Source organism: Bufo gargarizans, chromosome 6 (assembly GCF_014858855.1).
Source record: "Bufo gargarizans isolate SCDJY-AF-19 chromosome 6, ASM1485885v1, whole genome shotgun sequence".
NCBI lineage: Eukaryota > Metazoa > Chordata > Amphibia > Anura > Bufonidae > Bufo > Bufo gargarizans.
Window position 1 is genome coordinate 84720684 of NC_058085.1, and position 288358 is coordinate 85009041.

General features: G+C 44.8%; 6 protein-coding genes across 6 annotated transcripts; 5 read left to right on the forward strand and 1 right to left on the reverse strand.

Annotated features, from left to right (window-relative positions):
- The first annotated feature begins 17497 nt into the window (after positions 1 to 17497).
- On the forward strand, positions 17498 to 54702 carry L3MBTL1 (L3MBTL histone methyl-lysine binding protein 1). Its single transcript, XM_044298348.1, has 20 exons — positions 17498 to 17586; positions 21025 to 21121; positions 23335 to 23458; positions 23550 to 23670; positions 24035 to 24128; positions 28598 to 28689; positions 33681 to 33785; positions 39858 to 39993; positions 41028 to 41119; positions 42168 to 42319; positions 43730 to 43806; positions 43948 to 44033; positions 44144 to 44254; positions 44415 to 44529; positions 45353 to 45452; positions 46439 to 46603; positions 50641 to 50690; positions 50825 to 50970; positions 51179 to 51241; positions 54201 to 54702. The coding sequence occupies exons 1-20, from the start codon at positions 17512 to 17514 to the stop codon at positions 54333 to 54335; spliced, it is 2136 nt and encodes a 711-aa protein (XP_044154283.1). The 5' UTR covers positions 17498 to 17511; the 3' UTR covers positions 54336 to 54702.
- A 319-nt stretch (positions 54703 to 55021) lies between these two features.
- On the forward strand, positions 55022 to 113677 carry LOC122942345 (serine/threonine-protein kinase Sgk2-like). Its single transcript, XM_044299904.1, has 12 exons — positions 55022 to 55165; positions 74847 to 74936; positions 78173 to 78230; positions 84139 to 84222; positions 84302 to 84433; positions 85389 to 85501; positions 90699 to 90735; positions 91263 to 91349; positions 92280 to 92375; positions 110095 to 110250; positions 111774 to 111863; positions 112884 to 113677. The coding sequence occupies exons 2-12, from the start codon at positions 74896 to 74898 to the stop codon at positions 113040 to 113042; spliced, it is 1053 nt and encodes a 350-aa protein (XP_044155839.1). The 5' UTR covers positions 55022 to 55165; positions 74847 to 74895; the 3' UTR covers positions 113043 to 113677.
- Positions 113678 to 123786: 10109 nt separating this feature from the next.
- Positions 123787 to 126226, forward strand: LOC122941979 (stress response protein nst1-like). Its single transcript, XM_044299474.1, has 2 exons — positions 123787 to 124233; positions 125554 to 126226. The coding sequence occupies exons 1-2, from the start codon at positions 124220 to 124222 to the stop codon at positions 126224 to 126226; spliced, it is 687 nt and encodes a 228-aa protein (XP_044155409.1). The 5' UTR covers positions 123787 to 124219.
- Positions 126227 to 145667: 19441 nt separating this feature from the next.
- Positions 145668 to 171210, forward strand: IFT52 (intraflagellar transport 52). The gene is made up of 14 exons (XM_044297425.1): positions 145668 to 145953; positions 148264 to 148376; positions 149201 to 149288; positions 150113 to 150242; positions 153690 to 153765; positions 156009 to 156080; positions 157131 to 157257; positions 159118 to 159204; positions 163011 to 163079; positions 163181 to 163335; positions 163433 to 163520; positions 165755 to 165863; positions 166831 to 166976; positions 171012 to 171210. The coding sequence occupies exons 1-14, from the start codon at positions 145915 to 145917 to the stop codon at positions 171054 to 171056; spliced, it is 1344 nt and encodes a 447-aa protein (XP_044153360.1). The 5' UTR covers positions 145668 to 145914; the 3' UTR covers positions 171057 to 171210.
- Positions 171211 to 176918: 5708 nt separating this feature from the next.
- Positions 176919 to 177725, reverse strand: LOC122941980. The gene has a single exon (XM_044299475.1). It carries the CDS (start codon positions 177669 to 177671, stop codon positions 176919 to 176921), a length of 753 nt encoding a protein of 250 aa, XP_044155410.1. The 5' UTR covers positions 177672 to 177725.
- Positions 177726 to 187038: 9313 nt separating this feature from the next.
- On the forward strand, positions 187039 to 224303 carry MYBL2 (MYB proto-oncogene like 2). The gene is made up of 14 exons (XM_044297152.1): positions 187039 to 187134; positions 192557 to 192650; positions 194904 to 194975; positions 195728 to 195820; positions 195918 to 196138; positions 198029 to 198173; positions 198261 to 198491; positions 199311 to 199676; positions 201398 to 201537; positions 207011 to 207110; positions 211370 to 211480; positions 211649 to 211762; positions 213388 to 213780; positions 222480 to 224303. Exons 1-14 carry the CDS (start codon positions 187115 to 187117, stop codon positions 222606 to 222608), a joined length of 2229 nt encoding a protein of 742 aa, XP_044153087.1. The 5' UTR covers positions 187039 to 187114; the 3' UTR covers positions 222609 to 224303.
- Positions 224304 to 288358: the final 64055 nt, after the last annotated feature.

A 288358-nucleotide genomic window follows, 5' to 3' on the forward strand; every position in this document is an offset into this window, starting at 1 on the left:
AACTGATCCATTTTGGACCGCTCCTGAGAGCCCATGATGGATCTCATAAACGGAAAGCCAAAACGCTAGTGTGAAAGTAGCTTTATTTTGCCTTGTGAACAGCTCTAAACCATGATAGAACCTGCCAGCAAGTGTTTAGCCATGTCAGATGCATTACATGATGAATATCAATATGCTCTGTGTATAAAACACACTTACAGATTGCTGCAAAAATCTGCATGCAGTTATGTCAGATATGTAAATGATTACAGGTGTGGTCTGATGAGACACTGGGTCTTGCCACAAGAGGGCGTAGTCTTCCCTCCTGCCTCCGAGGCTACGTTTGGGGAGTGTACCTCTTGGTGAGCGAGCGCTGACATGCCTCTACAATGCGTTAGACATGCCTCTACGAAGCACCTGACATTTTGTCCTGTTGACAGACTTTGGGAGGGGGCACATTATTGGACTGAGAGAAGCAATGTGGTTGTTTCAAGTAATGGCCCACCATCTAGGCCAGGGATGGCCAACTTGCGGCTCTCCAGCTATTCTAAAACTACAACTCCCATCATGCCCTGCTGTAGGCTGAAAGCTGTAGGCAGTGTGGGCATGCTGGGAGTTGTAATTTTGCAACAGCTGGAGAGCCTCAGGTTGGCCATCCCTGATCTAGGCCATTGTGACCTAGCTGTTAGAAGCAGTGATTATGTGAGGATAGACACATAGCGAACAGGCTCAGATAGGCTGTTGAGGATTGTTTGATCTGCCGACAAGCACAAGCAGCTCCCACAGTTTTGTTGACCACCATCCAGACACAGGCAACACCTTCATTACACACCCCTGTCTCTGCTCAGAATATTTTCAGGTACTTAAAAGAAGGAAACTTGGTGTCATGGTGCTCATTATGTGTCCTGCCATTGTCAGCCACTGTCACCTTCATGCGGTGGAGTCATGAACAAAAAACCTGGACAGCTATGGACTAGAACCGTATAATCTTTAGTAATGATGGTCGGGCTTGAGTATAGAGCACGCATCCTCAAACTGCAGCCCTCCAGCTGTTGTAAAACTACAACTCCCACAATGCCCTGCTGTAGGCTGATACCTGTAGGCTGTTCGGGCATGCTGGGAGTTGTAGTTTTGCAACAGCTGGAGGGCCACAGTTTGAGGATGCCTGGTATAGAGGTTTGATGATGAACGTTTCAATCCTGCCTTTGGTGTGGAGCGACACAATGCCCCAACTGCTGGTGTGATGGTCAGGGGAGCCATCGACAATCGGCCACCCATATTAGTGATACGAGGGACATTAATAGCTCATGTGCTGGCTATCCTGCGGCCACATATTGCCCTTCATGGCAGGCCTCCAACTGGAATTTTTTACCCACATACAGCAAGGGTTTCGCAGGAATGTGTCTGCGAGACTGCAACACTTGGCCTTCCTGGTTGCCAAATTTATCACCAATATAGCATTTATGGAACCAGCTTCTGCAACCTATGAGTGTGCTGTATCTACAGGATATCAGACTATATGCCTCCATTCCCAACAGTATTTCATCTTGTATCCAGGCTAGAGACCATGTGTCATGTATCCAGACTACAGGCCGTATCTTATCATGTATCCAGTCTAGAGGGAGCCCAACTGGGTCATAGAGCCTCCTTTCTGTACAGTTTTCCCCAATAAACTTCTTTTGCTCTAATATTGCACTTACATATATCATATTACAGCCACACATAGACAGTTTCATTCAAATCCAACAGCTTCTTCTTGGTGATTGATAAAATTTTTTTGTCAATGAGTGTACAGACCTCATGATGTGCCACCATAGAAGACAGTCATTTGCTGCAGCACTGCAGATGGAACATATGCATACCAAGCCAGAAGATGGAACACCCACTGTATTGTAAGGTTATTTTTAAGTATAAGTACTGATTGGTTCTGTCCCCTTCAATTCTGTTTAATACTCTGTGTAATAGTTTACAAGTTTTCCTTGTAATGAAGTGAGTTAGAGATAGTACCCATCCCCCATTGTGCTGATAAGAACACATTTCTGTGTTCTGATCTCAGAGACATGCGTGATGCACACTGGAGCAGGGGCTGATGAAAATAAGTGTGGTCTGCACTCAGGGCCGGCGTCATAACCCGGCATCCCCGGGCAAGTGCCGGTGCCCAATGCTCCTAGGGGGGCCCACTGAGCTGCTATGAGCACTTCCATCAATACAGATGGGAGCTCTCACTGCTGTCATTTCACTTACGCAGTACCCCTTTGGTGGGCCCTCTGAGCTGCAGAGACTCAGAACACGCCCCCTCTACACAGGACACGCCCCTTCTACACAGGACACGCCCCCTCTACACAGGACACACGCTGCCTGAGGAGAGAGACCGCAGGGCTGGAGCTGGAGCAGACAAGTGTGAAGACAGTCTGTGAGTGAGTCTGCACTGTGACTGTCTCTTGTCTGTGGGACAGAAGGGGGGGGGACTCTTCAATCGGCTGCTGCTTCATTTTATTTAGTTGTGTTACTGTTTCATTAAGCAGTTTGTCTCCATGACATCTGCCCCCCCCCCCACCCCACATATCCTGTCCTATCTCATCCTCATGGGGCCCCTGCTGTCTCCTTTCCTCCCTCATGTATCCAGAGCTCCTGTCCCACCCTCCGATCTCCTATTGCTGCCCTGCACAGACCTCCTGCCACTACTTCTTGTATGAATCCCCCTCAGAGCCCCTTCCACCTACTTGCTGTGTCCTCCCCTCCTGTCCATCCAGGGCCCCAGTCTCACTCCTCTGCCTCTCATTATGGTGGCATCTGAACAGCATTCACAATAAGGACCTTCTAACGTCACAGGGTCATGTGACTGTGCCCCCCACCCCGTACTGTGCCCCTTTATACTCTGCATTGTGCCCTCATACCACACCCTGTGCAGTGCCCATAGTCATTCCCTGTACTGTGCCCTCTTATACCCTTTTATCCGGTTACTGTATGGCGGTGTTATCACTATATGGTGGTGGTATCCAATAACTGCATGGCCATAACTGTATACCTTTCCATGCCCACACCACTTTTTTTAGACCTGGCATGAACGGGAAAAGATACAGATTGTGGTGCTAAGGACCTTTGCGCCACAATCTGTGTCAGAAATACGCCTAATATAGACGTATTTCTATATAATAAATGACCACCAAATTGTATTATTATTATATAGATTCTAGTGTATTATACTGTGCCCTGTATTTCCCAGTAGAAAATGATCCTTGGGAAGCACAGTCCTCATCCCTGACCACCAGGACTAGGTAGCTCTCTGTCAGTACATGGTGGCCTCCCCTCTCCGCCACGCTGCTCCGCTGTGTACTGGTATTTATTCTGACACTAGGGCTGGGTTCACATCCTATTTGTGCCATCCATTTAATGTATACCAAAAATATATGCGTTACCAGATGCCTCAGACTGATGCCGCACAGTGGCGTCCGTTCACCGTACAGTTCCATTGTAAAAAAACATATACGTTAATGTATGTATTTTTTACTTGACTTTGCAGGATACAAAAAACGTGGAGTGCTGCACATTTGTATACATCAAACCGATAGGAAAAGCGTGATGTGAACACACATTGGGGGGGAGGGGGGCGTACTAAAATTTGCTGTGGGGCCCAGTCAGTTCTAGCTACATCACTGCACATCTCCTTCTCTCCTCCAGGCCTGGCTCACTGCTGCAGCGGGCCGCCGGAGAGAAGGAGCGCAGGGAGCTGCGGTTAGTGAATGACAGGACCGCCAGCTCCCCTGCAATGATAGGTATGTGAGAGGGCCACTGGGGGGTCATTCATCACACTGTGAGGGCCCCTTACACAGTATAATGACTCCCAGTGCCCCCCATTTAGTATAATGATCCCCATTGACCCTCCATTTAGCATAATGACCACCAGAGCCCCCATTAAATATAATAACCCCTCGTGCCCCCTCCATACAGCATAACCCCCAGAGTGGGGGCGACTGGGGGTCATTATTCTGAATGGAGGGTCACTGTGGGGTCATTATACTGTGAGGGCCCTTTACATAGTATAATGACCCCCAGTGTCCCCCATTTAGTATAATGATCACCACTGACCCTCCATTCAGTATAATGACCCCCAGAGACCCCTCCATACAGTATTCCCCCAGTGTGGGGGCTACTGGGGGTCATTATTCTGAATGGGGGCGACTGGGGGTCATTATTCTGAATGGAGGGTCACTGTGGGGTCATTATACTGTGAGGGCCCTTTACATAGTATAATGACCCCCAGTGTCCCCCATTTAGTATAATGATCACCACTGACCCTCCATTCAGTATAATGACCCCCAGAGCCCCCTCCATACAGTATTTACCCAGTGTGGGGGCTACTGGGGGTCATTATTCTGAATGGGGGAGACTGGGGGTTATTATTCTGAATGCAGGGCCACAGGTGGTCATTATACAGGGGGGGGGAATTGGGGGTTCATTATACTATGTGAAGGGCCACTAGTAGTCATTATACTGTATAGGGGCCACTGGGGGTCATTATACCGTGTGGGAGCCACAGGGGGACATGTCAATGTAAAAAAATGCCTCATGGGGGCCCACTGGGATTTATCGCCCAAGGGCCCACATGAACCTGGAGCCGGCCCTGTCTGCACTAACAAATTAATTGGGATTTGACCAGGAACTTCATCCTTGGTAGGATGCAAGTATTGTTTGCCCTATCTCTTGAACACCCTGGGTGTTGGTCATTTGTTAAAACATGGTAGACGGCCATGTATTATAGCATGGCCGACCATAGCATGAGACCGTGTTCACACCATAGTTAGTGCAGTGGTAGGACCCCTTGCCATGCTGAGAGACCGTAACGTGTTGCATGATGGGCTCCGATATGTTCCTGACAGGAATATATTGGCAAAAGTCTCAGCTTTTAATATCTGCTTGTATGGCTAGCTAGTATAGTCAGTGGCATATCTGTTTGGTGCATTTTTTTTCTGTGATTTATATAATTATATTTTCATCCGCACAATGCTCCGTTTTGTGTAGGATGCCTTTGTGGTGCATGTGGACCGCGCCGACATCCTCCATTGTACGCATGTTTTGCTGGGGATGGTCGTTTGCTGCGGTCCACATGCGGTGGGACTGCTCCCCCAATGAGAAACACGCCATAGTGTTTGGGGTTTGAGCAGTTCCCCCATATTTGCCGCTATATTTCTGTGATTTTGGCCGACCAGAACCCCACATATTTAGACTAGTGATGATTATTTACTTTTTACTATTCTATATGTAATTTCTCCGTTTTTTGTTATATTTAATCACTTAGTAAATATATTTGTTCACCAAGCCTGCGTAAACTTATTCATTCTCAAATCTGTTAAATTCATGTTACGTTACACCCACATGGAAAAACACTATAGAATTAGGTTATCATTATCTGGTAAGGACACTGGTCTGGATATTATTTTGTAAGGCCTCATGTGTACAACTAAATTTTTCATTCATTCTTTCATTCATTCTATTCTTGCCCATATTGCGGATGAGAATAGTCCTTTCTATTGATTGGAGTGAGAAATGCAGAGTGCATACAGAAGCTATCCATATTTTGTGGATCCTTTTTTTGTGGAGAAAAATATAGACACGGTCATGTGCATTAGGCCTTAACCAGATTACTACTTTCTTGGAACATTCTGGTCTGTTTAATAAGGGCTTGGGAGGATTTTCCTCTTTCACAAAAAATTTGGAATATATAGACTTCCAGAATTAGACAAAGATTGTACTGTAGCAAGTTCCAAGAGTCCTTGAAAATTAGGCATCTTTTTTAATTTTATGTTATGATCTCTTTTATGGGAAAAAAGTGTGTGTCCCCGTGTGCTTTGCTATAATCAGCTAAGTCGTATTTATATGCATATTCTCCAGAGATGAATTAATTGTTGTCGCAGAGGATAATTTATGCATGATGAGAGACTTATCTGTTGCTGTAGTAACAGGTTCCAATTTAATTTCTGTGTTAGGAAATGATTTTCAATATGGATGAACGCATAAGAGATCCATAATTCACAAACACACATTGCACAGATGTCGTGCGTACAGACATATACTTTTTATGGAAATGGCAAGAATCTATCTAAAGTAGAGATTATCATTTTGACAGACTGCTTACTAGTGAACGCAATACAGTTACAATACAATACACATATACAGTCAGGTCCATAAATATTGTAAGATTTTTGGCTCTATACACCACCACAATGGATTTGAAATGTAACGAACAAGATGTGCTTTAGCTGCAGACTGTCAGATTTAATTTGAGGGTATTTACATCCAAATCAGGTGAACGGTGTAGGAATTACAACAGTTTGCATATGTGCCTTCCATTTGTTAAGCGACCAAAAGTAATGGGACAATTGGCTTCTCAGCTGTTCCATGGCCAGGTGTGTGTTATTCCCTCATTATCCTAATTACAATGAGCAGATAAAAGGTCCAGAGTTCATTTCAGGTGTGCTATTTGCATTTGGAATCTGTTGCTGTCAATTCTCAAGATGAGATCCAAAGAGCTGTCACTTCCCTGGTGAAGAAAACACCCTTCACAACAGTTGGCCAGATCAAGAACACTCTCCAGGAGGTAGGTGTATGTGTGTCAAAGTCAACAATCAAGAGAAGACTTCACCAGAGTGAATACAGAGGGTTCACTACAAGATGTAAACCATTGGTGAGCCTCAAAACCAGGAAGGCCAGATTAGAGTTTGCCAGATGACATCTAAAAAAGCCTTCACAGTTCTGGAACAACATCCTATGGACAGATGAGACCAAGATCAACTTGTACCAGAGTGATGGGAAGAGAAGAGTATGGAGAAGGAAAGGAACTGCTCATGATCCTAAGCATACCACCTCATCAGTGAAGCATGGTGGTGGTAGTGTCATGGTGTGGGCATGTATGGCTGCCAATGGAACTGGTTCTCCTGTATTTATTGATGATGTGACTGCTGACAAAAGTAGCAGGATAAATTCTGAAGTGTTTTGGGCAATATTATCTGCTCATATTTAGCAAAATGCTTCAGAACTCATTGGACGGCGCTTCACAGTGCAGATGGACAATGACCCAAAGCATACTGCAAAAGCAACCAAAGAGTTTTTTTAAGGGAAAGAAGTGGAATGTTATGCAATGGCCAAGTCAATCACCTGACCTGAATCCGATTGAGCATGCATTTCACTTGCTGAAGACAAAACTGAAGGGAAAATGCCCCAAGAACAAGCAGGAACTGAAGACAGTTGTAGTAGAGGCCTGGCAGAGTATCACAAGGGATGAAACCCAGCGCCTGGTGATGTCTATGCGTTCCAGACTTCAGGCTGTAATTGACTGCAAAGTATTTGCAACCAAGTATTAAAAAGTGAAAGTTTGATTTATGATTATTACTCTACCCCATTGCTTTTGGTCCCTTAACAAGTGGGAGGCACATATGCAAACTGTTGTAATTCCTACACCGTTAACCTGATTTGGATGTAAATACCCTCAAATTAAAACTGACAGTCTGCAGTTAAAGCACATCTTGTACGTTTCATTTCAAATCCATTGTGGTGGTGTATAGAGCCAAAAATGCTAGAATTGTGTCGATATCCCAATATTTATGTTCCTGACTGTACATAACAGCACAATACCTAAATCTAGCCTAGATGCATATCAGCCATAAGAGGGTTCTCAATTGCATCTTGCAGGTCCTGCACTTTTACTCAGATGAGCATAGCAAAAGATAAATAATGGGGGCAATATGGCCGTTACTGTTCTATTTGAAGCATTCTGATAAAAAAGATACATTCTGTTCTGTCTAATGCAGGGCCTGAGGAGTTGGTACATAAGGCTACTTTCACACTTGCGTTTGATCGGATCCGTTCTGAACGGATCCGATCATATTAATGCAGACGGAGGCTCCGTTCAGTACGGATCCGTCTGCATTAATAACTTAGAAAAATTTCTAAGTGCGAAAGTAGCCTGAGCGGATCCGTTCAGACTTTCAATGTAAAGTCAATGGGGGACGGATCCGCTTGAAGATTGAGCCATATGGTGTCATCTTCAAGCGGATCCGTTCCCATTGACTTACATTGTAAGTCTGGACGGATCCGCACGCCTCCGCACCGCCAGGCGGACAGCTGAACGCTGCAAGCAGCATTCAGCTGTCCGCCTGGCCGTGCGAAGGCGAGCGGAGCGGAGGCTGAACGCCGCCAGACTGATGCAGTCTGAGCGGATCCGCTCCATTCAGACTGCATCAGGGCTGGACGGCTGCGTTCTGCTCCGCTCGTGAGCTCCTTCAAACGGAGCTCACGAGCGGACAGCAGAACGCTAGTGTGAAAGTAGCCTAACACTGTTATTCCCAAAACAATGTATACTTTTCAGGCCACTTTCATACAATCAGTATTTAGAAGCTAAAACCAGCAGTGGTTCCAATATGCAGAATAGACACAAGTGTATCTATTAGGCTACTTTCACACTAGCGTTCGGGCGGATCCGTCCTGAACGGATCCGCTCATAATAATGCAGACGGAGGCTCCGTTCAGAACGGATCCGTCTGCATTATTTTTAGCATAGAACAGCTAAGTGTGAAAATAGCCTAGTACGGATCCGTCCAGACTTTCAATGTAAAGTCAATGGGGGACGGATCCGCTTGAAGATTGAGCCACATTGTGGCATCTTCAAACGGATCCGTCCCCATTGACTTACATTGAAAGTCTGGACGGATCCGCACGCCTCCGCACGGCCAGGCGGACACCCGAACGCTGCAAGCAGCGTTCAGCTGTCCGCCTGTCCGTGCGGAGGCGAGCGGAGCGGAGGCTGAACGCCGCCAGACTGATGCAGTCTGAGCGGATCCGCCTCCATTCAGACTGCATCAGGGCTGGACGGCTGCGTTCGGGTCCGCTCGTGAGCTCCTTCAAACGGAGCTCACGAGCGGAAACCCGAACGCTAGTGTGAAAGTAGCCTTTTACTTTTTCTCTGTTTAGGTTCATCTCCTGGCTTTGGCTTACAAATACCGATGCAAACGTGGCATTAGAGGTTGTTTATATGGAGTTTTCTGACAACTGAATTTGGTGCGAAATCAGCCTCCCACTGGCATGGAATCTGTGCCAAAATCATCTGTGCAAAAACTCAGTGTGAACTGCCTATGAGGCTAAGTTTACATTTTTTGCTGCTGGTTTTGAGGGTTTTCCACCTCACAATCAGCCTCTGTTTTGCAGTGGATTCTACGATACTGAAATAAAATAGGCTTAACAAGGGCTGTGCATAAAAGGTTTACTGAACAGTGATAAAATACATATACAGACTTCACATACAGAGAAAAAAAAAACACTTACCCTGCAATCAATGGACAAGTTCCTCGTTGGCCAGCTCCCAGCCCTAACATGGCTCATCCAGCAAAAAGAGAAGCAGTCAAAGACGTCTTCCTCAGAGATTCAATCTCTTACATGTTTCTCTCCTTTATACCTAGTCCAGTGGCCCCCTTCCTCAGAATGTCCAAGTGTGTACTACACATGTCGTGAGGTAACCTCTTTTAAATAAACAGGAAGATTCTGCACTGAAAAAAATAAGCTGATTTTGGAGGCAGATTCTGCATTTGATTTTCTCTGCCTCTTAAGACCCATTCACATGACCGTGTCCGTTTTGCAGACCATGGATCCGCAGAACATGGACATTGGCCGTGTGCACCCCACAGTGACTTCTTTAAGAGGACATGACCTCTTTTGCAGCACAATCACATGGGCCCAGAAGCACACAATGTTGCTCTATTCCCCTTTCAAACATTTCTAGGAGATAATACTGAAGTGGACAGAGGTACCACACATATAGGTTCATATTGGTTACCTAAAATTAGCCCCTTCATGTTATTTGAGGGTTCATTTTGGAAGAGAAGAAACAATTTACTCATCGACATTTTCATAAATGAATAGTACATGTGAATATAAGAAAGTTTGTAATATATTTTATTAAAGAACTATGCTTCCTCTTGGGCTTCTCAGGCTGGTTTCCGCCTCCTTCCCTTCAAGTAGCCTCTTATCTCTAATAGCATCCTCTCTGTTTCTGGAGAGAGGAGGAGGCTGATGCCAGCTAGTAAGTGATTTATTACTTCACTCTGAACAGTGGTAGATCCTTACCTTACTAGATATAGCAGGGTCAAAAGTGCTAAGTGCTGCAGAGCTGAGAAGTTGCAGTTTGTGCGTCTCTCATCTAGCAACCTCCCCCCCCCCCCCCCCCATCTCCATAGATTTTAAATCCGCAGAATGTGAATTTATGCTGTGGATTTCCACTGCATATTTAACCCTACATGGAGTGAAATCCGCACAAATATGTACATGTAACACATGCAATTTTTCCATGCGTACTTCACGGCAAAAAGCAGCAAATCTAGTGAGTAAATTCCATCTTGTGTGACCATCCCTAAGGCCTCTTTCACACGAGCGTGACTGATTAGGTCCGGGTGCGTTCAGTGAAACTCGCACCATTTTGCAATCAAGTTCAGTCCGTTTTGTCTGCAGTTGCGTTCAGTTGTTCCGTTTTTTCTATGTGGGTGCAATGCGTTTTAATGCGTTTTTCACGCGCGTGATAAAAACTGAAGGTTTACAAACAACATCTCTTAGCAACCATCAGTGAAAAACGCATCGCACCTGCACTTGCTTCCTTACACAATGCGTTTTTCACTGAAGCCCCATTCACTTCTATGGGGCCAGGGCTGCGTGAAAAACGCAGAATATAGAACGTGCTGTGATTCTCACGCAACGCAGAACTGATGCGTGAAAAAAAAAACGCTCATGTATACAGATCCATTGAAATGAATGGGTCAGGAATCAGTGCGGGTGCTATGCATTCACGTCACGCATTGCACACTCGCGGAAAACTCGCTCGTGTGAAGGGGGCCTAAAGGTACGGCTACACATACCAGAATTTCTACTCTGGGTTTGCTTCAGATTTCACTCTGTGCAATGCAACGGGTGAAATCCGTGGTGGATATCTCAGCATAAGTTACTATTTTATGGTTTTAACATCCACACTGCTTGGCGATTTATCCTGCATTTTATTTTCACGGCATGTGGATGAAAATTATTAAATTCCCACCCACTTTGCTGGCACTGTAAAACATGGTGTATTTGCTGTATGCAAATCCGCAGCATATGCACTATGTGAGAACATACCCTAAAGGTGGTTTCACGCTTTTTTTGTGTGTGTGTGTGTGGGGGGGGGGGGGGAGGGGAGATTGGACACCACTGCAGTTTTTGAAACTGGCTCAGAAATTACATGCACTCGAACGTTGTTTGTTTCTGTGTCCTTTCCAGTTTTTTTTGCGGATAGGATGCGGACCTATTAACTTCAATACCTATTAACTTCAATGGGTCCGCAAAAAATGCAGACAGCACACCGTGTGCTGTCCGCATCAGTATGTCCGTTCCGTAGTCCCGCAAAAAAAAAAAGTCCTATTCTTGTCCGTTTTAGGCATTGTTACAATGGATCCGCAAAACAAACAAAAAAACGGATGGCATACAGATGTTATCCGTTGTTTTTTTTCGGATCCGCAATTTGTGGACCGCAAAAAAAAAACGGATCCGGAGTATCTGTTATGCACATTTTGCATCCGTTTAAACCACTTTGAGGACTTTTTTTCCATCTAAAAAAAGAATCTCAGACGGAAGTGGCTAAAACAGATGAAAAATGTCCAGAACAGATGCTTCAAATACAGGATAAATTTTTTTCTGTTCTTCTGATGGATCAGCGGATCAAACGTCGATGTGAACCCAGCCTCAAAGGTTTTTGACTGCTGTGGCTCCCTCACTGCAGTACCTGCCAGAGTAACTTCCAAGAATGTGGCTCTTCCTTGTCAGTGCAGGTCAACTACAGTCAGTTAAACAGGCGGGTCTCCTGGCAGCTACAATGAAGGCGTTACGGAGCCACAGTGTGTGCCACTCTCTCCTTGTTCTTCGGCTTGGTGGTGGTGGGGGAGGGGGGCTTGGGGAGGAATTTCCCACTTATACGTTAATGGCGTAGTCTGAGGAGGGGATTTAAATCTTTAACAGGTTCCTTACTTGGCTGACAGAGCAGCAAACAGGTGCATAGCCTATTAATTTTTGCAAAGTTGTATGCCACTGCCTCCACTAGAATTTCAAATTAGTCTGCCACACTATGAATATAATTACATATGGATAGGTATTCACAATCACTACATGACACTGTTAAAGACCTTTCTGTGGACATCCAGTACCCATTTAGATATGCTGTGCTCTGCAAGAAAAGCAATGTGTACACAGGCATCATCCAGCTACGTTTCAGAGTCTGTACTATGGCTGCAAGTTCTGGTCGGACCGTGGTCTAATATCATGAGCTGGTGTAATTGGACCTTTGGTTGGTCAGGGTCTTGCGGTCATAGCTGCATTATGGTTGTCCGAACGAGGCTTTAGAGGGTGACCTAAGTGGCGCATGCAGAGTGCAACACAGCAAATCTCTCAGCTATTTTGCCATGCCCCCTACGGATAAATTTAGGAAACATATATAGCACCAGAAGATAGATAAATTGCTAAGTCGGGTTAACCCTTATTACAGAAATGTAAAACTACAGCTCCCAGCATGACCTAAACAACGGTAAGGATATTCTGGGACTCTATTTCACAAATAAGAATGACAACACAGCAGACGTTATAGGAGAATACGGCCCTGATCAGATGTAGTCACAAACAGCATAAAGAACAGTGATATTCAGTGACTCACAGGAGACATATTCCCTGACTGTACTCTGTCTGCTTCCTTTTTCTTCTCCATCAGTCCCAGGCCACCAGAATATGTGAATGTATTTGGGTCTTCACTTGTGCAGGACATCTTCCCTCTCTATAACTATACACAACACCTCATAGTGCTCCCAGGCAGTGGGGCCACACTAGTTTCACAGCAAATAAAAGAGCTGTTGCCCCCCCCCCCATAAAAAAATATACTCACTAGTTCTTCTGCTGTGATATAGACCTGCCCTTTCTTCTTACATACACAAAGGAGGCGCTATGACATCATCAAACTTGTGTTACAGAGAATGTGTGAAATGGTGGAGCAGGAAGCCATCCTTAAGACTCTTGTATACTGGAAGGATGTTGCTGGGTCAGCAGTTATTTTAATCCCAAACCTAAGAATATAGACTATTATTATGATAACAGTATTACATTAGGGCTGTCATAAGGCTCATTAGACAAAGGCAAAGGCATCACAGAGGAAACCAACATGGATCAGCTCTGGTTGTAACAAATTAAAAAAAGTAGAGCTTTCATCCCGTAATTGCAGTGTCAGATCATGCACTTGTCCACAGAGCTGTAATACAGAACCTATAGCCCGCCATGGGCCCATACTGTAAATACCGGTACCTCCACATTAACACTATTTTTCGTTCTTCTTAGGCCTCATGCACACGACCGTTGTGTGCATCCGTGGCCGTTGTGCCGTTTCTCCGTTTTTTTTGCGGACCCATTGACTTTCAATGGGTCCGTGGAAAAATCGGAGACTGCACCGTTTGGCAGCCGCATCCGTGATCCGTTTTTCCTGGCCGTGAAAAAAATATGACCTGTCCTATTTTTTTCACTGCCAACGGTTCACGGACCCATTCAAGTCAATGGGTCCGTGAAAATCACGGATGCACACAAGATTGTCATCCGTGTCCGTGATCCGTGTCCGTGATCCGTGTCCGTTTTTTCCTATCATTTCAATGGCAAACTTGACTTAGATTTTTTTTTCATTTTTCATGTCCGTGGATCCTCCAAAAAACAAGGAAGACCCACGGACGAAAAAACGGTCACGGATCACGGACCAACGGAACCCCGTTTTGCGGACAGTGAAAAAATACTGTCGTGTGCATGAGGCCTTATAGATCCCATATAAATCCATGGGGGGGAAAATTATAGATGAAGAAGTGAGATTCGGGGGCTCACTTCCTCACCGTACTTTAGCGCACAAGTTGTCCCTACCCTTTTGAGGGTTACATGGAGTTAAAAAGAATGCATAATACAGTCCTGATCAAAAGTTTAAGACCACTTGAAAAATGGCAAAAAAAATCATATTTAGCATGGCTGGATCTTAACAAGGTTCCAAGTAGAGCTTCAACATGCAACAAGAAGAAATGGGAGTGAGACAAAATATTTTTTGAGCATTCAATTTAATGAAAACAACGAATAAACTGAAACAGGCTGTTTTTCAGCTGATTAAAATTTTAGGACCACATGCCTTTAAAAGGCCAAATCTGTGCAAAGATGTGGATTCATTGTTATTTTCTGTCAGGTAGTCACACGTTGTGATGGCAAATGCAAAAAAACTTTTTGAACATGGTCGGGTTGTTGAACTGCATAAGCAGGGTCTCTCACAGCGCGCCATCGCTGTTGAGGTGGGACACAGTAAGACAGTCATTTGGAATTTCTTAAATGATCCTGAGGGTTATGGAACAAAAAAGTCAAGTGGAAGACCCAAAAAAACTTCAGCAGCACTGAGCCAGAGAATCCAATTGGCTGTCCGTCAAGACACTGGACGATCCTCGACCCAAATTAAGTCCCTTACTGGTGCTGACTGCAGACCCATAACCATCAGACGGCATCTGAGACTGAAGGGCTTCAAAAACCAAAAATGTCTTCAAAGATCTCGTCTCCTTGAACGCCACAGAACTGCTTGTTTGGACTTTGCAAGAGAGCACCAAACATGGGACATTCAAAGGTGGAAGAAAGTTTTATTCTCTGATGAGAAAAAATCTAACCTTGATGGCCCTGATGGGTTCCAACGTTACTGGCATGATAAGCAGATACCACCTGAGAGGTTTTCTACGCGCCACAGTGGAGGGGCGCCATAATGGTCTGGGGTGCTTTTTCCTTCAGTGGAACAATGGAGCTTCAGGAAGTGCAGGGGCGTCAAACGGCCGCTGGCTATGTCCAGATGTTGCAGAGAGCATTCCTCATGACTGAGGGCCCTCGTCTGTGTGGTAACGACTGGGTTTTTTAAACAGGACAATGCTACAGTACACAATGCCCGCAGGACAAGGGACTTCTTCCAGGAGAATACCATCACTCTTTTGGCCCATCCTGCGTGTTCCCCTGATCTAAATCCAATTGAGAACCTTTGGGGATGGATGGCAAGGGAAGTTTACAAAAATGGACAACGGTTCCAGACAGTAGATGGCCTTCGTGCGGCCGTCTTCACCACTTGGAGAAATGTTCCCACTCACCTCATGGAAACGCTTGCATCAAGCATGCTGAAACAAATTTCTGAAGTGATAAACAATAACGGCGGAGCTACTCATTACTGAGTTCATGTTTGGAAGTTGGATTTCTTTTTTTCTTTTTTTTTTGGGGGGGGGGGGGGTTTGGAGGTGTGGTCCTAAACTTTTGATCACCTGAAAAACAGCCTGTTTCAGTTTATTCGTTGTTTTCATTAAATTGAATGCTCAAAAAATATTTTGTCTCACTCCCATTTCTTCTTGTTGCATGTTGAAGCTCTACTTGGAACCTTGTTAAGATCCAGCCATGCTAAATATGAGTTTTTGCCATTTTTTAAGTGGTCTTAAACTTTTGATCAGGACTGTACGTCCTGACAAAAAAATAATCAGAGTCTGAAAGAGAGTGGGTGCACGTCTCCAGGGAAAGTGGTATGCTTCCTCACACTGATCGGATGGTCCAAAAATACACGGATGGAGTCAGCATGTCCTTGTGTTGGAATTTATTCCAGATGCAACTTTTCGGCTGTAAAGGTTCCGCAAAGGCTCTACAGCCGAAACGTTGCATCTGGAATAAATTTCAACACAAGGACCTGCTGACTCCAATCCTGTATTTTTGTGTCAAAAAAATAACCCGGCCATTAAGGGTTAAATACGTTGTGAGCGTTTTACCAGTTCCTCTAGACAAGACAGGCATAAGTAATCTATTAGGAAACTCTTTGCCATTACCCTTCTGACGGGAGACTCCATATTGTTCTCCTCTGATCTGTCTTGCCCTTGTTACATGGTATTATTCTTGCACTCATGATATAGTTATAAAACATCATTCAGTATGTAAATCTGCCTGTGGGTTATGGTAACGATCTCAGCACCGGTACCCTCTTCTTACTGTACAGATACATATAGATGGAGTCATTCAAACTACGGCCATTTATTCCTTCATTTCTCTTGATCCTGGAAGCTCGGCTCCATCTCCACCCCCTCTTCTGCAAGCTGCTTCTGTCTTCCCTGATCCCCTGTGTTGCACACATAATGGTGCAGCGCAGGCGCACACGCTCCCTGCAGATTGCGGTTGGAATAGCAGTGTTGTTGCAATAGGTAAGATTCTCTGCATTTAACCTCTTCACCGCTGTAACACATAAAAAAAGAAGGCGAGCACCCTGTACCAAGCTTTATATAGCCTTAACTCATCTGCCTTCTCTCCCCAGCACTAAATTGATGTAGCTGCCGGAGACTGCAGAAATCCTGTGTGCTCGGAGGTAAACTCAGAAGTGGATATCCTTTTTTGATGCCATGGCAGTGGCCGGCACTATTCTCACATGGCAAGAGATTTAAGTGTACTGTGTGCATCAATGTGTCTTGTGCTGATTTGCTATATTTATTTTTTTATCTTCTGGTCGATCTCATCTTCATTTATCCATAATGGATTCTGCATGACCTACCATTCCTTCTCACACCCATCTCTGTCATATCTTTTAAACCCTATTTTTATTTTATTTTTTGTGTCCAGTCAAGAACTACATGATCTGATCCGGGGAAGGGCTGCTATGGATGTATCGGCATCCAAAGTGAAAAGTGAGGAGGACAGCAAGGTCCCATTGTGCCAGGTGACCCAGAAGGGCATGATACTTTTACCTTCTGCCTCAGGTACAGTAGCAGGAAAAAAATGTCCGTTAGGCCTCGTGCGCACGATCGCGTCTGTTTTGCGGTTCGCAAACCATGGCTCCGCAAAATACGGATACCTTCCGTGTACAATCTACATTTTGCTCGCTCCTATCATTAGAAATTACTATTCTTGTCTGCAATATGGACCAGAATAGGACATGTTCTATAATTTGTGGGACAGACATATGGATGCGGACAGCACCTAAATGACATCATGTACTGTCCGTTTTTCGGGGGGGGGGGGGGGGGGGACACCGTTAGAAATGAATGGGTCATTGCGAAATATGGTTGTGTGCATGACCCCCTAAACATCACTGACAGAGGTATATACAGGAGATCATTGCTGTGTGATTCTATAGTATGCTCATCTGTTATATCCGTGGGGAAAGTTTGCATAATACACATGATGTACCAATGACATCAACTACGCGGTTCTGTGTACGCGTACTGTCAGCCGGGGAGCTATGTGTATAGTGACATTTATATTGTCATTTTATCAGTCCTTTCATGTATGCTATTCTATTTGGTATGATAATGGTTAATAAATCATGCTACTATTGTAATCCACATGCTGCGACCCATACAACCTCCATATCTGATCTAGACCTGGACAGGTTACATAAACCTGATAACCGTCTTTTCCTTAATTTCATCAGCTGTCACTGTCCCCATAGTCACCTGCTCAGAAATGCAGCGCTCACTGGTGGGAGAGCAGCGAGAAAGGAGGGAAGCAGCGCCAGTTATGGCCACGGTGAACCCGCAGGTAAGTCACAGTTAGGTCTGGGCTCTATGATGGTAACTGGAAGCTGCAGGGATATTGTGGTCACAAGGTGAATTTTAGGTGTCCCATATGGAAAGAAAGCCACGAGGGACATTGTAAATCTCTGTCATGTTGCAATAGTTGTAAGTTAGGCTGATTCGCATCGGCATTTTACTGTTCCACCGCCGGACCCCATTGACTATAATGGGATCCGGCGGTGATCTGGCCACTCTCTGGCATAAGTGCATGCAGGCCTTTTTGTCCGGCCAAAGCTGGCATTTAGGCTGGAAAGCATCCAGATCTCCACCAGATCCTATTAGAGTCAGCAAGGTTTGGCGGTCGTGTCCAGCTATGCCGGATCCGGTGAACTCAAGATCAGTTAAACGCAGATGTGAATGAACATGTTCATTATGACGTTCTTTCCTACAGGAAACAATTAAAGTTGCATCCGCAATATTACTGTGATCTGTCCACAAGTCATGATCCTAGTATAACTATTACCAGATCAGTAAACGGTTCTGACACATCGTATAGAAAAGAGCTGAACAGTGTCTGGTACAGATCCAGAGGGGCTGCAGTACTCAAAGTGATGTGACCCTTCGTTAGTGGTTCCCAACTTGTTCCCAACAATGTAATGGCTGCTTCTCTTATTTTCTGTGATATTGGTCTATCCCCTCTAATAACATATCCAATTGATATAGTATCCCATTATAGTCAATAGGGTCGCGGCTATTCAGCATTTTGGCAACAACATACCTGCATTTATGCTGCATTTTCTTCAAGCAAAGGGAAAACACAGCAGACTTAATAAATGCATTTAAGTTTTGCTGTGTTTGCAAAAACTGCATGTTTTTTTAATGTATTTTTTTTTTGCAACATCAAAAGTGCAGCATAGCCGCGACATGTGGCAGCACTCTTACCCTGCTTTCACACCTGAGCGTTTCTCAAACGCGCGTTTTACGCGTGTTTTTGTCGCGCGTTTTTATGCGCGTTTTTTGTAATAGTAAACGCGCGTTTGACGCGCGTTTGTGTGATTGACTGCAGTGTCCTATGGCCACAAACGCGCGTCAAAACGCCCCAAAGAAGCTCAAGTACTTGTTTGAGCGTCGGGCGTTTTACAGCGCGTTCGTACGCGCTGTAAAACGCCCAGGTGTGAACCATTCCCATAGGGAAGCATTGCTTTTCATGTCTTGAGCGTTTTACAGCGCGTTTGAACGCGCTGTAAAACGCTCAGGTGTGAACTTAGGGTGAGGGCATGTCCACACAGGATGGAAAAATTTAAGTCCAAACTCGGCAGTGAATCTGCAGCATGTTTCCCTGTGTTGTGTTGAAAGCCACTGAAAAATCAGTAAATACAAAAATCACACCATTTGTTAAAATCTCTTTCTCTCTGCTGCTTTTTGCAATGTGATTCCAGTCTGGAAACCTGCCCAATTTCCCCTATATGTGGACATACCCCTACTATTGTGTTTGTCCGATATATGATATGCCAATATAGACTTATCAATAACTTGCTTCTAAAGCAAGAAAAAGTTCCTCTCCTGGGACCGTATGACACAGTTATAAGCCACAGCACCAATAAATCAATGACCGTATTCGTTTACTGTCTCTTTACGGAGCACTTGTCGTCACCCTGCCTTGCCCAGCGTGTAGTCACCCTGATGCACAGGAATGACTCATATCTATACTGTGCACTAACATAATTTTTAGCTGAAACAGCCAAAAAGTCTAATTCACACAGGGAACTGCGACTCAAAAGAAACATAAAGCAGCAAAAACAGATTTATCGAAAAACTGCAGTGAGATCTAGAACCACCGCAAAATAATTCAATGTATGAATAGAAACGTCATGACTTTCCATTCAGTGCACATCTGGCTACTGCAGTAAAGTGTCATGAACAGTAAAAAGATAACTGGTCCTCCAAATATGAAGCCAATTACTGTAATTATCTTACTAATTCTAAGCATGATGCAAGGTTACATCTTTTGAAGGATCACAGTTATTCTAAGAATATGGCTGTGCCCTAATTTGTTCGCCTTGTACATAATGTTCTTCTAGCAATAATCCTTTACGGCCTCATGCACACATTGCAGATTTGGTCAGTATCTTGCATCAGTTCCTTTTTAGGAGCTAGTCCAGAAAACACAAAGAAAGTGAAATGGAAACACTCACAGGTTGTCTCTTTTTTAGCATCCTTTCCCCGATTTTGGTTTTTGTAGTACCCCAGACCTAGGATACTACAATTTGTATATTGTCATGTATTATGCATTTTATTGTTTACTTCTGCCCGTAGTTACCAGCAAGGAATGGTTGTCAAAGGGTTGGCTCTTGGTAGGAGTGGGCTGGTCCTGCTCCGTTGCAGGAGGGGAGTTTCTGTCTAGAGAGGAGAGGAAGCACACTGCAGAGCTCCTGCTCCTGTTAGATTCTCAAGAGAGAATTACTCCAATTTCCCTCAAGTAAAGCCTTGAGACCCTAAACAGCAGCACAACCTGCTACTATCAGCATAGAAGGCAACGCTGCGACGTGTGGGATTACAGCCAAGACACCCATCAACAACCGCTAGGCCAATAACACCTAAGTGCAGAATTGCCACAAACCAACCTGCCTCCATATCCTTACTGGTGCCAGAAGGGATGTACACTTAAAGCCTGCTGTTGCTGTATGTATTTAAAGTTGTATGTTGCACTCGGTAAAGGAGACTTTGTTACGTCTAACCCCTTCCCGGGTCTTTAAACATGGCGCTTGCTCCTGAGAGGAAATGTTGACTTCATTTCTCAGAACTTTTTTTATAAAAAGTGAATGCTCATAGAGCTCCGTACACATAACTACAAAAAAGTTATATGGGTCAGAATATGGTGATGAAAAAATAAAACAGATTTTTTTTCCAAGATTTTTAATATTTATCAGTATCAAAATGCTAGAAAAACTATACATATAAGGTATCGCCGGATTTGTACTGACCTGTAGAATTAAAGTAACTGTTCAGTTTTGTCTCAAATCGAACGTCGTAAATAAATTACCCATAAGCCTGTGGCAGAATTGCGGTTTTTTTCCAATTCTACCCCATTTGGAATTTTCCTGCTTCCCACTACATCTTATGCAATATTAAATGGTGGTGTTGGAAAGTACATCTTGTCCCGCAAAAACAAGCCCTCATACAGCTATGTGAATGGAAAAATAAAAAAGGTATGGCTCTGAGAAGGCAGGGAGCGCAAAACGAAAACCTTCGGGGTAGAAAGTCTGACCTCATTCTCCATTACTACATTTCCATTGCACCGATCCCCAGGGAGTAACGGTCTGAGGGAGTACACTGTGACACAACACTTCAACAGGGCCACTTCCACTCCCATGCTCTACACCGGCTTCTCAGGGGGTCACTGCACTTCGATGCAAATCTGCAATGTGTGTATGAGGCCTTATTCTTCTGTTCTCTGTTATAGTTCTGTTTCAGCTCCCTGGAGCCTAAAGAGGAACCTGCTATACAAGATGAAAGCCCTCAACACACCATAGAGATAACCAGCCAAGCCTACCCAGAAGGTGAGCTCCATTCTACAAAAGTCATGTGTATGACAGCCATGCCCACATCTGTATTTCACGCTGCATACTGGACGGAATTTATTAACCGCTGTAATTTTTGCTCAGGAATCTTTTTTTCTTTTGCAGAAAATTTGCTACTTTTTCCACAGTTATGCTATGCTCAGCACTTTTGAAAAAGTTGGGTAGGGGTTATCAGACAGGTCGTGGCAACCACGGCCCAACATATTTACTATACTTCACGCCAGAAGCATAGATTTGCTTTTGTGGTGCACAAACTGCTACAAAGGTGCACCAAATTTTTAAAAAGACCCATGCCGCTTAATAAATTTCCCCATTTCAGGACATATTTTAATTAAGGCCCCTTTCTGACGAGCGAGTGTCTTTATATTGATTTATGATGCTATGTAACCCTTACAGTTCTGAAATGTATTAGATGACACTGACATAATGCTGTCAGTGTTATCAAATACATTCCAGATCTCTAAGGGTTACATAGCATCATAAATCAATATAATCCTATGTGACCCCGACAGTGCTGGAAGTTCAGGAAGGGTGCCTCGCTGCGAGTCCGGAGCGTGACACTCTCTCGTCTGAAGACCACTGCTATATGAAATGTCAGATTTAGGCCCATGCACACAAACGTTCTTTTGGTTTGCATCCGAGCCGCATTTTTTGCTGCTTGGATGCGGACCCATTCACTTTAATGGGGCCGCAAAAAATGAGGACAGCACTCCGTGTGCTGTCCGGATCCATTGCTCCGTTCCGTGGTCCGCCCCAAAAAATATAAGCTGTCCTATTCTTGTCCGTTTTGCGGACAAGAATAGGCAGTTATAGTAATGTCTGTCCGTGCCGTTCCGCAAACTGCAGAACGCACACGGACGCCATCCGTGTTTTGCGCATCCGCAATTTGCGGATCGCAAAACACACAACGGCCGTGTGCATGAGGCCATAGTCCAACGTGTAAAATTTAATTTACTCACACAGCACCTACTGTAGTTAAATCTGGTGCAGAAAAAGTGGTTGCATTGCCTATAGTAACCAGAGTTTGCTTTCATTGATCTCCATGGACTTTTAGGTTCCATGCACATGGTAGTGTAATTTATGCATATTTTCCATGTGGATTTTGCTGTGTTTCCACACCGTATTCACACCAATATTCGCTTGTGTTACATGCGGGTTCTGTTGTGGGTTGCACAACAAAACAATTGACATGCTACGGATTTCAAAATGTGCACCACGGGTCAACTTACACTTGGAAAATTTCTGGCCAGTGCATATAAGATTTTAAAACTCTTACGTACTTAGCTGGTATTCGCAAGGGGTTTGTTTTGCTGGTGGAATTTGGTGTGGATACCATGCCAATAAACCTCCGGCAGCAGCTCTGAATCTGCCTCCCTTCGTGTTCAATGCACTTCATTTGCAGTTTTATGTCCAGACAGTCACCTGTGGAACCTGTAGCTGGTGTCCGATCAAGGGTCAGCTCCATTCAATGGGGCTAAACCACAAGTGGGTCTGCGGCATTCAAATTGAGAAACTGTGGCAGAAACCGCAGAATACTTGGTGCATTTTGCCTTTGCAAAATCCACCATGTGAACTAGCCCTTGCACTGCTGATTTTCCGCACAGGAAATCCAGGCATAATACACACCATTTGCATGCGGCCTTCTTGGTTGCTATGAGCTGTGGCACTCCAGAAGTACCCTGACCCTGCTTTCACACCTGAGCGTTTCCCAAACGCGCGTCAAACGCGCGTTTTTGACGTGCGTTTCTGCCGCGCGTTTTTTGTAATAGTAAACGCGCGTTTGACGCGCGTTTGTGTCATTGACTGCAGTGTCCTATGGCCACAAACGCGCATCAAAACGCCCCAAAGAAGCTCAAGTACTTGTTTGAGCGTCGGGCGTTTTACAGCGCGATCGTACGCGCTGTAAAACGCCCAGGTGAGAACCATTCCCATAGGGAAGCATTGCTTTTCATGTGTTGAGCGTTTTACAGCGCGTTTGAACGCGCTGTAAAACGCTCAGGTGTGAACTTAGGGTAAAGGCCAAGATGAAAACAAATGCATATATACAGTAGCTGCATTCAGGAGAATGGAACTGAAATTCTGCAGCGTGTGAAGGCACCCTTACGCTGGGTTTAGCACTCTATCCATGCCTTTGACTATGCATATGGCTATGCATGTGTATCACAACTTATGACTCCTGAATTTCCTTACAGGCCTTGAGGGAAAGGACAGCCCTCATTCTGATACTACACTGTGTCTCTGTGATACGTGTGGCTGCCAGCATGTGCCTGGGGCAAAATGTGAAACCTGCGGTGAAGTCTGTCAATTTAAAGAGAGGTAAGAAAAAAATCTGTAAGTCGTGGGGGGTAGGGGTTGGTTGGGGAGCGGGTCAGTGTCACCCTCTCCCTGGTTTCTGGGGTATCTACAGCAGGTCCGTGATCGTGGAGCCATCACAAGGTTTTGGGGTAGGCAACGAGACCCCAAAACCCGTCAAGAAACGGAGACCAAAGGAATACCAAAGTCCAGCAGAGTCGGAGGCTGAGCCAATGGTGAGGAAAGAGGCATCACTGTATTCATGTCAACCGTGTACTGTCTGTGCAAGTGTTATGAATGGAGAGTGCAGTAGGTATCAGGACTGGACTGTGGGATGGGACCAGAACTAGGTGATATTTCGACCACGCGGTGTGTCACAAGATTTTAAGATAAACTATTCTCGTGTCTGAAAATGAACATTGCACTGGACCCTCGTTGAGCATCACCTATCGCTGTGCTGCAACAGAAACGAGCGCCAGCCTCAGTGTAACACGATGCATGCTCATAAACATGTGAAAAGAATAAGTGATACGTCCATGTGCACGCTGTCATTGTAGTGTACTGTTGTCAGATATGTACCTGGAAAGTATTTCTGTTCAGGAAAAGCTGAAAGAGCGGAAAAGCCCAGGAGATGCTGATGAACCCCATGTGAGGAGCTCAGAAGGGGAGCTATGGAGCCAGAGAGAACCACAAAGTAATTATTTTACTCAATCTGTGTCTTGCTTATATATGTATAAAACATAGTGCAAATGCTTTAATCAGGGTCATTGAAATCAACTCAGGACTCTTAAACTTACTCTCCCAAGCACCCTCTGATCCAGTGTCTCCTCGTGGTTTCCTCTAAGGACTGCGGCAGTGATGTCCTATATACTTCTGCACAGGGTTGCCAACCGTCCAAAAATTTCTGGACAGTCCATAAAAATAGGCGACTTTTTTACTGTGTCTGTGTGGGGGGAAAAAAATAGACTTGTCCATAAATTTTTTCAGGCTGGTGGTATTTGATTAGATTATTTTGGTGGTAATTATCATCATTTTACAGCTCACAGTAAATGCTGGCAATGAGTTACTATCAGTATATTGAGCTATAGACATGTATTACTTGTAATCTTCATCATTCATTATGGTTTTCCTATTTTTCCATAAAAAATGTTGGCTGTCCGTGATTTGGGGATAAGTTGTCCAAAAAAAAAAGAAAAAGTCTGGTTGGTAACCCTGTGTGCAGCCAATTGCTGGCCTCAGCAGTTTAGTGTCTTACACTGCTGAGGCCAGTAACTGGCTGCAACGGTATACAGTGGACGGGACCGCTGGAGACAAAGCAAACATCATGGCTGCAGCCCAGTTGAGAAGCTGAAGCGACAGCGCTGGATCCGAGGGGGCTCTGGAAGGTGAGATTAAGCTTTATTTATTATTTTAACAATGTCCCTGCAGTTGGCCCATTAAAAATATATATTGAAAACCCCTTTAACAGCTTGCGGATTGGCTGTTGACTATAAATGCCAGGGGGTAAGCACTTAACGCTGACAGTCTGATACTGTGCAGGAGTGGGGAGCCCACTGCCAGTGACAGCTGAACTCCCCATAGAGGCAGGGGCGTTTTTTACTGTCTCTGGCTTCCCTATCGCCGTACACACAGCTCTCAATGAGCACTGTATGTACAGATCAGGAAGCGGCAACGCCACCACTTTCTGATCTGGTTCTAGTGATCATGTGGTTGCTGTATCTGGATGAGCTGTTGGGTCTTAGTAGACCTAGATCAGGCATGCTCAACCTGTGGCCCTCCAGCTGTTGTAAAACTACAACTCCCATCATGCCTTGTTGTAGGCTGATAGCTGTAGGCTGTCCAGGCATGCTGGGAGTTGTAGTTTTGCAACAGCTGGAGGGCCGCAGGTTGGGCATCCCTGACCTAGATCTCAGCAGTGAGGCTGAACAGCCTTGTACGACCTCTGGGAGCTGTATTCCTCCTGTAACTGTGGCTAATAGGTAACAGGAGAAATAAAAAAAAGTTTAATGTTAACTGTCCCCCCAAAAGTCTTGTATGACCTTATGGGGGACACAGAGTGTAAAAAATAAAAAATAACAAAGAAATGCTACACTGCAGCTTCATAAACCAGATATCCCCCATGACTATTATGGAGAAGGGACATCATTTAAAAAAAAAAAGTATTTAAGTTGCACTTAAAGCTATTAGAATTTCATTTCCCCTGAGATAAAAATTAAAAAAATGCTAAAAGAAAATTTACATAAAAATAAAGCCTCATATATCACTTAAAAAAGGTGCAAAAATGATTTACATAACCAAATGGAAATAGGGGGGATAGGGAAACAGCCTGGGCTATTAAGGAGGTGGATTTATAGATTTACCAACTTCAAAATATATTCTTAACCCCATAATTGGACATCACTAAAAATATGTGAAAGTGAAAGGCCAAAATATTTATTTCAAATAAATTCTAAAGCTTTGCCACAGTTGAGTCCATTTAGGTTAGGTATCCAGAGTTGTCTGTGGAAATTCTAGCATTTCTATGGCTCGCAGGCATAACTTTAGAGCAGCATGGAGGCTCATTAGTTAACACTGTTGCCTTGCTGGGTTCAGAGCAATATCTGCATGCACTTTGTATGTTCTCCCATATGTGCGTGGGTTTTCTTTAGGTACTCTGGTTTCCTCACACTCTCTACAGAACATACTGATAGGTTAATTTCCGATATTCTGTAGGTTATAAGTAACAATAGGGACAGGGAGTGATGGCATTCTCTATATAGCACTGCAGAACATGTTGGCGCCCAAACAGTGCAGTCTTTATAGCACCATGCATGATTGGTAGGAGATAAAGAGAGGTCTGTTGACCTGTGGTTAAGAAAGGCCTTCAGTAAACTGAATCTGGTATGACTGATTGCAGTGTCAGTGCCTCATGTATTTTCTTCTTCAACATTTGTTTAAATAATTATAAGAATAGGTGCACTACAGTGGTGGATTCAAACAGTAACATCTGACTAAACCCTCAGAATGATGTTAAAAATTAGACTTACAGTACAGACCAAAAGTTTGGACACACCTTCTCATTCAAAGAGTTTTCTTTATTTTCATGACTATGAAAATTGTAGATTCACACTGAAGGGATCAAAACTATGAATTAACACATGTGGAATTATATACATAACAAAAAAGTGTGAAACAACTGAAAATATGTAATATTCTAGGTTCTTCAAAGTAGCCCCCTTTTGCTTTGATTACTGCTTTGCACACTCTTGGCATTCTCTTGTTGAGCTTCAAGAGGTAGTCACCTGAAATGGTCTTCCAACAGTCTTGAAGGAGTTCCCAGAGATGCTTAGCACTTGTTGGCCCTTTTGCCTTCACTCTGCGGTACAGCCCACCCCAAACCATCTCGATTGGGTTCAGGTCCGGTGACTGTGGAGGCCAGGTCATCTGGCGCAGCACCCCATCACTCTTCTTCATGGTCAAATAGCCCTTACACAGCCTGGAGGTGTGTTTGGGGTCATTGTCCTGTTGAAAAATAAATGATGGTCCAACTAAACGCAAACCGGATGGAATAGCATGCCTCTGCAAGATGCTGTGGTAGCCATGCTGGTTCAGTATGCCTTCAATTTTGAATAAATCCCCAACAGTGTAACCAGCAAAGCACCCCCACACCATCACACCTCCTCCTCCATGCTTCACGGTGGGAACCAGGCATGTAGAGTCCATCCGTTCACCTTTTCTGCGTCACACAAAGACACGGTGGTTGGAACCAAAGATCTCAAATTTGGACTCATCAGACCAAAACACAGATTTCCACTGTTCTAATGATGTGTCTTCTGCTAGAACTCTGTGTGGCATTGACCTGGTCTCTAATCTGAGCTGCTGTTAACCTGCGATTTCTGAGGCTGGTGACTCGGATGAACTTATCCTCCGCAGCAGAGGTGACTCTTGGTCTTCCTTTCCTGGGGCGGTCCGCATGTGAGCCAGTTTCTTTGTAGCGCTTGATGTTTTTGTGACTGCACTTGGGGACACTTTCAAAGTTTTCCCAATTTTTCAGACTGACTGACCTTCATTTCTTAAAGTAATGATGGCCACTCGTTTTTCTTTACTTAGCTGCTTTTTTCTTGCCATAATACAAATTCTAACAGTCTATTCAGTAGGACTATCAGCTGTGTATCCACCTGACTTCTCCACAACGCAACTGATGGTCCCAACCCCATTTATAAGGCAAGAAATCCCACTTATTAAACCTGACAGGGCACACCTGTGAAGTGAAAACCATTTCAGGTGACTACCTCTTGAAGCTCATCAAGAAAATGCCAAGAGTGTGCAAAGCAGTAATCAAAGCAAAAGGTGGCTACTTTGAAGAACCTAGAATATGACATATTTTCAGTTGTTTTTACACTTTTTTGTTATGTATATAATTTCACATGTGTTAATTCATAGTTTTGATGCCTTCAGTGTGAATCTAGAATTTTCATAGTCATGAAAATAAAGAAAACTCTTTGAATGAGAAGGTGTGTCCAAACTTTTGGTCTGTACTGTATATTAAGGACATACCTGAGCCCGCGCACCACACCAAGGTTTCTCAACTTTCCCACATGAGAAACCTTGTCGTGGTGCGCGGGCTCAGGTATGTCCTTAATATAAGGATATACTGGCTAAACTCTCATTATTTACATCATTGTGAGGGTTTAGTCAGATGTTACTGTTTGCATCCACCACAGTAATGCACCTATTCTTGTAATTATTTATTCTATATATCATTCCACATCCACACATTTTACCATCTGGTGTAGGATGTCTCTGTGACACTTGTGGTCTGTTGCGGGCATCCTCATCCTCATCCCTTAGCAACAGACCACAAGCGCAGTATCTGCTCCCCCGAGTATAAATGCACAACTGCATTTGGGGTTGAGCATTTCCTGCCTTTGGAGACCACGTATTTTTGTCATTTAAATTCAACATTTGTTTAGATCATTCTTGAACCTCTCCCCTTGCTTCCAATGTCATGTCCTATCTGGGTAATTATACCCTAAATGCCTGCATGTCCAGCTCTTGCACCCAGATTAGCCCCAGTACCCACACTTGAGTCTCTACTGCAGAAATGTAGCTTTTCCATCCTTCCAGATCCCCGTTTTTACTTTACAGTTATGGGTGCCTGTCTTATTTCCTGCAATGTCAAAGTTTCAGGGGACGAGTCGGGAGATTCTTGGTCTTGGTCGTCTTACCTGGAGGAACAGAAATGCGTTGCTGCTCCTCTCAATCTGTTTCGGGAGGTAAGTCTGGTTTTAGAAAACACATTAAACATTATTAAGATTTAGAAGAAATGTCCACTTTATAAACAAAAGATGTACAAATGTCACGTGATGAACAAGCATTGTAACTAAACCAATGAGAAAAAAATCAGGCAATCTACATGACAAAAGTATCCATAAAACATACAAGCTACACATTGGCCTTTGAGAGGTTTTGTCAGGCATTTTTTTCAAAAATACACTAGTGACAACTAAAATGGCTTTCCATTGGGGGTTGGTCACATTTCATGCTACAAAACCCAAAATATGTAGCGGTTTTCATCCAACTTTGCAAGACTAAGGCTAATTTCACACTTGACTTTTTGTCTGATCCGGCAGGGATCAGCAAAAACTCTTACGTTTGTATTAATACAACCGGCAGCATCAGTTATGAATGGATCCGGTTGTATTATCTCTAAAATGGCCATTGCGGAACCGTCACTAAAACCATTGTAAGTCAATGGGGGACGGATCTGTTTCCTATTTTGTCCGAGAAAACTCATATGGCACCATTGACTTGCATTGTGTGTCATGCCAGATACATTTTGCTCCGCATCCCATGATGGAAAGAAAACCGCAGCATGCGGCTGTTTTCTGTACAGTATGGAAATGCAACCAAATAGAACGGAATGCATTTTGGAACATATTCAGTTCAGTTTTGTCCCCATTGACAATGAATGGGGGCAAAACGAAAGCATTTTTCTCCGATATTGAGATCCTCTTCCGGATCTCAATACCGTTAAAGTTAAACGCAAGTGTGAAAGTAGCCTAAGTGGGAATGCTTCTTAGCTGCCCACTGCTTCGGCTCTGCCATAAACGGCATAACAGGGCAATGGTCCCTCAAATTTGAATCTGCAGCCTGATCAGATGTAAAGAGATGCTAGTGTGCGTTGGGCGGTACAATTGCTGAGGCAACCATAGGAGAGTCGGACATCATACCCTAAACCATTTTGTCATAAAAAGGACCTGTTGCCCCTTCTGATATGTCTGTTATAGTAGATACCTTTCCCTAAGACAACTATTCTGGGGCATCTATGTTTATAGGTCCGTTTTGTTCCATTCCTCTCTTACCTCTGCTTTGAGTTTTTTTACTCCCTGCCTTCACGGAGCCATAACTTGTTTAAAGTGGCATGTCCTAATACAGTCTAATACCGTCAACATGGGTCAAGTGTCAGAACATTTAGTGACACACCCCCAACTGGTAATACCCAGTAGTAAATTTATTCATATATTTCTAGGAATAACAGCAGAATTCAGAGTTCTAAGGGTACTTTCACACTAGCGTTTTTGTTTTCTGGTATTGAGTTCCGTCACAGCTTAAGGCCTCTTTCACACTACAGTATGTCCATTTCAGTGTTTTGCGGTCCGTTTTTCACGGATCCGTTGTTCTGTTTTTTGCTTCCGTTGTGGTTCCGTTTCCGTTCCGTTGTTCCGTTCCGTTTTTCCGTATGGCATATACAGTATACAGTAATTACATTGAAAAAATTGGGCTGGGCATAACATTTTCAATAGATGGTTCCGCAAAAAACGGAACGGATACGGAAGACATACGGATGCATTTCCGTATGTGTTCCGTTTTTTTTGCGGACCCATTGACTTGAATGGAGCCACGGACTGTGATTTGTGGCCAAATATAGGACATGTTCTATCTTTCACCGGAACGGAAATACGGAAACGGAATGCTTACGGAACACATTCTACTTTTTTTGCGGAACCATTGAAATGAATGGTACCGTATACGGAACGCAAAAAACGGACCGCAAAACGAAAAAAAAAAACGGTAGTGTGAAAGAGGCCTAACACCGTAAAAAACTGATCAGTTTTATCCTAATCCATTCTGAATGGAGAGCATTCCGTTCAGGATGCATCAGTTCAGTCCCTCTTATGTTTTTTGGACGGAGAAAATACCGCAGCATGCTGCAGTTTTATCTCCGGCCAAAAATACTGATCACTTGCTGGAATACATTGGAGTGTATTAGTGCCGGATCCGGCATTAAGTGTTCTGGAAAAACGGATCCAGATTTCCCGTCTGCGCATGCGCAGACCTTTAAAAATGCCCAAATTTTTTTTACCGGATCCATTTTTCCGGATGACACCGGAGAGACAGATACTGTGTTTTAATGCATTTGTCAGACAGATCTGCATCTGGATCCGTCTGACAAATGCCATCAGTTTGCGTCCGTATTGCCGGATCTGGCAGGCAAATGCGGCGACGGAATTACCTGCTGGAATCCTCTGCCGCAAGTGTGAAAGTACCCTAAGAAAGAAATTCTCCAGAATTGTTATATTACGGGGAGCACAAGTATTTACTAAAGTCGTCATTTATGGAAAGCTGCCAGATCCTCTTTATGTTCTGCCTTTTAGCTGTATTGTCTAAGTACAGTTACCTGACTACATATATTTCAGTAACACACCAGATGGCAGTATAGACTGATACAATGACATGAAGCGTACTGGTGGTTTACCAGTTACAGTCAATCTCCTAAACGAGTGTATGTTCTGTCTCCTCCGCTCCTGTATTCAGTCCTGCAGTGCTCCTATCTACAGGTATATCAATAAAGCCTGAATACGGGAACCCAGGAGACATAGCACTCTGCGGTATGCAGCATGGACTACAGACGTAGGAGACCGTTATATAATAAGAATCTTTCCTACAAGTGTAGACGGTGATTCTAAGTGATGTAATATATTTTATTAGGGAAAAATGTAAACTTTTATTAGAAAACTGCATGTAAAGTGTCCCCTGAGCGTTGCTAAGAAATTCTATCTTCAGGGTCTTCTGAACGCTGATGACAGAGCACTATAGGGGAGCAGGGCTGCCAGCGACCAGTGCTGACAGTAAGGGTGCTCTCACATGTGGTCGAAAATTCCACAGGAAAATCCAGAGGTGCAGATTCTTAGAAAGTTGTGGATTTTTGGGTGTGAATTACGGTGCGGATTTATTGTATGAGAATCTATCCATTCAGTTCAATGTGAAATGGATTCTGCAGTGGAAAAACACAGATTTTTCTGCAGCGAATCAATTTCCCATTGACTTGAATGGAAAGATTCTCATGCAGATAATCTGCAACACAACAATATTTACTCTGCAAAATGTAAATTCCGCAGTGGAACACAATGCAGGGATAGACAATATTCAGCCCCATAGGATAACATGAGGGAAAATTCCACCACGTGTGAGGGCACAGGCAGAAACCCTAAGGGCTCATGCACACAAATGTATTTTCTTTTCGTGTCCGTTCCGTTTTGTTTTTGCGTTAATTTTAATGGGTCCGCCAAAAAAACATTAGTTGCTCCATGTGCATTCCGTTTACGTATGTCCGTTCCGCAAAGGGGTAGAACATGTCCTGTTATTGTCTGCATTACGGACAAGGATAGGAATGTTCTATTAGGGGCCAGCTGTTCCGTTATGCAAAATATGTCAACCATTTTTTGGGGGAACTGTTTTTTGAAGACCGCAAAATACATAAGGTCGTATGGATGAGCCCTAAGCCTTAGGGCTGTATTACATTGTCCAACGTTTGGGCAGGGCAAGCGCTGGTGGAAGATAGCACAGGCCGATGCAAACTGAATGTGGGAGAAACAGTTGCTATCGTAGTTGTTCCTCCCTCATTCATTTCTGTTACCGGCAGCAGACCCCTAATTACACAGGGAGATGCTCTGCAGATAATCGTCATATTTCATCCTGATGAAAAATGACCATCAGCCAACAAATCAGTGGTTGCACGTTGATCAGCTGCTCAATTCTACAGGCCCACTATCAGAAACCAGTATTCCTATGAACTTTTGTTCCCGATAATTGGCCTGAAAATCATGTGGTCTACTAGGGGCCTTACTGTCAGTGCTGATCCTCCTCTGCCTGGTGCTTACTAACTAGAGACTCTCTGGGAAAGCACAGGGACTGGAGCTGCCAGCGATCAGCACTGACAGCAAGTTTTACAGGAACAGGGGCAGAAAGCTGTACGAAGCCAAAACTTTTTGTCTGTGTTCCTTAACACTCACTGTCAGCGCCGATCGGTGGTAGCCCTGCTCTCCCCTATCTTCCTGGTGCTTACTAGCTAACCAGCGTTGCACTGGGCAGATAGAGTAGTGGGTATACCAGCGATCACTGCTGGCACAGATCAAATAGGCAGGGAAACATAGTAAAATCTGCATATGCATCTTATAGTCATCTGTCATTAGCATTCAGTACAGTAGATGCTAATTTGGGCAAAAATTATTTCCAAACTGAATTTACAGCAGATGGACTCCAGTCAAGCTGTAGAAATGTCTCAAAGATAATGAAAAGAACTGGCAGGCACCATTGTCATAACAAAGGGTCTGAACACACATCATTTTAGTTTTTCCATTTTAATAAATCTGAAGAAATTTCTAAATTACTATTTTCACTTTCTCATTATGCGGTATTAAGTGCAGATTGACTGGGGGGAACTTGATTTTTTTTAATATTTTTTTATTTTAGCACAAGGCTGTAACATAACATAATGTTAAAAGAGTGAAAGGACCTGAAAACTTTCTGAATGCATTGTATATTGCTTTGATCTATTTTCCTAGAAGTCATGAATGACTATCGGGGCTGCAAGCCTTCATGGTTCTTGTTGGCATCTGAACATGCTGTTTACATTCCTCATCATATAGGTTATATTCTTCTGGGCATCTAAAGAATCATACATAAAAATAGCTCAAGATGCTGCATGACTTAATAGTAGACACTCGCAGTAGTGGGAGTACACATCAATTTCTGCATATATAGGACCTGCAGGAAACATCTTCATGGTTATTGTTATCTTACGGTCTGCTCTGCTGTTGTTCTGAAGAGCTATAACCACCACCACCCCATCAGCTATATTGGAATAAAGCCATTTCATGTACTTATGTTGCACTGCTGCTGCCACTCACATTGGGTTGTTACTGCTTATACGTCGTCAGTATAATGTTTTGCCCGTATGATAAAGGAATTGATTTGTCTGCAGTGGCAGCTGGGAACTCAGCACAAGAATGGCTTCAAGGTGGGGATGAAGCTAGAGGGAATCGACCCCCAGCATCCATCCATGTATTTCATCCTCACGGTGGCTGAGGTGAGATCAGCTTACACAGGTACAGCAAAATAGTCATGTAAATCAAATGCGTTGTAACTCTGCAAAACTTCATAGGCATCTGTCAGCAGTTTTGTACCCATGACACTGGCTGACCTGTTACATGTGCGCTTGGCAGCTGAAGGCATCTGTGTTGGTCCTGTGTTCTTATGTGCCCGCATTGCTGAGAAAAATGTTGTTGTAATATATGCAAATGAGCCTCTTAGAGCAACGGGGGCGTTGCCTTTACACCTAGAGGCTCTGCTCTCTCTGCAACAGCCGCAACCTCTGCACTTTGACACGGACAGGCAGTGAAAGCTTCATAATGCCTGGCTCTGTCAATCATAGTGGAGAGAGAGCGGCAGTTGCAGAAAGAGCAGAACCTCTAGGTGTAACAGCAACGCCCCTGTTGCTCCTAGCGGCCCATTTCCATATGAACATGGGACCAACACAGATGCCTTCAAGTGCTCATGTAACAGGTCAGCCAGTTTCATAGGGACAAAACTGCTGACAGATGCCCTTTAAAGGGGTTGTGGTATTAGAGAAAATGGTTAGAGAAAAGGGCCTCTTTCTTTTTCCCAGAAACATTTCCACCCTTGACCACAGGGTATGATTAGTATGATTAGTATTTACGGATCAGTAAAATATAAACAATGGGGAGAATTTTTGAAGTCAGGCTTGAGTCTGCATTGCTTGTGCAGTGTCCCAGGGGGTCAGTAGTGTATGCTGGGCTTGGTAGTGCAGATTGACCACTAACCTGGGATCCACTGTCGTCTTCAAATCGGGGCGAATGCTGGAACAGGCAGGTTATTAAACAGTTCGTGACGCCAGTGTCAATTAAACGGTGACACGCCGTGTAAAGTATGGTGGACGAATGAAGCAAGCACAGGATAGCCAACAAAAACTGGAACTTTTACTGAATATCAGCAGTAGTAATACACGGACACTGGTAGTGCACAGTTCCATAAAAGACGGTTGGTTTTCATAAGAATACAGGTGGTTCATGAGAATACAGAAAGACCGGTCTTAGCGATGAATTATACAGAGTGTTGATTTCAGGAGATGCAGTACAGGCGGATTGCTCACTATTCCTGACTGGTCCTGCTATATGTGAATTTCTCTCCAAGGTCTAATTGCCCTTTATCTGGCGTACCCTTGAAACTGTCCTTATCTAGTACCTCCTCTGTTATCTTGAGTACCTCTCGCTTTATCTGATCGGCTTCTGTGGTATTCTGTCTCTTGGGTGGTGGCTTGTTTATGCTGCTTCAGCTAAACGGATGATGACTCAGGAGGGGAACCTTTTCCTTGGATCCGGAACCCGGTTACAGGGCCTTTACTACCCTCTCCTAGCCGGCAGGCTTCAGGCCTGCTATGCTCTCACAGGCCCATAGCCTGGCTTTCACTCAGACACAGGATCATTTCTGACCTCTGCTCCCACTGTCTGAACACACTCTCTCTAACCTGCTATTACTTCCTGACTGGGCCTTATATATCCTAGGGCTCCCTAGCTCCCTCTAGTGACTCAGAGCTGGAATGACACCCTAGCCGGCCTGCATAAGCACGTTTCACAGTAACAGGAAAATACATAGCATGACATTACAAGATGTTTTTACCAACCTCCCCTTAAAGGGGGAACGACAATACCCAAGTGACCCTTCTGTAGTGACGGGGTGTTACTCTCCCGTACACTACATACCCCGTTGCTTTAAGCTGAGTACGACCTCGTACTCCATCAGGGCCCGCCCAACTGGAATCATGACCTGAAATAGAGGAAGACACATGCATACATATATGTCCATTACTCTCTTATCAGACCCAATTGGAAATGGCGAAGTCTGGTGACAAGGGGCGTCGTTCTCTTGTTCACAGGATAGTGAGTGGAACGGGGGCGCTGACCTGGCACAGCGGATGTTGAAAGAACCAGGATAGTCCATGACAATAAATAAGTCCATAATAAATTAACCTCTCAGAGGCTCGCACATAGGAAGTCCATCTCTGGGCATATATACTTGAGTAGAAAAACGGTTATTAAATACTGTCAGCAGCACATATATAAAATGACAATACAGGACTCTGACAATACCAGGGCCTTGTTATCCTGGCAAGTCCTGCTTACCCTTTAAAATAGTGCTGACATAAAAAAATGTCTTTTCAACCTGAAATGGGGGTAAAAGGGGTAAAATTTGTGCAACAACTTCAAGGCACAACCGGGAATTCAGCAGCACAACCGGATGTCCCAAACAAAAACACAGGCAGCTGGAAGCCTTGGTACACAGTGGCACGTTATAGAATCAGAATGCCACCGGCCGTGGGTAACTGGCAGCGAGCTTCACCAGCTCTGCCAAACTGGAGGGACAAACGGCCATAAAGGAAAGGAACAGGAGGACAAAAGTACTTACAGCCGGGTATCATGCTCCTCCTCAGACGATGAGTCTACATATGGCACCTGCAACAGTTGCTCCGGCAAGGACGGCCACATTTGGAATCCATCTCCTCTCATTATTTTCAGAGGAGGAGGTTTGTCTTTTACGGCCTCCCTCTCGGCATCCGTCCTCGGGAATGGGAACCACTGTATGCCGCCTGCGATACCGAGGTCCGCCACCCAATATACCTTCTTCTTCAGGGCTTCTAGTTCGGCCTTGGAACACGTGGTCGGATCCACCGAGGGGCCAGGGGGTCCGGCCGCTGGGGGAGCACTGGCAGCTGCGGCTTGTCGCTGGGCCTCGACTCTCTCCTCGGCTCTCCGGTAACTATCCTGCCTCTCCTGCTCTTCGGCTCGTTTCACTGCAGCCGGAGGGGGGTACCGCTCCTCCAGGCCCTGCAGCACGATCGGTTCCCAGAAGACATCTGGGCTGAGGTAGGCTTGACTGTGACGATGGGTGGACCGGCCCTTATCCACGCTTGTGCCGGCTATCTCAACCGGGTCGGCCTTGTCTTTTTCAAGATCCCAATTTTCAGCCAGCGCCCTCGGGCGAGTCACCGCGGTGGCGTAGGGGCCTCTTAAACTCTCAGCAGGAGTGTACTCCACGATTTCCCCCATGGTGAGATTGTGGAGATGCTCTGGGAGATAATGCCTTTTCACAGATCGCCGGTTGACGTAAAAGTCCCGGCCAGTCCCCAGCTCCTGGATGAATCCATAGCCCTTGTCCTTGTCGAAGGACACCACTATCCCTCGGCGCCTTTCAAGCTGGGGCTTACCCGGGAAGGAGTCTCCCTGGATCGACTTGGCCATCTCCTCGAAGCGCTTCTTCCGGCTGGTATTCTTTGCGGCTACCGCGACTTTCAATTCTTCCATGATAGCCGGCCACTCAGCATGCCGGCGGCGGATCGGTGGGGACTCAGGCCGGATAATACTCAGATCCATGGCCTGGGCTCCGGAATTGACCGTCCAGCCTAAAGGATCCCACGGGCCCAACTCCGGAAAGTCCGGTGGAGTGTCGCCCCACGCGCACGTGGTCTCATCATCACTCTCAGCAGCGCACGCCATCTCCTCTCTTCCTGCTTGTTGCATCACTACTGACTCCTCCCACGCACTGGGCCAGTCTATTTCCATCGGAGCCCCGCCTCCCAGGCGTAATTCTTCAAAGTAATCAGCCGCCTCGCCACTCCTCAAGGTGGGCGGCGCTCCAGGGCAGTCATCCCCTCCTTCTTCTTGGAAGGTTTCGGCGCCAAATATTCGCGCCACTGCACATCCTGATGGCGCAGTAAAAAGCCTCATGGCGCCGGCGGCCATTTTAAATGTCTTGAAGCCGCAATTCACTGCCAGCAAGCAGGATAATGAAAAGTCCATTAAATCACAGTCCACAAATACGATTTTTTACTCTGGGGGTAGCGCAACACAGTACAGCGTCTCTGATTCCTCCCAGGCGCAATTGTAATCCACAGGTTTAGAAATAAAGGGTGCAGTACTTGTAATACGGTGGTGGAATAGGTTAAAGCACACAGTTCACACTTCTCTGCACTGTCGAAGTATGCGGATCCTGTTCGTGACGCCAAAAAAGAGCGATGCAGTGTCCCAGGGGGTCAGTAGTGTATGCTGGGCTTGGTAGTGCAGATTGACCACTAACCTGGGATCCACTGTCGTCTTCAAATCGGGGCGAATGCTGGAACAGGCAGGTTATTAAACAGTTCGTGACGCCAGTGTCAATTAAACGGTGACACGCCGTGTAAAGTATGGTGGACGAATGAAGCAAGCACAGGATAGCCAACAAAAACTGGAACTTTTACTGAATATCAGCAGTAGTAATACACGGACACTGGTAGTGCACAGTTCCATAAAAGACGGTTGGTTTTCATAAGAATACAGGTGGTTCATGAGAATACAGAAAGACCGGTCTTAGCGATGAATTATACAGAGTGTTGATTTCAGGAGATGCAGCACAGGCGGATTGCTCACTATTCCTGACTGGTCCTGCTATATGTGAATTTCTCTCCAAGGTCTAATTGCCCTTTATCTGGCGTACCCTTGAAACTGTCCTTATCTAGTACCTCCTCTGTTATCTTGAGTACCTCTCGCTTTATCTGATCGGCTTCTGTGGTATTCTGTCTCTTGGGTGGTGGCTTGTTTATGCTGCTTCAGCTAAACGGATGATGACTCAGGAGGGGAACCTTTTCCTTGGATCCGGAACCCGGTTACAGGGCCTTTACTACCCTCTCCTAGCCGGCAGGCTTCAGGCCTGCTATGCTCTCACAGGCCCATAGCCTGGCTTTCACTCAGACACAGGATCATTTCTGACCTCTGCTCCCACTGTCTGAACACACTCTCTCTAACCTGCTATTACTTCCTGACTGGGCCTTATATATCCTAGGGCTCCCTAGCTCCCTCTAGTGACTCAGAGCTGGAATGACACCCTAGCCGGCCTGCATAAGCACGTTTCACAGTAACAGGAAAATACATAGCATGACATTACAAGATGTTTTTACCAACCTCCCCTTAAAGGGGGAACGACAATACCCAAGTGACCCTTCTGTAGTGACGGGGTGTTACTCTCCCGTACACTACACTTGCGCTGAATTTATCAAATGTTGCACATTGTTTGATAACCGGAGCATCTTTAAAGAGAACATTTTTTTCTAGAGATGTTACTCCAGTTTGTTTGTTTTTTACCACTAATGGAGTGGTTTTTAAAAAAACAAAAACAAAAAACCTTGCATTTGATAACTCCAGCATACATCGCACATTAGTTTGCCAAAAACTTCATAACCTAATTTTACTGGAGCAGTCTCTACAGGGCAGCGAACAGTCTTAGTATGGTTGCGTTAGATAAAAGGCTGTTAGTAAGGCCGGGTTCACATCACCATTTGGTTTTCTGATCTGGCAGAAGAATAGAAAAAAAATATATAATGGATCCTTTATTTTTGAGCATCCATTGTGTTCATTTTCCATCCAGTTTTGTTAGTTCCGTCTGAGATCTGTTATTTTAGACATAAGAAAAAGTCCTAGGAGGATCTCAGACAGAACTGACAAAAACGGATACAAAATAAGCAAAACATTCGCTCAAAATAAAGGATCCATCTGTTCTTCTGACGGATCAGAAGAACCGAAAACTAAACAGTGATGTGAACCCAGATCAGAGTCCCATCTGATTTATGCCCAGTCGTGTTGTCTTTGAAACACCTGTATTGCAACTTGGAAAAAGTGGAATGCCACCTTTATTTGGGACAAGTATGAAGAACTGAAGTAGGAATCAGAGAGACCTGGATAAAATGTTGATTATGATATGAATGTGATGGGCCGGACCCAAGTAGTTTTGCTACCGGTATATGTATTCCCCCTCTCTTCTGTACCTGTTGGTGAGTGTATATGAGGCACTAACCTTTACAAGACCAAATCTTTTCCCAAAAGTGCTACTCCACTCATCATGTGCAATTATACTGGTTTCACCATCCAGTTTACAGGGTTAAATCTAGGACCGACTGTTTATAATTTTATTGATTTTCATGAAGTAAATATTTACACACACAGTGTTACATTTGGGATCTACTGTATGTGCCACTTCTGTTTTAATATTTTAATATGTTCACTTTTTGTTGATTTTTTTTTTGTCTATATTTTTATGTATATATGTTCTTTAGGTGTGTGGGTTTCGTATAAGAGTTCACTTTGATGGGTATTCAGACTGCCATGATTTTTGGGTGAACGCTGACTCGCCTGATATTCACCCTGCTGGTTGGTGTGAGAGGACTGGACACAAGTTACAGCCCCCAAAAGGTCATTGTGAAAGAAAGGTTTTTACCACTTTGTTTGCAGTTTAATTTAACAATTGTGATTTATGAGGTCTATGAAAACCTTCATTGCATCCAGTCTCTTCAAATAGCTTGTTGCAATTATTGTCACACTAACAACTTCTGAGGGAGAACCATAGCATACCTTCCCTGGACCTCCTGTGTACCAGACCCTTTCTTCACCAGCTACCTCCTTATAAACCTTCCCTTTGCTGTCCTTCCTATTTCTTCTCCTCCTATGTGCCAGATCACATCTTCACCAGACCTCCTATGTGCCAGACCTCACTCATCTTCACCAGAGCTTCTATGTGCAGACCTCATCTTCACCAGACCCCATCTTCACTAGAACTTCTTTGTGCCAGACCCCTTTTTCACCAGACCTTCCATGTGCCAGACCTCGTCTTCATCAGACCTTAGATGTGCCAGACCCCATCTTCATCAGACCTTCTTTGTGTCAGACCCCCATCTTCATCAGACCTTCTATGTGCCAGACCCCATCTTCACTAGACCTATTTGCCAGACCCCACCCATTTTCACCAGACTTTCTATGTGCCAGACCCCACCCATCTTCACCAGACCTTCTATGTGCCATACCATCTATGTGCCAGACCCCATCTTCACCAGACCTTTTATGTGCCTGACCCTATCTACACTAGACCTTATACGTGTCAGACCGTATCTTTACCAGACCTCTTATGTGCCAGATGCCTCTTTCTCCAGCCATCCTATACAGTATGTGATACCATTTATTCTCTTGCCCTTTGTTGTGTTCCCTTAGTGCAAGAGCACACGTTTCCTATACTTCAAATGTGCTAAACCATTCCTCCTGCCTGCATATGCGGAAGATCACTCCTTCACCAACTTCCATATGTTGCAGACCATTTCTTACTTGTGCTAGAAGCCCCTTGTTCCCCTGGACACTTTATAACATGATCACATGAAGTGGCCATCCCATTTAAGAGCTCTTTTACTGTGTCTTGTGCTGACACATTTCTTATCTGATCTTATCTTTCTGTGTAGGATACAAAGATGAAGACTTCAGCTGGACCCATTACCTGAGACTAACAAAAGCTCATGTTGCTCCTAAACATTTATTTATAACCCCAAAAATTGTGAGTTCTGCTTTACAGCCTACAATAACATGGGTTAGGGCCTCCTGAATTTCTTTAGAGATCACCCCCCCCCCCCCCACCTACGCATATGCTATGAATGTCAAAAGTGTAAATACCCCTTTTTGCTTACACGCCTAAAAAAACACTGTAGAATCCTATCCTCCAAGCTTAAAAACAGCCTCTGTAAGCATAATCAACCCTATTAAACCAGACATATTGCAAGGTAGGGTTGTTCATGCTGATGAAACTGATATCTTTCTTGTATCTGTAGCGAGCTGTGTTGGAGAGACATCATTACTTTTATCTTTATCTTATCTGTCTAGCGCTGTCAATTAAATGGGAGAGGGGTGTGTACTGAGGGGCATAGCAGTAGTGGTGCTCCAAGAGCTATGCCGGCCCCTCAGTGCTCAAACTGCATAATTTGCACAAGGCCTCATGCACATGACCATATACATTTTGTGGTCTGCAAATTGGAACATCCATGTACTTCCGGTTTCTCTATGTCCTTTCCGCAAAAAGATAGAACATGTCCACAAACCACGGACCCATTGAAGTCAGTGGGTCTGCAAAAACAATGCAGGCGGTACCGAGGCCGCAAAATGAATGTGGTCGTGTGCATGAGGCCTAAAGATAAAAGCAATGATATATCCACAACGCTGCAATCTACAGAGAAAAGAAAGATCTAATTTTCTTCAGCATAATCAACCCTACTAGACAATATGCCTGGTTTACTAGGGTTGACCATGCTGACAGAGACTCTTTATCAGGTTTTACACACTTCTATCAATATATGACCATTAAACTCCATTGTTCAGCATTGGCTATTTGGCATGTAATAGCCATCCTATATTACAAGTGCCGGTGAGCTTCCCTTGTGACTACTGACATTTCATCGACATACGATAGAGCTCAGTTATTATTCATACTGTAGGATATCCATTTGTCATTGCATCATTAATGCTAGTGGGTTGGGAGGCATGATAAAAATGTTTGGTCTAATGTTTCTAGCAATTCTCACTATACTTGGGATTGTCTCTGTCTTTAATAGGGTGCTCCCCCATCCCTCTTTCGGGTGGGTATGAAATTAGAAGCCGTGGACAAGATGAATCCATCTCTCATATGTGTGGCCAGCGTCACTGATGTAGTAGAAGACAGATTTCTTGTGCATTTTGACAATTGGGGTGACACCTATGACTATTGGTAGGACTTTGTTATTGATGTCCAAGCCTTAGGCCGACAATGATATGCCAATATTTTCTTTTAAAGGGGTTGTCCAGAGGACAGGCTCACATCAGTGTGAAATAATAAAATAAGTGATATGCACCTTACCAAACTCCCACTGCACCCACTCTGAAGTTTCCTTTCCCCCGCCAGTCTCTACTTTCTCACAACACATAGGAAATGACTATCAATCACTAACCACATGGATGACCTGCCTCAGCCAGTGAATGGTTAAATTCTGCAGCATTTTCGTTTGCATGTCAAAAGGGACTAGAGTGTAAAGAAAGGCAGGGAATTGAGAAGTGTTGGTACGAGAGCAGCGGGGGATCGGTAAGGTATCACCAATTTCATTAACTTACACCGATCTGAGCCTTTTAATTGACTGGACAACCCTTTTAAGCAAGAGTTAGATTAAAGAGCAGCTCCCTTTGTAGCTGACCCCACTTGACCATGTATTACATGGATCATTTGAAAGGGTGACATGTTAGGCTACTTTTACACTCGCGTTTGGTGCGGATCCGTCATGGATCTGCACAGACGGATCCGTTCAGATCATACAAACGTCTGCATCCGTTCTGAACGGATCAGTTTGTATTATCTTTAACATAGCCATGAAAGTCAATGGAGGACGGATACGTTTTCTGTTGTGCCAGATTGTGTCATAGAAAACAGATCCGTCCCCATTGACTTACATTGTGTGCCAGGACGGATCCGTTTGGCTCAGTTTCATCAGACGGACAAAGCAGAATGGAGACGGAACGGAGGCAAACTGATGCATTCGGAGCGGATCCTTTTCCATTCAGAATTAATTAATGGCAAAACCGATCCGTTTTGGACCGCTTGTGAGAGCCCTGAACGGATCTTACAAACGAAAAGCCAAAACACCAGTGTGAAAGTAGCCTAATAAGATATATCCTCTGTAGTGGCTGCGGGAAAATGAGCAGTCACATAGAGCTTTCCCCGGGGGTAACAGTTGATTGTTGGGGGTTAGACCACCTTGACCTTAGACAGGATAGCTTAAGGGGGTTGTGCAGCTTTTCACAAGTCATAGCCTATCCTCAGGGTCGACAATCAATATCAGTGGGGGGTCTGACAACTGCAGCTCTGTTCTCACTGAAACAGCTGATCGGCAGGGGTGCTGGGTGTCGGACCCCTGTCAATCAGACAGTTATGGCCTATCCTGAGGATAGGCTATCACTTGTGAAAAGCTGGACAACCCCTTTTAAAAAATAATAGAGGACTTACACAAAATATTGTATCAACATTGCATCTTTGTGATTGTCCAAGGATACATTCAAACTACTGCTAAATATGAGTATTATATTATCATTGTAGATTATAAAGCCAGTGTTCCTGCATTTAAGTGATGCATTCTTTCTGTTTCCTTAGGTGTGACCCTAGCAGTCCCTATGTTCACCCTGTGGGATGGTGTCAAGAACATGGGAAGCCTCTCACCCCCCCTCAAGGTACTGACACAGAAGGGCTGTGGCGACAACAGAGTAGAAGAAAAAAGTTGTGAGCCACTAGAAAGATGTAAAAGGGTTATAGTGTTTGTAGGGGAAGCTAGTGTTAAAAGTACAAGAAATAACATGGCTGCCTTCCTGTAGACTATCCAGACCCTGATAACTTCACCTGGGAGCGATACCTGATGGAGACAGGAGCCACTGCAGTGCCTGCCCGAGCCTTCCACACTGTAATGTTATCTATATATATATATATACTATACTATGAATGTTATTTGCTAATTTCTCTCTTTGTTGTATCTCATTCATAATCAGTTTTCATCCTTAAAACCCTCTACAGCGGCCACCACATGGATTCAAAATCAACATAAAGCTGGAGGCAGTAGACAGAAGGAATCCTTCACTGATCCGGGTGGCATCGGTGGTGGACGTGGAAGAGTGCAGAATAAAGGTGAATACATGAGCTCAGTCCGTTATGTGTAACATTTCCGTCTCTCCCATTACATGCCTATGTCTTACGTGGGTGTTGGTGTGCTTCCATCTTATGTTGTGGGGCACAGGGGAAGGGTTATTAATACCTGGGTTTCTGACAACCCATCCCACCTTCCAAGGTTCACTTTGATGGCTGGAGCCATTTGTATGACTTTTGGCTGGACGCTGACCACCCAGATTTACACCCTGTGGGTTGGTGCCAGAGAACAGGACACCCACTGCAAACTCCACTCCGTGAGTACTGCGCACTATAATTCGGTTGTGGATGTCTTAATAAAAGCAAATACAGAAAAGAGAATGAGACGCTCCCAACAAGATACCAATCCGTAAAATGCATGACATTTTTCTTTCTTAAGAATTGTAACTAGCTCTGAATGGCACTGCCTACAACGTGGCCTTCAAAATACTAAGATGTAATCTAAGGCTAGCTTCGCACATGCGTCAAAGAAATCCGGTTGGCTGTTCTGGCAGAGAACAGCCTGCTTGAGTCCTCTGGATCCAGCATAGCCAGATAGCCGTAACAAAAACCATTGCGTACAGCAATTTTTGTCTGACCAAATCCCGATTGATATATGGATCCCCGCCACATCCGATTATAGTTAATGTGGTCCGGTGGGCACGCGGCACTGTCCTGGATCCAGAGAACTCTGGCAGGCTGTTCTCTGCCAGAACAGCCTGGCAAATTTATTTGATGCATGTGTGAAAGTAGCCTAATTCATCTTGTTTTGCATCAGTCCAACCTGCCAATTTTGGTGAGACTGGCCAACCACCTAAGTTATATGAAATACGGTATTTAGCCAATGTATGTTTGGTGGAAAAAAACATCAGGTATGTTGAATTTCAACATGCCCAATCTTTTTTCTCAGGGTAGATAATCCACCATCATAGGTGTCTGGCAGCAAAATATTCCCCTTTCCTTATTGAGCATGAATATGTATGAGGAGTTCCTTAGGAATAGCAGTCGGCCGACAGCTATGGGGACTGTATGGCGAGCTTTAGCGCAGGCTGTTAGTAACGGAATACGTTTCCTCGGTTTCACTTCCTTCTCTTTTTACAGGACACCGTGATTCCCCAAACTTATCACCGGGCGCTTGTGTGTCTCTCAGCTGTAAAGGGATTTCTCACTCACGAAGCAATAAATACAGTTTCCACCACAGGTCAGCTGCTCTTTTTCTTTTTTCTGGACAACTTATCCCAAAATCACGGACAGCCAACATTTTTTACGGACAAATTGGAAAACCATAATGAATGATAAAGGTTATAAGTAATACATGTCTATAGCTCAATATACTGATAAGAACTCATTACCAGTATTTACAGAGAGCTGTAAAATGATGATAATTACCACCAAAATAATCTAGTCAAGTACCACCAGCCTCAAAAAAAAGTCACCAATTTTTATGGTCTGTCCAGAAATTTCTGGATGGTTGGCAACCCTGGTGTCTACTACTGTAGAGTGACAGTTTGTCAGGATGTGTCAATGGTCTCCTAGATTCTATAAGTTGCTTTTTACTGGGAGGGCTGGCAGCTGCTTGGAGGGAAGTATTATGTCTCTCCTATTAGATTACAGAATTCCTAAAAAGGTCCCTGTTCACACGGGCAAAGGCAAATCCGCAGCGTATTCCGCACCAGAAACCACTCCGGGTTCTGGCATGGTTTTTCACCCACTTGCCGTTTAGCCCTCATTAAATGGAGCTAAACCATGAAGAGACACCCGATGCAGCACCCGTCCGCCATGTCCTTTCTTGGCATGGTCACAGCTTTAAACCGCTGGCAGCATGAACGGCAGTGCAGGCTACCACTGAAAACAATGTTAGAGTCAGCTTTTTGGCACAGAATTACATCCAAAATTCCATTGTTAAGAGACACTGTGCAAACGGGGCCTGAAATGTAATTGTGCACCCTTGTTTACAGGAGGCTTCAAACAAATCACAGTGACTGGGCATGAAGAAAAATAATCTGGAGATAAAATAACCAGAAAAAAATTGTGTTTTTTTAATAAAAAAATGTTTTTATAAGAGAGCAATGCAACAAACAATATAAAACAGGGGGCCAGCACCCATACCCACCCATGTCTGTTCAAATGTTTGTAAATGTCTGGAGATTGCCATGTCGTTTATCCCTCATCTGGTTCTACGTATAGGAAGTGCCCCACTCCTGGCTGCGATGGTTCTGGCCATGTGACCGGAAGATTCACAGCTCATCACTGTCTGTCTGGTTGTCCCCTGGCTGATCGGAACCAGCAACCAGCAAGAAGCAGGAACCCTATCCCACTGCCACCTCGGAGGAAATCCAGACATCATGGCAGGTGACAGATCAATGTGCAGGGGGTCCATCGTTGGAGGGACCTGTCACCCTTCCTGACATGTCTGTTTTAGTAAATACTTGCTTCCCATGCAATAACAGGTCCTATGTTATTTATATTCTAAATTTGTTAAATGAGTAAATGCCATTCTCCTTGTGACAGTGGTGTGTCCCGGCAGTCTGACACTGGCAGCACTGACTGGACATTTCTACAAATGGTAATGGATTCATAACAGAGTAACAGTAAAGTCGTAAGAACAGATGCTTCAGAAGGGTCATTTCCTGTAAAATACATGTACAGTATTTACTAAGGCCTCATGCACACAACTGTATTTTTTGTAGATTTGATGTGGACCCATTTATTTCAGCAAAAAATGAAGACAGCAGACTGTGTGCTGTGCACATCCGTACGTCCGTGCAGCTGTTCTACAAAAAATAGACAGTTTGTCACATTCTTGTCCGTTTTGTGGACACTGTTGGTGTTTTGCGGATCCGCGGATTGAAGACTGCAAAACGGAGAAGGTCACGTGCATAGGGCCTAAGGTCACTTAGGCATTATTCTTTTCCGGCATTGAGTTCCGTCCTAGGGGCTCAATACCGGAAACAAACTGATCAGTTTTATCCTAATGCATCCTGAATGGAGAGCAATCCGTTCAGTATGCATCAGAATGTCTTCAGTTCAGTCTTTTTCGACTTTTCAGGATGGAGATAATACCGCAGCATGCTACGGTTTTATCTCCGTCCAAAAATCCGGAACACTTGCCGGAATGCAGGATCCAGCATTTTTTCCATTGAAATGCATTAATGCTGGCCCCGAATGTGTTCTGGCAAAACGGATCTGTTTTTGCGGTCTGCACATGCTCAGACTGCAAAAAATTTGAAACAAAATAAATGCCGGATCCGTTTTTCCAGATGACACCAGAGAGACGTATCCGACATTTCAATGCAATTGTCAGACAGATCAGGATCCTGATGTTCCGGCGACGGAACTGCCTGCCGGAATCCTCTGCCGCAAGTGTGAAAGTACCCTAAAACAGACATCTGGAGTGGTGACGGGTCCTGTTTAAACAAAATCTATGAACGTGGTTGGGGCAGGCATGAAAATCAAGATGAATATACCACAAAGACTTACCAAATGTCAATAAATAAAGTTAAAGAGAATTGATTATATTATCATATGGCCTGAACTGAATATATAACTGGACTGCACCAGAAAAGTGCAAACACTCTGCTCAATATAAGATAAGTACAGTCGTGGCCAAAAGTTTTGAGAATGACACAAATATTAGTTTTCACAAAGTTTGCTGCTAAACTGCTTTTAGATCTTTGTTTCAGTTGTTTCTGTGATGTAGTGAAATATAATTACACGCACTTCATATGTTTAAAAGGCTTTTATCGACAATTACATGACATTTATGCAAAGAGTCAGTATTTGCAGTGTTGGCCCTTCTTTTTCAGGACTTCTGCAATTCGACTGGGCCAAATCCTGACTGATAGCAACCCATTCTTTCATAATCACTTCTTGGAGTTTGTCAGAATTAGTGGGTTTTTGTTTGTCCACCCGCCTCTTGAGGATTGACCACAAGTTCTCAATGGGATTAAGATCTGGGGAGTTTCCAGGCCATGGACCCAAAATGTCAACGTTTTGGTCCCCGAGCCACTTAGTTATCACTTGTGCCTTATGGAACGGTGCTCCATCCTGCTGGAAAATGCATTGTTCTTCACCAAACTGTTGTTGGATTGTTGGAAGAAGTTGCTGTTGGAGGGTGTTTTGGTACCATTCTTTATTCATGGCTGTGTTTTGGGGAAAAATTGTGAGTGAGCCCACTCCCTTGGATAAGAAGCAACCCCACACATGAATGGTCTCAGGATGCTTTACTGTTGGCATGACACAGGACTGATGCTAGCGCTCACCTTTTCTTCTCCGGACAAGCCTTTTTCCTGATGCCCCAAACAATCGGAAAGAGGCTTCATCGGAGAATATGACTTTGCCCCAGTCCTCAGCAGTCCATTCACCATATTTTCTGCAGAAGATCAATCTGTCCCTGATGAGTTTTTTTTGGAGAGAAGTGGCTTATTTGCTGCCCTTCTTGACACCAGGCCATCTTCCAAAAGTCTTCGCCTCACTGTGCGTGCAGATGCGCTCACACCTGCCTGCTGCCATTCCTGAGCAAGCTCTGCACTGGTGGCACTCCGATCCCACAGCTGAATCCTCTTTAGGAGACTATCCTGGCGCTTGCTGGACTTTCTTGGACGCCCTGAAGCCTTCTTAACAAGAATTGAACCTCTTTCCTTGAAGTTCTTGATGATCCTATAAATTGTTGATTGAGGTGCAATCTTAGTAGCCACAATATCCTTGCCTGTGAAGCCATTTTTATGCAACACAATGATGGCTGCACGCATTTCTTTGCAGGTCACCATGGTTAACAATGAAAGAACAATGATTTCAAGCATCACCCTCCTTTTAACAGGTCAAGTCTGCCATTTTAACCCAATCAGCCTGACATAATGATCTCCAGCCTTGTGCTCGTCAACATTGTCACCTGAGTTAACAAAACGATTACTGAAATGATCTCAGCAGGTCCTTTAATGACAGCAATGAAATGCAGTGGAAAGGTTTTTGGGGGATTAAGTAAATTTTCATGGCAAAGAAGGACTATGCAATTCATCTGATCACTCTTCATAACATTCTAGAGTATATGCAAATTGCTATTATAAAAACTTAAGCAGCAACTTTTCCAATTTCCAATATTTATGTAATTCTCAAAACTTTTGGCCACGACTGTACTGTGTACTATATACTCATATAGTTTTGATTTGAGCATTCTGTCATTTGCATGTATATTTTGTCTTATGTATTTAGGGAATGCGGTCATTCCTCACGCAGTGACTCATTTTTATGCGTTTTTAATATGTTTTTAAGATATCCTGATAAAGTATGTACTTATTTTATATTTATTGGGGAGTATACACTTTTTTTTATGGGGGGGTATGAAAATCAAGATGGCTATTGTTCTAGGCAGATGTACTGTATCTCATGGATATTAGTTCAATGATGATATGAATCTGGTATGGCTAAGGCTAACTTACACACTTGCGTTGTTAATTCCGGTATTGAGATCCGGCAGAGATTTTGCACATCAGGATGCATCCGTTCTGTTAATATGCAGTTTTGTGAAAACAATACAAAAAATTGAAAGTCAATGGATGACAGATCAGTTTTTTTAGGCTCCTGAAAAAATGGATCTGTCACCATTGCTTTAGGCCTCTTGCACAGGACCGTATGGTTTTGCGGCCTGTTTTAAACAAATCCGTTTTGCCGTTTTTTTTGTTTCAGTAGGGTTTCTTTTTCTGTTCAGTTTCCATTCAGTTTTTTCATTTGTTTTCCGTTTGTGATCCGTTTTTTGCATATCACAAACGGAAACGGAAGCATACAATAATGTTTAAACAGTAAGTACATAAAAAAAATTGGGCTGGGCATAACATTTTTAATAGATGATTCCGCAAAACAGAACGGATACGGAAGACATACGGATGCATTCAGTATGCATTCCGTATTTTTTTGCGGAACCATTGACTTGAATAGAGCCATGGATCGTTATTTGCGGGCAATAATAGGACATGTTCTATCTTTGAATGGAACAGAAATACGGAAACGGAATGCATACAGGAGTACCTTCCGTTGTTTTTGCGGACCCATTGAAATGAATGGTTCCGCCTACGGACAGCAAATGGAAATCGCAAAAACTGAATGGAAACGGAAAAAAAAAACTTTCGCGTGCAAGAGGCCTTACATTGTTTTCAGTGCCGGATCCTTTTTTTCCCGTTTTATGACCGGACAGAAAACCGAAGCTTGCAGCAGTTTTGTGTCCGGTCACAAAACAGAATGCTGCAGGAACAGAGGACATTCTGAATGGATCTCTACCTTTTTTTTCTGGGGTCCCTCATTATAGAGTCCTGGACATTGTTACTTCCCCTTCTCGTATCTTGTCGCACTGCACAGCCTCATGATCCTTAAGTAACTGTTATATTCCATTATAGAATTGGACGTCCTCCCAAATATCGCAGAGTGCAACAAGACAGCTTTCAAGGTAAAGATGGAGCCGGTTCCGTAAAATGTGCTACAAGGAACCCTGATAGTTCATGTGACAATAAATGAACCATCTCTATATAAAATGTCTCCTCATTCTATTATACCGCAGTTCTGTCATTCCTCTGTCCCTAGACCCAGTTCACCAGTCACTCTTTATGTCGGCCATGTCGGTCCATCCGGATCGAGCCCTTGCTCACTGCTGGGAACAGCACTGCCGACTCTTGCCTGGCGTTGCTGGTATCAGTGCCAGCACTGTATCGAAATGGAGCACAGAAGAGGTATGTTTCCCTTCAGGCTATGAGTGATGCTGGAAACATAGGGGGTCAGTTACTGTGACCCTTGGGCCAGTTTTATGGCGTAAAAAAAGTTGCAAACCGCCATCGCAGCACACACCAATCTTTGGTAAATGGCCCCCAATAGCGTTGCTTACAGTATTTTGGATGTGTGATTTTAATTTGTGATAAATACAAGCCTTTTCTTTTCTAGGTGTTCAACTTCGTGCAGACGCTGACAGGATGTGAGGACCAAGCCCGACTTTTCAAGGAGGAGGTGCGATGTCTGACTCTGTTTCACAATGGTTACTATTGGAAAATGGCAGTCCTAGTATATAAAATGCTCAATACCAAATAATGAATGCCTTGATAGAGCTGATAAACACAGTTTCATGAGGGCAGCAGGACCTGTCACCAGTGCCATCAGCAGCGCAGACAGTGTGTCCTACATAAGGTCTCATACACAGGACTGTGTCTGTATTGCGGTCCGCAAACCACAGATCCGCAAAATATGGCCACCTTCTGTGTGTAATCCGCATTTTAGTCACGCCCATTACTACAAATTACGGTACCATTCTTGTTCACAATACATATCAGAATACACGTGTTCCACAAATTGTTGAGGATACAGACAGCACACAAATGTGTCCGTTTTTTGCAGACCCATAGAACTGAATGGGTCCATGTGGAATTCACAAAAAATGCAGACGGGACACGGATACAAAATACGGTTGTGTGCATGAGACCTAAAGACTGTGCCATCTTTAGGTTGTATAAGTCACTGCTGGGTGGAGACCGGGCAGTCGGTGCCGGAGCAGAAAATTTTCTCAAAAGGTCAAGTAAAAAGTGTCCATTGTATAAAGGAATCAGTTGTCCTGACGCCTGCAGCACAGATGGGTGCATATTATTATGGAAAGGCCACGACAAAGTGTTCAGTGGGCCACGTAAGCACATCAGCTCGGTTGTCGCTCTTCTATTCGGTATTCGGTGTGTGGCTTTACTGCTTGCTGGGCTGCCATCTGGACATATAATACATCAGATTTATCCAGAAATGTTAAGTAGATGTCTTTATTACATATTTGAGCCCAAGTCGTTGGTAAGTAATTTTGACATTAAAGGGTTTCTGTCACCAGAATTAACTCTATTAAGCTAGCTGACATTGGTGATGTGCTAATGTCAGCTAAACCTAACTAGCCTATTCCTACTTTTATCTATGCCCCCGTTACTCCAGAAATCTAACTTTTATAATATGCTAATTAGCCTCTAGGAGCAGGGGGGGGGGGGGGGGGGCGCTGTTCCTGCTTCTAGAGGCTCCGTTCTCCCACCTTTCTCGCCTCCCTCCAAGTCCTGATTGACAGGGCCAGGCAGCGCTCGCATCTGTCTGCCAGCCCTGTGCTCTGGTGAAATCTCGTGCTGTTCAGTGTTTGGCGCAGGCGCGGTGAGGGAAAGACGCTCGCAGGCTGCCAGCTTCCTCACCGCGCCTGCGCCAAATGCTGAGCACAGGGCTGGCAGACAGATGCGAGCGCTGCCTGGCCCTGTCAATCAGGACTTGGAGGTGGGAGAACGGAGCCTCTAGGAGCAGGAACAACGCCCCCCCCCCCCCCTGCTCCTAGAGGCTAATTAGCATATTATAAAAGTTAGATTTCTGGCGTAACGGGGGCATAGATAAAAGTAGGAATAGGTTAGTTAGGTTTAGCTGACATTAGCACATCACTAATGTCAGCTAGCTTAATAGGGTTCAATCTGGTGACAGAATCCCTTTAATGTCATCCAGTCTAGTGTATAGGCAATAATTCTCCATAGGTAATAAGAAAAGAGGCTGATGTACAATGTGCCTACAATAAATATGGATGCAGCTGTACAGTGTAAATATACCATAGACAGCATGTAGCTCTGCAGGTTGTGGTTTGTGTACCATGTCATTCCAGCAGATGGCAGTACTATAGAAGTATCAGGCCTACACTTACCATGAGGTAACTTGCAGTTTGGCACACACAGCACATTGCCGGTGTCCGTATTTTGCGGATCCGCAAAACACACACAGACGTGTGAATGGACCCTTATGTTGACTTCTCATGCCATTACCACATGGATGTATCTACGGAAATGTAGTGACCCTGCCCGTGGGATCCCAATAAAGGCCCCATGCACACAACCGTATTTTTGATTCAATGGAGCTGTACGCATCTGTATATCCATTCCGCCACCCTGCAAAAAAGATAGCACTGTTTTGCAGACAGGAATAGGCATTTTTAACATAGGGCGGGACATGCGCAACATACACGGCCAATATCCGTGTTTTGCGGATTTCTGGACTGCAGAATGGATATGGTCGTGTGCATGGAGCCTACGCTTGAGTGTATAAGGCCTCAGCCAAGAGTTAAAGGGCATCTGTCGGCAGGATCAAGCCCCATGCTCACACTGAGCGGTTGAGGTGTGGTTGAAACGGCATAGGTGAAGGCACAATACAGTTATGGTTAAATAAAAGTGTTCCGCCTGTAAAAACCACAATACCGTATCACACAGGAAGGTTTTGAAGCAGTTTTTAACTGCAGCTCAACAGCTATGTATGAACATACCCTAAGCAGCAGAATATAGTAGCGCTATATCATTGCATAAATAAATACAGACAATTGCAATAAGCATAAACAAGACGAGTCTGGTACAGAAAGAGAGACGACCCTACCCGCAAGGGCTTACAATCTACAAGGTATGGGGGAAGGGCACAGTAGGTGGCATTTAGGCACTACCAATGGATACTTTGGCTACTGTCAAATTATCCCCTTCCTCAGGTGGTCCTTTTGTGTGTTGGTGTTGGGCGCCTACGTGGTAGCCTGTGTCTTCATAGGACAGTGGTGGCGAACCTATGGCACAGGTGCCAGAGGTGGCACTCAGAGCCCTCTCTGTGGGCATCCGCACCATGGAAAAAGTCTAAGGCGTACTTTTTCTGCCATTCATCAGCGCAGGGCGCACTATGAACTGCACAGGCGGCGCACTGAATGTAGGCAGGCTATTATACTACATGATAAAGTACATGGAAGATATACTATACTAGACTGTAGTATATGTGGGTTTTCGGTTACACTTTAGGCACTCAGTCTGTAAAAGGTTATCCATCACTATCCTGGGATGTTGCCCCAGGACATATCTTCCCTTGAGTCCCTTTGAGGAAAACGCATTCTACTGTATTGATTGTCATTGTCGCCAAATCCCAGCCTTCTGTTTTCTCCTGACAGATGATAGATGGACAAGCCCTCCTGCTCCTAACACAGACGGACATTGTAAAGATCTTGTGCATAAAACTGGGTCCGGCGGTGAAGATTTACAACTCCATCCTCATGTTCAAGAATACCGAGGACTCTACAGACTGACTGACCTACTGGCTCAAAGATCCTGTAGACCTTTGTTACCAATGTCCTAGGCTACCACATGAATGCCCTCTATGCAGAGCAAATATAGTTTTCTGAGACACTGAATCTGAAAATCCCATGGCTGAGCTTCAGTACTACCTGAGTACTATCTGCACAGTCTGGAGCCTTTGAAGACAGCTGATAAGTGGTGAGAACTTTCAACCACCAGATGGCGCTGCATGACCCAGTTTTTATTGTGTGCATACTTTGTATGTCACCTGCCCTACTGAACATGAAATATAAATGCTTATTAAAATGTCTGGCTGCAGGGTGCCAGGATTATTACATCTGTCAGCACACAGATGTCATGACTCATGTCCCTGGTTTACCTTCTGACCAGACTCTCCATCTACAATGTCACTTGTGTTGTAGGCCAGTTTTTCTGGCTTTTCTCCATTTGTGTGAAGGACTGCATTTTTTCGAGCCGTCTCTCGCGCTTCACTGTTTTTCATGGTCCTAAGTACACCTGGCTGAATGAAAGTCTGAGGAGGATTATTTCTGTACACTTTTAATGCCCGTAAAAATGCCAAAACACTGAGAGGGGTTACTCATTAACCAGCCAAATGCCAGGCGCTCCTTGAGAGAAATATATTTGACCTTCACACTGTCCCCCACCCCTCTTTCCACAGCACCAACCTCCTCCAATGCCTCCTCCTCCTCCTGGCTACTTTCTCCCCACCTCCTTAAGCTCAAAAACAAGACTTGTTATTAGTTATAGGTGATTCGGGGTCAGAGGCGGCTGTGAGAGTGGACCCCCCTCCCTTCCTCCTTCAAGACATAGAACTTTGCAGGTAGGAATGTCAATGCAAAAGGTTAGGACGCAGACAGCGTTAAAGCAATTTTTTTGCAAAGTGTCCGTGTCTATGATAAAAAGGGTTAATAGTAATACTTTTCTGTTGTACTGCTTCTGTTCCACGACGGCTGCAGGTAGATACGTATGTGCGGCTGTAAAGCTATTTCTGAGCTGACAATAAAACAATGACTGTCACCGGCCGTGTTGGATATACGCCTCATGGCAACGCAATATGTGATATATGTAGGGTCTGTGCCACTCTGACTGCCTTCCGATGTGGTTGTCAAATCCACTGGACCAGAACTGTTGAATCATTGCTTAAAACTACGTTAGACGCAGTATACGGATGAGGGAAGACAGCGGCAGGTCTGCGGCGGCTACAGTGGCAGCATGTATGGGATTATCGGAAATGTGAAAGTAGCAATGGCGTTAGTTTTTGTAGAAATTACGGTGGGATAAGAGATGGAACCACGTTATTAGGTGCATGTTAGCACGGTAATAATATGAATGGTGTGTATGTAGCAGAGCTAAATGTGTCTACTCGGAGTAAAGATAATGCAGTAGGTTTGTTTACAGTCCTTTGTAAAACAGATAAAGCACAATAAGGCTTTCCACCTGACAAACTCTGCTACATTAGTCCGGAAAGGAGTTATGGTAAGTACCCCGAACAGGCGAATGCTGGATGAATAATCTTTTAATTAAAGATTGATATTAGGCAAAAGCAACATATAATGTGGACAGAGGTGTCTTGACTTTCCCGGCAGACTTCAGGGGAAACGAAGATTGGGAAGTTGGATTTCAGCATGTCCGATTGTTTTATTCTTAGGGAACATAAGCAGGGGTGGACTAGCCATAGACCGTACAGGGAAATTCCCCAGTGGGCCGATGCCCAGAGGTCCACCCAAGCCCTCCTCTCTGCCGCTGGCTGGGTACGTAATGATCTCTTAGCAGTAATTAACGCTGTGAGAATCAGGTACTCATGTACCCGTCCAGCGACCACACATGTCCTCCTGAATTCAGCTGCTGTGGCTCACATCTCACCTCCTAAGCCTCCTAGCCACCACAGAGAGACAGCTTTTGGGGCGATATATTGTGCAGCACTGTGGTATCCCTCGAGATACAATGGCCTCAGGATACAATATTTTAGCGTACAATGGTCTTTCTTGAGCCATCACAAGTTAAAACTCAACTCAACATACAATGTCTTAGACTCAGGTCCAACCAATCAACATTGCCATTTCACTGGTAAAACACCTTTATTGGTTGTCTAATAGCTCCTCTATCATACTACATTTTCTCTACTGACCCCTATATATGGCAGGAAGAGCTGCTCCTTTGGACACCAGGTGAGCTGAGGCTTAATTTTAATTTTATGGTATGTATGTACTATGCAAGATCATGAAAAACCTTCTGTCCTCAGCATGGAAGGTGATTTACAGCTTCCAGCCTCTATTCTTGGCTGTTTTATGTAAGGATATGCTTTATGCATGTGACAGACTGAACCGTTACTGGGGCTGCTGGAGAAGCCTGAGGGCTAGCCTCCTTTCTATGGACTATGGACCCAGAACTATGGAGACCCCCCCCCCCCCCCCCCCGGCTCATTATTCTACAAAGGGAAAAATGGGAAGTTTCTGCCTGTGAGTGATTACCTTGTCCCATTGTGTTGATTAATTGCATCACAGGTGGGTGTTGTCTGCCTGTGAGTGATTACGTTGTCCCATTGTGTTGATTAATTGTATCACATGTGTGTGTGTTTTCTGCCTGTAACTGCATGTGATTGGTTTATGTACGAAACTGTTGTAGTCTTCCACAAGGTCCCCCATGGGAGTGTCCCTTGCTGGAAGACCTGCATAAAAGGCTAACATGTTGCCCCCTTAAAGTGTCCTGTTCTACCCTTTTTGAAGTCTGGGCTCATGTTTAGGGGGGATTAGAGAACTACACTCTGGGAATTGCTATAATCATTATACTCTCCAGAGTATAATCCCTAGCTCTTGTAAGAGCTGTTCCTGTATCGCTCTCTGAAGGAAGAGAGGTGCACCCACTGAAACCTGGAAACCTTGTCGTAGGTCCAGGTGGTTAGAAGATGGCGAGATCCCAACCAAGCTATGGCGGTTCATGTGGTCGGCAGTGCTTACGGTGTCAAGCGGAATGCTTGGAGCCCTCGGGAAGCACTAGGAGCATCCATCAACGGAGGTACCCAGTCCGGTGCTAGGACATCCGTTACAGTGGTGGCAGCAGTGGGATGGCGTCCGAGTGCAAGGAGAAGCAGCTCGGAGACACCATTCGTGGATTTATAATTAGGGCAACGCTAGTACTCGTACAGCGCCTCTGGCAACAGCAGCATCGAATCAGCTAGTTCTTGGATAGCGTTCTACGAGGAAGAGGAGGATCACCTGGATTACAGTCCGGAAAGGCGTATGGCACGAGGCCCTGAAGGACGTGCAGTGTCGGAGGGGCGAGAGTATCCCCAGTGAGGAGCAGAGGTTGCGGATGCGATGGGAGCTGCGAATGCCTCTACTGGGAGAGCAGCCCCTGAAGGGGTGGGTGTCGGAGCGCGAGACCCTGGTGTGGCAGGAGACCTGGCTGGATGATTCATATCAGGCACTATGGGAGGACCCACAGTGGACAGGTGGAGATGGGATTGAGGTCTCTACTGGCCCTGCAGGGATGCTGGGCAGCCGGCCCAGATCCCCGGCGGCAGTGTATTATAAAGAGAGAAGAGACAACCAGTCTCTCTCCCCAGCGCAGCCCGTGTCACAGAGAGAGGAGACTGTCGGTCCCTCATCTCAGCAGCAAGCATCACTGGAAATGGAGATGGTCACTACCCCCACCCAGCAGCGTTCCAGGGAGAGGAGACAATTGGTCGATCTCCCCAGAGGCACAGGGCGTTCCAGGGAGAAGAGGTAGCCGACCTCTCTCCCCAGCAGCAGTGTGGTTACCCAGGAGATGATATGGGTGGCATCAGTCTCCTGCAGCAGAGTCAAGCGGACCAGTTGGAAGAGGTTCTGGTACCTGGTTAGTCTACTGTTGGGAGTGGAGAAATGTGACGGACTGAACCATCACTGGGGCAGCTGGAGAGGGCTGAAGGCTAGCCTCCTTCCTATGGACTATGGACCCAGAACTATGGGAGACATCTTCACCCCCCCCCCCCCCCCCTTATTATTCTGCAAAGGGAAAAATTGGAAGTTTCTGCGTGTGAGTGATTACGTTATCCCATTGTGTTGATTAATTGTATCACATGTGTGCATTTTCTGCCTGTAACTGCATGTGATTGGTTTATGTAAGAAACTGTCTCAGTCTTCCACAAGGTCCCCCATGGGAGTGTCTCTTGCTGGAAGACCTGCAAAAAAGGCTGACATGTTGCCCCATTAAAGTGTCCTGTTCTACCCTTCATGAAGTCTGGGCTCATGTTTGGGGGATTGGAGAACTACACTCTGGGTATTGCTATAGTCATACTCTCCAGAGTATAAACCCTAGCTCTTGTAAGAGCTGTTCCTGTTCCTGCATCGCTCTCTGAAGGAAGAGAGGTGCACCCACTGGAACCTGGAAACCTTGTCGTAGGTCCATGGTGGGTAGAAGACGACGAGATCCCAACCAAGCTACGGCGGTTCGTGGGGTCGGCAGTGCTTACGTTGTCGGAGTGCTTGGAGCCCTCGGGAAGCACTAGGAGCATCCATCAATGGAGGTACCCAGTCCGGGTGCTAGGAGATTCGTTACAGTCACTGTAACGGATCTCCTTGCACCCAGACTAGGTACCTCCATTGATGGATGCTCCAACTGATTCCTGAGGACTCCAAGCACTCCACTTGACACCGTAAGCACTGCCGACCCCACGAACCGCCACAGCTTGGTTGGGATCTCGCAGTCTTCTACCCACCCTGGACCTATGACAAGGCTTCGAGGTTCCAGTGGGTGCACCTCTTTTCCATCAGAGAGCGATGCAGGAACAGCTCTAACAAGAGCTAGGGATTATACTCTGGAGAGTATAATGATTATAGCAATCCCAAGAGTATAGTTCTCCAATCCCCCAAACATGAGCCCAGACTTCATGAAGGGTAGAACAGGACACTTTAATGGGGCAACATGTCCCATAGGGGACCTTGTGGAAATCTGAGACAGTTTATTACATAAACCAATCACATGCAGTTACAGGTAGAAAACACATACACATGATACAATTAAATCAAACACAATGGTATAACGTAATCACTCACAGGCAGAAATTTAAAATTTTTCCCTTTGCAGAATAATGAGCAGGCACCAGAGTAGACTAACCAGGTACCAGACCCCCAACTGAGCTGGACCTGTGTTAGTCGAACAAGATGAATCCAGAACCTCTTCCAACTGGTCCGCTTGACTCTGCTGCAGGAGAGTGATGTCACCCATATCATCTCCTGGGTAACCATACTGCCGCTGGGGAGAGAGGTCAGCTACCTCTTCTCTCTGGAATGCCCTCTGCCGCTGGGGAGATCGACCGATTGTCTCCTCTCCCTGGAACGCTGCTGGGTGCTGGGTTGCGGTAGTGACAATCTCCACTCCCAATAATGCTTGCTGCTGAGATGAGGGACCGACAGTCTCCTCTCTCTGTGACACAGGCTGCGCTGGGGAGAGAGACCAGTTGTCTCTTCTCCCTTTATAATACACTGCCACCAGGGATCTGGTCCGGCTGCCCAGCATCCCTGCAGGGCCGGTAGAGATACCTCGGTCCCATCTCCACCTGCCGACTGTGGATCCTCCCATAGTGCCTGGTATGCATCATCCAGCCAGGTCTCCTGCCATACCAGTGTCTCACGCTCCGACTCCCAGCAGAGGCATTTGCAGCTCCCATTGCATCCGCAAACTCTGCTCCTCACTGGGGAGACTCTCGCCCCGCTGACGCTGCATGTCCTCTAGGGCCTCGTGCCATACGCCTTTCTGGACTGCATCCCTGTAAATCGAGTGATCCTTCTCTTCATCATGAAACGCTGTCCAAGAACTAGCCGATTCCATGTTGCTGTAGCCAGGGGCGCTCTATGGGGACAAGCGTTGCCCTCAATTTTGTAAATCCATGAACAGTGTCTCTGAGCTGCTTATCCTTGCACTAGGACGCCATCCCACTGCTGCCACCACTGTAACGGATCTCCTGGCACCCGACTGGGTACTTCCGTTGATGGATGCTCCTAGTGCTTCCCGAGGACTCCAAGCACTCCACTTGACACTGTAAGCACTGCCGACCACACGAACCGCCACTGCTTGGTTGGGATCTCGCAGTCTTCTACCCACCCTGGACCTACTCTTCCTTCAGAGAGCAATACAGGAACAGCTCTTACAAAAGCTAGGGAATATACTCTGGAGAGTATAATGATTATAGCAATTCCCAGAGTGTAGTTCTCCAATCCCCCAAACATGAGCCCAGACTTCATGAAGGGTAGAACAGGACACTTTAATGGGGCAACATGTCAGCCTTTTATGCAGGTCTTCCAGCAAGGGACACTCCCATTGGGGACCTTGTGGAAGACAGAGAGTTTCGCACACAAACCAATCACATGCAGTTACAGTCAGAAAACACACGTGATACAATTAATCAACACAATGGGATAACGTAATCACTCACAGGCAGAAACTTCCTATTTTTCCCTTTGTAGGACAATGAGCAGGGGGGGGGGGGGGGGGGGGGTTGGGGTGTTGGTGTCTCCATAGTTCTGGGTCCATAGAAAGGAGGCTAGCCCTCAGGCCTCTCCAGCGGCCCTTGTGACTGTTCAGTCCATCACAATGCATCTTGGTTATCTGCTTATTTTTCTTAAAATTTCACATTTTCTAATCTTGAGAACCAATTATTGGTTTTGCATGGAGTTATGGACTCAAGTTACAATGGTCGCCCCAGAACCAATTAATATTGTAATTTGAGGGACCACAGTATTTGGTTCTGCTGGGATGGTATTTTGCACTATGGTATTGCTGACCCCACCTACTTGTGTTGCTCCGCCTTCTGTTAATTTGGACCTGCCTACAACATGGTGCCACTTTTAGCTTTTATTATCCAGGGCCACTTTACGTTCCCAGTCCATTCCTGAAGATAAGCCACCACCAGAGGGGTCTGGCAGCAGCATGCTTCCCTCTCCCCATTCAGAACACATGCACACTTGGTCGAGTTGAGTGTGCATGAGGGGTTGAGAGACGTAGCCAAAAGAGCATTCACTCTGCTGTCTAAAATATATAGACAGCTTAAATATAGATGTAGCAGTGCTGTACTTGTTAACTTTACCGTCCAATGTACAACTATTAATAACAGCTTATGATTTTTGCAAAATTAGCAAATGCTGTTCTGTCCCATAACATAAAATTGCTGGATATTTTGCTGCATGTATTAATATGCCCTGGTATATGCCCCCAGTAATATGTCTGTCACAGTGGGGAGTGGGGGAAACTCCCCACTGTATGATAATGGGTATGCGGGGAAGCAGCTAGACCAGGATGCCGGAATCAGGGAGCAGGTCACCTCCTAAAGCGTCCCTAATCCTCGCCATAACTCCTCACCGTATGAGCAGACCTAGGTGGTAGGATGGCTCATACCCAGGATACCTAGGACCCTGAGTTGCCCTGATAATCCCTCACATAGGAGCAGGGGAGAGACGACCTATTCTTCCAAGACACAGAAGAGCAGGAGTCTCTGCAGGCCTAACAGCAAGGAGAGAAAGCCAAGTGGAACGGCAGGTAAGTATCCAGTGGTGGGAATAACCACTGAACCAAGAACCCAGGAAGGCATGGTAACTTACCTGTCGCAGCTGCCGGACGGCACAAAAGAAGACCACACCAAGGTAAAATGGAACCCGTACACACGTACTGCAATCCAAACACCAAACGGATGGAGTACGTACTGACACACAGGAACCAGCTCTCCAGCACCAGCTCACAGACTTGACTTTTGGTTCACCCCTCCGGGAAACCATGGAGCCTCCTTCCGGAGGCACAACAGACAGGGTACGACTTGCATGCATGCCGGACATAAAACACCAACCGACCAGACATGTAACAACAACAAGAAACCACACCCTGAACATAAACTCACACAGGTAAGGAAGTGGAACATGGAGGATAGAATGAAAAGACAATTTATGTCCAACAAGGTGGCCCTCAAGGACTGGGCAGGTTCACCCAGGAAAGGAGCAGAGCTCCATCACCAAACAAGGCTGGAGTACCACTGACTCCAGCCTGGAAGCCACAGGTAATATAAACCTCATGGCCACACCCAGGACACACCTAAAGCCCCACCAGCTGGAAAATTAACCCCTCCGGTACTAGACAGGGAAGGCCAAGGAGAAAGGAGGAGGCACCTACAAGCTGTAACCACAACAGGTTGCCTCTGGCAACAGCATGCACGGCAACCGTGTCACGGCGCACCCCAAAGGCTGTGACAATGCCCTGTTATGTGTCCCCAGTAATATGCCCAGCTATGCCCCCCAGTAATATGCCCAGCTATGCCCCCCAGTAATATGCCCAGCTGTGCCCCCCAGTAATATGCCCAGCTGTACCCCAGTAATATGCCCAGCTATGCCCCAGTAATATGCCCAGCTGTGCCTGAGTAATATGCCCAGTCATGTGCCCCTTACAGAAAGTAAAAAATACACCACATACCTTGTTCCTAGCAGCAGCAGCAGCAGGACATCGGCTGCTCTGGTCTGTGGAGGAGGAGGAGGAGGAGCCGGTGGAGAAATGATAAAGCAGGGAGCCGATGATGGATCTTTGCTTCATCATTAATACAGGCAACTGTCTCTGCTTCTATGGAAGCAGAGACAGCTGCTAGAAAGTGGGACATCCACTCCCCAGTACTGGGACAGCCATTGCAATCTGGGACTTTCCCGCCAGTACCGGGACAGTTGGGAGATATGGTCACAGCAGGGGCGCAATTACCATAGCGGCAGACCATACGACTGCTATGGGGCCCAGGGCAAGAGGGGGCCCAGTCTTAGTTGGGATTATCTCTTCTACTGGAGGTGAAAACTTGGTCAGGACTCTACCCTCTAAAGGAACAACTTTTAGCAAATGAGGCAGTGGAAAAATGGCTCAAGGGTCATTGAAAGGGTTTAGGCAGAAACCCTTCTGTCCTGTGTGTGGGGGGCCTGGTTTGATCCTTGCTATCCTTTACTTCTCTATGTACGCCACTGGGTCACAGTGTGTACACAACAATGTATTTCTTCCGAACATATGAAGACATGATGATCTTGTTCTATAAATGAAATCTTGCTTACTGTTAACACATAGCGTGACTAGTTTTGTACACAGCAACGTGAAAAGGTGTATTCCTGCTCTAAGTATTGCTATAGAGACCTTCGGATTTGTCATAAGTCATTAAAGGGGTTTTGCAGTTTGTTTAAACTGATGATCTATCCTCTGGATAGCATCTGACCGGCGGGGGTCCGACACCCGGGACCCCTGTCAATCAGCTGTTTGAGAAGGCAGCGGTGCCTCCTTTTTGGGAAGGAGGCAACAGAGGCAACGTCACTTGCGAAAGAAATACGTCACAAGTGGCATAAACATGGTGTTTGCAACTTTTTTTACGCCAGAAAAGTGACGCAGGGAGATGGTAAATCTAAGACTTCCAGTCACAGTTTTCAAGATCCCAGCTTTCTGTCACTGAATTGTAGCATTCTGTTATATCCAGATGCTGAAAACTGAGCAGATTTGATGCCTCTCGCAGCTGAGTGTTTGTTACAGTTGTATTTAGTCTAGTCATCTGTCAGCTGAAGAAATCATCAGCACAAAATCTCTCTCCTGTGCAATGCTTTTCATTTAAAGGGGTTCTCCGGGCTTTTAATATAGGTCATCAATATCAGATTGGTGGGGGTCTGACAACCGGCACCCCTGCCAATCAGCAGCAGACATGCCGTCTTCTTTCTCTCTTCCTGCTCAACCGCTGCTATGTCTATGGCGAACGGGAATAGAGACAGGAGATGGCTCACGTGCTTGGTGTGCGCCTTCCCGTCATACAGCTGATTGGCGGGGCTGCCAGGTGTCGGACCCCCACGATCTGATATTGATGATCTATCCGGAGGATAGGTCATCAATATTAAAAGCCCGAAGAACCCCTTTAAGTGTCTGTATTTCATGGAAGGTTTCCTTGACTATGTACAATTAAAGTGAAATCTCAGTACTGTGGGGATCTGCTCTGGTAGACAGGCTTGCAGATGCAGTATAGAGGCAACGACAACGTCTTTAACTTAAACAGTTCAGTGTTTATTCACACATAAGGATAAGCAAAACAAAAAGTCAGTTTCAAGGAAAACAGTCACCTTGAGTCTGGTGTTTGTTCACACCATGCAGCAATTCAGAAGTCCTTGGACGTAGCAGAAACCACTTGCTCTCACGCCAACAAGGTAGCCGGCCTTTACACAGGCCCAATCGCCCAGGTCCCAACACAGAGACTGTCAGAGAGGAGTAAATTCCTACCACCTGACAGTGCTACCTGTGCTTTAAAGCCCAAACCAAGACCCGGCCTGGACGTGGGGAGCAGCCACCCACCCTGCACTTTGGCTGCTCCCAGTGAGAGCCGTCCCGGATCTGCATTACAGCCATACTAAATAGCAAAACCATGTCAGCCAGTACTAGCTGCTGCTGACACATGAAATTACCGGCTCTTACCTCACCGAGGCCAGGAATCTCGGTGACACATACCTTCTGTCAATGACCCTTGCGCCTTCCTACAGTACATAAAAGCATATTGTCCTCAATGTTTTCACTGACTGCAAGCAGAGATATTGGAAGAGGTGAGGAAGTAACATGTGTTCTGCATCTTCCAATACACCTTCGAATTCCTGCACTTTCACGCTTGCGGCAGAGTGATCCGGCAAGCAGTTCCATCGCCGGAACTGCCTGCCGGATCCGGCAAAACGTATGCCAACTGATGGCATTTGTAAGACTGATCAGGATCCTTAACAGTCGGAAAAATGCCGGATCAGTCTGAAAAATGTATTGAAATGCCAGATCCGTCTTTCCGGTGTCATCTGGAAAAACGAATCCGGCATAAATTTTTTTCACCTTTTTTAGGTCTGCGTGGAAGGACGGATCCGGCATTCTGGTATTTTGAATGCCGAATCTGGCACTAATACATTTTCTATGGAAAAAAATTTGCATTCTGGCAAGTCTTTTGCGTGATCAGTCAAACTGAAGACATCCTGATTCATCCTGAACGGATTACTCTCTATTCAGAATGCATGAGGATATACCTGATCAGTTATTTTCCGGTATAGAGCCCTAGGACGGAACTCTATGCCGGAAAAGAAAAACGCAAGTGTGAAAGTACCCTTAGTAGGGTATGGACACTCGGTCCGGTTTCCTGATGCAGTTTTGGAAGCCAAAACCAGCAATGAATAAAAAAAAAGAAAAAAAAAAAAAGAAAGAAAATAAAGCTGTATCTTTCCCTAATGGGAACCTGTCACCTGGATTTTGTGTATAGAGCTGAGGACATGGGTTGCTAGAGCGCCGCTAGCACATCTGCAATACCCAATCCCCATAGCTCTGTGTGCTTTTATTGTGTAAAATAACCAATTTGATAGATATGCAAATTAACCTGAGATGAGTCCTGTACGTGAGATGAGTCAGGGACAGGACTCATCTCAGGTTCATTTGCAGATGTATCAAATCGGTTTTTTTTTTACACAATAAAAGCACACAGAGCTATGGGGACTGGGTATTGCGTATGTGCTAGGGGCCATCTAGCAACCCATGTCCTCAGCTCTATACCCCAAATCCCGGTGACAGGTTCCCTTTAAAGGGCTTGTACTCAGGTTATCAATATGTCTGACTCCCCGCTGATCAGCTGTTGTGAGATACAAGTGATGTTGCCTATTCACAGCATAGCAAGCACAGCGCCTTACATTGGATAGTGGTGGATTCGCAGCCCAGGTCTATTTACTTGAAGGCGACTGAGCAGCTCCTAGGCCACATGAACGTGACGTCACCAGCCTAGGAAGAGGCCACTGTGCTCACCAGAGCGCAGCAGCCTCTTCAAACAGCTGAACAGCAAGGTTCCCAGCGGTCGGTCCTTCTATGATCCATTCCTGACCGCGTGGCCGTACCCTTCTTCCAACAGATAGAAAAATTAGGAATGGTCACCTTAAAGGGGTTGTTCAATCAAGGCAATCCCTTTTGGGGTTCCCAGGTCAAACCTCCTCTATTACAGAGAGCAAACAGCTGCTAAAAAGAGTCGTTCCCTCTATGGGGGGGATCAGGGGACCGTGTATATTACAGGGATACCCATTATCTGAATTGGAAACACGAGACAAAGAGAGACAGAATAACTTGGAAGTCTCTTTCACACAGTGCATTGTATACCTGTCTTATCTGTACAATCCACTCCAGGATCTGGATAAAAAAAATGCATCAAAAACTGCCCTCCTCCACTGGACCTGCATGTACCGGTACATTCATGGGATTATTGGTTTATTAACTACTACTGCTTTAACAATAAGTGAAAGTCACAGGCTGAAGAGGAGCCGCCTAAAATAATAGCACACGTCTTTGTAGAGTTGCAGAACCTGCACCAAACAGGACAACACTAGTTCCAAGCAGTCTATTGCAGTTACAAGCATGTGTCTGCACACAATCTATGACACTGACAACTAATTCATAAGGACAAATCTCTGACAACTGATATAATAAGGCACCCCACATGGGATCCCTACTTATGTGTATGTCTAAAACGCGTAAGCATTGTTTGGCTATTAGTATGGTTGTGGTTTTATGTCTAAATGAAGCCAGGATTTTAGGATCCTCAAGACGCTGGACGTTTCTTTTTGGATAGTGTGATTTGTTCACAAGCACCAGAGATCCTAGTAACATATGGGTGAGCTGGCTACGAACAATGGAGGTCATTTGTGATGGGCGCTATGCCAGTTTTTGGAGTAAAAAAAGTTGCAAGACCACATTTTGCTACTTGTTAGATGCCCATGCGACAATACTTTGTCACCCGGGAGTTTTTTTTGCCTTGTGCTTGTCACTTGGGAGTGGCGAGAGAGTGACGGAGGCCGGGCCTCTATGCATGGTGAGACCCCCCAACCAAAGACCATTTTTTTGTTTAGCAAATTTTTTAGTTAGAACCCATTGAAAAGAACACATATTGGTTTTACATACTCGGTAAATGCTGGGGGACATAATTTAGAGAGGAACCATGCTGCCAACTAGGAATGCAAGATGGAGCCATACTTGGGACAAGGAATGCAAGTTGGGGCCATAATAGGGACCAGGAATGAGAGGGGAGTTATGGTGGGGAGTAGAAATGAGAGGTGAAGCCATATTATGGAAGGGAGCCAAGCTGGGGACCAGGAATGAGAAGGGAGCCATGCTGGGGACCAGGAATGAGAGGGGAGCTATGGCGGGGACTAGGACTAAGAAGGTGGACATAATAGGGACCAGGAATGAGAGGCAGCACAATGCTGGGGACTGGAACTATGAGGGAAGCCACCATATGGATCAGAAATGAGAGGGGAGCCATGATGGGTACCAAGAGTTTAAGAAGTGCCATGCTGGGGAGTAGAGATGAGCAAATTTCAGGTTATGAAATCCGTTCACGCTTCGTTTACTGGTAAAAGGAGAATTGTGTTATGGATTCTGTTACCACGGACCATAGCGCAATTCTATGACGGAATGCATAATGGAATGCCTTTAGTCATAATAGAAGTCTATGGGCTGCAAAACTGATCTGTCCCCTTTCCGTTATGCAGGAGAGGACTCCTCTTATGCATTCCGTCATGGAATTGCGTTATAGCCCGTGGTAACGGAATCCATAACGCAATTCAGCTTATACCAGTAAACGAAGCGTGAACGAATTTCAGATGATGGGACCATCTTAAACTGGAAGTGACACGATTTAGGGGTTCATGATTATCTGTGTGCTGTACATGTTTGCCGACTTAATTCTGTATGCTTTTTTTCTTTGAGATGACTATCCCATTAAAGACCATTTTTTCTGAGCAAATTTGGGTGGTCGGCCAAAAAGTTTCCCTGTAATTTTATTTCTCATGTAATAGGAATTCTGGAGCCTTTTCTTACAACTCTGCTCTGTGCCATTCCTCTGTTATTCACCGTAAAATATTGGTAATGAATGAATACATTGACCACTGGACGTCATGATTCCTCTTGTCAGTGGGGCGTGGCCCTTCAGAGTTTAATACAGACCAGTCAGTGAGGACATGTCAGACTCTGCACACTATACAGGTCCTTCTCTAAAAATTAGCATATTGTGATAAAGTTCATTATTTTCTGTAATGTACTGATAAACATTAGACTTTCATATATTTTAGATTCATTACACACAACTGAAGTAGTTCAAGCCTTTTATTGTTTTAATATTGATGATTTTGGCATACAGCTCATGAAAACCCCAAATTCCTATCTCAAAAAAATTGCATATTTCATCCGACCAATAAAAGAAAAGTGTTTTTAATACAAAAAAAGTCATCCTTCAAATAATTATGTTCAGTTATGCACTCAATACTTGGTCGGGAATCCTTTTGCAGAAATGACTGCTTCAATGCGGCGTGGCATGGAGGCAATCAGCCTGTGGCACTGCTGAGGTGTTATGGAGGCCCAGGATGCTTCGATAGCGGCCTTAAGCTCATCCAGAGTGTTGGGTCTTGCGTCTCTCAACTTTCTCTTCCCAATATCCCACAGATTCTCTATGGGGTTCAGGTCAGGAGAGTTGGCAGGCCAATTGAGCACAGTAATACCATGGTCAGTAAACCATTTACCAGTGGTTTTGGCACTGTGAGCGGGTGCCAGGTCGTGCTGAAAAATGAAATCTTCATCTCCATAAAGCTTTTCAGCAGATGGAAGCATGAAGTGCTCCAAAATCTCCTGATAGCTAGCTGCATTGACCCTGCCCTTGATAAAACACAGTGGACCAACACCAGCAGCTGACATGGCACCCCAGACCATCACTGACTGTGGGTACTTGACACTGGACTTCAGGCATTTTGGCATTTCCCTCTTCCCAGTCTTCCTCCAGACTCTGGCACCTTGATTTCCGAATGACATGCAAAATTTGCTTTCATCCGAAAAAAGTACTTTGGACCACTGAGCAACAGTCCAGTGCTGCTTCTCTGTAGCCCAGGTCAGGCGCTTCTGCCGCTGTTTCTGGTTCAAAAGTGGCTTGACCTGGGGAATGCGGCACCTGTAGCCCATTTCCTGCACACGCCTGTACACGGTGGCTCTGGATGTTTCTACTCCAGACTCAGTCCACTGCTTCCGCAGGTCCCCCAAGGTCTGGAATCGGTCCTTCTCCACAATCTTCCTCAGGGTCCGGTCACCTCTTCTCGTTGTGCAGCATTTTCTGCCACACTTTTTCCTTCCCACAGACTTCCCACTGAGGTGCCTTGATACAGCACTCTGGGAACAGCCTATTCATTCAGAAATTTCTTTCTGTGTCTTACACTCTTGCTTGAGGGTGTCAATGATGGCCTTCTGGACAGCAGTCAGGTCGGCAGTCTTACCCATGATTGCGGTTTTGAGTAATGAACCAGGCTGGGAGTTTTTAAAAGCCTCAGGAATCTTTTGCAGGTGTTTAGGGTTAATTAGTTGATTCAGATGATTAGGTTAATAGCTCGTTTAGAGAACCTTTTCATGATATGCTAATTTTTTGAGATAGGAATTTTGGGTTTTCATGAGCTGTATGCCAAAATCATCAATATTAAAACAATAAAAGGCTTGAACTACTTCAGTTGTGTGTAATGAATCTAAAATATATGAAAGTCTAATGTTTATCAGTACATTACAGAAAATAATGAACTTTATCACAATATGCTAATTTTTTTAGAAGGACCTGTAGTCTATGGACTAGATAACATCTAGTATCATTGTTATTCTTCCTGGAAAGTTATGAATACAAAGGAACAGCATAAGTTTATCACCATATGACACGGTCGTGATGCCACATCTCATTTCCCAATATAAGTCGACGGGGAAATAGGTTTCTGAGATAGACCTGGCACTTTCCAAGTTATGATGACTGCACCTTTTGTGCTTGTAAACCATGCCCTTCGGCTTGCAGCTGCTGACCGCATTGATCAGCTGCATGCGGGGGAGGGGGGGGGGGATGCACCCTAAAAGCATGATCATACATGGTTGTATGGGTTCCCTAACCACAGCATGACTGTGTGGTTGTACTCTAAGAGATATTGTTATTTCATAGGGAATACAAGAGAACAAATAGGTAACAGCAGCCAGATATAAAACAATTCATAAAAAAAAGTATAGCTTTACAATAGCACATTTAAAACCCCCTTTTTACATAAGTTCCTAATACATTTATTAAAGTGCAAAATGGATCTCGACTACTTGCACTTTATATTGCCAAAATATTCTAGGGTACTACGAAGGCTAGTCCCACACCTGCAGTACAGCTATCTGGCAGGCTTGCCAGAGTTCACCAAATTCGGCCTAGCTGGATACTGTTGTTCACTGCCAGATCCCATTGACTATAATGTGATCCGGCCAGTTCCAGCCATGAGCGCAGAGTTTCTGCCAGACAAATACTGGTGCACGCATTCCTTTTTGTCCGTCCGAAACCCGGCACTCATGCTGGTAACTGGTCGAATCACCGCCGGATCCAATTATAGTAATTGGGCTCCGGCGGTGTACGGCACTATCCGGCTAGGCCAGACACAGTGGACGTGGAATTAGCCTAAGCTGTCCGCCTTTTAGAGAAGGTAAAGGCATGAAAGTGAGAAGTGCCACTAATGGAATAAAATAACACGGCTGGTGGTAATGGTGCTATTATAATGTAAAGGGCTGATAAGCGTTTGCCGTGTCAAAGTCAATGGATAGTCTGTCTTTGAATCAATGTTTCTAGCGTAGAAAATCTCTGTAAGAAAACATCTGATATCACATGAAACAAGTTTTTATGTCTCCATATGATACCTACAAGGAGACACTTATTTTTTTGCGACTTAGGTGGGCTATTATAAAGTGTAGCAGTCCACGTGACATGGTTTGGATTGGTGTGGGTCAAACATACTTGGCTATGAGCGCATTCTTTTATCCTGTCTTCTCTATTGCAATAGCATCTTTCACCAGAACCATTGTACTGATAAGTGAAGGCAGTTATACCTGTAGTTGGGGTGAATAATATAAAAACACCATGGGGGAGATTTATCAAAACTGATGTGAAGGGAAAACTGGCTTAGGTGCTGATAGCAACCAATCAGATTCCACATTACATTTCTCAGAGCTTCTTTGTAAAATGAAAGGCGGAAGATTAAAGTTTAGCGCCCACTCCAGGTACTGCAGCTCAGCCCCTATTCCCTTCAGCATACTTCCCAACTTTTTGAAGGTTCAAAAAGGGAAACTTATGGTTCATTGCGTGAAATAAAAAATTTTCCTCCATATCTATATAGTTCAATAGTTATCTCTTACAAAATAGTGGAAAAATACTCGGAATATAGACATTTCTAAAATTCTAATTGCATCCAATACCGTAATGAAATAATATACAAGGCAGGCTCTAATATGCAGAAAGGAACCAGACAAACACTTTCTGGATCAATATTGTAAATGCAGTAATACCTCAGATCAAAAAGAGGGACATTTATGGAGCATAGAGGGACTTCAAAAAGTCAAAAAGAGGGACTGTCCCTTCAAAAGAGGGACACTTGGGAGGTCTCCTTCAGTAGCAGCTGACCTGCAGTAACCGAGCACAGCCACTACACTTTGAGCGGAGCTGTACTCCCTGCTCTATTCGAGAGCTGCTTCTGGCACCGAAGGCTGCATGGAACGGCTGATTAGTGGGGTAGCGGGTGTTGGACACTAAATTATTGGATATTGGTGACCTATTCTGCACAAAAAGAACATCCTCACGTTGTTAGATGCCGTAAAATCACTTCAAATAAAAACACCACAGGTGCACAAAACTTCTACAAGTATTAAGGCTTCGTTCACATCAGCGTTCAGTTTTTCCGTTCTCCTACTCCGTTATAGGGGCAGTAAAAAAGGAAAGGACGGATTCGGCACATAACTGAGCCGAACGGAGCCTACAGACCCCATAGACTATTATGGGGTCCGTTAGGTTTACTCCCAGAGAAAGATTTTTGAAGCGAAGATAAAAATTCCTGCATGCACTACTTTTGTCTCTTCTGAGCGTAAACCTAACGGACCCCATTATAGTCTATGGGGGTCTATGGGTTCCGTAGGCTCCATTCGGCTCAGTTATGTGCCGAAACCGTCCTTTCAGTTTTTCCTGCCCCTATAACGGAGTAGGAGATCGGAAAGGCTGAACGTTGATGTGAACGAAGCCTAAGATAGTTTGAAAAGAAATCCTATTTTTGTCAAATATTTTGAAAATAAATAAATCAATCTCAAAATTAGCACGTCAATACACTTTTATAGATTTGGTGCAATGGTGGCCACAATTATATTTACTGCAAAAGCAGGCGTGTAGTGCACAGGTTTCGAGTGGTCAGACATAGATTTCCTCTACATAAAAAAGACACAGCTTGTGTGATATGATCACCACGCATGTTAGGCCTCATGCACACAACCGGTTTTTTTTTGCAGTCCGCAAAAACGGGTTCCGTAGTTTCGTGATCCGTGTCAGTTTTTTCTTCTGTGGGTCTTCCTTGATTTTTGGAGGATCCACGGACATGACGGAAAAAGTCGTTTTGGTGTCCGCCTGGCCGTGCGGAGCCAAACGGATCCGTCCTGACTTACAATGCAAGTCAATGGGGACGGATCCGTTTGACGTTGACACAATATGATGCAATTGCAAACGGATCCGTCCCCCATTGACTTTTAATGTAAAGTCAGGGTATATTTTAACTTGAAGCGTCCCCATCACCATGGGAACGCCTCTATGTTAGAATATACCATCGGATTTGAGTTAGATCGTGATAACTGAGATCCGACAGTATATTCTAACACAGAGGCGTTCCCATGGTGATGGGGACGCTTCAAGTTAGAATATATTAAGAACTGTGTACATGACTGCCCCCTGCTGCCTGGCAGCACCCGATCTCTTACAGCACCTGAGGGGTTAATTGTGCATATCATAGCCCCCTGTAAGAGATCAGGGGCTGCCAGGCAGCAGGGGGCAGACCCCCTCCCTCCCCTGTATTATATTCATTGGTGGCCAGTGCGGCCCCCTCCCTCCCTCTACTGTATTAATTTCATTGGTGGCCAGTGCGGCCCCCCTTCCCCTGTATTAATATCATTGGTGGCCAGTGCGGCCTCCCCTCTCCCGCCCCCCCCCCCCCCCCCATCATTGGTGGCAGCGGAGAGTTCCGATCGGAGTCCCAGTTTAATCGCTGGGGCTCCGATCGGTAACCATGGCAACCAGGACGCTACTGCAGTCCTGGTTGCCATGGTTACTTAGCAATATTAGAAGCATTATACTTACCTGCTGCGCTGTCTGTGAACGGCCAGGAGCTCCTCCTACTGGTAAGTGACAGGTCTGTGCGGCGCATTGCTTAATGCACTGGAAAGGGAGGGGGGTCTGCCACCTGCTGCCTGCCAGCACCTGATCTCTTACAGGGGGCTATGCTACGCACATAATTGTGCTGATCACAGCCCCCTGTAAGAGATCGGGTGCTGCCAGGCAGCAGGGGGCAATCATGTACACAGTTCGTAGTATATTCTAACTTGAAGCGTCCCCATCACCATGGGAACACCTCTGTGTTAGAATATACTGTCGGATCTGAGTTTTCACGAAGTGAAAACTTAGATCTGAAAAAGCTTTTATGCAGACGGATCTTCGGATCCGTCTGTATGAAAGTAGCCTACGGACACGGATCACTGACGCGGATGACAATCTTGTGTGCATCCGTGTTTTTTCACTGACCCATTGACTTGAATGGGTCCGTGAACCGTTGTCCGTCAAAAAAATAGGACAGGTCATATTTTTTTGATGGACAGGAAACACAGATCACGGCCGCGGATGAACAACGGTGCATTTTCCGAGTTTTCAACGGACCCATTGAAAGTCAATGGGTCCGCAGAAAATCACGGAAAACTGAACAACGGCCACGGATGCACACAACGGTCGTGTGCATGAGGCCTTATGAAAATCCATAACACTGGAGGTAGGTGCACACTGAGTTTTTTTGTGGAGGGTTTGAGGCAGATTTTCCTGCAGTTTTTTTTTGCCAAAGACAGAAGTGGATTAAAAAGGAATCGGAAGTAGAAAGGAAGGATTATACTTCACCTTCCAGCTGGACCCACTTCTGGCTTTGGCTGAAAAACCTGCCAGAAAATCTGCCTTAAAAACCACTTACAAAAAAATCCTTGTGAACCTACCCTTGACTCTTAATCAGGGGCGTAGCTATAGGGGAAGCGGCTGATTTGGGGCCTGAACTCGGAAGGGGCCCAGCTGAGAGGAGGAATAAAAGATTTTATTATCAGGGCCCCCTCAACGGTATTATAAAATGACATTATATACAGAGACACTGTAGGACAGAGCAGCTGTCGGGCCTCGTCTGAGAAAGCGATCTTGACTAGCCACAGAAGTGGGGGTTGCATGGGAGGAAAGGGTTGTGAAGAAGTTGCTAGGGGGCCCCGTTCAAAATTTGCTGTGGGGCCCAGTCATTTCAAGTTACACCACTGCTCTTAATAAATGACTTCCTACCTGCTGATTCTTCCTGTGGTGCCTTTTTTTCTTCCTTTTTCATTCTGAATGTTTGTGGTTAACTATAAAGGAGTCTAAACTCTTCAATTTACAGACCATTGAGTGACATCGAGACTGGAATCGGTCAACGCCTCTCTCCAGTCATGACTTCGAACATAAACCTGGGCCCGTCTGCCAACCCTAAGTGAGTACACATCCCCCCTCAGCTGTGCCTCTAAAGACTAGATCTGTGGAAATCTGTAAGTGCACCCAGGTCAGAAGAAACACGTAGTAAGCCTCCATCCACACGACCGTATATTTGGTCTGCATCCGATCCGCATTTTTTGTGGCTTGGATGTGGATCCATTCATTTCAAAGGGGCTGCAAAAAAATGTCTGTTCCCATCCATCAGCCATCCCGCAAAAAATGATACAGCATTTCCTATTCTTGTCTGTGCGGTAGACAAGAAAAGGCATATTTAACATAGGGTGGGCAGTGCGGAACGGGAAGCACACTGCTGATATCTGCGCTCAACGGACCGCAAAACAGACACGATCATGTGCATGAGGCCCTATGTCTACCGGCCTGATCCGAAAATGACAATATCATTTTTAGTAATAATAATCAATACATGCACACGAACCATGTGCGCCCCATGCCCGTGCTGCGGACTGCAAACAGCGGTCTGCAATGCACAGGCACAGGCACCGGCTGTGTGCCCGCCGTTTGTGGATGTGGACCTTTTCAGTTGAATGGGTCCGCGATCCTCAAGATTCAGTCCGCACTGCAGAAAAATAGAACAGGATCTATTTTTTTGCGGTGCGGAAGCACGGACTGAGATCACATGGAAGCGATCTGAAGTGCTTCTGTGGGCTTCATCTCCGTATCTTGCTAATTGCGGACCCGTTCGAGCGAATGGGTCTGCATCCATGATATGGAGAGCACATGACCACTTCCCATATACAGTATATTGGGCAATCATAACACAATGGTGCATGTAATACCGTCACATTGCATTGAAGAGTTCTTGTTCTTCTCTGCCTGTCACACGGGAGGGGTCAATAAGATGTTTCTAATTATTGTGTGAATTCAGGTTTGTCATTCTTTCAATGAAAAGCCTTCAAAGGCTCATGGGACTTTCAAAAAAAACTTTCAATGTCATAGTGTCATATCAAAGCTTTTGATCGGTGGGGGCCTGAGTGCAGAGACTCCCATGATCAATAGAACGAGACAAGCCCTCACATACCACACTCTCCTTCCTCACTGCAAGAGATATTCCACTGATCAAAGCCTTTGATATGACATATCAAAAGTTTGACACATCATAACATTTTTGAAAGTCTAGTGACCCTTAAAAAGTAATGTTGCATTTAGGTCTTCATTATCTTATAGCTTGTCATTCACATGGAATATGGGTCCAGAAGCTGGGATTGCATCCTGAACTGGGCAGCCATTTGCCTCAGTTCAGTGTCCATTGACACTAAGGCCCCTTTCACACGAGCGAGTTTTCCGGGCGGGTGTAATGCGTGACGTGAACGCATAGCACCCGCACTGAATCCTGACTCATTCATTTCAATGGGTCTGTGTACAGGAGCGTTTTTTTCACGCATCAGTTCTGCGTTGTGTGAAAAATGCAGTATGTTCTATATTTTGTGTTTTTCACGCAGCCCTGGTCCCATAGAAGTGAATGGGGCTTCAGTGAAAAATTGATGCTTGCTAAGAGATGTTGTTTGTAAACCTATTTTTTTTTATCACGCGTGTGAAAACCGCATTAAAACGCATCGGACCCACGCGGAAAAAACGGAACAACTGAAGGCAATCGCAGACAAAACCGACTGAACTTGCTTGCAAAATGGTGCGAGTTTCACTGAACGCACCCGGACCTAATCTGTCACGCTCGTGTGAAAGAGGCCTAATGGGGGAGATTTATCAAAACTGGCGCAAAGGAAAATTGGCTTTGTTGCCCAAAGAAACCAATCAGATTCCACCTTTCATTTTCTAATGAAGCTCTGAAAAATGAAAGGTTGAATCTGATTGGTTGTTATGGCAAACTAAGCCTACTTTCACACTCGCGTTTTGGCTTTCCGTTTGTGAGATCTGTTCAGGGCTCTCATGAGCAGTCAAAAAACGGATCAGTTTTGCCCTTAAGCATTCTGAATGGAAAAGGATCCGCTCAGAATGCATCAGTTTGCCTCCGTTCCGTCTCAATTCCGCTCTGGAGGCGGACACCAAAATACAGCTTGCAGCGTTTTGGTTTCCGTCTGATGAAACTGAGCCAAACGGATCCGTCCTGGCACACAATGGTAAGTCAGTGGGTACGGATCCGTTTTCTATGACACAATCTGGCACAATAGAAATGGATCCGTCCTCCATTTACTTTGAACAGATGCAGACGGTTGTATTATCTGAACAGATCCATCCATGACGGATCCGCACAAAACACGAGTGTGAAGGTAGCCTAAGCCAGTTTTCCTTTACCCCAGTTTTGATAAATCTCCCCAATGTGTTTGCTCTGCTCCATAGCAATGCTTCTAGGGGAGGATTCCTCTGTAATACAGCATCCAATGGAGCCCCTTGGAGGCACAAGTTTATTTCAAAATCATATGGAATCGGTCAGGAAAAATGACTTTTTGACTTTGTATGGAAGTACAGTAGGGCCCCATTACAGTCTATGGGTGTCCTACTGGGAGGTTGTATGGAGCTGCACATCTTTCCTTACAGTTTTCAAACTTTCCATACAGATGAATGTGGTTTCCTCTCCATGTGCATGGATTTCTTTAAGCTTCACTGTGATTAAAGGGATTGGCCACTTTCTGATTACTGTTGACCAATATGTATGTAAGATGATTATATGGCACTTACTAATATAGCCCTTGTTGAAATTCTGCACCATTTCCTATATTTGATAAGGTATGCCCCCTTGTTTGCCAAGTCTTTTGTGCTGTCCACACAGAGGTCTTGTCCATAAAATGGCTGCTGATGGAGGGTCATGTGATCAAGCAAATCACCTCCATGTGATGTCTCCTCCATTCAAATACACTGCACCTGTCATCTTCACTTGTACTGTTGAAAGTTTAGTGCAGGTGCAGTGCGTTTGAATGGAGGAGACATCACATGGAGGTGATTTGCCTGGTCACATCAGCGGCCGTCCTATGGACAGGACCTCTGTGTGGACAGCACAAAAGACTTTGTAAACAAGGGGGCATACGTCATGAAATATAGAAAATGGTGCAGAATTTCAACAAAGACTATATTAGTAAGTGCCATATAATCATCTCACGAACAGATTGGTGAACAGTAACCAGAAAGTGGTCAAACCCTTTAATGAAACAGCAATAGAAATTTCTGCAATAAATCTTGTGTGTGAATGGATCCTTAAATTGAATATAGCAATAAAGTCATATAAATTGTTACATTGTCATCTTTATCTTTTTTTTCCAGTGCTAAACCAACTGACTTTGACTTCCTGAAAGTGATAGGAAAGGGGAGCTTTGGAAAGGTTTGTACAGCATATGCCATCGATACCTACAAACCTCCACATTTTACCCAGAGATGTTACGGGAAGCCGATAAAATAGTAGGGCACACCAGACACTTGATGCCACACGGAGGGTTAATTTACAAGTTATTTATTCCTAGAGGTTGTAACATATAATATAATTAAACATACTAAAAATACTAAAAGATCTTTAAAACATATAATGTCCTTAAAATATATCCAATGATGAGTAGATGAAATATTGTAACAAAAGGCAATCTCTCTTGAGAGTTAATGAACTCACACCTTATTTCTGACGGGAGTAAAGCAATTGATCAGGTGAGATCGTTGAGAGGATAGTCACTCAAATTGTGTGTGGTTTTAAATGACTACTAGCCACAACAATGGCGCTATATTTTCACTGCCTGCTTGCAAGTATGGACCGGAATAGTTTACTCACTGTTTCAGATGATACCGGACTTATTTCTCTCACTCGTGGCAGGTAGATTTGCGGGATCCTCGGTGGTCGGATATCAATGTGCTGTTCTAGAGATGGTCTGGTCACCCTTATCTTCAGTGCGGTTTTAGTCCAGATTCGCAGGGTTACACCAGAAGCACCGATCTCAGAGTGGAACAGCAGGTATCCAGCTTTCCTTGGTATCAAGGCGAAAAGGCACCGAACCCTCTCTTAAAGCACTTTCTGTCCTCAAATTCCGTGCTTGTTTCTCATGGGATTAAGTTACCATACGTGTTTCGGAGCCTACTCCAGCTCCTTCTTCAGTGGTTAAATTTCCCATGGGAATGAACTGTCTTTATATACCTGAACAGGTGTGGTCTAGAAACAATTTGCCACGGCTGTGTATCGGAAGTGACGTGGACTTCTTTTCAAACTTCTTGATGACACAATCTGTTTTTTTATTTATTCGTTTAAAAACATTTATTTATCTTGTTAAAACTATATTAAATCCCTATAAATACATATGTTACTGTATAATGTCATTACATATAATAAAACTAAAAATCATGTCATAAATATATCGGAAATATAGATCGTAACTGCATATGACTATATCTAGTCATATGCAGTTAACCACACACAATTTGAGTGACTATCCTCTCAACGATCTCACCTGATCAATTGCTTTACTCCCGTCAGAAATAAGGTGTGAGTTCATTAACTCTCAAGAGAGATTGCCTTTTGTTACAATATTTCATCTACTCATCATTGGATATATTTTAAGGACATTATATGTTTTAAAGATCTTTTAGTATTTTTAGTATGTTTAATTATATTATATGTTACAACCTCTAGGAATAAATAACTTGTAAATTAACCCTCCGTGTGGCATCAAGTGTCTGGTGTGCCCTACTATTTTATCTGCTTTTTCAACCGTTTTAGAGGATTGGGTGAATCCTCTTGCAGGTGCACCCATACTATTCTGGAGCAGCTGGTGAGCCCTCTCTAAGATTTGAATTTTAACCCTATGTTACGGGAAGCCGGTCACCTCCTAAGTGAATCCGTGTAAAATTATAAACGTGTACTGAGCAGAATGAGGGAATGAATGATTGAAGTAGTTATAAAAGTGAAGCTTTGGTTTAAAGGGGCACTTAAAGCTGATTATGGTAGGCTTGGTCAGCCATTTAATGTAGATATCCTCAATCGGCAGATATCAAGAGGAAAGAAGGATCGGCCCATTGGATTTTAACACACCTGATCCATTTGTAAAAAGGAAGATAAGCTGCCACTAGAGGCTTCTTCCACATCAACGCTATTAGCTCCAGCAGGCTGTTCCGGCAGAGAAAAACCTGCCAAAACTCTCTGGATCAGGCATATCAACACAATACTCGCCAGCCCCTTTGACTATAATGAGGTCCGGTGGAGATCCAGCCGCTACCTTCGGGCTGAATCATGACATATTTGCCGGGTAGCAGCTGGATCACTGCCGAACCCCATTATGGTCAATGGGGCCAGTACGCATTGAGGTGACATCTGCCAGTGGCGGATCCAAAGAGCTCTGGAAAAAAAAAAATATTACCCTCTATCTGTTTTAACATTTGTGGTGTTTTTTTCTTCACTGTCGTGGAAATGTACCCTTATTCACCTTACTCAGCTGAGAACACGTGCATGCTCAGCTGAGTGCTTGTTCATAGCTGACAGCTATGTAAGGTGTATGATCACCTAAAACTAAAGTATAAGGCTGGGGCAACACAGCGACATGAATATCTCATGACTTTGCATCTAATGATTGTCAATGGTGTTCACAGTGTGACATACGACTTGCTGCGAAAGGCAAACGCATAAAATCCGACACCATAGTAACACAGTCTGTTAGGCCGAAAAAATACATTTGTCCATCCAGTTCAGACTGTTATCCGGCAAGTTGATCCAGAGTAAGGCAAAAAGCCCCCTATGAGGTAGTAGCCAAATTTCCTCACTTTAGGGGAAAAAATTCCCTCCCGACTCCAATCAGTCAATAACTCCCTGGATCATCGACCCCTCTCTAGTAGCTATAGCCTGTAATATTATTACACTCCAGAAATACATCCAGGCCCCTCTTGAATTCCTTTATTGTACTCACCATCACCACCTCCTCAGGCAGAGAGTTCCATAGTCTCACTGCTCTTACCGTAAAGAATCCTCTTCTATGTTTGTGTACAAACCTTCTTTCCTCCAGATGCAGAGGATGTCCCCTAGTCACAGTCACAGTCCTGGGGATAAATAGATGATGGGATAGATCTCTGTACTGACCCCTGATATATTTATACATATTAATTAGATCTCCCCTCAGTCGTCTTTTTTCTAAAGTGAATAACCCTAATTTTGATAATCTTTCAGGGTACTGCAGTTGCCCCATTCCAGTTATTACTTTAGTTTCCCTCCTCTGGACCCTCTCCAGCTCTGCTATGTCTGCCTTGTTCACAGGAGCCCAGAACTGTACACAGTACTCCATGTGTGGTCTGACTAGTGATCTGTAAAGTGGTAGGACTATGTTCTCATCACGGGCATCTATGCCCCTTTTTGATGCACCCCATAATCTTATTGGCCTTGGTAGCAGCTTCCTGACGCTAGTTTATACAGTTAAGTTTGCTGGTCACTAAAATTCCTAAGTCCTTTTTCATCTCAGTGTTACCCAGTGTTTTACCATTTAGCATGGATTGTATTTTTTGTCACAAATCGCATACGACTTTGCCATCGTTGACCACAATGCAAGTTGGGGGTGACATACAACTCACCTGTGACTTTCTGCAACGCGGCTGTTTCTTTACAGCCAAATCACAGCTCTACAATAGTCACACAAAACAAAAAGTTGCAGACATGTCGCACACATTCTTACTGAAACTTGCTGTTGTGCAAAACATGTGACCATGTAGCCCCAGCTTTATGCAGCAGTGATTTCAGGCAGATTTTTTTATGATTGTCCCCTAAAAACTTTGGAGCCTCTGACAATAATACTATAACTGTAAAGTAAATACATACAAGCAAATATAAGCTGTGACAGATATATTCTTCTTTTTTTTTTTAAAAGACTGCACCATGACATTGCCTGGGATTTGTGCTACATGGGACTCGGGGTTAGAGAAGTGCAAATTCTGGGGCACCGCTGCGAGAATTCCTGCTTCTGCTGCCAAGGACTCCGAGTTTGCGGCTAATCTTATAATCTGGAGCTGACCCTGCAGGACGCTGCTGGGTGGAGGGGCTGCTGTTAAAATGTTTTACAGTTTGCATAGACTCCCCTGCCCTACATAACCTATTACGAGGAGCAGATTCTTCTGTTTCTGTGTATTAGCACTGCTTAGTTTGTGTAGATGCTTTAACTCTATGGGCTGTTTCACACGAGTGGATGCTGTGCGTGTCATCCGCAGCGTAAATGACAGCCAAGCCCCGCTGCGGACAGCAGAGACACGGAGCACTAACATGACTGATATTGCTCTGTGCCTCTCTGTAATCTTTTTACTACACAATCACGGTGACAACTTTATCTCACTGTCATTTTGTAGTAAAAAGGTCACAGAGAGGCACGGAGCATTATCAACCATGTTACTGCTCCGTGTCTCTGCTGTCCGGTGCGGGGCTTGGCTGTCATTCACGCTGCGGATGACAAGCACAGCATCCGCTCGTGTGAAACAGCTCTATACATATCCAATCCGATTATGAAAAATAAAGTCTGCCATAAAACAAAGCTCTGGTTTGGAAACAAGATGATCAGTGTAGGTAATTACATAACTAGAACGTCCCTACTGTTATTATGAGATATTCTCCCTCTAAAGCAAAATAATCATCTAACAATATACTTGATATCTCTGCTAGGCCAGAGGGAATTCAAATTACCCATGTACAATGAGCATAGACCATCAAGAAAATGGCAGTCTTTTAGAGGGGATTGTCCAGTAGTTTTTTTTTTTATCTAAGCCCCAGACATCTTGGCCTGTGAAAAATCCATACTCAGTCCCCGCTGCTTGGTGTCCGGCTCCCTGGTGGTCTTCATTGCATATCTAGTCCCTGGCTGTCAATTTCCTGCATGGTCTGAGTCACATGTGCGCTAAAGCCAATGACTGGCTGCAGTGGTGATGTATGGCCAAGGAGCTTGCCACGTCTGTGTCACATGCCCTTTGGGGACATGTGAAATATAAGAATAAAGCAGGAACACCCACTACTGGTGCTGTAAAAGACAGAATTTTTAAAAGTAAAAACACTCCCCACTCCTCCTTTCTGATCAAATACACGCTAGGTACATATATATTAAAAACACAAAATAAAATAAGTATGATACAAACATGGGTAACGAAATCCCCCCAGAAACAAAAAAGGGGCAAAAGCCCAATCAATACACAATAAAGCGCTTTCTATATTGGTTGTATATATCGTGTGTGAGACCCGGCAGGAGTTAAATATATGGCCAACCCACATACACTTTACATATATCTCACTATTTGGGTAGGTCAAGCGGCAAGATCCTTCTTGCTTAGCATACATACATATATATATATATATATATATTATAGATGCTGTACCTTTGGAGACATGTTAATGCTGAGGCCAGTCAGCGCAGGAATTTACTGGAAGTCCAGTGAAGATAGCCCGGAACCAAGCAGAGGGGATCAGTATGGATTTCTTTTGCGGATCAGACCCATTAATTTCTATGATTCTGCAAAAAATGCAGCCAGCACACGGATTTCCTCCGTGTGCTGTCTACATCTGTGTAGCCATTCAGTAAATTATAGAGCATGTCCTATTCTTGCCCGTTATCGTTATGTGGACAAGAATTGCCAGTTCTAGTAGAAAAATGGAAAAAGGCACACAGCCCGTATCTGTATTTTGCAAATCCACGGTTTTTCAGACCATAAAACGGATAAGGTCGTGTGCATGAGGCCTAACAGACACTGTCACGAAAGATACTCATCTGGACATCATTTCCTGCAGCGTAGGAAATATTCACATGCAGCAGATTGCTTAAAGACATTTCTGTGACTGGGCGATTCATGTGAATAGGGATTGCAGAACTCCATGTGCTTGAGGCAGAAGCAAATCCATTCAATCTGCTGTATGTAGATAGAGAACAGTTCTGATTATAGCATGGTATTGGGGGATTGTAAATTACTAATATAAAGAGCATTATGGTGATCACATACGGTCCCATGTTACAGCTTGATAAGGTACCATATAGAGGGGGTAAGGGACAATTCCCATGAAGGAAGGTTCTCAATATGTCAGAAAATCCCAACAGATTATTTTTGGCATGGAATCTATAAGTATTCATAACCTTCATGTCTCTCTGTATAAAATTGGAGTCCATAGCAGTGTATGGGAGTCATAATATGGATGTATGCATACAACATAGATCTGTAATATTGGCCATGAGCATGTGGCCCATATCAGTAAATTGAAGCAAATCTTGAATCGGCAAGTAAAGAAGGTTTACCTTCTACAGGTCCTGCTGGCCAAGAGTAAAAGTGACAAAAAGTTCTATGCGGTGAAGGTTCTACAGAAGAAGACCGTTCTAAAGAGAAAAGAGGTACTGCATCATACCCACTCAACCAGGTTCACTGGCGTTTCTAGTGATATATCACTAATTCTTTCCCGTTCCTTCTCAGCAATCTCACATCATGGCTGAGAGGAATGTTTTGCTGAAGAACCTAAAGCATCCATTCCTTGTGGGACTCCACTACTCCTTCCAAACCCCCGAGAAGCTATATTTCGTTCTGGACTATGTAAACGGAGGAGAGGTGAGAATGCAAGTTACCACAGATTAATTTGACAGCCCATAATACGTCACCACAGCAGTGCTGCCCTGCTTTCCGAACAGTCTCAGGTCATTTCGTCACCATCTACTGCCCTTGATCATTACTGATGCTCGGAGATCCAACTGGATGGAGACAAAGAGGGAAATTTATCAAAACTGGTGTAAAGCTTAGAAAACTGGCTTAGTTGCCCCTAGCAACCAATCAGATTCCACCTTTCATTTTTAGAATTTAGACTTTGATTGGTTGCTATGGGCAACTAAACTGGTTTTTCTTTGCACCGTTTTTGATAAATCTCCCCCCCTCCCAAAAGTATATGACTGGGCCCTGTACAGAACGTATTAGGTGTTGGTAGAGATGTCTTAGCTTAGCTTGTGTTGGAAAGGGTCAATTTTGCAGTCTGATCTATATCTGTGCTGTTTTCAGCATGTTCCCTCATGTGCACCGTACGGTCACCCAAGTGATTATAAACAAGGTGGAGAGCGGCAAGTAAATCAGCAAGATCAGCATATCGTCATGAGGAGCGCTAAATGCAATGATGATGAAACCACAACTATCCCCAGTCATGTAATGTTTTGTTGCCTCACAATGGGGGTCTTACAGCTCCTCTGCCATAATCTGCCTCCATCTCAATGAGGATGAAATGACAACTACTGATATAAGGCGCTGTGCTCTCCGATTATACGTCTGTTACCACCAGACATGAGACTGAAGTTAGAATTTATGACAGCAGCACTGATCATACAGTTTCCAATCTATTGCTTACATACTCATTTCATTTCCAAATACTTGACCCATGGAAGATGCTATGTAATGGCTAAACGGTGACTGCCTGTAAAAAACTAATGCAATATATACTTTTTCATATTATATATACTTATTCATATGGACCTAAGAGGGTTTCTGCTCAGTTGTTCAGAATCTTTCTCTCTCTCCATAGCTTTTTTTCCACTTGCAAAGGGAGCGTTCTTTCCTGGAGCCGCGGGCACGTTTCTATTCAGCGGAAGTGGCCAGTGCGATTGGCTACCTACATTCTCAAAACATTGTCTACAGGTAGTACTGCTTAGAGGAATGTAGAATAAAATACAAGTCATATGTCTTGAAGAGCATCTGTCAGCAGTTTTGTACCTATGACACTGGCTGACCTGTTACATGTGCATTTGGCAGCTGAAGGCATCTGTGTTGGTCCCATGTTCATATGTGCCCGCATTGCTGAGAAAAAAATGATGTTTTAATATATGCAAATGAGCCTCTAGGAGCAACGGGGGCGTTGCCATTACACCTAGAAACTCTGCTCTCTCTGCAACTGCCGCACCCTCTGCACTTTGAAAGGGCCGTTTAAACATGATCACGCCTGGCCCTGACTCTCCGAAATTAAAAGTGCAGAGGACGCGGCAGTAGCAGAGAGCGCTGAGCCTCTACAAGTAAGGGCAATGCCCCCGTTGCTCCTAAAGGCTCATTTGCATATATTAAAACTTCATTTTTCTCAGCAATGCGGGCACATATGAACAAGGGACACATGTAATATATATTTTGCAGCAATGTATTCTGTAATAGCATTCACATTCATTTTCCAAAAAAAGAAACTAAAATACTTTTAATCCAAATGCAGATGAACAGTAAAGTGCCCCAGGAGCGGGCCCAAGCCACTATGTGCACCTATGTTCCTCCTGCTTCCTCTGCCAGCCCCTCCCTCTCCTTGACTGACAGGGCCAGGCGAGATGACTATGTAGGAACCTGTCCCTGTCACCTGTCAATCAAGGAGAGGGAGGGGCTGTCAGAGAAAGTAGGAGGAGCAAGAGTGCACAGAGTGGTTTGGGTCCGCCTTCAGTGCACTTGTATGCAAGAAGGCACCATATTTAAAAACCCTACTTCCGTACATGTACAGTACAGAGGTCTCACCAGTGGTCTTTATTAAAAGTTTCTACAGAAGGGTAAGCATGAATTTGGGAATCTGTCACCAGCGATCTCTTTATCAGTCTGTTTGCATAGACACATAAGTAAGGTTCATCTGATTAAAACACTGTGGGGGTCATTTACTTATGGAAATACGTCTAAATTTGGCGTATTTCTGGCACATATTGTGGTGCAAAGGTTCTTTGCGGCACAATTTGCGACTTTCTCCAACTCGCACCAGGTCTACAAAAGTGGGCGTGGGATGGGAAAGGGGACGGGACAGTAGGCTTTTCAGTAGGCCTGCGCCTCTACATAACTTCGGCACCGTCACAGGGCCTTATTAAAACAAGCATCTGAATGTCCCCCTATTTGTTGATCCGAGGCTCTGTTCCCAAGTGATGATACTTTTTCTTAATATGCAAATTAGGTCTTTGGTGCAATGAGGGTGTCACCTTTGCTCTTGCTGCACCCAAGCTCCACTCCTTTCTCTGGCTAGCACTTCCCTAGTTGCTTTGATTGATAGGGCCAGGTAGTAGGAAACCAGCGAGGGAGGAGCTGGCCTCAGAAATGAGTGGCGCTTGGGTGCAACAAGAGCAAGGGTGACGCCCTCTTTGCACCAAAGACCTACTTTGCATATTAGAAAAAGTATCATAACTGGGAAATCAGGAAGTAGGACGGTCTCTGGTCACAGATTACCTTTAAAGAGTAACTAAACGTTTCTACAGCTTTGTTAAAACTATTCTACATGCCCTATTATGTATGCATTCCACTGTACTGCCGCCATAGGTACCGCGGTGGGCGTTGTACATCGCTGCTCCTGTCTGGGGACCCTGCACACATGTGCTATGCCAGGCTTCAGCTTCCAGGCTCAGAGTGGAGCGGGCACAGACAGGAGCAGCGATGTACGGTGCTTACTGCGGTCCCTATACCTGCAGTACAGTGAAAGCCATACACCACTGACATGTCAGCGGTGTACGGGTGTATGGATTCTACAGAGGATACGTGGATGTAAATGAACCCTTAGGGAGCAGTCCCTATAGTACTATATAGATTTCTTATCTCATTTCGGGCTTTTTAAACAACACATTTTATCAAGTGATTTATAACTGTAGACAGGCACACTTCTTTTGGAGGAATCCAGAGAGACCTTATCCATGTCACTCAAATCGTCAATTTATTAATTAATCATATATATAAAATAATATAATATAAAAAGAAAAATATTAAAAATATACACAGATATTATATAAAACAAGTTATTGTGTAAAAAAAAAAGCCGCAGCGAGAATCAGCGTTCCACGATCGGCATGTGTATTGGGATATACTGGGTTCTCAGGATAGTTCTCTCATATGAAGCTCTTCAAAAAAGGGGATCTAGTTTCGTCCTTAGATCCAGTGGGTTCTTTGTGGAGGGTTCTGTGTATCTTTTGTACCAAAAAGAAGCGCTTCAAAAAAAGGGGATCTAGTTTCGTCCTTAGATCCAGTGGGTTCTTTGTGGAGGGTTCTGTGTATCTTTTGTACCAAAAAGAAGCGCTTCAAAAAAAGGGGATCTAGTTTCGTCCTTAGATCCAGTGGGTTCTTTGTGGAGGGTTCTGTGTATCTTTTGTACCAAAAAGAAGCGCTTCAAAAAAAGGGGATCTAGTTTCGTCCTTGGATCCAGTGAGTTCTTTGTGGTGGGTTCTGGGTTCCGTGTATCTTTTGTACCAAAAAGATACACAGAACCCAGAACCCTCCACAAAGAACCCACTGGATCTAAGGATGAAACTAGATCCCCTTTTTTGAAGCGCTTCATATGAGAGAACTATATCCCAATACACTTGCCGATCGAGATTTCACTAACATGTAGAACGCTGATTCTCGCCGCGGCTTATGCAAAGGCTGTTAGTTCACGGCAGCGATAACGGTAGCTGCCACTTCTGAGAGGATCGTCATCTCAGCGCCAATCACCTTACCACAGTGCCACGTGAAACGCTGAGGTCCAGCATCTTGCACATAGGCGGATTATCTACATCAGTGAACGGCGGCTTGCCACCTCGAGGGGATTGCTACCTCGCCGCCCACCGCCTCACCCCTGCATTGTGTACATCTGAAGGTGACGCTACCTGTTTGAGCACCTCCATACTGCCTACCACCATATGGAGATTAGAAAAACTACTGAGTGTCACTATTGTAATATGAGATCATAAACAGATCGACACAAACGGTTACAAACAACTATGAGAACTGTTTGCTTAATCAGGAGTTGATACAGGAGCTGAATATATTGGAGCAATATATAAAGACACTAGGTTGATACATGTATATGGGTAACAATTGATGAAAAATACGCCCATCAGAAGAACACAAATACTCACGGTTGCTTTTACTTATGTCCTTCAGTTACTCTCTTCAACAATTTGACATACAGAGGGAAGTGAAGAGAAACAAGTAGCCTCTCTCTGTACAATACAATTAATGAATTGCAATTCATATATTTTACGCAATAACTTGTTTTATATAATATCTGTGTATATTTTTTATATTTTTCTATCATATTATTATATATATATATGATTAATTAATAAATGAAAGATTTGAGTGACATGGATAAGGTCTCTCTGGATTCCTCCAAATGAAGTGTGCCTGTCTACAGTTAGAAATCACTTGGTATGATATCAACGGGGTGACTCATACAGTCAGAGCACCTTGTACATAGTGGAGAAGGGAGGGGAGCCACCAAGTTGAAATATCATATCTTACATTTTATCAAGTGTTTAAATACAGGTCAAGCAAACAGAGTGCAGATAAGAGGCAGAGGTGTGTTCTGTCAGCAGAAATACACCTGAACTACCTGTACGGCTGGTGGAAGCTGCCCCCCCTTTCATCAGTGCCATTCAACTCACCGATCTACACTTTAGGACAGGTTTTGTGCTGGACAGCGGCCATTTTAATTTACAGGACTGATTAGGAAAAGAAGCATGAGTAGCTAATTGAAAATATTTCCGAATTTCTTTATGTTAGCATTATTTATTTATTGTTTTACGATTTTTGTCTTTTCCTAAAGCTTCCCCTTTAACCTCATTAGGTAAATAAGGCAATGTTCACATCTCTGCTTACTATTTCCATTGTTCTGTTCCATTATAGGAACAGAACAACTAAAATAACAGAAACTGCGCCACATTGTCTATAATGGGATCTGTCCGGTTCCCATTAGAAAAGTTGGCAAAATTGTGCAGCATGTTGCAGTATTTTGTCCGTCATTTTTAACTGAATATGCGACTGTGGACCTTAACCGAGCCTCTGATGTGAGCATAGCCTTAGCTGTATCAGTCTTAGGCTACATTCACTCGACCGTATATGTTTTGAGGTCTGAAAATTTCGGATCTACAAAACACGAATACCAGCCGTGTGAATGTAACCGGCCCTATGATAGAAATGTCTATTCTTGTCTGCGATTGCGGACAAGAATAGGACATGCTCTATCTTTTTTGCGGGGCCGCGGATCGGAACTACGGATGCGGACAGCACACAGTGTGCTGTCCGCATCTTTTGCAGCCCCATTGAAATTAATGGGTCCGCACCCGTTCCGCAAAAATATGGTCGTGTGAATGCACCCTGAGTCCGTTCGCACAACCGTATCCATTTTGCGGCTCGCAATTTGCAGATCCGCAAAATACGCATGCGGTCTGTGTGCATCCTGTACTTTTTGTGGGCCTCTATTGTTCTATCTTGTTTGCAGGGCCATGGAATGGACATATAGATGCGAACAGCACATGTTGTGCTGTCTGCATTTTTTGCGGCCCCGTGGAAATGAAAAAATCTGCATCCTATTGCGGAGCAAAAATACGGTCGTGTGAATGGGGCCAAATGGTACATAAATCACTCTCTCTTAGGGCTCATGCACACGAATGTATTTTTTTTCCATGTCCGTTCCGTATTTTTTGCGGTCCGTATGCGGAACTATTCACTTGAAAGGGTCCACAAAAAACGGGAATGATTCTGTGTGCATTCATTTTCTGTATGTCAGCATGTCCGTTCCGCAAAAAAGATAGAACATGTCCTATTATGTTTTGCCGACAAGAATAGGCGTTGTTACTAAGGATCCACCAAAAAAAACAACTGATGCAATATGAATGTCACATGGACGCCATCCGTATTTTTTGTGGACAGCAAAATACATACAGTCGTGTGCATTAGCCCTTATGTGTACTAATATGATATGAAGGGGCATCAGTGGCAAATACATTAAACAGTATAGGCATATATTGACTTTTAATTAATTACTCGTTTTGATAACATATACCTCAACAGTATGGCGGACATGGTGCAGATTTATCATTTCCAATGCAATGTCTTGTTTTGTTTTTTTCCCTAGGGATTTAAAGCCAGAAAATATCCTGCTCGACGGTCAGGTAGGAAGTAAAAATGGGGGAAAAAAAATGCGGTAATATGTGACTATTGGGGTCATTTATTAAAACCGGCGTTTTAGATGCCAGTCTTAATAGCCCTGATGCGCCTAAGTTATGTACAGGCATCGGCCTCTACATAACTTAGGTGCATCCACTGCCGGTGTAAAAAAGCCTTAAAATATACGCCAGCTTCCTTGCTGGCGTATATTTAGTTCATTTTCTACGCCAAAAACTGGCGTAGAAAATGATAAATGAGACAGGCTGGCCTGCCCTCTTCTCCGGCTATGCCACGCACCCTTCTTTAGAACTGGTGTACGTGACGTGGAAGATGTTGCAGATTTTGCCACAAATCACCTTTGTGACAAAATCTGCACCAAAAAGTGGCGTATATTTGGTCATAACTGACCCCTATATGTCTATCCACCTGCTCTATAACATGCTGCCTGCAGATTACACTGCACTTATGGTGACAGGTTCCCTTTAGTTGAGCTGAGACTCATCTTATAGATTCAACTTCTCTCATACTTTAGGGCCACGTGGTGCTGACTGACTTTGGACTCTGTAAAGAGGGGATGGAACCAGAAGGGACCACCAGTACCTTCTGTGGGACACCTGAGGTAGTTATTTGTATTCATCCTTTTATGGGAATATTGCTGGTTTTCATGTATTAAAATAATAGTGTGAACTTTTAGGCCTTTGATTTATCAAGACCACAATGTGCGACGCTGGTCTTGATAGAGCCGCGCTGTCAGAGCTAGCATTTAATTTATGACGAGGCGCAGGCCTTGTCATAAATAAAATGCCTCCAACGGCAGTCCGTGCGCCAGTCTGAAATCTACTCCAGCTCAGTTTCTGGCATAAATAATGATGAATGTGCCCACACCTCGCCACCTTTTCTTAGAAACCTACAGAGAAATGGCAGTTGTGACTAAAAAAGTCACATCGCTATTTGAAAAAAACTGGTTTTGCAACTTTTTAATGCCAGAACACTAGCGTGGCGGGACGATAAATTCCCTCCTTAGTATTTCCAGTGTGGGCTTATGTTTTGCACATATGTAGGCTGCCAAAGCATACATACAGGGGAAACTCGAAAAATTCTAATACTGTGCAAAAGTCCATTTATTTCAGTAATGCAAATTAAAAGGAATTGCATTAATGCAGCTTAAAATTAGAATTTTGTGAAAAGGTTAAATATTCCAGGCTCAAAGTGTCAGACTCTAGTCAGCTAATTAATCCATACCCCCTGAGCAAAGGGGACCTGAGATTGTGACTTTGGGGTTTCATAAGCTGTAAGCCATAATCATCCAAATTATACCAAATAAAGGCTTGAAATACCTCGCTTTGCATGTAATGAGTCTCATATGTTAGTTTCACCTTTTGAGTTGCATTACTTAAATAAATGAACTTTGCACAATATTCAAATTTTTTCGAGTTTCACCTATATATATATATATATATACATATATATATGTATATATATATATATATATATATATATATATATACACACTTTTTTTAAATGTATTTATTATTTATTTATTTTTAAGTATCTAGCACCAGAAGTTCTAAAAAAGCAGCCATATGATCGCACTGTAGACTGGTGGTGTCTGGGCGCAGTCCTGTATGAGATGCTGTATGGACTGGCAAGTATCTGTGACCAGGCAGAAAATACATTACATTAATCATTTTATTCATCACTTACTCTTTCTATGGCTCTTTTTCCATTGCCTTTTCTCTTTTTCTTTTCATTCCCTAAAATTCGAGGATATGGTGCTTGCTTGCAGCTGTTTACTAGTACAGCAGTTGGGGCAGATTGAGCAGCCTTGGACTGGGTAAGCAGGGCATAGTTGTCTTTCTGAGGTAGAAATTGAAATGCCTCCCTATGCCAAATTCTCAACATAACCCCTTCCCTCCAGCCCTACTGTTAAAAAGACATACTTGCAAACCATTACACACGGTGATACAAAACATACAGGGTAATACAGCGTCACATACCTCTTCCAGCCAGTGACATCTACTCTGATGTAGATGTTCTCTTTCCTCATCTTCTCCATTCAGACCAGACCGCCATGATGATTTCTGTCAGCCATCGTTAGTCTCTGCAGAGTTTGACAAACAGACATCTCAGTTTCCCACCCCATTCTGCTATCCCTAATACTGTGCCCGCCGTGCTCCCTAAGGGCTCATGCACACAAACGTATTTTCTTTTCGTGTCTGTTCCATTATTTTTTTTGCGGACCGTATGCGGAACCATTCACTTCAATGGGTGTGCAAAAACCCCCAGAAGTTACTCTATGTGAATTACGTTTCTGTATGTCCGTATTTCTGTTCCGCAAAAAAATAGAACATGTCCCTTTATTGTCTGCATCACGGACAAGGACAGTACTGTTCTATGAAGGGCCAGCTGTTCCGTTCCGCTAAATACGGAATGCACATGGATGTCATCCGTATTTTTTGCAGATCCGTTTTTTGCGGACTGCAAAATACCTATGGTCGTGCGCATGAGCCCTAATACTATACTGCAGAAACAGTCCCCCTGAAAATACTAGTACCACACAGATAATGCCTCCTTCAATATCTATTGGATCACAGTGCCCTAAAAAGTAACTGCACCAAGCAAATAGTGTCCCTGACACTAAGGCCCCTTTCACACGGGCGAGTTTTCCGTGCGGGTGCGATCCGTGCGGCGAACGTATGGCACCCGCACTAAATCCTGACCCATTCATTTCTATGGGGCTGTGCACATGAGCGTTGTTTTTTTTTTTAATCAGATATTTTTTATTGAAAATTTTTCAGTTTTAAACACAGACATGACAGTGTCCACCCAATGCCCCCCACCCCCAACATAACCCCTTGAGACACGAGCATAAAAAATATTCTGTATCGCCTGATCTGACATTTCGGTCCAGTACAACATGTTTTACCTATTTAAATAAATAGTACAGAGCAGTGTAACATATTTTCAGCAATATGACAAATTCTACAAGATCACCCATTCAGGTTCCCCAATTGTATGACCCCCTCAACCTAGAACATCCAATTTCCAAACCTACCCTATCGACATCCCATTCCTGTTTTAATATTTTCCTCCTTCATATCTCCCATATATTCCTCACTCCATCTCACATTCACTCTCCTATGTTTGTAAGTTATAATGTTGAATCCAAGGTGACCATATCTTTTCAAACTTCTTAATACAGTTCCTTTTTTGGAATACATATTTTTCTAGGCTAATCAGTACATGCACTTTTTTAACCCACTCATCCACTGTTGGTGGTTGAACATCTATCCAGTGGAACGCGATTACCTTCCTAGCTTGATAAAGGATTCTTACTATAGCTAGCCTTCTTTCTGGCACCAATCCTGGTACCTCCACGCATCCCAAAATACATGTCACAATATCCATACTAAGTTCAACATCCCAAACCGTTTTCACAGTCCCCACTACTCCACTCCAGTATCTTCTTAGCCTAGGACAATTCCACATCATATGGATAAGGTCAGCATTCGTCACATCACACCTCGGGCAGCAATCATCTGTTCTGTACCCCATTCTTTTCAATAGGACAGGCGTTTTGTATACTCTGTGCAACAATAGGAGTTGCGATACCCTTTGCGCTTCGCTCACCGCTACTTGTGCGAACTCCTCCAATACCGTATCCCATTGCTCCTCAGTCAAATCGGGGACATCTGCCCTCCATTTATCATAAAGCAGGAATTCCTGTCTTTTAAATTGCGCTTCCATAAGACATGCATAATTAAGGGATATTACTCCCGCTGTGCCTCCCCCAGATTTTACCAAATCCACTATTGAATTTTTCTTTGCAGGACGTACTGCCCCTACCTTTTCTTGAGCACGTAGGGCGTGCCTAAGTTGCAAATAAAGATAAAATTGGGATTTCTGTAATCCAAATTCTTGCTGTAACCCTGAGAATTCCTTAAGGACATCATTATCAAAGAGTTGACACATATATTTAAGCCCAGAGTCAGCCCATACCTTAATCCCTTTAACTTTATTCACTTCCGTGTACATATAGTTTGGCCATAGAGGAGTGATATCAGAGTAGCCCTGTATCCCTATTATTTCCCTAACCTTCCACCACGTTTTATGAATGGCTTGCAATAACCGGTATTTACCACCTAATGCATGAAAAGTACCTTCCTCCAGAGCAGATCTCAAATTTTTACATCCTACCAATGACTAAATAATCCTACTAGCAGTACCCAAGCCATCCGTCGATTCCCATCCCCTCATATGCTGCATTTGTGCCGCCAGGTAATACATCCACGGATCCGGGACTCCTAGGCCTCCATTAGTCTTTGGCCTACATAGAGATGAGCGTTGTTTTTAACGCATCACTTGTGCGTTCAGTTGAAATCGCAGCATGCTCTATATTGTCCGATTTTGACGTGACGCAGGCCCCATAGAAGTGAATGGGGTGCGTGAAAATCGGATGGCATCCGCAAGCAAGTACGGATGCCGTGCGATTTGCACGCACAGTTGCTAGGAGACGATCGGGATGGAGACCCGATCATTATTATTTTCCCTTATAACATGGTTATAAGGGAAAATAATAGCATTCTGAATACAGAATGCATAGTAAACCAGCGCTAGAGGGGTTAAAAAAAATTAAATAAAATTTAACTCACCTTAGTCCACTTGATCGCGAAGCCCGGCATCTCCTTGTGTCTCCTCTGCTGCTGAACAGGACCTGGGGTGAGCTGCTGCATTAAATAGAGGTTAAGGACCTGTGATGACGTCACTCCGGTCATCACATGGTCTTTTACCATGGTGAATCACCATGGTAAAAGATCATGTGACGTACCATGTGATGACCGGAGTGACGTCATCGAAGGTCCTTAACCTGTATTTAATGGAGCAGCTCACCCCAGGTCCTGTTCAGCGCAGAGGAGACACAAGGAGATGCCAGCTTCGCGATCAAGTGGACTAAGGTGAGTTAAATTATTTTTTATTTTTTTTACCCCTCCAGCGCTGTTTTACTATGCATTCTGTATTCAGAATGCTATTATTTTCCCTTATAACCATGTTATAAGGGAAAATAATACAATCTTCAGAACATCAATCCCAAGCCCGAACTTCTGTGAAGAAGTTCGGGTTTGGGTACCAAACATGCGCGATTTTTCTCACGCGAGTGCAACGCATGACAATGTTTTGCACTCGCGCGGGAAAATCGCGCATTTTCCCGCAACGCACCCGGCTCTTATCCGGGCAAAAAAACTGACGCCCGTGTGAAAGAGGCCTAATAGTGTAAACATAATGTTCCTCAAAATAACTGTGCGAAAAAATACTGTGCCAGGGTGCCCCCACATTAATAGTGCTCCCTAAAGTCCCACCGATAGAAATAATTAACTCCCAAAGCGCATAGTGTTAACAGTGCCCCCTAAAGCAAATTTGTCCCTATTGTAGTAATAATTCTCCTTATGATGTGTACCAGTAGATGAAAAATACCCCCTAATATCTGCAAGTACAAAAACACCCCTTTTATAATGTGTGCCAGTACAAAAATACCCCTATAATGTGCACCAGTACAAAAACTGCCCCCTTATAATGTTCTTCAGTGTAAATACCCCTTTATATTATTATTATTATTATTATTATTATTAATAATAATAACCCTTTCACTACCGGAGGTTATTTTAGTTTTTGCTTTTTCATTTTTCTTTCCTATTTTCCTTGAGCCATAACTTTGTTATATTTACGTTTACATAGCTGTATGAGGGCTTGTACTTTCTAATGCCACCATTAATTATGGAATAAAATGTCGTGGGAAGTGGTAAAAAAAAATTCCAAATGGGGTTCAATTAGAAAAAAAACGCTGTTTTATGGGTTTTGTTCCCACGGTGTTTCGTTTGCAGAAAAGCTGACCTATGCACTTCATTCTCTGGGTCAGCACGATTACAACGATACCCTATATCAGGGGTGTCAAACTCAAATTCATCGGGGGCCGCATCAGCAGTTTGGTCACCCTCAAAGGGCCGGGGGCCGGCATCTGCTTTTATAATGACAGCGGGGCCCGTGCAGTGACTATTCTACTACACGGGCCCCGCTCACTGTATAATCATATCTCTAATAGTTAATGGTTATGTATATAATCGCATAAGGAGCGCTGTGTATTACCGGTACTTACAACTACAAGCGCTCGCCGAGAGGAGGGAGGAGAGGAGGGAGGAGGCAGGCCGGGAGGACAGGCGCTGGCAGCGTGAGTCATACATAAAGTGGGCGGCGCAGGCGCGTGACGTATGACTCACACTGCCAGCGCCCATCCGCCCATCCTCCCAGCCTGCTTGTAGTTGTAAGTACCGGTAATACACAGAGCTCCTTATGCGATTTATTATCACTTCCTATCACTTTATCATATGCAAATTACCTGTCTACCAGCGAGTAGGGCGCTTACTTGCTGGTAGCAGCCGCATTCCTCCTGTCATGGAGACGCCCCCTCCTCATGTTGATTGACAGGGCAGCGAACGCGCTTGTTCTCTGGCTTGCCCTGTCTGCATTCAAAATCTGGCGCCTGCTCCGTACCTGTCTTTAGTCGGCGCAGGCGCACTGAGAGGAGGACGCTCGCTCGGCCGCTCCATCCTCAATGCGCCTGCGCCGATGACGTCACATCTACACCTGGCGCCTGCGCCGACTGAAGACAGGTACGGCGCAGGCGCCAGATTTTCAATGCAGACAGGGCGAGCCAGAGAACAAGAGCGCTCGCTGCCCTGTCAATCAACATGGAGGGGGCGTCTATATGACAGGAGGATGCGGCTGCTACCAGCAAGTAACTGCCCTGCTCGCTGGTAGACGGGTAATTTGCATATGATAAAAGTACGTTTTTAGGAGAATCTACTGAACCAAAATGATATTATAACATTATGTATTGTTAAACTGCAGTATAGGGATTATAAGTAGCCAAAAAAAATAATAAAAGACTTTAGTGGGGTGACAGAAGCCCTTTAAACACTGTTACATTACACTTCAAATGTTTTATATTTATACCTTTTTAGAAGTGATTATCTGGTGTCAGGACTGTCTTGGTCAGGTTCAAAAACCATTGCTGCACTGTCTGCAGGCAGGGCACAGTGGGCACTGGGCTGGGCACTACTTGGGCGCTGGAGCTGGACTGGAGAGGAGAAGAATGATTTCAATTCTCCCTCCCTGCCTCTCTCTCTGATGTCACTTCCTGTGTGGACTTGACTTCCTTATCAGAGAGAAGGAGGGAGGGACTAGTCTGGGAGGCAGGGGAGGAGCGAGGAGGAGCAAAGACTGGAGACCGGAGACTGATTGAACACAGTGAGTGAGCAGCTGCGCTGCCTGGCATCATTCACTGTTACACTGTAGTGACTGTGTAGACTAGAGGAGGGAGGGAGGGGAGGGACTCGGGGAGGGGAGGGAGGAGCGCTGGCTGCCTCAGCTGATCACCTGGCCCCGGCTGCCGCAGTGAGTGACAGCAGCTAAGCTTATGCGATCGGAGTCTGTCTCACAGCACTCTCGGTCGGACATCCACACTGCAGTTTGTCAATCCCGGACGGGTGGCAACCCTAGGCTACGCGGGCCACATGACGAGGTCTGGCGGGCCGGATTCGGCCCGCGGGCCTTGTGTTTGACACCCGTGCCCTATATGTATAACTTTTTTGGGTAAGAGAAGCAATGAAAAAATGGCAAATCGTCCATTTTGACCCTTTTTTTCCATTATGCTATTCGCCGTATTGTTAAATTTTATTTCTATTTTTATAGTATGGGCGTTTTCGGTCGCGGTGATACCCATGAAGTTTATATTTATTATTGTTTAGGTATTTATTTTTTAACCCCTTAAGCACCTTGCCATTTTTCACTTTTAGGACCAGGCCATTTTTCAAATCTGACATGTGTCCCTTTATGTGGTGGTAACTTTAAAACTTTAAAATGCTCTTACTTATCCAAGCCATTCTGAGATTGTTTTCTCGTCACACTTCATGACAGTGGTAAATTTGAGTCAAAATATTTCATTTTTATTTATAGAAAAATACCAAATTTACCCAAAATTGTTAAAAATTAGCAATTTTCTAAATTTCTATTTCTAGTGATACCTCCTAAAATAGTTATTAGTAATAGTAATTTTCTTTTTTTGGAACGTTAGAAGGCTTAGAAGTTTAGAAGCAAATCTTGAAAGGTCCTTAAAAGGACCAGTTCAGGTCTGAAGTCACTTTGTGAGTCTTATATAATACCACCCATAAATGGCCCCATTTTAGAAACTACACCCCTCAAGGTATTCAAAACTGATTTTACTAACCTTTTTAACTCTTTAGGTGTTCCACAAAAATTTAAGGAAAATGTAGATGACATGTCAGAATTTCACTTTTTGGGCAGATTTTCCATTTTAACCACTTAAGGACCACAGGTTTATACCCCCTAGTGACCAGGCCCTTTTTTACAAATCGGCACTCCACAACTTTAGCGGTTTATTGCTCGGTCATGCAACTTACCACCCAAATGAATTTTACCTCCTTTTCTTCTCACTAATAGAGCTTTCATTTGGTGGTATTTCATTGCTGCTGACATTTTTACTTTTTTTGTTATTAATCAAAATTTAACGATTTTTTTGCAAAAAAATGTCATTTTTCACTTTCAGTTGTAAAATTTTGCAAAAAAAACGACATCCATATATAAATTTTTCGCTAAATTTATTGTTCTACATGTCTTTGATAAAAAAAAAATGTTTGGGTAAAAAAAAAAAATGGTTTGGGTAAAAGTTATAGCGTTTACAAACTATGGTACAAAAATGTGAATTTCCGCTTTTTGAAGCAGCTCTGACTTTCTGAGCACCTGTCATGTTTCCTGAGGTTCTACAATGCCCAAACAGTAGAAAAAACCCACAAATGACCCCATTTCGGAAAGTAGACACCCTGAGGTATTCGCTGATGGGCATAGTGAGTTCATAGAACTTTTTGTTTTTTGTCACAAGTTAGCGGAAAATGATGATTTATTATTATTTATTTATTTTTCTTACAAAGTCTCATATTCCACTAACTTGTGACAAAAAATAAAAACTTCCATGAACTCACTATGCCCATCACGAAATACCTTGGGGTGTCTTCTTTCCAAAATGGGGTCACTTGTGGGGTAGTTATACTGCCCTGGCAATTTAGGGGCCCAAATGTGTGAGAAGAACTTTGCAATCGAAATGTGTAAAAAATGACCGGTGAAATCCGAAAGGTGCTCTTTGGAATGTGTGCCCCTTTGCCCACCTAGGCTGCAAAAAAGTGTCACACATCTGGTATCGCCGTACTCAGGAGAAGTTGGGGAATGTGTTTTGGGGTGTCATTTTACATATACCCATGCTTGGTGAGAGAAATATCTTGGCAAAAGACAACTTTTCCCATTTTTTTATACACAGTTGGCATTTGACCAAAATATTTCTCTCACCCAGCATGGGTATATGTAAAATGACACCCCAAAACACATTGCCCAACTTCTCCTGAGTACGGCGATACCAGATGTGTGACACTTTTTTGCAGCCTAGGTGGGCAAAGGGGCCCACATTCCAAAGAACACCTTTAGGATTTCACCGGCCATTTTTTACAGATTTTGATTTCAAACTACTTCGCACACATTAGGGCCCCTAAATTGCCAGGGCAGTATAACTACCCCACAAGTGACCCCATTTTGGAAAGAAGACACCCCAAGGTATTCCGTGAGGGGCATGGCGAGTTCCTGGAATTTTTTTTTTTTTGTCACAAGTTAGTGGAATATGAGACTTTGTAAGGGGGAAAAAAAAAAAAAAATCATCATTTTCCGCTAACTTGTGACAAAAAATAAAAAATTCTAGGAACTCGCCATGCCCCTCACGGAATACCTTGGGGTGTCTTCTTTCCAAAATGGGGTCACTTGTGGGGTAGTTATACTGCCCTGGCATTCTAGGGGCCCTAATGTGTGGTAAGTAGTTTGAAATCAAAATGTGTAAAAAAGGACCTGTGAAATCTGAAAGGTGCTCTTTGGAATGTGTGCCCCTTTGCCCACCTAGGCGGCAAAAAAGTGACACACATCTGGTATCGCCGTACTCAGGAGAAGTTGGGGAATGTGTTTTGGGGTGTCATTTTACATATACCCATGCTGGGTGAGAGAAATATCTCGGCAAAAGACAACTTTTCCCATTTTTTTATACAAAGTTGGCATTTGACCAAGATATTTATCTCACCCAGCATGGGTATATGTAAAATGACACCCCAAAACACATTCCCCAACTTCTCCTGAGTACGGCGATACCACATGTGTGACACTTTTTTGCAGCCTAGATGCGCCCAAATCGTGTGATGCGCAAATTCCTTTTAGGAGGGCATTTTTAGACATTTGGATCCCAGACTTCTTCTCACGCTTTTGGGCCCCTAACATGCCAGGGCAGTATAAATACCCCACATGTGACCCCATTTTGGAAAGAAGACACCCTAAGGTATTCCGTGAGGGGCATGGCGAGTTCCTAGAAATTTGTTTTTTGGCACAAGTTAGCGGAAATTGATTTTTTTTTGTATTTTCTCACAAAGTCTCCCTTTCTGCTAACTTGGGACAAAAATTTCAATCTTTCATGGACTCAATATGCCCCTCACGGAATACCTTGGGGTGTCTTCTTTCCAAAATGGGGTCACATGTGGGGTACTTATACTGCCCTGGCATTTTAGGGGCCCTACAGCGTCAGAAGAAGTCTGGAATATAAATGTCTAAAAAAATTTACGCATTTGGATTCCGTGAGGGGTATGGTGAGTTCATGTGAGATTTTATTTTTTGACACAAGTTAGTGGAATATGAGACTTTGTAAGAAAAAACAAAAACAAACAAAAAATTTCCGCTAACTTGTGCCCAAAAAAATGTCTACATGGAGCCTTACAGGGGGTGATCAATGACAGGGGGGTGATCAGGGAATCTATATGGGGTGATCACCCCCCTGTCATTGATCACCCCCCTGTAAGGCTCAATTCAGACATCCGTATGATTTTTTACGGATCCACGGATACATGGATCGGATCCGCAAAACACATGCGGACGTCTGAATGGAGCCTTACAGGGGGGTGATCAATGACAGAGGGGTGATCACCCATATAGACTCCCTGATCACCTTCGTCATTGATCACCCCCCTGTAAGGCTCCATTCAGACGTCCGCATGATTTTTTACGGATCCACGGATACATGGATCGGATCCGCAAAACACATGCGGACGTCTGAATGGAGCCTTACAGGGGGGTGATCAATGACAGAGGGGTGATCACCCATATAGACTTCCTGATCACCTTCGTCATTGATCACCCCCCTGTAAGGCTCCATTCAGACGTCCGTATGATTTTTTACGGATCCACGGATACATGGATCGGATCCGCAAAACACATGCGGACGTCTGAATGGAGCCTTACAGGGGGGTGATCAATGACAGAGGGGTGATCACCCATATAGACTCCCTGATCACCTTCGTCATTGATCACCCCCCTGTAAGGCTCCATTCAGACGTCCGCATGTGTTTTGCGGATCCGATCCATGTATCTGTGGATCCGTAAAAAATCATACGGACGTCTGAATGGAGCCTTACAGGGGGGTGATCAATGACAGGGGGTGATCAGGGAGTGTATATGGGGTGATCACCCCCCTGTCACTGATCACCCCCCTGTAAGGCTCCATTCAGACGTCCGTATGTGTTTTGCGGATCCGATCCATGTATCCGTGGATCCGTAAAAATCATACGGACGTCTGAATGGAGCCTTACAGGGGGGTGATCAATGACAGGGGGGTGATCAATGACAGGGGGTGATCAGGAAGTCTATATGGGTGATCACCCCTCTGTCATTGATCACCCCCCTGTAAGGCTCCATTCAGACGTCCGTATGTGTTTTGCGGATCCGATCCATGTATCCGTGGATCCGTAAAAATCATACGGACGTCTGAATGGAGCCTTACAGGGGGGTGATCAATGACAGGGAAGTGATCAGGAAGTCTATATGCGTGATCACCCCCTTGTCATTGATCACCCCCCTGTAAGGCTCCATTCAGACGTCCGTATGCGTTTTGCGGATCCGATCCATGTATCCGTGGATCCGTAAAAATCATACGGACCTCTGAATGGAGCCTTACAGGGGGGTGATCAATGACAGGGGGGTGATCAATGACAGGGGGGTGATCAGGGAGTCTATATGGGCTGATCAGTGGTTTATAAAGGGTTAATAAGTGACAGGGGGGGTGTAGTGTAGTGTAGTGGTGTTTGGTGCTACTTTAGTGAGCTGCCTGAGTCCTCTGGTGGTCGATCCTAACAAAAGGGACCACCAGAGGACCAGGTAGCAGGTATATTAGACGCTGTTATCAAAACAGCGTCTAATATGCCTGTTAGGGGTTAAAAAAATCACATCTCCAGCCTGCCAGCGAGCGATCGCCGCTGGCAGGCTGGAGATCCACTCGCTTACCTCCCGTTCCTGTGAACGCGCGCGTCTGCGTGCGCGCGTTCACAGGAAATCTCGGCTCACGCGAGATGACGCCTATTGGCGTTAGCGTAGCCTGGGAGAGCCGCCGCGATGGCGCCTTTCGGCGTTAGCGTAGCGCTAAGTGGTTAAAACATTTTTTCCAGGAACAAAGCAAGGGTTAACAGCCAAACAAAACCTAATATTTATTGTCCTGATTTTGTAGTTTACAGAAACACCCCATATGTGGTCGTAAACTGCTGTACGGGCATACAACAGGGTGCAGAAGGAAAGGAACGCCATATGGTTTTTGAAAGGCAGATTTCACTGGGATAATTTTAAGTTGCCATGTCACATTTGAAGACCCCCTGATGCACCTCTAGAGTAGAAACTCCAAATAAGTGACCCCATTTTGGAAACTACACCCCTCAAGGTATTCAAAACTGATTTACTAACTTTCCTAACCCTTTAGATGTTCCACAAAAATTTAAGGAATATATGTAGATGAAATTTCATAATTTCACTTTTTTGCCAGATTTTCAATTTTAATCCTTTTTTTTAATAACAAAGCAAGGGTTAACAGCCAAACAAAACTCAATATTTATTACTCTGATTCTGTAGTTTACAGAAACGCCCCATATGTGGTCATAAACTGCTGTAAGGGCACATGGCAGGACGCAGAAGGGAAGGAACGCAATATGGGTTTTGGGAGGAAGATTTCACTGGGATAATTTTTAGTTGCCATGTCACATTTGAAGACCCCCTGGTGCACCCCTAGAGTAGAAACTCCAAAAAATACCCCATTTTGGAAACTATGGGATAAGGTGGCAGCTTTTTTGGTACTATTTTAGGGTACATATGATTTTTGGTTGTTCTATATTACACTTTTTGTGAGGCAAGGTAACAAAAAATAGTTTTGGCACCGTTTTTTTTATTTTTTATTTTTTATTTACACTGTTCATCTTACAGGTTAGATTATGTGGTATTTTTACAGAGCAGGTTGTTTCGGACACAACAATACAGAATATGACTACTTTTTCGGTTGTTTGTTTCAGTTTTACATAATAAAGCATTTTTGAAAAAAATTATTTTTAGTGTCTCCATATTCTGAAAATCTGCAACAAAAAAAAAGGGGGTTCGTCAGCACATCCCAATGCAAAGGTGCACGCTGCCATGGCTAGAAACATAGAGAAAAAAGACAATGCAACAGCACTCTGCAAACCAAATAAAGTACAATAATACCATAGTCACAAAAAATATTCAAGTGCTAATGCTACGCTTATTTTATAAAGTGAGATGCTTGGCAAATGCATTTTGTACAAAACCATTTGGGCCTGTCTGCCAAACGTCAAGGTGATCTCTGTAAGACGGGAACCTAAAACTAAATACTACCTGTTATGCGCCATAATGGCCGCTATGAAGTTCAGGTTGGTTCAACATGCATGCTGGGTCCACTTTGCCTTTTACCATTTTTGGTGCCATAATGGCCTCCATTATTTCCAGGGGATGCAGGTACCAACATGCATGTCGAGCCCACTCCATACCTCTCCTGGTGCCAGACGGCTTCCAATGAATGCAGTGAGAGCAGGCCACAGCTTAAGGCCTCATGCACACGACCGTTGTGTGCATCCGTGGCCGTTGTGCCGTTTTCCGTTTTTTTTCGCGGACCCATTGAGTTTCATTGGGTCCGTGGAAAAATCGGAAAATGCTCCGTTTTGCAGCCGAGACCGTGATCCGTGTATCCTGTCCGTCAAAAAAATATGACCTGTCCTATTTTTTTGACGGACAACGGTTCACGGACCCATCAAGTCAATGGGTCCGTGAAAGAACACAGATGCACACAAGATTGGCATCCGTGTCCGTGATCCGTGGCCGTAGGTTACTTTCATACAGACGGATCCGAAGATCCGTCTGCATAAAAGCTTTTTCATAGCTGAGTTTTCACTTCGTGAAAACTCAGATCCGACAGTATATTCTAACACAGAGGCGTTCCCATGGTGATGGGGACTCTTCTAGTTAGAATATACAACGAACTGTGTACATGACTGCCCCCTGCTGCCTGGCAGCACCCGATCTCTTACAGGGGGCCATGATCCGTACAATTAACCCCTCAGGTGCTGCACCTGAAGGGGTTAATTGTGCTATCATAGCCCCCTGTAAGAGATCCGGGCTGCCAGGCAGCAGGGGGCAGACCCCCCTCCCTCCCCAGTTTAAATTTCATTGGTGGCCAGTGAGCCCCCCCTCCCTCCCTCTATTGTAATAATAGCATTGGTGGCACAGTGTGCAGCCCCCCCTCCCTCCCTCTATTGCATTAACAGTGGTAGCAGTGTGCTACCAGGCGAACACCAAAATGCCTTTTTTTTCATGTCCGTGGATCCTCCAAAAATCAAGGAAGACCCACGGACAAAAAAACGGTCACGGACCCCGTTTTTGCGGACCGTGAAAAAATACTGTCGTGTGCATGAGGCCTTATACTGAAACTAATTAAAATCTGAAAATTGCCTAATAATCAGATTTTTTTAGATTTTTTTAGACATGAGTTTTAAGTATATAGCTTTTGGAATTAGTGACTTTTAAAAATACCTTTATTAATGATAGTGCGGGTATAGGTATGTATATACCGACAAGGTGTACTACATTTCAAAAGGGTTACGGTATATATAAATTTCTTTTGACAGGGGAGTAGTGGCCCCTACACAAAACATTTACTAGTGACACAACACTGTCTATAGACTTAGCGGTTCGAGGAATAGACCAAAAAAGGACAGGGTCTGAAAAAAGGGCAGGGCAGACACAATGCTTACCCTAACAGCCCTAATAACTGCTCAGCCCAGGGTGACCCCCTGATGGTGATCAAATCCCTAGATTGACCCTAACCGGGGAAAAAATATCAGATATAAACTCTCGATAAGGGAAGATACACCGGAAGTGGAAGGTGGTTCAAATGGATGGGGTCGCCACCTGCCCTCTCCGAAGATTAAATACAATTATTACAGATACAAAAAAAGAGAAAAATGGAAGGCGATCCAGATTCTGGGAAAATCACTGTTCCTCTCAAATAAACAATTTAGATGCCGTGATCTCACTTGATCACGGCATCTAAAGCATTTAATTACCGCGATATTGCAGAGATCCTCTGGCCATGGCACCCGCTGCACGTGCGAGCAGGCGCCATGTTTACAAATAGCTGGTAGCGAAAGGGTTAAAGTGCCATTTAGTCCATAGCACCATATATATGATAAGGGGTATACATACATAATACAGACAGTTCCATAATGCTGCTGCAAGAGGGACCAAGGGAGCAGGGGACAGAGGAATGATTTTTAGGTTTAAGGGGTTGCAGAAATTTGTAGGAGATTTGTAGTGGGAGGTAGAGGTGATAGTGGGGATTTGCTGAGGGGGTGGGGGGAGGCTGAATTTGGAGCGATATCACCAGCAATAAGGAGAATCAGAGAAAGTGTTAGTAGGTGAGAATAAGAGAGGGCATAAGGTGGCTGTGTGTGTTTGAGAAGGAAGTATTTCACCTTGCCAAACAGGTTTGTGCAAGTGCTCAGATGAGTAGGTAAGATGGAGGGGGAGATGAATAGTTCCTTGCTGGGTGAATCAGGGGAGGGCTGGCAGCCTTAGTCCTGGGGGGCAAATCCAGTCAAGTGGCCCATTTATAGCCCCACCCATTATTAAAAGCCCATCCTACCTATAATAGGCCACTCCCAACAAACACTGTACAGCTGACATTCTATAGTTGAGGCCTGTCTCTAAACATCATATGGAGAGGGGGGGGGGGGGGCTCCTCCATCCCCAGATCCTGCTCAAGGCTTGTGGTTCCCCCCACCATCTGCCACCCGCCCATAGCCTGCTGCCCCCTTTGGCCGTCCTCACCCAGCTCTGAAACAGTCCCCCTGGAAATACTACTACCACACAGATAGTGCCCCCAATACTATATTGCAGAAACAGTCCCCCTGGAAATACTACTACCACACACATAGTGCCCCCTTCAACAATTATAAAGATAATGTCCCCCAAAAATAATTGTGCTAAGCTGATACTATGCCAGGGTGCCCCCCAAAGTAGCAGTGCTCCCCAAAATCCCACCAATAGAAATAATTATCTGCCAGAGCACACTTAGTAGTAATAGTGCCCCTATAGTGCCCATACTAGTAATCATGTTCCTGATAGCCCCCCAGTAGTAGTAAAGCTCCCCATAATACCCCCTAGTAGTAATAATTCTCCCTATAATATGACCGTACATGAAATACCCCCGCTTAGTGCCCGCAGTTGAGCTAATGTCCCCATAATGTATGCCAGTATAAAATACCCCTATATAGTGCCCCAGTAAATGCCCTCATAGTGCTCCTCTCCCCGTTCCCCATAGTGTCCCCCATAATATGCCAGTAAAAAATGCCCCTTCTTAGTGCCCTCAGCAGATGTCCCTAAAGTGCTCCTCTCCCCCATAATGTGCCCATAAACAAATGCCCCTTCTTAGTGCCACTTTATGCCCCAATAGTGCTCCACTTCCCCATAGTGCCCCAAATAATGCCCCATAGTGCCACTCTCCCCTATAGTGCCTCCCATAATGTGCCAGTAAAAAATGCCCCCTTAGTGCCACCAAATGCCATAGTGCCCCCATAATGTGCCAATAAAAAAGGCCCCTTTAGAGCCCCCACTTCCCCATAGTGCCCCCAAATAATGCCCCTATAGTGACACTAGATGCCCCATGGAGCCTCTCACCCCTATAGTGCCCCCATATTGTGCCAATTATTTTTTTAAAAAGCTCCTTTAGAGCCCCCAGATACCCCCATAGTGCTCCTCTCCCCCATGGTGCCCCCCCATAATGTGCCAGTAAGAAATGCCCCCATAGTGTCAGCTCCGCCCATAGTGCCAGCTCCCCCCATAGTATCAGCTCCCCCCCATAGTGCCAGTTCCCCCCCATAGTATCAGCTCACCCCATAGTGCCAGCCCCCCATAGTGCCAGCTCCCCCCATAATGCCAGCTCCCCCATAGTGCCAGCTCAGCCCATAGTGCCAGCTCCCCCATAGTGCCAGCCCTCCCATAGTGCCAGCCCCCCCCCCCCCCTTAGTGCCAGGCTGCCAGCTCCCCCCATAGATCCAGTTCCCCCTCCCCCCTGCAAATAAAAAAATAAAAAAAATGGCCCAGCGGCCGTTTTTTTATGGCGGCCTGGGGGGCAATTGCCTCCCTGCCCCCCGGCCCAGCCCGCCCCTGGGGTGAATGGATGTGGAGGTATTTCAGGGGGTTTGGAAAAGTGGGAACAATAACTTTGTGCACCAGTACAAAAAATCCCCCATTACCTTTCAGTTCAGACCCTCATATCATACCTCAGATCAGACCCCCATATCATATCCCCAAATCAGACTCCAATATCAGATCCTCAGAATCCCATCTGATCTGAACAGGTGATACAATTAGTGTCAGTGCATCAGGACATACCACAGGTATTCGTTCTGTGGGATATTCTCAAATCTTCCAGATCCTCCAGGGTTATAGCCACTTCATCTTTCTCTCTCTCTCTTTCAAACCTTATTCTTGTGACTTTATATACCTTAAGAAAGACTGTAAAAAAGGTTGTCAAAAGTAGAGAAGGCTATGTACACCTTCGGAGGCAATTTTTTTATGATTGCAAATTACTCATTTTTGACTAAAAATCTTTTTTTTCAATTGGCCTTTATTAAAAATATTGAGGCTAAGGATACTTTCACACTGGCGTTTTGGCTTTCCGTTTGTGAGATCGGTTCAGGGCTCTCACAAGCGGTCCAAAACGGATCAGTTTTGCCCTAATGCATTCTGAATGGAAAAGGATCCGCTCAGAATGCATCAGTTTGCCTCCGTCAGAGGACTCTGTCAGGACTGATCCGTTTTCTCTGACACAGTAGAAAACTGATCCGTCCCCCATTGACTTTCAATGGTGTTCATGACGGATCCATCTTGCTATATAAGACATAATAACAACCGGATCCGTTAATGATGGATGCATGCGGTTGTATTATTGTAACAGAAGCGTTTTTGCAGATCCATGACTAATCTGCAAAAAACGCTAATGTGAAAGTAGCCTTAACTGTTTTTTCTAGCTGTGACTGGTACTTTCACTTTCACTTTGTGCTGGTCATCTAAGGCTACTTTCACACTCGCGTTTGGTGCAGATCCGTCTTGTATCTGCACAGGCGGATCTGCACCAATTATGCAAACGCTTGTATTCGTTCTTAACGTTCATAATTGTGTCAGTGAAAAACGGATCTGTCCCCATTGACTTACATTGTGAGTCAGGACGGATCCGTTTGGCTCCGCATAGTCAGACGGTCACAAAAACGCTGTAAGCTGCGTTTTAGTGACTGTCTAAAAAACGCAACGGAGACCAAACGCAGCCAAACTGATGCATTCTGAACGGATCCTTATCCATTCAGAATGCATTGGGACTGATCCGATCCGTTTTGGGCCGCTTGTGAGAGCCCTGAAACGGATCCCAGTGTGAAAGTAGCCTAATAAACCTTATCTCTAAACTACTGAAAGGTCATAAACACTTATTTAAGCCACATTTTTATCAGTAAGATAAGAACTGAGGATAGTGAGTGTTTATAATGTCCTAGAGCAGAGATAAGAAGCCATCTGCTCCCCAAATAAAGACAGAAAATCCAAATGTAATAAAGACCAATTAAAAAATTATTTTTAGCTCAAAAGTGTACGATGCAATAAAAAAAAAATTGCTCCCAAAGGAGTACGTAGCCTTTAATGAACTGAACAAATAGTAATTTCCTATTATAATGTTACTTGCTGAATAATTGCTGAATATTATTGTATTAAGAAATTGCTATTTATGCTGCTCAGTCAAATCTTCTTCAGAGCTTCTCCAGATGAGAGCGTCACTTTAATATATACATGTCTGGTAAACTCTCATGTCATGCCTTCATTGTTCTTCTTCTTGTGTGCAGCCACCATTTTATAGCCGGGATGTATCACAGATGTATGACAATATCCTTCATCAGCCTCTGCAACTACCGGGAGGAAAAACCACCGCAGCCTGCGACATTCTCCAGGGACTGCTACACAAGGATCAGCACTGCCGCCTGGGAGCCAAGGCCGATTTTGTAATTCACCAATATTTTTTATTTGTTAGTGTGAAAATAGTGCAAACGTTATAGGGGGGCAATGAATACTTCTGAGCATGGCATACAAAGACTGGAAAATCTCTGATTAAGGGTCCATTCACACGTCCGTAGTGCATTGCGGATCTGCAATACACCTGGCCGGCACCATACAAATGTCTATTCTTGTCCGCAATTGCTGAGTGCCAAAAGATGCCTCCCCAACCATAGGTATCAATGAGGCGTATCATTGTGTTTGGCCGGCTTCTTCTACACACAACAGGACTCCATGTAATGCCGATTCATAGCACAATTTATACATAATATAATTCTATTGAACCTATCAGCATGTAGCCACAGTGAGAAAAGCATTGCTGACCAGTTCAAAACCAGGCCCCTTACCCCCCCCCCCCCCAACACCTCCCTCTTTCTAACCAGACACATCTTATTTTTTTTTTTTAGGACACGTAGCTTCAAAGGCCATTCATTTTGCCATTTTTTCACTGCTATATGAGGCTTTATACAATTTTTTTTAGTTTTTCTTTTGTAGCTGGAAAAAATAGTCTGGTTTTCAGATGTTTAAATTTTTTTTAATAGCATAAAGCACAACAAAAATACATTTTTAAACTGTGTCCCCCTTTCCGTTATGGACATTTTGATATAGGGGATATATTGTTCACAGTATATAGTTTACAGGGTGAGAGGTTGCAGTGTGGGACAGTGGTGTTTTTTTTTTTTTCCATTAAATTATTCTTTTTTTTTTTCTTTTGAAAAAGTGGTATATAGTGTGACGCAGAGTTCGTTTTTGTAATTTTTATAGTCATACTCGCATGCATGACGCTGTGCTCCAACAAACCAGCAGTAAAATGCGGTAAAATTGAGAGGGCTCCTGAGCTCATGCAAATAATGGGGACTCAAGGAGGAGTCCTCTCAGTGAATTTTACTGCTGGTTAGTAGGAACACAGCGCCGAAATGAAGATAAAAATTACATAACCAGACTCAGTGTCACTTACATTATACACCGCTTTCTCTAAAAATATAGCATGTCCTATTCTTGTCCGTTTGGCGGACAAGAATAGGCATGTCTACAATGGGCCGCCTGTTCCGCAAATTGCGGAAGGCACACGGGCGGCTTCTGTTTTTTGCAGATCCGCGGTTTGCGGACCGCAAAAAACAGCACGGTCGTATGCATGTAGCCTTAGTGTGATAGTCAGAGTCAGGTTTAGCATTCTAGGGTCCCAAGCAAAGTTATGTCTGGGGGACCCCTTCATACTGCTAAGCTCCACCCCAATACACCCTGTCCATATTGGCTCGCTAAGCAGTGCAGTCTGGGCACTTCAGCTACTGCTCTACGGCTGGGAAGGCCCCTCTCCCCCACTAGGCCCCAGGTTTAGGGTTTTTTTTCAGCCAACCGCTTGTGGCCAGCAGGGAGGGCCATGATCTCTGGAGCCCCAAACATTTGCTTTGTTTGCATGATGATAAAGTCCACCCCTGGTGATAATACAATTTCATGTTCTGTTTTGCAGGTGGAAATCAAGAATCATGTGTTCTTCAGTCCAATTAACTGGGATGATCTGTATCATAAGAGGATTCCCCCACCTTATAACCCTAATGTTGTAAGTAACCATGACGGTGCGCACCATTGACTTCAATGGGTCCATGGTCTGCATATTGCAGCAAAGTATAACCTCAAGGATGCAGAAGCACACAGAAGGGCTTCTGTGTGCTTCCAAATCTGTGTGGCGCCCTGCAAAATATAGGACATGTCCTATACATAGCCGCATCATGCGGACCACGGACCCATTGAAGTCAATTCTGTACAATGATGTGGCATGCACGTGGCCAGTATCCGTGTTTTGCGGCTCCGCAGTTTGCAGACCGGAAAACACTTATGGCTGTATGGATGCCCCCTTATAGTTATAAAGTGTATGGGACTAAAGTAATCATTTGTAACTGATCACAGCATAAACTCATCAATTGTATAATGTAAAGCGATTCTGTCACTAAACAGTAAAGAACATCTTTAGTAATGTGATTCAGCAGGTGCAGATTTTATGAAAATTCTGGAGCCTCCTGGCCTGATTGGATAGCCATCAACCTGTGGCTAGTCAGGCCCCAGAGGTGCCACATTAGCATACAAAGTCATACGACAAGTTGTCATAGGAAACTTGAAAATTAAAGGGGTTCCCAGGGAGTTTCATATCAATGGCCTATTCCAGGATAGGTCATCAATATAAGATTGGTCAGGGTCCCACCCCAACACCCCCAACCATTAGCTGTTCCAGGAAGCCGCAGCGTTCAGCAGTATTGGTGAGCAGTGCCTAGGCAATGTGACAGATTAACGTGACATCACATGGCCTAAGAAGAGGCCTAAGCATGTGGCCTCTTCATAAGCTGATCAGCGGAGGTCCTGGGAGTCAGACCCCCGTCCCGATCTGCTATTGATGACCCATCCTGAGGACTAAGTGTCCCGTAATCAACACTTACTAGATTTCTAGCAAGTGATATCTATCAGCAGTGCTCTGTAGAGTGACTGAGTCCCTTCACAATGCATATGGTGATGGCCTCAGCTTTCATGTATTATGTCTCAGTGTGAAATGAAAATACTGACAGATCTGCGTGTTCACCTTTTTTAGGCTGGTCCAGGCGATCTACAGCACTTTGATCCAGAGTTCACACAAGAGGCAGTGCCCAACTCTGTGAGTCGTACCCCTGACCTGAACACCAGCTCCAGCTGCTCCAATGCTTTCTATGGCTTCTCCTATGCACAAAGTGATGATGACATTTTGAGTTGAGTTTGCAGTTGACGTGCAAGCATTTTTTTTACATACATAAATAGTACAGTTTTGTGAGTAACAAGCACCTTGAAGCTTCTTACGCCTGATGGAATAGTAAAAAACCTCGTCCATCCATCACAGAGACCTTCAGGTGTCTTCAGTCCTTCTCAAGGGCCAACCTCAACTGGAGAAGCAAAGAGGGGAGCGTGGATGATGTGTAAATCAGCAAAGACTGTCATGTTAATCATCTGAATATATTCTGAAATTCCCTGGTCATCACGTGGATCTGTTATTGGTTCACTTCATTATGGGTTTCTTAAATTACTGGATTTGTTTTGTCCGTCACGTTGGCTTATGTTCTAGTGGTATCTCTCAGGCATTGTTCTACACTGATATTTTTTATAAAATCTCACATGCATAAAAATAACTGATCTACAATGTTCTCTTAATCGGCCATTGATTTGCTCCATCATCTCATGCACATGGCCATATTAGAGTGCGTAGCTGTAAAAGGGCTTCCATAGAGGTTTATGGATCCTCTACTGTACCTCCATAGGCTTCTCATTTCATATGGAGTCATACAGATTTAGTATGAATTGTGGTATTCTCCAACAGATGCTGTATATATATATATATATATATATATATATATATATATACACAGGGAGTGCAGAATTATTAGGCAAGTTGTATTTTTGAGGATTCATTTTATTATTGAACAACAACCATGTTCTCAATGAACCCAAAAAACTCATTAATATCAAAGCTGAATATTTTTGGAAGTAGTTTTTAGTTTGTTTTTAGTTTTAGCTATTTTAGGGGGATATCTGTGTGTGCAGGTGACTATTACTGTACATAATTATTAGGCAACTTAACAAAAAACAAATATATACCCATTTCAATTATTTATTTTTACCAGTGAAACCAATATAACATCTCAACATTCACAAATATACATTTCTGACATTCAAAAACAAAACAAAAACAAATCAGTGACCAATATAGCCACCTTTCTTTGCAAGGACACTCAAAAGCCTGCCATCCATGGATTCTGTCAGTGTTTTGATCTGTTCACCATCAACATTGCGTGCAGCAGCAACCACAGCCTCCCAGACACTGTTCAGAGAGGTGTACTGTTTTTCCTCCTTGTAAATCTCACATTTGATGATGGACCACAGGTTCTCAATGGGGTTCAGATCAGGTGAACAAGGAGGCCATGTCATTAGATTTTCTTCTTTTATGCCCTTTCTTGCCAGCCACGTTGTGGAGTACTTGGACGCGTCTGATGGAGCATTGTCCTGCATGAAAATCATGTTTTTCTTACCTTGCAGACTTCTTCCTGTACCACTGCTTGAAGAAGGTGTCTTCCAGAAACTGGCAGTAGGACTGGGAGTTGAGCTTGACTCCATCCTCAACCCAAAAAGGCCCCACAAGCTCATCTTTGATGATACCAGCCCAAACCAGTACTCCACCTCCACCTTGCTGGCGTCTGAGTCGGACTGGAGCTCTCTGCCCTTTACCAATCCAGCCACGGGCCCATCCATCTGGCCCATCAAGACTCACTCTCATTTCATCAGTCCATAAAACCTTAGAAAAATCAGTCTTGAGATATTTCTTGGCCCAGTCTTGACGTTTCAGCTTGTGTGTCTTGTTCAGTGGTGGTCGTCTTTCAGCCTTTCTTACCTTGGCCATGTCTCTGAGTATTGCACACCTTGTGCTTTTGGGCACTCCAGTGATGTTGCAGCTCTGAAATATGGCCAAACTGGTGGCAAGTGGCATCTTGGCAGCTGCACGCTTGACTTTTCTCAGTTCATGGGCAGTTATTTTGCGCCTTGGTTTTTCCACACGCTTCTTGCGACCCTGTTGACTATTTTGAATGAAACGCTTGATTGTTCGATGATCACGCTTCAGAAGCTTTGCAATTTTAAGAGTGCTGCATCCCTCTGCAAGATATCTCACTATTTTTGACTTTTCTGAGCCTGTCAAGTCCTTCTTTTGACCCATTTTGCCAAAGGAAAGGAAGTTGCCTAATAATTATGCACACCTGATATAGGGTGTTGATGTCATTAGACCACACCCCTTCTCATTACAGAGATGCACATCACCTAATATGCTTAATTGGTAGTAGGCTTTCGAGCCTATACAGCTTGGAGTAAGACAACATGCATAAAGAGGATGATGTGGTCAAAATACTCATTTGCCTAATAATTCTGCACGTAGTGTAGAGGCGAACTCCTTTAGAAGCATTACTTCTAGGGGAGAATATCTCCATGTGTATGAAGTCTGACAAAGCCTGTATGGATGTGCACATATATGTTTAAAAATGATTTTTAATTGCTATACATCATGGTATACGCTCAGAACCACTTAGACACATGGCATTCTTTAAAATACATGTTGTACGCCTGGATGTCTGCCTATTGACTTTTCTTGAATAAAAAGGACCCTTAGGTTATTTTTGGAGTATAATAGTTAGGCTACACTATTCACCTGATATATTTCCCCCCTAGAAACCGAGAAGACTGTTACAGTATGTCTGACATGAATACAGCGTAGCACTTTCCTGATCCAGCATTACCTCCCCTCACCGCATGGAGCTCGTCAGGCACCTCCTCCTGGTATTTCCCTCTTTTTGTCCTAAGTGAACTCCGTTCTTTATGATTTTCTTTCCATTTCCAACAATTAGTAACATAGTACATAAGGCCGAAAAAAGACATTTGTCCATCCAGTTCGGCCTGTCATCCTGCAAGTTGATCCAGAGGAAGGCAAAAAAAAACCTGTAAGGTAGAAGCCAATTTTCCCCACTTAAGGAGAAAAAAAAATACCTTCCCAATTCCAATCAGGCAATCAGAATAACTCCCTGGATCAACGACCCCTCTCTAGTAGCTATAGCCTGTAATATTATTACACTCCAGAAATACGTCCAGGCCCCTCTTGAATTCCTTTATTGTACTCACCATCACCACCTCCTCAGGCAGAGAGTTCCATAGTCTCACTGCTCTTACCGTAAAGAATCCTCTTCTATGTTTGTGTACAAACCTTCTTTCCTCGAGGCGCAGAGGATGTTCCCTCGTCACAGTCCTGGGGATAAACAGATGATGGGAGAGATCTCTGTACTGACTCCTAATTTTTTTATACATAGTAATTAGATCTCCCCTCGGTCGTCTTTTTTCCAAAGTGAATAACCCTAATGTTGATAATCTTTGATAAAAATTTTCTGCAAAAGGTAAAACCACAATAACACAAAAAAGGTAATTTAAAAATAAATAAAAATAAAAATAATTCCAATGAGGACATATGAAATTATCAACAGCTTTGCTCTTAAAAAATGGCACATTTTAGAGCCTAACACATTTGTTTTAAAATTGATAACTTTGTTCACCTCTTGACACTTTTATTTTTCCAATTGGTCTTAGTTTCACTGCATCTGCGCACTGTCCCTTCTCTGTAAAATCCATCAGAGAGCTGCTCTCACAGCTTGTTCTGTAGACCTTATTTCATATGTATTTTGTAGTCCACAAAAAATACGGATGACATCCGTGTGCATTCCACATTTTGCGGAACAGAACAGCTGGCCCCCTAATAGAACAGTCCTATCCTTGTCCATAATGCGGACAATAATAGGATATGTTCCATTTGTTTGCGGAACGGAAATATGGACATACGGAAATGGAATGCACACAGAGTATCTTCCGTTTTTTTGCGGACCCATTGAAATGGTTCCGTATACGGTCCGCAAAAGAAACGGAATGGACACGGAAAGAAAATACGTTCGTGTGCAAGAGGCCTAAGGCCGTAGACAAATTGTTGATAACTTTTAATAAAAGCCAAATGGAAAAGTTACTTTTAGTCCAAGATAAGCAGAATGCAATAATAAAAAATGCCCAAAAGTGTCCATAGCTTTTAAGTCCATATACTTGAAAATAATAGAGATTTTAACAATGTAGTCAGACACCCAGCAATCCTACGATCAGTTGTTCCCTGCATCTGCCAGAACTACCTCTGGAACCAGAAGCACAGCTCGGTGCAATATGTAGTGGCCGGGCTGGGTTAATGCAGCTCAGCTCCCTTTTAGGTCCCATGCATCCACTTTCAGTCCTCCAGTCGTGGATCCACAAAATATGGAAGTGGCCTGTGTGCCATCCACATTTTTTTGTGTTGTCCCATTGATTGGGTATGTCCATTTCACAAACAGAACATGTACTATACTTGCCGACAAAAGGCGGACCATGGACCCATTGAAGTCAATGGGTCCACCAAAAATTTGGACAACACACGGACTGCTTCAGTATTTTGTGGATCTGCAATTTGCAGACTGAAAAATACATACGGTTGTGTGCATGACGCCAAATGAATGGGAGTTGAGTTGCAGCAAGGCCGCCATTTAAAGTGGTAGGTCTGGCACAGCGGCTGCAGGGAACAGCTAATGAGTGGGGGTTCCTGTTGTGGGACCCCCACCATTTGGATATTGATGATCTATCTTGAAGATACAGAATCAATACAGGTAGCAGAGAAAACCATTTTAAGGGGCATAGTTTAGTTGGAAAGGGGTGTGGACTACGGAAAGGCAGCGTAGCTTACGATTATGATGTGCCCAAAAAACAGCCAAAATGTTGGAGCATGTTTCTGCTGAAAAATAAGCCTAATTTTGATATAATAGACAGTGTAAAGATGCCCCAAATGTGTTATTCAGCATCAGCCACTTTGATAAATCTGATGCAGTTTTAGACTGCCTAGTCTAAGTTTGCACGGTCTAAATCTTGGACAATATTAGTAAATCTGCCCAAATGTGCTTAAAATGTAAACTGACCAGACACATAGCTGTCTTACGAACACTCCTAACAACATTGCGGCTGCGAGACACCCCTGGTGGTGGCGGCTTACTATCCAGAGTACAAAAAAATTGGACATATCCAAATCCAACAGACCAATCCTTTTTTCTCCTGACATCTGCTTTTGGGGGAGAGCCACTATGCACATTAGATTGTTGGCCAATCCTGATGAAATTGGTGAGCTTGGCGGGCATGCATCTCGGCAATTCTGTGGGCTCACAAGTCTTCTGAGATCATGTAAAATCTGTGAACATTTATCAAGACTGCTGGTGGATAAGCTCACTGTATGGCGGGATGCAGGTCTCGTTGCATCCTCTGGTAGTCTGCGTGCCTTAACTGAAATATATGTGACAATGTGCGCCAAAAAATGTGCCAAAACTTTGGCACATGATCCTGGCATAAAGTAGGCCAACTAATAGGTGTACACTTAAGGTGCATTTACACTTACCGATGAGCAGCAGAGTGCTGGGAAGGAAGCGTTCCTTCCCGACAGTCGGCTGCTCGTTTAGTGGGGGTGAAGTTATTGTGATCGCTCGCCCTCATACAGCTGCATAGTTTCTGGGCAGCAGATCGCTGTTTAGGCGGCATGATCTGCTGCCCAGAACCGATAATTTAAGTGCCTTCACAAACAACAGTATCACCCGATGAATGAACGTTTCGCTCGTTCATCGGGTGATCGGCTACACCTTTACACGTGCAGATTGCTGCAAATGAGCGTTTCCGATAATCTGCCCGAATATCTGGACATATAAATCCACCTCACGACTAGGCGGTATAAAAACATAGCAGATTTATCACCCAGCATCAGCCACTTTGATAAATCTTGCAGTTTTATATTGTTTAGTCTAGGTTTACACTGTCTAAAAATTAATCTCAAAACTGCTGACTTGTAACAATTCTGGGCTGATTACTGTGTATTTTATGAGTAATTATAACACAAAAAATTCACTAATCGATGAACCTTATTTTCTTTAGACTGTGCCACTTCCAGTCTCCACAAACCTATCTAAGGGTGCAGATTTCTGAATAGGGAAATAGGGTCAAATCCAAAAGCAGCAGACAATAAACACCTTCACAGATGAAGAAGAACCAAGGAACCTTGTCATTTAGGCTACTTTCACACTAGCAGCAGCCTTCTCCGGCAGGGGAAAAGCCTGCTGTATCCGTGCTGCCAGAAGTCCGCTCTGGACCTACTGACTATAATGGGGACGGGCCGGAGGTCCAGCTGCAGCACGGCAAACATGCCGAGAGGTGGCCGGAATAAAGCTACGACATGTGCTGCACTAGTGGCAGCATGGATCCAGCAGGCTGTTCCCCCGCCGGAGAAGGATGCCGCTAGTGTGAAACTAGCCTTCGATAATATATGAGGCACTTCTGACCCAGTGTAAATATTTTGAGCTTATCAGCTGCTGACATAAAATTGCACGTTTGCCCAGCTGAAGGATGTCTGCCTACATGGTAAAGCTACATCTGCAACATGCCGGGGCTTCCTATGGAGGATGCGCGCGTGAACGTACTAGTGATAAGGTGCCGAGGATAGTAGTAGTAATCACGGTTTATGTCCCTTGGGGCCGGCAGTGCAGTGGATAAGAAGACAGCACAAAATCCTCCGGGGCACTCTCAGTTGCAGGGAACACCAGGCAGATGTTGGTTTGCTGCCCTTGATGGTAATTGGTGTAAGGTGCTTTTGCGGCTGGGCCCCTGGTTCGTGACGCCAGCACTGTTAGGTGCAAATGTTGAGAGTAGCAGTAGTAAGAATGAGGAGTCGGTTGCTGTAAACCAGTTGAACATTTACTAAATCAATTGTCTCTGGATAGTTGGTACAGTTCATAAATGGAAAGCGTTTTGTATAACACAAATAATAAGAAGTTCAATTGTACTCCTATTATCAGGCAGTGGCAGTTGTCTATGGAGAGAGTCTTTTTACAGGCAAGGATCCTGATGGTAATCCTAAATTCACTCTATTTACACCACTCTGGCACTGAAGATGGTTTAACCCGGAAGGTTAAGTTAGTGATAAAGACAATTCTGCGCATCAATGATCCATTTGTGTCCAGGCACTCGGAAAGCTACTCCTGGTCACTTGTGCTGATGAGGTCCATAAGCTATAGTTAGCTGTTACCCTTACTAGTCTCGCTGCATCTTGGTGTATAGACTCACTGTCTGGTGCTTGGTTTCTGATCTTCTCCAGGCTTGATCAGGGCCCAGAGGAAAGGAAGACAGCTACATGGTGACTTTAGCCGGTATCTCTCCTCCATGAACTTGCTTCTCCTACTAACTCATTTCTCTCTCTACATTCTCCTCTCAGCTAGACACCCCCACTATATATATTATGTGGTGCCAGCACCACCTAGGGGTGAATGGATGTAAATGAAATTGCCAGCCAGATAATAGAGAATACCATATAATGCAAATAAACACATGTATACAGTGGCGTAGGGATCGCCATAGCAACCATAGCCGTGGCTATTGGGCCCTACGCCACTTGGGGCCCGTCCGGGCCGCCTTCTGTTGATTTTTATTTTTATTTTATTTACACACACACACACAGGCAGCCAGGCCCGAGCCGCGGACTGCCCGCCGTCCGCGGCTAGGGCCTGGCTGGGGAGAAGGAGTCAGGACTGGAGCAGGGCGCACACAGGGCCGGGCCGACACAGAGGCTCCAGCCAGGCCACTGAGTAACTCAGAAGATGCGATCATATTCTAACCCCCAGGCATTCCCATGGTGACGGGGACGCTTTCCTGGGGGTTAGAATATACCATCGGATCTGAGTTTTCACGCTCTCAGTGAGAGCGTGAAAACTCAAATCCGATGGTATATTCTAACCCCCAGGCGTTCCCATGGTGACAGGGACGCTTGCCTGGGGGTTAGAATATACAGGGCCACGCCGCTCACAGGAGCACATTTATAAACTAATCAGTAACTTTAATGTAATCATTGACATTGCTAATCTCTTTACTTAGATTGGATTTGGATATCTTACTCTGTCTTAGCTCCAGTAACAGTAACAGCAGGCAGTGCAGGCGGGCGGTGCTCACTCACTGACATCACGCGCTTGCTCCTCCCACTAGGCGGCGCAGGCACGTGACGTAAGTGAGTGAGCGCCGCCCGCCTGCACTGCCTGCTGTTACTGTTACCGGAGCTAAGACATAGTAAAATATCCAAATCCAATCCAAGTAAAGAGATCAGCGATGTCAATGATTACATTATTAAAGTTACTGATTAGTTTATAAATGTGTTCCTGTGAGCGTCGGGGAGGGGGATCTGTGGTGGATGGCATATTTAGGGGAGGGGGATCTGTGGTGGATGGCACTATTTAGGGGAGGGGGATCTGTGGTGGATGGCACTATTTAGGGGAGGGGGATCTGTGGTGGATGGCACTGTTTAGGGGAGGGGGATCTGTGGTGGATGGCACTGTTTAGGGGAGGGGGATCTGTGGATGGCACTGTTTAGGGGAGGGGGATCTGTGGATGGCACTGTTTAGGGGAGGGGGATCTGTGGATGGCACTGTTTAGGGGAGGCTGATCTGTGGATGGCACTGTTTAGGGGAGGGGGATCTGTGGATGGCACTGTTTAGGGGAGGGGGATCTGTGGATGGCACTGTTTAGGGGAGGGGGATCTGTGGATGGCACTGTTTAGGGGAGGGGGATCTGTGGATGGCACTGTTTAGGGGAGGGGGATCTGTGGATGGCACTGGGGCGGGGCCTATAAAATTATTTTTGCTATGGGGCCCATGCATTTCTAGCTACCCCCCTGCATGTATATACATTGAGATGCTTGAAGTGTCCCATTTACACACATATGTGGGACGCTGCACATCCGAAAAATTCCCCTTAATATTTTATCCACTTGTCAGACTCTACTGTTATGAGGCAAGGAATCAGATGTACAGTATGTTCACAATGAAATTTTATTCTCTTATCCCAACCTGTACATCCAATTAGGGTTGTTTCGATACCAAAATTTAGATTTGGTTTCGATACTATAAAAAAGTATTGCAATACTCAATACCACGTGAAAAAATAAAATGCCAAAAAAAGCCCTGTGCATCCCGCATTTTATGGAACGTCCGGCCCATAATCGAACAGTCCTATCTTAGGCCTCTTTCACACTTGCGTTGTCCGGATCCGGCGTGTACTCCACTTGCCGGAATTACACGCCGGATCCGGAAAAACGCAAGTGAACTGAAAGCATTTGATGACGGATCCGTCTTCAAAATGCTTTCAGTGTTACTATGGCAGCCAGGACGCTATTAAAGTCCTGGTTGCCATAGTAGTAGTGGGGAGCGGGGGAGCAGTATACTTACCGCCCGTGCAGCTCCCGGGGCGCTCCAGAATGACGTCAGAGCGCCCCATGCGCATGGATGACGTGCCATGCAATCACGTGATCCATGCGCGTGGGGCGCCCTGACCAGGGGCGGATTAAGTGCCTCATAGGCCCGGGGCTGTTTCCCAAACTTGGGCCCCTTTTCTCTATTTATCAATGACCCCCCCCCCAATTCGGTGTTCTGCCCCATATTTATAGTAAATATTTAAAGATAACTACACAACATGAAATTATTTGCAAACTTCGAACCTTTATTGAAGTTTTTATAACAATGGTAAATGGTCCTTCAAATAATATATTAAATGTTTTTTTGTTTTTTTTATTACAGGGAAAGATTTATCCAAACTAAATTAAAAGGAAAAGTGATTTGGTTACTTATAGCAAACAATCAGATTCCACCTTTCATTTCCCAAATGAGATCTGAAAAATGAAAGGTGGGATCTGATTGGTTGCTCGGGACAACCAAGTCAGTTTTCTGTACAACCAGTTTGGAAAATGTACAATAGTGCCATACTGTATACAATAGTGTCAGAGGACATACACTCTTACAGACCACATACATTTATAACATCCCCCATAATCATGTTCAAAAAATGAACAATCTAGAATCCGAAAATATTACAAAAAATATTACAAAATCATATGTGCACTCTCCACCCAGTAACTGCCTCCAAGATTAGCGCAAGTAAATGTGCCTTGTGTAGAATGAGACCCCAGTATAAGGCCTCATGCACACGACCGTTGTGTGCACCCGTGCCCGTTGTGCCGTTAGACGTTTTTTTCTGCGGCTCCATTGACTTTCAATGGGGCCGTTGAAAACTCGGCTTGTGCACCGTTTTTACACCGCGCCCGTGACCCGTGTTTCGAGGCCGTGAAAAAAATATAACCTGTCCTATTTTTTTCACGGCTAACGGATCGCGGCCCCATTGAAGTCAATGGGGCCGTTAAAAACACGTTTGCACACCCGTTTGCACACCCGTTTGACACCCGCGTCCGCGTCCGCGTCCGTTTTATTTATTTAATTTGCCATGGGCACTCTGTCTGGCAAAAGTTGTGGCAATAAATTTGAAAAAAAAAATGTACAGGAAGTTTAGGGTCACAGGTTCTGCTAATTTCTAGCCACCTGTGTCTGGAAGCTTCTCTCTGTGTGGTGAGGCAGCCATTAATTTTTCACTGAGAAAATGCCTAGGTGGAATGTGGAAAAGCTCATCACCCTGGTCCAGGAGAGGCCTGAAATATGGGATACCCGCAGCAATCTCTATCTGGATCGGACCAGAAAGGATGCTGCGTAGGAGCAGGTGGCCCGTAGCCTCCGAAAGAACGATTGGGCCAAAGCAGATAGCAGAGGCCGTGCTGACTTAGGTAAGTGAGAGCAATGTAGTTGTGCTGTGCGTGCCCACTGGATGGCAACCAGATTTTGTTTTTAACCCTGAGTTCCCAATAGTGTTTTTTGTGCAGTTCAGCTTCATTTGCCATAAAGGGCCGCACATGCTTTGTTAAAGTGACGTCTATTACATTCCATACAACACCATTTCTAAGTGTAAATGGCTGTCCCTCCCTTTGCTCCAGCATACAGTTCTCATGTTTCTAATCACATGTTTGTGCCCTTTTTGTCACAGACACATGTCCTTGTATTTGAGCATCTTAGAGTTGTGACCGACACTTTATTTTTAAAAGTTAGGGCCACAAGGCTTACACGACTAGTATCCTCCATCTTGTTCGTCTGCATTAGTATCCAGACACCTGCTGGACTGTACCATGTGCTGTTTATTCGGTCCTTTTTTGTTGGTACCTTGTTATTCCCTATTTGCTCCCTTTTTTGTAAAATGTCATTTTATGCTGGTTTCTTTGGATCCTTTGTAATTTTATTTTATTTTTTTGCTTCATTATGAACAGTGAAACAAACCAAAACTCGCTGGGCCAGTTGCCGGGACCAATTTCGGCGAGAGGTCTCCAGCAAGGGCCGTAGTGGAGAGGGTCCCTCCCGGAAGAGGCCATACATATATACTGCCCAGTTGCAGTTTCTCAGACCCGTAATGGACTTGAGGCCGTAAGTAAATTATGATTTGTTGATCCATTTCTCATTGTGCTTAATCTTTCAATTGTGTATGCCTCAGCTAATGTGTACACGAAAGTAATGGCTTCATTTCTGTTGTACTATTGAAGGCATCTACTTTCTGTGGGGCAGCCATGTACAAAATGTCACAATCCCACATTTTTAGAAGGCACACGCCAAGCATGCCTGAATAGCTGTAAGTTAACCAGTCCTGCTTGGAGTTGTCGTTGTGCATCAGATGGTGGGCATCAGTTTGCACATGCCTGGGGTTGGTTGTGTCCATCACTTTATGTGAAAGGTTGCCCCCATTCAAACCCGCTGCTGAGCTGTATGATGAGACGACACGTGTAGTGCGCATATAGCACCCCCCCCCCCCCCCCTCTCTGTTTGGTTCCTGCTGCATCAATTTTGGGCAGGTCCCAGAACATAGATGTTTTTAATATTGAAAGGATTTCACAAACGACAAGCCACGTGCGCTCCGCACGCATTATCTCATCATACAGATGTTCTGCGTGTTTGCCTCCTGTTGGTCTTATACCACAATAATCTTTGGAACTTTTCATAGGGATAGGTCATTTATACCTCAAAAGGTGCATGTCTCCCATTTTAAAGCAAGTCCAGATTAGTATATCAGTTTTGACATTAGCGGGTGCTTTTATAGTTCCCATATAGATTCCTTTTTTTTACTGACATGTCGGAATTTGATCCCCATTTGGTATTGGCCACGTCATTCACATTGCTTTCAATGTATGGCACCAGGACCAACATTGATTCCTTGGTTTGTTTGTGTACAATGAAAAAAACCCAGAATCCAATGATGTTCCTTCTAGGCTTGACCACCCGTCTCAGAATGACTGCTCTCATCATGCACATTTGTGGCCCAGTACATGTTATTATTTGGCTGGAAAATAAGTTCGGCCAGTTAGACCCTACGTCTTGTATGTTGGTATGGTTGAAGCAGGCCACATACTGGTGAGATGGCGTCAATATCCGCACTGGTTTGGTGCCTGGAATGAATATTCCTCTTCTTTCGCTGGACTGCTTCAACCATCAAACCATGTTTTACCATTACATTACCATTTGCGCTTTACCAGTTGTGACCCATCTTGCCCTATATATTGTAAATACATTTGGAATTGCACTGTTCACATAGATGCATGTGTTTATTGCGTATTCTCTTACATTATGTTGTTTCGAGCCACTCCATATATATAGTGTCTGTATACAGCTGATCACACCTAATATCACTGTTTATTTTCTGTTAAATTTAAAAAGAGATATCTAATTGAGTTTTTACATGTCTTTGAAAAACAGTACTGTGGACAGTCTGGAACCCTCTGGGGAGTCGTCTTCTGATGGAAGTGAAACCCCAGCTGTTTTTTCCCCTGCAATTAGTCCCGAACCGACGCCAGCAGAGGACCCGGAGGAATCGTCACAGGGCCAGCACCAACAACAGCCCAGTCCAGCCCGTGTCAGGCAGCCGCACCGAAGACGCCCCCGCCAAGTCCCTCCCTCCACCTCTGTGCCAGAGAGTCGGGAGGTTATTGACGCACGCGTCATTGATTTTCTGGCACAGAGGCGGAGTGACGGAGTGGAGGAGAAAATGCTTCGCGGATTGGCGCCCCTTCTGAAAAAAGTGCCGGAACCTGATCACAATGCATGCGTGGCTTCAATTGCTGTGGTCATGAAGATGTTCGCCATCCCAAATCATGGGGACATACTGGGCCGTTTGAACAACTGGATGGTGGATCTTGAAAATGAGGGGCAACCCCAAGTGGCCGGCCAATTTGGACGGGAAAGGCAACCAACTCAGGCGCCTTCTTTTGCCCCACACCCCCAGTACGGGCCACCCCATGGCCATATGCAAGGGGCATCACAGGCCATTTTCCAGGGCAGTTTGCCCACTGTCCCACAACAGCAGGCTCAAGGAAGGCCACGGTCCTCCTTTCCGGCAGGGTCTTTCACTCAGGACCTCTTTGAGTTATGATTTTCTTTTTTGGGGGGTGGTTTTTCTGTTTTAATTTGGTTGGTTGTGTTTATTTGCCAAAAATATTGTTTATAAACTGTTTTGGTGCAGAATATTTTTGAACAAAGTAATTTTGTGCACTAAAAATGTGTCTGGTTTTATTTTCTAACATTCCACAAACCATTAACCTTATCATTTTGTCTATCATGCCCAAAAACACACACACAGTATCTACAAATGCAACACTTTATTAAGATGCACCGCACCTTTAAATTTATTAACTTTCAACATGAGGTATTAGAAAATTTTATGGACCAAATACTCGAAGTTTAAAGATGAAATAGTCTAACTAAATTTAGACCAAAGCATCATTTAAATTAAATGTGTAGATTAAATAAAATATGCGATGTCCACAAAATCTCAGCCCGCAAGCCCACGTCAAGGGTCCTCATTACCTTGCGAGTCCCTACACTCCACTAATACAATAAATTCAAGTAATCTATCTAGAAAATAACAAAAAACTAACGAGCCCAGAAGATTTAAAAAACTGCCACGAATAGCGTCCCTCTGCCATGGCAAGGACCCCTCTGGGCTGTGAAAGTAGTCTGCAAAGAGTTCACGAACTGCAATGCCTGCAGTCCCTGGTCGTCTATGCAGGGTCCTTTCCAAGCCCAAATCTGAAGACGTTGGAAGATCTTCCAAGTCTACAGAAGAGGAAGCCTCGTGAATCCTGGTGAAGTTGTGCAGAACAACACAAGCTTGAATCACCAGGGTAGCATTCTCCGGATCCATCTGTATGGATGACAAAAACACCCTCCACTTGCTAGAGAGTATCCCGAAAGCGCACTCCACATACCGACGGGCACGAGTCAACCGGTAGTTGAAGATACGCCTCCTGACATCCAAACCACGCTTTGGAAAGGGCCGCATAACATGTGGAGTCAATGCAAACCCTTCATCCGCCACGATGACAAATGGAGCCGGCGGACGGGCATATCCGGGCAGTGTTCTGGACTCGGGCAGGGCAAGCTGGTTGGCAAGAAGCCGCTCACCCATTCTAGAAGCACTAAAGATGCGAGCATCCGCAGTGCTTCCATAGGACCCAATATCTACCATTATAAACCGGTAGTTACTGTCAGCAACAGCCATCAGCACTACCGAGAAAAACTGTTTATAATTGAAGAAACGGCTCCCTGAGTGTGGCGGCTTCTTCACACGGATGTGCTTGCCATCCATTGCCCTGATGCAGTTTGGGAACTGCGCTGAATTTTGAAAGCCCTCAGCGATCCGAAGCCAATCGTCCACCTTGGGTTGCGGCATCACCGTCTCTCGGAGCTGCTGCCAGATGACCTGGCAAGTGTGTCGAACAATTCTCGAGATCGTGGAGGTTCCTAATAGAAACTCGAAATGCAGGGATGCAAACGAGTTCCCAGTGGCAAGGAATCTGTTGTGAGAAAAAAAAAAAAAAAAAGTAACGGAACAACAGAGTCTGGATTCCTTAACAACGTTCTATACACTACATTATTTTAAACCACACTATGTCTAGTGGAGCGTAACCTATGGGAAGGGCCTCTCTGTGTGCGGCCACACCCATTGTAAATTCAAGGGATAACAAATATACACCCTAGACTTTACATAGCATTGCTCTGCCAAAAGCACACAATTCAAGCAACAGGCGGCATGGAATTAATTCATGCATTGTCTAGCAAATGGTTAAAAACCAAAAGGCCCAACCATATTGTACCACAGTATTCCTGCAAAATTGTCTGGTGTGCTTTTGGCAGTAAAGTAGCCAAATGATGGATGACCAGTCGCACCTCTGTCTGAAAACGGCTTGCCAACTCTGCAACATGTCCATGGATGCTTAAACTAAATTATATTGGCAATGGGGAATACAAACCATACCGGAGCATCATTTGGGGTAAGGGCAGTACTAACACTAAATTTTAACATAAACACTGGTTCTACCCTTTGGAAAAAATGCAGATAGTCATGTGCAAGGTAAGAAATCTGCGAGCAATAGCCATTATGTGAACATTAAATCTGAGGGGTTGGCAGCAGCACAATCCCCTAAAAAAGTGAACAGACTGGGATATAGACTTCTAATAGGGTGGTACACGCTGCTAGCGAACCTGACAGAGTGACCCAATTCGTTCACACACTCCTAAACACAAACGCATACACCTGTATTTGTGGCAAATTGTCTAGAAGCCAAAAAAGGCATGTAACAGCCTGCAGTAACATGGCTGAGTGACTGACTAAAAACACAATTTTAAACAAACTACAGGCGAATGGCGACGAATCATGGAGTGTCTGGAGCCCTTTATAGATGAACACACGTTTTAAAGCTGCTAAAATAAACCTAACCCCAAAAAAAAGAATCATATGTCGCAGGTTTTCAAGAGGTTAAATCAAAACAAAAACACCCCCCAAGAAAAATAGGATTTAAAAAGAAGGGGACTTCAGGAAACAGTAGCACATGTTTCACAGCAGCCATTTTCTAGCACATGTTCCCCCTGACACAAGCACTGCACATTACTGGTGAAACTTTACAAGTACTATACTGCTTACCTCAACGTGACGATGAGCCTTTCCTCAGGTGAAATGCTGCGCCTCATATTGGTGTCCATAAAGGTAAGGACAGTACGTAGAGACGACAGCAAGCGATCAAAGGTACCCACTGACATCCGACAGAAGGCAAAGAACTTCTCTGGATGCAGCCGCAGATCTTGGTAAAGGGTATGGAAGTGTCCTTTCCGGTAGCGTTTGGAAACAATCGGATGGACCCAAAAACGTCGCCTTCTAGTCGGTTCATCATTTAACAAAGGAGGGCGCGGACCCCATTGCCGAGAAACGAGCCAATGCACTAAGACCTCTTCCTCTGAATCAGACATGGTGAAACAGCAAAGAGAGCAGCCAAAATAACCTCTGTACTCGGGAAAGACTACAGAAAATGGCCACAAATGCATACTCAGGTGCCCCTGATTTATACCAGTATCCTGGGTGGAGATAGTAAAATGCCATTTTTTTCACCATTCTTGGATTTTTGACGGCACGCAAAAAAAACGGTAACACGGACACACGGAAGCGCAACGGAAGCAAAAACGGCCACGGATCACGGAACAACGGAACCACGTTTTGCGGGACGCAAAAAAATACTGTTGTGTGCATGAGGCCTAAGGCTTTGTCTCACTTTAGTAAGTGGCATTTATCATGTAGAGAAAGTTAATACAAGGCACTTACTAATGTATTGTGATTGTCCATATTGCCTCCTTTGCTGGATGCATTTTTCCATCACATTATAACACTGCTCATTTTCATGCTTATTATGACCACCCTGCAATCCATCAAATCCATCAGTAGTGGTAATGCTAGCACACTATAGGAAAGATTGTGCACTCATGTGGTCTCGGCCACCAGTGAGTCTGGAACTGTCTCCTATAGTGTGCAAGCACGACCACCGCTGCTGGATTATAGGGTGGTCGTACCTATGGAAACTAGCAGTGTATAATGTGATGGAAAAATGAATCAAGCCAGGAAAGGAGACAATATGGATAATCACTATACATTAGTAAGTGGCTCATGTTAACATCGTCTACGAGATAAATGCCATTAGCTGAAGTGAAAACCGCTTAAGTATAGAAAAAGCAGAGGGTTATACATGTATAAGTTACAAGTTTGGATGAATATTTAACCAAAAAATGTATAAAGCTCCTTTTGCTATATAAAAGTTATGTTTACAGTTGAGGACGAGTTGAAGAAAGCAAAGTTTTATTCCATATCTGTTGATATTTTATATCAATCCTTCATACAGCAGATTTGAACTTTACTATCTGGTGGCAGGTTATTTTTTTTTTAATGTATTATTCTGCACTATATAGGCCAAAAAAAATAGTACGGAGTGCTTCTTTAACTGGTTATTAAAGGGCTGATTTTAACAAAGGCTCTGGATTTGGTTTTCTTATTTACATATGCTCCATATATAAATATATTTAACTTCTCACCTTTGAAATGAATAGCTTGTGATTCTCTTGTAGGACTGCCTGCCCTCGTCTTGTCTTGTAGGCTTCTGTGAGACGTATTTCGGAGGCGATAATGATATCTGTAGAATAAATATAACATATTCTAGCTGCATGCTAACATTCTTAAAGGGGTTGGACACTTTCTGTCTACTGTTGATCAATGTGTTTGTGAGATCATTATATAGCACTTACTAATATAGTCCTTGTTGAAATTCTGCACCATTTTTTATATTTTATCAAGTATGCTTCCTTATTTCCATAGAGATCATGTCCATAAAATAGCAGCTGATGGTCCTGTGACCAGGGAAATCGCCTCCATTTGATGGCTCATCCATTCAAACACACTGCACCTGTACTAAACTCCAAACAGAACAAGTACAGATGGCAGAAGCAGTGTCTTTGAATAGAGGAGACATCACATCAAGGTGATTTGCCTGGTCACATGACCCTCCATCAGCGGCCATCTTATGGACAGGATCTCTGTGTGGACAGCACAAGAGACTTTGTAAACGGGCGCATACCTTATGAAATATAGAAAATGGTGCAGAATTTCACCAAGGACTATTAGTAAGTGTCATATCATCTCAGAAACACATTGGTCAACAATTACCAGAAAGTGGCCAACCCCTTTAAAGGGAATTTCTCACCAGCGACCTGCCTACCAAACAGTTTGCATAGACACAGCTTCTTACCGTCGAAATGAATGGCTTGTGATCCTCTTGTAGGACTGCCTGCCGTTGTCTTGTAGGACTGCCTGCTCTTGTGTTCTTTGCTTCTGTGAGATGCTGGATTTCACAGGAGGTAATGATAGTGGAATAAGCAGATCTGTAGAATAAATATAACATGATGGTGGATTAGTAATCTCTATATTTGAGGAGGAACCACTCTGGAGCTTTGGCTCGGTTTTGACTGAAATCGGTAGTTAGTCTTACCAGTAACGTTCTTTCCAGGAGTCCAACATGACAGCACATGGGAGGATGTCCAATCCAATCACTGTTGGGACAGGAAGTGAAACAGATTAAAAGCCCCCCCTTCCCTCCAATCTCCAGTGTCTTCTAAATTACTACACCGGATGGATGCAACACAATTTTATTACTAATATGATAAGCAATGTTAACATCACACTGAATCACATATTAGGGAGGGAATTAGTAGTGCTGTCATGTTGGACTCCTGGAAAGAACGTTACCGGTAAGACTAACTACCGATTTCCAGGACGTCCCCCATGACAGCACATGGGAGAGTTACCAACTTAGCCATCAGGGAGGGACCACAGCCTGTAGAACCTTACGCCCAAAGGAAAGCTGACGATTGGACGGTAGGTTCAACCTGTAATGTCTACAAAAGGTGTTATAACTCGTCCAGGTGGCTGCCTGACAAATCTGATCTATAGAGGCGTTCGCCTTCTCCGCCCAGGAAGCTGCGACTGCCCTAGTAGAATGTGCCCTGATAGAGATAGGACAGGGACTATCCTGAAGACGATATGCTTCCACAATTGTCGACTTGATCCACTGTGTCAGAGTCCTTCTAGTCACTTTCTTCCCTCTTCCTGCTTTACCAAATTGTACAAAGAGGTTTGAGTCCTTCCTATCAGGCTCTGTTCGGCGAAGGTATTCAAGGACTGCCCGACGGACGTCCAGGCAATGGAATTTCTCCTCTTCCGGATCTCTAGGAGAGGCGTAAAAAGAAGGTAAGAATATTTCTTGTTCCCTATGGAAAGTAGAGACGACTTTAGGGAGGAACGCTGGGTCTAACTGAAGAATTATTCGATCCGGGCAGACTCTTAAGAAAGGTTCCTTCATGGATAAGGCCTGAAGTTCACCAATTCTGCGTGCTGAAGTGATGGCTACCAAGAAGGCCGTCTTCCAGGAGAGCAATTTTAATGGAATGGTGTCCAAGGGTTCAAAGGGCATCTTACAGAGGGTATCTAGAACTATAGATAAGTCCCAAGGAGGAACAGTCTGTCTCAGAGTGGGTTTTAGTCTGGATATAGCCTTTACGAACCTCTTTATCCAACGATGCTCTGCTAGTGGGTAGTCCAGGAAGGATGATAAGGCTGATATCTGCACCTTGATCGTGCTAGGGCGTAGCCCTAGGTCAAAGCCCTTCTGTAGGAAGTCAAGAATCTGCGCGATGGAAGGAGTTGATCTGGACGGATGTGTATCCGCCAACCAGGAATTAAATCTGTTCCAGATCTTCCTATATATAGCATTTGTCACTGGTTTCCTACTTTTTTGTAGTGTGGAGATTACAGCATGTGACAAGCCCTGCCTGCTCAGCATTCTCCTTTCAGGATCCAGGCTTTCAGATTCCACTTTTCCAGATCCGGGTGGAGAAGGGACCCCTGAGTGAGAAGGTCCGGCTTCAGAGGGAGTGATATTGGTTCTTCTTCCTTTAGCCTGTCTAACAGGGGATACCAGCTCCTCTTCGGCCAGGCTGGGCCTATGAAAATGAACTTCCCCGAGCTCTCGCTGATCTTCCTCAAGGTGGCCGGGATAAGCGGGATTGGCGGGAAGGCATAAGCTAGATCCATGTCCCATGGTTTTGACATGGCATCTATCCCCAGAGGATCCCCGCTGGGGTCTAGGGAAAAGAACTGAGACGCCTGGGCGTTTTCTTTGGAGGCTAGGAGATCCACCTGGGGGTACCCCCATTTCCTGCAGATCTGGTGAAAGACTTGCCTGTTCAGCATCCATTCTCCCGGATGGAATCTTCTTCTGCTCAGGTAGTCTGCTGTAACATTGTCCTTCCCTCTGATATGGAGGGCTGAGATAGATAGGACATTTTCCTGTGCCCAAAGGAAGATTTTCCCTGCGACCTCCTGAAGGCCTGGGTTCTGAGTTCCCCCTTGATGCCTTATATAGCAGACTGTTATATTGTCTGACAGAACTTGAACGTGGTTCCCTTTTAAGAGAAGTTCTGCTGCTTGGAGAGACCTTAGTACCGCCATTAATTCCCTTACGTTTGAGGAACGCTGACTCTCTGCCAGGGACCATGAACCCTGAAAGAGATGATCTTCTACGTGTGAACCCCAGCCGGTCATGCTGGCATCGGTCACCACCGTCAAACAAGGTCTCCTCAGCCAGTGAACCCCTCTCTGTAGGTTGCCGGGAGTTATCCACCAGTTCAAGGACTCTTTTATGGACATTGGGATCCCGATCTTCCTGTCTAGAGACCTCTGGTCTTTGTCCCACTTGGTGAGGACTAGACCCTGAAGTGGCCTTGAGTGGATCTGGGCCCACTGGACCATCTGTATACAGGATGTCATCAGGCCTAGTATCCGCATAGCCTCTCTGATGGAGCAGAGGTTTTTTCTTTGGAAGGAGGATATTTCTTCTATGAAAGCGTCGCGTTTTGAATCTGGAAGGAAGGACATCTGTCTCTGGGAGTCCAGAAGGGTGCCTAGAAAGATCTTCCTTTCGCTCATGCAAAGATCTGATTTCTCTAGGTTGATAATCCAGCCTAAATCTCGTAGAACCCGTAACGTCGTCTGCAGATGGTTCCGCAGAAGGACCTCTGAGGATGCTGTCAGGAGGAAGTCGTCTAAGTACGGGACTATTGTTATTCCCTGTTGTCTCAGGAACGCCATTATCTCTACTATTAGTTTCGTAAAGATGCGTGGAGCACTTGAAATCCCGAATGGAAGACATTGGAACTGGAAGTGATGTACTATGCCGTCTAACGTCACCGCGAACCTGAGGAACTGATGATGGCTTGGATGAATGGGGACATGATAGTAGGCATCTTTGAGATCGATAGTGCACATCAATGCCCCTGCTGGAATCAGTGGAACCGTTGAACGTATTGACTCCATCTTGAACCTGAAATATTGGATCCATCTGTTCAGGAACTTCAGGTTTATGATAGTTCTTAGTGAACCGTCTGGTTTTTTTACCCAGAACAGTTTGGAGTAGTGGCCTCTGCCCTGTTGGGGTCTTGGAACAGGAACTATTGCTTCCATAGCACAAAGTTTCTCCAAGTCCTGAACCATCTGGTTCTTCAGAGACGGAGACTGGGGAGTGGTAACACAGAAACTCTGAGGGGGCGGACGACAGAACTCTATTTTGTACCCCTCTCGTACCGTCTGAAGTACCCAGGGGTTCTGAGTTACTAAAGGCCATTGATGACTGAAGAACCGAAGTCTCCCCCCCACTGGTCTGGCGTCATTTATTCTGGTAGGAGGAAGTGTTGGGTTTGAGAAGGAACCCCCTCCCCTTCCCACCTTTGGGGTAGCTCCACCTGCCCGATTTGCCTTTCCCTCTACCTGAAAAATTCTGTGACTGTCCCTGGCCTGAATCCCTCCGAAAGGACTGAGTCTTCTTAGACCTCTCTTCTGGAAAGCCCTTTTTTCTGTCCGCGGCACTCTCAAGGATTGTATCTAGGACTGGGCCAAACACATGTGAACCTGAGAAAGGGATCGAACAAAGTTTATTCTTTGACGCTACATCCCCTGACCAACTTCTTAGCCAAAGGGCCCTTCTAGCCGAATTCGCCAGGGTGCTGTTTCTAGCTGAAATCCTGATGGATTCGGCCGAAGAGTCCGCCAGGTAGGCAGTAGCCATCTTCAGAAGGGGAATGGATTCTAGAATGTCCTCCCTTGGGGTTTTTAGTCTAAGGTGGTTCTCTAGCTGATTCAGCCATAACCCCATAGACCTGGCTACCGAGGTGGCAGTAATGTTGGCATTAATAAGAGCAGATGAACACTCCCAGGCCTTCTTAAGTAGCCCCTCCGCCTTCCTATCCATAGGGTCCTTTAAGTTTGAGGAATCTTCGAAGGGGATGGTGGTCTTCTTTGTGACCTTCGCCACCTGAATGTCTATCCTGGGAACTTCATCCCATAGTTTAGTATCCTCAGGATTAAAAATCAGCCGATTTTTAAATTCCCTAGGCATAACTAGCTTCTTTTCGGCCTCCTTCCATTCCTCCAGAATTATCTCCTTCAGATGGGAGTTTACTGGGAATAGGCGAGTCTTTTTTGCCCCTAACCCCCCAAACATCTCGTCCTGAACGGATATGGGAGGGCTAGCTTCCTCTACTTGCATGGTATCTCTAACCGCATGGAGGAGGGCGTCTAGGTCTTCAGTAGCAAATAAAAATCTTTTAGGGTGGTCTGAAGAGCCAGAAGCAGAGATGGTGTCATCCTCAATCTCTCCGTCCGAGACTTCCTGATTATCAGAATCAGAGTCCTCCTGAGTCCTCCTTCTTTTTGGGGGAGGGGAGTCAGGGTGAGAAGGAGGTGGCGGGGGGTTTAGAGAAGAAACCGTAGCCTGTACTTCTTCATGAACGATATTCCTAAGTTCTGTGAGAAAGGACGGCTGCTCCTCTTTCATTAACCTGGCAATGCAATCGGCACATAGCTGCTTCTTGTAAGATATATGCATCTTTTCCCCGCAAGTCGCACACTTTCTCGGTTTCCTTCTGGGGTCTTGGGAAGCCGACTGCCCAGAACTCTTTTTATCCTAGGAAAAATCCGAGAAACCATGCTAAATGACTAGGGAGAGTACACCAGGGTATAAGGATAAGGACACTTACATGGGCTGCAGCAGAGGGGTCAGACACAATCTCGGATTTAGCTGACGCTTGGGGCTCCATGGTGGCTAAGCAAACACACAGCCGCTCACAACTTCCCCACTGGGGCTTACCTCCACCTCTGCTGCCGCGCTGCTCCGTTCTCATAAGGGGAACTCAACCCCCCCGGGGGGAGGGAGTCAACCCCTGAGCGAGAGGCCGGGCTTCCAGGCCTCCAGCGCTTGTGCTGGGCGCCGCCATCTTGTTTCCGGCTGACCCGGAAGTGACGTCATGAAGATGCGACGACGACGCCGCTGGGAGCGCGCCGCTGAGCCCAGAGCTCCCGGAGGAGAAGCGGCATCAGCGTCCCGCCTGCCGCCGTCCCAGGCAGGTCGGGACAAGCTAGAGAACCCCCGAAGGGGGAGCTAGCGGGGCCGTACGGGACGCCGCCCGACCTGGCCTGAGAGGGGAGTACCGGACCCCCGACCCGACCTGGCCCCCCGGTGCCTAGGTAAGCACCCGATTCTTCCAGGACCTCTCGCAATCCAAGCTGCTTCACCCCCATCCCAGTAGGGACAGGAAGACACTGGAGATTGGAGGGAAGGGGGGGGGCTTTTAATCTGTTTCACTTCCTGTCCCAACAGTGATTGGACATCCTCCCATGTGCTGTCATGGGGGACGTCCTGGAAATGGCGACTGCTGGCCAATGTCTCTGTGCCACTGCTCTTTCTCTCTCCTCACGGGTGCCCAGTAGTGTTGAGCGAACTTCTGTTTTCAAGCTCGGTATATAAGGTATGAGTTATCTAAGAATTCCGTTATGGATTCTGCAAACAGGAACCATAACTTAGGGTCCGTGGTAGCGGAATATCCATAACGGAATTCTTAGATAACCCAAACTTTATACGTCGAACTTGAAAACAGAAGTTCGCTCATCCCTAGTGCCCAGCCCAGCACACCAAGTGTTTGAACATCAAAATGGTGGATTCCTATTGATCCTTCTCCTCACACGTGCCCAGACCAGCACACAAAGTGTTTGAACATCAAAATGGTAGATTCCTATTGATCCTTCTCCTCACACGTGCCCAGACCAGCACACCAAGTGTTTGAACATCAAAATGGTGTATTATTAATCCCTGTATTATACAGGGATTAATAATTCATCATTTTGATGGTCAAAAACTTGGTGTGCTGGGCTAGGCACCTGTAAAGAGAAGGATCAATTGTAACCCACCATTTTAATATCAAACACTTGGTGTAATAATCCATAATTTTTATAGTCAAACACACTTTGTGATGGGCAGTGGCACCTGTGGTGAAAAAAGAGGCAGAGCAGAGGCCAGACAGCAGCAGCCATTTCAGTCAGATTAGAGGCAGAGCCAAAGCTGCAGAGTGGCTGTAGCCTGTAATCTGACTAAAATGGCCACTGCTGCTCTGCCTCTCACTCACAGACACAGGCAGCCCACAGTCCCACTGCCCTGCTGCCCAGGCCATCACCATTCATTAAAATTTACTAGCTTTGGCTGCTGCTGCGCTTGCCCACTGGAATGCTGGAAGTTAACTCCGACGAAGCAGGTCCTCCTTGCTGCTTTCTCTCAGACAGTGGTGGCACTGAGAAGACTGGGGGCGAGAACATCGGTGGTGGGAATAAAGCACTGCAGCGTGCCTTCTGTGACGGAGGAGGCGGAGCTATAGTAAGTGACTGACTGAGTCACGTGCCCCCCTCCTCTCCTCAGCACTCTGTCTTCCGCCGAATCCGTCCTGCTTCATTTTTACAGCCTTCGGCGCTGACGGGGGCGGGGTCAAGCAAGCCGGCCGGCTGTTACTGTCTGCACTGCAGCAGGCAGCGCTGGCTGTGCGTCGCTACTGCAGATACATTTTAGTAAGTTGGAGTCTGGTGGTGGATGGCAAATTGGCGATGGGCCCTTCACTCACCCTGGGCCCGGGGCTGCCGACCCAAACGCCCCAATTATAATCCGCCACTGGCCCTGACGTCACTCTGGAGCGCCCCGGGAGCCGCACGGACGGTAAGTATGCTGCTCCCCCGCTCCCCACTACACTTTACCATGGCTGCCAGGACTTTAGCGTCCCAGCAGCCATGGTAACCATTCAGAAAAAGCTAAACGTCGGATCCGGCAATGCGCCGAAACGACGTTTAGCTTAAGGCCGGATCCGGATTAATGCCTTTCAATGGGCATTCATTCCGGATCCGGCCTTGCGGCAAGTCTTCAGGATTTTTGGCCGGAGCAAAAAGCGCAGCATGCTGCGGTATTTTCTCCGACCAAAAAACTTTTCGGTCCTGAACTAAAGACATCCTGATGCATCCTGAACGGATTTCACTCCATTCAGAATGCATTAGGATAAAACTGATCAGGATTCTTCCGGCATAGAAGAAAAGAACGCAGGTGTGAAAGAGCCCTTATTTTTTGGGGGGGACAAGGTGACAAAAATAAATAAATGGCGAATAGCGCAGTTTTTCTTTCCTTTTTTTTTTTATTTTACGGCGTTCACCGCATTGGAGATATTTTTCTATATTTTAATAGTTTGGACTTTTCGGACGTGGCGATATGTAAAATTTTATTTATTGTTTATATATTTTATATGTAAAATTGGGAAAGGAGGTGATTTATACTTAATATTTTGGTGTGTTTTATTTTAACTTTTTTATTTGTATTTTTTTATTTAATGACTATTTCCCCCTTAGGGGCTAGAACCTGGGATCTTTTAATCTCTTGTCCTATTCACCCTGATAGAGCTCTATTAGGGTGAATAGGACCTCACACTGTCCCTGCTGCCCTGTGCATAGTACACACAGCGGCAGGGAGCTTACCATGGCAGCCAGGGCTTCAGCAGCGTCCTGGCTGCCATGGTAACCGATCGGAGCCCCGCAATTACACTGCTGGGGCTCCGATCAGAAGCTGCCACTGCCACCAATGAGAGGAGGCGAGGGGACCCTGTGGCCACTGCCACCAATGTTTTTAATACTGTGGAGGGAGAGGGGGCGCACTGTGCCACCAATGATAATTAAACGTTTAATATACAAATACAGCCGGTGGCAAAAACACATTGTCGGCACCTGAGGGGTTAATTGGCGTGGATCGCAGCGCCCTGACAGAGGCTGGGTGCCGGCAATGTGTTTCTGCCTGCACAGTGCCAGCGTCCCTACGGACTATATATTACGCACTCATAGGCATTACTGTTGCTATGTTCTTCAGGGAGTCACCCTAATCTCCCATGGAAACAATGCTTTATCACATTTCTACAGAATATTTGCCACAGACTCCAAATAGTTAAAAATAACAGTAATACACTTAGTCCAATTTAGGATAGACCATGTGAGGCTGGGCTACTCTCTTAGCTGTTTTGTGACATGCTACATATTTGGTGAGCTTGTCCCTAGGTGAAAAGATTTTGGATTTGGGTAAATTTTCTCATTAATATGGTAATGGGTAACAACCTCCAGAAAGACTCTTGGGAGGTACTGTTGAACTGGAGGATCTCTGGGTCCCCTCGAATTCAATGAGATTATTATTTTTTTGGCCACTAAGCAGACGATTGGTTATAACATGGTTATAAGGGAAAATAATAGCATTCTTAATACAGAATGCATAGTAAAATAGCACTGGAGGGGTTAAAAATAATAAAAAATTTAACTCAGCCCATCAACTTAGTCGCGTAGCGGATCTCCCCTTCTTTCTTCAGGACCATGGTAAAGGACCTTTGATGACGTCACTGCGCTCATCACATGATCCTTCACCATGGTGATTAGTCATGTGATGTGTGCAGTGACGTCACCTAAGGTCATTGAAGAGAAGCCAGGCTGCGTGAACAAGTGGAACAGGCGAGTTTAATTTTTTTTTTTTTTTTTTTAACCCCTCCATCCCTAATTTACTTAGCATTCTGTATTAAGAATGCTATTATTTTCCCTTATAACCATATTAATTAAAAATAATAATGATCGGGTCCCCATCCCGATCATCTCCTAGCAACCATGCGTGAAAATCGCACCGCATCCGCACTTGCTTGCGGATGCTTGCGATTTTCACGCAGCCCCATTCATGCATAGAGCATGCTGTGATTTTCACGCAACGCACAAGTAATGCGTGAAAATCACCGCTCATGTGCACAGCCCCATAGAAATGAATGGGTCCCGATTCAGTGCGGGTGCAATGCGTTCAACTCCCGCATTGCACCCGTGTGGAATTCTTGCCCGTGTGAAAGAGGCCTTAGAGATCTGGACCTTTTGGATCGACTACTGCCTTGCTGACCCGCACTCATTTCTCTCCATTTGAGCTATGGCTACCATCCTGTGACAGAACCCTCCTCCTCCTGTTTGTCTTGTGTTTGTCTAATCTCAGTGTTTTATATGTAGTTTGCGTCTTTCAAAGAGGACCTGTCACCACAAAATGCAGTGCAATCTGAAAGCACCATGTTATAGAGCAGGAGGAGCTGAGTAGATGGATATATATTTTTGTGGAAAAAGATTCAGTAAAACTAGTAATTTATACATTTATATCTTTGCTTTTTCAACCTCCTGTGAACAGCTATCGGTACAGGAGGGAGGAGTTATCAGTGAGTGACATCAGTGACTGATCTCTGCATGCACACATACACACAATGCCATCAATCACGGATAACACGTCCCTCCTGTACCGAGGTATTAAAGAGGACCTGTCACCTCCTGACATGTCTGTTTTAATATCTTCATACATTCCCCGTGTGATAACAATTCTGGAACATCTATTCTTATGTCTGTATGTTGTGCCATTCCTGTATTATTTCTACTAGAAGTTATGAATGAATTGCTATTAGCCTTCAGTAAGGGTACAGAGGGGAGGTAACTAGTTGGGGGGTGTACCTGCACAGTCTGAAAATGGCAGCGCTGATTGGATAGAGTCAGACTGTGCAGGTACACCCCCAACTTGTTACCTCCCCTCTGTACCCTTAATGAAGGCTAATAGCCATTCCTTCATAACTTCTAGTATAAATAATACAGGAATGGCACAACATACAGACATAAGAATAGATGCTCCAGAATTGTTATTACATGGGGAATGCATGAAGCTAATAAACCAGACATGTCAGGAGGTGACAGGTCATCTTTAATATGAAGCTTAGCTCAGCTCCTCCTGCTCTAGAACATGGTGCTTTCAGATTGCACTGCATTTTGTGGTGACAGGTTCCTCCATGCATGGTTGTTTTCTGTTTCTTTTTCTTTCATCTTAACACTTGTTTATCTTGGTGGCCTTATCGGCACCTCCTAAAGGATTTTTTGCTGACCATTTCTAGTTAAAGGGATATTCCCATCACAGACAATGGAGGTCTATAGCTAGGATATGCCCCCATTGTCCGATAGGTGAGGGTTCCACCTCTGGGACCCGCACCTACAATGAGAATAGAACAGGGAAATGTGGTGGAGGGCGGATTATGCATGCAAAGCCACCCTCCATTCACTTCTATGGGGCCGCCGAAAATAGCCGTGCGCTGGCTTGGCTATTTCTGTCAGCCCCACAGAAATGAACGGGAGCGGTGGCCGTGCAAGGGCGGTGTGCTCCTATTCACTTGTATGGGGAGAGCACTTGGCGGTGGCTGGACCCCGGGGTCCTCCAGCCACCACTCTCCCCACTCTGTTCTCAGAGTAGGTGCAAGTCCCAGAGGCGGGACCCGCACCTATTAGACAATGGGGGCATAGCCTAGTGATATGCCCCCATTGTCTGTGATGGCAATACCCCTTTAATTATGCCCTGATAGTCTTGCCTATTTTATTGTGTACAGTGTTATGTTTGAAAAAAAAAAGGAAAAGTCCAGAGGGACTGCAGAGACAAAACTACAGATATTTTTCTAAGCTACAGTGTTACAGACAGCAGAGTAACCAGCAACCATAGCTATCCAGACTCTGCTGCAAGTGAGGGACTATGGATCAGACGCCCATCACCTTAGATCACATCCAGGCAAGGTTAACTCAAAAAAAGCCTCACAACCACAAGAGCCAGCTTTCAGCTGTTAGCCAGAAGTTCAGGAGAGAGACATCAGCAAGATAGCATACCAGAGGTACCATTATTTGTCACTTTACCAGCTACCATACCGCATCATCTGGGAAGAGAAATTGCACTGTGTACAAACTATTGCTAGATACACTACAACTTCTATTATGAGAGAGAGAAACTTTTATTCTTTTACTTGTGGCCTGATTCTCTATACGTTTCCAGCTTACCAGTCCCCAGGGTGCAATGGCCTGAGAGAGTACACCATGACACATCACATAGAGACACATCATCTAAGGGCCACCATCACTCCCATCCTCTGCATATGCAGGAATATTTGTCCACAACAGTAACAAGCTGTCAACTTTCTGACAAATGCATATATATTTTCCATGGATACATATGTCCAAATATAAGATGTACAGTTTTTTTTGGAGAGGAATATAAATATCTCAACTGCGTAGATAGCAAAATGCAGGTCCTGAAACTGCCTCCTAAACTCTATACTAACTTATTCACCTCTAATATACATGTGTCCAGGACATTAAAAAAATTGCTGAGAAAGAAGAGCATGTGCTAAAATAGCACAATAAACATGAATCCACCAGATAATCAGTGATGACGTGTGACTACCTGCACGTGACAGCTGCTGCCAATCACGGACGGTAACTGGCTGCAGCAGTGACATGCGGGTAGTCACATCATCACTGCAGGACAGCAACACGGACCGCCCGGAGCACCAGGACGGTGAATCTTCCAATTGAGTACTATTTCTTCTGTTATTTTAGGCTACTTTCACACTTGCGGCAGAGGATTCCGGCAGGCAGGACTGCCTGCTGGATCCGGCAATCTGGACGCAAACGGATGCATTTGTGAGACGGATCCGGATGCTGATCCGTCTCACAAATGCATTGCAATACCGGATCTGTGTTTCCGGTTGTCATCCGGAAAAACGGATCTGGTATTTTTTACTTTTTTTACTGATTTAATGGTCTGCGCATGCGCGGACAGAAAAAGAACGGATCCGTTTTGCCGAAACACTTGGGGCCGGATCCGGCATTAATGCATTTCAATGGAAATTAATTCCGGATCCGGCATTCCGGCAAGTGTTCATTAGGCCGGAGAGAAAACTGCAGCATGCTGCGGTATTTTCTCCGTCCAAAAACGTAAGAGGGTATTTTTTTCCGGTATTGAGCCCCTAGGACGGAACGCAATACCGGAAAAGAAAAACACTAGTGTGAAAGTACCCTTAGCACTCAAGATTTTTTAAATGGCCCTGACAGTAACCAATATGTAATATTAGGTATACGGTTCTGCATATCAGTCTATTTTTCAGTTTAATACTTTTACTGGTGTTTTAAATGCAGGAAAGAATTAAAAGTATGTGGAGAATTTTTTTAATGCACTCCCAATACTTTTGCGGTCAGCTGCAAGGATTGCCGGTGATTCATTTGTTCATTGTGGCAGGCTTTTCTTCTCAGATCCTACTTGTATTACAGAAAGCTGTTGTTGCCCATGTGATGCCATTCACCAGCTCTTCCACTAATGACCACACATGTTGGAAAGTTGGCAATTTAACCCCTTAAAGGGAATCTGTCACCTGGTTTCATCATTTTAAGCTGTCACCATTGCCATGTTCAATAAACTACCTTATTTCCTGCAGTGGTCTTTCTTCATTTCGTGTTGTCATTTTATTTTATTTTTTAAAAAGCTCTTTTTCTGTTATGCAAATGGCCTCGAAGGTGCCCAGAGGGGCGTTTTTTGTTTTTGTTTTTTTCACCTCTGGAGCCCAGTGATGCCCCCCTGCAGTGCCCAGCCCGCCTTAATTTGAAGCACAAGCACGCCTCCTGATCCAGAAATATCCTCCCACAGCCAAGGCAAACGGCGGCGCCCCCTCCGCTATGTCATCTTCAACCTTCTAGATACGCCCCATTATTCTTCATGTCTGCCGCCGGAAATCTGGCGCAGTGCCGCCGACTGCCTGCACGATCATAAAGCTCCTGAGGCAACAGCGCTCAGGTTACATCACTGGGCTCGGCGCATGCCCAGTGACACATTTGAAGCCGTTGCCCTCAGGAGCTTCTACATCGCGCAGGCAGTCCACGGTACTGCGCCTGCATGAGATTTCACATAGCGGAGGGGGCGGTGGCAAAGAGTTCGGGTGTGGGCAGTTACTTATGCTGGAAGAGGCGTGCTTGGCCTCTAGAGGAAGGCAGGCTGGGCACTATACGGGGGAGTTCCTGGGCTCCAGAGAAGAATAATAACGCCCCTCTGGGCACCTCGGACACTCATTTGCATAACATAAAAAGTGGATTTTATCGCGAATGAAACAAAAAATGAAGACTACTGCAAGATATAAGGTATTTTATTGTACATGGCAGTAGTATCACCTTAATATGCTCAAACCAGGTGACAGATTCCCTTTAAATGGGTTGTGTAACTTCAGCAAATAGCATTTATCATGTAGAGAAAGTTAATACTAGGCACTTACTAATGTATTGTGATTGTCCATATTGTCTCCTTTGCTCGCTGGATTTATTTTCCCATCACATTATACACTGCTCGTTTCCATGGTTACGACCACCCTGCAATCCAGTGGGGCTGAGGGTGGTCATAGTTCTTACTGTGGCTAAACTCTGGCCGCACAGGCAGTGAATGGAGGGTGCAACCCTTCTTCCCCTCTGGGCACACCCTGGACTTCAGGGATCTCCACCCTGGTGGTGGCTGGGGTGTCCTTGTTAGGAGAACAGATAGCAAGGCAGAAAAACAGCGGCCTGGGGTCGGGACGTGAAGACCAATGACTAGGCCACCTTGATTATAATAAATAAAGTCTCTCCTTACTGAGTAGATGATGGGGGTTGCTGTACAAATACAAGCAGTAGGCACAGTTCTCGAATATTTCACAAGGCAGTAGTTCTCCAGGAAAGGCAGTATGATGTCCCCTCCCTCTAGGTATACCATGCAGTCTTCCCAAATGACCAAAGCCGTTCTAGTCCCTGCCGTATATATCTCTGCAGCTCCCTGCTGCGGCGCGCGGTCCGTCTCTGCAGTGCAGCAGACACCAGAGGCAATTACCCTAACCCCATGCAGTAAAGTCCAAAGCTGTAAGTTACGTTACCTTTACTGTCTTTAAAAGGGTTTTCTGAGATTTTCATACTGATGACCTATCCTCTGATCACCTGGGACCACCGCCGATCAGCTGTTTGAGAAGGCATTGGTGCTCCTGTGAGCGCCTCATCCTTCTCCCTGCTGACCAAGCACAGCGCCGTATAGTGGCTGTGCTTGGTATCGCGGCTCAGCCCCATTCACTTCTATGGGGCTGAGCTGCTCCTAGGCCACGTGACCGATGAACGTGTCCTCACTGGTCTAGAAAAAGCAGAGCAAAGGCCGTGGCGCTCACAGGAGTACCGGTGCCTTCTCCAACAGCTGATCGGCGGGGGTCCTGGGTGCTGGAACCCCACCTTTCAGATACTGATTTCGGCCCCATTCAGACGAACATGCGGACCACAAAGAGTGGGGTCTGCCACACAAGGACACCGGCCGTGTGCACTCGTGTTGCGGTGCAGACCCATTGACTTGAATGGGTCTGCGATCTGCAAGATAGGACATATTGGGAAAAAAAAGTCTTTGCATCGCCATATTCTGACAGCTATAACTTTTTTACAATTCCATCTACAGAATACAGTAGTTTTTATTGGTTGGTTGGCAAAGTGGACATTTAATGCCGGAGATTCCCTGCACAAGTTATTATTCTAATTAAGAAAGCCCTTTCCAAAAGACGGGAGCTGTAATACCGCAGTGTGAACACAGCCTTACGGTTGGGAGACACAAGCTCCACCACATAAGCCTTCTGAGATATTACACCTTGTCACCGCTATGAGCGCTCTTTTCATTCCTATCATTGTGGCCGTCGCTTGGAACGCGAGGAATGCTGGGAATTCTGAGGAGAGTTTGCCACCACCAATATGGCGTCTCGGGCCTGATATCTGTGAGGGGGGAGGGGTGTAATTTTTATAGTCGATAGACCCCCTGCTTCTGTTAGGCCTGGCATATACCTGCACCTGCATTCTCCCACCGGGGCCCCCGCCCTGCTGCAGCCTGGCGACTGAACACCCTCACACGTCGGAGCGGGGAGACCTGGCCCTCGTCACGTGACGGCGGTTGGTTGCTAGGCAGCGGAAGCTCCTGGTTACCTGTAATGCTGCGCGCCGGGGGAAAGATGGGGGTCAGCAGACAGGTAAGTAGTCCTTACATACAGTCCTGCCTGCAGGTATGGAAGGTGCGGTATAGCCCTACAGCAGCAGGGGTACTACAACTCCCAGCATAGATGCCTGTGCGATCTGCTGCTAGTCTGTGGCCCAGAATTCTGACCTAGTGTTTAGTAAATAGGTAGCTTTATTATGTGCCCCCCAGTAATTGATGGGGGTGTCATGTTGGTTTACATCTAGCACAATGTACAGTATCTGTATACATGTGGCGGGCGGCAGGGACCCCTCTGCTCGGCTTTTAGCTCTGTACCCGATCATTAAAGTTTATTGAATAAAGCGGAGAACATGGCCACCTTTATCATTTATACAATAATATTAATAATATAATTCCGTGTCCTAATTCTGCCCCTAAATGCCAGTCTTGTCTTGGGCATCAGGGCTACAAGGACTCTTTGGTTTAGGCTCCATTCACACGACAGTAAGTATTTTGCCGTCTGCAAATTGTGGATCCGTAGATGACAGGTCCGGGCCTTGTGTGTTGTGGATTTTGCAGAACACAGGCGGCCAGCCCTATGATAGAAATGCCTATTCTTGTCTTGTAGGACTTGTTCTGTCTTTTTTGCGGGGCCATGGGACAGAAGTACGGATGTGGTCAGCACACAGTGTGCAGTTCGCATCTTTTGCAGCCCTGTTAAAATGGATGGGTTTACGGAAACAGAAATACGGTCGTGTGAATGGACCCTCATATGAAGGGCGTGCAAACAGAAGAGACTACATAGAGATACGTCTTAATCAGTTGAGAGTGACCCAGAAAATGCCCTGAAAACATTCACCGCACCATAAGGCCACCTTCACACAGGTGAACGCACATAAGAGCCGCACGGATTTCCTATCCGGATTTATGTGCGTTTCTGCAGCATATCTGCACCAAAATCTGCAATTTCTAGCAGTGTTTTTTTTGGTGCAGATTAGATCTGGTTTTGCCGCAGATCTCGCCCTTCGTTGGAAAAGGGTGAAATCTGCATCTAAAACCGCATTGTGCCACTCTGCGGCCCCCTTCAGACTCTGGACAGCAGGTCGATTTCTGTACGGAAAAAATCATCAGATTTGTGTACTGTACTTTGCTGGTACTGTACTACACATATTCCGCATCGTGTGCTGGTGGCCTTACACTGCCACCTCCAGCTTGTGTCCTGACGTCCATCCAATCAATGAAGCAGAAAACGTGACTGATCGGAGAAGGCAACCCTCTGCCAATCAGCGGAGGTCCAATTCTGATACTGCCTTTTCTGCTGATGACCATCCGTCTGCTTCGGGGCCCCATACGCAGTAGGGTTCGCACAACTTTCGTTGGCACGCGGTCGGTGCTCTGCATGTCTTTCATTCACAATGGTGCCATTTGACCACTCGTGATACACTTTCAACGCAGTATGCGCAGTTTCAGAAATACCGCCACACTTTGCCCAAAAGCCAATATTCATCCTTTTTTACAACACTGACAAATCACCCCTTTTACCCATGACAGCAACGAGGGATATGTGAGCAGACAGCTGTTAGGGGAAATTGCTGCCATAGATAAACATCATGTTTTTATTAAATGGGTATTCCAGTTATGTGTCTAGGGCATAAGTATTACGTCGGTGGGGGTCCTAATGCGGGGACACCCACTGATGATGAGAATGGAGGCCCTCTCCCTCTCACGAAAGAACAAAGTGGCCATTCAGGCAGGAGTGTGCCCGCTCCATTTATTTCTATAGGAGTTCCAGAGATAGCCAAGAACTGTAGTTGGCTATCTCTGGAACTTCTATATAAATAAATAGAGCGGCTGCTTTGTTCATTTCTGGGGGCTCTATTGGGTACAGGGTCCCCATGTTCATAATTGGTGGATAGGGAATAACTTCACATAACTGGAATACCCCTTTAAAGGGAACCTGTCACCTGGATTTTGGGTATAGAGCTGAGGACATGAGCTGCTAGATGGCCACTAGCACATCCTCAATACCCAGTCCCCATAGCTCTGTGTGCTTTTATTGTGTAAAAAAAACGATTTGATGCATATGCAAATTAACCTGAGATGAGTCCTGTATGTGAGATGAGTCAGGGACAGGACTCATCTCAGGTTAATTTGCATATGTATCAAATCGTTTTTTTTACACAATAAAAGCACACAGAGCTATGGGGACTGGGTATTGCGGATGTGCTAGCGGTCATCTAGCAACCCATGTCCTCAGCTCTGTATACAAAATCCCGGTGACAGGTTTCCTTTAAGTACTCTTGCATATGTGGTCTGTGTCTTCTGACAGGATCTCATTTCTTATCTCCACTTTTCTTATTATTAGGTTGCATCTGATCATGAGAATCGAACCACCATCTTGTTTAATGTATCGAAAAATGAGAGCGGGGGCTACAAGTCTCTACAGAAAAGACTCCGCGCCAACTGGAAAATACAAAGGTGACCGTGGACTCTTAAGGATAATCTGACAACAAGACATATTCCTTTTAAAGGGTTGTCCCATCTGGACTTACAAGCAGCGATCCTAGTGATGAGCTGATTGCTTTGAGTTCAGCAGAGAAAGTAACGTATTGTACTGCAAATGAATGGGCAACCATGTAACGCATGGTCCACCAAGGCATTAGCCAGTCTCTCTAGCACAGGGATGCCCAACCTGCGGCCCTCCACCTGTTGTAAAACTACAATTCCCACCATGCCCTGCTGTAGGCTGATAGCTGTAGGCTGTCCGAGCATGCTGGGAGTTGTAGTTTTGCAACAGCTGGAGGGCGGCAGGTTGGGCATCCCTGCTCTAGAAGGTGCCCACCTCATCCCTGTGCCTCAGTATCAATCAGTGACGATTGATGAAATATCGCTTGGATGTATTTAATAAGACAAGAGGTGTTCATGCTTGTGGTGAGCATCACATCGTCTATTTTTCGTCTGTGCCCGCTTCTTCATACGAAAAGATATGCCGTAAATGTCAGGTGTGGTTCCCACCTCTTAAACCTGCTCCTGTGTCAAGAATGGGGCCACAGTGAAAGAGTACACTCGGCCATTTTCAGAAGTTCCCTAGCAGTGAATGGATAGAACACCGGCCATGTGTGGCCACCTCTCCATCCACCTCTACAGCTTGCTGTCCATCACGTTGGGGTCCAGTTCTTGATGTAGCAGCAGAACCTGGACATTTATTTTCTGGTATATAAATTCTGTACACATCTCATCTGTTCAATCTTCATAGCTTTTTTTTCTGAGACACTTACTTTTTGGCCATTTTTTCCCTTTAGTTTGAAAGAAGATATCACACCTGAGAAGTTGTCAGGGGTCAAGCTCTGGATCACTGCTGGACCCAGGGAGAAATTCACAGCAGCTGAGGTGAGCGTAAACAGCAATCTATACTCTGCCGCTAGCTCCATTTCCTTAAGGGGGTTTTCCGACTCTTTCTAACTCCTCTGGATAGGTCATCAGTGCGAGGCTGACCCCTGCCCGCCGATCAGCTGTTTGAGAAGAGAGCTGCGCTCCTGTCAGTGCCTCAGCCTTCTCGCAGCTTGCCAAGATCAGTGCTGTGCATTGTATAGTGGCAGTGCTTGGTATCGTACTCGGCTCCGTTCACTTGAATAGGACCGAGTTGCGCCTAGGCGATGAATGTGAAGTCACTGACCTAGTTTGAGCTGTCGGAAAGCTGCGTCACTCATAGGAGAGGCGGTGCCTTCCCAAACTGCTGATCGGCGGGGGTCCTGGGGGTCCAGAGCATAGCTCATCAGTTAAAAAGTGTCGAAAAACATCTTTTAGGCTGGGACTATATGGCGATCTTGTCTGCAAGACCCGTTGCACCACCAAAGACCGCAGTGTAGCACTACAGCCTTTGAACTGAATAGGGTCACAGAGGACACACAAGTTGGAGTGACCCCACCGCCAGAACTGCAAATAAATCCAGCCGTGTAGGATTTTTTTGTGATTCTTGGCCCTTGGCCATTTGTGAGTTGTGCTTAAGGCCCATTCACTTCAAAGGCTGCGCTGCTACACTGCCGAGGCCAAGATCGCAGCATAGCCCCAGCCTTATCATTTGTAAAGGAAAACTTACAATATTATTATTATGGTGGATAGTTTTCCTAAAAATAAGAGGTATAGTGTTAACCCCTGAGGAGAAATTTAAGTTCTCAATACATTAGATATGGTTTCAAAATCCTCTTCCGCAGTTTGAAGCATTGAAGCAGTTTCTGGAGAAAGGCGGTGACATTCTCGTGATGCTGGGAGAGGGAGGAGAGGACAAATATGATACCAATATAAATTTTTTCTTAGAGGAGTATGGCATAATGGTGAATACTGGTAAGCCTCCACTGTCATGAAGTATTTATCATGCCTGTGCTTTTTTATACTGATATTGAAATATTGTACCATAACCTTTGTCTAGACATCAGAGCATATGTTAAAGGGGTTATTTGGATCTACAGTGGATATAAAAAGTCAGGTTTCTCTGATGTAAAAAAATTAGCTAAAGATAATGCATTTCAGAACTTTTTCCACCTTTAGTGTGACCTATAAACTGACTGTACCACTCAATTGAAAAACAAACTGAAATCTTTTAGGTGGAGGGAAGAAAAAATATATAAATAAAACAATATGGTTGCATAAGTGTGCACACCCTTAAACTAATACTTTGTTGAAGCACCTTTTGATTGTATTACAGCACTCAGTCTTTTTGGGTATGAGTCTATCAGCATGGCACATTTTGACTTGGCAAGATTTGCCCACTCTTCTTTGCACAAACACTCCAAATCTGTCAGATTGCGAGGGCATCTCCTGGGCACAGCCCTATTCAGATCACCCCACAGATTTTCCATTTTCTTCTGGTGAAGCCATTCCTTGGTTGATTTGGATGTATGCTTTGGGTCGTCGTCATGCTGAAAGATGAAGTTCCTCTTCATGTTCAGCTTTCTAGCAGAAGCCTGAAGGTTTTGTGCCAATATTGACTGGTATTTGGAACTGTTCATAATTCCCTCTAGCTTAACTAAGGCCCCAGTTCCAGCTGAAGAAAAACAGCCCCTTGGCATGATGCTGCCACCACCATGCTTCACTGTGGGTATGGTGTTCTTTTGGTGATGTGCAGTGTTGTTTTTGTGCCAAACATATCTTTTGGAATTATGGCCAAAAAGTTAAACCTTGGTTTCATCAGACCATAACACCTTTTCCCACATGCTTTTGGGAGACTTCAGATGTGTTTTTGTAAAATGTAGCCTGGCTTGGATGTTTTTCTTCATAAGAAAAGGCTTTTGTCTTGCCACTCTACCCCAAAGCCCAGACATATGAAGAATACGGGACATTGTTGTCACATGTACCACACAGCCAGTACTTGCCATATATTCCTGCAGCTCCTTTAATGTTGCTGTAGGCCTCTTGGTAGCCTCCCAGACCAGTTTTCTTCTTGTCTTTTCATCATAATTGGAGGGACGTCCAGTTCTTGGTAATGTCACTGTTGTGCCATATTTTCTCCACTTGATGGTGATGACTTCACTGTGTTCCATGGTATATGTAATGCCTTGGAAATTCTTTTGTACCCTTCTCCTGACTGATACCTTTTAACAATGAGATCCCTCTGATGCTTTGGAAGCTCTCTGTGGACCACGGCTTTTGCTGTGGGATGCGACTAAGAACATTTCAGGAAAGGCCAACTAGAGCAGCTGAACTTTTGATTGGGGTTAATCAGAGGCACATTAAATGATGGCAGGTGTGTGCTGACTCCTATTTAACATGATTTTTAATGTGATGGGTGTGTGACTTCTTATATCCACTGTATGTACCGACTGCTATGTTACATGTTTAAGACTGATCCTGTTTAGAGGACTGCAGCTACAGAAGTAGCGGACTAAATTTCGACACGTACCATCTAACAAAGTCTGTTCTCTTACAAAGCGATGCACAATTACAAAGTGCAAAGAGGCCAATTTCTCTTATAATTGGATGTGGTTGAATTGAACCTGGATTAAAGGGTGTTTTCAGGATTGGAAAGAATTTGACTAAAGGGCTGACGTGCCATAAAATAAAAAACCAAACCATTACTTACCTGGTAAATTTTCCACTGCTTCGATGGTCTCCACTCATTTATGTGTATTTTTGCTGTGTTGACGTGTCGTACATCCACGTGACCACTGCAGCCAATCACTGGCCTTAGCTTTAATACTGGCATGTATGTCACAAGAACGCTGAGAACAATCATTGGTCATGTTGGTGTACAGCATGTCACTGCCTCAGAAAAATCGGGAAGGACCCGCGGCGATCACCTGAGCTGCAGGAATTTATCAGTTGAGTAATGGTTCTTGTTTTTATTTTATAGCATTTAAACAAACCCAGTATTTCTCGTTTCCACTTCCAATTCTGTCTGATACATTACTTTAAATGGAGAAGCACACCATTAGGGCTCATGCACACAAACCTATTTTCTTTTCTTATCCGTTCTGTTTTTTGCAGACCGTATGCGGAACTATTCATCTCAATAGGTCTGCAAAAAATAGAACATGTCCTATTATTGTCTGCATCACGGACAAAGATAGTACTGTTCTGTTTCGCAAAATACGGATTGCACACGGTCATCATCCACTTTTGTTGCGGATCAGTTTTTGAAGACCGCAATATACATACAGTCGTGTGCATGCACCCTTAAAGAGGTTTTCTGAGTTTTTTTTTTTTTACTGATGACCTATACAATATGCGGCACTGTGCTTGGTGAGCTAAGAGAGGTCGCCGGTGCCTTCTCAAACAGCTGATTAGCAGTGGTCCCTGGTATCGGACCCCCACTGATCAGATATTGATGAGATCATCAATAAAAAGATCTCCGAAAACTCTTTTAATAATTTTAGGTGGATTCTTAGGTGAATTTAAAAATCTGACTCGCAAACCCTCGTGGCCATTATCAATCAGATTATTAATGGACACTCTGTTTTGTCGGTGAAACGGCTCTTTTTCTGGCAAAACTGAGCAGCTGGACAACGCTGTAGACTCCATTAGAAAGCCATGCCCCAATGCTTCGCCATGTGGCCTTGTCCTGAGAGGTACTGTTATGTGATGCACTGTACTACCTTGGGGGTAATATGTGATGGAGGTTCAAAATGGATTACACCATGTGCCTCACATTAATATTATGTGATCCCATAATGTGCCTCCTCCCATAATGGGCAACATTGGGTTAATGCGTGAGGTACATGATGGGGTTGCTTACTATTAATGTGAGGCACATGGCGGTATTAAAAGAATAACACCACGTGCCTCACATTAATAATAAGTGACACCATCATTTATCTCAATGTTGGCTTAATACGAGTCCCTCCCTCCTATTGTGTTATACGGCCGGCGCTGCAGCACTAAAGAGCAGCAAGTGGGCACTGATCAGGCCGGGCACTGATATGAACATAACGTGCACTGGGTAGCACACACACCAGGTTCTCCGTAGAGACAGACCTACTGCTATTATGGACAATCTCCATATGGAACCTGCAAAGGTATAGACATTTCGATGCATCATACAAGTCTGGGTGGATCAGGCCTCTAATTGTATAGTAGGGGTAGGATATAGTGTAGGGGCTGTACAGGAATCTTACTGATCGACTTGAATTAAAAACCCCTCTAAGACATTGACCGATTTGCCCTACAAGGGAGAGATTTCTCCCTGACCCCTTGTGGCAATCACACTCTGTCAGGGACGAGATGGAGAATCTACGTATTAAAACAAGATGTCGCCTTCATATTTCTCTTTTTTACTTTTACCATTTTACTTTGAAGATGCTGTTGTTAGAAACGTTTACTACAAATACTTCCACCCCAAGGAGGCGCTCATTTCCAATGGAGTGCTAAACCGGTAAGTCCCGGCGCATGAACACTTGGATGAATTATGTTTGTTAATAGCTTGATACTTTGCCAACCGAGTGCGATAAAGCAGGCTTAGTCATTGTGACCCTTGGTTGTGTATTCAAGGCTCACACCCAAGAGATGTTCCTGCCATAGCAGCTTTACCCACAAGGCTAAACCCTAATGGTTTAATTTATCCCTATATCATTTCTCCACCCAGAACAGTGAGTGCTGCACGCTTGCAGACTTTGCAGGCAATTTTTTGCTTACAGTTTTAGTTGATCCCCCCCTGATTAGTTTTACTCATTGGGGTGATTTATCAAGACTGGCGCTTTCTGCCTGTCTTGAGATCCCCTGCGCTGCCTGAGGAGGTGCCTCATTTATGACGAGGTGCGCCTAACCAGAAATCTACGACCGCTCAGAGCCGCCGTAGAGTTCTATCTTTATTTACGCCATGGAGGATGTCTACATGCATGGTACAGACGTGGTCTGGTGGCTCCAGTTTCTGCAGGATGGATTTGTCCCCATTGCTTCCGGTTCCTGACTCCCTGCATGTCACCTCTTCTGGCCAACCAACCGCCTCAGCATTGGTGTGTCCAGGTACTGCACGTGACTCCTGATCCTCAGCGGTCACGTGCCAAGTCTGCACACGTCTCTCCAGAGGATGGGCTCTCTACAAGCACATGCATAAGGTGTACTAAAAAGCAGAATAGGAGGCAGTACGGTTATATAATTTGTGGTAAGAGACATTCAAAAGATGTGGTTTCGGGATACATTTTAGGTTGGGGGTTAGTCTGATAGACTGGGGGAAAAGCATTCAAAGGACAAATGCAGCACACGAGAGATCTTGGCGACCTCCTAGAAAAATAGGTGTAGGTTATGAAGGACATGACTGGGTGTTGGATAGAGATGGACAAGTACATATGAGCGAACAAATGTGACGGGAAGTGTAGTCTGTACACCAGGCACTGACCAGTATCTATAACTGCAGCAGTCTATTCACACTGTACTTGCACGGTATATGTCAGCAGGATTTCCCTACATACAGTTAAAATATTGCAAAGTAAGAATGCTTTAACAAATCGAGATGTTAATAGTTAATTTTTATCAATTACAATACAAAGTGAATGAACAAAAGAGAAATCTAAATCCAGTCTGTATTTGCCTTCAAAACAGCATCAGTTCTTCTAGGTCCACCTGCACACAGAGACTCCGCAGGGAGGTTGTTCCAAACATCTTGGAGACCTTCTGTGGATGTAGGCTTGCTCAGATCCTTGTGCCGCTTCATGTAATCCCAGACAGACTCGATGCTGTTGAGATCAGGGCTCAGTGGGGGCCGTCTCATCACTTCCAGTTCGCCTTGTTCTTCTTTACAATGTAAATGGTTCTGAATGGCATTGACTGTATATTTGGGGCTGCTGTCCTTCGGCAGAATGAATTTGGAGCCAGTCTGATGGTATTACATGTCTGTATTTCTCAGCATTAATCCGGACCAAACCCACAACTCCATTTGCTCAGTGCAGCAGATGAAAGACATTTCATGCTTATTTCCATTTAAAATCGGAAAATGTCAGAAGGATTTGAGCAAGCCTACATCCACACAAGATTATGCAGTTAGTTCTCCATGATGTTTGGAACGACCTTCATGCCGAGTTGCGTCAAAAACTGTGTGCCTAGAAGAATTGATGCTGTTTTGAAGGCAAAGGGTCACGCCCAATATAGATTTCTCTTTTGTTTATTCACTTTGCATTTTCAATTGATTAAAAATATTTTTGAAATCGTTCTTATTTTGCAGCATTTTTTCCACACCTGCCTACTTTTGCTCAGTACTGTATACATCCACCAGGTGCCTCCAAGGTATGCCATTGTGACACTATTAGGCTCCCATGTGTAAAAACATATACCATGCAGTATGTGGCTTTTTTGAGGGCATGCCTCTGTATGGAATTGTGCCGCAGACTGCATCCCATACCGCTGACAAGTAGGCATACCGCCGATGAATACTAGTGCAATGGAACCTACAAAGACAGGCGGCTGAATGGGGTCCTATGGATACATTTCATGTATATGTTGGGAACTTTCCTGAAGTACGTGGTAAATGGAGTCTGCAGACGCAGTGCGAATTCAGCCTGCGCTGTTGCGGAGAAAGTTGATTGTCCAACCTCATTGAAATGTGTGACTGGTTTCAGCTCTCAGGTACTGGAAATAAATGATCGGTGTTTTTTGTCTTTTTTTTTTTTTTTTTTTTTACAGGGAGATCAATAGAGCGGCTGGAAAGAACATCTCGACAGTAACGGATGATGAGGTTGAAGGCAACAATTCACAGTAAGTTCTCAAAAGAAAGAAAAGCGTATTTGAAAGGTGAAGTAGAATGTGTGATGTGTTAGTCTTCATTAAAGGGCTTATCCACAAATTAATATTGATTACCTATTCTGATAGGTCATCAATATTAAATTGGTGGGGGTCCGACACCAAGACCGTACCACGTGACAGTCACTGTAGATCGGTCACTTGACCTACTTGCAGCTAAACCCCACTGAAGTGAATGGGGCTGAGCTGCAGTACCAAGCACAGCCACTATACTACGTACGGAAAGCTGCAGGTAGGCCGCCACGTTCACCAGTGCATCGTGAGCGCCACAGCTTCCCGAAACAGCTGAACGGTGGGGGTGCCAGGACTTGGACCCTTGCCGATGTTATATTGATGACCTATCCTAAGGATATTTTATTACCAGCAAAATCTTTTTTTCTCGCTTATTAACAGCCTATATGTGAGTGTTCTGTGTGATTTGCAAAAAGAAAAAACAGGTGGATGGTTTTCTGGTTTTTAAGTGACTCCATGTATTCTACTTGCCCTCCTCCTCTGTTTCCACTCTCAGATCATCACTGTGACCAGAGAGGGAAGGGATGTGGAGGGGTGACTTCATTAGAGCATCACACTGATAAATGTAATGCTCTTCTGTAGACATCTTTACCTAGGCCTATCTAGAGAACAATTCTGCAATCTACTATTATACTATAGCAGATAACATCTCCCTCACAGCAGCAATGAACTGACAGCGGGTCCCCTATCTGCATAGGAGTCTGTCTGTGATGATTGCTACAAAAGGACAGTATTTTTATTTAATTTAAAATGGTAGAGTGAAATAATAAATAAAAAATGAAATAACACAAAAATATTGTTTTCTATGAATTTTAAGTTACAAAAAGTGGCCCTTTCTGATGGAAGTTTCCCTTTTAAAGACATCTGCAATGCTAATGCTCTCCGCTGATGTAGTATGGGAACACCCTTCCGCCTGTCTCGATTTCTGTTATATACCTTGCAGTTAACAGTGTGATTCAATAGCCGCTCATGTTTTTTTTCCTCTGCTTACAGGGGTTTGACCTTTGTGTACCCATTTGGTGCCACGCTCAACGTTATGAAGCCAGCAGTGGCTGTTCTGTCCACAGGATCAGTGTGTTTCCCCCTGAACAGACCAGTCATGGCATTTTATCAATCCAAGGTAATATAAAATCAAAGTCAAAAGGGTTTTCCGAGTATTTTGATATATTTCCCCAGGATGGGTCATCAGTATCTGATTGGTGAAGGTCAGACTCCTGGCAGCCCGATGATCAGCTGTTTGAAGAGGCTGTGGCGCCTCGGTGAGCACCGCAGCCTCTTCTTAGCAGCCTTGCTCCAATAACAGAGATCAGAAGAGTCTCTGATCTTCTCCATTTAAAGGGGTTATCCAATTTCACAAACAGCCCCCCCCCCACTCCTGGTCCCCACACCGCCGCTGCTGCTTCTCCCTGTACATGAATGAAAAGGGTGGAGGGGGCAGCCAATGGCAGACGGGGACGAGCCTCCCTAGCATCACGGGTGACGCTAGGGAGGCTCATCCCCCATCTCCGCCTGCCATTAGCTGCTCCCCCTTCCCCGACACTGGATGTTTTCATCCATGTACAGGCGCGGGGAGCGGGGTAAGTATATTCCCTCTGAGGGGCCTGGCACATGGGGGGGGGGGGGCTGTTTGTGAAATTGGATAACCCCTTTAACCCGTTAGATGCCAGTCATTTGCGACGCCAGTATCTAGGGTGTTTGACAGAGTGAGGTACCAATGGTTACCTTAGCAGGCAGAGGCCTAACAAAGATGTTGTGCCCCTCCCCCCCCATGTCTGCTATCAGTTTCTACCTGTTTGGCCATGCCGAGTTTAATAAATTAACAAAGTTGTTTAATAAAAATAAAAACATCCTCCCCTCCCCCCAGAAAAAGATAAAATAAATTATTTTTTTTTAAATAGGTAAACATAAAAAAAAAATACATACGGTACTTGGTACCATTGATCCACAGAATAACCTTGGCATCAATATATTATATGTACCCCAAAATGGTGCCACTGAAAAGCAGATCCTGTCCTGCCCACACATGATTTACATTTTCATTTTATTTTTTTTATCAAAAAATAAAATGTTTATTCCTCCCAGAATGTGGCTACAAATTTTGTTTTCATTTTCATGTTTTTATTGTGCCAAATTAATAAAATGTAAAAACATTCATACCGACTGGTGGAATAAAGTGTAAGGGGTATTTTACATGCTGCCGGAGGATGCACCTTATTTATGACCAGGTGCTGGTCTCCTTTTAAATTAGGCGCATCCTTCTACGTTGGCTCAGAGCTGACGTAGATATCATTCTTCTTTTACGCTAGAAAAGTGGTGAAAAAGAAGATAAATATGCCAGGCCTGCTGGCACTGCTTCCTCTCTGCCCTCATTATACCCCCTTCTTGAGAAAGTGGCGCAGAAACACTGCTTGGACCTAAATTTAGTCACAATGGCATTTAAAAAGTCATGGTTCGCTTTTATGCCAGAAAACGGTCAATTAAAAAATTCCCCCTTAGTTTATATATTCGGAAAACACCTTTGGCAGAGGTTTTTTTTACTTGTTTTTTTTAACTTTTTTAAACTGTTAGGGTCTATTCACATGTCCGTAAGTGTTTTGCGGATCCTCAAATTGCGGCTCCGCAAAACACGGACAACAGCAATGTGCGATCTGCAATTTGCGGACCGCACATCAGACACTATAATAGAAAATACCTTTTCTGGTCCGCAATTACGGACAAGAATAGGACATGTTCTATTTTTTTCAGGAACGGAATTGCGGATCCCGAAAAAATGGATGCGGATCCCGGAAATCCGGATTCGCATCCGTTCCAGGCCCATTGAAAGTGAATGGGTCTGCAAATTGCGGAATGAATGCAGACCCAAATTATGTGTGAATGGACCCTAAGTATTACAGTACTCGATCATAGGAATGTTTTCTATTGAAAAATCAATGTATCCAGGCGAACATGGGTTCATTTACCTTTCCTTTTATCCTTGCAGTCACATGGAGGCAAATTGGCTGTGGTGGGATCAGGTCACATGTTCAACGATCAGTACCTGGATAAGGAAGAAAATGCAAAGATCTTGGTGAGATTTCTGATTTGCGTCCAATAACACAAACCATATAACTCCCTCTCTTTGGTCTTTTGTGGGACATGGAAGATGTGGAGGTGTTACTCCTGAACATTACTGATCTATAGCAGAGAGATAACCGATATCGGGATAGAGAGGTGACGGACAAGGTACTGACCCTTGGACTAGTATTGCAGACATTGCTGTAGTAATCTCCTGCTCAACCGGATGCACAGGACAGGGATTTTTAAAATCTGTGAAAAAGCTGTAAGTATAATGAGCTTTGTATACCTAATGGCTGCATTGCTAGACCAAGAAGAGAAACTAGCACGGTTTACCAGGCAGTGTGATTTTACAGGGATCCTCCAATCCTCATCCGTTCCTCAGTACCAAAGTAGATCATTGGTTCTTTATTGGATATGTCAATTTGAAGGAATTTCTGCCCAACATTGGGTTTGTGACCACCATTCCCTATACACACATGGATGTGCTTGCTCTGGATATATGCAGGGGAGGCCCAGTGGTGTACTTTGACATTAGAGAATCTATTTTAACCACTTTCGAAAGAGCTGACATTTCTAGGATGTGTCATCACTTCTTCATCGGTGGGGATCTGACTGGCAGGATCCTACTAATTCTTAGAAGGAGCACCGCAACTCCTTCACTTTTGCCCTATACAGTGGGGCTCCCTACCACCCACTGTGCAAGGACCTGCACAGCAGGGACGATATTCTAAGATCGGTATACCTCTTTAATATCGTCTGTCATAGGCACAAATATTAGCGACATATCAAAGGTTTTGATTGGTGGGGTGCTGAGACCTTTGCCGATCGCTCGCCGTTTCCTATGTGAGTTCTAGCAATCGGTGTTGGTCTCAGTATAAGCTTTTGATGTCTCGCTGTGACATTTCAAAAAGTTTTCCCAAAGTACAGTGCCACTTTAAGCTATTTTAAAGATGTGGTATAAGATTGGAAAACGTGGTTTCTTCCAGATGTCCGTGGTCTGGTATTGCTGGTCAGCTCCGGACACAGACTATGAACAGTTTCTAAAAGAAGGACGTCAGTTTGTTAAATGTCCTAAACCTCATTAAGCCTTTTGTTTCGGTGACTTACAGACCACACAGTTTTAGGCCTCATGCACGCGGCCGTTGTTTTGGTCCGCATCCAAGCCGCAGTTTTGGCGGCTCGGATGCGGACCCATTCACTTTAATGGGGACGCAAAAGATGCGGACAGCACTCCGTGTGCTGTCCGCATCCGTTGCTCCGTTCTGTGGTCCGCAAAAAAAAATATAACCTGTCCTATTCTTGCCCGCGTTTTGCCATCCGTGTTTTGCGGATCTGCGGTTTGCAGACCGCAAAACACACAATGGTCGTGTGCATAAGGCCTTAAACTTAGTCCCATGATTTATGTGAACAGTACATATAGGGGGTCATTTATTAAGACCGTTATTTTTTGCGGTCTTTGTCATTCCTTTTATACCATCGTTGCTGCTGTAAGATGCGCCAAATTTATGACGTGGCTTGCGCCTTGTCATAAATTAGGCGCACCTTTTGGTAGTCTGTGCGCCTGCTGGAAAATCTATGGCATCCCCTGGCTGGCATAGTTCTTTCACCTTTTTTTTTTTCCCCCTCTGTTGAACGCGGAGTAAAACCGCCTATGTGACAAATATTGTCGCATTGGCATTTTAAAAAGTTGCAAAAAAAAAAGAAACATGTGACACTTATGCCAAACACAGGCGTAAAACTGTTAGTAAATGACCCCCATTATGTTGCACCTTCAAGTGGGTAGTAAACAGAGCAAACCTCTAAGGGGATGCTTTCTACTACTTTGTGACTCCTGGCACCCCTGCTGAATAGTTTGAGGGACTGCAGCACTCATGCCAGCGCTGCAGCCCCTTCATCTTTACAGGCATGCCAAAGCTTAACGGGATGAAGCTGTAATTGCCATGCACTTCCATTACTATGTAGATGCTGTGCAGGTTAACAATGAAGAGGCTAGAGCGCTTCCGCAAATGCCGCAGCCTCTTCAACCAGCTGATTGATGGGGTTGGCAAGAGTCGGATCCCCACTGATCTGATATTGATGAACTATTGTGAGGAACATCAATATTCTGAAGCTGGAAAACCTGTTAAAAACGAAAATGCAGATGGCATTATTTCACCGCAACTTCAGTGTGATCAAGGTTGTGAAAGGTAAGGAGAGCATAAACTCGGAAAGCATCACATAATTATAGAATGCGCCCTTTCTAACATTGGGCTGGGTCTTCAGGATTTCGACCAAACCTTGAAAATGTCCATATACTGTACATATTCAGAAAGTCTTGAGACACTTTCACCTTTTTCAGATTTTGTAATGTTGCTGCCTTGTGCCAAAATAAAAAAGGAATAACGTTTTCCCCATCAATCTGCTCTTAGTACCCCATAATGAGAAAGTAAAATCAGAATTTTAGAAATGTTTGCTAATTTATTAGATTTCACATAAACGTATTTAGACCCTTTGCTATGCCACTTGAAATTTAGCTCTGAGGGCCTCCGATTTCTCCTCATCGTCTTTGAGATGTTCCTGCACCTTGATTGGAGTCCTCCCGTGGTAAATTCAGTTGATTGGACATGATTTGGAAAGACATATCCCTGTCTATAAGGTCTCAAAACTGACAATGTATATAAGCCATGAGAAGACTGGCAGAAAATCCCCCAATCTAGGTGTGCACACCTTGTGGCACCCTACCCAAGAAGACCAGAGGTTGTAAACACTGTCAAAGGTGCTTCAACTAAGGCTACATGCACACGACCGTGCCGTTTTTCGCGGTCCGCGGATCCGCCAAAAATGGAAGCCGCCCATGTGCCTTCCACAGTTTGCGGAACGGGCGGCCGTCAATATAAATGCCTATTCTTGTCCGCAAAGCGCGGACAAGAATAGGACATGTTATATTTTTTTAGCAGGGCCACGGATGCGGGTTGAAGTGAATGGGTCCGCATCCGAGCTGCCAAAACGGCGGCTCGGATGCGGACCCAAACAACGGCCGTGTGCATGAGGCCTAAGTACTAAGTAAAGGGGACTAAACACTTATGTCAATGCAAGATTTTATTTTTTCCTTTTCAATAAATTAGCAAAGATTTGAACATTCTAGTAGGGGGTCATTTGCAAAGACCGGCATTTTGCGCTGGCTGAGAAAGCGGCTAATTTATGACAAGGCTTAGGCCTCCTCATAAAAAAGCCCCTGACTGGAGTAGTCTTCAGTCCTATTTTACACCTTCAACAAAATGTGAACGGGGGTGAAGACTTTTCAAATATATTGTCTATTAGTTAGGCTACGTCCACATCTGCTGGTATTCATGCGGGAAACCCAGTTGACCCCATTACAGTGAATGGTATCCATTGGGCACTGGTGGTGTCCGGTATACGCTGAATACGGCAATTCCAGTATTCTGTTCCCATGCCGGAATAAAAGACCAGAATTAGGAAAGCAAAGGTGGACGTGGTCTAAATCAGAAGTTAGAACAGGAGCCAAGTTTGGTGCGTTTGTTTCTTGTTTTGTTTTTTTACTTGATTTTGGCATTATTCTGTCTTGTGGCAGGCCTAGCCAGTTTGGGGGACTCCTGTGAACTAGCTTCTCAGACTGATGTCAGCATGTTCAGTCTGTAAACTGTCAAATTACCATTGGTTTCTCAAAAGCTAATGCAAAAATGCCATCCTGTTGTCTTTTATTATTTAGCAGTACTGATTTCTGATAGGCAGGTTCAGTACCTTCATATATCTATCTGATCAGCATGGCCGATTCCACCGTCTCACACGGTAATATTTCTAACTTGCCTCTAACAGGATGTGCTAATGCAGTGGCTCACCACCAATGACATCCAGCTAAACCAAATTGATGCCGACGCTCCAGAGGTGAGTGTGACAGAATCCGCCTACGGGGTTATCAGTAAGACATTGGGTATTAGAGGTCCTCGTCTCGGCTCTTCCTGCTCTAACCCTTCTCATCCTTCCAGATTTCTGATTACACCATGATCCCTGACACCAACAAGTTATCCCAGCAGCTGCGGGTCTGTCTGCAGGAAGGAGATGAAAATCCTCGAGATTTCACCACTCTGTTTGACATGAGCATCTATCAGCTGGATACTTCTTCTCTCTCCAAAGTCATCAAGTATGAGTCGGCCTCCAGATTGCAGTCTGTTCTCTCTCCTTCTGTGCCCCGCATTGTCAGCCTTTGGTTTCTCATCTCCCACATTGTTACTTTGCAGAGCCTATAAGGAACTGAATGTGAAGCATGAGACTCTTCAGCTTATCCAGCCACAGTTTGAGGCTCCGCTCCCTGCGCTTCAGCCTGCTGTATGTACTTTATAAAGTCATTCTTGATTTTTACAAAGGGGTTCTGCACTTTGTTTAAACTGATGATCTATCCTCTGGATAGATCATCAGCATCTGATCGGCGGGGGTATGACCCCCGGGACCCCCGCCGGTCACTGTTTACCGCTGGCCCAGTGATGTCACGACTAGTATTAACTGGCCTGGGCGAGGCTAAGCTCCATTCACTTGAGCGCCGCTGCCTTCTCAAACAGCTGATCGTCGGGGGTCCCGGGTGTCGGATCCCCGCCAATCAGAGGCTGATGATCTATTCGGAGGATAGATCATCAGTTTAAACAAACTGCAGAACCCCTTTAAAGGTGTTGTCTCAATTCAGCAAAAATTCCTTCCTGACTCCAATCCGTATAACTCCCTGGGAGCAACGACCCTTCTCCAGAAATCTTATAAGTATAGCCTGTAATAATATTACACTCCAGAAATACATCCAGGCCCCTCTTGAATTCCTTTATTGTACTCACCATCACCACCTCCTCAGGCAGAGAGTTCCATAGTCTCACTGCTCTTACCGTAAAGAATCCTCTTCTATGTTTGTGTACAAACCTTCTTTCCTCCAGACGCAGAGGATGTCCCCTCGTCACAGTCACCGTCCTGGGATAAATAGATGATGGGATAGATCTCTGTACTGACCCCTGATATATTTATACAGTTATTTCTCCCCTCAGTTGTCTTTTTTATTTTTATTTTTGTTTTGCGCTGGTCGTGGGCGACCGGTTGAGCGCAGGAAGGGTGTGTGTGTGTGTGTGTGTATGTCGGCTATTGGGGTGGTTGAGGAAAGACTATGGACAGGGATGGCGGTGGGAGAGGCCGGGGAGGGCCTGTGGGACGGGGGAGCAGGGGTGGTGCCTCGTCCAGACGTTTCCTACCCCACCCCTTAGAGCCAATCTTTTTCCCGAAGTTACGGATTTGACTTGTCGACTTCCCTCACCTAGATTGTTCTAACGTGCCATAGGCTGTTTACCCTGGAGACCGGCTGCGGATAAGGGTACAATCCGGCGCGAGATTTACACAATCTCCCCAGGATTTTCAAGGGCCAGCGACAACTCACTGGCCGCCGACGAAGATGCAGTGCTTTTCAAGGTGTGGGCCCCTCTCTCAGGGTGAATCCATTCCCGGGTGCCCTGCCCTTCACAAAAAAAAGAGAACTCTTCCCGGGGCTCCTGTCGGCTTCTCTGGGATTAGTTGTGTTGCCACACTGGATGCCCTACCACTGCCTCCCCCACCCTGCAACAGGGAGAGAAGGGAGAAGAAGGGGCGCCTGGGTCCGAGCCTGACTCCCCTTCGATCATCTGAGGGTGACAGAGGTCATTGCCGATCCCTTCTGAACGGCACTCGCACATCTCTTAGGACAGATTGACCCATGTTCAACTGCTGTTCACATGGACCCCTTCTCCACTTCGGCCTTTAACGTTCGTTTGAATATTTGCTACTACTGCCAAGATCTGCACCCGTGGTGGCTGCGGCGGGCCTCATCGTTGTGGCCTTATCCACCCGCATTTATAAGAATACAGTTGCAGCTACATAAATATGCAATTTTCTAGCATGTATTGGATTATAGTTAGAGATTAGCAAATTGACTGTCCCTGCCGTTAAAGAAGCTCCCTCTTCGGCTGGATTAGCAGAGCCTCTGTGGTAGCTCTGCTACTCTGAGCAGCAGCGCAGGCGCAAGATTGTCAGGGCCGGACAAGATGTGCAGCGCTGTCAATCAAGCGGAAGGGGAGGCTTCTTTAGCAGCAGGGACAGCCTCTCACGGGTGAAGAATTATTGATGAGACAAAGCAATTCGCTCATCTTTAGTTATGCACCTATATTAAAGGGGTCGACCACATGTATTAATAGTCTGTCCTATCTGATCATCAGGGGTGCTGGTTGTTGGATCAGATGTTCTGCCGTAAATCCAGTGCTGGAATTACACAGCTCTGTCCATGCTTGTAACTGCAGCACTGCTCTCATGCACTTCAATGGGCACAGCCCTGCAGGAGCCAGCCCTGTACACTACACAATGGATGGAGCTGTATAATTCCAGTACTGGAGCTACTCTCAAAGAACTGATTAGCAGGGGTGTAGAGTTTCAGACCCCTGATGATCAGATATTTAAAGATATCCCTTTAAAGATCTTGTAATATAACTAAGAGGCCTCCCATTAGCTACACTATGAAAAGGAGTTTCACCTAAATATGTTTTTCCCCCGAAACCCTGTAGGTATTCCCTCCATCGTTCCGTGAACCTTCTGCACCAGCCCTTGAGCTGTTTGATTTAGATGAGAATTTCTCTTCTGAAAAATCGCGGCTGGCCCAGATAACAAATCGATGTGAGTATTATTCAGTATTATACCTTCACATCCACACATATATATGATCTGCGGTATGTTTAGCTTGCAGTGTTCAAACAGCAGGGGAGGAGATGTATTAATGTATCGATACCAGTTTTCTGATGCAAATACATTATAATGTGATGCTTTGTATCAAGCACCATCTGCTCAGAACTGTTTTAGTGGATGGGAGCAATAAATGGAGCTTGAGAATGATGGGAGCAGGCGAGGATAACCTACCCAATCGCCCAGATTTGATGATGATCACCAAATTGCACGTTTTATTCAAAGTTAATTTTATTGGTCTTTTTACGCAAATTGCAATAGAATAAACTGAGACGAGGACCAGAATTTACCATATATTAGATTTTAGCTATACTCCGAGTCAGACCTTAAAGGGGTATTCCAGTTGGTTAAAGTTATCCCCATACGCAGAATAGGGGATGAGTATTAGATCGGTGGGAGCCCTACTGCTGGCATCCCCTCCGATCATTTTTATGGGAGTTCTGGAAATAGCCGAGTACAACGCATCTGCGACTGTCCGCTCCTGTGATTTCAGGGGAGCTGCAGGGGGTACAGGGCCCCTGTTCTCATGATTAATGGGGGTTCCAGCGGTAAGACCCCCATCAATCTATAGGGGATAATGTTAACCAACCAGAATACCCCTTTAAGGCTACGGCTAGACAGCTACTGGTGGCCGTGCGACATGGAATTGCAATGTCGCACAGCGGCATCACAACTGAGAATGTGGTTGCGTTGTGACTGGCGAGTTGCCACAAAATAGCAGTTGGCCAAAATCCAAGAACGCTGGATTCCATTGCAACTATGTTTTCTATCATTAGGTGCCATTTTAGCAGTGCAACATTGTTATCATCTTGTGTAGCCCCCGCCTAGCACCAGCCATCTCGCATGCGGCATACAGAACTTTTAATATGTATACACTTTGCTGTATCTTTCTTCTATGCAGGCACCGAAGATGACCTGGAGTTTTATGTACGGAAGTGTGGGGATATCCTGGGGGTAACTGGAAACCTACCAAAAGAAGAACAAGATGCCAAGCACATTCTTCAGCACATTTTTTTCCAAGTCGTTGAATTCAAGAAACTTAATCAGGTATAAAGAACATAAATGAACTTCTAAGACCTTGTTTACTTACTGAGCAGCTTAAAATATTACATTAAAAAAAAATGACAAGCTGGGGAATGGCTAAATTATCCTCAGAAATGTTTCCTATTAACCCCTTCGCTCATAATCATGTATATGATTCTGCCTAAAGGGTTGTATGGAGCAAGTTATAATACAGCAGGCACCCAGCCGTAATGACAGAGATCAGCGATGATAATGGACCCGTTTTTTTAATGCTACTGTTAATACTGCAGTGAAATTGCCGAGCTCCGACCAGTTAACATGACAGTCTGGGGCCTTCTTAAAGTTCGCAGGCCTCTCACTGTTTAGGGTCCATTCACACGTCCGTAGTGCATTGCGGATCCGGCTGGCACCCCCATAGAAATGCCTATTCTTGTCCGCTATCTTTTTCTGGAGCCGCAGATCGGAAGATTGGCGGCGCGCTCCGTTAATGCGGATGCGAAGAGCACATAGTGTGCTCTCTGCATCCATTCCGTCCCCATAGAGAGTGAATGGGTCCGCACCCGTTCCGCAATTTGCGGCCCCGCAATTCCAAACAAGAATAGGCAGTTCTATGGGGGGTGCTGGCCGGGTGTATTGCGGATCCGCAATACACTACGGACGTGTGAATGGGCCCTAAAAGTTACGTTGTAAAAAAAATTAAATAATAAATAACGGCATTTTAATAACTGCATTAGACCTGTTTGGATGCTCATTACGGATGATCTCCTGGTGTTAAGGTGCCGCCAATTACCCAATGAAAGAGCGTAATATGAATGTTTGTGCGGTCACCTAAGTCATTGCCTATAATGTGACAGTTGTGCAATGTAAAAGCCCCTTAACACTGCTCAATACATGAACGCTCGTTAGCGATAGAGATGAGCGAATCTAATCCCACAATAAATTTGATTCGCCTCAAAGCCGAATTTCCTCGCGCTTCGTGTTAGCGAATCGGTTTACCTGAAATAGTGTAAAAAACAAAAAATCATACTTGCCACCTCCATTTGCTCGCGACGGGCCACCAGCTTGATTGAAGGTCTCGGCCGAAATCCCGTGCGTGGCGACGTATTATGTCACCACGCGCCGTACGAGATTTTGCGCCAGTTGGCGAGCAAATGAGGCGGTAAATTTGATTACATTTTTTATATTCATTTTACACTGTTTTTACAATCAGATGCCGTGATCATGTAAGAACTCTGCATCTGAGGGGCACAATGACGGGGGGCGGCGCTATCGCAGATCCCTGTCATTGCACCCGCTACTTACAAAAAAATGTGCTTCGTGACTAAGTAGTTCGCCATCAAGCCAATTGTTTTGTAAAATTTGGCGAATCAGCCGAATCAAACTTTTTGTTAAATAATTCGCTCATCTCTAGTTAGAGATAATCGGGACGTTTAAAAGGTGCTGCTGATTACCCTATGAACAAGTGAAACGCTCATTCATCAGGTAACAGAATCGTTGGCGCGATCAACTAAATTATTATTTTCCTGCAGCAGATTGTGCCATCTAAACAGCCTCTCTTGCTGGCAAACCATGATTTTGTATGGGGATGAGCGATGGCGTTAAAGATTGCTCCTTCCAATACTGTGGAGGAGATCACTGCATGTAAGACGTGCAAGCGATTGTCGGGTGTGAACGCTTCCTTCCTGACAATTGTGAGTTGAGCAGTGTAAAGGGGCCTTTAGAGAGCTGCCCTGACAACTTGTTGTACTGCCCTTCTCTCTAGTTTCCTGACAGCACAGTGCTCATTCAAGCTGAAGTCGTATCAATTTGATAAGAATCTAGCCTAAATGAGTGTTTGTAAACTGAAAGTACTGATAAGGTCTACAGAGCAGCTCTCTGATGGATTTCACTGAAAAGCACAGAGACAGAGACAACTGAAGGCAGTAGAAGACAAACTGTTGAAAGCTTTTAATAAATACCATTGGAAAAGGTATTTTATCTCAAGTTATAAATACCCCAAAGGTGTTCACACTATTTACATGAATGAAATGCAAGTTATACTGAATCTATTCCCACAAAACTACAGATGCAGCCGAGCTAAACTTGATGCCGCGTTAAGTAAAAAATGGCACAAAAAGGTATGTATTTCAATGGCTTTAGTCACAAGATGGCACAGGACAACACTGTCACGTGTGTTATCAGAGTCATTTTTAGCTCGGCTACATCAACCTGCTCAGCTTCTCCTGCTCACAGTATTGCACATCATCAACAAGGTCTTTCATAACTCGGTCAGTAAGAATCCAGCAAACGTTAACCCCACAAATCAGCAGAACAAAGGCCCCCTTCACCACGGCACCCAACACGGGACCTTCCCTCTCCTTTCAAGGGAAGGGAGTTAGCTAAAGTACCTATAGGGCCACATGATTGAGATCAGAGCAATGTTGAATACTGAAAGAGCAGCGGGTTCCTATGCCCTTTGTTTTGCTAAGGTACTGGGTAATCATATATCAAGATTAACTGGACAATTTTCTTTTTATCACATATTAACAGCCTATATATCAATATTCTATGTACTTTTTTAACAAATAGGTGGATGGTTTTGTAGATATCATTTATTTGAAGTGACTCCATGCATTCTACGTCCTGTCCTGACACTCCATCTTTCTCCTTGGTTTGGAATTTTAGCAAAGCAAACTGCCTCTGTCAGACCATTCACACTGACCAGAGAGAGAAGGTTGTGGAGGAATTGACTATAAAGGGCATCTGCCAGCAGTTTTGTACCTATGACACTGGCTGACCTGTTACATGTGCACTTGGCAGCTGAAGACATCCGTGTTGGTCCCATGTTCATATGTGTCCACATTGCTGAGAATGTTGTTTTTAATATATGCAAATGAATCTCTAGGAGCAACAGGGGTGTTGCCATTACACCTAGAGGCTCTGCTCTCTCTGCAACTGGTGTGCCCTCCATTTTGATTGACAGAGCCAGGCAGTAGTGATTACATTTACACTGTCCTGTCAAAGTGCAGAGGGCGCGGCAGTTGCAGAGAGAGCAGAGCTTCTAGGTGTAATGACAACGCCCCCATTGCTCCTAGTGGCTAATTTGCATATATTAAAACATCCTTTTTTTTTTCTCAGCACGCCGGGCACATATGAACATGGGACCAACATGTGCACTTGGCAGCTGGAGACATCTGTGTAACAGGTCAGCCAGTTTCATAGGTAGAAAACTGCTGACAGATGCCCTTAAAGGGGGTTGTCTCATCATGGACAATGGGGGCATCTCCTAGCGAGATGCCCCCATTGTCTTATATCGAGAACGGAGTCCCGCAAGTGAAGGAGGGCGCACTGTGCATGCGCAACCGCCCTCCATTCATTTTCTATGAGGCTGGCGAAAATAGCCAAGCGCTGGCTCGGCTATTTCCGTCTGCCCCATAGAAATGAATGGGAGCGGGGGCCGCGCATGCGGTACGTTCCCATTCACTTCTATGGAGAGCCAGGTTGGTGGTGGCCGGACTGGTGTCCTCCAGCCACCACCTTGTGGAGCTCCGTTCCCAGCGGACCCGCACCTCTAAGACAATGGAGGCATATCCTAGCGATATACCCCCATTGTCCATGATGAGACAACCCCTTTAAATTAGATAATCACACTAATAAATGCAAAGCTCTTCTGTGGGTATCTCTATCTAGTCCGATTAAGAGAGCAACAAAGCTGTCATCCTAATTCTTCTAATGTACTATTTTACTAACATATCTTTCTCTCACAGCAGCAGTAAATTGACAATGTATTATCTCTGTGTATAGGTGCCGACTGCTAAAGTAGGACAATATTCTGTATTTAATTTTGCCAAAAAGAAAAAAAAAAATTTAACTGTTTCTGACAGAAGTGTCCCTTTAAGTCCCAAAATCCAGGAGCCATGCAAATAAGAAATACTGTAAAAAAAAAAAAAAAAAACCCTATGCATTTGGGGGTCTGCAGACCCATTCATTTCTCTTATTATACATATGGCAGCGTTCCAGTTGGCCTAGAACCATGACTATACTCTCTTCATTGATGGCTTACTGGTCACTGTCTTGCAGGAGCACGACTTGGATACTAGTGAAACGGGTTTCCAGAGCAGCTGAAACTCAACAAACAACCCTTACGCCAGCCGAAGACAACGACTCCATTATCATATTTATTCACGTTTTTATCATTTTGTATTCTGTCGTGTGTAAGAGCACTGTAAATACGCAATTTGTATGAGGAGTAGCTAGATTAAATTGCTTTCTATATTCACATATGAAGTGTAGTCTTTCTTTTATCAAAAGCTCCCATCTGGCAGGGATGCAGAAGGCAGATCAGTTTTGTGGTACAGTGCCTGCTATGCTAGACAGAGGAAGGCTGGCACTGCCCCCTGCAGCTGTACTCTGGATGCATGTCATAGTGCATTAGCGTCAGGCTGGAACTACCCGTACTGGAGTCTTGTGCCAGGAATAGCGGTGGTAAAGTTCCTCAGGCACATAATGTTCTCATGCAAATGATCCATTGCTCGCTGACCCCTTGTGCGTGTTATGTGGTTAGATCCACGGGAACACAGAGTGGTTGGATTTGTTTTCGCCCATTACAACGGTGGAAGTCTTTCATCTAGAGGGGATTTGCACAAAGTCTTCAGCAAAATCCTCAATCTCTAAAATGAATGACTGCAGAGAATAGCAGAAAAGCATGATCTATTACAAACATCAGCGCATTTCAAAGTAGCGTATTGCTCACCCACACACTACCGTCTATAGAGTCCTTTGGGTGATTCTTGAGAACACAGACAGGCCAGTATTTTCCGGTCGGTTTAATGAATACTTCAGAGAGGGCGGGCAGCGCGTGGGATGCATTTCATCATCATAACTAGTAGAAGGACCCGGCTTTGCATGGGTATATTTCATCTAATGTTTGTGTGTGTGTGTCATTAAAAGATGTCAAAAGTATCCCCCATAACAGTGAACTCCACAGTCCCCCCCCCCCCCCACCAATTTAAAATGAGCCCTCCACAGCAGCCCATACCCTTTCACAAGAGCGAGTTTTCCGCACGGGTGCAATGCGTGACGTGAACGCATTGCACCTGCACTGAATCCTGACCCATCCATTTCAATGGGTCTGTGTACATGAGTGTGTGTTTTTTTTTTTCACGCATCAGTTCTGCGTTGTGTGAAAAACGCAGCATGTTCTATATTCTGTCTTTTTCACGCAGTTCTGGCCCCATAGAAATGAATGGGGCTTCAGCGAAAAACGCTTTGCGTCCGGATGCACTGTGTTTTTTTACTGATGGTTGCTAAGAGATGTTTGTAAACATTGGTTTTTTTGTTTTGTTTTTTAATCAAGCGCATTGCAATCACAGACAAAACTGACTGAACTTGCTTGCAAAATGGTGCGTGTTTCGCTCAATGCATCCAGATATAATCCATTACTCTGAAAGAGGCCCAACTTTGACCTTCACAGCACCCCACTCCCTTGAGTGACGTGACCTCCACAGCGCCCTGCCCCTTTAATGCTAGGGCTACACAACGACACAACATTTTGTCTCAATTTTTTTTAATGATAGGCTATGGTGTTGCACTGTGACATGCTGCAACAGTCACAAAAAAAATCCATCCAAAATGGATTCTTCTGCAACTGTTGCAGTAGCAGCATGTTGCAGTGCAACACCATATACTATTATAAAAAATGTCACGCGACACATGTGGCTGTGCCTTATGTCGTTGTGTAGCCTACAGCAATGACAAAAAAAATGGCTGGGTTGTTATGGAAACCTGGAGTAAAACTGGGTGTATGTGGAGACTAAGGGCCTGCGAGCTTCTATTGGCTGATAAGGGACATGTGACTGTGTGTATGGCAGTTGGGATATGAAGACACACTTGTATTGGCTAATGTAGGTCATTTTTGTTGTGAATCTCAGGAATGGTATGTCCTAGAGAGAAACCTTCCTGGACACCTGATGTACCTGTGTGCCAAATTTGGTGAAGATCGGTCCAGTTGTTTGGTCACGCATAAAGAACACAAACTCTGTGTACTGGCATGTTACCTACACAATATTCTTTCCCAGATAGTAAGTGATACGTGTACCAAGTTTAGGGGGTACTTTCACATTAGCGTTTTTCTTTTACGGCATATAGTTCCATCCTAGGGGCTCAATACCGGGAAAAAACTGATCAGTTTTATCCTAATGCATTCTGAATGGAGAGCATTCCGTTCAGGATGCATCAGTTCAGTCCCTCTTATGTTTATTGGCCAGAGAAAATACCGCAGCATGCTGCAGTTCTCTCCAGCCAAAAATCTTGAACACTTGCCGGACCTGGCATAAATTTCCTTTGAAATGCATTAACGCTAGAGCCAGCCCCCCAAGTGTTCTAGCAAACCAGGTCTGTTCTTTCCATCCACGCAGACCATTAAATCTGTGACAAAAATAAATACCGGATCAGGTTTTCTGTTCGACAACCAGAAAGACTGATCCGGTATTGCAATGCACTTCTGAGACGGATCCGCATCTGGGAGGTAGTTCCGGCGAAGGTAGCAAGGGATGTGTATACCAAGTTTCGTCTAAATCAATGGTTGCGTTTGAGTAATCACAGAACATATATACTTATTATTTATATATTTTATAATAAAAGAATGATGGACTCTTGTTGCATGTAACACCTGGCCATAGGATTCTGGCTGGTAAGAAACAGTGACATTTTGAAGTCTTTCAGCTAATTGTGGATGCAGCAGAGGTGGGAAGATTTATTCCCTTCTGGACCAGCCAAATTATTTTTTTTTCTCCATTTTTTAGGAACACCACTATAATCCATATACTGCCTAGAGAAGTTCAATATATTTCTGTGGTGCAAAGGGGGAAGAACAGAATTCCACCATTGTTTTGGGGATTTTTACAGCATTCTCTGGGTCAAATTTAACCCCTTCAGGGCCCTACCATATTTCACCTTAAGGACCAGGCCATTTTTTTGCAAATCTGCCGTGCTGCTTTATGTGGTGATAACTTTAAACTGCTTTTAACTATCCAAGCCATTCTGAGATTGTTTTCTCGTCACACCTCATACTTGGCATGACAGTGTAAATTTTAGTCAAAATTATTTATTAAAAAATAAACTTTGAAAACTTTGCAATTTTCTAAATTTCTCTACTTTTAAAAAACAGATGCGATACCTCATAAAATAATTACTTTACATTTCCTATGTCTACTTTGTTTGGATCATTTTATAAATGACATTTTTTGAAATGTTAAAAGGCTTTAAAGTAAATCTTAAAATTAAATAAAAATTTCCAAAACCCACAAAAAAAAAAAAACCAGGTCTGAAGTCACTGAGGCTTACATAATAGAAACCACCCATAAAAGCCCCATTTTAGAAACTACACCCCTCAAGGTATTCAAAACTGATTTTAAACTTTAACCCTTTAGGTGTACAAGATTTAAAGGAAAAGGTGAATGAAATTTCATTTTTTGGCAGATTTTCCATCTCCCCTCCCCCCGGTGTAACAAAAGCAAGGAATAAAAACAGCCAAACAAACATTTATTGCCCTGATTCTGTAGTTTACAGAAACACCCATAAGTGGTCGTAAACTGCTGTACAGGTAGAAACTCAAAAAAGACCCCATTTTGGAAACTACGGGATAAGGTGGTGGTTTTGTTGGTACTATTTTAGGGTACATATGATTTTTGGTTGTTCTATATTACACTTTGTGAGGAAAGGTTAAAAAAGTTTTGGGACAGTTTTTTTTTTACAGTGTTCATCTGACAGGTTAAGTCACGTGCTATTTTTTTTATAGAGCAGGTTTTTACAGACGCTACAATACCAAATATGATTACTTTTTTGGTTAGTTTCAGATAAAGCATTTTTTTAATAGATTTATTTTTAGTGTCTATTCTGAAAGCCTTTTTTTGGGTGACATATGTAAGGGCTCATTTTTTGATACAAGATGACATTTGAGTGGTACTATTTTGGGGTGCATATGACTGATCACTTGGAAATATACTTTTGATGTAAGGTGACAAAAAAAAAAAAACCTTTGAAAAAGTATATATTTTTTAGGACGGTGTTCACCCGAGGGGTTAGGTCATGTGATATGTTTATAGAGCCGGTCGATACAGATGCAGTGATACCCAATGTCTACTCTTCCCTCCCCCCCACCATTTTGGGAAAAAGACTTAAACTTAATTTATAACTTTTTTCACTTTATTTTTTGTCCCACTCTGGGACTTCAACTTTTGAGGGTCTGATCCCCTTTACAATACTTCTGTATTGTAATGCTGTGGTTGCAAGTGCATTACTAAAGTAATACACTTAAGGCCCCTTTCACACGGGCGAGATTTCCGCTCGGGTGCAATGCGTGAGGTGAACGCATTGCACCCGGACGCATTCATTTCTATGGGGCTGTCACATGAACAGCATGCTCCTCTTTGTGCGTTTTTCACGCAACACAGGCCCTATAGAAATGAATGGGGTCGCGTGAAAAAATAAAAACGCAGGCAAGTGCGGATGCGGTGCGATTCGCGCATGGTTGCTAGGAGACGATCGGGATGGGGACCTGATTATTATTTTCCCTTATAACATGGAAATAAGGAAAATAGCATTCTGTATTCAGAATGCATAGTAAAATAGGGCTGAAGGGGTTAAAAAAAATATATATATTTAACTCACCTTAATCCACTTGTTTGCACAGCCAGCATCTCTTCTGTCTTCATCTGTGAGGAATAGGACCTTTGATGTCACTACATTCATATGGTCTATCACCATGGTGATGATCATGTGACTGACCATGTGATTATCATAGTGATGTCAAAGGTACTTTTCCTCACAGATGAAGACAGAAGAGATGCTGGCTGTGCGAACAAGTGGATTAAGGAGTAACTTTTTTAACCCCTCCAGCCCTATTTTACTATGCATTCAGAATGTTATTATTTTCCCTTATAACCATGTTATAGGGGAAAATAATCACAATCTACACAACCTTGAACCTAAACTTCTGTGAAGAAGTTCGGGTCTGGGTACCAGTCCGTTTTTTTTATCACGCGCATGCAAAACACATTGCACACGTGCAATGTTTGCCGCAATGCATCGGAAAGCATCTGGACACGCTTGTCTGCAAGGGGCCTCACAGCCCGCTTCCTGCAAGATCCAGGGGGCTGGATCTCACAGATCCATCACAGCAGCACAGGGACCCGATGGCCACCCTCCACGTGTTTTAGAACAGTCAGTTTAGCACGGATGCACGTTCCATTTTGTCAGTCCATCACACCCATTATAGTTTATAGGTGCATGAAAGCAACACAGATGCCATCCGTGTCTTCTGGTGCAAAGTTGCAATTTTTGGTTAAAGCCACAGTACGTGCACAAGTAGAAGTTTAGGAACCCCATACTGAATGTCATGAGAAACATCCACTTTATGAATCCCAATGACATTATGTCACTTACCAGCTTGGAGTTAAAAACTTTTTAAGGGGCTATCCCAAGACTAAACATCTCTTCAGAGTGGCTGGGAATCAACATCTTGTTGATGTGTCACATGCCACTGCAGGTGCTTTGTCACCCATGCTGCATGTGACCCAGTGATGTACTACATGGGTGAAAGGTCACTGCTGTGGCTAATATTTGGCTGCAGAGGTCAGGCAACACCCATCAACAGGATGTTCATTCCCAGATTTTACCCTCTCAGTTAAAGGATGAAACAAGTTAGTCACCTGACCCCCACCTAAGTGACCAAGAGGAGTCGGGTGTTAAGTTAGAGGGATAACATTTGGGAAGAGAAGGTGTACAACTAATTTTTAAATAGTTGAGTTTTACTTTATTTATCCACACATTGAAAATACACACGACCACAGCAGACTGTTACATTACCAATTTGTGGTCCATAGAAAAGTCTAAATTTGTCTTAATCTTCATTGTACAATTCAGTCCATCTGAATCCACCATTCATGTAACAAAGCCTACATCAAGACAGGTAAAATATGCAATAGCTTAGGGCGCCTGTATTCCCTTTACCTCAAGCTGCCACTCTCCTGGTTTATCAGGAGCCACTGCAGAGATCTGATAAGAGCAGAGTGGAGGGGCAAGACCAATTTGGATCTCACTTGCACTCAGTTGACGCTGGTAGCAGAATGGTTGAAGGAAGGAGCGTCCCATGTCTTTGTGCTTCACCCCTACCCACTGAGCAAAGGGAGCAGAAGCGGATGAATGAGCAGGAACTTGAGGTTCAGATTCGTTAGACCCATATGGAAATCTCAAGTCAGAGATTGAGACATCTAAGGAAGGAGTGGGCTCCTCCAGTACAGAGTTTATTTCAGAAATTTCCCACATTGGCGAGGCAGATTTCTGTTGTCCAACAGCATTGAGAGTCACTTCTGGATCTTGCAGCTTTGAGATGGTAACATCTACAAGAGGGTCAGAGTTCTCCAAGCCCTCTTTCTTACATGGTGTAGACACTTTAGCTCCATAGAAGACACCTACAATTGAGTTATTAAATTGGTTAATAGATTCAGAGGTTATTGACGACTGTTCAAAGACTGGGCCATCAGGATTTAATGGAGATCTGCAAACAGTTGGTCCAATTTCTTCCAGCCATAGCTTCCCTCCTCCACTTGCCAATGTTGTTGCCTCTGATGCTTTGATAAAGAATGGGGAGCCACCAGACTTTGTTCTGCGGTCCAGCTGCTCGAGTGTAGGGTATGGAGAGGAATTACCCCTCACTGTTGCAACAAATCCTGTGTCCATGATATCAGTCAATGTGAGATTGGCATTCGACACAAATAGGCTTGCACCACTGCTGTCCCAGCCAGAAGACATCTTGTATTTCCAGCACCAGACCACTAGAAAACCGAGAAAGAGCATGAGGATTTCCAGTAATTATTCTAGATATGCTAGCCACACATTATCACCATCTCCCTGTGTTTTCTGATGGGGCAGTTTTCAAAGTTTGTGTCATGTGAGCATAGATGTTCCCAAGGAGATAAATGGGTTCATGTGCCCCTGCCAAGAAGAGAAGGTGAAAGGAAGCATCGGCAGACCTCTAGAATGATTACAATGGTGCTGGCCACATGCCTTCTATGGGACTGCTGGACATGGCCAAGTGCTTGTACATGGCTATCTTTGACAGTCCCTTACAGTTGTATTGAGTAGCAGCCCGAGTGCCTGACCATAACTCCATTAAAATAACACAGGGCCTCTTTTAGTGATCGGCAGGTGACCCAGTAGTTGAACCCCAGCCAGACACTTATTCCCTGTCCTGTGGATGGGGATAACAAACCACTTTTTTTTATTTTGTGGGGGCCTTTTGCCAGAACTCCAATGTTGGCGGAGCTGCAGAGGTAGCATACCTGCTCCCCAGAGCCAGCTTCAGCTCATTTGATCCCTTACCATGGATGCCTTGTTATGGCCCACAGCTGTCAACATCCTGTTTAACAGGTCATTTGGCTTCTGCAGGGTCCTGTCCAAAACATCACGTGACTCAATGACATGACCCATGGAGGACACCACTACTGTGGCCAGTCATTGATGTGGGTCTTGTGGACATCACAGCCAAACAGGATGTTGACAAGGAACCAGCGCTAGGAGCTACAGCAATGGACCAAAGGAGCTGAAACCCAGCAGAGTGGATCAGGCGAGTAAGCTTCCCTCTGCAGGTCCAGTCACACGTGTGTGGAGGGGTCTTGGTAGAAAGGCTTTTTCTCTCCCCCAAAAGATTAACAACCCCTTGTTTTCTATCTAATTAGCCATATGAGGGCTTTTGTTTGCAGGATGAGTTGAAATGGCCAATAATTTTAGGGTACATGTCAAAAAGACCATGGTCAGACTGTTCCAGAAAACTCACCTGTTGGACCCACCCCACTTTCAATACAGCTAATCATGGGCCTCAGCGATCTGGTGGTTTGTTGGGGGTTGACCAACAGTTGCTCAGGGGGAACCAGTGGAGGTGTGCATGCACTTCTCACTAGGAAGATTGGGTGTTAACATGCACTCTGCTTTGAAAAGGGGGACCTTTTAAATTTCTAGTCACACAGTGCATTAGAGAAGGCTATAGTTGAGGGACTCTTCAGTCACCAATAATTTCAGGTCAGTAAAGACTCTTACCACCTAATGTCTACAGTCTAGTGGCCATGTATTCCTTTTCCAAATTGAAAAATAACACACTTCAGCTACCATGAATAGACAGGTTTAGAGGGAATCAGTTTAGTTCACTCTTCACATTTGGTTAGTTATTGTGAGCCAAAACCAGCAGTGAGGCCTACACAGTAAAGGTATAATGCAAGATGCACCTCTTGTGTTTTTTACCCGCACCTAGTTTTGATTCACAGTAACTGATGGAAATAACTGAGCAAATAACTAATAAATAAAGTGTAAACTCAGCCTTCGTTGCACTCATTACTCAGTTACCAGCCTCTGTGGATAACCCCTACTTATTTTATCACAAGGCCAAGTCACCAAAATGCTAAGCTGATCTGGTTTCTGCTGTAACAGTAAAGGCCATGAACTGGTTCAGGTCAATGAATTAGGATAGATTAGCGATTATGTGGCAGATTCTCAGCCCATGTAAAAGGCCCTTAAGTCACTGCCAGATACCATTGTTGAAGTTGTATGCCAAAATTCTTAAGCCCAATTCTTTTTGCCTCAGAACACCCCCAAGTCATCTAATGTGGACAGCTATCTTTAACAAGTACATAGCCTTCACAATGCATTTAGAGCTCCAGGTTCATTTATGGTTTACAGTTTGGTCTAAAAATCACAGAAGTAAGGTATCCCTCCCATGAAGAGGAACCTATAGTGTACCTGTACACATTGCAGAATACACAGGACAAGATTAAACAAATATCATGTACCCTTTGCAGATTTTTCTGACTGGATTTCACCCCTTTCAAATGAAGTGCGAGATCTGCAGAAAAAAATAAAAATATATATAATTCTGCACACTTTCTCCTCACCCAAAATGCTCCATGAGAACCTAGCCTTAAAGGGAATCAGTTATCAGGTTTTAGCATATTAAGCGGTTACCATTGCAACGCTCAATAAACTACCTTTCCAGCAAGGGTCTCTCTTTCCCCACGCTGTCAATGAACCTTCAAGGTGCCCAGAGGGCCGTTATTCCTCTCCTCTAGTGCCCAGTAATGCCCAGCCCGCCTCCTCATAAATACATTTCCTCCCACAGCCAAGCTGAACAGTGCCGCCCCTCAGCTACATCATAATTTATTCAAGAGACGAACCTTGCTTTGTCCTTTATTGCGCATAAAATCTCACGCAGCCGCAGTATCGCCAACTGCCTCAGGATCCAGCTGCGCGAGATTTCATGCGCAAGAAAGGATGAAGCAAGGTTCGTCTGTTGAATAAATTACATGTCGTAGCAGAGGGGGCGGCACTGCTCCGCTCAGATGTGGGAGGAAATTTATGAGGAGGCGTGCTGGGCTTGAAATTAAGGCCGGCTGGGCACTGCAGGGGGGGGGGGGGGGGGGGGGGGGGGGCGGCGTTACTGGGCTATAGAGGAGAGGATTAACGCCCCTCTGGGCACCTTGAAGGTTCATTAGCATAACAAAAAAATAAAATGCTTTTTCATCTAAATGACAACATGAAAAAGACCCTTGCTGGAAAGCAGGCAGTTTATTGTGCATTGCAATGGTAACAGCTTAATATGCTAAAACCTGATATCAGACTCCCTTTAAGGTACCTGCACACAATGCAGAAAACATGCACCAAATCCTCATAAACAACGCATACAAGTCCACATTATTTACGGCAGTTTAGTACTTTGATATTTTCAATGCAGATTTTCTGTTCGTGTTAATAGCCCCATTGACATCTGTGGGACCACTACATATAGGGTGCAGAATCACAAAGTTGATGTTGCAGATAACATCTACACTACAGGTTGTTTTTGCTCCAGTAAAATAAAAGAAATTAAAGTCTACATTGGATTTAGTAAATCTCATTCACTTTGCTGGTACTGTATTAGGCCTCATGCACACCACCATGCTGTTTTTTTGCCGACTGCAAACCACGGATCCGAAAAAAAAAAAAAAAAAAAAAAAAAAAAAAAGCCAGTGTGCCTTCCGCAATTTGCGGAACAGAAGGCCCATTGTAGAAATGCCTGTTCTTGTCCGCAAAACGGACCGGAGCAAAGGATGCTGACAGCACATGGAGTGCTGTCTGCATCTTTTGCGGCCCCACTGAAGTTAATGGGTCTGCACTAGAGGCGCAAAAACTGCAGCTCAGATGCAGACCTGAAAAACGGTCGTGTGCATGAGGCCTTATGCTGCTGTTTTTTTTTGACCCCCCAAAAAAGCTCATGCATTTTAATACTGTGCGGAAACAGCATTGCAATCCGAAGCTCGATCAGCTCGAGCCTGGTTATAACTTTACAAGGAGATTTATCAAAACTGGTGCAAGGAAAAACTGGCTTAGTTGCCTGTAGCAACCAGGTGGAATCTGATTAATTGCTATGGGCAACTAAGGGTGGCATCACATCTTTCCAATTTAACATATTCATTACAGTGCATTCCTACAACTGTATAAATGGATCCACATCCATTCCGCAATTTTGTGGAACAGGTGCAGGCCCATTCATTTCAACGGGGCCACAAAAGATGCGGACAGTACACTGTGCGCTGTCCACATCCGTTGGTCTGAAAAAAATAAAATTACATAGCATGTTCTATTCTTGTCTGCAACCGTGGACAATAAGCATTCTCTATATAGCGCTGGTCCGCAAAGTACAGAACACATACGACCGGTATCCATGTTTTGCGGATCCGCAATTTGCAGACTGGCCTGTAGCCTTAAACAGATGCCTCAGACTGATGCCATACAATGGCATCCATTCACCAAAGTTTTTTTTTTACCAGACTGCAGGATACAAGAACATGGTGTGCGTTTTTTTTTTTACTTATACATCAAACAGATACAAAACGTGATGTGAACCCGCCATAAACCAGTTCGCCTACATTTTTTAGGGGCAGATTTTCCTGCAGGTTTTTCAGCCAAAGCCAGAAGTGGATTAGAAAACCCCCCAGAGATATAAGGATGAATTAAAGCCACATTCATATGCCAAGTAAACATTTCCAGCAGAGAACAGCCAGCCAGAGTTCACCAGATCCAGCATCACCAGATTATACAGATCACCATTTACTATAATGGGATCTAGCAGTAATCCAGCCAGTTTCAAGCATAAGGGCTCATGCACATGTATGTGTGCCAGACTTACCCATGCTGAGGGCCACAAGTTGTGGTCCGCGTTGCACAATTCATGTGGCCGCTGTCTGTGGACCCATTCAATTGAATGGGGGGGGGGGGGGCACAATCCACACTGCAAAAAAGTAGTGAGTGCATGTATTTGCAGTGCAGAGGCACAGACAGAAAACCCACAGATACATTCTGTAGGGCTTCCAAGCCATGCCTCCATTCCATACCTCCCAGATTGTAGGGATCTGCATGCACTATACATTGTGCACACAGCTAGTGCCCATATATTGCAGAGCTTCCAAAACAATCTGACCATACCCTCACTTGCCACATACAGGGGCAGACTGGGAACTTAAAGTGGTCCCATTTTGTAGTCAGGTCCAAATTGATGGAAGGTAGGAACAGCAACACCACATTGTGGCACATTATACCACCCCACTAGTGCCAAATACCATAGTCCATCCCAAAATACATTCCCAAAAACATCTACTGGCCAGCCATGAGGAGGGCTCAGGTGGCCCCCAGGAAATCTCCCTGTAAGGTCTATGGTAAGTCCATCCCTGGGCACATACTACTTTTAGTTTATTAGCTTCAGTCTTCCAGTCCCCTCCTGAGCAATAAAGCACTAGGCACCCCACACTACCCCTTACCTCTGTGTCCTTCACCAGACCACACAGCTCTCCTCCACCACACCACTAGTTTATATGGCCCTCATGTATTGCCTTCACCTGGAGTCAGCAGAAATCAGGGTCACGCCCGCCTCTTCCAGCACTGATTTGGAGTCGTGCAATACCTCCAAGACATGAGGATCCGGGGGTGCTAGTGATCCTATTCAGCTTAGGGCACTTTCACACTTGCGGCAAAGGATTCCAGTTGGCAGTTCCGTCGCTGGAACTGCCTGCCGGATCCGGCAATATGGACGCAAACTGATGGCATTTGTCAGACGGCTCAGGATCCTGATCCGTATGACAAATGCATTGAAATGCCGGATCCGTCTCTACGGTGTCATCCGGAATAACGGATTTGGCATTTATTTTTTTTCTATTTTTTTTCGGTCTGAGCATGCGCAGACTGCAATGCCGGATCTGTTTTGCCAGAACACTCGGCATTAATGCATTTCAATGGGCATTCCGGCAAGTGTTCCGGAATTTTGGACGCAGATAAAACCGCAGCATGCTGTGGTATTATCTCTGTTCTGAAAAGTCTAAAAGACTGAAGACATCCTGAACGGATTGCTCTCCATTCAGAATGCATTAGGATAAAACCGATCAGTTCTTTTCCGGTATTGAGCCCCTAGGACAGAACTAGTGCTGGAAAACGCTAGTGTGAAAGTACTCTTATTCGTGGGCGAGCTGTATTTTTTTATTTTTTTATTTGGAGTCGCATTGGGTCATGGGAAGATCAGGCAGACAGCTGGATCTGGACCTGTCATAAAACATGTGATTTATACTAAAGTGAGCGCGCTGATTCCAAATATGAACTCGGAATTTGCCTGACACTTCTAGATTTTAACCCCTTAAGGACCCTGGTATTTTCCATTTTTGCATTTTCGTTTTTCACTCCCCGCCTTCCCATAGTTCTAACTTTTTTATTTTCCCATTCACATAGCCTTATGAGGGCTTATTTTTTGCATGACAAGTACTTTCTAATGGCACCATTTACGGTTGCATACCATGTAGTAGGAAGCGGGATTTTGTTTTCCAAATGGGGTAGAATTGGGAAAAAATGCAATTCTGATAAAGGTTTTTATTTTTTTACACTGTACACTATGTGGTAAAATTGACCTGTTATCTTTATTCTCCAGGTCAGTACGGTTCCAACGATATCACACTTGTATAATTTTTCTGGCATTTTAATACTGAAAAAAAATGTAAACCTTTGAGGGGGAAAAAAGGTTTTTGTTTTATACCCATATTCTGACCCCTATAACTTTCTTGCAGTTATGTGTACGGTGCTGTGTCAGGGCTCATTTGTTGCGGGATGATCTGTTCTTTTCAGTGATACCAATTTGAAATGTGTGCGACTTTTTTATTACTCTTTTTTTCCCGTTACGCCATTTGCAGTATGCCATTAATATTGTAGTATTAGTATGGGCATTTTCGCACGCAGCGATGCCCATGATGTATTTTTGTTTTTATTGTTTAAGTATTTTTATTTTAAGGAAATGGGGGTTGATTTGAACTTTTTTTTTTTTTTATATTTTTTTAACTTTTTTTTAAGTCACCTTGGGTGACAATGACTGGCAATCATTAGCTTGCCTATTGTGTTCGTTCATTGAACACTTCATTTGCACTATACCAATACAATACTGCCACCTAGTGGCCTGTATTAGTATAGTCATCTACTAGGCACCAAAGCCTGCCGATCTCAGCCGGGGAACGCTGTTACCGGAGCTTAAGTGCGCAACTTCCTCTTCCGGACTGCGCAGATGCCATGGTCACATTTAACCACGGCACCTGAAAGGGAAAATGTATGCGATTAGCCTATTTGAAAAAGCTGAAACACGGTGGCTATGGCGCCCGCTGCTTGTGCCATGTTTGAGGTCCTTAAAGGGTTAAGTACATGCAAAGCCTATTCAGTTATAATATTAATGCATTATATTGGAGATATTCCAATGGACATGTCCAGACCTGTTCGGACGCGCTCAGGCTGATGTCAGCAGTAAGTATATAAGGCAAGCTGGACAGATTTTGATAAAGTGATCTGTTATAGTGCTATCAGTTTTGAAACTTAAGATGAATAAACGCAAATGCGTTAACGATCCAGACAATTTCTGCTACATATGTGGCAAATACACTACTTATGATCAGCGCAAGAATCTGACAAAGCGAGTGCGTCTTGCAGCTTGGGATGCATTTGTACTAGTAGTGCAGAACTTCCTTGGGAACAGACGAGCTGCGAACTATGCTGAATTAGTAGACAACATGCTTACAGCATATGAGCAACTTGGCTGCCGAATGCCATTAAAAGTGCATTTCTTACATTCCCATCTTGACTTTTTCCCAGCCAATTTGGGACACGTAAGTGACGAACATAGAGAGCGGTTCCATAAAGATACTTCTACAATGGAGAACAGGTATCAAGGCTGCTGGAATCCCAACATGGTGGGGGACTACTGCTGGTTTTTGCAACGGGAAAATATAACCGTTCACAAACGCAAAAGCAGATGCCTGAAGCACTTTTACCAGTACTGGGCCTCGCTCAAGTAAGACTTTTAAAGTGAAAAACAAGACTTTTTGAAGTTTTGTTATTCCATTACATTTTCATACACTGTTTACTACGCAAACTTTGATCTCGTTCTGTTCAAAATGATTCAATGCTTTCCAAGTGCTTAATTCATTTAGGGATACATATGCATAGCAAAATTTTGTGACGTGTTACAACAATTCTGACTTTGGATTTGTAATCCGCACAATCGATTTAGTATAGGACAAATGGTTTTTGCCCAGTAGAAGACAAAACTTTTATTTGTTTTTGCTGCGTGGTGAGATCAGCGAATTTCCGCTTATGAAATTCATTCACGCTTCGTTTACTGGTAAAAGGTGACGTGCGTTATGACACTAAACGCAATCGCAGACAAAACTGACTGAACTTGCGTGCAATACCATCCGTTTTTTTCATGGGCAGACCCTGACAGAATCTGTGACGCTCGTGTGAAAGAGGCCTTAGTAAATATGCCCCATTATGACTAGAGATGAGCAAATATTATATTCGTTCACACTTTGTTTGGTGGTAAAAAGTGAATTGCGTTATGGATTCCCTTACCACGGACCATAACGTAATTCTATGACGGAATGCGTAACGGAATGCCTTTAGAGGCATTCCATTATTTATTGCGTCATAATAGAAGTCTATGGGCTGCAAAACCAGTCCTCTCCTGCATAACGGAAACGGGACGGATCCGTTTTGCAGCCCATTCCATTACGCATTCTGTCATAGAATTGCGTTATGGTCCATGGTAACTGAATCAATACCGCAATTCACTTTTTACCACCAAACGAAGCGTGAACGAATATGAAATGTGCTCATCTCTAGTCATAATGGGGCATATTTACTAAGGCCTCTTTCACACGAGCGTTACGGATTCTGTCAGGGTCTGCTTAGGAAAAAACGGATGGTATTGCACGCAAGTTTAGTCCGTTTTGTCTGCGATTGCGTTTAGTGTTTTTATGTGCGGTTGCAATCAGGTTTTGATGTGTTTTTCACACGTGTGAAAAAAAAAAAAAAGGAAGAATAACAATCTACATCTCCTGGCCATCATCAGTGAAAAACTCATTGTATCCAGATTCAATCTGTTTTTCACTGAAGCCCCAAAGGCAGAATATAGAACATGCGTGGAAAAAAACGCAAGTAGACGTACGCTGCCGGCTTAGGCTATGTCCACACAGGACGTACGGTATGTGCTGAGGATTGGTCACCGCGTGGATTCACGTGCAGCAAGTCCACTATCGGAAATTATAAAGGACAAACATTTTGCATCCACTTCTGGCTTCATAAACTGCATAAAAAACCTGAACGTGTAAATATACCCCAACATAAGAGGCTCAAAACCTCTGCCAGTATAATTTACTAGACTTCTGGTTCATTTAGCGTATTTACTGGCTGATTTATTAAAAACCGAAATGAATAAAAAAAAAAATAATAATCTGAAAACCAAAAACCTAGGAGGCAAATAATAAATATCAGGGAAGAGAGAATGCGCAGCAGCCTCTGGCGCCCCCTGCTGCTGGCGGCCGCTTACAGCCGCACACTCCCTGCTGCTGTCTTCTTTTCAGAGTGCGCGCCCTTTTCTGGCCGCCTCCCCGCTTTGCTCTCTGATTGGAGGCTGCAGCGCGTCATCCCAGCCCCCAGGTCTGGCACGTCTAAGCTTCTCCGTTTCCGTGACGTCATCACGCGCCCTCCGACCCGGAAAGGGCGTAACAGAGCTGCGCGCGCAACGGGCGGGAGATAGGAAAAACAATAACGCCCGAAACGGCGGCCTGGCAACCGTCATGGCCCGGATAGGACGAAGGTGAGACGGTTAGCTCCGGTAGCGCGGCGGGAAGCCTGTCTCGGTGTGTGTGACTTTTACAGGCCCGATGACCCCCTGTAAATGTCCTGTTAGTGTTTGTACGGGTGTAGGACCCTGGAGTCACCCGATTCGCCCTCCTTTGTGCCCTCTGTGTGACTTTCTTCCATCAGTGTTCTGTTCTTTGCACTTTTATTAGTGGGTGCACTCTGTGGTGCCTTTTGGAACGCTGCCCCTGCGCGCAACAGCCCCCCACCCCCCGGATCACTGCCCTTGCGCACACACCCCGGATTGCTACCCCTGCGCACAACCCCTACCCCCCCCTGGATCGCTGCCCCTGCCCACCCCCCCCTGGATCGATACCCCTGCGCACAACCTCCCCCCCCCCCCGGATCGCTGCCCCTGCGCACAACCCCCCCCCCCGATCGCTGCCCCAGCGCACCCCCACCCCCCCGGATGGCTGCCCCTGCGCACACCCTTCGTTGTCGGTGCTGTGACACATTGCGCCCATACGGAAAACTTACTCATGTAAAAGCGGCTTAAGACCCCATGCACATGGCCATATATTTTGCCCCCGCAACCAACCTGCATTGTGTGTTGTCCACGTTCTGTATGCCACTTCCGCCGGCCCACGGAAAAGGACAGGGTCCTATTCTTGTCTGTTTTGCAGTTTCTATAGATGTGGGGGGGAAAAAGTGGGAAGCCACTGGTAAAGAAGCCGGGCGCTGCGGTCGTAACAGACCTTATTTTCAACGGTACGGAGTCTATAAAGTGGATAAATTAATGGGATTAGTTAAAGGGGTTGTCTCACTTCAGCAAATGGCATTTATCATGTAGAGAAAGTGAATACAAGGCACTTACTAATGTATTGTGATTGTCCATATTGCTTCCTCGGCTGGATTCTTTTTTTCATCACATTATACACTGCTTGTTTCTGTGGTTACGACCATGCTGCAATCTATCAGTGGTGGTCGTTTCTCTCCAAGTTAACTCGCCGGCTGGTCTAGGGAGCGTGCCGGGTGGATTTTCTAAGTCGCCACAAACTAGACCAGAGAGAGTGGTCTATGAATCAGGGGTTTTTCTCCCAGCTAGTACAGCTTTGTGGGGTGCCATCGGTGGATCTCTTTGCTACAAGATCCAACAGAAAGGTGGAAAAGTTTTCCCCTCTTTCAGAGAGACCTTCCTTCGTCAGTAGATTCCTTTCTACAGCCGTGGGACCAAGGTCTTCCCTATGCATTCCTGCCTCTTCAGTTAATCCCCAGGGTTCTCAAGAAGATAAGGGAGGACAGGGCTTCGGTGTTCATGATGGCACCTTTTTGGCCCCGTCGTGCTTGGTTCACCTGGCTGAGGCCTCTCTGTCAGGGAGCCTTGGGTACTACCAGAGATCCCGGACTTATTAAGCCAGGGACCAGTCATCCACCCTTCGGTAAAGGGCCTTCAAGATCTATGCTAGAACCTGGGCGGCTTTCTTTGCTTTTCTGGGAATTGATCCTGTCCCGCAGGATAGTCTCTCTATTCCCAGGATTTTGCAGTTTCTTCAGAGGGGTCTAGAGAGAGGCCTTTCCCTTAGTACTTTAGTACTCTTACCGGTAATTAGATTTTCCAGAGTCCATGACAGCACAAGTAGAAAAAGGCTCCGGCACCAGAAGGACGTAGTGAAAATGCCGGTCTTTATTTTGTCACCACAATACAGGTACATCCAGCAACAGTGACACTGTACCCACTTTTCCCCACGATCTACGCGTTTCGAACAGTGTTGTTCTTAGTCATGATCATCCAGATCATGACTAAGAACACTGTTCGAAACGCGTAGATCGTGGGGAAAAGTGGGTACAGTGTCACTGTTGCTGGATGTACCTGTATTGTGGTGACAAAATAAAGACCGGCATTTTCACTACGTCCTTCTGGTGCCGGAGCCTTTTTCTACTTGTGTATCTACCTTGGACTGGCTTGAGTCCGCCCCGTGCACCGTCACACAGGATCGAAAGGTGAGCTGGCTACAAACCCTTTTTTTTATATCCATGACAGCACCCTTATATTCCCTCCCTTGGTTTGGTGTTGGTGATGGGTCTTGGTTATGGTACACAGGGTGCGCAGAAAAAAAATTATAATTTCAATGAATTAAATGAAATGGATTTAGATGAATCAGAAGGATGGTTAACGGGGGATGCTTTCTTTCGTCTCTGAAGACCACTGAAGAATGGAGAGCCCCCTCCTTCTTAAATATCTGTGGGTTTCCTGTCCTGGGCGGAGGATCCTCTTTTCTGGTGCTGCCATGGACTCTGAAAAATCTAATTACCTGTAAGAGTAATTATAATTTTTTGTGGAATGGCCATACGGACACGGAATGCACACTGAGTCATTTCAGCAGAAAAAGGAACAGGCACGGAAAAAAAATAGGTTTCTGTGCATGAGCTCTTACTTTGGATTTTCTGCAGGTCTCGTCCTCTGCCTTGCAATAGGTGAAATTCACTGCATAAGTTGACATTCGGTGGTCTTAAAATTTATATCATGGGTCAATTTATGCCGCAGGTTGGTTTTTCGTAGCACGTGTTTTTACCCTCCCACAAATCTCCCATTCGGTGTATAGGAGTGAGGAGAAGGAGCGGTTGCACACAGAAGCCGTCTGTTGTATTCATTTTTTGCAGGTGGAAATTGGACGTGGTGGTCGTGTGAATATGACCTTGGGCAGGTGAGGGTCTGACTCTTGGTGCCCCCCGTCGGTCAGTTCCCTCTGTTGTTTACTGGGCACAGCTCAGTACTTTTAGTAGGATCTGTCTGGCATCATATTTTGCTGCGGCTTCGTCCCATTAATGTGAATGGGACTGAGCTACAATACCCGGCACAAGCACTGGTAACATAATGGTGCCAAGGAAAAAAGTAAAGGGGGTGCGGCACTCGCTGGAGCGCCATAGCACCTTCCAGCGGCTGATCGGCGAGGGTGCTGAGAGTTCAGCCCTCACAATCTAATACGAATGGTTTCTCCTAAGCAGTTTTGAAGAACTGGCTAATCCCTGTCAGCAGGGTCAACCCAGACATAATGACTAGTTGGGTTTATACTGCAGAGTAAAAATTAAATTATACCGTAGGGTGGTATAGGTCTTGTGCACCCAGGGGATCGAGCCTGCCCCTCGGTGCACTGATGAGCTCATTTGCTTACAAATAAGAATGGCCTTATCTCGGTAACAGTGCCAGGTGAATCATTTTACTCAGCGGGATCTACCCTACCACACTATGACTGGTTTGTTGGGGTTGATCCTGCTGGTAGATCCTCTTTACCTTCTGGTTGAGGCCTCATGCAATCAAGCTTCTTTAGGATCTCAAACTTTCAGTGGATTCTTCCATGGTGGTAAGGTTCTCCTTCATATGTGGAATATTGGGCTGTGAATTCAGGTGCTTCTAAAGAAACCCTCCTCCATGAATGGAAACCTTACGCAGGAATATATGGCTGCTATACGGTGCAGTACCAGTCCGTTTTATGTACTGCATTAGGAGGCAGAATGCACGTGCCTGTGTGCGGGAGGCCCTATACACATGCGGTGTATTCTCTGCAGTGGTGATCTAGTGCACGGACAGAGGACATAGAAGGACCAGGGATAACTGGAAGTACCACGGGTGGCCATGCATAAGGGCGAGTAAAAATGACCATGCTTTCCATTGTCTGCAGTGAGCGCTGCTTTATGTCTTTATGTGCCTTCCAGTTACCCCGATGGGTCATCCATGGTTGGTGATCTACCTGCTGTGAAACCCATCGCATAGATGGGAAGGTCAACTGCTCACTTTTATGTACACTCAGACCTCCAGTTGCCGGAGCAGAAGTCTCCCAGCATGCCCGGCCTCTGCACAGGGCTTGATATGGCGATTTGCAGTCTGTCAGGTGCAGCCTTTACACTGTGTAGTTAGAGGACCGGTCCTGTCTCCTGACATGTCTGGTGCAGTGACTACTTGCATCCCCCGTGTAATAGCAATTCTGGAGCATTTGTCCTTATGGTTCTATGTTGTCCAATTCCTGATAGTCGTCTTGTTCCTGATAATCTGCCCGAATACCAGGCCATGTAAAGCCACCTTTATTTGAGCCACATGGTTAAGAATTGATCTATGAGTGTTTATAAGATCAGAAGACGATCAGTCGGCTGAGCTGCCTGACAAAACGGTGAAAATTCAGATCCTGCTACTAGATAAATTTAATGCTGCACAGAGACAAGGGTTCAATTTAAAAAAATAAAGACCAATTGGAAAAAAAAATTGCCCCTGGTGGTGTACATATCCTTTAATGGTGAACACACCCTGTAAAGGATGTACACAGAGGTACAACTACAGCACTCATCCAGAGGGCCTACGTGGGTGCACATCCCAGGTTTATCTCTTCCACCCCAGTAATCTATATAAATACTCAATATTTGGTTTGAGACAGCACACCAGGTGATCTTCAAGAAAAATGTATACTTTTATTGAGATTTCACTATCAGTGGTACATAATATAGCAACGTTTTGGGCCCAAATTTGGTGCCCTTCATCAGGCTGTATAGGACAGATGTGAAATCCGACATCTGTCCTACACAGCCTCATGAAGGGAGCCTGAAACGTTGCTATAATATGTACCACTGATGTTGAAAAATCAATAAAAGTATACGTTTTTTCTTGAAGATCACCTGGTGTGCTGTCTCAGATCCTGTAAAGCAGGGATGCTCAACCTGCGGCCCTCCAGCTGTTGTAAAACTACAACTCCCACCATGCCCCTTTGTAGGCTGAAAGCTGTAGGCTTTCCGGGAATGATGGGAGTTGTAGTTTTGCAACAGCTGGAGGGCTGTAGGTTGAGCATGCCTGCTGTAAAGCATGGTCATCAATGTACTGGAATGCCTTTGCCTCTGCATTAGTACCAGGCACCTGTAGACAATCAGTGGGATGAACCCTCTCAATCACACACTGATGGCCTGTGCTAAGGACAGAAGATTATTCTAAAATCCTGACACACATCTGTTACACTGCGTTCACACCTGAGCGTATGGGATGGAGCGCTCTGTATGCGCGTTTACAATCGCGGCTCCGGAACAAGCGAGCGCCCATTGTCGCGCGTTCCCGGAAGTCTATGGACGGGAACGCGCGACAAGACGCCTCAAAGACGCTCCTGTACTTCTTGGGGCGTCGGGCGTTTTACAGCGCGATCGCACGCGCTGTAAAACGCTCAGGTGAGAACCATTCCCATAGGGAATCATTGGTTCTTGCCTGTTGAGCGTTTTACAGCGCCTAGGAACGCGCTGTAAAACGCTCAGGTGTGAACCCAGCCTTATACCTATGCTTACCTGCAAGAAGTGCTCAGACGTTTTCTCATAGACTGTGATGGAGAGCGCCATGCTGCCAGTTCTCTCCAGTTTCTCCTCTGTTATGACTGCTCTCTAATGAACGTATACCTTTCTCTCTGCAGTGACGATCTGGAAGACTTTCATTATCAAGACACAGATTCTGATGTTCCTGAGCACAGAGAAAACAGAGTCATGGTGAAATGGACCCATGAGGAGGTGAGGGCACCACTATTTACATCATGGTCAATGATGGCCGATGTGATCGCACCTGTAGAAAGAGAGAGAAAGCTGCATGCGGTCAGTGACACAGTCCAGCTCGGCATGTTCTCAGTGGATGTTAGTGGCATTTCCTGGTGGTACTGTGGTATCTCTACTCCTGTTCAGATAAAGGGGTTTGTATCATCTCAGACTTTGATGGTATAACCCAGTGATATGCCATCAGTCAGATAGGTGCTGGTCCCACCTCTGGGACCGGCAGCTATCTCCAGAATGGGCCCCTGAAGTGAACGAGAACGCACTGCACAAGTGTGGCCAACCTCTATTCACTTCTATGGGAGTTCTGAAAATACCAGAGCCCTGGCTCGGATATTTCCGGCACTCCTATAGAGGTGAACGGAGAGGTGGCGCTGCATTTGCTGTGCGCTCTCCATTCACTTCTGTGCGACTTCCCAAAATAGCTGAAGTGAATCTAGAGCATGTGTGGTGCGCTCTCTGTTTAGGGGGCCAGTTGTGGAGATGGATGCATGTCCCAGAATTGGGCGGGTTCACATCAGTTATGGATTCCGTTTTTGTTTTCCGTTGTAATGGAATCCATAAGACTGAAAACAAAGCCCTGTCGACAGGATTTTTTATTTTTTTTCCTTTCTGCATAACGGAAACCAGACGGATCTGTTATGATTGCCCATAGACTTCTATTATGATGGATCAAAACGGAATGCCTCTTTAAAGGTTTCCGTTTTGACTTCCATCTTATGGATTCTGTTATTTTCCATTATAACCATGTTATAACGGAGAACAAAATGGAATCCGTAACTGTGATGTAAACCCGCGCTAACTCTGATGGTTTATCCTAGCAATATGACATCAAAGTCTGACATGACACAACCACTTCGCATGTTCCCTGCCACACTCAAAATGGGCACTACCTTTCTCATGGTCTGTGGTCAGACTCCCGACGATCAGTTAATTCTCTCTTATCCTGTGGATAGTGTTTATTTTGTGGGGCAACGCAGTCATGTCCAAGCACTGTACTTGTATGTCGCCTGTCATTGGGTTTTAATCCTGTATTGTTGTAAATCCATGTCATGATATTAAAGCTCCTGCTTCTCCAGTCTAGAGGGAGCAAGTCAGGTTCCTGAGTCACAGCTGGGGACAATAAGAAGACAGAAGTGGTTTATAACTGCTTCTGTCTTCTCTTTTGCAGTCTAGTACATGGTGCACATAGTGCTCAATGAGCAATTACAATCTACTGTGATCGATGGTTGCCCCCTGGCATCAGAGCTTTGCCAGTGACTGTCATGACTAAAGCATGCCAATACAGTTGCATTAGTAACCCTGTTCATCCAAGACTATGCATCTCTGAACTTCTGACAGCTCCTAAATGATCATTTTAGGCTACTTTCACATTTGCGCTCAGAGCTGATCCGTCTGAGACGGATCCGCTCATATAATGCAGACGATGGATCCATTCAGAACGGATCCGTCTGCATTATATTGTAAAAAAAAATCTAAGTGTGAAAGTAGCCGCAGACTGATCCGTCCAGACTTTACATTGAAAGTCAATGGGGGACGGATCCGTTTGAAAATTGAGCCATATTGTGTTAAATTCAAACGGATCCGCCCCCATTGACTTACATTGTAAGTCTGGACGGATCCGTTTGCCTCCGCACGGCCAGGTGGACACCCGAACGCTGCAAGCAGCTTTCAGGTGTCCGCCTGCTGAGCGGAGCCCAAACTCTGCCAGACTGATGCATTCTGAACGGATCCGCCTCCACTCAGAATGCATTAGGGCTGGACGGATGTGTTCGGGGCCGCTTGTGAGAGCCCTTAAACGGAACTCGCAAGCGGAGCCCCGAACGCTAATGTGAAAGTAGCCTAATCTAAATTCTTTTACGCTTGATAAGACTTTAGCTATATTGTGTTTTAAGATGTTAGGAGTTCAGAGATGAGCTATAGATCCAGATGGATTCTTCGTGAAGCAGAGAGCCTGTATGTCTGCCGGTGTGCTGAAACTGAAAGCTCTGGAGGAAAAACTGTAGAAAATGTTTGATAAAAATTTAAAGAGGATTTTTAGCCCAAAATGATTAGAATGCAGTAATTGCACCAAAAGCTGTAAGGATTGTGGATTAAACACACTATCGGTTGTCTCCACCAGTACCTTTGCCCCCTCCTTTAAAAAATAAAAAGTTATTTGCAACTTTATTGAGAAACGAACGACAAGCTTTTTAATACCCGCTTCTATGTTACCAGGATGAAGTGCTGAGAGCCCTTGTGAAGAAGTATGGGCCGGGTGAATGGAAACAAATAGCCAGCCACATGCTTGTGAGTAGCCCAGACATCGTCTTTTATGGTTTCATCAATTTACCTATTATATATGAAGATTGCTTAAAAGGGTTTTAACACTATTACTAACTTAAAGGGGCTGTCTTTTTTTTTTGTTTGTTTGTTTTTGTCGAAACAGGACAATACTTGGGATGTGTCTGCAGTAGAGAATAGATGAGCACTTACCTTGTAGATACTGCGCTGTCACTACGGTTCTCTCAGGCAGGTACTGTTTACTCAGCGGCAGCAGATGTTGCACCTACAACACATGACCACTGCAGCCAATGCCTTGCCTCTTCCGTGCACTGCTAAGGCCAGTGATTGGCTGCAACTGTCATGTGTTGGCAATTTGACAATACCGCTGCAGCTGGGTAAGCAACCCACCTGGAAGAATTGGAGCAGCGGTGTGGGATCTGCTAGGTAAGTGGTCATCTTATAAGTATTGCAAGTGTTGTCTGGTTTCCTCCTGAAACCAGACAACCCCTTTATTACCTCTCCTGTGGATAGTCAATTGTCTGATGGGGGTCTGCCTGCTGGGATGAGCATGTGCACTGCCACTACTTTGGGGGTCCCAGCAGTTGCACACCACCAGAGAAACTTTTCACTTATTCATGGGATAAGTGATCTTGATACAACCCCTTTTAAACTAGCGTTGGCAATAAATTTCCACTGCCATTTGTATTTATATACAGTAAGTAGAACAGCCTGCCTAAAGGGTGAAGTTTTTTCTCTCCTCACTTGTCTTTATTTAGAACCGGACAGAGCAGCAATGCCAACAAAGATGGCTCCGCGTTCTTCATCCTGACCGTGTCAAAGGACCATGGACTAAAGAGGAAGATGAGAAGGTAGGCGTTAAGCACAAAAGGCTCTAAGAAAATAAGTCCTGGTAATGTTATAGTACTTTGACCCTGTTTGTGAACGTGTCATCTCTTGGGCCTGCAGGTTATTGAGCTGGTGAAGAAGTATGGAACTAAGCACTGGACACTCATAGCGAAGCAACTGAAGGGAAGGTTGGGTAAACAGTGCCGTGAGCGCTGGCACAACCACCTCAATCCAGAGGTGAAGAAGTCCTCCTGGACTGAAGAGGAGGATCAGATTATCTGTCAAGCGCACAAAGTTCTAGGCAATCGCTGGGCAGAAATAGCAAAGCTGTTGCCTGGGCGGTATGTAATGTTTAAATGCTTTGAATTTTTAAGTGCCTTTTGCTGCTGGTTATACTGGTTCATTATATTGGTTAAAGCCACTGGTACGTTGTCATACACCAGGAGAGCAAGAATAAGATTCTGTTCATTTCGCTGCAAAGAAAGGTCTACCAATATGGTTAAAAGGAGCCTGTCAGTAGTTTTGACCATGCTAAACTGCTTACAGCACTAGGTAGGGGCTGGCTGGGAAAAGCAGCAAAAACATACACTGCTTTACTATCAGAAGTATAAAAGTTACATTTATTCTGTTCCTGCAAGTACACTGGAGGGGGAGCTTAACAGTGAATTGCTTTCTGCATTGATCTGCCTCCTCTGTGAGTGATGGCTGAGCTAGGAGACCACTTACAGCTGTCACTTTGGGTTGGGGGGCTTTGAAACGGCTCAATGCCAAGTGCACTTTACTGTGAAGCCCAGCCCTCTGCACTGGCAGGAGCAGAATAAAAGTTCATATTCACACTAGCCTCGATGATAAAAAGTATGTTTGTACTGCTTTACCCTACGTAGTGCTGTCAGCAGTTTAATGTGGTCAGAACTGCTGACAGACTGACTCCCTTTAACTTAACATGTGAAACAAAACTGCCCTTTATGTGGGTAGTATCTTATAAGATGGGGGATTGAAACGAGAGGGTGCAGTTTTTATTTAAATTTGGTACATCTTTAAAGAGCCTCTCTCAGCATGATCTCATTAAAAAAAAAGGGAACCTGTCACCGGGATTTTGAGTATAGAGCTGAGGACATGGGTTGCTAGATGGCCGCTAGCACATCCGCAATATCCAGTCCCTATAGCTGTGTGCTTTTATTGTGTAAAAAAAAATAAAAAATTTGATACATATGCAAATTAACATAAGAGTCATATCTTGTGTGACCAGAGAAGAGTCATATTTTCAAGCTTTGACTTGTCTCGGGTTAATTTGCATATGCATCAAATCGGTTTTTATACACAATAAAAGCACATAGAGCTATGGGGACTGGGTATTGCGGATGTGCTAGCGCCGATCTAGCAACCCATGTCCTCAGCTCTATGCCCAAAATCCCGGTGACAGGTTCCCTTTAAACCAGGGAAATTTCCTGGTACGGTCGATCATGCTGATTAAGTGGTATTCCCCCCCCCCCGTAACTAAATATGGATGGATTGGTTACAGTTGAAAAATAAAAGTAAGCATCTCTCTGAGGTCTAGGTTATGTTGGGATTGTAAGTACCAAAAATACAGACAAACATAATTAAAAAAGAAACTAAAATGCAGAATTCACGGGGGGGGAAAAATACACCGCTCACGGCAGCCGAAACCGTCACCATAGCTGCCGTTCAACCGTATGAGAAACTACCGAAAAACCGGCCTTTCTAACAATTTTAGTGCCACTTTGCAAATTTAAAAAATAAAGAACTATAAATAAAAATACACACAATTTTCTTACAGTAAAAGCAACAACCAAAAACAATCTGTGAAAAAGCTATTATTAGTAAATAATTACTAAGATTATAAGTGGAGCGGCAGGTCATGTGAATGCGCACTGGTGCTCCATTCATGGACTATGGGAGCGTCAGGAGCTATCTCCAGCGCTCCCATAGAGAATGAATGAACGTCGGGGCGCATGCCTCACCTGTTGCTCTATCAGAACGGGGAAAGAGACCCCGCCAGCGATCAGCTAGTTATTTCCTGTCCTGTGGATAGGGAATAACTTTTTGGTAGCCCAACAAATAATAAAGCTAGGGCCTGTAAAACCACCACGTGCACAAACTCTCTAACAAATGTCTGGTCATTAAGGCCTGGACAGTAAGAGGTTAATGACCCCTCCTTCCTTCCTTCTCGGGCTTCAAGCATCTCATGGATCTGTGTGTTTCATCCATAGGACAGACAATGCAGTGAAAAATCATTGGAATTCAACCATCAAGCGGAAAGTGGAGACAGGCGGCTATCTGAATGGAATAAAGATCAGCATCACAGAGGAGAAGGACGAAAAGGAAGACTCTGCTTATCAGGCTGCAGTGGAAGAGGTACTTTTTAATTATTTTTTTTTGTGTGGCCCGAAACATGCATCTAATTTGTGGTAGTGGATCCTACTCCTTTGTCTCTAATTGCAGAAAGAACCATGCTTGGTTTCTGAAGTCAAGGTCGAGACCGTAGAACACGGCCCCAACTCTGACATAATGGAAGTGAAAATAGTTGAGGTAAAGTCTGAGCAGCTGAGTGAAGGCGAGGAAGAGGAGAGTGCAGGGTCCAGCCCGTCATCTGCCTCTGTGAATTCTGCCCCAGAGAAATGGATGGTGGAGTATGTCAACTGCCTAGTGCCAAGCAATGACATGATCGAATCGGTAAGGAGCTTCCAGGACATCGCACCTGTGAATTATAGCTACTCTTTCCCTATTGCCAAGTTTAGCATGTCTGCACCCTTTTAAGGAACCTTTTAGAAAATTTTCCAACATGATCCCTTTTTTTTTTTTTTTTTTTTTTTTTCATCCCCTTATTTGCAAGTTTCCTTTTTATCAGCATGTAGAGACTCGTACCCAAGATATTCAAGGCCTTCTTGCCCATAGGTGACAAATATACAATCAGGGGGGGTCCGAACCCCGAGAACCCTATGATCCACTAAAACAGGGGTCCCAGAGTACCCTCTGTGAATGTAGCAGTTGTGTGCATACGTAGCTCCCTCTCCATTCACTTTATTGGATTGACTGAGATAGCCAAGCATTGTACTCTGTCCTGTAGAAGTGAATGGAAATGTGGTCACGCATGTGCGCTACTTTTCAATTGACGCACATGGGGGACACATGTTCTCATCAGATGAGGTCACAATGATTGTACATTTATCACATAAATTGTTGACAGTGAGGACAGTGGTTGGCTGCAGCGGTCATATGCCGTTGCAGCTTTTTAGAGATCAACTAGGAGGATTACTGGAGCTGCAGCACAGAGAACAGCTGGATAAACAGATGAGTATAGGATTTTTTTTATTTTAATGCATTGGCAGGAGACACATTTTTAGTTAACTTGGACAACCCCTTAAAGGCATATCTGTAGATCAGTGGTCTGGTCTTGCCCATCCAACCACCAATAAAATATGACCAGGGAAAAAAAAATAATGTAGTTTGACCTTCATTGTGTTGATCATGGGGTTACATTTTCTTACCTAGGATGCTGAAGGTTGGTGTGACCTCACAAGTTTTGATTTGGCGGATGAATCTGCGGTTACTGATGTTGGCAGTCCTAACTCTGATACTTCAGCAAAACCCCTTGCAACCAATGTTACTGAATATCGTCTAGATGGACACACCTTGTCTGACCTGAGTAAGGGTAGCAAGGGGGAGTTGATTCCTATATCTCCACGTCCACATGCTGGATTTGGGACCCCACCATCCCTGCTGAAACACAAGAAGAGGAGGATCACATTGTCGCCTGTGACGGAAAGTGTGGCCAACACTAGTGCCTCCACTACAGATACAAATAGCATGACCCCCAAAAGCACTCCTGTTAAATCACTGCCCTTCTCTCCATCACAGGTATGATTCGTAAAGAGGACATGGAGATATTAGAGGAACTCCTGAGCTTATAGATGGAGAAATCCTCTGGTTAGGGAAGAAGTATAAGGCCCCTTTCACACAGGCGAGTATTCCGTGCGGATGTGATGCGTGAGTTGAAGGCATTGCACCCGCACTGAATCCCGACCCATTCATTTCTATGGCACTGTTCACATGAGCGGTGATTTTCACGCATCACTTATGCGTTGCTTGAAAATAGCAGCATGTTCTATTTTGTGCGTTTTTCACGTAACGCAGGCCCCATAGAAATAAATGGGGTTGCGTGAAAATCGCAAACATCCACAAACAAGTGCGGATGCGGTGCGATTTTTCACGCACGGTTGCTAGGAGACGATCGGGATGGAGACCCGATCATTATTATTTTCCCTTATAACATGGTTATAAGGGAAAATAATAGCATTCTGAATACAGAATGCATAGTAAAATGGCGCTGAAGGGGTTAAAAAAAGAAAAAAAAAAGAATAATTTAACTCTCCTTAATCCATTTGATCGCGCAGCCCGGCATCTCTTCTGTCTGTCTTCTGTGCTGTGTGGAGCAACAGGACCTGTGGTGACGTCACTCCGGTCATAACATGGTCCATCACATGATCAATCACCATGGTAAAAGATCATGTGATGACCAGAGTGACGTCACCACAGGTTCTGTTCCTCCACACAGCTAAGATGAAGACAGAAGGAGATGCCAGCTTCGCGATCAAGTGGACTAAGGTGAGTTAAATCATTATTATTATTATTTTATTTTTTACCCCTCCAGCGCTATTTTACTATGTATTCAGAATGTATTTTCCCTTATAACATGGTTATAAGAGAAAATAATAGCAATCTACCGAACACAGATCCCAATCCCAAACTTCTGTGAAGAAGTTTGGGTACCAAACATGCACGATTTTTCTCACGCGCGTGCAAAACGCATTACAATGTTTTGCACTTGCGCGGAAAAATCGCGCGTGTTCCCGCAACGCCCGTGTGAAAGAGGCCTAAGGGCATACTGGAAAAAATGTAATCAAGCTTTATTAAATGAGTTTGAATTAAAGGTGTTTTCTTTCTGGGAGTTTTACACTGATGATAGGTCATCAGTAACTGACCGGTGGCAGTCCGACACCCAGGAGCCCAATGGATCAGCCGTTTTAGAAAACAGCGGCAATGGCAGTAGTGCCGTGGCCTTGCAGCTTTTCCTTGGCCATGTGATGTCATGTTATCAGTCACATGGCCTTGGCGCAGCTCTGCTCCATTGAGGTAAATGGGGCAGAACTGCAATATCAAGCACAGCCAATATACAATGTACGACGCTGTGCTTGGTAAGCACAGAAACGGCTGCAGCTCTACTGTGAGTGCCGGTGCCTTCAAACAGCTGATCGGGGTCCCGGGTGTCATAACCTTTTAGGTGTTTTATCATGCCTGTGCTATAATATCATACACCTAAAGTCTACTGCTCTGAAACGCACAATGCACCTGCAAGAGTTTCCTAAATGAATAGCGATGGGCAACTTTGTGTTTCAAGTTCAGCGCGCAAGGTTTGGGTTATCTAAGAATTCAATTATGGTCCGTTGTAGGGGAATCCATAACGTAATTTTTAGATAACCTGAACCTTACACACCGAACTTGAAACACAAGTTCGCTGATGCCTACCAATTGACCAATATTTCAAGCAATTTTTTATTTATTTTTCCCCCTTCCTTTAGTTTTTGAATTTTTGGTCGAAACATGATGCACTGGAGCTGGAAAACCCATCTCTAACCTCCACACCTGTCTGTAGCCAAAAGGTGGTTGTAACCACACCTCTCCATCGAGACAAAACGCCATTGCTACAGAAGAATTCGGCGTAAGTTTTTTTTTTTTCCGCCTTCATTGTGTTCACTTATCTTACCTCTTACAAATCAGAAAGGACAGACTTGAAACCTTTGAAGACCGTAGTGTTAACTGATGATACTAAGTGAGTTTTATGGAGTGTGCAACTAAGTTATTTTAAAGGGGTTGTCCATGTTCAGAGCTGAAGCTGGACATATCCCCATTTTTCACCCAGGCAGCCCCACTGATATGAGCATTGGAGCATTATTGTCCCGATGCTCTCCCTTGCCCCTGTGCTGGATTGTGCATTTTTGGAGTCTTCTGCCTAGCAGTGTTGCCGGTGATGTCACCGGTTCTCATGGGCGAGTTTTAGTGCTGCTGTAGCAGTTTTCCAGGCTACGGCAGCTCTAAAGCCCGCCCATTAGTGTGAGTGACATCACCGGGCTCACTGCTAGTTGTAAGCCTCCGCAAAGATTTCCCCATGGAGACCCCGGTACGTCGCAAGATCTCCAGAAAAATACTTTGGCCTGCGTGATTCAGCGCAGGTCAAGGGAGAGCATTGGAGCATAAAATGCTCTGATGCTCATATCAGAGGGGGTGCCTGATTGAAAATGAGGCTATAACCCCTTTAAATGTAGACTAATTGATAATTTTTTTTTTTTACATTTCTCGCTTATATCATTAGGGGACACAGACCTAGTGGCAGCAAACAACTATACCCATGGAGGCGACACTAGGCTAAAAACGGTTAGCTCCTCCCCCGCCAGCTATACCCCCTCCGGCCAGGAGAGAGCTCTCAGTTTTTAGCTTCGTGTCGTAGGTGGCAGACCCCATGCTCTGCAAGGTGCTTATTTTAATTTTATTTTTTATCTAAAAAAAATAAAATAAAAATGTATTTTTATTTTCTCTTTTAGGTTGGGGGTCCAGGGCTACTAAGAGTTCTGCATCCCCAGGGGGGCTGACCGGTGACTCTTATTCCACCGCTCTGCCCCCCACAAGAAGACAAAGTGGACCAGGAGGGCTTGACCTTCCTGCTCCCCCCCCCCCCCCAAGCTATGGGGCCACCTATTCCCGCCCTCCAACCTGGTCCCTGTCACTTGTGCCAGGGACTGAAGAGGTGGCACCACCTCCCCCCTCTTTTTCTGGTCCTGGGAGAGATCTCTCATTTATACATTGGCCGGGACCCCTTCTCCTCTGGAATCCCGGCAGCGCTGCAGTGGGGGGCGGAGCTTTGCGCTGTCTGTCCGTTCTTCTGGAGGGGGCGGAGCTAAACTTTCCCGACACACTTCCCTTCCTGCCTGCTCCATCCGGAAGTACCTCGGCCGTTCGCACGTTTCCAGCCTGAGAGGAACGTCTTCTCGCCGCAGACCACCTCCCCGCCGTATCCTGCCCCCGGGGACACGTTCCAGCAAGGGTTAAACTGCTCCACTCTGATAGGACCAGCGCTGCTCCCCTCCTCTGTGGCTCCCTGACACAGGCCATGTCGAACCCAGCGGATCCCGCTCCCCAGGTCCTCGGTAGGGCTACCCATTATGCCTGCACTTCATGTAATGTGAAGTTTACTAGGGGTCAGGCGAACCCCCTCTGTGCCTCATGCCAGGCCACCCAGAGCGTGCCACCTCAGTCGCAGTTCACTGACGTGCACCCTTCTGCTGGAAGTATGGAACCGGAATGGGCTAAATCCCTGTCCCGGCCGGTGGCTGACCTATCTAAGATCTCCCAATCCACCCTTTCCTTAATGGGTCGCTTGGTGGAGACGTAGTCACCTGCGCAACCTGCTCTCTTCCAGGGCGTACCATCCAGGAGCAGACACCCCAGCAAGCGTCCCAGGCAGGAACGCCTCTCCTCCTCTGATGCTTCGCCTTCTCCTCCTCCCCCAGTTCGCTGTCCAGGGTGTCCTCGTTGGTTGTGGACCCTTCGTCCGGAGGAGAACTCGCCGAATTGGATCTGGATCCGGACCGCTTGTCCCAGATGGCCGCCTTAGTGGACAGTCTGGTCTCTGCAATCCGGGACACCTTTTAACTTCAAGAGGAGGGACCCTCTTCCAGTCACCAGGGAGTTTCTTTCCTGCGTAACAAGCAGGCTCCCAAGTCATTCCCGGTACATGACGTCTTTTCCATTCTCTCTGCTAAAGCGTGGGAACAGCCAGGTTAACGTTTCCTGATTCCCCCAAGCGGCTGGATCTTCTTTATCAGTTCCCCCCCCCCCCCCCCGGATTGGGTGGGTAAGTGGTCTTCCCCCTCCAAAGGTGGACCCGCCAGTGGCTCGCCTGGCCATGAATACCACTATTCCGGTTGCAGATGGCTCATCTCTGCAGAACTCGGTGGACCGGCGGGTCGAATCGCTGGCGAGGTCGTTTATGTCTGCCACCCGTTCCGCACCGGGGGCCTTCTTTCAGGCGGTTCAAGATCTGCTGGTCAGGGGAGTAATCTCCCCCATTCCGGCGAGGGAGCGGTTTTTACTCCAACCTCTTCATTGTGCCCAAGGAGGAGGGAGTGGTCCGCCACCTCAAGATGGTAAACGGTTACCTCCGAGTGTGCCATTTTTGCATGGTGTCTCTTCGCTCCGGGATAGCTTCCTTGGCGCAAGGGGAATGGCTGACTTCCATGGATATCCAGGACGCCTACTTGCACGTCCCCATCGCAATCGCCCAACAGCGGTTTTTGCGCTTTGCGGTCCACTCGTCGCCCTGCCATTTGGTCTGCCGACTGCGCCGAGGGTGTTTACCAAGGTGCTCGCTCCGCTTATGGGCCTTCTTCGCTCCAGAGGCATCACCTTGATTCCGTACCTGGATGACATTCTCATCAAAGCGTTGTCGTTCAGGCAGTGCGAGGAGTCTGCAGATCACCTTGGACACTCTCGCCCGCTTTGGGTGGATAGTGAACCTTCGGAAATCCTCCCTGGTCCCGTCCACTCGGATTCTGTTCCTCGGTATGATTCTGGACTCTGGGGCAGCTTGGGTGCGTCTTCCAGCAGATAAGGTAAAGGACCTTCGCAGCACGGTACTCCGGTTGCTTCGGCAGCGCACAGTCTCTATCCGGACTTGTATGCAGGGTTTGGGCCTTATGGTGGCCTCGTTCGAGGCAGTGCCATTCGCTCAATTTCACACCCGGTCTTTTCAGCAAGCGATCCTCTCGACCTGGGACAAGTCCCAGGAGTCCTTGGATCGTCGGTTTTTCCTTCCTCAACAGGTTCGGTTGGACCTCCATTGGTGGCTCTCCCCAACTCGCCTGAAGGTGGGAAAGTCTTTCCTTCCGATCAGATGGACGGTCATTACGACCGCCGCCAGTCTTAAGGGTTGCAGAGGGGTCTTCGGCACTCGGACTGCCCAGGGCATATGGTCTCCGTCGGAGTCCAGACTATCCATCAATGTCTTGGCGCTTTGTGCGATTTTCCTCTCGCTGTACCATTAGTCTCCCCTCCCGCGGGGCCTTCATGTCCGAGTCCAGTCGGACAATGCCACAGCTGTGGCGTATGTCAACCATCAGCGGGTGGGACTCGCAGCTCGACCGTCATGTCGGAAGAGGCGAGGATCCTCAGGTGGGCGGAGGCCCATGTTCCGGCCCTGTCGGCGGTCCACATTCCCGGCATTGTCAATTGGCAGATTTCCTGAGCCGGACGACTATAGACCTCGGGGAAAGGTCTATCCATCCGGGAGTATTCAACGCCCTCTGTCATCGCTGGGGACGTGGATCTGATGGCCTCCGGCCTCAATCACAACCTTCCGTGCTACTTCGTTGGCGCAAGGGATCCCGTAACTTGCGGAGTGGATGGCACCGTGGGACGGGTTAACGTTCCTCTATGTCTTTCCGCCGTTTTCCCTCCTGCCTCGGATTCTCCGCAGGATCAAGTGTTAGGGTGTTCAGACCCTGCTGATTGCTCCGGACTTGCCGCGCCGAGCATGGTATTCGGATCTTGTCCTCCTACTAAGGGACGTTCCGTACCCGCTCCCTCTCAGACCCGATTTTCTGTCGCTAGGGCCCGTCTTCCACCCGAGTTTAGATACTCTACGTTTGACAGCATGGCTCTTGAAACCTTCCTTTTGAAGCAGCGGGCTTTTTCCGATGCGGTGGTTCGGACGCTCATTCGGGCCAGGAAACCTACCTCTTCCAGGTTCTATAACAGATCCTGGAAGTCCTTCCTTTGTTTCTGTGAGTACCGGGACCTATCTCCCAGATCCTTTTCCCTGACGGTCGTTTTGGCCTTCCTTCAGTCCGGACTGGAATTGGGCATGGCGCTCAGCTCCTTGAAGGGCCAGGTGTCGGCCCTTTCCATTTACTTTCAACGATCCTTGACGGGACTGGGTCCTGTTAGGACCTTCCTTCAGGGCGTTGCGCACTCTGCTCTGCCTTACCGTCCCCCGCTTCATCCGTGGGATCTCAACTTGGTATTGGGGGTTCTGCAAGCTTCTCCTTTTGAACCCCTGCAGGAGGCTTCCCTCCACCTGCTGTCCTGGAAAGTGGCCTTCCTGGTGTCTATCACATCCATACGAAGAGTTTCAGTGTGGGCAGCTCTGTCATGCCGTGAACCATTCCTAGTCTTTCATCAGGATAAGGTGGTCCTCCGTCCGGTCCCTTCCTTTTTACCCAAGGTAGTGTCGGCTTTTCATCTCAATGAGGACATTGTCCTGCCGTCCCTTTGTCCTGGGCCCTCCCATCCGAAAGAGGTGTTGTTGCACCGTTTGGATGTGGTGCGGGCTCTGCGGATTTACCTTTCGGCCGTGGCCTCCTTTTGGCGCACGGACGCCTTGTTCGTCCTTTCCGGAGGGTTCTAGGAAGGGGTTGGCAGCTTCGAAGGTGACTATCTCCCAGTGGATTTGCTCCACTATTTTGAAATGTTACCGCGTTCGGGACAGGATGGCCCCTCCGGGTATCATGGCCCACTCTACCAGGGCACTTGGATCCTCCTGCGCTCAATTCCACCAGGCATCAGCGGCTCAGTTGTGTAAAGCTGCGACCTGGTCTAACCTCCACACTTTTACAAAGTTTTACAGGGTTCACACTCTTGCTTCTGCGGACGCCGCTCTGAGCCGCCTGGTGTGCAGGCTGCGGTGTGATGACAGTCACGAGGTTCTCTTACTACTTTTCTCTCTGGTTTTGTATTCCCTCCCCAGGGACTGCTTTGGGACGTCCCATGGTCTGTGTCCCCCAATGATATAAGCGAGAAAACTAGATTTTGTGAAACTCTCTTGTAAAATCTGTTTCTCGCTTGATTCATTGGGGGACACAGCACCCATCCCCATTTGGGTCTGTTGACCGTGTGTGTTTGTTTTTTGTAATATCCCTCTGCTTCTCCTACTGCTATTGCACAAACTGAGAGCCCTCTCCTGGCTGGAGGGGGTATAGCTGGCAGGGGAGGAGCTAACAGTTTTCAGCCTAGTGTTGCCTCCTAGTGGCAGCAAGCAGCTATACCAATGGTCTGTGTCCCCCCCCAATGAATCAAGCGAGAAACAGATTTTACAGGTGAGTTTCACAAAATCTTGTTTTTTCTCACCCTTTTTATTTTAGGTTTGTGACGCCAAATCATAAATTTATGGGGGATAATGCACCCCACACGCCCACCCCGTTCAAGAATGCTTTAGAGAAGTTTGGGTCATTAAGGCCATTGGTAAGTGTGCTAATCAGTTTGTTACTAGGGATAAGCTAGGTATTAGTGATATTGTCCAATATTTTTTGCTAGGAAGTGCCACCATTATCGGATAGGTGCAATTCCCAACTCTGGGACCTGTTCTTATCTCCAGAATGGGATACCTGAAGTGAATGGAGACGAGACGCACATGTGTAGCTGCCCTCTATTCATTTCTGTGGGAGTTCTGAAAATATATTTCTGGCAGTCCCATAGAGGTGAATGGAACAGTGCACTCTCCATTCATTTCTATGGAGTTCCAAAAATAGCCAAGGGCACTCGCTCGGATATTTTTGGAACTCCTGTAGAAGTGAATTGAGTGCATGGCACGCATGCACTGTGCGCGTGTTCACTTTGGGGTCTTGTTCTAGATATAGGTGGGGGTTACAGAGATGGGACCTGCATCAGTCTGACATTATTGGCATATTCTGGCGATATGCCACCAATGTCTAAGGTGACGCAATACCTTTATTGGGGTTATCTGGCATCTTTAAAACGAATGGCCTATGCTTGCCCATGCCCTGAAAGAAAATTATGGTTGGACGTGGTGTCAGAATTGGGGATGAGCGAAGCGAGCTTCGGATGCAAGCGCTGAAGTCGCTTCGCTCCGAAATTCGTTTTAATGCGGTTTGGAGATCCGTCTCTGTACGGCTTTGAAATGTATGCACTTCGGGGAAGCGAAGTAAGTTATAACTGAAGTCTCGCGGGACTTCGGTGAATAACTTTGGGTTTTGGAAACCATTTTAAAATTTGCTTCCGAAGTTTGCTGCGGTACTGAGGTACCAATCTGTACGGAAGCCGACTTTCGATACCTGTTTTAAAATGTTTTTCAAGTTTAATAATCAAATGCCGAAGTTTGGTGATAACTCGCTTCACCGAAGCTTTACGGAGATAAATATATCTAATTAGAACCTGGTCACAGCATCCCAGTTCCTGCAGCGTGCCTCCCATCCGGACCCCCAGCTATCCCATGCCTGCACATGGTACTATTGAAGGCCAGCAGTGGGATCTTGCAGGTAGACGTCACATCACCCTTCTGGTTTGGCAGTATTGGGAGCTGTTTAGCAGGAACTAGCATGCCGTGACCAGGTGATGCCATGCCCAAGCACTAAAGTGACATGTCTCCCCCTTTGTTTACCAGGCACAGCTCAACAACTTAAGATTGATTGCCCCTTCTCAGGCTAGGCCATCAATTTTAAAGGATAACTGTCATATGTTTTTATTTCCTAGTTTATTAGAGCTAGGCATGTATACCTGAGTTAGTCTGTCAATGATTGCCAAAAGATCTGTAATTACCTTATAATAACAGCTTTCATTAATGTACTCTGTCCCTTTACACTGCTCCCTTTAAAAGACTGTTGCTTGTCTGTCTTCCTTTTAGTATAAACAAAAGACAGAGGGGTGGTCCTTCACACTGCATGCCTGCATTAGGCTTCAGAGTGAGGAGGCGTGTGTCTCAGTAATCCAATATGATTGGCTGGCAGGGAGCTGCTGGCTACAGAAAGTGTGTATGTGAAGTGAGGGAAAGCAGTTTTAGCCACAGAGAACTGGCAGAGGAGCCATCTTGAGAAGGTCCTCATATTGTAAATGTTTAAACAGCCGTAACTAAGGGAAAAACTCAAGGAAAACTGTGGTATGTGAAGAAACTAAAGATTGCTTTATGCAGAATGCTGCTGCCCTTGACAGTTACCCTTTAAAGAAAACACTCGCTGGTGTGAAAGACGCTTAAGTCCGAGGAGACACGTGTTGTGAAGGACAGCATCCAGATTGAACCCTGACCCATTCATCTCAATGGCTTTGTGCAAATGAGCGTTGTTTATCACTGATCATCTTTGCCTTGAGGAAAAAATCTCAGCATGTTCTATATTGTGCTTTTATTAAACAGCCCTACCCCGATAGAAAAAACGCGAAAAACCGAAGGCATCCGGATGCAATGTGTTTTTTAATGATGGTTTCTAGGAGTTGATGTTTAGTGTTGCCCTTCAGTTTTTCTTCACACACATGAAAAATCAACAACTGATTGCATCCACGTGGAAAAACTGAAGAACTAAAGGCAACCACAGATTAGGGTTGTCATGATACCCAAATTTTGTTTAGATTTCGATACCACGCAAGAAAAAAAAAAACGCCAAAAAGCCGTTTTGCATTCCGCATTTTATGGAACATCTGGCCCATAATCGAACAGTCCTATCCTATTGTTTGGGGGGACAAGGTGACTAAAAGGCGAATCTCGCCTTTTTTTAATATTTTTTTTTTTTTTTTCTGTTGGTGTTCACCGCATAGGAGATTTCTTTTATATTTCAATAGTTTGGACTTTTCAGACGTGGCACTATGCAATGTGTTTTTATTTATTTAATAACGATTAGCCCCCTTATGGGCTAGAACATGGAATCTTAATCCCTTGTCCTATTCACCCTAATATAGATCTATTAGGGTAATTAGGATTTCCATTACGCCCCATGACAGCACCTGTAAGAGATCCTCCCCCTTCCGGACAGGAAACGGGAACTTCCCAGATCTTTAAATTGGTCCACTGCCTTCCATCACTCAGTTCTTTCCTGTTTCCTGTCCAGGGACAGGAGGAGTTTCTTCTCAGGTCTGTTTCGGGGCTGCAAGACCTCTAGGGTTAAATGGCTGAAACCTAATTGAGGTACCTGTCTGCGTAAGTCTCCACTAGGAGCCGCTGAGAACCCGGCAGTTTCCCTTCTTCAGCGCCATGGGGGGATGCCTGGGGCTGCCTCATCGTCCCTTGCCAGGCTGGCGAAGTTCGGCGCGAGGGGGGGGAAGGAGCATCTTCTCCTCTCATCTGCGGCAACTGCCACCAATAAAGAGGGGCGGGGGGGACCCTGTGGCCACTGCCGCAATTACTTTAATACTTAGGGGGGCGGCCACTGCGCCACCAATAAAAAAAAAAGCTTTTAATACAGGTGGCGGGTGACTGCAGCAGAATCGCATCCAACCTCTATGACAGGGCGCAATTAACCCCTCAGGTGCGGCAGTGGTTAATTGCAGCGGATTGCAGCACCCTGTCATAGAGTTCGGGTATGTGATTCTGCCGCCGTCACCCGCCACCTGTAGTTGTATTAAACCTTGGTTATCTTCATTGGTGGCGCAGTGGCCACAGCCCCTCCCGTCCTCCACCCCGCTCTCTCCTCATTGGTGGTAGCAGCGGCACAGGGGGGAGGGAGGGAGGGAAAGATTCCACTGTGCTGCTGAGGAGAACATGGAGCGCGCTGAGAACAGTATCGGTAAAAGGCAAATTCCGGTATCTAATTGATCCGGGTACAAAAGTATCAATTGGGTATCGATAATTCAGTACCTGGTGCAACCCTCACAGACCAAACTGATTGAACTTGGGTGCAAAACCATTTGTTTTTCCTTGAACATATCCTGACTTTTTCCGTATCGCTCATATGAAGTAAGCCTAAAGGGGTTGTCTGGGAATACATTAATCCCTGATGCCCAAAGCCTGCCTCCGCTAGGGAAGGAGTCATACTTGCCTATGTCCCGCCACTCCAGTCTTGCATGTTGGCTGTCGTGTGTCCATCTTCCAGTTGCTTGCGTCCTCTCTGGCGTGGACACGGCAGACTGTCGGCTTCAGGGAAAAAAAATTTATTCCCAGATAACCCCTTTTAAAGGCCATTTATTTATTTCTTGAATGCATCTAAAGTGAAGCAGCTTTGCAAGTTTTCATAAAAAAAAATTGGGTTTTCTACAGTGTGTCCTATGCAGACCTGTGTGTCTCAATGGTAACACAACAGGCAAACTGCTAGGATGTGAGATGGGTGTTGCTCCCACCTCTAGGACCCATTCCTTTGTCTAGAACAGGGACCCCCCCCCCAAAAGCGATGAAGAGCACGTTGCACATGCATGGCACGCTCTGCATTCTCTTCTATAGGAGTTCTGAAAATAGCGCTATTAACTCTCAGACGTGAATGGGCCACCTCTCAGTTCACCTCTATTTTAGTGCTGGAAATAGCCCAGCTGGTGCTTGGCTATTCCCCAGAAAAGAATGGAGGCAGAACTCCCACAGAAAAGAATGGAGGGTGGCAGCCTTCACGCGGTGTGCCCTTGATCACTTTGGGGGGGGCCCCATTCTAGGGATAGGTGCAGGTCCCAGAGCTCTGGGACCGACACCTAGCAACATACCACCAGTGTCTTAAATGAGACAACCCCTTTAAGTAGAAGTTATGCTGTTACTAAGTAGTTATGCTATTTACTAATGTGTTGTAAACTTGTAGCCTCAAACCCCTCATCTTGAAGATCTGAAGGAAGTTTTACGCAACGAATCTGGTATAGAACTGGTCATTGTAGACGAATCCAATCATGAACGTCCAAAAAGGAAACCTGGGGTAAGTAAATGTTAAGAGAAATTACAGTTATTTTTAAAATTTCGCTATTAATGACTGGCTGAGGGTCCGGTAAGAGACTGATGAGCCTGCCTCTAGGTGAAAAGGTCTGTGTATACATTGGGTTTCCATTATGCCGTTATATTTAGTATTTCCATTGTATCCTTTCAGCATTCTCACAGTCCGATCAAGAAGGTGCGGAAGTCTCTTGCTTTAGATGTGATTGACAAGGAGATCAAGCCTCCCACACTTTCCCTTTCTTCTGCAGTATCTCTAGAAGTACAGGTAATATATGGGGTGATGTCCGTATCTGTTTAAAAAAATTAGTGCATTTGACGTATCCGTTACCGGCACCTTCATTTCTCTAAATACATTGCATAGCAGATCAGCCACAGTCTGTGCTGTATTGGCTGCTCATATGTAGCAAAGTGCAGAGTTTCAGAAATACCATTGTCCTGGAAGCAAATAATCATCCCTTTTTAAAACTCTGATAAATTGCCCTTTCACCCATGACTGCAACAAGGGATATAGGAGTAGCTTATCACACGCCTTATATACCCACCAAGCCAGATCGCCACACGTGACTTTCTTCATTAGCCCTTGCCAACATTTAAAGAGGACTTTTCCAAATGTAATAACAATTCTGGAGCGTCTATTCTCATGACTGTGTTGTGCCATTCTTTTATTATTTCTGCTAGAAGTTATGAATGAATTGATATTGGCTTTTACTGAGGGTACAGAGATGAGGTAACCAGCTTAGGGGGGGGTGTACCTGCACAGTCTGGAAATGGCAGCGCTGATTGGATAGAGTTGTGATGGCTAACCTTCGGCACTCCAGCTGTGGTAAAACTACAACTCCCAAGATGTACACTTGCTTGGCTGTTCTCAGAACTCCATAGAAATAAATGAAGCATGCCGGGAGTCGTAGTTTCACCATAGCTGGAGTCTCGGAGGTTGGCCATCACTGGGATAGAGTCAGACTGTGCAGGTACACCCCCAACTGGTTACCTCCCCTCTGTACCCTTAGTGAAGGCTAATAGCAATTCATTCATAACGTCTAGTAGAAATAATACAGGAATGGCACAACATACAGACATAAGAATAGATGTTCCAGAATTGTTACATATGAAATGCATGATGGTATTAAAACTAGAGTGTCAGGAGAGGGGAAAGGTCCTCTTTAAAATAGGAAGTGCTCATTATAATGTGTCTAGACTGTTTTTGTGTATAGATAGATAGATAGATAGATAGATATTTTCAAAGTAGCATAACAAGGTATATACTGGATTCAGAAGGAGGGGAGTCGCTGCCTTTTGTAATCCATCCTACTGCATGCTGTCAGATGTCATGTCTGCCTACCTTCGCTGACCTTGCCCTGGTCCTCCATAACAGGCTACATTCTAGTAGAAAGCTGTGCCCAGAGTAAGCTTCAGCACTGACATTGTTGGATTGTGAATGAGTATTAATGTACTAAAAATGTTGTTTCCACTAACTTTATAAGACCTTTTAGGCATGTGTTTGGCAACAAGCTTGCTGTCCATTTCCATTGATGAGCAGCAGTATTGTGAGTGCAGCTCTGCAGTGTAATTCAAGTGATTAGAAGTAATGCAAGGCATTTATAAAGTTGCTCCTCTTTTTATACAGATTTTATCTGTTCTATGTGTTGGCTTCAAAGTTGAGTTCAGTAAAAAGTCTTCTGATGGGTGTGAGATGCTGGAAGATAGGTTTGGTATTAGTAGTAGATGGGGATCTGGTGATTTTCAAAGCACTGGGTCCATGGCCATTTTCTCTGTGAGCGCAGTGTTGAAGCTGCTGGAGGCGTTCGGCTTGTTGCTGCATGCCTGAAGTGCGTATTACCATTTAGTTTGGGCTCTTGATAGCTTTTGAATAATTCTCTGTTCCCTCTTCAGCCGCAGTCCTGCGAGAGCTTCTTGTCCATGTCCCTGAATGAGTCGTCTTGCAGCACTAAAGAGAACAGTTTATTAAATCAGGGATTTGTCCAGGTGAAGCCAAGCAAAGGCTCCTCCGTCTACGATGAAACCGCACACACTGACATTGGCGAGCTGGTGAAAACGCAGGAGGCAACTGCTCGGAAAACCAGTAAAAGCGTATTCATCAAAATGGAACCCTCCATACACTTCATTACAGACTCTGGCCCGAGCTCACCTGTAGATGCGGACACGTCTGTCAAGACCTCGTATTACAGGAGTAAAGGAGCCATTTTGAAGCCTGACAAACCTATCCTTTGCAATGCTGAGAAGCATTCAGCAACACAAACAGAAACCCTCAGGATTCCCGAACCGGTAAGTGTCTCTATTAAGACGTAAGACTTGATGGTCGATTTATTGATTTATAATCTCAAGTTTTTTTTCTTTTTTTTTCTTGCTAAATTAACTAAAAGCATTTCCAGGTGGTGTACTGCACATCGTCGACACTCATAGAAAATGCCTTTTCTTGTCCACTATTCCGGACAAGAGTAGGACATGTTCTATTTTTTTGGAGGAACGGGAAGTGAGGGTCCGAAAGTGTGGCTGCAGACAGCACATTCTGGCTCCATTGAAAATAAATGGGTCCCCACCTGTGACGCAAAATTGCGGAACGAATGTGGAACCATTTTGCGGATGTGTGAATGGACCCTTACTTGCTTGTAATTTAGACACATGGGGAGCGGCTGCAACTGTGTGTTCAGTGACAAGTGTCAGCAGATGGCACTGCCACCCTGTCGGGAAAGAATTGTGGTGACGTAAAGGTAGAGGGTGAAAAATTGATATGCCAATTAAAAATAGTTTTTTTTAAATCTCAGTAAAAGGCCTTCTTTACAGAACGGGCGACCCATTGTAGAAATGCCTATTCTGCAGGACATGCTATATTTTTTGGGGCGGGGCCTCGGAATGGAGCAGTGGATGCGGGCAGCACACAGCGTGCTGTCCGCATCTTTTGGGACCCCATTGAAGTGAATGGGTCTGCACCCGAGCCGCAAAAACTGCGGACCCGAAAAATGGTTGTGTGCATGAGGCCAAAGGCGAATAAACTGAATTGATTTGAGTGATCACCCCACCCTTCCTAGTAGTAGTTCAGAATTTATAGTACGTAGAGTTGCCGAAGAAACAAGAGCGCCATGTCTTGACATTACTTTGTTAACCTGCCTGGGCCATGGGCGGCTTTGTCGTTTCAGATAGTTTCTCCCTTGGTTGTAAAAATCTTTTGAGGTTCTTTTCAGTTGTACTGTCTGGCAAAGTTCAGCATTGTTCACATTGTCATCAGAGCTTCCATTTTTCCATTAGCCATAATGTGTATCAAGCATCCCATCGGCTTATAGTGTGGTCCATTAGGTTTCCATCGTTGCATTGGAGTGTAAGTGCAGGAAAAGAAAGTGTGTACAGAGCCGAACCAGTATGTCAGGTTTTCTCCTAGCGCCCCCCCCCCCCTTCAAAATCACACTAAATCTACCTAAAATCTACTGGTCATGGGGGAGCAGAGTGTGTAAGGCTAGGTCAACACGACGACATTTTGTCACACGACAATTTTTATAATGGTCTATGGTGTCGCACTGCGACATTCAAAATGGATTTTTCTGCGGACACCATAGACCTATCATTATAAATATTGTCATGCGACACCAATTGCAGTGTAGTTGTGTCCTATGTGACAGATGTCGTCGTGTAGACATAGCCTAAGGGTTCGTTTACATCAGCACTGCATTTTCCATATTTCTGTTAATAAAAAGGGACGGCTAACCAGACAGCGGTGCTGATCAGGACCCTGGAAAAGGGACGGCTCCAGAGGGGTGATGTCACGACGGACAGATTGGCTTTAGCTTTGCCGTCTGAAAAGAACCGCATCCAAGAAAAGTCTGAATATAATTTTCACCTCTTGACAATGGAAAGGTTTATAGGAATAGGTTGGGCTCTGTTCACTTTACATTAGAGCCCATAGTCTGATATATAGATCGGGAGAAGCTCTATATGCCAGGTACATCCATAGGGCTCCATTCACCTGATGGAGACCAAATAGTGTCCTTTAGGCAACCGTTGTCAACTGTTTTTCGATGCAGATGCATGCTGCAAAAGTTACCTTTTTTTTTTTTCCTATCGCCCATGACAGCACCACTGGAGAGAGGAGGATCCGCCCCACAGAGACGGGAAACCTGCAGAATAAAATGGCGGACATACTCCTCCTCTTCAGTTTTCCCAGTGGTTTCCTGTCTCTGATGGGAAGCCTGCAGTATCGACATGCTGGACTCTGGTGGCTCCCCACTAACCTGCGATCCCTAGTAAGTAGTGGCGGTGCGCTGGCAGGCAAAAGCACAGCTGAGCTCCGGAGGGGGCGGTCAGTGTGCGGGGATACTGGAGACGGCGGCACGTGTTACACCGGCCACTAGGGGGAGGAAGAGGAGCGGCTCCGGCTGTGAGCAGGCCGTGGAGCGCTCCTAAAGTCAATGACCGGCCTCTGACGCAGTCAGTGACGCCATCTTCAGGCGCCTATGAGAAGGGCGCGAGATTTTCGGCCGGCGTCTCTTCTGACTTGAGCTGACAAAGATGGAGGACGAGAGCCATCATGGCAAGCGGTCCGAGGAGCCCACGGTTCTTCCTGTTCCAGCTAAGCCCAAGAAGGTTGGGGCAAAGAAGAAAAATAAGGAGTGTGCCTTATGCAGTGTGGGGTTACTATCTGAATGGTAAGATGGAAATGTCTAACTTAACTGTTGGTTATAGCTTAGACGGTGTGTCGCTTTATGTGGTTACATTATGACCTGCAACCTATGTAATTCATATTTCTCAGGGATAAGATGATGTGCCAGCCCTGTATAGATAAGACGGTGGCTGAGGAGTCTCCCTCATTTTACAAATGTCTGCTAACGGTACGCTCTGAATTTAATGCATCCCAGGCTACCCAAAAACAGCAAAAGCCTAAACATAGTGTATTCCAGAGAACCCCCTTCGTCAGATGAGGGTGAGATCCCTTCTTCAGTGTTTGGCCCCTCTGATGTCTCATCGCAGGCCTCTTCTGGGGAAGAAGAAATAGGGGGGAAACCCTGTTTTCCAGTAGAAGACACCCGAGAAGCTCCTTAAAGCTATCCGCTTGACTATGGGCATAGAGGAAACTCGGGAACCCCGCTCAATTCAGGATATTATGTTTGGAGGGCAGGGTTGGAGTCCAGGCAGCATGGTACCTTTCCAATACATAAGAATGTATCAGCATTGATAAAGGGAGAGTGGAAGAAACCCACTAAGAGGGTATTTATCTCCAAGAGTCTTAAGCGTAAATATCATTTTAAGGAGGAAGATTCTGCGTCTTGGGATAAGGCACCTAAAATAGATGTGGCTATATCCAAAGTCTCCAGGAAGACGGCCCTACCATTTGATGACACGGGAATCTTGAAAGACCCCCTGGATAAAAAGGCGGATGCCTTTCTGTAAGGGCCTTGGGAGGCATCAACTTCCTCATTTAGGCCTAATATAGCTTCCACTTGCACGGTCCGGTCTCTTATTATGTGGTTAGAAGACCTTGAGTCCCAGTTAAAAAAAAATATGGGTGCCCCCGGGAAGAGATATTAGCCTCCCTCCCTACAATTAGGAAGGCAGCGGACTTTCTGGCAGATGCCTCTGCTGACTCTGTTAGGTTGGCAGCCAGATCAGCAGCTTTGTCCAACTCAGCATGAAGAACTTTTTGGCTAAAGAATTGGACTGGGGACATTGCTTCTAAATGTAAGCTTTGTGGAGTTCCATGTGAGGGGGAATACCTCTTCGGTCCAAGCCTGGACGACCTGCTGGATAAAGCGGCAGACAGGAAGAAAAGGTTTCCTGGTTTTCAGGGATCTTTTTCTTATAGAAATGAGTTTAGTCGGTCCTTTCGTCCCTTTAGGGGTAACCAGGAACAGGATAAGAGGGCCAGGGAGGACTGGTTCAGAGGAAAAATAGGATTTTTTTCTTTAACCAGTCCTCCTCGGATAAGAGAGAGCCAGAACAACAATGATGCCAGGATTCCGGTAGGGGGCAGACTGAAGGACAACTTAGCAGAGTGGAGAAAAATTTCCTTAAGTCTGTGGGTTTTAGATACCGTCGGCAAGGGGTTAAAATTGGTATTCCTTCAGTCCCCTCCTGCCCAGTTCTTTCCAACCATAGATCCGCCTTAGGGAAGTCAGTTATACAGGCAGAGTTGTTAAAATTAATAGAAAAATCTGTCTTAACCCCGGTAATAAAGGAAGAAGGCGGCAAAGGGTTCTACTCACCACTTTTTTTTTTTTGTAAAAAAAAACAGATGGTTCTTTCAGATCCATCATAAATCTAAAAAAATTAAACCGGTTTCTTCAGCCCAAAAGATTCAAGATGGAGACTATACGTTCAACAATCAATCTTCTTTATCCTTTATGCTTCATGGCCGTTCTCGACTTAAAAGACGCATACTACCATGTCCTGATTGCAATAGAGCACCAGAAGTTCCTACGGGTGGCCATCCAGTTGAAGGGTCTGAAGACATCCTGATGCATCCTGAATGGATTTCACTCCATTCAGTATGCATGGGGATAATCCTGATCAGGATTCTTGACGCATAGAGCCCCGACGACGGAACTCTATGCCGGAAGACAAGAACGCAGGTGTGAAAGAGCCCTTACCTGGACGACTTCTTAGTAGTAGGTCAGACAGAAGAAACATGCATTTCAGCGGTTTCAGAAATCCGGTCCATCTTAAACAGGTTAGGGTGGATAATGAACGAAGAGAAGTCAAGCCCCCCGTCCATCAAGAAGGCAGACCTTCTTAGGCCTTAACTGGACTCATCTCTCCAGAAAACTTTTTTACCTGCAGACAAGGTAGATGTTGTTCAGAACAAAATCAGAACTCTAACCCGGAAACCGGTTACTTCAATAAGAATAGCGATGTTGGTCCTCGGCTCCCTCACATCCTGTATTCCGGGAGTAAGATGGGCTCAGCTGCACTCCAGAGCTTTACAGTGGGAGATCCTGTCTGCTTGGAAGGAAAACCGGTCCTTAAACGCAAAAATGAAGGTCTCAGTCCAAACTTTACAGAGGCTATCATGGTGGCTGAATACGGAAAATCTCATTCAGTGGACCCCGTGGAAAACGGACAGGTTAGTGTGCCTGACTACGAATGCAAGCCCTTGGGGGTGGGGTGCCCACATTCAGGGAACTTCCTTCCAGGGTCGTTGGGACCCCCTAAAAAAAAAAAAAAAAAGCACAGTCCAATCTGAAAGAATTGATGGCGGTCGGCCTTGCGATGAGGGCTTCCCTCCCGAAGATAGAAGGAAAGGACCTAAGGATTCTTTCAGACAACAGGACTGTAGTCTCCTATTTGAACAGACAGGGAGGGACAAGATACAGAGCTCTCATGGAAGAAGCTTATGTCACTCTGAGTCTGGCAGAAAGGATATGCACCTCCTATATCGGCAGTCCACATCAAAGGGGTAGAAAACAGACAGGCGGATTTCCTGAGCCGCCATACCCTGTCCCAGGGGGAATGGTCCCTAGACGCTATGGTTTTTCAGAGGATAGTAGATCTTTGGGGTATCCCCGAAATCAACTTATTTGCTACCCATTCAAACAAGAAGGGGACAAATTTCTATTCCCTGAGCAGAGCGGGTTCCCCCTGTGGGATAGATGCCCTGACGCAGGAGTGGAATTTCCGCCTGGCTTATGCCTTTCCCCCCTCTTCCCCTGATTCCCCAGGTTTTACAGAAAATCAGGGAAGAGCGGGCCACAGTAATCCTAATTGCACCCTTCTGGCCCAGGAGGTCCTCGTTCACGGGACTCTGGACCATGTCGATCGCCGATCCCTGGGTGCTTCCGACGGTCCGGGGCCTTCTGAGCCAGGGACCAGTGATTCATCCAGCTGTAGACAGCCTACACTTAACTGCCTAGATTTTGAGAGGTGGTTATTAGAAAAGGAAGGGTTCTCAAATGCCTTGGTTTCTACCCTGCTAAATAGTAAGAAAGAGGTTACAGTAAGGATTTATAGCAGAGTTTGGCACAAGTTCTTAAATTTTGCCCACATCCAGTTAAGAAACATTCCTTTGGTTGCTCCTTTGCATTCTATCCTTGAGTTTCTTCAGAAGGGTCTAGAAATGGGTCTATCAGTCAGTACCCTGAAAGTTCAGGTCTCTGCCCTGTCTGTTCTATTTAATCAGAACATGGCTAGTAGCCCTTGGGTTTCCAGGTTTTTTAGAGCCGTGGAGAGGTCTTCCTTAGTCGTAGCTCCAAGAGCGCCCCCCCCCCCCCCTGGAGTCTAGAGGTGGTATTAAAAGCTTTATCTGGGCCCCCCTTTGAACCCATTAATTCTATCTCAATTAAGCATCTTACCCTAAAGCTATCCGTTTTGATAGCCTTGACTTCTGCTCGCAGGATTGGTGAAATCCAAGCCATCTCCATCAACCTTCCGTACACTTTAATCTTAGAGGACAAAGTTATCATCCGTCCTGACCCGGCTTTTCTTCCAAAAGTCGCCACCAAATTCCACAGGAGATTATTCTTTCTACTCTGTCAAAATCCTTCCTCTGAGGAAGAAGAATCTCTCTCCATTGTCTAGATGTCAAGAGAGCCCTTTTGGCCTATTTGTCCTCTACCTCGTCCTGGCGGAAGTCTTCTTCACTCTTCCTGCACTTTCAGGGGAGGAACAAAGGTTCTGCTGCCTCAAAGAGTTCTATATCGCGGTGGGTCGTGTCGGCCATTTCCTTATCCTACCTTTCCTCTGGGTTATCTCCCCTGGAGGGTCTGAGGGCCCACTCGACCAGGGCGGTGGCTGCTTCCTGGGCTGAGAGGTCCTCTGTTCCAATTGAGAAAATTTGTGAGGCAGTAACCTGGTCTTCCCCTTCAACCTTTTTTAGGCACTATAGGTTGGACTTGAACTTTTCTGGTGATCCTTCCTTTGGTAAAGGGGTTCTTCTCTCTACTTCCCACCCTTAGGAATTTCTCTAGTAAATCTCCGGTGGTGCTGTCATGGGCGAAAAAATTGTATTACTTACCGGTAATTCGATTTTACAGAGCCCATGAGAGCCCCCTGGGTTTTCCCTCCCTGGTGGTTCTATACTGCACGGGTGTTGCAAAAAAATTAATTATTAGCTAGATAAATAAAAATAATTATATATATCACACATGTGGCGGCCTTCCTCCAATACTTAGAAAACTCACTGAAGAGGAGGAGTATGTCCGCCCATTTTATTCTGCAGGTTTCCTGTCTCTGTGGGGCGGGTCCTCCTCTCTCCGGTGGTGCTGTCATGGGCTCTGTAAAATCAAATTACCGGTAAGTAATACCATTTTTTATAGTATCCAAATCTATCGGTGACATGCCACTGCTTTTAGAATGGCACATGTTGATGCCTTTTTCTATAGGTGTAGGTGTGGCACGATTGGTTACCTCTAGGCAGGTACATGTTGCTAGAGCGCATCATCCTGGTCCCGTTTCCATTGCTTTTGAAGTATAGGACAGTGGGTTATCTGCCCCGATCCACGGGCATAGTCTATTTTCAGTAAAATGTGACCTGTCGTGTGGAGGACCTAGAGATGTGGACGCTTACGCCATTTATACGGAGTGATTCCAAGCCATTTCTAGGTAATAAACCTTTACAATTAAGTTGGGCTGTAAAAAGGTTAAATTGCACAAGCTGATTTCTGTGCAGATTATGAAGCGAGAAAAGAATTGACTGCAGGTGTTCTCCTACCAAACAACATCCATCTCTCTATTACTATGCCACCCATGGCTCCCACACAGATTCATAATTAGAGGCATTTAAATAATTATCCTTTTCCATCTCAAAGCCATTAAAGCTGCCGCCGTATTTGCAGTCTTCCCCCTGATCTGCAGCGGCTCTTTACCTGTATCGTATGTCTAATGACAGTCCTCTGCTGCGGTTCAAAGAATTGATACCTGAGCAAAGTATGGCGGCTTCTCCATTGAACTGCAGGTCACAGCATGCCACGGTGGACTCTTACTGTTGGAAGTGTTGAGTGATAGCTGTGTTTAGCATTGTCTGCAGAGCCTAGCAGACTCCATAGTCTTAACACTTAATCTAGGAGGTAGAGCAGGGATCAGCAACCTTCGGCACTCCAGCTGTTGTGAAACTACAATTCCCAGCATGCTCCATTCATTTCTATGTGAGTTCTTAGAAGAGCAGAGTAAGTATGCATGCTTTGAGTTGTAGTTTCACAACAGCTGGAGTGCCGGAGGTTGCCTACCCCTGAGGTAGAGTATGAGATGACAGTCGAACAATCACCCAGAGTCTAAGGGGTGTTCGCTGCTTGGCGATGAGCTGTTCACAAAGTCTCTGCTTGATGGGACCGCCAGCAATCATCGGTGAGGAAACCTAAGTGCGCCATTTCCCTGCAGCGCCACCACAGGGGAAATGAAGCATTACACAGTCCTCATTCAAATCTGTTCATTTTGTGTGTACTCTCCTGAGCGAAAGATACTGTCTCTGGCCAAGACGTAAGGAAATCCGCCCCCACCCCTTATGAAAGGGATTGTCCGATTTCCGATCAGCCGCAAGTTCTGGGAGTAAACTGTACAGACCCAGAACACCACAGCTCTGTGTATTCTAGTGGTTGTTCTTGGGTACTGCAGCTGATGGCCCTACTCAGGTGAAAGGGCGCTGAGCTTCAGTACCTCAGAATGACCACTACTCTGTACAGAGCAGTGTGGTTCCAGTGCCGTGGTTAGTACAAACAGCTGATCTGTGGTGGTGCCAGGAGATGGACCTCTGCCAATCTGACATTGCTAACCTGTCCAAAGTCTTGGGAAATCTCTTTAAAATGTTTCTAAGGCTATAACTTAGATTCTGTCATACGCATACATGACATTTTGTTATATGGTTCCAATAACTTGTACTATAAGCATATACTCTTGCAATACCGTTTTTAATATTCACACATTACATAAACTTTTCAGTTTGCCCTTCAGTCAAGCGCTCCTATTGGAGCTAGTCGGGGTGTACGTCTGTCCACACATGAGCTCAGCTTCTGTCTCGCCCTCACAGTGCTTCTTCCCTGTCTCCCCAGATGAGTAAAGCTTGGAAAATCATCGCTTTTGGTGGCTCCCAGGACCAGCTGCTCATGCAGGAGAAAGCCCGAGCAATTCTGAACTTGTACAAACACAGCTCTACTTCACGGACTCTCATCATGTCATGATGCAGCCAAAAAAAGACTTGTCCATCATCTAGTTTTAGAAGAACCACCTCACCGTGCAGCTACAAAGACCCCAGCGATCTATTAACATTGGGTTCTGGCTGGACCACACGTTACTCAGGCTTGTGCTGTCTCCATAAAAGGTCCAAAATAAATGGTAAATAAAATAGAAACCCCAATTCCCCCCCACGTCCACGATCTTATAACTGTATGGTAAGTCACACTTTTCAGTATTGTAAAAGGGTGGTCCAGCAAAGAAACACACTGCCGTGTTGTGTCCATGGGCTGTGGCATTGCATATGATCACAATTCTCTTGCCTGGTGACGAGCCCCTTTAAAAGGACAAAAGATGATAGTCATATACCGAATACACAATTGGATCGGAGCTCTAGTTTTTAATTTATCAAATTAATAGTTTATCAAAACTGTTGGAAATGTTCATTGCAACCGGTCTGATTGCTCCTTTTCATTTTGCTAGTTTTTTGGATCCCCCTTCCCAAATCAGAACTGTTGTAAATTAGCTAGCGGAGGATGTAGGGAGAGTTTACTTACAAGTAGGTATATATGTATTTGCTGTTAGTATGACTGATCTTAAAGGGGTTCTCTGGTATTAAGTAAGCAGACACGTCTTATGAAGCAAAATTCATATTGCAGGGGAGGAAAGCCTCTTTGCAACCATCGGCCTTGGAACAATGAGATCAACATTTGGGGACCCTTTATTTTTTTTTATTTAACACTATTATAACTGACTATTAATACAGGGGGTTGTCTGAAATTTGGAAATAAAAGATGTTGTTTTTAATTTATTTTATTGCATTTGTCATCACTTACCAATAGGTGATGCGGCCGGTCACTGTAGATTGGTGTCTGTCTGAGATCTCTGCCGACACAGATGGAGATACCAACCTGTAGAAAAAGGCTCTTTTTATTATGTGAAAATTGACCCCCCCAGGGTGCAACAAGGGCAGTGCTGTTGCACCCAGAGACTCCTTTCCCTGTTTCCTTTGCTCTGCCTCCACCACTGTGACAGACAGACCAGACAGTGAAAACCTATGCATCCCTGGCCCTGAACTGTGTGTCTCCATCCCTTAATTGCATGCGTGCCGAACACATTTCCTGTGAGACTTCAGGGCCAGGCATGAATGTTTGTTTTTACTGCCTGGTCTGTCTGTCACAGTGGTGGGGGTGCAGCATGGCAGACAAGGTAAGGACTCTGTGTGCAATGGCACTGCTGCTGTTGCACCTAGGGGGTAATTTTACATTTTATGAACCTACCTGTAATTCAGAAACTGTGCCGTCTTTTGGCAATGTCTAATATTGCAAGCCAATTGCAATACCAGAGGCAGCCCATAAACAAGGGTGACGCCGCTTCGTTTTTTTTTTTTTTATATCTCTCAGGCGTCCTTGAACATTCCACGTGCTCTGCTTTATCTATAGTTACACAGTCCTAGCCACGTTAATGCAGTGTTTTGTGTGTGGGGTCCCCACAAAGAATGGAGTGTTACATAACTGTTCTCATTTTCTATTAGGCTCCTTTCACACGAGCGAGTTTTCCGCCCGGGTGCAATGCTTGACACTGATCCTGACCAGTTCATTTCAATGGGTCTGTATACATGAGCGTTTTTTTCACGCATCAGTTCTGCGTTGCCTGAAAAATGCAGCGTATTCTATATTCTGCATTTTTCACGCAGCTCTGGCCCTATTAAAGTGAATGGGGCTTCAGTGAAAAACACATTGCATCCGGAAGCAAGTGTGGATGCGATGCGTTTTTCACTGATGGTTGCTAAGAGTTGTTGTTTGTAAACCTTCAGTTTCTTATCAGGCGCGTGAAAAACACATAAAAACGCATTGCACCCATGCGAATAAAAAAAACTGAACGCAATCGCAGACAAAACTGACTGAACTTGCTTGCAATTGATGCGAGTTTCACTGAACGCATCTGGACCTAATCCGTCACACTCGTGTGAAAGAGACCTTGGTATTTCATGGACAGAGGAAGACGACCATATTTGACTAGCCTGTTTGAATAAAGTTCTGTGTCTTTCCAGAATAGACTGGTGTAGTATTTTTTGGGTGTGCAGTGATTGGTGCATGCTGCATTTCGTGTCACTGAAGCAAAGTCCCAAACTGGGTTGGGGCGCAACCTTTTGACAATGTGAACATTTGGACCCAATTGTTCATTTACAGGAGGTATAAAAAAGGAGCTGCACTATGCTCATGGATGAGACCTAGTGGGTATATGGAGGCTTCTGGATATACATGCCTACCAAAAAGATTCTGGTTTCCTTAAGACGGACGGTGTCCATATTGTATGTGTATATAGGTACAGCAAAAGTAAACAAGGGGTAAACTTTCCCCAGGACCTATGGGTGCTCCCACCAGCTGGAAGAAAAGGTGCAACTTCCAAATGCGTCACTTCTCCTTTGCACTGCTTAGCTCTGCTCCTCACACTGCTAATATGGTGACCCTCCCACACACAGTACTGTACAGTATGGTGCCCCTTACACATCATAACAACCCTGCCATGCCCCCCACCCACTAAGCCAACATTTCCACGATCGACGGAGCAGATGGCTCACTATGGAGGTGGTCTGTTCTGCCTAGTGGATGGGTGCAGCAGGTGTGATGATGTCACTTTGTGCTTGCACCTAGCCATTGGTTCCAGTGTGAATGGTGGAGCAAGGATCTGACTGTTTCCTGCTTCTGCATCCTGAGGACTCGGGTGCAGATGCCAAGGGCAGCAGGGGTCCCCCATGCAGTTGTGTGGTTTGCTTAATGCCTAAAACCCCCACTCCCTAACCCCTCTTCCTTTCTTCTGGCCATTTCTTGTATCTAGCTTCACAGCTCAGCCTTGTACAAGTGTATATCCGTGGTAAGTCCTGTCTCCATTCAACTGTAAGGGTATCCGGGTCTTCATCCTAAACCTGGATCCGGGTCTCCTTCCTGCATGATCACATTAGCAGGTTTCCTGGACTCTGCTCTTTCTCTGGCGGTACTCTTGATCAGTGGTGGTCCCAGGTTTCAGACCAGCACTAATCAGATATTCATGGCGTATCGTATGCATGTGTCATAAAGGGTGGGAAAATTCCATTTCATTTCTCAGGTAAAACGGCAAAACCCTGCAATCATTAAACAGATTAAAGCCATTGAAATCTGCATGCCCGTGTTTTTGTTTCTTTTGACTGCTACATGAGACCGTACCAGTAATTAAAGGGCATTTAACACTGAGTATTCTGGTGGATAAGCGATGATGTCACTTCATCGAGCCACATTATCGCAGCCCATCTAGAGGGGGGTTTGCCAGGGGAATATTTTTTTTTTTAAGACATACCCAGGAAGGGTTTAAAAAATAATAATAATCCATTCATTCTCTCGCCAATCTCCTGCTGCGGCTGTTCCAATGCTACAGGGAGTGACAGAATATTGCTTAGCCAGTCTCTAGCTGAGGAGGGTCACTGAAACGGCAGTGGTGGGGGACTGGTGAGGGCCTTGAATATAATTATATATATAAAAAAAAAATATTCCCTTGAATCCCCTTTTTTAAAGGAGTTTTGCAGCCAGTACATATCTGATCGGTGGGGGTCCGCAGCAGTGGAGCAGTATAATTACAAGTGCTTGTTCCATTCAAGTGAGTTACCATGCGCCTCCAAGACCATATGCAGTGTGATCTTGTAGAGGAAGTAGTGCTTGTTCAAGCGTCGCCTCCTCTTCAAACAGCTGATAGGTGGGGGGTGTCAGGGGGGCTCTGCTGATCAGATATTGATGACCTATCCTGAGGATATGTACTGGCTACACAACCCCTTTTAAGAATGCAGTCAGACAAGATGACCTTTGGAAATGGATTAAGATGATAACTAGTAGAATAATGTGTATTTAAAGGAGTTGTCTCACTTGAGCAAATGGCATTTATCATGTAGAGAAAGTTAATACAAGCCCCTTACTAATGTATTGTGATTAGGGTTGCTGCGGGTATCGAAAAATCGATACCCAATCGATACTTTTTTACAAGTATCGATTCGGTACTGTGATTTGCACTTTTTCGATACTGGGCTGCGCAGCCCATTATCTCCTATGACACAACATGGCGCTCCGCCAGAAAGACAGTGGAGAAGGCGGGAGAGAGAGAGAGGGAGAAGGAGGGAGGGAGGGAGGGAGGGATTCCCTCCCTCCTATGACGCTGCTGCCGCTGAGCCCAATGGAGTAAGCGGGCTCTGAAGATGCCTGCATCACTGCCACCAATGACTGTGCGTTTAATTAAAGGAGGAGGAGGGACGGGGGAGGTAATAAACTGCTGCGCCGTCTGACTCTGAGACGAGTGAGCGCTGAGTTCAGCGAACGACACCAGCGGCAGCGGAGCAGCCTCCTCCGTCCTGACACCTGAGTCACTCACACTGGTCTTCGTTGCTGCGCCGTCTGACTGAGATGAGTAAGCGCTGAGCTCAGCGAACGGCACCAGCGGCAGCGGAGCAGCCTCCTCCTCCTCCGTCCTGACTCCTGAGTCACTCACACTTGTCTTCGTTGCTGCGCCGTCTGACTGAGATGAGTGAGCGCTGAGCTCAGCGAACGGCACCAGCGGCAGCAGAGCAGCCTCCTCCTCCGTCCTGACTCCTAACTGAGTCACTCACGTTTGTCTTGTGTGCTGCGCCGTCTGACTGAGACGAGTGAGCGTCAGCCCGAGCCCCAGAGTCAGTGAGACTGAAAAGCAGCCAGCCCAGCATAGCAGGTACCTAGCCTAGCCCACAGCCAGACCCAGTGCAAGAGTGATGATTAGCCTGCCTCAAAATAAAGGCAGGCAAAAACCATATCTATAAGGAAGACAGCCAGCAGGATTTGGGGTTAATGTGACTCATTAACCCCAATCTTGCCACTACCCATGTTTTAAACATGATGGGGGTCACTTATTTTTAATGTCAGGCTGGGCGCATGCTTTTGGAGTCTTTGGCATGGACCCCATGTGCCTCACATTAATAGTAAGTGACCCCCAAAGTACCATCTAAGGCTACTTTCACACTTGCGTTTGAACGGATCCGATCAAATTAATGCAGACGGAGGCTCCGTTCAGTACGGATCCGTCTGCATTAATAACTTAGAAAAATTTCTAAGTGCGAAAGTAGCCTGAGCGGATCCGTTCAGACTTTCAATGTAAAGTCAATGGGGGACGGATCCGCTTGAAGATTGAGCCATATGGTGACATCTTCAAGCGGATCCGTTCCCATTGACTTCCATTATAAGTCTGGACGGATCCGCACGGCCAGGTGGACAGCTGAACGCTGCAACCAGCGTTCAGCTTTCCGCCTGGCCGTGCGGAGGCGAGCAGAGCGGAGGCTGAACGCCGCCAGACTGATGCGCTCCATTCAGACTGCATCAGGGCTGGACGGAGGCGTTCGGGTCCGCTCGTGAGCCCCTTCAAACTAAGACTACTTTCACACTTGTGTCTGAGGCGGATCCGCTCATATAATGCAGACGGTGGCTCCGTTCAGAATGGATCCGTCTGCATTATATTGTTAACAAAAATTCTAAGTGTGAAAGAAGCTTCAGGTGGATCCGTCCAGACTTTTACATTGAAAGTCAATGGGGGACGGATCCGTTTGAAGATTGAGCCATATTGTGTCACCTTCAAACGGATCCGTCCCCATTGACTTCTATTGTAAACATTGTAAGTCTGGACGGATCCGCTTGCCTCCGAACGCTAGTGTGAAAGTAGCCTAAGGGGGGAAATAGTTATTAAATAAAAAGTGTAAAAAAAAAACCCACCAAAATATGAAGTATAAATGACCCCCTTTTCCCAATTTCACATATATAAAATATATAAATAATAAACATATTACATACCGCCACGTCAGAAAAGTCCAAACTATTAAAATATAAAAAAAAAATCTAGGTGGTGAACGCCGGAACAGAAAAAAATTAATAAAAACTGCGCGATTCGCCATTTTTAAACATGTGGAATGCACGTGGCTTTTTTGGTTTATTTTTTTTCGCGTGGTATCGAATGGTATCGAGTATCGCAATACTTTTTCATGGTATCGAAACCGAATCAAAAATTTGGTATCGCAACAACTCTAATTGTGATTGTCCATATTGCCTCCTTGGCTGGCTGGATTAATTTTTCCATCAGATTAAATACTTCTTGTTTCCATGGTTATGACCACCCTGCAATGCATCAGTGGTGGTCATGCTTGTACACTACAGGAAAAAGAACCAGCCTATATGAACTACCATGGTCCTAGCCACTAGAGAGGCCGGCGCTTTTTCCTATAGTGTGCAAGCACGACCACCGCTGCTGGATTGCAGGGTGGTCTGTAACCATGGAAACATGATGTGTATAATGTGAAGGGAAAAGGAATCCAGCCAGCAAAGGAGGCAATATAGAGAATCACAATACATTAGTAATTGGCTTGTATTAACTTTCTCTACATGATAAATGCCATTTGCTGAAGTGTGACAAGCCCTTTAATGGGGTCTTTATGTATTAGTTATAACTAGATAGGTGTGTAAGTTTTATGCCTTATTCACATGTCAGTGTTTTGGATAACAAAAACACGGACGCGGGCAAGTCTGCATATTTTTTTTCGCAGCCCTGTGCTTATGCTATTCCACCACTAGATGGCAGCTTTGTGCAACTGAAAATACATCTAGCAAAATTAACTAGGAAAACCTTTCACATAGGGATTTATGCCCTACTCCAGGGATTGGCACCACCGTGTGGGCAAAGGAGACGCCTGTGTACTTTTCAGCAGCCACATATTATCTACTACCTTGCTGTGAGATTTGGATTTTTTTTCCCTGCTCCTTTTTTCATAATCATTCTACTTGCAGTAGGGAAGGTAGACTGATAACTGTAGATTATCTGTGTGTTCCTTGGCTTGGTGTCATATTGTTTTTAATCTTTTATTTGTCTTGAGGCAACTCAAAGTTTCTGAACAATGACATCATTACCTAGTAGAAGATGAATAATGGGGCACAATCTATGTCAGTATTCCCCCCCCCCCCCCCCCCCCCAAAAAAAAAAAATCCCCATTGGCCCTGCTCCAGAAGAGATCAGATGAACACCTGTTATGTATGAAGCAATCATATGCTGCCATCCTACTTTTGTTTTTCTGCAGATTTTTAACATTCCATTTGATGTGTGTCCAAGTCTTGGGAGCGCAGTAACAAGAATAGGATAGTAACAAAACTGCAGGATGTCTTACAGCATCAATCTAAGCCTGAGAAAAAAAAGTAGGGTTTTATGTATTTATTAATGCCTCTTCTGTACCATAAACTTGTGGAAAGATGAATGTTCACATGTGCGCTGATATTCCATTGGATTTTTGGTCATAGAAATTCTCATTGGCGTTAACTTTCTTTAAAAGGGAACCTGTCTTCTTGAACATGGTTTAGCAGGTTATAGAGCAAGAGGAGCTGAGCAGATTGATATATAGTTTTATGGTAAAATATTTCATATAACTTGTATTTAATTTATTTAAATCTCTGCCCATTCTTGTCTTTTTGGCGTCACTGAGACAGTCCTATCGGTGATTGACAGCCTTCTCCCCATGACTGGGTAGACAGAGGAAGCCGTCCATTACCGATAGGACTGTCTCCTGGACTTCAAAGCCCAGAATGTATAGAGATTTAAATGAATTAAAAGTTATACTAAATCTTTTCCCAGAAAATGATCAATGCGGCTTTGGGACATATGGCCCGCTCACGGACTGTATATCTCAGAGGGCATACGGTCATGTGCAAGGGCCCTAACTAGACTGACTCTCCCTAGTTCAGCCGCACCCATGGCAGGAAGTTGGAACCAGCTCACTCCTACCATGAGGGAAGGAATGGAAGGGTAAGTTCTATTCCTGTTACCAAACACTGCCAACTGTACCCCCATCAACTGTCACATTGCAGATACTATAGTAGTACCCCCAGGTCTCCTCACAGCAGAAGGGCCATGCTTTATCGGTAAGTCAGTGTTGTGAGCTGTATGTATGTATGTATGTATGTAGTGCAAACAGTGGTTCCGGCAGACTTGACCCATTCATGGATTACACGGAAGGATGTTCGTTTCTCTGGGACCAAGACTAAGTAGAGGTGAGTAGGGTTGCGCCGGTACCATGCAGTGGAAAAGTGGCTTTAGTGGCCACATAGTAATAATGCACTTCTCCTGTAGGGGGCATGTTTGCTAGTCAGAGATTCTCCTGGGGAAACCAGGCGCCTTCTGAAGCAGGAGCCACATCAACCAGCAATAACCCTTGAAATACTTTAAAGGAATGAAATACAAGTTTTTCAGAATCTTCGCTAAACTATATATCAATCTGCTCTATAACAGGCCACACACACATTGCACTGCATGTTTCATGTGATGGCTTCCCTTAAAGGGGTTGTCTACCGCATCTGCTGATTGCTGTGGTTCCTGCTTCAGAAAGCACCAAGGATTACCTGCTTTTATCAAGAGAATATTTGACTGGCCAGGTGCTCCCTGCAGGAAAAATATAGTGTTGCTTTATGGCCACTAAAATGAATGTCTTTCCATGTAATGTATGAATGGGCCAGCCTGCTAGAGCCACTGTTTGCATGTATACGTGTCACTCCGCTGACTTATCCATACACTATTGCTCTTCTGGCGGAGGAGATGGTGCCATCATCAGCCTTCCCTGGATAACCCCGTGCTCTGCTTTGTGTCATTAATCCTCTGCCGACTAGTGATGAAGTAAAACAGTAAATTTCACTGTACGCTGTAAAAGGTGATGTGCTTTTATTATTCTACCGGCAGGGCTGCCTGTCTGGCCACTAGATGGCAGCGCATGTAAAATATCGACGCTATGCTATTTGCTATGCAGGAAACATGCATGCACCTTGCAGATATTGCAAAATATACAAAACGAATGAACGTAATATTTCCAGAAAAGAGATCGGCAACCTCTGGCACTCCAGCTGTGGTGAAACTACAACTCCCAGCATGCTCACTTGCTTGGCTCAAGTGAATGGAGCCTGGTGAGAGTTCTAGTTTCACAACAGCTGCAGTGCCGTAGGTTGCTGACCCCTAGGATAGAACATTCAGAAAGTGTTTAGGAATTTCCCAATTACAAAAGGTTGAGTTTATGGAGCTTACGGTAATTGTCATCTGTTGAGTAAAACCATTGGAGGGGTAAATTATTATCATTTAGGACAAGAGACATAGTATGAGAAGAATATTGTAGTCACAGAAGCCCAGATTGATAGTGATTCTACCATAGAAACAAAGGTGGCGCGTGTGGCGTCCGGTCCCCCAAAGTGCGCATGCGTCAGGTGTCTTGAGGGACTAATGAGGAGTACATGATACAGCATCTACATGTAAGTGGAAGTCTGAATTTCAGAATTATGGTTTTATCATATATTTTGTGCATATGGATCGGGTTTTGGCATGAGGTTTGTTACATGACCTATTCTGCACCTAATTAGGGGATTGTTATGTACACTCATTTATTGCTTGAGAAAAACTCTGAAGAAGATATTATATAAATAACCTACCACTACATTTAGTGAAGAGTGCTGCGGTCTTCGCCACATAGTATCTTATAGGACCCAGAGGTCAGGACCTGACACTGCGTGCATCTTGAAGATATTGTTATTCATACCCCCCAATGGCTGTGGGAATAACTTTGTGCTGCTCATTATTTTTTGATGTGCCTGAAGAATAGCACAATTTCAGCTTCATTATATGGTTTGTATCTGGCATTTTTAGCAGTTGTCCTCTGTTCTTGCTGAATATCTGGCTTGCAGTCCTCTCAGACATGGTGGGTGGAGACTATCTGCCATCCACTGCACACACAGAAAGTAGAAAAGAACCTCCTTCCTAACTGTCTCAGTCAATCAGACTCAGCCCCAGGATAATGGAGGACATTACAGAGAAGTACAGACCTCTATTTTTGTGATGAGCTGTAACCTTCCTATGTATTCTCTCTGGCTTTGCATGTCTTACTTATTTCCTGCTCACTCCTCTCCCATCCCCTCTCCATAGACTTATATTGACACGTGTAATATGATCTTCCTGCAGAGATGATCCGTCCTAGACAGGGCAAAATACATTTTCCAAAGTAAAAAAACAATTAGCAGAGAAGGGGAGAGCTGATAAACAGCTGATAACAGAAGAACTAGACATTTCCCACTGATATAACATATTACAAAGCTTCTTATGATCACTTGTACTATTGATTTATCCAAAGGTGTGTGACCATTTCATCATTTCCAGGGTAACAGAGTTCTAGGGAAAAGGATGCTTCGGAATTATGGGGGTCACTTATTAAGACCGGCATTTTAGAAGCTGGTCTTAATAATCCCTGCACAGGCGGTGTATCCACTGAAGTTATGTAGAGGCGCCGGCCTAAATCTACGGCAGCTCTCTTGCTGGCATAGATTTAAAACATTTTGTACGCCTAGAACAGGCGTAGAAAATGATAAATGCGACGGACCTGGCGGCCCATCCCTTTCCCACATCACAGCGGTCCACATCACTCCCCCCTTTTTTAGACCTGGCGTGAGTGGGGGAAAAAGTCGCAGATTGAGGTGCAAATAACCATTGCACCACAATCTGCAACATATATATGGCAGAAAACTAGCGTATATCAGTTAGTAAATGGCGAATTTATTTTATAAAACATACGCTAAGGATGCTGACAAATCTGTAGAAGTATGTTCAAATAGAGTCAAAATGGTGTAATAGTTACCTTGAGTATGCAGCAGTTACTGAAGAAATAGAAGTGGGATCTTAGCACTCAACAGTAATCCTATGTAATATTCCCTTCCATGAACAGTAAAACTAGGACAGCATTGAAATGTGCTGTACAAGGTCACAGTCTACCTACTTATAAAGCATTTTCATCTGAAAGCTCTGGCTGAATGGATTACTACTTTTCTATGTATACACAAATTATGACTTCCAATACATGTCCTGCTCTTTCGCAAAAGGGCACTTTTTGTGCTGGGAGATGTTTTGTTCCCTTCATCATGATGCAGAAACTTTGTGCAACCTTTTAAAAAAACTGAAATCCCGATAGATGGTGGAAACATAAGCCCTTGTAAGGACCCTGAAAATTTCCTTTGTACTAGCGAAAGCAACGGGTCGACCTTTCTACATTAACGGTGCAATTTAATTTCACTTTATATAAACAGCACTAGGCCTAAAGTGGGGTCCTTCCTTTATCTATGCACTAGATGTTTCCTCAGACACCTTGTTAAAAGCGTTATCCCGTGATTAATGGGATAATATATATCATAGTACATGACAATCGCCTAACAACCTTAGAACCAGCCTGTATCTCACGTGGATCTAGAAATTGCCCATTTTTTTGCTCTGCTAGTTATATCAAGCTGCCAGCTCTAGGGGAGTGACCTTTCTCAGTGGGTGTGTCCATTCTGCTGCAGCTCTCCCTATCACAGCTCAGGGGGCATGTCCATGCTCTCCCTATCACAGCTCAGTAGCCAGTTGAAGGATGAATCTGAGCATGTGCGGCCATCTCAGTGAGCAGGACAAAGAAATAGCAAAAAAACAAACAGCAGGTGGTGCTATACAGATACATTTTATTGAATAACTTGGTGGCTTTACAAAATTTTTTATTATTTGCAATTACAAAAGAATTGAGATCCAGGTGCTGGTTTGAAAACTATAGAATATTTTTCATTGGACAACCCTTTTAACTAGCTTGGTGTTTTTATTTTGAATGAAGTGATTTCAAAATAGTAGTAGTTAATGGGTTTGGGTACAAGGTTAGACACAATGTATGAGCTCTTCCAAAACATCTAGCTAAACATATATTAATGGAGCCCTCTATCAATCTTCCCATATGCATAAGATATTGTTGGCCTGAACACTTCCCCAGCCTCCCTTAAAGGGGTTACCCCATCTTAGACAACGAGGGCATATCGCTAGGATATGTCCCCATTGTCTGATAGGTGCGGAGAAAGTTGAGGAAGGCATACTGCGCATGCACAGCCGCCCTCCATTCATTTCTATGGAGCCGCTGAAAATAGCCGAGCGCTGGCTTGGCTATTTCCGTCGGCCCCATAGAAATGAATGGGAGTGGTGGCAGCGCATGTGCAGTGCGCTCCCATTCACTTCAATAGGAGAGGCGGGGAGCTGCGCTTGGTGGTGGATGGCCTCCAGCCACAACTCTCCCCGGCTCTGTTCTCCTTGTAGGTGCACCTATCAGACAATGGGGGCCATATCCTAGCGATATGCCCCTATGGTCTAAGATGGGATAACCCCTTTAAGCATGCATGCTCGACCGAGCTGAGCCATTTATTCAGCATGTCAAAACTGCCTGACAACAGAAGGCAACACCCATACCATCAAACTTAATCACAGTCATGGGGTACTGCATTATTGATAGGTTATCAACGATCAGCTGTTTGAAGAAGGTCCGGTGAGCACTGCGGCCTCTTCTTAGGCCAGTGATGTCATGTTCATTGGTCACATGGCCTATATGCAGCTCAGTCGCATTCAAGTGAATTAGCCTGGGCTGCAATGGCTAGCACAGCCCCTATACAATGTATGGCGCTGTGCTTGGTAAGCTGTGAGGAGGCCACAATGCTCACAAGATCGCCCTTGATCAGTGGAGGTGCAGGGAGTTAGACCACTTCAGATCAAATATTGATGACCTACCCTAAGTATAAGTCATCAATATTCCAATCCAAGAAAACCTCTTTAAAACATGCAGTTAGTCTGCAACACCAAAGGAAACAAAAAATGAATATCAAGGTGAGTATGGCAATATTTATCACCCAAAAAATGCTGTGGCCAATGGTGGGATTCAACATCAGAAGACCATATTTTGCTGCCTGAAATATGTGTGAGAAGTGTCTGTGGCATAGTGGAGAAAAGTATCCCTAAACTAATAAATACAATACAAAAAGAGATTAATGAAATCCGTAGTACCAGAATCGAGCTCAGTACATATATACACACTGACAAAGAAAATGTCATACAAAATAATAAATCAAAGTTATAATTTCAATACCCTTAATACACCCCCCCCAATTCCCTCCCAACCCACCCCTTTGCGGTGCGTCTCTCATTACCACGGCAGAGGAGGAATATAGGGGGACAATGAGAGAATAGAAACAGAAACAAAAGCAAATATTCTATTCTCCCCATACCTTGAGCCATTTATCCTCACAATTTCTTTGTTTATATAAGATATTTATAGCTTTTAATCTTATCAACCAGACTAAGCCATGTTTTCATAGTTGGAGCATTAGATGAAAACCAAGCCTGTGCAATCAGTAACCTTGCCAGGAATATTATCTTAACCAGAAGACTACATTTGTACTTATTGCACCCCACTTTAGAAAAATCACTCAAAATCCAAAACTCTACCGTAAATGGAATCATAACTTTACATTTTGAATGATATAACTATATATTGCCTTCTAGTATTCTTTTAATTCTATACAGGTCCAGAGCATATATAAATGATCAGCCTCAGGTAAATCACATCGTGGGCACTTTGAAGTGTTTCTCAAACCCCATTTATAAAGCCTTAAAGGTGTAAAATAAATTCTGTGTAAAATATTAAATGGGACCAATATATCATTAAAATTGTGTGAAACTAAACCCATATTACCCGATTTCTTATCCCAGTCATCCGGTTGAACCAGTGGACAATCCCTTCTCTAGGCCTTTTGCCCAGGAGATTGTAAATTTGTAAATCGCGCATTAAGTAAATATCTATAACACAGTGAAATCTTAACCTGCTGTACTAGCTTCTCTATTAAATCATGAAAAAAAGTAAAAGTATTTAAATAAAGAAGTGATTTTTCTTTAATACTAAAAAGTGCCGAACGTAACTGAAAATACCGAAACCAAGATAAATTGGATATATTCTCTCTCTGTGATAACTCCAACATAGTGAGAATATGCTCATTCTCAACCACCTGAACAAGATAACGAATATTATTCTTTTGCCAATACTAATCATCACCTAACTCATCCAAGGCCTGTAGATGACAATTATGCCAAAGGGGCGTACAGGAAAGGGATCCCTTTGTTCCCAATCAATCTCCATGGTACTCCAGGACTTAGTAAGTAGCTTCACCACAGCCCTATATTCCTGTTGGAAGCCACAACGTCTCCTAACCTCAATATAGCCACATATTTTATCTTGAGTGTCCTAAGAAAAATCTGAAAAAAAGGACAGTCTATTTCCATTGTAAAAACGGGGCAGGGGGTAGAGGGGGGGGGTTTATTCCCTTGCCCTTCTAAGGATCATGTCCCTGTCTCGTGAAGCAAGAAGCATCCGCGGTTGTCTTTCGGGAGTTGGTTTGCCCCCAGGGACCCAATGAGCCCTTTCCACAAGGAATAAAGGAGAGAAAGTACTCTTTTCCGAACTTCTCCAGAATTGAATTCTGAATTATATACACAGGATTGACCCCCTCCGTGCCTTCTGGCAGGCCTATTATTTTCACATTGCTTCTCCTAGACCTGTATTCGAGGTCTGACATCTTTTTTTTTAATGGTGTTACCCTCAGATCTCAATATAGGATTTTCTGTTTAAGGCCGAGAGCGGAACGTGGTATGCCAGGCTGGATTCCTGTTCAGAGCAGGAGCGTATTACTGTACAGCAGCAGCGTCATAGCAACCAATGACGCCGTGCGCTCCTGCTCTGAACAGGAATCCAGCCTGTAATACCACGGACCGCTCTCGGCCGCGGAACACGGCCGTGTGCATTCGGCCTAAAGCGTTTTAACTTCCTTCTCTAGGACCTTCACAGATTTTTCTATGGTAGTTACTCTGTCCCGTATTTTGGAAACATTGTCTCTTATCAGAGCCACATTGGTCTGAATTGCCCTAAGTTGAATAGAGAAGTTTTTAATTAGCTCTCCATTTTTTTTTACTGCACCTAGAATTTCATTCCAGGGTATTCGGCTTTTAACAAGGCAATATTATCATCTCTCCCCGCCCCCCAACTGCTGAATGAAATAATTGGATGGTTCTACCATAATGGATCCTCCTCTTTTTACTACATCCACCTCTTGCGACCCTTTATGTCCCTCTCTTGTAGTGGGACCCTTTGAGGACTTCAAGAATTGTTCAATTTTAGGCGATTCTGTAGATTTCTGACCAGTTTTGACTGGTATATATTCAGCAGAACTCCTATTTTGCTTGGGGGCCATTCCCCCCCCCCCCCTTCTTTTTCTTGCTTCTCTGCTCATTATTTTTCTTGTCTCTTTTTTTTTTTCTTTCCTCTTTATAATTTAATCTGCTATTTTCCTCTCCCTCCCCTTCCTGCTTTACTTATATGAATTGTCAGAAAAAACAGAAAAAAAAAAAAAAGAGACAGAACTCAAAAGAAAACAGTACATCCAAGGATACAGCAATCACGAATCCAACAAATTTGATGTAACAGAGCAAAACCAGGAAAATCGAGGAGTATACACAGGGAAAGGGAGGGAGGAACAAAACAGTCACAGAAACAAGAGGGAACACGAGGGAGGAGACGGGACCCGACTCTCAAACCTGGATCCTAAAGCTGACGGAGAACGTGGAGCATGGAGAGTGAGGAGGCGGGAAGACCAAAGATGAGGAGCTAAAGGAGAGCAAGGATGATCCAGGACAAGGGAGATGTTTCCTTCACAGAGTGGCACATAGCAGCCAGCAGACCCAACGCGCCTGGTGGAAGGAAGGTCCAGAGGTACAGCAGGGATTGAGGGCGGTGGAACGCACAAATCACCCAACGTAGAACATCAGCGGGTGTGTATCAGAGTGGATCAGCATAGCGACGTGGAGGATGAGGGTGCAACGTAGTGTAACTAGGTCATTGCGCCTTTACGCATTCCAAAAAAAAAGGACTTAGGTGGCACCTTCATTAGACACCCTTGTATCTGCCCAGACTGTTTCCAGGCACTTAGCAGAAGGGAATTTGGTGTCATGGCGCCCAATACATGTTCTATTATTGTCAACCAGTTACCATCACATTTATTTACAGTGGTGTTGTGAGAAGACTGGACTGCTACAGACTGAAACTGTATCCTCTTTATCTACTAATCCTGGATCACTGATTTGTGCAGAACATCTTGGGGCCACATGTAATGGCTCTCATGGCAGGGCTTCCAACTGGTATTTTTCATCATGATAATGCTGGCCTACATGTGGCAAAGGTTTTTCAGGAATGTCTTTGCCAGATTGCTGTCACTACTTGAGGATGGGGGAAACCCTCAGCCGTGCGATGTTACACATATGCGGAAGCTGCTTGGCCAGGACAACAGAATTAGAGAGCAGGTCACCTCCTAATGCGTCCCTAACTCTGACCCTGACTCCTAGCTGTATGAGCCGACCCAGATGGTAGGAGGGCTCATACTCAGGAACCTCGGATCCCTACTAACCCTCCGCTGATCCCTGAGCTAGGAGCTGAGTAGACGACCTGTTCCTCCTGGATGCGGAGAAACAGGAGTCTCAACTGGCCAAACTGCAAGGAAGGGGAAACATATACAGACATATGGATATGGCAGGTGAACTACTCTAGTTTCAAACCTACCTGCCACAGCCTTGCTGACTGGATCCCGTGCTCACAAGCTGATGTCCACACCAAACATAAATGGACACAGCACACACACATAAACACACAGGAACCCAGATCCATAGCTGCACTAAACATAGAAATGAAACCAACATAAAGCATAACATCACCACATGCTTTTATGACCGCAAGGGTGGCCCTCACTGGAGAGATGGTATAAGGATACCAGGAGGATGACTCTAGCAAAACCGCATGGCTGAAGTACCCCTCAGCTTCTACCATCTAAACTGAGGCTAAATAGCCCGAGCGGCCACACCTACACTAGGAAAGGGGTTAACCCTTCCATCACCAAACAGGGTAACTGTCACTTAAAGGGGAAGTGTACAATAAACAATTACACTGCAGCTGTTACCGCAGGCAACGACATGCGTGGCAACCATGTCCTGGGAGTCAGCCAGAAGGCCGAGACACTGCCACCACATGTACACAATACAACACGTTGCCAAGGGCAGCCACAAGTGAAGGGAAGTGTCACAGTGCACACCTACATAAACCTCGTGCACACCAGACATACAAAGTGCATACATACAAGGAGAGGTTGCCAGGAGTAACCGCATGCACTTGACAGCAAGCTGCCCAGCAACAGCTCAGGCTGCTATACTGCCAAGTACAAACATGTTGCCAGCGGCAACCACATGTGAGACAACTTACCAGCCGCCCTCACCATGTGGTTGACAATAAACCAAACCGCAGGCAACTGCCTGCGGATCCATGAGTCATGACCATGACCATGGTCATGACAATTGCACCACTTCCTTTGCCAGAATTATCGCCAATCAAGCACTTATAGGACCAGCTGGGACGCCAGCTTTGGCAACTTATCAGTACGCAGTATCTACAGGCCCAGCAGCAACATCTGTGGGCATGTGGTCCACAGGATACCATAAAGAACCTGTATGCCTTGATACCCAACTGTATATCATGTGGTACCCAGGCTGGAGGTGGCCCAATGGGGTACTTGATCCTCCTTTCAATTTTACAGTTTTCCTGAATAAACATCCTATCGCTCTACATATTTTATCATTTTATTCGCACATAAAGTTTCATTTAAGTTAATGGGGCATTATTTTTTTCTTAGTGAGTATATATAGTACCAGAATCAAGCTCAGTACATGTATACAGTACCATAACCAATTTCACTGCATGGTCAAATCATCTGCCATTTAAGTTCGTACCATGTCAAATTACAGCTCCCAGTATAACCCGAAAAGTTATAAGGATGCTCCTTTTCTTCTCTGCTCAGCCCAGACTGCCACAACAACTTCTCCCAGCTATGGAATGTTTCTGAAGGGTTTGCCACACAGATATCTTTGGCTTCTCACTTTTTTATAGCGTAGGTCAGGAGTACTCCATTCATTTTTGTAAAGGTCCACATACCAGGGTCTGCTGTTGGGTGAAGGTCCAAGCCACACAAAAAGATTAAAATGGGCATTGCACCGTAACCCATTGTGGCAAGTTATTTTTGAGTAATGTCCCCTTCAGTGACTCCCACACTGTATGATGTCCTTTTAAGTGCTCCCCACACAGTGATGTATCCTTAATTGCCCCATCATAGCGTAATGCCCCCTTAAGTGCCCCGACACAGAGTGATGCCCCACACACAGTATGATGTCCTCTTAAGTGGCCCCCACATAGTGTGATGTCCCCTTAAGTGCTTCCATCACAGAGTGAAGCCGCGTTAAGTGCCCTCTGCAAAGAGTGATGCTTTCTACTGCCTCTAATTTTAATACTCACCTACTCCATGTTCCCTGTTTTTGAGAACCGGTTGAGATCTTATCCCTAGCTGTGGCATGAAGAACAGTCTTTTTATTCAGGTGAACTGGTTCTTGCAGAGAGCCAATCAGAGATGGCACCTATGCCTAGATGTCTCTTAAATAAAATTTTGAGTAACAACGCCTAAAAGGGTAACCCTTTCCAATGGGAATCTCATTTGATGGAGCCATTGGGACAAATTTTGAGTGGCTCTATAGTTTGAAGTTCCTGTTGGAGTGACCTTTTTAGGGTTAGTTACTTTAAATGTCAAGACAAGGCCATATGCTCATACAGGGATTGGTACCACATCTGCTTGGTTGCTCTCCAAGAATGAGTTCACCTGAGGTTAAGACTGTTCCTTACTCCGTATGCCACAGAGCACACTTTTTGTAAAGATAATTAGTGACATACTCACCATGTTTTTGGTGAGACAGAAAAAAGGTCTCCTGGCTGAAAGGATTAGTCATGTTGAAATCTAGAATATCTCAGTTTCCTAGTCATAAGGGGACAGTCAGGAAGCCCCATGCCCATTAGATTCTTAGTGGACCATCAACATTAATCATATTTTTATGGACACCTCTAGATCACCTTGCTGTCCTAAGAGCTACACCTGGATCTGGCTATTCCAGAATGGCTCATGCGCTTCCCTCTGCTCAGCAGCAAAACCTTTTGAAAAATCTGAAAGCAATTTGAAAACAATTTTGAAGGTTTGCCAACATGCTTATAATTACTCTTTTATTGGCAGGTGGAATGAATATAATGGTTTTTACTAGAAGGCATTTAGGTCTGTCACTCCATGGTCTAGAAATATGCAAAAGACTATGTTAAAGGGGTATTCCTTTTTCCCCCCCAGAAACAGTGCTATTGTTGTTGACTGGCTGTGCTTGGTATTTCAACTCAGCCCTACTTAGCTAGGATTCACCATGCAGATATAATTTTTTATGAACTGTTTTAATCTAATCAAATAAAATAAAAAATGTTGGATGAAATGGATTTCGGAGGCACTGTTGTATATGCATCGGCGGAGTGTTAAGTAGGCATTACGGAATGTCCACTGAAATTTTATAACAACATGAATATCCCATGGTCTTATAGATGAGCTAGGTGAATGATTCAGGGATGCAGAGGGTTGACTAATATATTTTGATGAACTCTAGAAGCGGTTAAATGTGATTTCCATTCATCATGAACCCTAGAACATTTCCGCAGGCCGAGACTAAATGAAAGACGTTCTTAAAAATGATCTAAGGGTAATCTAAACGTTAGCACAAAAGTGATGATTGTCAGCCATTGTGATTGAGCTTCTTTTATGGGAATATGGAGATCCGGACAAGCGAGAGGCAACTACAGTCTAATGTATAGAGACTACAAAGTATTCCACTTGGGTCATAAAATTCCAGAATTCAGAATTAATGGCTCTATAATGTCAACTGCTACAGAAGGAAGGATCCAGGGAGCCATTATTTCAGATGACTTAGAGCTAAGCAAGCAGTGCAGCAAAGCAGAGGGGAAAACCAGCAGGATACTAAATTGTATAGGAAGCAGCATTAGCTACACTGAGAGGAAGGTAGTAATATCACTCCATAGATCACTGGTTAAATCTAGGTCTGAATGATGTGCACTAAAATAAACCTCTGTGTCTATTATCCAATCCACAGGCCAAATAGAAATAACTCATTCTTCCTAAGAATCTATCTATCTATCTATAATCAATAGAATAGCGAAAATGTAGGCAGCACTGCAAAAAATGTAGAAGACGGGTGCCAGTGGCTGTAGAAACAATCCCAGTTCCTGGAAATATAGTGCAAAGATTCCACGGCACTCCAACAAGTAAAAGGTATTCTGTGTTTATTTTCCAAACAGTAACGTTTCGGTCCTCTTTCTGGAACCTTTCCCACACGAGAAACCATACAATCCACAGAGTGCCAAGCAGAAGGCCCTGGTGCTGGTGTACTGCAGCTCAGCTCCCATTCACTTGAATGAGAGCTGAGCTGTATTACCCTGGCACAGCCACAATGCAATTCCTTCTGCTTCGAGCTCTGTCCACTGTATAGTTTCTGGCACCAGCAGCTGCCCGTGGGGGTACTGAGTGTTGGGCTCCCATGAATTGATATTTATGATCTATCCTGATTATAGTTCATCAATATTTAAGTCCCAGAAAACCCCTTTAACCTTAGACACACTGGTGACCTCTTAGAGTATATTCTTACTTGTTGCTGAGATTTTTGGGTCTGAAAACCTCTCCATACATGTGAATGAGGTTGTTTCTGTAGCATGTGTATGGGTTTCTACAAGCCCTATGAGGATGGATGGGACAACTGCAGAAAGGTATGCCACACATTGCTTGTCTATCAATTCACCCTTACATTCTTATTCTTCATTCCAGTAGAAGATCTGATAATAATTCCAATTTATAAATCCTCCCCATACAAGCTATGGTGGTCAGGAGAATGCTAAGAAGTTGTAGGCATGTGGATTTCACATTAGAAATGTAATGACACCTCTAGGGCCTGTGCCCCTGCTGCTACTGCTATGTTATTCAGTCATACAGCTCTCTTAAAGTATGAATTTAATGTGTAGCAGTCAGGAGTAGCTCCATATGAGATTATCCAAGATAAACCATCTTGATAGATAGCAGATCAATGGAATACCTTCATGTTCCCTCTAATGCACTGTACGAATCTGTTCACACCATAATATTCCAAGATGGAATCAACTGCAGGACCAAAAGGATTTCATGGCCTTCACATTTACATTTACTTGCACTAACAATGACTCCTCGTAAAAGTCGAGAAGCGAATGTTGCAAAAAATCCTTTGCAAACTGTGTATTCCACCATTTGATACAAAAGATGATTATACAATCCGAGAAGTGGGTATATTATGACTATGGAAATGATCAGTAAAAATGTTCCTTTGTTAAAGGGAAGTTACACTTTTGAGCAATCTGCCCTGTTGCCTTCATTTTTTCTCATCCCAGTTTGGTAGCATAGAATTAAGTAGGAAATTAAGTAGGAAATGTTGGAATGTCATGAACATAGCAGATAGTGGTCAATAGCTGGTGGCTACCTGCTCCATTCTTGTGCAAGACCAAAAGCATGAGTAAATCAAGACGTCCTGGGCTGCTGTCACCACCACTAGATTAATTGGAGGTGCCCAATCCTAGGTTGAGTGCACTGCGACTGAGCTCCGTGCTTGGCGTATATGCCAGGAAAAGCTCCCAGCATATTAGTCAAACATATTCATAGGGCGTCATAAGTCTTTTGGTCTCTGTAGTTGTGGTATGAAAGAGCATAGCCAATCAATGGGTGATGTATGCCAAAGTATGTATATACATACATTGGAGCCATCAGGCAATCTACCTGACATATACTTCCACAGAAGGACTACCAACTAGTTATACTGTTACTGAGAGACTTTATGGCGATGTAGAGAATACTATAAAAAAGTTCAAAAAAGTCCTTGAAGGGTAATTCACTCCACTCTTGCAATTATTGCCCAATACTTGGTATGACCTTTGGGTGGGTTCCTTTTAATGCAAGTGTGTAGGGAGGAAGAGCCCAACACAGATTCATAATGCTCATAAAAAAGGCAATGAAGCCCACCATGCCTAACTGTAGACAAGAAGCTGTCTGTATGCTACACTTGTGCTTGGGTCTTCTCAATGGGGTTCTCCAGCAGGATAGAATTATTTAGAAAAATGGCAGAATTACTTTAAAAAATAAAAGAAGCATTACTCACCTCACCGATACACCATAGTTGCTGTTCCGACACATATCGGATCCTTGCTGTTCTCCACTTTCTGGTCTGAATCACTGGTTGAGGCGGGTCACTGCTGTGGCTGAACAATTATTCCCTGCCATTTCCTGTGTGTTAAAACGGGAAGCGGAGACCAGCAGTGGCAGAGGAACGTTGAGGTGAGCAATGCTCTATATACGGTATATATTATATTGTTAACCCATTCTGTCCCCTTTCTGTTTTATTCTACCAGAAAACCCCTGTAAGATGCAAGGACCTGCAGAAGAAGCATTCTACTGTAGAAGGCTTTTTTAGGAAGTACATTTAAAGAACTATTAGATCTTGTACTGTTGGCCCACAGGAACATTAAAAAATAATTTACACATCTCCAACTATAATTTCATAAGTGAGAAATAATCACTTATAATAATTAGTTTTTGACTGTTGCCGCATTGTGGCTGGTATACGGGTTTGTATTTAGTTTTACTCTGCAATGATGATCATTATGAAGCAGTCAGTGATCTGCTCATTGCAACAATAGAATGAAGCTTAAGATGTTTTTAGAATTTTGCTTTGCTGGATGAAAGACAAAATGTGAACAGCGAGGCCTGACTGTTCTGCTGCTGATCTTTGGCTGTCAACAAGGTCTGCTGCTCAGTGAAGCCTTATTTCCACTGGGATTTCTCCCTGCAAAGGCTATGACTCTACGTTCATAGTAGTTGTAAATATGTTCAAGCCATTTGTATCATAGCACCTTCTGCCTCCGCGATTTCCTGTCTTAGCAAAGATTCTGAATAGGTTACTAGAGTGTTAATGACTGTGTGTAGAAACAATCATCACTTCCGAAACCATCTTTACAAAACCTCATCTCATGAAATCGAGGCAGCCGAGACAATGAAATCTCCACGTTACAAGCTAACCACCACCTCTAGGTTCTCAAGATACATATTTCTCCGTGTGCCAGTCATGCCAATACACATTAATTTATTATACTGTTTGCCGTTTTAATGATAAATGAGACACCAACTAAGAGCAGATGGATTATAGAGGCTACCCATGTGGCTGCTATGGGACACACAGAGGAAGATGCTTTATCCTTGTTTCAGCCATTCCTCATGGGTATGGTGAGACTTTCGGCACAGGCATTGCAATGCTAGTCCATAATCGATGTGGGAACCAGCCTGAATGTCAAACAGTGGCAGTGGCAGTGGGAAGGGGACAACAACGACGACCAACAAGAATGGTACCTTGGGTCAGCACATTCTTTATGTATTGCCTGTTAGTCCATGTTTATGGCCAAGTCTCACATTCTACAAATATATTGTCATAATTACGGCTCATTCAGACGATTATAAGATACTGGCCGTGTACATTCCACATTTTGCTGAACACACAGGGCCAGCGCTATATAGAAATGCCTATTCTTGTAGGACATGCTCTATATTATTTGCGGGCTGCGGAACAGAACTACGCAACATTACGTAACGGATGCAGACCAGTACATACGGCGATCTGATCTTTTGCCTCAGTATATGCAAGTAAATTATAGAATGTCCGTCCTTTTCTCACTGGTGGTTTAGTAAGCTGTTCTCTATATTCATTCTGTCCTATTCCTCAACATCTCCTTGTGTACTGGCCTCCTGATGAGCCTGTGGCAGACTACACAGCAGCCAATCAGAGGAGGCAGAGCTGCAGCCTGAACCAGTGGCGTGACAGGAGGCGTCTCTCAGACTATCTCAGACTCTCTGTAGGCTCTGAAGCTAAGTTGTGGCCATACTTTCTTTGTGTATTATCTGTATGGATAGTACAGTAGAGTGAGGTACCTTGTAACAAAAATGAATGGGATTTAATAGACAGAGACATGTCGTGTCTCCTGGAAATTATAGTCTACTGCCCCCTCCCCTATAGAGATGCCTTATATGTTTGTATGGTCTATTACTATATGTACATTATGTCATGTGATACAACAGAGATTTCATTAACTCAGTCACTCTCTAATGATATGGCATACTCATTCTGTCCCAGTCTACACAGCAAAACTGACAAGTGAGCTGCTACAAAACAGGAATTGTCAGCCTATTGTGACTACTCTAGTGGGAAAACTAGAATAGTACATTATGTAATGCGATACAATAGAGCTGTCATTAACTCAGCCACTCTCTAACATGATATGACATACTCATTCTGTCCCAGTCTACACAGCAAAGCTGCTACAAAACAGAAATTGTCAGCCTATTGTGACTACTGTAGTGGGCAGTGTGAAAATAAATAAATAATATATATATAAATTATATATATATATATATATATATATATATATACACAGCAACATGAAATATAAAAAACACAACCAAAAATGTAAAATAGATAGCATGTTTGGCCTATTATAGTCAGAGGCCTGCCATTGCCTATCAGTGTTTGTTACGATAAGGGATCTCCTTCATTTGTATGTTAGTGGATAATATTAGAAGGCATTTATGTGAAGCAACTGGTCAATTTCTCAATTTCTTTAGTCCTTTTAGAGATAGTTCTTTGTCATTGTGTCTCACAGCTGTTCACTGTATGGATTTCTCTAAAGAGACATTACTAATGCACGCTTGTCAATTACACAAACATGGATATGTTTTATGTGACTGTTTTAGATTAGTAAATTGATGGCTGTCATATGTAAGAAAACCCATGATAATATAATTGCTAAGAAGGCCGCTTTAGTATAAATAAGCTGTTGAATTGCATCATTCTGCCACTATTAATGAATAAAAAATACAGCAGTCCACAAACCTGAAAGTATGATTAGAAACAGGGGCGGACATACCGCCTGTGCAGCTGGTTCAGGGGGCCCATCCCAGTAGTTTATTTTTTTTTATCTTATCATATTTTTCATTCCCTACCTCTGCCAACAGGGTAACCTGGGCACCTTGGTGTGGAGGTCGGAAGGGGGTGGAGTTTTGGGGGTGGGTGGGTGGGGGGCTGATTAGCACTTACTGTGAATCTGCTGCCCGTTTGTGTCTACAATCCATAGCTGTAGGACCTTCGATGACATCATAGTCATGTGATCTCTTCAGCCGTGGAAGTGGAGGTAGGACCTGTGATGAGGTCACCTTCATGTGACCAGGGCAGAAAGAGGCAGCGTTCAGCAGTGGAGACCTGTGATGCCATGGAATGAATGTAAGTGTCAGAGAAATGCTGGGAGATGTGGTTCTCCCCATTATACCTCCTCCCTGCTTAGTGGGAGGGAAATATGTTATTTAACTAGGACTGTATGTTAGAGGGGCTGAAGGGAGGGGTGGCAGTTACATAGGACTGTATGTTATAGAAGACTATAAGAAAGATATATTTTTTACATGGAACTGTATGTTATAGAAGATTGGAGGGAGATGACTGGTGTTATTTACATGGGACTGGATATTTTAGAACACTGGAGGGTAAGGAGTGATATTATTTATATGGGACTATTTGTTGGAGGGGGTGAAGGAGAGGACTGTATGTAATAGAGAACTGTAAGGAAGAGAAGTTATTTACATGGGACTGGAGGGAGAGGACTAGTGTTATTTACATGGGACTGCATGGAATAGAAGACTGAAGGGAGAGGAGTGAAGTTATTTATGGGGGACTGCATGGTATAAAAGACTGTAAGGAAGATAGGTTATTTACATGGGACTGTATCATATAGAAGACTTGTGGGAGACGACTGGTGTTATTTACATGGGACTGCATGGTATAGAAGACTGGAGGGAGAGGACAGGCATTATAATTTATGGGGGCACTACAGAGATGAATATAACTACGGGTGGTACGGCAGGAGGTATTATAATTACAGGGGGCATTGCAGGGAACATTATAAATACTGTGGGCGGTGGTGGAGGGCGTTACTACTACTGAGGGCTCTATAGAAGTGCCTTATAGATTATAAGAGGTGCCCTATAGGGAGGTCTTATTAGTACTGAGGGCACTGTAGGGAGCCTTATTACCACTGGGGATACTATTTGGGGGTGAATTCTGCCTGACAGTGAGCCCGGTGATATCACTGGCACTAATGAACACGCGTTAGCGCTGCCTTAGCCTGTAAAATGGCTAGGGCAGCTCTAAAGCCACCCATCAGTGCCGGTCTGTGTTGGGCCCATGTTCATATATGCCTGCATTATTATGTTCATATATGCCTGCATTATTGAGAGAAAAAATAATATTTGAATATATGCAAATGATCCTCTAGGAGCAACGGGGGCGTTACCATTACACCAAGAGGCTTTTCTGTCTCTACTTTGACAGGACCTGGCACTGAAAATGTCATCCCACTGGGCCATGTTTAAGTGCAGAGGGCCCGGCAGTTACAGAGAGAGCGGAGCCTCTAGGTGTAATGGTAACGCCCCTGTGTGTATTTAACATCATCTTTCTCAGCAATGCGGGCACATAAGAACATGGGACCAACACAGATGCCTTCAGCTGCCAAGTGCACCTGTAACAGGTCAGTCCTTTAATTGTCCAAGTGTATGAGGGAGTCCTGAGAGATAGCTGAAGGCCTAGGGAGCATTTTACCATCAGCTATGGACTTCATTGGGGGGAGAAAGCTGGCACTAAAGTGATTAGGGCAGCATCAAATCTAAATATGGACCTGGCCATACAGCAGGATGTAGTGTCACACATCACACTGCTGCTCTGTGTAGGAGGAGGAGCGGTGCGGCCGGGAATCTGCTGTGCTCCTCCTCCAATGTGTGACACTACATCCTGCTACTGCTGTGGAACGCCAGCGGCTGAACTGTGATCATGAGGAACTAGATGAGCATATTAACTTCCTGTGAAGGGGGCACATATCTGACCATTACTACTGTGAGGGGGCACATAGCTGGACATAACTACTATGTACTGGCACAAAGGGGGATTAATTACTATGTGGGGGCATTAAGGGGACTGGGTGTGTATAGTTATGCTTTGGCAGAGTTAGAGGCGTGACCTAGTGTGAAAATAATATATATACATACTGTAAACATATTCACAAGATGTGTTTTATTTGCACATATATGTTTGAATTTGTATGCGTGGTTGGGGGGGGGGGGGGGGGGGGTAGCAGGTACAACCTTTGCACAGGGGCCCTTTGCTGCCTGTGTCCGCCCCTTAGAAAAGGTATAGAAATTCAACACAATCCATTTATTTTTCCATAAAGGTAATGGAAGTATCTAATACCTCTTAAAGGTAACCTGTCACCATGACTCTGGGCTAATTTCTGCAGTAATACATGAGGGAGTACTGCAGGTAAGGAGTCCAGATCACCGTTTTTTTTTTCCTTCTGTCCCCCCCACTGTCACTGCTCTAATCTGCACGGAAATACGTTGTTTGGACTGCTGTGCTGTGCAAACATAATGGAGAGGACTTGTGTGTCTGCACAGCAGTCTCAACACTGTATTTCGGCGCAGTAGTGGGACAGGGGTCAGTAGAAAAATAACAAATAGTGATCTGGACTCTTTATCTGCAGCACTACTAATGTATTACTTTTCCCTTTAATATACTACCAGTATAGTACTCATGGTACTAGAAATAGGAAAGCTGTATTCAGCATAGAGCTATATCATCATATGCTTGGAAGTTATACAGATAATTACTAGGGCCAGTGATGCACCATCCATGAGGCAGGTTGAGCCTTTTGATTCAGGCGGTGCTCTGCATGGAAGCAGGAGGGTGGCAATTTAGCCTCCAGCCCTGCACTCCTACACAACCCTGAACACAACAATAGTTTTTATTATTGGATTATTGTCCATTGCAGTTTTCAGTTTTGTTGTTGCAGCAATAACCAAGACAAATGGTGATATACAGTAATCCCTAGGTGTAGATGTATGCAGGAGAGGCTGAAGGACCTTTGGATATAGTCACATGTGCATATTTTTAACTATCCTTGTTAGCATGTTGCGGTCCGGTCTCTGGTCTGTAAGCGTCCGGATAGGTTATGTGCATTGCTGCATCCAATGACTGGCCCTAGGGGTGACATGTTGCTAGGATATGCCATCACTTTATGATCAGTGGGAGTTCAACGTTTTGAAGAGTCCATTGTTCCTCAGAGTGAAGGGGCACAGTGACATCCCCCGGATGTACATGTAACTCCAGCCTGCCCCATTCTTAAGACTGCACCACTGAATCATCACTCTGGCCCCTTCATTCTTACGGGTTGATGGGGTCTCAGAAGTCAGACCTTCACAGATCATAAAGTTTTCCACAGGTGTATGCACACACATGCACACATATGGATTTTTTCAGCAGATCCATGTGACCGTTCCGCAAATTATAGAGCATTTCCTATTCTGGTCTGTTTTGTGGATGAGAATAGTCCTGGGTCCTATTGATGGGAGTGAGAAAAGTACAGAATGCACACGGAAGATTATTTAGCAGATCTGTTGTTTACGGACCGAAATACGGACACGGATGTGTGCATGAGGCCTATCAGAGGTCTCTCTTGTACTGGGGTATAAACCTGTGTGGTCGTCACATGCCCAGGACATATAGTATGGGTTTCATACTATAGCAGGAAACAGAAATCTTAAAAGCTGTAAGCATTGAATTCACAAGGTATATTAGTAAATTGCATAACCTCAAAAACAATATGTTAGTTGGATGCACAGGGTGGCTGATACGCCAAAAAGGGTGCTCTCAATCTTGCAGCGTCACCCCGCTGCTGGAAAAGACAGAAATACAAAGGAATGATTGGGCACACCTAAGATATTTGGTGACTGATATTTATTAGAATGGTTAAAATAGTTTAAATCACAAAACAGCAGTGTGAATTAACGTAACTGCCGCGCAATTGGACAGCATTCAAATAAAAATGATGCGTGTTTGTGACGGAACTGAAGCTCCAGTTAGTCATTCATAGATGGCATTATTGACTAGCCGCCTCATTGCGACCACAATTCAAAACAGACAAGTGGAATATATAATGTAAAATCCAATGGTGATAAATCAAGTAGCAATACTTATATATTTTAAAATGCAATATAAATAATGAAAATATAAATGTTAGGATGCAACAAGTTGGGATCCCTCAGGTGTTGTAGCCAACTTGGGGCGGCACGATATTGTTAAAGAGTGATTGCAATATTCAAAAGTCAAAGTTGCTCCGTCACTGACCCAGCGGCGTCCCGCTTTCAGTCAGAGATCGATCCAGCAGTAAAGCGACAATCAGTTCAGGAACACTCTTACCAATGTTGGAGGGTTCTCCTGATTAGGAGAAACCTCAGCCGTCTGTCGAAACCCACTCTCAGTTTTTTCTCTTTGCGGTTAGATGAATCCAGCAGTTGTTAGTGTGTGTCACTTGCTGGCAGTGCGGTTGCTGCACGTGGTCCCGCTTGTTTGGATCCAAATATACCAATTTTCCGGGCTAGGTTTCAGATCGGCTCCGTTGGATACGCTGGTTTAGAGTAGTCCTTAAGTGGATTAGATGCGGTGCACTCGCATAAAGTTAGGGGGTCAGACCAGACGCGTTTCGGGGCTATAGTGTCCCCTTCCTCAGTGGCTATCCGACCTCCCCAAACGATCGTCCTTTTATACCCTATAGAAGGACTTTGCAAGACCTGATGCGGATTCTGATTCCGGAAGTCTTATGTAAGTCATTAACCCATCAGGGGAAAGTTCACTCTTTAGTATATTGTAACAGCTTTTCTTATTTCACTTTGGTTTAAACATAATTAATCTGTGCCGTCACCTATCAGTTCATATTGTCTTCTGAACTTATTATACTAAAAATAAAAATGATAATAAAAGTGGAAAATAGCCACAGAATGTTTTAGCGGTTCTCTTGCGTTTTTATTCTTACCACAAGCCGCCGTAACAACTGCATATTGAATACTGTTTCAAACATTAATAAAATTGCAACATATATAGCACATTGTAAACAAAATTTATATATAAATGTATAGAATTGACAAGTGTATGTTATAAAATAGGGAATCTAAAAAGAAGAGAAAAAAGATAGGAAGGGGGAAGGAGGAGGGAAAAAAGAAAGAAAAATATTTTCCCAAATCCTGCATAATTAACATTACATATGTATTCAGGCATCAAAGTGTTTTTTTTTAAATGTATTTGTCCATATATCTGAGAAATTCTTGCTTTATACCCATAAAGATAATTTATATGTCAATGAATATATTAATTCATATTGGGTCTTCTCTAGAGTTCTGGAAACACTATTGCATAACCTGTCATGATCAATGATTATGTTTGGCTTTCTGAATGTGAAAAGCCCCTTTAACTCCTTTATGGCCAGGCCTGGAGGGGTTTTAATGACCAGTGCCTTTTTTGTGATTTAGCTCACGTAATGGTTTAACTGACCTAAGCTTTTCTTTGTGCTGGGCTCTCAAAATAGTGTTTGTTTTAGTGGCATTTGTAAATGGCACATAGGCTTTTTATTAATATACATTTTAGAGTATATTTTTTTCCTAAATCCACGTAGCTCCCTTGCTGATGCTTCCTGGTCCCCGCTGGTCTCTGCTTCCTGCTCTTTCTCCATATGCAGGAAATGAACGCTCAGCCAATCCCTTGTCCAGTGGCATAGTGTGGGTGGTGGACAGTTGCTTGAGTTTTCGGTGGTGGATTAAGTGACCCAAAGGCTAGGGATTGTTTCTCAAGCTTGGGACCCACAAGTATACTGCACAGTATTTCCTCCCCCCCTAGCCATAGTGCTAACAACATATTTAGATAGACATTAAATTCTGAACTATCACACCCACAATAATACCCCTTCCTCCAGTGATATCTCCTCTGATGTAGATGTTCTCTTTCCTCATCCTCTCCACTGGAACCAGACCGCCATGATATTTCAGCCATATGTCTGTGCAGAGTTTACCACAAAAACATTTTACTTTCCTCAATTTTCCATCATCCACCCTCTAAAGTACTCCCAGCAGTTATAATGGCCCCTATAGCAACCCCAGTAGTTACACTGTCCCCTGTAGCCCCTTCAGTACTTATGTGCTCCCAGTAGTGCTCTTAGTAGTTATATGTTCCCCAATAGTGCTCATTGCCCCAGTAGTTCTTATTGCCCCCAGTAGAGCCTATTGCCACCATAGAGCCCATTGCCCCAGTAGAGCCTATTTCTCTCAGTTGCACCTATAGCCTCCAGTGGTGACAAAATAAGAAAAAATGTATACTAATCTCACTCCTATGTTGTCAGTTCCAAGGGCAGGCGATCGTGATGACGTCATTGCGCTGCCCAAGTCCTGATGCAGGCTGTCGCGTTGACGTCTTCATACTTGTCTGTGCCACTCTACAGCCTCATAGGCTTAAGGCTTAAGGGCTTGTTGCCTATGAGAGTGAATGACTGTGCCCCGCCATAGTATTCAAACGTGGAATAATGGGCAAAACATCTGGGCCCCAATCTCCAAATGTTGATGGGTGTTTTGGGCAGCCATGGGCCCCTCATCAGCATCAGGCCCCGGGTAGCATCAGACCCTATTGTAATTTGCCATTGTGTGTATTATAGACAGAGAATAATTTGGGTATACAAAGCGCACATAAAATATGCCCGAAATTGATATTTCTTTTATCTAGCTTTTTACATATTACTGTTTGCTGTACACAGTGCACATAGAGTGGAATGGAATAAAAAAAGCATACTCAAGCTATATGCTGATACTTGGCGTGACCTCGTCTATATAAATTTATACTCATGTAATAATGGTACATGAGCGCTCACATCCCACGTCTGCAGCATTCAGGACCGAATCAGAAATATTTTCCAATTTTGCTGAGGGCTCTTTCATAAGGGGCAATACCACTCTGCTCCTGGCACAGAAGAAATCTCATTTTTAATCAAATACAAAAGTTTCATTAGAGGCTGACAGGTTTTTATAAAAGGTTTAACTCTTAGTAAGGGGGGGGGGGGCGCAGAGAGGAGAGAAGCAGTGTAAACTCAACTCAGGGCTGAGAATCGTAGAAGAAAAAGGATCTATATGGCCATGAGTAGTGTTGAGCGAATCAAAGCCAAACAAATTGACTTTGATCCGAATTTCAGGAAAAATTCAATTTGCTGCGAAACCGAATTTCCTCACGCTTTTTGTTGTAACTAATCTATTTTTCCAGAAATGGCAGTAAAAAAAAACCACATACTCATCTCATCCATCGGCCTCCTTGTGGGCATCTTGATTGCAGAGACTGTGTGAAATCTCGTGCTGGGTGGCGTATGACGTCACTACACCAGCACGCTGTCATCAATGATGTCACCACGCCAGGCCAGCATGATGACTTCGTCACTGTGTGAGATTTCACATGGTGCCTTCAATCAAGATAGCTGTGACAGTCAGGAGTTCGGTACCTTTATTGACAGTCGCAACTGCAAAAAGGATATTGGGCTGTTCCCTCAGGTTCGGTTGGTACTATGATCCTGTTTTATTATTGCTCTCAGTCCACAATTAGGTGATTTGATTGTTCCACTGGATGGGTATACCACTGTCTTTTCATCATTTAAATTTACGGAGGCCGTTTGGCACCATACTATGTCAATTAGTGGTTCATGCTATTATGCATAGTGACTGTTGATCTGTACCATTGCACCTTTATATCTAGAACTGGAGGGATTTTTCTCCATATTCCTGCTCTCTTATTATATATGTAATTTTATTTTCAATATATGTATTGGAGTGTCAATAAAAATGTTGTTTATTACTTTTTGTGTGGTGTAAGATTTTTATAGGGGTTGATAGTCAGTAAAGATAGTAAACATTACACTAATCAATTGATTGTTCAAATTTAAAATGTGCACATGGCAAGCTTGATAGAGTGAAACATGCATTTCAACTTTTATTTATTTATATAGCACATTTAATTGCAATGTTATTGCCAAAAGTGCTTCACAGTTACGTTAAAACATACATTTATAAAAACATTAGCAGCTGATTTGTGTAGGTGGGCTTGAAAATGAGGTAGTGGTGGCAGTTTAGAAATCATGTCCTGATTTTTCAGCTCACACTCTAACTTTTGTCACTCTGCTGGCTGCTCACACACCTGGGTTCCTATGGCAACTCACTCTCCAGCAAGGGCAGAGAAGAGCGGTTCAAAACAAACTGCTCCAACTTGCTCACTTCACTGGCGGTTGCCATCTTCAAACGGTTGTAGTTGAAAAATTATAAATCCTACAGCAAAGAGCTTTATATTGTGAGAATCACAAGACCCAGACCTACATTTTGATGCATAATATGTCTCTGAAATATAAAAAATGAAGACACAGTCGTAGTTTAGAAATTGCCCTTTTGAAGTGGCTAGAGTGGAGTTTCAATGAATGTCAATGGGCGGTGTGAGTTGCAAACAAATGGTCATATTGTGAAAACTATTAGGACTATGGCTTAGCCGTGGATATTTTTAGTGGCAGCAGGGATAGCTGAACATTTTGATATGAGATTTGTGTAGGTGGGCTTGAAAATGAGATAGTGGTGGCATTTGAGAAATCATGTCCTGATTTTTCAGCTCACACTCTAGCTTTTGTCAGCTCACACTCTAGTTTTGAATATTCTGCGATTCATTCCTATGGGACCAATTTCGCCACAAAAACGCTATTTTGCGAACCATTCGGCGAAACGTTCCACAAAGTAATAGCACACCAATCGGGAACAATCTACACATTTCTGTATATTACTGTCTTTGTAGTGTAAAAACTGTGGGAGGGGTTAGGGTGGTAAATTTGGCTATAATAATAAGAAGATATATGTGAGATAACAGTAAGTGGTCTTGCCATGTAAGAACACTTAATTATTATGTGTAGGTTAATATATTGGATTTAACAAATCTTATGGGAGGGGGTAATACCACTGCTCAGAAACATACATGAAAAAGGAAATTGCGGGGTTGATAGCCTAGCAAAATATACGCAGTATAGCCACTTCATGGTTTGGCACTGGCTGTGAATGTTCTAAAGCAAGGTCTTCTTAATGAAGGGATTTGACGACAGCAAAGGGCAGGGAAGTGCTGAGAGATGCTTTAAAGATGTAGTGATTTCAGGATGTGCATTCTCTCACAAAGAAGGAATACCCAGCAGGATTAATAAATGTTTCTTAAAGCATCTGGTCTAGTCTTATATAACTGCACTTAGATTGTTAAAAGGGAAACATTTTAAAACTGAAGATTATTCAGTTTCACTTTGGGAATTTTTCTATTAAATGATGCTACAGACAATGCAGAAGATTGAATTGTTACCAACTGAGCAATGCATTCTAAACTCCTGATGCGGTAGACTGCACATAGTAAAACTAAAGTATTCACGTACTGCCTGGGCTGCACAAAGCCGTACAGTGGGAGAAAATGTTGTAGCTGCCATCTGACTGTCGATACTTCCTTTGTGAGTAGTAAATTCATTGGGGCCATGGTTTGCCAATGGCAGGATAAAGCACAACCCTTCAGCTCTTGAACATCCTTACCAGTTTTCAGACCACAGGATTCCTTAACTATCTTTTAGACCCATAATGGCACACAATAATAATGCATCTAACTTCTGCTACTGCTCTTGAGAAGAAGACCAGTGGGATCGCCAGCTTTTCTGCTCCTTTACTTCTAAGACAGCCAACATAGCCAGACCCAATATGGCATGGGTGCCATAGTACTCAATATTGAGTGGAAAGCAACACATCTACAACATCTCTCCACTCGTGACAGCTCCAGGACCTGGCTCCAAGGATGGCTGTTCTCTCACTCATGACAGTAGTAAGCCCTGACCCTTCTCAGGCTCTCGCCCCACTAGTCTTGCATCGCACCTTTTCTCACCCATCTGATTCTCGTGTACACACAGAAGGGGCAGTGGGCAGCCTATTTGTGACATACTAATAATACAAGAAATGGAAACCCTCATCACTTACCTTTTAGACTCTCATCAGAAGGATATGGAAGCCTAAATAGAAGAAATCCACCATCTGGGTGAAAGAATGGGGGAGGCCAAGGAGACAAATGAACAAACAAGTGGACAACTTTAGGTGCATAGATAGGTAGTACTACAGCATTCTCAATAAATTGAAGATTTTTTTTTTACCCACTTTGACAATATTAGGAATAGACAGAGAGAGAGTGTCCTTGGCATCAGAAGGCTGATCGAGGAGGTTTTGCAGTGGACCCTCGGGAGTATGTGGAGGATGGGAGTAGTAGTTGTGGCTCTGAGGGTGGTGTTAGTACTCACAGATCATGGTGGTGATATCCACTCTTGTGCTTTCTAGGGCCATACAGTAATTTCTTTCCTCAGAGCACACCCTGATTCTGGGGCTCCTGCCTGATGGTAGCTGGGGTGCCCATGATAGTAGGTGTTTGGATGGGTGCATGGCAGAGCGTGTAAAATGCAATGTGCGATGGCTGGCATATAGTGCAACAGTTCGTAACCAGGCCAGATTTAATAGAATAAACTTCTCTTTACTGTAGTGCAAAATGGAAGTTGTAGTAAATCAAATTATAGCAGCCACAGTTCCAATTATACACAGTGCAATTCTCTCTCAGACAGCAGTGTATGGATCTAGGCAAGGATGGGAGTTATGTCCCTCTTTCCTATCTAGCTTGCTAAAGTCTCTATCAGTAGAATTTATGGCCGGCCATAGTGCTTTTGCAGTTATGCCTATAATGCACATGGTGGCGAACAGATTGAATGATATGACTGTCCAGGTAATTTTTTAAGGGTGTAGGGTGTGTAGGGTTTAGAGAAAGTGGGTCTTAACCGTAATCCCTCCCTGGCATTAAAGTTTGTATTGCCCTCAATCGCGGTTACCTTACTCACTCCAGTACCTGGCCATGCAAATTTCAAGTTCTCTAATTCCCTCCTTTATCTTTTTTGCTGTACATCTTGTAGCAATCACACAGAGATCTGTTAGTCTCTGAGTCCTGAGGAGAGGGAATCCTAGTCTGTGCATCCTCCCTCTCTTAACTCCCTCCTAAGAGTCCCGTAGAAAACTTTAGAGCTAGAGTTGGAGCCAACCATCACCTAACAACCTCTTGCAAAATGTTAAGTGAAGTGATTTTTAAGAGTTAGTTAACTCCATCACTACCATACAGAGCTATGCTGGGAGTATACATGGCAATACAATACAACATAACAATATATCAACATAACATTTCATTGACAAACCATTTGCAGATGCCCCTTGCTTCAGGGTACTGCGAACACCTCTACAGAAATTACCAGGTCCTATTTCTAAGATTAAGAAGGGCCCATTTTGTTATTTGATATTGGCTGAGAGTCAAATTATTAAAAACTCCGAAGATCTCCAGCCTACCCACCCTGACTGCTAAAGGTGTATGTGATAGATTCTCTGAAGCTTATGGAGGAGATTATGGCCTTAGACAATGATACCCCTTCAGCATTCTATTACCTATGGTTCCTTTGGACATAATTTGGGGATTCCCTTGGAATTCAGTACTTGGCAAACCACTGGTTTGGCTCCAATGTAGGTTGCTGGATGGAAATTGAGATCTTACCATTGAGTGAACCTAAATATCCACCTCATTCCATCTCTTCTACTCTTCTCCCATTGCCTATTGTTGTTATTGTGAGTTGCTAGAGTGTTTTTTGTTTTGTTTCTTGATTATGACAAAATCACATTGTTCTAGAGTATCAGTTTTCTTTTCTATTTTCATGTGGCGGTTTAGCCCTTCACATTGTGCTACATTCTATAAAAACGTGTACCTGTAATTTGAGGCTCAGATGTTCAGATCAAGTTTTATTGAACCATGGAAAGAGTATTGTGTCACTGCGATGTCAATCACATCATGATGCTGTGCCAAACGCTGCCGACTGTCTACTTTTGACCAGGCAAAAACAGACATGCTGTGAACAATGGAAATCCCAGAATCTGCTACAGCAAAGAAAAATGTGAAAAAAGAAAGCTGCTGGTTTTAGTAGATGCATGGATCTTCATATATGGCTAGGAGGAGATTGCCCTTTGCTGACAGATAGGAACTTCTATACCCTGGCAGTGACATAACGAATGATATTTATGACTTCTCTAGCAAGTAATGTTCAGCGTAAGAAATAATAAAGTAACTATGACACCGGACTACAGCTGCAACTGTTGTGATATGAATGTGACATCAGGCCAAAAATATTTAAAGAGGTTATCTCATCAGAACAACCTTTGTCCATAAGCCCGATTGAGGTCATAGGGGGAAGGGTCCAACACTTTGGTTGACTTTTGATTGTTTTATAGCTCAGCTCCCTTAGTGCACAGCTATGATCAGCCTAGCTGAGGTAGTCTGAGACTAAACTCTTGTGTCATCAATGGCACAGGCAACTGCTCTGACTCTGTCCATGGCTCATTGAACTGCAGCTCTGCTTCTTAAAGAGATTGTGCCACAAAAATTATTCTACAGTTTTCAAACCAGCACTTGGATCTGAATACTTTTGTAATCACATGTAATAAAAAATATAATATAGCCACTGAGTTATCTTATTAAATAACGCAGTAGCTATATTAAAAAATTTTTATTGCGCATGTGTAAGCATCACCTGCTGTTTGTTCTTTTTGAAATTTTTCTTTCATCCCACTGACATGGACACACATGTGCAATTCCATCCTTCAACTGCCACCAACCCTACCTTCTGTTAGAAGATGTGGCAGCTAAAGGTAGAGAGCTGCAGTAGACAGGACACATCCCCTGAGAAAATAGACACCCCCTGAGCTGGCAGCTTGAAATAAATCTAGTTGAGCAATTGGAGCAATGAATGGGTAGAACTCTGGATCCATGTGAGGTACAGGGCTGGTTCTAGCTTTGTTGGAAAGAGACTGTGATGGACTATATGGTGATGGGATGACCCCTTTAAGGTTAGCTCACCAAGCTCACCAAGAAGTCAGAACTTTTTAGATGACTGCAATTACAGCAAAGATAGATGATTACAAACTGCAAGCAACTAAATTGCTATTGAGAAAAACACATACATATATTAAAGAGTCACTGTACTTTCATATAAATTAATTTCATTTAATAGAGAATGGTGTAAATAGCAAATTTCAAAATCACATAACTTACAAAATCTGCCTGCGTCCACCTGAAAAAAGCTGTTAAGTCATGACCACTAAGGGTCTTACTTCTAACTAATTTGCAGTCCACTGCCTGTTGTTAGGCAAGATCCATCCCCAATAACAGAGATGCAGAAGATGGCAGAGAGAAAGTGGGGGCGTGTTAGTGTTAGTGTTAGCGTTAGCTGAGATCTTGAGCCTGATAAAAGGACTGCCTCTACACTTTATCTGAAGATCACAGGATCCTGCCTTTCTGTAAGAGTGATCTCTCCCTCCTTATCTTTTCTGTGAGCTCCAGAGCTAAAAACAAACATAGTGGGAAGTAAGGGAAAGAACATCACATGCAGATTCCAGAGAATGGAGATGTCCCCTGCTTCTGAGAGAAAAGCATCTAGCTGTGCAGCTAAATAGTTAGGCTGAAAAATACATTAATGAAGCCCACAAAATACCTATTTCTTCAGGAGCACAGCCATTATGCAAACTTAAAATAATAAAATAAAATTCAGGTACGCTTTAAGCCAAATGGAGGTCAACTTTAATCTTATCTAAATATATGTCACATATTCTCATAGCTGGGGGCCTATGACTCCATTTAATCCATCAAATTAAGGGGAACTGCTGTTCTGTGGAGAACCTAGCTATTTTTTGTGCTGCTTTGAAGCACATTTCTAGCACAACATTTGGCATACGGTGCCCATAAACTCAACATCACTATATTGCGGGATGTGCTGGGATTCTGCTCAGCACATGGACTACAACAAGTATAATTGTAAACAGGTATATATGACATCTTAAATTGAATTTTCCATTAATACTGCAAAAATAGCACCATGAATGGATCCAGATTTTATGCGGTCTCTTCGGTTTCCCAGACCAGATTTGTAAAATGTGATAGCTGCTATGGAAGGCTGTTGGGTGTCTAAATGAACTTGTGTTGCTCCATTTGGGGAAGTGGAGCTGTTGGGCACCTTGAAAACCTATAACACTTGGAGCTCCTGCAGATGGTTTTACAGAACTGAACCATGATCACACCTTGTGATGTAATCCTAGACTATGAAGACATTAGGGAAGTTTAGGAACTACAACTACAGTACCCTGAAAGATTATCAAAATTAGGGTTATTCACTTTAGAAAAAAGATGACTGAGAGGAGATCTAATTAATATGTTTAAATATATCAGGGGTCAGTACAGAGATCTATCCCATCATCTATTCATTCCCAGGACAGTGACTGTGACGAGGGGACATCCTCTGCGTCTGGAGGAAAGAAGGTTTGTACACAAACATAGAAAAGGATTCTTTACGGTAAGAGCAGTGAGACTATGGAACTCTCTGGCTGAGGAGGTGGTGATGGTGAGTACAATAAAGGAATTCAAGAGGGGCCTGGATGTTTTTCTGGAGCGTAATAATATTACAGGGTATAGCTACTAGAGAGATTGTTGATCCAGGGATTTATTCTGATTGCCTGATTGGAGTCGGGAAGGAATTTTTATTCCCCTAAAGTGAGGAAAATTGGCTTCTACCTCACAGGGGTTTTTTGCCTTCCTCTGGATCAACTTGCAGGATGACAGGCCGAACTGGATGGACAAATGTCTTTTTTCGGCCTTATGTACTATGTTACTATCTTACTATGTTACTTAATGGTCCCTAATTCTGCATCTATACATTGATACTAATTGCATCCATGTATTTATTATTCGACTGGACATGGTGTTGGCGTTTTAAACTAGTGACTATAGAATAGATTCTATGTGGCAATCTATCCCGGGTAATGATCAGTGTCAGACTGGGGTTCCTTGGGCTCACCAGAGGAGAATATTCTTGAGGCCCAACAACTATATTATCAAGAAAGTGTAATAGGTTTTAAATCAAAGAAACAGGTTTTAGCCAAATGTTTTTTTTTCCTGGACCTTTGGGGTCCATTATGGCATTAGAGCCTGGGCCCACTGGAGGATCTATTGGTACTCTGGTGGACCAGTCCAACGCTAATAATAATGGAATATTTGATTACATCATACTGAAAGTAGATGATATATTCTCATATTAACTCAATTATAGTTATGAAGAACATTTTGTCTTCCCTCTACATAGGTACTGTGACGAATACCACCCCTCGTGCCCCGACTGATGCAGGACGTCAACTACGTCGAGCTCACGACATACGGTATGGTCACGGGTTACCAAGGCGTGACGTTATGCCCTCCTGGAGGAGCGGGTAAGGTCAGTCTTGGTACAGCTTTCACAGACTCCTCCTGTCCACACGCGCACAGAGAGGCAACAAGCTAAGAGAGCCTTTTCACTGCGCCAGTGAAACAGCGCGTTTTCAGCCCGGGAAGACTGCCACCAGTTTCTTGTTTGATATAAGCCCGGTCCGCTAATGGGATTATATATGGTAAGAAACCAACACGCGGTAGCGTATTACTAGGCCGAAACACGGACGTGGGGATTCGTGATCGAGATACAAGACAGCACAAGATTAAATTATATATTTAATCGCCTTAAGGGTTCACTAGAAATAACACTATACACACAAGGAATATATACAGTGGTCTGAGGTTACAAATACATGTGGTATGGTACAAACAGGGTTAAGCAAAACAAAAGTCAGTTTACCAGATGGATGAGTCCTTTTGGGTTGTGATGAGTTCTTAGCTGTATTCACATGGAGGGCAGTGATGTCAGCAGGTAGCAGGTCCCTATCAACACATGGCACAATGTTACCCTCCTTCAGAGAAAAGACAGACCCGCTTGCTGGCACAAGCCTTTTAAACTGTAGCCGGACCCTCCTCTTCCCGCCTCCCCCTCCCTGCTGATCCTGGCAGCTCAATGACCCACAAAACCCTTTAGGGTTCATAGCTCCAGACCAGAAGGTCACAGGGAGATGGTTCTGGGACCAACAGACCCGCCTGGGTTCCGGTTACAAATATAGTCCAAACCTGGTACCGTTATGTGGTTTCTGTGGGGAGATATTTATATCTCCCTTCCCTGTCCTCCCACCGCCAGACTATGACCACAGGCCTGTTCATCGTGGCCACGGGGACACAAATATGTATCCGGTTTGTGCCTGTGATGGCCGGGCAATTCATAATTCCTTATAAATCGACGGTTCCATGCTGTCTGCTAGATTTGATTGAACCTGGGAATGGCTTAGACCTGATGCTGAGAGATTCTTCCTGTCACATCAGCTTGGTTCCTGGCTGACTGGATGGAAGTGTGAAAAGTTGTAAACAATGGTGGACTGCTAGAGGTTCTCTGCCATCTGCTGGCTTTGAAGCAGGGCCCCCTTGTGGAGCTCACTACCTCTGCTACCTTTCAGCTGATGGCTGGTGTGGAGATATGGCTGACAGTAAATATTAATCCATATTCTTCACAGGTACCCCCCCTAGCTGTATACTTCTATATCAATCTGATTATAATCAGCAGCATTTCTTTTCCTGAAGGACACACAAGGCTTGGAGACTTTGTTATACAGACTCGTGTGATGTGACATTATCTTCTCCCCACACTAATAATACAATTATTCAGCGTTTCTCTACTGTCACACAGCTTAACTTAATTGTGTTTTAATTAGACTTTGCTGTGGAGATTAAATACACATCGTCTCTGTCACCCACACAGCGTGGGGCTGCTCTCCAATTGGTATTCTAGTGCACACTGCAGACTCTTTCCCCCCTTTGCAAGGTGGCGAGCTTGTAATTTGAGGCTCTGCTGCTCCTCACATTGTGTGTGACCAAGAATTACACAGAGTCATTTTCCTGCAGCCGAGGAGAAAATCTGTGCCGTGGTGTCAATGTGACGAAGGCTTCCCTGTGTTTGCAATCAGAGTAATAGGATTGGGGGCACAGTGTGTTACACTGCTTGAATGCTAGAGAGAAGACTCATATGCTGTGCCCAGACAGCCGATAGCTGTCTGTTCATCAATCGGCCATAAATTGGCTTGTCTACTGTATATTTATAACTGTCTGCTGTTCTATATGTCTATCTCCCTTTTGTCCATACATTCAGCTTGTTTCCCTGGAAAACTGGGCATAGACGTTAGGCTCTCATAAACTTAAACTATGAAGCAGTGCCAAATTTGTTGCGTGGTAGTCACCGGCAGCTCCTGATGGACCCCACTGACTTGTAATAGGGCTCGTCTGTGTCTGTTTTTTTAAATGGAAAATATAGCCCTGCATGCAGCAGTCTTTTCCTTTCCAAAACAATCGATGGAGGCTCCATGAGATGCAGATGTGAACATAGCCTAAACTACCTGTTTTTGAGGGCTGACGTATTGACTGCATTTCATGGATAAGGAGTAGACATGCTGCTCTTCAGGTGAACATTAAAGGGGTTTTCCGAGATTTTCATATTGATGGCCTCAAGATAGGTAATCAATACAACATTGGCAGGGGTCCGACTCCACTGATTGAGAAAGCCGCAGCGATCACCAGAGCTCCGGTGAGTGCCGCAGCCTCCTCATAGGTTACCAAGCACAGCGTCTGTGCTTGGTATCGCAGCTCAGCCCCATTTACTTGAATGGGACTGAGCTGCATGTAGGCCATTTGACCGACGAACGTGAGGTTTCATGACCTAGGAAGAGGCCTAAGCGCTATGATACATAAAGGAGAATACAGCGCCACAGATCTATTACATCCATGTATCTTTCCTCATCTTCTCCATTGGGAGCAGACCATAATGACGACATCCGTCAGCCACATTTTGCTTCTGCAGGGTTCACCCACAGACATATTGATTCCTCAGTTTTCAATCATTTTCCTCCTCCTGGTGCCCCAATAGTGCTATCCTGCTACTACCCCCAATACTGTCCCCTCTGTGCTTCCCAATGCCCCTAAATAATATTGCTATGCAGAAAGCCCCCCCATAGTAATAGTGCTCCCATAAGTGCCATCAATAGTAATTCTATCCCAGAGTGCCTTCATAAGACATAGTGTTCCCTACAGTGATAATTCTCCCTGAGAGTTATCCTGTTAGTAGTAATGCCCTCCATATTGTGCCCACTAATAATAATGCCCCCAAAATACCCCCAGTACTAATAATAAGGCTCCCTATAGTGCCCACACAAGTTATAATGCCCCTACAGCACCCCCGGCAGTTATAATGCCCCATAAATGCCCCCAGCAGTTATAATGTCCCCTATAGTGCCCCCAGCAGTTATAGTGCCCCCAGCAGTTATAGTGCCCTCTATAGTGCTTCAAGTAGTTGTAATGCCTGCCCCTAGTAGTCTTGTGCCCCAGTAGGTATAATATGCCCCCATTAGTTATAATATGACACCAGTGGTTGTTTTAAAATGCCCCAGTATTTGTTATAATAGGTCCCCAGTAGTTGATATAATATGTCCCAACTGTTATTTGCCCCCACTAGTGGTAATAAAAAATAAAATTAAATCTAAATAATCACCTCACTCCAACTTTATGACAGGGCAGACAGGCTTCTTTCTAGCTTGTGGCCTGAGTTGCCAGAGACCTGACAAAGGCAGTTGTGACGTCATTGCTCTGCCTGCGACCCAGCTCCACAATACTGTTCCACACACAACATTACTGCCGGCTCTGTCATGTGCATAAAATAATAGGATTAGATTTTAATTAATGGCTATGTACAGCCTATAAGTAATTTTTTAAAATTATTGCCTTGTACTCATTAAGACTGAAAAACATTTTCCAAATAGGTCTTTATTAAAAAAATGTGCAACCAGTTGTCTTCTGCAGCCTACATTTTTACAGATATTTCAGGGTGCTGTGTCTCCTTCACAGTGAAATCCCTCAAAGAAGCTGACTGGCGGTTTGGTGGTAACCCATTTTCTTACAGCTCATATACCCTCATGAAATTGATCAGAATTCAGCTTCAATGAGTTTTTATGAGCTCTCAAAAGAAACAAATACTAGACTGAGCTGTCTGACAGCTTCTCTAACAGATTTCACTGTGAAATGAACAGAGCAGCCTGCAATATATGTAAAAACATGCAGGCTGCAGACGACAAATGGTGGAAAATTTTATTTATAGATCTATTGGGAAAAAAAATATAATTTGCCCAAAATAAGTACATGCAATAATGAAAAAAATGCTTTCAAAGGTGTTCATAGTCTTTAAACCAACTAACATATAGTGTTAATTAAATGTAAATATTTGCTGAATTTGATGAATCTGAAGCAGATGGATGGTCACTGCACCTCTGCTAAAGAAGTTGCATCGGCAGACTTGTATGGTTACAGTATCAGAATTGGACCTCTGCTGATTGGCAAAGGGTTGCCTTCTGCGTTGAGTCAGCTTTATTGAACGGACAGACGTTCTCATGTCAGATGAGAAACATCAGAAAACAAACCCCTGCTACCATTGCTAGAAGAACACAAGCTGGTGGTGGCAGCGTTATGGCCTGGAGAATGTTTATGTGGCATTCTCTGGGCTCAGTCATCTGTGTGAAGACACTATCCACCAACTTGGGTATGAATCCATGCTTGCAGATCATGTAATGTCCAACATTGGTTGGAAGAGCATGACCAAGACTTCCAAGTACTACCCTGGCCCCCTAATTCCCCAGACTTGAACCAAATTAAGCATCTGTGGGACCTCCTCGATCGTCGCGTTCGATCTATGGATCTTGCCTGACACACGGCTCCAGGTACCTGTGACAACCTACCAGGATCTTACCAAGTTACTCCCAGCCTGTCTATCTATCTTATATTTATCAATTTGATCTATCATCTATCTACAGTATCTATGTATCTGTCTATCTATCTATCTATCTATCTATCTATCTATGTAATTTTTCTATATGCCTGATACCATAGGACACATTCAGAAGTCTTGTTGAGATCAGGCTTTTGCTGACATAATGGGGACCTACTGTGTCTGTCTGTCTATCTATCTATCTATCTATCTATCTATCTATCTATCTATCTGTCTATTTATATAACTCATCTCTCCATCTATTTGAAAATCTTTTTTTCAGTATTGTCACTTTTCTTTCTACCTTACTGTCTGTGTAGCTTTCTGTCTCTCTCAATCTGGCCTCCTGTCACTATCTGTCTGTCTCTGTCTATCGCCATCTCTCCTTTCTGTCCTCTATCTATCACTCACCCCTCTCTATCAATATAAGGGGGGAGGCGAAGGGCTTCTGTTCACCCATTCGGAAAATAGACTGTTAGCAGCGAGCTGGTACAAAATGAAGTGCTGGCGTCTTCCTGTGTTTAACATGAGCTGTCACTTATCTCTGCTCCCCATGGTGTCCCCTCCTGTCACACCTGTGGCCCACACAGCTGGGCTGATAGAATCCGAATTTCCTGAGAAGAACAGTATTTTGGGGGGTTATATGGTCATTGTAATTTAGATGGGCTAAAAATAGGTCTATAAAAATATCATCCCTTGGACGTGACTTTTCAGCCTTTCTGAGTACATCCCTTTCTGGCAGAACATGGGGCACTTTGCCCAGAAACTTCAGCTGGCACTCCATCCCTATAATATATATGGTTGTCTCAGACATAGAACTAGCAAAATACCTGCAGCTTCCCGAGCTGACAAAAGATCCATACACCTTAAAAACGGGACATCAGACCCAGTGCATGGCACAGGTGGGCACCATAGAAAAGACTGAGCTGGCATGGCTTTCTCTAGAATATACAGTCACAAATCGTAACCGTATAAGTCCTGTAATTGGCAGCTTTCTCCAGTAGTTTAGCTGCCGCTGCCACCTGTTAGCTTAAGTGCTGTAATTTCGGCATTGTTTTCAGCTGCCAACAGCAGGCACAAATGCCAGCAGGACAAACGCAGACACCAGTCTTCGATGGCTTGTATAAGACCTGCTCTACATTCATTCATATTTAGAAATGCATAAATTAACCTTCTCGGAAGCCATGAAAACATGTCTAATCAACGAGACTCAAACAATTACCTCACGTAAATTCGGTATTAGCATATGAATGGTGTCTTTAGCATATGAAAGGATGTTCTGGGCAGATTAAAATGGGCAAGAGGCTGCCCTGCATACATATGAGCTAGAATCTAGAAAAGGGCTGAGGGTGTTCAGCAAGGGAAGGGTTACTAGCTTTTTACCATGTCGTCGTGCTTTCTAGAGGAACAAGAGGCAGAAGGGAAGAGGATAGCAGAAGCCGGATATCATTGATGTTACAGATCGTGGTTAAATGTCGTGCCTCTACACGGATGTATCATCAATCTACCAGTATGGAAGTCATGAGGGGCCACAGTGCAGGTGTAATAATGCGCTGGGTGCAACTTTGTGCAGTAGTCATTGAGAAGGGCACAGGCAGGGTGAACAATACCATGCGCTGCACCAATGCTCTTCTGAGAATGGGAATATATAAACTTAGGCTACATGCACACGACCGTGAAAAAAAAGTCAGTTAAAAACGGACATTTTTAATGGACGTTTATTTCACTGATGCCTTTCTGAGAGATGGACCCATTCAATTGTATGGGGGCTGTTGGTTAGTGAAAAATGGACAAGATAGAAAAAACTGCTGTGTTAATAACCCTATAAACCATTGGTATTAAAACAGACGTGTGATGGCTATTAAAAAAATGTACATCACATGTCTGTTTTTCATTGTCCTGTGCATGTGCAATGAGCAGGATATGGGGTAACGCTGACGCCACTTTATGCAGTGGGCCAGGATACGGGTGGATAATAGTCTGTATTTGTTTGTGACGCAAATTGCAGCGTGCGCAGGGTACTACCCCAGGGCCCTTTAAAGGTGTCATAACGCACGTCCCAGATTAGGAATGCCAGAGTGGTGTAATGGCCTATAATGTCTCTGTAGAAAAGTGGTAGTTGTGTCAACTGTGTCTCCTACCTGGGTATGACTGGACTCCTGGCTCTTGACTCACTTGCAATAAATTTGAGTGTAGTGATAGTAGGAGTAATAGAGGAATCTTGCAGCAGAAATGATGTCCAGACCTTTAGATGAAGTTCAAACGTTTCTTTACTGAAGGTAACTTGTATCCAAGCAGTATACAGCTTTGGTCTCTGGTCCCAGCAGTCATTGGCAGGAATAAATGCTTCTGCTTGATATGTGGGGATATTGCAGGATAATTAGTCTGCTTGATAGCTCTGTAACTGTGGCGGGAATTAACCACTTCAGCCCCGCTAGGTGAATCCCCCTTCATGACCAGGCCACTTTTTACACTTCGGCACTACACTCCTTTCACCGTTTATCGCTCGGTCATGCAACTTACCACCCAAATGAATTTTACCTCCTTTTCTTCTCACTAATAGAGCTTTCATTTGGTGGTATTTTATTGCTGCTGACATTTTTACTTTTTTTGTTATTAATCAAAATGTAACGATTTTTTTGCAAAAAAATGACATTTTTCACTTTCAGCTGTGAAATTTTGCAAAAAAAACGACATCCATATATAAATTTTTCGCTAAATTTATAGTTCTACATGTCTTTGATAAAAAAAAAATGTTTGGGCAAAAAAAAAAATGGTTTGGGTAAAAGTTATAGCATTTACAAACTATGGTACAAAAATGTGAATTTCCGCTTTTTGAAACGGCTCTGACTTTCTGAGCACCTGTCATGTTTCCTGAGGTTCTACAATGCCCAAACAGTAGAAGAACCCCACAAATGACCCCATTTCGGAAAGTAGACACCCTAAGGTATTCGCTGATGGGCATAGTGAGTTCATAGAACTTTTTATTTTTTGTCACAAGTTAGCGGAAAATGATGATTATTTTTTTATTTTTTTTTTTCCTTACAAAGTCTCATATTCCACTAACTTGCGACAAAAAATAAAAAATTCTAGGAACTCACCATGCCCCTCACAGAATACCTTGGGGTGTCTTCTTTCCAAAATGGGGTCACTTGTGGGGTAGTTATACTGCCCTGGCAATTTAGGGGCCCAAATGTGTGAGAAGAACTTTGCAATCAAAATGTGTAAGAAATGACCGGTGAAATCCGAAAGGTGCACTTTGGAATATGCGCCCCTTTGCCCACCTTGGCAGCAAAAAAGTGTCACACATGTGGTATCGCCGTACTCAGGAGAAGTTGGGGAATGTGTTTTGGGGTGTCATTTCACATATAACCATGCTGGGTGAGAGAAATATCTTGGCAAAAGACAACTTTTCCCATTTTTTTATACAAAGTTGGCATTTGACCAAGATATTTTTCTCACCCAGCATGGGTATATGTAAAATGACACCCCAAAACACATTCCCCAACTTCTCCTGAGTACGGCGATACCAGATGTGTCACACTTTTTTGATGCCAAGGTGGGCAAAGGGGCGCATATTCCAAAGTGCACCTTTCGGATTTCACCGGTCATTTCTTACACATTTTGATTGCAAAGTTCTTCTCACACATTTGGGCCCCTAAATTGCCAGGGCAGTATAACTACCCCACAAGTGACCCCATTTTGGAAAGAAGACACCCCAAGGTATTCTGTGAGGGGCATGGTGAGTTCCTAGAATTTTTTATTTTTTGTCGCAAGTTAGTGGAATATGAGACTTTGTCAGAAAAAAACCCCAAAAAAAAAACATCATCATTTTCCGCTAACTTGTGACAAAAAAAAATAAATTCTAGGAACTCGCAGTGCCCCTCACGGAATACCTTGGGGTGTCTTCTTTCCAAAATGGGGTCACTTGTGGCGTAGTTATACTGCCCTGGCAATTTAGGGGCCCATATGTGTGAGAAGTACTTTGCAATCAAAATCTGTAAAAAATGACCGGTGAAATCCGAAAGGTGCACTTTGGAATATGCGCCCCTTTGCCCACCTTGGCATCAAAAAAGTGTGACACATCTGGTATCGCCGTACTCAGGAGAAGTTGGGGAATGTGTTTTGGGGTGTCATTTTACATATACCCATGCTGGGTGAGAAAAATATCTTGGTCAAATGCCAACTTTGTATAAAAAAATGGGAAAAGTTGTCTTTTGCCAAGATATTTCTCTCACCCAGCATGGGTATATGTAAAATGACACCCCAAAACACATTCCCCAACTTCTCCTGAGTACGGCGATACCAGATGTGTCACACTTTTCGCTGCCAAGGTGGGCAAAGGGGCACATATTCCAAAGTGCACCTTTCGGATTTTGCAGGCCATTTTTTACACATTTTGATTGCAAAGTACTTCTCACACATATGGGCCCCTAAATTGCCAGGGCAGTATAACTACGCCACAAGTGACCCCATTTTGGAAAGAAGACACCCCAAGGTATTCCGTGAGGGGCACTGCGAGTTCCTAGAATTTATTTTTTTTTGTCACAAGTTAGCGGAAAATGATGATGTTTTTTTTTTGGGGTTTTTTTCTGACAAAGTCTCATATTCCACTAACTTGCGACAAAAAATAAAAAATTCTAGGAACTCGCCGTGCCCCTCACAGAATACCTTGGGGTGTCTTCTTTCCAAAATGGGGTCACTTGTGGGGTAGTTATACTGCCCTGGCAATTTAGGGGCCCAAATGTGTGAGAAGAACTTTGCAATCAAAATGTGTAAAAAATGGCCTGCAAAATCCGAAAGGTGCACTTTGGAATATGTGCCCCTTTGCCCACCTTGGCATCAAAAAAGTGTCACTTATCTGGTATCGCCGTACTCAGGAGAAGTTGGGGAATGTGTTTTGGGGTGCCATTTTACATATACCCATGCTGGGTGAGAGAAATATGTTGGCAAACGACAACTTTTCCCATTTTTTTATACAAAGTTGGCATTTGACCAAGATATTTTTCTCACCCAGCATGGGTATATGTAAAATGACACCCCAAAACACATTCCCCAACTTCTTCTGAGTACGGCAATACCAGATGTGTCACACTTTTTTGCAGCCTAGATGTGCAAAGGTGCCCAAATTCCTTTTAGGAGGGCATTTTTAGACATTTGGATCCCAGACTTCTTCTCACACTTTAGGGCCCCTAAAAAGCCAGGGCAGTATAAATACCCCACATGTGACCCCACTTTGGAAAGAAGACACCCCAAGGTATCCAATGAGGGGCCTGGCAAGTTCATAGAATTTTTTTTTTTTTCGCATAAGTTAGCGGAAATTGATTTTTTTTTGTTTTTTCTCACAAAGTCTCACTTTCCGCTAACTTAGGACAAAAATTTCAATCTTTCATGGACTCAATATGCCCCTCAGCAAATACCTTGGGGTGTCTTCTTTCCAAAATGGGGTCAGTTGTGGGGTGTTTGTACTGCCCTGGCATTTGAGGGTCTCCGCAATCATTACATGTATGGCCAGCATTAGGAGTTTCTGCTATTCTCCTTATATTGAGCATACAGGTAATGAGATTTTTTTTTCCGTTCAGCCTCTGGGCTGAAAGAAAAAAATGAACGGCACAGATTTCTTCATTCGCATCGATCAATGTGGATGAAAAAATCTCTGCCAAAAAAAAAAAATGGAGGGGAAAGGCGTCTGCCAGGACATAGGAGCTCCGCCCTACATCCATACCCACTTAGCTCGTATGCCCTGGCAAACCAGATTTCTCCATTCGCATCAATCGATGTGGATGAATAAATCATTGCCGGGATTTTTTTTTTTATATATATATATATATACAAAATGCTTGCCAAAGCATAGGAACGCCGCCTCCTCCTCAGCTCGTATGCTTCGGCAAACGTATCTGTCACTGCAGAGGAGAAAATCCCGTCTTGCAGCGCCGCATACACCGACTTGCGTGTAATCTGACAGCAGCGCAATGCTTCTGTCAGAATGCACATCGGTGCTGCAGCTAGTAGATCGGTTGGTCCACCTGGAAGGTAAAAAGACAAAAAAAAAAAAAAAAAAAGAAAAAACCAGGCCACAACGCAATAATTTTATTAACTTTGGAACAGAACATGTAACTTTAACTTTTGGAACTAAACATTAACCTGTTTGCTTACCTGTTTTTTTTTTTTTTGTTTTTTTGTTTGTTTTTTTACCTTTATAGAACAAACCTCTCCTTCCCCATGGGTCAATGTGCAAAGCGCAAATCGCCCAAAGATGTGGCGAAGTGCGTTATGCACTTTGTCCCATGTGAAAGGAGACGTTTGCAGCAGCTGTGAGTGAATGGGCCCTAATAGCCCTGTGTGCCTATCCTGGTGAGATGATCCCTATGCTAATAGTGTACCTGTGAGTGGTACTTCCGGAAACACTCTCCAAAGCATAGGGCAGGGTGGTCGGGACAGTCAGGACAGAAATAGCGGGTGTCACGCCTTATTCCACTCCTGCTACAGACACGACATTTTTTTCGGGGTGGCGGTCGGTTTGAGGTACCAGCAACGACACTGGGGAAGTGTCGCTCGTGTAGACGGCTAACTACACTGGTGGATGGGGCCACGGAACCTCCTGGATACAGGAGGTTCGCGATGATCTCTTCCTGAAATTTGAGGAAGGATCCAGTTCTCCCAGCCTTACTGTAGAGAACAAAACTATTGTACAGAGCCAATTGAATTAAATATACAGACACCTTCTTATACCAGCGTCTGGTGCGTCGGGAAACTAAATACGGAGCCAACATCTGGTCATTGAAGTCGACCCCTCCCATGTGGAGGTTATAGTCGTGGACTGAGAGGGGCTTTTCAATGACACGGGTTGCTCGCTCAATTTGGATTGTCGTGTCTGCGTGAATGGAGGAGAGCATGTAAACGTCACGCTTGTCTCTCCATTTCACCGCGAGCAGTTCTTCGTTACACAGTGCGGCCCTCTGCCCCCTTGCAAGACTGGTGGTAACGAGCCGTTGGGGGAAGCCCGCGCGACTAGTTCGCGCGGTACCACAGGCGCCAATCCGTTCTAGAAACAAATGCCTAAAGAGGGCCACACTTGTGTAAAAATTGTCCACATAAAGATGGTACCCCTTGCCGAATAAGGGTGACACCAAGTCCCAAACTGTCTTCCCACTGCTCCCCAGGTAGTCAGGGCAACCGACCGGCTCCAGGGTCTGATCTTTTCCCTCATAGACCCGAAATTTGTGGGTATAGCCTGTGGCCCTTTCACAGAGCTTATACAATTTGACCCCATACCGGGCGCGCTTGCTTGGGATGTATTGTTTGAAGCCAAGGCGCCCGGTAAAATGTATTAGGGACTCGTCTATGCAGATGTTTTGCTCTGGGGTATAAATATCTGCAAATTTCTGGTTGAAATGGTCTATGAGGAGCCGAATTTTGTGGAGCCGGTCAAAAGCAGGGTGGCCTCTGGGACGAGAGGTGCTGTTGTCACTAAAGTGCAGGAAACGCAGGATGGTCTCAAATCGTGTCCTGGACATAGCAGCAGAGAACATGGGCATGTGATGAATCGGGTTCGTGGACCAATATGACCGCAATTCATGTTTTTTTGTCAGGCCCATGTTGAGGAGGAGGCCCAGAAAAGTTTTAATTTCGGAAACTTGGACTGGTTTCCACCGGAAAGACTGGGCATAAGAGCTTCCCGGGTTAGCGGTTATAAATTGTGTGGCATATCTGTTTGTTTCGGCCACAACTAAGTCTAAAAGCTCCGCAGTCAAGAACAGCTCAAAAAATCCCAGGGCCGAACCGATCTGAGCCGTCTCAACCCGAACTCCAGACTGGGCAGTGAAAGGGAAAACTACGGGTGCGGCGGAAGTTGGGGACTGCCAATCAGGGTTTGCCAGCACCTCTGGGATTCTAGGGGCTCTACGGGCACGTCTTTGCGGTGGCTGCGACGGGGTCACTACTGCACGTGCCACCGTACCAGCTTCAACTGCCCTTCTGGTGCTCGCTACTTCACCAGGTTGTACGGCAGTGCTGGTACTAGGTCCAGGAAGGGCTGGGCTGCTGGTGTATGCCTCACCACGTAATCCGGCAGCACCAGCCCCACTCTGCTGCTCTTGAAGCGGATCCTGCGCAACCTGCGGTCTAGCGACACGGGGCCTGGTACGCCTGGTGCTATCAGGGACCTCAACCTCCTCGTCCGAACTTTGGGTCAGAGAGCCACTGCTTTCTACAGGTTCGTATTCTGACCCGCTGGATTCATCAGATGAGGGTTCCCACTCCTCATCCGACTGGGTCAGAAGCCTGTAGGCCTCTTCAGAAGAATACCCCCTGTTAGACATGTGGGCAACTAAATTTCGGGGTATTCCCTGAGACTACCCAAGAAAAAAAAAAGCAAGCCTGTCTTACAAAGGGGAGCCTAGCGAAGTACCGGAGGCCGCTGCGGTTGATAAAAAATATCAAAACTGATTTTTTTATCGCCGCAGTGCGTGTAAAGTGAATGTGCAGTGATCAAAAAAAAATAATTTTTTTGTCACTGCGGTGGGGCGGGCGTGGGCAAACGCACGTGTGGGCGACCGATCAGGCCTGATCGGGCAAACACTGCGTTTTGGGTGGAGGGCGAACTAAAGTGACACTAGTACTATTATAGATCTGACCGTGATCAGTTTTGATCACTTTCAGATACTATAAAAGTACAAATGCTGATTAGCGATACGCTAATCAGCGAATAACGGACTGCGGTGCGGTGGGCTGGGCGCTAACTGATCGCTAACTACCTAACCAAGGGACCTAAACTATACCTAAAACCTAACGGTCAATAACAGTGAAAAAAAAAAAAGTGACAGTTTGCACTGATCACTTTTTTTCCTTTTCACTAGTGATTGACAGGGTGATCAAAGGGTTAATTTTAATTAGATGCTGGGAGGTGATCTGGGGGCTAAGTGTACTGTAGTGGGTACTCACAGTAATGATGTGCTCCTCTGCTCCTCTCCTGGAACCAACCGACCAAAAGAAGGAGCAGAGGAGCACAGCAGCCATATAACCCCATCATATTTACTAATATGATGGGTTATGTGGCTGCTGATTGGATTTTTTGAAAATCATCAACCTGCCAGCCAATGATCGTGGCCGGCAGGTTGATGACGAAGTTCTTCTTTGAATTTTGCCGGCCCGCGATGCGCATGCGCGGGCCGGCATACCCGGAAATCTCGCGTCTCGCGAGAGGACGCACCGGCGCGTCCACCCAGAACAGCACGACCGCCGCGAAGACGCAATCCTGCGTACGGCGGTCGTGAGGTGGTTAATCTTCTGTGCTTTTCTGTAACTCTGGTGTATGGGGACAGACTAGCTGAGATGGAATGGCTTCTGCTAGGTCTCTGGACTTTACTCACAGATAGTTTCTGAGGGGATGCTTTCTTCCTGGAACTCTGAAGGTTGTCTGCTTTCTTCATCCAGCTGAGGCTGAAGGTTCTCAGACTGGGTATGTGATCAATGTCTCAGCAGAGACAAGATCCTTGCTTTCTTCCCTATGCAGGGGATCTCCTACACACATACACCTTACCCCTAGCAAGAGGTGGGGTACACTAACTCTAACTTTCTTCCCCTCCCATGCTACAAGATGTAGGAACAGTCCGCACCTCCACAGAGGGGGAGCTAAGCTGGAATAATCCATTCCAGCCTAGATTCACTAAACTGAGACTAGTACCTTACCAATGCATTTGTCACGGCGCCGTCTAGGGGCGGGCATGTCCGGAGCGCGCATCATCAGCGTGTCCGACATTGCCGGCTCTCCTGATAATACTATGCGCGCCCCCCATGCATCTATGCGCATTCATGCAAAGGCTTTTAGGGCTGAGTAGTCTGTGTGGAGTCATGTGACGCTGGCCACGTCACATGACCCCTCTGGGCCCCTGTTTAAACAGGCAATCTGCTGGCCACAGATTGCCTGTTATTCAGGTTCCACCTGTGTCTCCTTGGATTCCTGGTGTATTTACCTCCTGTTTACCCGAGGTCTCCCTGTCTGTTCCTGCTGTGCTGTACTGCTTTCCTGGTTCCTGATCCCGGCCTGCTCCAGACGATCCCTGGTTACTCCTTTGGTATGTCTAGCTGCTCCTGGTAAATGACTCAGCTTTCACCTGACCATTCTCTTCTTGTTCCTTTGTACTGCACTGCCTTCCTGGTTTTGACTCGGTCCGTATTCGTTCTGTTTGTTGTCTGTTTGTCCTCCCCGCACTTACACCAAGTTATGGACTGCCGTCCAGTTGTCCCTTGTCATCAGGACTTGGCAAGTAGGCAGGGTCTGGGCCGAGGGTGGTGCGCAGTGTTCACTCCCTCCCCCCTGTCTGTGTGTGTGTGTTCATGACCGTTACAGAATAATATGCCTACTGAAACCACTGTGACCTTGACTGAGCATGTGTCAAACCTGATGCAGATGGTACAGGAGCTAGGGGAGAAGATTAATTCCCTAGAAATAAGACAAGATGCCGCTGCTCCTCAGGCCTCTGGTCCGAACTTGAGCCCTCATATGGAGCCACTGATCAAGCTTCCAGAACCCTTCTCTGGAGATCGGAGGAAGTTTCACTCCGTTAAGGAGAGCTGTAAACTGCATTTTAGTTTACGCCCCTTGTCTTCCAGGTCGGAAAGCCAACGTGTGGGCATTGTTATTTCCCACTTACAGGGGGATCCCCAGAAGTGGGCTTTTTCTTTACCCCCTGATGCTAGTTGTTTAACCACGGTAGAGTTTTTTTTCAGGCTCTGAGTACCCTGTATGATGAACCAGATAGGGCCCTGCTAGCCGAAACCACGCTGAAAGCATTGGTTCAAGCCAACCTCTCTGCGGAGGAGTATTGCACCCAATTTAGAAGGTGGTGGGTTCCCTCAGGGTGGAACGAGACAGCTCTTAAGTGTCAATTCAGATCAGGCCTATCTGATAATCTAAAAGACCTACTAGTGAGTTATCAGCTCCCAGTGACTCTTGAGGAGACTATGACCCTAGCAGTCCGACTCGACCGACGTGTGAGAGAAAGACGACAGGAGCGACAGTTCTCTTCTCAGGTTCTGGTCCAGTCTGAGGTTTGTTCTAGGAGTGGTGTTGAGGTCTCCTCTGAAGAACCTATGCAAAGTGGCATGACCAGAGGGGATCAGCGCCGCAGATGTGGGTTCTGTTTCTACTGCGGAGATCCTGACAATTGGATCAATCAGTGTCCAAAGAGGATCCTTTCTGATAAGGCTTCCAAGACAAGACTTCCAAGGGACCAGGTACTCCCTGTTATTACTAAGAGTAAGCTTTTGGTTCCTATAACCATTTCTCTGGGTTCTAATAAGTGGTCGGGTCAGACCTTTATAGATTCGGGCTTAGCGGCCAGCTTTATTGACCAGGGGTATGCTACTAAACAGGGTATTCCAATTTTTGTTTTACCTACGCCCATCCATATCATGGCCATTGACTCCACTCTCCTGGTGGGGGGTACTGTGAGGTCATGTACCTCAGAGATTTCCTTAGCTGTGGGAGTGTGCCACTTAGAGAAATGTTCCTTTTTAGTCCTGGAGAACTTACCAGTCGAGGTGGTATTGGGGATGCCGTGGCTCCAATTACACAATCCTATGATTGATTGGACCAGAGGGGAACTGGTGAGTTGGGGATCGTGTTTGTCTACAGTACAGGTTGGGTTCTCTGTGGAGTCTGAGTCATAAAGGAGTATGCTGATGTGTTCTCGTCGTCATCCCTGGAGGCTCTTCCTCCCCATAGACCTTATGATTGCGCCATAGTCCTGGAGAAGGGGGCAAGGTTTCCTAAGGGGCGTATTAACAATCTTGCTAAACCTGAACGTGAGACCATGGAAGAGTACATTAAGGATAGTCTCATTAAGGGGCACATTAGACGCTCGTTTTCTCCTATGGTGGCGGGGTTTTTCTTTGCTAAGAAGGATGGTGGTCTTAGACCCTGTATAGATTACTGGAAATTAAATAAGATCACTATCCGGAATACTTACTCCCTCCCATTGATTCCGGATTTATTTAACCAGGTATTAGGGGCGGCCTGGTTTTCTAAGATTGATTTAAGAGGAGAATACAATTTAATCCGAATCAAGGAGGAGAACAAGTGGAAGACGGCGTTCAATACCCTGGCTGGTCACTTTGAATATCTCCTTATACCTTTTGGACTCAGCAATGCCCTGGCTGTGTTCCAAAATGTCATGAACGATATTCTTAGGGAGTTCTTGGGAAAATTTGTCATTGTATATCTCAACGATATTTAGATTTTTTCCCCTGATTTTGAGAGTCATGTGTTTCATGTTAGACAGGTGTTGGAGGTGTTGAGAGAGAACCAATTATCTGCTAAACAGGAAAAATGTGTCTTTGGGGTGCAGGAGATTATATTTCTCGGACATGTTCTGACTCACCACGCCATAAAGGTGGATCCTAGCAAGGTTTTAGCGATTAAGGGATGGGTAAGACCATCATCCTTAAACGCCTTGCAACGTTTCCTTGGATTCTCTAACTACTACCGTAAGTTCATAAAGAATTTCTCGGTAATCGCTAGACCACTGACCGACCTCACAAAAAAAGGGGTGGATCTGGAAAATTGGTCTACTGAGGCCTTAGATTAATTTGAAACCCTAAAGGAGGCTTTCAGTAGCGCTCCCGTTCTAACCCAGCCAGATCAGGAAAAACCTTTTATCGTGGAGGTAGATGCTTCTGAGGACGGGGCAGGAGCAATCCTCTCGCAAGGTCCTGCTACCCTCACTAACCTGAGACCTTGTGCCTTTTTTTCCAGAAAGTTTTCCCCCTCAGAGAAATTATGACCTAGGGAATCGTGAGTTACTGGCCATTAAGTGGGCATTTGAAAAATGGAGACATTTTCTTGAGGGGCAAAACATTGTGTTACTGTTGTTATCGATCATAAGAACATCATTTTTACACGCTTTAATTTCTCCATCACTTTCAGACCAGGAAGTAGAAACGGGAAGGCCGACGCACTCTCTCGGATTTTCTGTGCGTACCAGCCTACAGAGACTCCACCTGAAACCATTTTACCAGCTAAGGTCTTCGTAACAGCCTTGTCTCAGGACATCACGACTCTCATCAAGGATGAACAACACCTAGCTCTGTCATCCACTCCTACAGATAAGTTGTTTGTTCCCGTACAGTTTCGTCTCCAACTGCTGGGTGAGTGTCATGACTCAGTTTTTTGTGGACATCCGGGCATTGAGGGCACTAAAGAGCTGGTTTCCAGATCCTTCTGGTGGCCTACTTTAACTAGAGACATCAAGTCTTATGTGTTGGCCTGCGAGGTTTGTGCTAGGTCTAAGACCCCTAGGACTCGCCCGGCTGGGGACCTACGACCCTTACTTATTCCCAGTAGACCCTGGTCTCATATATAAATTGATTTTATCACTGATCTGCCACCTGCGGAGGGTAAGACTGTAGTTTGGGTAGTGGTCGATAGATTCAGCAAGATGGCTCACTTTATTCCCCTGCCTAAACTCCCGAGTGCGAAGACCCTAGCATCTTTGCTTGTGGAACAAATTGTACGTTTACATGGCATTCCAGAAAATATTGTATCTGACAGGGGTGTGCAGTTTGTGTCCAAGTTTTGGCGGATTTCTCTGTCCTTTTCATCTGCTTATCACCCTGAAAGTAATGGACAGACTGAGCGCCTCAATCAGTCGTGGGTGAAAATACCTTCCATTAGCCGAGTTTGCCCTGAATAACCATGTTAATTCCTCTGCTGGGGTCTCTCCTTTTTTTTGTAACTATGGCTTTCATCCTCATTTTCTTTCTGGGTCATCCGTCTCCTCGTGTAATCCCGAGGCAGATAAGATCTCCTCAAAACTGTGCACAGTATGGGCTCGGGTTCAATCGAACCTAGAAAAAGCTCAAAATACTCAGAGTCAGGGCCAATAGGAGACGTTCCACGGGGGTGAACTTTCAGGTAGGGGATAAGGTGTGGTTGTCCTCTAAAAATCTTTCACTCAAAGTTGCTTCAGAAAAGTTTGCTCCTCGCTTTATAGGGCTGTACGAATTAGTAGAGGTGATTAATCCTGTATTATTTAGGTTAGAATTGCCTGACTTGTTCCACATTCACAATGTATTTCACAAGTCCCTACAAAAAAAATGCCGTCCAGTTGTCCCTTGTCATCAGCACTTGCGAGGCAAGTAGGAAGGGTCAGGGGCGAGGGTGGAGCACAGTGGTCACTCCCTCCCCCCTGTCTGTGTGTGTGTGTTCATGACCGTTGCAGCATTGCTGCCACCTGCTGGTAAACCTGTAAAACTACAAGACAATTGAATTTAACATGGTGATGTTTGCACATTTGTGAAGACATGAGCAAAATCATATCAGAGGACGATATACAGGCTCTTAGGATATAGTAGCGGGGTATTGGCGTGTAGTAACACAACTCTGGGGTGTTACACATCTAGCTTAAGGGTGCATTCACATCACCATTTAGCTTTCCGTTCTTCTGATCCATCAGAAGAAGAGAGAGAGAGAAAAAAAACGGATCCTGTTGCATCAGTTATGCATAGGATTGCAAAGGATACATTTTTTTTACAGAACCCTGTAAAAAAACGGATCCTTTTTTCTTCCCTGTTTAAAAAATTGGATCTTATAAGGAAATGGCTCAAACGGACGACAACTGATGCAAGAGAATCCATTTTTTTTTTTTACTGGATCCAGTTTCTCTCTCTCTCTCTTCTTCTGATGGATCAGAAGAATGGAAAGCCAAACAGTGATGAGAATGCACCCTTAGCTTTACGTTTTTCTGATCCGTCAGAACAAGAGAAAAAAAACTGGATCCTATAAAAAAAAAGATTCCTGTTGCATCAGTTGTCATCCGTTTGACCCATTTCCTGCCGAGATCCGACTCCCCCTATCTAAAAAAACGGATCTCAGGCTGAAATGGCTCAACTGATGCAATAGGATGTGTTTTTTTGGATCAGAAGAACGGAAAGCTAAATGGTAATGTGAAAGATAACATGTAAAAAAAACGATTGAAGTGGCACTGCACGCTAATTTCCTCTGCTCCCTTGTGAACTCGAGGACCTGACCCTTCTACTGATGTCTGTTTTAGAAACTGCCTGAATTCCCCATGTAATAACAATTCCAGAGTAGTTATTCTCACTACTCTGTTGTGTCATTCCTTTATTAATCCTGCTAGAAGTTCTGAATGAATTGCTAGCAGTCTGTACTGGTCCACATGGGTGTTACCAGTTGGGGGAAAAAAGAAGGGTGGTGTCCCAGCACAGTCTGACACTGGTAGCACTGATTGGATAGTGTCAGACTGTGCAGGGACCCCCCCCCCCCCCAACTGGTAACACCCAGCTGGAACTTCATTACAAGTAGTTGCTAAAACAGACATGTCAGTCAAACCACAGACCTATTTGTAAACAGTACTATTTTGGAGATCTTGTATCTCGTCAGCACAGAGCAGGGTACTGGATGGATAAATAATCTAATTTGCATATTGAACATAAGCCTGCATATACTGCTGTCACAATGATTAAACTTTAGTTACATATGCAGTACCCCAGACCTCGGGGTATCTTCAGTTGTTGTACTATATTGTATTGTAAAGTTATATATTTAATATGTACTTATATTTAATTTTGGCCTTATGTACTAGTCAGAGGAGGTATGGATGGCTGCTCCTACCCTCCTGGTAGGACTGAGTTGGTCTTGATTCCCGCCAGGAGGGGGAGTACCTGTGTAGCTGGAGAGAAGAGAGGAAACACACACTAAAGTTTTTGCACCTTTTAGCCTCAAGAACGCACTTTAGAGACAAGGCATCAGTGAACAGAAAAAAACTGCGTTAGAGACCCTGCTGCAAGGTGAGGGACTATGGCTCAGACACCTATCTCCCACACCACCAGTAGACCAGATAAGTCTGGACCTTACAATCGGCACATACCCACATGTGCCAAAATACAGTCATCTCCCATGCAAAATACTGCACATTGAATTTGCTACTATTGGATGTACCACAAGTTATATTTTGTATTAAGTACAAAGAGACTGTTATAGGTTCACTTCTGGCCTCATTCTTCAAACTCGTTTTTCACTGCATGTATCCCTAGGTATCAATGGCCTGAGGGAGTACACCCTCAGGGCCACCACCACTTCTATCCTCTGCACTAACTCCTCAGGAGCTCGCTGCATATAAACCTGGGAAACATCTTTAGGGCTCATGCACACAACCGTGTCCGTATTGTGGTCTGCAAACCACAGATCGGCAAAGTACACCTTCCTTGTGCAATCTGCATTTTTCTCAGTCCTATCACTAGAAATGACTATAGAGACAAGAATATAGAACATGTTCTATAATTTGCGGAAGGGACATATGGATGTAGATAGCACACGGATGACATCAGTTTTTTTTTTTGTGGATCCATAGAAATGAATGAGTCCATGTGCAATCCTCAAAAAATGAAGACTGGACCTGGATACAAAATACGGTCGTGCCTTAGGCTACTTTCACACTAGCGTTCGATCGGATCCGTTCTGAACGGATCCGATCATAATAATGCAGACGGAGGCTCCGTTCAGAACGGATCCGTCTGCATTATATTAGCATATAAAAGCTAAGTGTGAAAATAGCCTCGGACGGATCCGTCCAGACTTTCAATGTAAAGTCAATGGGGGACGGATCCGCTTGAAGATTGAGCCATATTGTGGCATCTTCAAACGGATCCGTCCCCATTGACTTATATTGTAAGTCTGGACGGATCCGCACGCCTCCGCACGGCCAGGCGGACACCCGAACGCTGCAAGCAGCGTTCAGCTGTCCGCCTGTCCGTGCGGAGGCGAGCGGAGCGGAGGCTGAACGCCGCCAGACTGATGCAGTCTGAGCGGATCCGCATCCATTCAGACTGCATCAGGGCTGGACGGAAGCGTTCGGGTCTGCTCGTGAGCCCCTTCAAACGTTGCTCACGAGCGGACCGACGAACGCTAGTGTGAAAGTAGCCTTACATGGTCATAGACAATCCAATATTACAGCTCTGGGAAGTCTCTGAGGATCTACTGATTGTATATGGAGACATACAATGCAGAGCTTTGGGGTTTTATGATCTGTATGAATCCAACAAATCAAAAATACCATGGTATGCTCCTCTGGATACCATGTTATTGAGGTAATTTCTGGAAACGCTGCTTATAGGCGTGAATATACATAATACAATGCAGTAGGGAGACACCAAATGAATATCAAGAGTCTTCCATTAGATATTAGAAGATCCATCACTATTTCTTCATATAGGTCACTACGTGGACCATGTGATAGCTGCATGCAAGTGTTGAGGATGTCAAAAACTAAAGAAAACAGGCAAGAACTTCTCCAGATTTCCAGAATATAACATTACGAAGAGTTAAATTTTTCCATTTTCCAAGATGCTTTTCCTGTTTAAGATTTTATGAATGGAGCCTGCCTATTGCTTTTCATTTCCTCAAGGCATGCTCACTGCAACATCTGATATTAAAGGTTTACACAGAGGGTATAGAAGAAGCAGCTCATCAAATTCCAGAGGACGAGGCAGCTACATATTTCGGTGGAAGTCACCATTCAATATTCATAAAACTTTAACCTGTCTATGGCAGCTACATAGAAGAAGTACCCAAATACCCATTTCTCTGTAAAGCTACATGATGATGCATTGGTAATGTGCGTGTGCAGAAAGGACAGTCAGTTTAAAAAGGCCAGAACAACATTCAGATTTGACGGTTTCTGTTATTAACCATTGGCTATACCGATAAGCAGGCCATAGAGATCGTTTAAAAGTTTTTCTTTTTGGTACAGACCTCCATGGGTAGCCTGGCTTTATACCTGGATCCAGGGCCGGCCTTTGGGGTGTGCGGGGTGTGCGGGCTGTGCGGCCGCACAGGGCGCCATAGCAACAGGGGCGCCGGGCGGCCGACAGCCCGCCGTGAACTAAGTCTCTACTCTACTCACGATTAGGGTCCATTCACACGTCCATTGTTTCTTTCCTGATCTGTTCCGTTTTTTGCTGAACAGATCTGGACCAGATCTGGACCCATTTATTTTCAATGGGTCCTGAAAAAAAATCTGACATTGTGCTGTCCGTTTTTTTTCAGGACCCATTGAAAATGAATGGGTCCAGATCTGGTCCAGATCTGTTCAGCAAAAAACGGAACAGATCAGGAAACAAACAACGGACGTGTGAATGGACCCTTATTCTGCGACTGTCTGCGGGCGGTCGACTAACACAGCACTCAAAGCACACGGTCCGGACAATTGAGGAGTAAGGAGGGGGTGGGGCCCGCGGCCGCTCTGAGCTCCGCTCTGCTGCCTGGCTGGCCTGCCTGTCTCTTTAAGAGAGCAGACCAGTGGCTGCTAGAGCGTAACTTCCGCACAGGCACGTCTTCCCTTTTGACGTTGCCACTGAGCTCCACCCCCAGAGAGAAGACAGAGCGCGCCCAAGCGCCAGCCAGCAGCCACAGCAAGGAAGCAGCACTACAATCTACACAGGCACAGCAAAAGCAGTAGGTATTTGGAGAAATGTGCCATGGGGGCTGGGGGGGGGGCAGAAATGTGCCCTGGGGGCTAAAGGGGGGGCAGAAATGTGCCATGGGGGCTGGGGGGGCATAAATGTGCCATGGGGGCTGGGGGGGCAGAAATGTGCCATGGGGGCTGGGGGGGCAGAAATGTGCCATGGGGGCTGGGGGGAGGCAGAAATGTGCCATGGGGGCAGAAATGTGCCATGGGGGCTGGGGGGGGGCAGAAATGTGCCATGGGGGCTGGGGGGGGCAGAAATGTGCCATGTGCCATGGGGGCTGGGGGGGGCAGAGATGTGTCATGGGGGCTGGGGGGGGGGCAGAGATGTGTCATGGGGGCTGGGGGGGGCAGAGATGTGCCATGGGGGCTGGGGGGGGCAGAAATGTGCCATGGGGGCTGGGGGGCAGAAATGTGCCATGGGGGCTGGGGGGGGGGACAGTTGTGCTGATGCTGCAGTGCCCATCTGGAGGGGAGAAATGTGCCATGGGGGAGAGGGGACAGAGATGTGCTGGTGCTGCCCATCTGGAGGGGAGAAATGTGCCATGGTGACGGGGGGGGGGGTGCTGCTGCCAGCCCACTGGCCCATGGAGTGGGAGAAGTGTGCAATGGGGGAGGGGGGGCTCAGAGAGGACTCAGGGGGGGCTCAGAAAGAACAGGGGGACAGTGTGCTTTCCTGCTACTACATCAACCCCCCCCCCCCAGGGATTTTGGGGGCCATTAAGGGTTATGTGCACACTCCGCATCATCCAAGCCCCCTAATGCCCCCCAAAATGCCCGGTGTGATGGGGGGGGGTATGACAGGCAGGAGGAGCAATGTGTATGCGTCCCCTTGCCCTGCACTCAGCTGTGTTTGCATACATATCGTGCCCTGTGTCCACTGTCCTGTGCCCACTCTGCTAAAGCCTGGCATAGCCCAGCTATGCCCAGCTTTACCAAAGCAGACAGGCAGGAACTGTGATGTGATCATATTTATTGTATGTATGTGTGTGTGTCCGTCCCTGTGTCTGTGTGTCTCTTCCTGTGCATCACCATCACCATGCCCACAGTGTTCCTATGTCTTGACGCAGCTGCATCAGGACGTTCTCTGCGGAGGAAGAAGGAAGAGGAGGCAGCGCCGCCAGCAGGGAGTCCGTGCGATAAACACAGGAAGGCACACTAAGGACGAAGGTAACACTACCACATTATCAGCACTAGTGTTATCTGTGGTGTTACATAGGACTGCAGGTAACACATTTTTTTCCTCTTTGTATGTGTTTATGCAACCAGGTGTAAGGAGGGGTGGGGACGGGGGGGGGACGCCAAAAGGTTAGCTCGCACAGGGCGCCTGAACACCTAAGGCCGGCCCTGCCTGGATCAATGAGCTGTAATTTGGCTACCCTAGTTAGATCATGCAAAATATGTCAATCTCAAATGAAGCAGATAGGACTAGGACTATCATGTTTTATATATTGATGAGCAGCATAGGCAATATTCGTTTTCGTGATATTTAGTGAATTTTTGGCCTAATATTTGCCATCAATTTGCAAATTCTAGAATTCGTGATCTCCAGTCGTTATTTTCTTGATTGCGAAAATCGGCAATGTAATATGTGCGTATTGCTTGCGCAATACAGGCGTGGCTCACTTTTGCTACATTTTTCAAGCAGCAATTTTCGTGACTATGAGGAAGAACTCCTGATGACTCTAAGTAATCTCCCACTAACTATCTGTATTATATATACAGTTGCAAGAAAAAGTATGTGAACCCTTTGGAATGATATGGATTTCTGCACAAATTGGTCATAAAATGTGATCTGATCTTCATCTAAGTCACAACAATAGACAATCACAGTCTGCTTAAACTAATAACACACAAAGAATTAAATGTTACCATGTTTTTATTGAAAGCACCATGTAAACATTCACAGTGCAGGTGGAAAAAGTATGTGAACCCCTAGACTAATGACATCTCCAAGAGCTAATTGGAGTGAGGTGTCAGACAACTAGAGTCCAATCAATGAGATGAGATTAGAGGTGTTGGTTACAGCTGCCCTGCCCTATTAAAAAACATACACTAGTTCTGGGTTTGCTTTCCACAAGAAGCTTTGCCTGATGTGAATGATGCCTCACACAAGGGAGCTCTCAGAAGACCTACGATTAAGAATTGTTGACTTGCATAAAGCTGGAAAGGGTTATAAAAGTATTTCCAAATGCCTTGCTGTTCATCAGTCCACGGTAAGGCAAATTGCCTATAAATGGAGAAAGTTCAGCACTGCTGCTACTCTCCCTAGGAGTGGCCGTCCTGTAAAGATGACTGCAAGAACACAGCGCAGACTGCTCAATGAGGTGAAGAAGAATCCTAGCGTGTCAGCTAAAGACAAAAGTCTCTAGCATATGCTAGCATTCCTGCTAGCGAATCTACGATACGTAAAACACTAAACAAGAATGGATTTCATGGGAGGATACCACAGAGGAAGCCACTGCTGTAAAAAAAAAAATATTTCTGCACTTTTACAGTTTGCACAAGAGCACCTGGATGTTCCACAGCAGTACTGGCAAAATATTCTGTGGACAGATGAAACCAAAGTTGAGTCATTTGGAAGAAACACACAACACTATGTGTGGAGAAAAAGAGGCACAGCACA

Coding starts and splice junctions, on each gene's coding strand:
- LOC122942345 (XM_044299904.1), top strand. CDS start 74,896: ATGACTTCGAACATAAACCTGGGCCCGTCTGCCAACCCTAA. Junction 84,223..84,301: donor CCGTTCTAAAGAGAAAAGAG/GTACTGCATCAT, acceptor GTTCCTTCTCAG/CAATCTCACATCATGGCTGA. Junction 110,251..111,773: donor TGGGAGCCAAGGCCGATTTT/GTAATTCACCAA, acceptor TCTGTTTTGCAG/GTGGAAATCAAGAATCATGT.
- LOC122941980 (XM_044299475.1), bottom strand. CDS start 177,671: ATGGACACAGGATTTGTTGCAACAGTGAGGGGTAATTCCTCTCCATAC.
- MYBL2 (XM_044297152.1), top strand. CDS start 187,115: ATGGCCCGGATAGGACGAAG. Junction 196,139..198,028: donor GCAAAGCTGTTGCCTGGGCG/GTATGTAATGTT, acceptor TTTCATCCATAG/GACAGACAATGCAGTGAAAA. Junction 211,481..211,648: donor GTCCAAAAAGGAAACCTGGG/GTAAGTAAATGT, acceptor GTATCCTTTCAG/CATTCTCACAGTCCGATCAA.
- L3MBTL1 (XM_044298348.1), top strand. CDS start 17,512: ATGCAGCGCTCACTGGTGGGAGAGCAGCGAGAAAGGAGGGAAGCAGCG. Junction 33,786..39,857: donor TCATCCTCACGGTGGCTGAG/GTGAGATCAGCT, acceptor TATGTTCTTTAG/GTGTGTGGGTTTCGTATAAG. Junction 51,242..54,200: donor CCCGACTTTTCAAGGAGGAG/GTGCGATGTCTG, acceptor TTCTCCTGACAG/ATGATAGATGGACAAGCCCT.
- IFT52 (XM_044297425.1), top strand. CDS start 145,915: ATGCTGCGCGCCGGGGGAAAGATGGGGGTCAGCAGACAG. Junction 145,954..148,263: donor AGATGGGGGTCAGCAGACAG/GTAAGTAGTCCT, acceptor TCTTATTATTAG/GTTGCATCTGATCATGAGAA. Junction 163,336..163,432: donor TCTCTCTCCAAAGTCATCAA/GTATGAGTCGGC, acceptor GTTACTTTGCAG/AGCCTATAAGGAACTGAATG.